Source organism: Vanellus vanellus (assembly GCF_965231255.1).
Source record: "Vanellus vanellus genome assembly, chromosome: 1".
NCBI lineage: Eukaryota > Metazoa > Chordata > Aves > Charadriiformes > Charadriidae > Vanellus > Vanellus vanellus.
Window position 1 is genome coordinate 192,600,608 of NC_138905.1, and position 287,068 is coordinate 192,887,675.

The 287,068-nt window shown below is 42.8% G+C and overlaps 5 protein-coding genes across 5 annotated transcripts; 2 read left to right on the plus strand and 3 right to left on the minus strand.

The window, feature by feature from the left end:
- Positions 1–6,748: 6,748 nt before the first annotated feature.
- Positions 6,749–27,873, plus strand: SERPINE3 (serpin family E member 3; the record flags this gene model as incomplete). The annotated part of the gene is made up of 8 exons (XM_082498791.1): positions 6,749–7,007; positions 11,300–11,533; positions 12,829–13,026; positions 18,238–18,436; positions 19,508–19,608; positions 21,518–21,604; positions 23,960–24,043; positions 27,833–27,873. The coding sequence occupies 8 exons, from the start codon at positions 6,749–6,751 to the stop codon at positions 27,871–27,873; spliced, it is 1,203 nt and encodes a 400-aa protein (XP_082354917.1).
- A 1,394-nt stretch (positions 27,874–29,267) lies between these two features.
- Positions 29,268–77,580, minus strand: INTS6 (integrator complex subunit 6). The gene is made up of 18 exons (XM_082483580.1): positions 77,158–77,580; positions 76,800–76,877; positions 75,796–75,945; positions 56,861–56,950; positions 46,670–46,853; positions 45,529–45,654; positions 44,495–44,649; positions 41,479–41,631; positions 41,207–41,339; positions 40,612–40,706; positions 40,095–40,205; positions 38,266–38,481; positions 38,031–38,157; positions 36,616–36,758; positions 35,717–35,951; positions 34,604–34,972; positions 34,042–34,135; positions 29,268–29,838 (listed from the first exon to the last, which is right to left on the minus strand). Exons 1-18 carry the CDS (start codon positions 77,266–77,268, stop codon positions 29,745–29,747), a joined length of 2,664 nt encoding a protein of 887 aa, XP_082339706.1. The 5' UTR covers positions 77,269–77,580; the 3' UTR covers positions 29,268–29,744.
- Positions 77,581–97,138: 19,558 nt separating this feature from the next.
- Positions 97,139–165,248, plus strand: WDFY2 (WD repeat and FYVE domain containing 2). Its single transcript, XM_082498378.1, has 12 exons — positions 97,139–97,372; positions 132,076–132,143; positions 137,327–137,400; positions 144,307–144,361; positions 152,072–152,222; positions 155,045–155,157; positions 156,050–156,176; positions 158,160–158,265; positions 161,608–161,709; positions 163,196–163,326; positions 163,664–163,772; positions 164,422–165,248. Exons 1-12 carry the CDS (start codon positions 97,236–97,238, stop codon positions 164,449–164,451), a joined length of 1,203 nt encoding a protein of 400 aa, XP_082354504.1. The 5' UTR covers positions 97,139–97,235; the 3' UTR covers positions 164,452–165,248.
- An 8,614-nt stretch (positions 165,249–173,862) lies between these two features.
- DHRS12 (dehydrogenase/reductase 12) lies at positions 173,863–210,369 on the minus strand (the record flags this gene model as incomplete). The annotated part of the gene is made up of 10 exons (XM_082495394.1): positions 173,863–176,274; positions 178,927–179,064; positions 180,422–180,512; positions 181,056–181,160; positions 181,878–181,939; positions 195,912–195,993; positions 197,435–197,527; positions 205,831–205,913; positions 209,652–209,785; positions 210,314–210,369. The coding sequence occupies 10 exons, from the start codon at positions 210,367–210,369 to the stop codon at positions 176,147–176,149; spliced, it is 972 nt and encodes a 323-aa protein (XP_082351520.1). The 3' UTR covers positions 173,863–176,146.
- A 12,806-nt stretch (positions 210,370–223,175) lies between these two features.
- TMEM272 (transmembrane protein 272) lies at positions 223,176–241,685 on the minus strand (the record flags this gene model as incomplete). Its single annotated transcript, XM_082487842.1, has 4 exons — positions 223,176–223,538; positions 227,582–227,664; positions 234,061–234,120; positions 241,628–241,685. 4 exons carry the CDS (start codon positions 241,683–241,685, stop codon positions 223,176–223,178), a joined length of 564 nt encoding a protein of 187 aa, XP_082343968.1.
- Between the last annotated feature and the right edge of the window lie 45,383 nt (positions 241,686–287,068).

Sequence of the window (287,068 nt, forward strand, 5' to 3'; positions counted from 1 at the left end):
GTGAATTTCCACCAGGCCCCATACAAGGTAGTCACTCTCTCCCAGAAGCAATTTAAATCTGCAAATACCAAAAGGGCGACTTTTGGGGGCAGAGGTGGCATTTTACAGACTGGCAAGTCAACTCTGGACATGCTGATGCGGCACCTCTGAGCTACTGCAGGCAGCAAAGTAGCTGATCTGTGACAGCAGCCATCACAGGTCAGCTGTACGCTCAGGAAGGGTCTTATCATGTATTCAAAGCCCACAGGGAAGAGGCTTTACTGCTAAGATCTTCATATAACACTGCAGGAAATGTATACACGGCTGAGGTTATACCTTTGGAGCTCATGCATCGTTTCTCCGAGAGTTTCTTAAGCCATCTTACCCTATGAGACTTGCATAGGAGAACTACTTGGATTACAATAAGGATGTACAAAATCTTTACTCTCTCCTCAGTCAGTTTTCCTTCCTTTTTTTTTTTTTTTTAAATTCAAATAAGTTTCATCAACATAAAAAAGAGTGGTCTTGTCCTTGTGTTTTCTCAGTCCTTTTGAATTCTGTCTATTGAAAACCATATAACGAGAATGGTCACCGTCATTTAGAAGACTGGCCTGATTTATTATTCAGCCTACACTTCTGCATGTGGAAACATGCGTCCTTTCATCAGTGTTATGATGTCAGTCTCATTCAGTGAAACAGGAACTCCTGTTTGCTTTGCTTTCCACCAGAGAAAGGCACCATTCTGCCCACTGCGGAAGACATCACACAGCACATTAGAAACACCTACCCCGCAACTTGAAAAAGGAGTTTACTCCAGCACTGATAATTCACACTGCTTGTTAACTTACTGCCTGGCTAAGTTCTGGGGTACTCCCACTACCTGTCTCCAAAACTGTCCCTGGGTACAGTTCAGGGGGCATTTATTCCAGGACTCATCCCAAAAGTCCCCCTGACCCAAGCCTGTGTCCCACACAGGCCTCCAACACCAGCCCATCAGCCCTTGCATCCCCAAGGGTGCTCGTGTGCCCTTGGGCATCCCACAGGGCAGGAAATATGGATTCCCAGTGTCATGCTGTAAAATTACTGCTCTATTATTCTACTTGCAGTATTAGAGCGATAGGAAAATGAACCCACAAAAAATGTTATATTCATGTTTTAGAGCCACAGAGTCTGAAGGGGATGGAAAGACAAGTGCTGCACAGGTTGGTCACAGCCAGCCTGTGCCACTACCCCTCTGCTACTTAGCCTGCAGCCATGGGCCACGCAGCTACCTCCAGCTGTGAGAGCTACCAAAAAGCATTCATCACTGCTAATGATGTTTCTTTCCACCTGGCGCTGGGCAGGAAGGTGTGAGGGAAGTGGCCTCCAGGTTCCTGCAGGTTGGAGCTCCTCTACAGGGCTCTGCAGTGTGTGTCCTTCCCAGCAGGTCCCGTCTGGCCAGGCGCTAGCACCAAGCCCATCTGTTCAGCAAGGCTGTGCCCTCTGGAGGAATTTGTTGCCACACCAGCACATGGATTTTGGTCTAGGACTCCATCACAGGGTCAGCTGGCTGGTTTTTCTTCTAATAAAGTCCTACAGAAATTATTCACTTCACTTGACTGCTTCTTTGAAGGCGATCCTCTACAGTGGTCATCCTTTGAAGAGCCAGGTTTTGTCCTCACACGCCAGTGGGAGGTGGAGGCAGTGGTGGGCTTTTTGTGGCATGCGGATAGCAGTAAGAAAATTAACTTGAACTTGCTCAGCTGGGTGTTTTGCGGCTCCACAACCAACCGCCCCCCTGCAGAATAAGCTCTGTACGAAATGATGATGCAAATTTTTCTTATCCTGAAATTCAGCAGAACCACCTTCCTGACTTAGCAAATGTGTTGGTATCTTGCAATGCGGGCTCTCTCCTGGAGGAGAGATGCAAGCAGGAAGGAAGCTGGTTTGTATTCACTTTAATTTCCCCAGGGTTATATATGTTAAAGAGAGCAAGCACACAAAAACCAGATGCAGATAGAAGGTTAAATTCTGTTCTCATTTAGGAAGGGATAAATGTACAGTAATCCTCCTGATAGCAGGGTTGTGCTAGAGCAAAAGGAAGACTGCTGGAGACTGACCTTACACAGGAAAGCAAACAAGAGGGTTCTGAAGAGGAAAACCTGTTTCTCACCTGGTCCTCTCACCTTTTTCTCTTCCAGCTTTTCCCTGGGCCAAATTCTACTCCAGATTGCTGTGTAAAGTCTGTGCAGCAGGAGCCCAAACTAGCCAGGGCCCAAAAGCAGAACCGCTTCCCCTTTCCTCTCAGCAGCCACGCCAAACCAGGGCTCGGTTTTATTAGAGCACAGGTTAATAAATCAGGGAAAACGTCAGTCTCCTGGGAGAAACATTTGGGGCAAAAAAAAGGCTTCCAAAGAAATCTCCCTCTGCCTACAGTGCCCGTGCAGGCTGTGTCCTTCCCTCCAGTTTCTCATTTTAGTCCTGTGACTTCTAGCTGCTTCCAGGGCTGAACAAGCTCCTCCCCAATGCCACCACCGTGGAGGCTCGACCCTGAGTGTTTCCCACAGTCAGGGAGCACCCTGTCCCCTGGAGGAGCCTGCCAGCCCATGCTCCCCCAGCAGCTCCCCATTTGCTCCAGGAGCCAAATTGATGTCGATGGTTTACATTCACACCGCTGTACCTGAGAGCAGAATCTGGCCCATGAAGACTTTGAAGATGAAGTTCTGGAGAACAGCTGTCACCGACCATTTCTCTTTCCCTCATCTCTCCTTTCTACTCCTTTTTCACACCGGACATTACAGAGCCACCTGTGAAAGCACCTGTCAGTGCTGAGCAGCAGGAGATGCTTCAGCAGTCTGTCCCCTTGCCCACCATGATGGCCACACAGGAGGATGTTGAGGGCCCATACAGTAATAGCACTAACACACCACAGATGCAGACAGGATCTAATCCGTCAGTGAGAGCAGCCACCACCTAACACTTCTCTCCAGAGCTTTCCACTAATTTTGCTCTGTTTAGTGGTGTGCTAACACATCAGGAAGTTCTTTGATGTTTTCCTTCTCAAAGAGCGGTGGTTTTCTCTGCTCAGTGAGGGGACAGAGGCACTGGGCTCCTTCTGAAGCCCTCGGAGCTGCTCTCCTAGGTGCCCAGAGGAGCTCCATGGAGGCACAGCACCACATGCTCCAGCCTCCTACACACTCACCACTGTGATGGATTTTCTCCAGACCATATTTTCTCCCGACCTGTGCCTTTCCCCACTTCCCTCACAGACAGTTTAAGTTATCTCAATGTCAAGAAGCCTTTCTCAAAATATAGCTTTTACCTTTGCCCCTTTCTGTCTTTGAAGAGTTATCTTGGGGACCAATCAATTGTATTCCTTTTAAAATACGTTTCCAGCATCTTAAAAATGAAATGGTTGTCAGCAAATTTATCAGTACTTTCCTTAATACCTTATGGTGCATAACCAGATTAAGACTCAAAGGATGCGATACCTAAACTAGGACACAGGCAACTTGAAAGACTTAAAAAAAAAAAGATAAAAAAGAGCTGGAAACTCCCTTGCTCCACAGCAGCCCAATCCTAACACATCTGTAGGTCCAGGACAGCTCTCTTTTTGACCTGACATTTCTGTAATTGGCCTATTTGATTAGCAGCCCCCGGGTTATGCCCCAAACTACCTTCACTTGGACAGCTCAGCTCCTGGCTCCCCAGAACAAGCTCAGTTTTCAGACTCACCCCCACGTGGCACCAGCTTCTCTCGGACACCCAGTTCTCAGCTTTGGATCCCAGTTTGGGGAAGAGGAATTTAAAACTTTGGCTGTTCAAGTGAAAGGGTGTGAGAATTTTGGGTCTGGCCTCGCTTATGATTAATGCTCATAACCTTCACCCAGTATTTCATCACTTGTTTTTTAGCCACAGCTAGTTTCACTGACTCTTCCTTCTTTCTTACTCTACTGCCTTTTATCTTTCTAATAATTCACTAATGGATTTTATTTTTTATTCATTATATGTAAAGCACCTTTCTTATTCCCCATGGCTGCTTTCATTTTTAGTTTTCTTAAGTCCTCTCGCCTTGACTGCAAAATCTGCAAACACTGTTTTTGCTGCTAAGATTCCTCCACAGCTTTCCTTTCCTAAATCAGGTGCACAGAGGAAGGGTTTGAAACAAACATCCCAATTTCTAAGTCCCCTCTGTGATGAGACATGACCCAGAATGTTTTTTTTTTTCCCCTTTCCCACAGAAACTGTGCTGTCCTATACCACATTTACACTAGGTCTAATCTTTAATTACATCTTCCATAAATACTTACCCCAAATCTGAATAGCAACATTTTTGCCAGATGGGAATTGAATGTCAATTTTTGACAGTAATACCTAAAACCTTCAGGGGTTCCCTATCTTTCTTCCAAATCTTAATAAATGCACAGGAGAGTATCAAGCAGGGCACAAATGTCTTATCAAGTCTGGAGCCTCTGGGAACATGATATCAAATCCGGCTGTACAGTCCTCACCAGTGACCAGAGTTATCTTTATCTATCGACAGCTCTGAGCCCTGCAAGAAATCACTTGGTGGCCCGTTTCATTCCCTCTGAATACATCTCCAGTCCAGTGGACGCTATCAATGGTAACTTCAGCAGAGAGGTCCTCTTTCGGCAAAACTCTTAAGCCCAATTGTAATTTTTAGCGCGAGGATACTGCCATTGAAATCCATGGCAGAAGCTACATCCCTGCCTGTTGTACTAGTCTGGGACTAGTCAAGCTCTCACCCTTCATCTGTCCTAGCAGGAATGTGGTCTAAACCCCAGGATCCTGAGACACACCCCAGTATCAATGTCTATTCTGTCATCTTCTAAAAAGGCCGGAAAGAGAGGAACAGCACAGGTGCAGACAAAGGGAGGCCCATTCCTTCATTCTCGTTTGGGCTCTAATTCAATTGTGTGGCTGCTCCTTCCCTGCTAAGGATGAAACAGTAGCACCTAAACACTATTGCTTGATTGTAATGACCTTTTTCCCCACGTCTTCTTTCCCAGTTGCAACAGGAATGTATGCTGCGAAATAGCTCAGTGTGTATATAATGTCAAACTCTACGAAGGTCAATAAGCTGCAGTTTTACACTCATTTTCAAGCTGAAACCTTGCTTGCCTTAGGTGCCATTGTGAAGCTGCAAGGCTGAACCCGTGAATGCGACGGGCAGGATTTGATCCTGTCACATGAAGAAAGCCATGAACAGCTGAAACTGCTTTTAAAGCAGTCGCAACCACAGCTCTTCTGCTTCTGGCTCCTTCAGAGGGACCCCTTCCTCATTCGATCTCCTTCAAGTGCACCGCATTGTTGTTTCTTGCCTCCTGGAAACTAAAGAGTGAATGCTATTTGGGATGGCATTAAAAAAAAAAAATAATGGCAAATAAAGACATTTTAATTGCATGGGATTTCTGAATAATGTTTCAAAGTGGGGGGGAAAAAAAAATAGCTGTGTGCCTGGTACACAGAGAGCCCTTTCTCTTCCCCTTTGTGGCAGAGGAATCAATGGAATTCATATAAAAGGAGGAGGGGGGTGGGAAGAGAGATAGGAGATGCCTTGCTCGGTACCAGCAGGTCACAAGTCTCATGAGGCTCGGGCAGGGCTCGCAAGGAAGTTGCTGACTGTATCTCCATGTGTACCTTTTTGTTCCTTGCCTTGGATTTGCTGGTCAGTGGCATGCCGCTTTGCCTGGCTCTCCATAGAGCTTGTAGCCTACAGGAATTTGGACAGAGTGGTACAGACATCGCCGACAGAGACTCTGATCACTGACTATCCCTTTAAATGCAGTCTCATGACTTAGTCTTTACTCCACTACCTATTAAAGAAGGAGACAAGACGTACATAGGCAGCTTCCGTTCAGGCACCCAGAAGGACACAGAAAGGCAAGACAATTTAACAGAGCTAACTGTGAGTAAATACGAGGCATTAGAGGCGCTCTCTAGAGCAAAGGGCATGGAGAAAGCTTTGTAGGAAATCCTGAAGTGAAAGAAGGGGCAGTATTTTTTAAAATATACTTGCAAACAATGTTCAAAAGGCGAAATTTTGTAAAGAAAGCTATTCTGTCATTTTAGCGTTATTCCTTTAAATGTGAATCTAAGTGTTTCTTAATATAACGTTGACCAATGCTTGATTTCCCATAAAAATCCGAAGCAGTGATTTTGTGCTGCAAGCATTGGAGTTTTTGCAAATACAGCCTTTTTTCACTGGGATAAATTTCATAGAAGGAATATCTGTGGCGGGGGGGGGAAATTTGAAGCCAGCCTTTTGCAAACTTGGATCGAAAGCCCAGCCTTGAGCCTCCAGTTAGATACCTGCACCTCGCGAGGGGTGACCTTCCTTCTGGGAGTGCTGGATGTGACCCCCTTTCTGCTGGGGACAGAAAGGAGCTGTGGCTGCTCAGCAGCATGGAGACTGCCCTAAGGTGCCCCATCATGCACGCAGGTAGCTAACTCTTTAACCAGCTGTGTCTCCACGCACTGTAATGGCCAACCATCCTATATGGGTACAGCATTCTGGAAAAATTCTGTTCTTGTTAGTCAACAGAGTCATCAGCATGTCTCTACATCTTTTCTTTTTTTTTATGACAATAGCTAATGAGTAGACCTGGACAAGTATTTTAACAGCGATCATTACTATTGTAAGTGGTATCTTAACACTGATGGAAAGAGAAAGCTCCTCTGTCGGCTCAGCCTGTTGCTTTTCTAAGTATAACTGTATTATTAATTGCAGGTATGATTAGTTGGTGGAGAGTGTTCCCAGCTCGCCTTCATGTTGCCCATTTTCTTCTCTGCCTTTATCCTGTCTGCTGGCTGCTTAACCAAAGGAAACTGCATCTCCTATGATGAGCTGAAAGAGCTGAAGACTGAATTTGCCATCAATCTCTACCGGCATGTATCTGAAGCGGAGAACAGAACCAATCTGGTAGTCTCTCCAGCAAGCGTGGCTGTTTCTTTGGAGCTGCTGCAGTTTGGAGCTCAAGGAAATACCTTTACGGAGCTGCAGGATGCCCTAGGATACAACATTCATGGTAATGTTCTGCTTAAAAAAAATACTTCTTGCCTTACGTTTTGCAATAAATTCGCAGCTTTACTAAGGAGACAGCAATTGTACACATTATGCTAAACTTCTGTCTCCTGTCTCATTGAGAGATGTAGCTTAGGAGTGTTTTCTCTATCTTTGATAGCTTGGTATCAGCTGGACAAAGGAAACCCAAGGGAGTATTTGATATGCTTGCTATTATTCCTCTTTTTTCTTGATCAGAGCTTACTCTTACTCAAAATACAACTACATCTAGAATTGCAGCTTCCATAAACAGCAGAATTGTTTCTGGGTTCCCAGACGTTCATCATGTCCGTTGTGTCCTGGCCTCCCTATGTTTTCTTCAAGGAGGTGCCAGGCAGAGGGCAGTCGTTTTCTCTCCTATACCACTTACCTTTTCTCTCCTATCCCATTAACAAATTTTATGAAACCTATAGAAATTGAATTATCTTTAAGACTTTGCGCCTTTTTCTAATGAGATGAAAAGTTATTAGAAGGAAACTGGCAGAGAGAGATATACATTGACAGATGGATGGTGCAATTGCATCTTTCCCTGGAAGCAAGCTAAAATAAAACTCACTGGGAATCTGAAAAGGGTATGGAAAAGGCAGATGTCAGAATCCAGCATTAAGTGAGCTGAATTTAAGGACGCTGTTTTCATTTTAGCTCTGGATTATCCTACCATCTTACATCACACGCCAAAAACTGTTTTACATTACGGGCACAATGTTTATGAAAAGCAGATGACTGCTTCATCTTTGAAATTTGCAGCTTACATACAAGACATGTATAGAGATGACACTGCTATTTCTCAGCATAAAATTTACTTTCAGTGTATGAAGACTAACGACAAAATCTACAGCGATTTCATCGTCCTGTGCTGTAACCTGCCTTAGTCACCAGTACCGCTCTGTATGGCATTGATATTCAAAACCAACACAGCAGTAAGAGCTAACTCTGGCTGATACATACAGGTACAGCTGCAGGTACTGACACAAGGACAGTGCAGCGACAGTATGAGCCACTGATAAAATGAAGTCTTGCCTGTAAGACTCCTGTTTCTGTAAATTCAGTAGGGTAACTGTAAACAGCAATAATTCATACAATAATAATTATACTTTGCTTGACACGTCTGGTCATTAAGGGCTCAGTTATTAAGAAAGAACCTTGAGAATAATATTGCACAGTGAAATTCAGTCACAGATCTCCACACAAAATATAACAAAGAGAAGTGCAGAGGTTGTTAATGACCTGCTAGCTCTTTTGCACTGCTTTACTTCTACTCGTGTGGCCCATCATATCATGCAGACATTTTACCTTCATTTTAGTTGTCTGGGGCCCAAGCCACATGAGCTTTGGCTATCAGTAATATTAATGTACGAATGTGAAAATAAAGCAGGATGGGATCTATTGCTATTGGTTATAACAGCACAGGGATGGAGAAGGAACCCACTTCCTCAAATGGTTTAAATCAAATAAATAAAACAAACACTTAGATCAAATTTCCTATCAGATGAGTAAAACCAAATCACATACGTATGCATATCTGACAAAATTCCTTTCATCCATTAGATGTTTGCATTAATGTTTCCGTTGGTATGTCTTAAACAACAACGAATAATGTGGTTAAAATCTTGCAGAGTGAAAACAATGAAAACATTGATGGTGCATTCACTATTCATGGAGAATCCGCTCTTACATGCACTTGTAATCTTCTTTTAATGTTTGGAAGATTTGTTCACCTTTATTCTAGTACTAAGAAAAACAATGTATAAAGGGATGTCTCTCTAGACAGCACAAACAAAATAGCGTGCTGTAAAATGCTTTTTCCTTGCAATATTATTTTATCGATGCTAGAGTATTTTAAAGCAATTTTGAACTGTTCTCCAAGTAAGAATTCAGGACTTTGGTTAGCCAAGCACTTTGGTATGACTGAAGTTACAAGCTCAGGATACTACACCTGACATTAACATCTGCTTCCAATTTACCATTTTTGATTTCTCACACCCTCCAGAGAGCTGGCCAAATGCTCCTACACTAATGCAAAACACACAAGAAAAGCACTTTACACCTCAAACCGTGTGAGTTTTCTTGACATCTGTTCAAGGAGTTCAATGTTTTATCCCTTAAAGAGTAATAGATCTAAATTCTAATACCAATAGGTGATCAGTCTTGTTGCAGGTTATTAAAGGAGCACCATTAGGTTAGAAAACACGCACTGGATTCTCAGGTGGTAGAAACTGTTAGTCATGCAACTCTCCCTTTACCCCATCAAGAATCTGAACCAATGTAGTAAAAGTCTCCTGGTGACCTGGCTCGCAGCTGGAGGTTCATGGCAATCCTGCCCTTGACCTGATGCTCAGCCTGGGACAGGTTGGTCCACATGGGATGCACTTCCCTGGTCAGCTGCCCCAAACCACCCACGTCCCAGGCAGCAGCCCAGCCTGACTTGCCTCCAGCACTGCCTACACCCACAGGCATCTGGAGAAACTGGGTGATTCCTCTCTTTGCCTAAGGGCTCCCTTGAGTCAAAACAAAGATTTCCAGCCAGCCCATAACAGAAAACCCAGCCGTGCCCATGGGGAGCCAGATACCTGTGAACTGCCCAGGGCACCCTGTGGTTTCAGGCCAAGGCAGAGGAGCACCTGAGCCGAGGACAGGAACCTAGAAAAGCAAGGGGCACAATACTGACCCTCCTTGGAGATGGTGGCCAGCAGTTTGTAGACAATAGTGAGCTGCTAAGATTTCACAGAAATTGGCACACTTGGTGGGGAAATCAGAAGGTCCTGGTGGTGACCTGCAGGCACTGATGCCTTGCTGAAGAAGAGAAGTGCTCCAGACATTTCCCAGTCCTCATGGAATACTTATTTATAGAAAGAGGAACCTGCTGAAAATCTCTTAAAGGCAACAATAATCTCAACAAGACACTTATTGGCTGGGCATCGGCCAATTGTGCTGGTCATCCAAAGCACAAGTGATACGGGAAAGGGGCTGAACCACGAACATGGGAAGTTTGAGGAGATTTGACACAGAGCCCATAAACATTGCTCAGACTGGGTGCAAGTCCAAGGCCTCAGGAGGTCACCTCAGCATGAACCATCCCATCACAAACCATTACAGCATGCAAAATAATGGCAGCCAGAAATGGCTGCTAAATCACCCTCTAGGGGAGCCTACTAGAAACTTTGCGATTCTAAAAACACAAGATCCTCTAAGTTTGCCCATGTTTCTGCTGGGCCCACACCTCAACCCCATATTTGTCACAGAAGCCGCTACCACTGAGCTACCATGAGCTCCCCAGGAACAGGAGATCAGGGGACTATTCAACTATCTTCATTAGCAGACAACAAGCTAGAGAATACATTACTGAATTTTAGAGTGACACTGAGCCCGTAGTTGCTACAAGCATTTTGGAAAACCAGAATAGAACTTAAAAGGATCCTGGACAATCGGAGAAATGTGTGAATAGGACACCATTCAATAAGAACAAGTGCAAAATTCTACATTTAGAAGGAATAATCAGCTATTCAAATCAAGGAAAAATGAGGCAAAGAATAGCATTTTTAGGAAAGGATCTGAGGGTTCTTTGGAATTAATAAATGTATAATGAATGGGAAATATAATTGCACTTCAAAAAAGCCCCAGACACTCTTGCGAGTTGTTTAAAAAGAAGAGTGACTTACAACACACATGAAGCAACCCATCAGCTCTATTAAGCATTGCCAGGGCTCATCTGCAATACTGGGCCAGTTTGAGGCACCATCCTTCAAGAAACAAAACAGCACATTAGAGCCAAGGGTAGCAGAGACACATCTGGGGCAGTCAGGGAGATGCCTTTCCTGGGGTGGGTGGCATCAATAATGGCAGGAGAACGGTACTGTGGCATCAGCAGCTCAGCCCGTCACAGCCAGAGGAGCTAGATCTCACTAATGGGAACTCAGAGAGTGCCCAAGAAGAAAATAATGTACCTTATGAACTGTAAGAACTGTGTTTGAAGAGAGGTGTGATGTGAAATCAGCCGCTTGACATACCTGCGCTGAAATGATTTCTACAGCAACATGAAGAGTGCTTTCCTGTGCCGAGTGCGTCGCCATCCTTGACAGTAGCGCTTGACAGTAATACCCCATAAAGTCAAGGGTGCTTCAGTTGTTATAGTGCTTTAACTTTCAGAGGACACCGGTGTGAGCACTAGAGTTGAGAGCTGCGGAGCCCTGGTGCAATCTCTGCTGTCCTTAGCCTCAACATGATAATTACGGGCTTTCCCTCTCTCTTGCCTGGCAGATCAAAGCGTGCAGGACTTCTTGCACGCGGTGTACGAAGGAGCAACTGACTCCAGCCAAGGCACGGTGGTTCAGCTGGCATGTTCCTTCTTCGTGGACGCCGGGGTGCAGCTCTCGCCCCGCTTCGCCACACGTGCTGCGCGCTGGGCAAACAGCAGCCTGCAGCAAATCAACTTCACTGATCCCAACAGAACCGCAGCCCAAATACAGGAATGGATCACCGGTAACCTTGGAGGTAATGTAACAACCCACGAGAACGGTTGCACATGAATAAAATGTAAAATAAGAGTCGTGAGAGAAATTGCATTTAACCAAGTATAAAGTTTTTTGCCATGCTCCATGGTGTCCAAACCAAGGCTGAGCGCCAGGAAATCTGATTCTTGTGCTGATGGTCATTTCTAATGTGAGGAAAGAGCTGGAATAGGTCTGAATCTGTGAGTATAAGCTTGCAGTATCGAGCTGGTAACCGCTTGGCCTTGTTCCCCTAATTTTTAAAATGGCAATCCTTTGCAGCTTTTTCAGTTTTAATGAGGAGCAGCCAAATTCCCCAGGGACCGAGTTCACTGTGTTAAATGCTTTCATGCTGCTGTGGGGAACACACAGGGCCATAAGCTCAGCAGTCGGATTCTGAGTTTAAAAAGTCAAAATGGGAAATAAAAATAATGGACTTTCCACACAAGCTAGAAAATTAATTAAGTTAAATTCTGTGTTAATGAAAAAAAAATGGAAAAGCAAGTCCTTAGAAGCAGCAGAGCAAATCAGTCCCTGATTTGCCCCATAAACTTAAGTTACTTGAGTGTTAATTTGGCCATCAATATGTGAGGTGATGTTAAACACACACATTAAGTCTACTATTGAAAAAAAAAATTCTATCCTTCTCAAATGAACTGTAATAAGTGATCCAGCTTCAGGATAGAAAAGTATTTCTCTAGAAGAAGGTACTAAAATGGGAGTTCATATTATGGTGCTCACACGTGTATCAATGAATGAAAAGGGGATCACACTTTCAAAAATCTTTCAGACACCTAAAGCAGGATCAGTTGAACTGCCAAGTAAATAGGAGACAAAGAGAATTAAGATATGAGCTTCAGCTGACTTAATTACTTCATAAAGCAGTCTGTAATCATGAATCCATTTCATGACAGATTTCTGGTGCTAACGATTAACCACTCCAAGATACCTGTGGGCACATTTAAGCTAGAAAACCAGTTAGGACCAGGACGTTGTGCTGAGCACTGGGCTGCTGTCATCCATGCTGTTCAGTGAGTAGCATACTCCTGGCACAGCTTTGGCCCTCAACACTGACCAACTCGAGCTCAGTTCTGGGCAGAGCATGGACCAACAGCCAACTTCAATGAGGTCCACGTACAGGTGGGGAGGAGAAGGCAGAGGGTTTAATAGTGACTTGTGAGTTGTGCCCTTGGGAACAGAGAGTGGTCCAACTTGCTCTATCTACTCACACAGACATGGTCTTCAGGCCTGGGTGAGTAGGATGGCAAGTGTCCCCCTTCCTGCCTCTTTCCTGTGCAGATGGGGATGTGCATGGCATGCCGTTGGAGAGCGCTGGGTCACCACTCAGCCAGGTCGCCCTGGTGAGCACCATGTACTTCAAAAGCACGTGGCAAAAGAAGTTTTCCTTTATGGATACCCAGATGTTGCCTTTTACCACGGCGGAGGGCTCAACCCTGAAAGTGCCCACAATGCATCACACAGACGAAGTTAATTACGGTAATTGTCTTTGATCCAGATTTGCACTGTTGTACAACATGGAACAGTTTTATTTATTTAATTTCAACAGCTACTGTGCTAAGATGTGTTATTTTCCCAGCTTGGAGAAGTCTCAGAAGAAATTCCGTCAAACAAAGAGACCACTTGGGTGGCTGAATCGACTCCTTATAATCACAGGCAATCATGAAACAGGTCCTGGGTTCAAAATGTTTCCTAAAATATCTACTGTCCTCGTCCCATCCCTCACAGACCAACACCTCCCAGCACTCCATAACAAACTTGTCAGCTATTGCAAACAACTGAAAGGCACCAAGATAATGTGCCAGGAGAAGGGAACAGGAGAGACTGGACGTACCTTGGTATAGCAAGTCCTTTGCAGTAGGAGGGAGCTTACTAAATAAAGCTGCCTGGGAAGGGAGGACCATAGGGGACACATCTGATCCTATGACAGAGAGGCAGTTAAGACAGAAATGAGATCAAGTCCCCAACAATTTGATTTGTGGGGTGGGTAAAAAATTTCCTGGCCCCTCTACCTCATCGCTGTTTGCCCCTTGAGTGTGTGAGCACCAGAGAGATAATATCACCACGAGTACCAGCACTGCACACTCGTCCCTCCTGTCACAGCCCGTCTCCAAGGCTTTAGGGTAAAACTGCAAATCTTCACAGCCAAATTCTGCAATAAAGTGGGGAGGAATTTTTCTGTCCCTCATAATCAGTGGATGTTCTCAACATGGGTTTAAAAAAGTATAAATACAGATCAAACTTTTATTTGTATAATATATGAATACAGTGTATGCTCCTTTCAAAGGCCTGGAGTACGTGGGTTGCTGACAGAAGAACTCATGCTGTAGACAATTTTCTACCACCAGGAATTCTTCCAGTTAGCTCTACAATGCTTTCCGAAATATAAAAAGCTCAGTTCCCTTCTACCCTAAATTTCAAAACTTCACTTGGGTAAAAACCGTTCTAATTCCAAGTCTGAATTTTTTCAAGACCAATTTATATCTCTTACCATTGTGACAGCTTTATTCTTTAACTTCAATAGTTTCTCTTCAGCTTTGATACTTACTCCTAAATGTATTTGCCAGTCACCACGCTGCCTCTCAATTTCCTGTTAGCTAAGCTAATGCCAGGGTCTTCTAACCTATTCAGAAAACAGATACTCCAATTCTCTAGTAGTCCTTTTCTGCACTTTTCCAATTTAAATTAGTCTTTCTTGAAAATAAGTGGTCAGGAATGTACATAATACTTTTAATGAGGCCATATATATGCTCAACAAAATGCTCTTAGTATTGCTCTGACTTGCTAAAAATACCTCGCTTAGTGCACCGCAGAATCAGCTCTGGGTGGTTACTCATGGTTGATCCCACCTGGGGTTTTTTTCTTTCTCCACATTTTCCAGCTGTTGAGTCCTAGGTAAGTCAAGAGGAGGGAAATCTCCACCGGTACATACCTTTTTTTTTTTTTGTGGTTTTGAAGCATCATTTTATTTCCACCACTGAAGTCATCATGGTAACCTCACTGTTTGCCTTTGATGAAACTCCTGAGTGTTGGCAAAACTTTGGAAAGCCACTGGTAACCTCTTTTCAGCCTGGGAGCCCCACTTTTAACTTAGCTCATTGTAATTTCCCCTTCAAGTGGCTGCTTGCTGCCTTTCATTTCTTGCTCTAATTGCCATCACTTCTACCTGTAAATAGTGTCACAGTGAAACTATGTTCAATGTTTTACTTAAAAGTAGACAGCTGGATCTGTTCCTTTTTATCAAATTAGTTATCAAGCCAAAAAAGCTCATAGATTTGTTTGCTAGGGTCTACCTGGTGTTGCAATTTATCACACCTTCTGTTTCCCTCTGTGACCTGATTATTTTTTCTCCAGAATATGTTCTAAAACTTCTCAGATGAAGACCTAACATTTCCCAGATCAGTTTCTTTCCTTTATAAATGTAGTCCTGTTTTCCAGTCATGGGACACAACTGAATCTACAGTCCTATTAAAAAACTTTGCTGACACATTTGCAATTTCACATCCAAGTGCTTTTTGTATTCTTGGGTGACGATCATCCATGCTCCAGATTATTATTTGTCACTCTCAAGTAGTTTAAACTTTGTTTCTGTCTCTGGTGCTGTAATACCTCCCGTTCTTTCTTCATTTCCTTTAAGAACCTCATAATTATCCTTTGCTATATCATCAGATTACTTCTTCCCCATCAGTTCCAGCAAATAATTGGGATGAATCTAAAAAAAAAAAGGTAAATCCACAGTGTTCAGCAGCACCATTCTTCCTTCTTTTTTCTCTCATTTATATGGCTAAAACATTTTCATTTTCTGTGCAACAGTCACATCAGGCAGGCAGTGGGCCAGTCATTATTTCTATGCCTGTTTATCTCTGAACCATGATTCACCTGGCTAAGGAATCACTTTTTCCGCTCTTTGCAAGCTTGTCCTTACTGTTACGTCTTTCTTTCCGGTGCTCCTTCTTCTGGGACACCCATGGTGTGTCCACCACGCTTCTTCCTCCTGCTGGGACTGGCAGCTCCTGAGTGTGTTGGCACCTCTGACTTGGAGCATTCCCATCTTCTCTGCATCTGAACCTTTTAGAAGTTAATTGACTTTGGAGTGTAGAGTTTCCCCTTCCAAACCCCTCCACCTTATCATCCTCGTTGTTGAGTAACATAAACTGCTACATCGACTCGTGATCTTTCAGCCCTGGGTGATTTTGTATCACCGGCTCACTGCAGGGTCTTTGCTATTTGGGATATCGGGAACAGCCTCACCCTTTGTCGCGTTGCGAGCTATTCAGGTAAACAAACAGGTTTCTCCAGGTAAACAAACGGGTTTCTTGGGACTAACACACACCTGTTAGTTCAGGAACAGATCTTTTCTCCGTGAATGCTCTTTTAGTAGAGTGAGATAAAGTAATTAGAAGCCTAAAATGATGGAAGGCAGGGGGCTGCTAGTGCCCGTACAAGTGGAGATCTCGGGTAAAGACCAGTGACCAGAAGTTCAGCAGCTGAGCTGCATTGACTGACCATATATTCGCTCCTGAGCCCTTGCTAGCTTGATGTGAAATCGTTAGTTGTGTTTGTCTGACCGTTTGCCCGGACACAACAACTCCGTCCTATTGTCCTTAAATTAGGTAGCTCGAGGGTTAAATATTTGCACAGAAAAGGAAGGTTAGCCAAAATACTGGGATTACCTTTTCAGCTGATCTGAAATGTGTGAGCTCTCTGCAGCTGGAGAGACTTTTGAGGGAAGTTGAAACGAGAGGGATCATTCAAAATTTGCTGGTTGTCAGATTTGATAGGGCCAGTTCAGTCCTTGTCACTAGAAACATTTCTAACAAATCGATTTGAAATTAATGCAAAAGACAGGTTCAGTACAACAAAACAGAGGCAGGAGATAACTTTCCTTCATTATTAAATGATAGCAGCCGTCTCCCAACAGGATCCAAAACACAGAGTGAGAAAGATTAGCTGTGGTCTGTTATTGTCTCAGCTTTAATGGCATTATTTATCCTTTTAACATGGCCACACAGAACAAATCAGCCTGGGGACAATTAACACTGCTCTAAGAAAATGTCAACATTATGGTTTACACATGCCTTTTAAACACTGCAGCAATTTTACATATTCATTTTTCCAACTAATTTGTTAACTATATTTGAATACTGATTTAGCATATATATAATCCTTATGGGATGCTCAAAATCAGTTCAAGTAAGGAACACTAAATGTTCTGACTCAATAATCTCAAGTCTTTGATTTCCCTTCTAATTAACAAATAAGGACTGTATAACCTTTGTGAAAAACGTGCTGACTTCAAACTATCAGCATGCCCACAAGTCAAACCACTCATGTCCATATAAAACTTCCCTGCTTGTCCATTACAAACCAAAAAGGCTCTTCCCAGCAAACAATTCCCATGCTGGGAGGTGGTTTTAACAGCGCAATTCCCTCCCCACACAGTATGGCGGAAGGGCTAATCTAAGAGCCTAAAATTTAATCTAGCAGAATAATCAAGACTTAATGAATCCTATCTAGTCCATATCTGCAAAACTAACAAATGTTGTACACCAAATATTTGACACATCCTATAGCGATGTATTTATTGGCAAATATTTAGATACTATGAACTTGAGCTACATATATCCTGTTATTTATAATCCCTGACGCAAAAAGCATGAGTATCTACCCTTGAAGAGACAACTACTACAGATGGGTGAAGAGATTCAGTATTTTGGATGGCCTGCAGCAAAGGCAATGAGTCATTTGCCTGCAAATTGCATTTAACTCCTCCTGGACTGCTAAATATTGCTGAGTGTTCCTGAAATGCTATTGATTGGATTAACAGATGAAAAAATAAGAAATTAAAATTGTTGTAATTAAATCTGTTCTACTGTATAACAGAGCCCATCAGAAAAGCCTGCATCAATTGATCTTCAAAATATGGAACTAAAATGGTACTTTTAAATGGCTGCTACAAATTACTGCATAACTAATGACAAGTTTGGAAGCCCACCAGCTTTTACTTATGAGACTACAACTTTCATCTGATTTTCTTAGGTCTTTGTGCCTAGATTTTAAAAAATAAGAATTTTGGTGCTTAAATAAGCACAAACCTAGCTACATTTTTGTTTAATGCAACTATTTGTTTCTTGAAATAAGGTTAAAACTGATTTTTAAAGGTAGCAAAGATGGAAACGAGGCAAAGTACATTTCAGTTAATTAAATAGGACACCTTTAATTTTGTTTTTCTGATTTCTATCAGTAGTGAATTTTTAGTGAAAGACCCTGGAAACATATAAGTTTATTCAAAGAACAAGCATCGCAGGAACAGCCACCATAAAGTTACTGTCATTGCTTCCATAATGTTTTTTAAACTCTGAGCAAGGACGACAGCTACTATATGGGAAAGTAATAAAATATCCATGCTCTGTCGAGACAGCGCTTCAGGTACTATTACTGTCATTGAGATTTTTCTGCCAAGAGAGAGATATATATCTCTATATTACATACTCAGCCCTGTTCAGATGAGCCACAGTTGTGAGTTAAGAGCAGCCTGAGCTGGCTGCAGGAGCCCATGTGCTAGAGACCACTCCTTAGAGCCCATCACTGCTGTTCTGAACCGTCTGCTGACCCGGGTTTGGGTTGTGGGTTTGGGGCTTTTTTCCCCGCTTGAGTGATGAAATAAGATCTATATTTGCTCACCTACAGGCCAATTCCAGACGGCAGCTCTGGAGGCTTTCAGTGTGGTCGAGTTACCCTACCTGGGGGAGAAACTCGGCATGTTCCTAGTGCTTCCCAGCCACAAAAGAACAGCTTTGTCCCAGATTGAGTCTCACCTTTCTGCCAAAACCATAAACCTCTGGGCCAACAGCTTAAAGAGAACGAAGATGGACATCTTTCTACCTAGGTAAGCAACATTAATGCTGCAAGATGGCTTCTCTACTTTGGTTGTCAGAATTCAGTGTGATAGCGCTGACATAAGCAATGTGTGAGACAAAACCAAGTGAGATATTTTCAGTTTTGTTATTCATCCCATGATTAGGAAAGCTCTAACCCTCTCTTAGGCCACGAAGAAGTGAGCTGGGAATGCCAAATCTTTCTGTTACGCTCTGTACTGTTTTAAAAACCAAGTATTTCAGTTGATCCTACAGCTTTGACTTAAAATTTGTTTGGAGTATAACAGTCCTTTAAAGATCTAAAAAGAGAGAAAAGTTCCTGGCCCTTTCCCACACTCCATTTTTCTCTTTGCTCAAGAAAGAGTAAATATATAACCTTGAAAAGAAACACAATAGCTTATTTTTACAACTTGCTAGTATACAACAAAAGTACTCTACAAAGAACTTGCCCCCCCACCACCAGTCATATCCATATTTCTGTGCACGAAGCAAGTTTCAGCCATCTATTTTCTACATTAGTCATTCACTGTTGCTACCGAATGCGTACATCCTGGAGATATTTTCTATCAGCTATTCAAATGCAATTGCATAGCAGGAGGAATCAGGTGCAGGAGGGCCTTTTGTGGCTGGACTTATTGTATGGATCAGCATGGAAGGGCTTCATTACACATCTCTTACAATACATTCCCCACGTTAATGAAGTGCTGAAAAAACAATTTGTACACTAATACTCTTTCTCTCCGAGCTAATCTTTTGCAAATGTCTCAAAGGGCCCTTTGCTACAGCCAAAAAAGATTGTTAAAAAGAGGACACTTGCAGAAATGCAGAGTTCACGTGTCAAGACGACTGAGAGGTGGACTCATTACAATAGATGGAGGCAAGGGATTCCTTCTGTTAACATCTTCAGGTGAAAATGAGTCGCTTTTCTGCAAAGTACACTTAATCAGATGGAATGCAGTGGGCTCATGCCGAAATAGATGGATGAAATGTAAAGGCTTGAAACAAATTGCATCTGTTCCACTCTTTAGCTCTATGAAACTATGAATCCCACATTTAAATAAAATCTATTATGTTAATTTCAGGTTCAGTATTCAGAGCCTTTTTGACCTAAAGACGGCTTTTTCTGCCTTGGGAATTAGAGACGCATTTGATCCCATCACTGCTAATTTTAAAGGTATTTCAGGTAAGAGGCTTGACTGAATAAAAAATGATCACTGACCCAATAGTTGTAGACTCTGACATTCGAATGATTCATTAGACCTGAGCCTTCTGAATTGATTGTACTTCCTTCGGTGGGGAACCCTAAAACACAATTCACACTCAAATGTTCTACTTTATTATCAGCAATTGTATTTTGAGCTGTTGTTTTGTAGGAAAGAGGAATCTGAAAGGGACAGGGTCGATTTTGGACTTGCTTTCTTTTTCTTTTCCTTCTTTCTTTAAGATTAAAACTGTCGAAAAGTTTGAGCCTTGAAAATGGTTATTTATTCAGAGATTTAGGATGCTTTAACAAAACTTGCGTGCCAATTTTTTTTTAAATAGTCATTTAACACTTAGTGATGGTGGGTCCAACAAGTCTGTATTCCAACTCTCGACACCCCATACAATGTTAACATAAGCCCACGTTATGTTGTCCTGCTAATCCAATGACCAGTGGACTAAATTATACTTTCCTTTTGCTAAAATACTAACATTATGATTGTAAAGTGTCTTGGTTTTGGAAGTCTGGAATTATCCCACTTCTTGGAAAATTTTTATCCCTATTTAATATTAAAGACTAAAAGAATCCAAATTATCTTTTTTTTTTTTTTGACTACTACAAGTAACACAAATTATTTCAACTTAGTCGGTTTTGCTCATAGCAAAGACTCAGAGTGGTAACTGCCCAGAGAGATGGCAGAGTTCATGCAATTTTTGTGCATGTGAGTAAAGAAATGGAGGCACGACAAGAAGAAATTCCTCCAATTTAAACGGATTTTAAAAAATTCTGCCTCTCCCCAGTTTTGTCTTGCTTGTTTCCATCCTAGATTTTTGACTGGACAAAATTCAGACAGAAACAGATAAAATGGTCTTCTAGTGCTGGCAGCAACACAGACATTTGAGACACGCTGTCTTCCCTAGACTAAAGGAACATAATGTCACCTTCCTCATGTGTTATCTCACTTTAAAGATGTTCCTTTACTGTGTCAAAGCAATGTTACTCTGTAGCGTGAGGCTGACTCCCACCACTGGACGTCAGTGGAAATGGGCCAGATTGCAGCTGGCTCCATCAGCAGAAATGTGTGGACAAGTCACAGCTCTTCCAGGTTTACACCAATACAAATGCAGTCAAAATCTTGTCGTTCCCCCAGATTAGAAAGCAGATCTGAATTATGAGAAGTCAATAGCAGAAATGGCTTTAAGCAGAAAAATATTCCAACTTTGTGTTCACAGTAGTGATTCTTTCCTAAAAACTTCACTGCATGTCTGAAAGTGAGATCCACATTTCACGTAGAAATCAGAGGCACGTGGGCCATCAAGCAAGCAGCGCACTGACAAAGGACATGTTCAGACAAGTAGATTCAAGACACACAAGAGAGTTTTAGCTTATTCTCTAAGTTGCCTGCACCTAAGGTCACACTGGTCCAAAAGCCACGTAGTCATACTATCTCTGCTATGTGCTGAGCTAAAAAGTCCTTCATATCAAGCTAGCTTAGATATTCAGACTGTCTATGCTCATCCATATCAGGCACATGTACAAAAAATCAGGATCTGAGTCAAAATGGAGATGAGGAGCTTCTAACATGGAAGCCAGATACAGAAAAGGCAATTGAAGGGCAAGCATATACCATGCTGTCTTTCCGAACACGATGTGGTTGAAGGAACCAATGGAAGGAATTTGCAACAGAAGAGAAGCTGATAAAGTGACGTGTATTGTATTCAGTATGCTATCACTGAATTTGTTGCCCAGGTGAAATACCTAACAGTTATGTCATCCTTAGATTCTGCAGAAAAAAGGTGAAAGCATTCTGAATCAAGAAAAAAAGAATGGTGTCTGCAATAGAATTCAGAAAAATAACTACTGATATTCGTTACTGGGGTTTTTTTTGCAGAGCAAGGGAGTCTTTATATTTCAGAAGCTATTCACAAAGCAGAGATTGAAGTAACAGAAGATGGTACGAAAGCATCAGGAGCTACAGGTAAATCACATACACAAACTTTCCCCTTCTGAAGATTATTACCACAGAAACAACTACTAGTCTTTTATTTAAAAAGAAAAAAAGCGTGGTAGCATTTCAATGTATGCCTAACCTAAATTTAAACTTTTATATTTAACACGCTTCCATTTTACTTTTGTAATTGTTCATAAGAACTCAAAACTCTTCCCTTTCCATGTCTGATCTTAGACTAACATATAAAGGCTCAAGTGAAAGCCAGCTTTACCATCCCAGGGAAAGTCCAGTTTAAGAAAATAAACCACTTCTTCTTCTGTTGGTGAAAACTATTTGCTCAGAACATAAAAGCAAAGAATGAAAAAAGGTTACTAATGTTTTGTCCATAGCTCCTGAACTGTTACAGGGTTTGTGTTTTGACACTGATCTCTTTGGTAGCATTGAAGGTCATGACGGTAAAGTTCTGCCTTCATGAAGATGAAGACAGGCTTGTTTCTTATGTAATTTGAGGTATGACCTTTGTGTACAGTAGTTTCTGCCAACAGATAATTTCCAAGTGAGCAGCTGGGGTTGGCTGAATGGGGAGATTCAAAGTAAAATCTCAGCTATGGACTACAGAGTCAATAATTGACCTTCATAAGCTGAATGACATCTCAACAGAAATCCTCCATCACAACTTACATAAAACAGGGGAACTAAAATTCCTGAACTGTACAATCCCCATTTTTATTTTTATTTTTGTCACATGAGCTTTATCAAGGAAGGCACGTGTTTTTTCTTTCCCTTTTGGAAGCCTCAGATGCTCCGGAGGTGCTACAAGTCAGTGTGAAAAGCAGTAGCCGCCCTAGACCCCTGCATGGAGTATGTAGGCCTTACTGCCCTCGCTTCTCTTCAGAAGCTGAACATGTCCTCAAGCTGTTCAAACATCGGCCTGGCAGAAGGGTGATCATTAACCACATCTCACCTTGCTGCTCTGTGCTGACTGTAGACGTGCTCCACACGCACATTGCAAAGGCTGGTGGTCCTTGACCACAGATCAGGGCAATATCCTGCTTGCCCTCCTTTCTTAGAGAAAGAAATCCAAGGGGCACATAGGGACAGCACCACAGGGCATCTCACTGAAGTGTCCATGATGTTGGGCTGCTCTGTGAAGTGCCCTGCAGACATCCCACGGTCACAACGCACAACGGAACCTGAGCACACCTGATTTGGTGTAGTATTCCTCCAGCAACAGCTCTGAATAAGACACATGCTGTACGCATGGGAGTGTATAGTGAAAATTTGACATAACTAAGTTAACCTTTCTGCAGAGCTGTGCAGTTGAAAATTTTATGACAATCTTCATCTCTACTGGGGCATTAATATTTTCAGTAGTTTTTCTGGCAATTCCCATACAAAATAAAAGCTTTTAGGTGGCGTCAATTATGTGTCAAAGACTAAGGGTAATAGCAATCAGACATTAGACCTTTATCCCATTGAAAACAATGCCAAAACTTCCCTTAATTCCAGTCAGACCAAGCTAAGAAGCTGATCTAAAAAGGCATAATCGCATTTATTGTTTACTTTAAAAGCTCTGGATCTAGTCACACAGTGGCTTGAAAGCTAAAGTAGGCACTTTTCTTAGGAGCACTGAAATAGTGCCACTCAAAACTAGTTTTACCAAATCTTACTTGAATTTTCAATTGAATTCCATTGCTTTAACTGTGCATTAAAAAAAAAAGTCCAAATCTGTGGTTTTTAGTATTGGGTTGGGGTTTTTTCTTAATACTGCATAGCTACAAGGAAGAATTTATTTAAATAATATGTATTTTAAGAATAGCTGAGCCACTGTAATTCTTAAAGACTCTTTATTTTAATCTAATAACTAACCCACAACCAGAGAGGGGAAGGACAGTCATAAATTGAGATCGAGGATACTTAGGTTTTGTTGAGAGCTCTGACAGAGAAATTCCAGGGCGATGTAGGTATTTCTCTGCTGTTTGTCTCCCATAGAGAAAAGGGACTAGATTTGTGCCTTGCTTATCTTTTTTACTGGAACAGCACAGCTAGGAATTGGCTAACGGGTTAGGCAATAGCACGGTATGACTTCAGCAGAGTTAGGGCTGTGATAACAACAAAGATTATATTACCTTTGAAATCCAAAGCCAGCCAGACTCGCTTCAGCAACGAAATCCACACGAATCACCCGCGTGTAGTCTCACAACGCTTGACTGGTTCATTCACCCAGACTGATTTCACTGTTGGATAAAATTGTTGGTTTATTCTTAAAGCAGAGGAGCAACTCGGAACACAAGGTACTACATGTCAGAGCCTGAGGGCACCGTACAGGAGATGGAATGAGAATGGACGCATTTTACTAACATTTTCTTTGTTGCATTACAGCAATGGTATTACTAAAAAGATCCCGAACGCCTATTTTCAAAGCAGACAGACCTTTCACATTTTTCCTGAGACAAGCTAACACAGGTACGCATGCTCTCTCTTTCAGTAGCAGAATCCTTCACAAGTAGCACTGAAATCAGTAAGAAGTACTTTGTAAATAGCGTACCATTCTTTAGCCCAGGAAATTTCAACCACCACGGGAACAGCGGGTTTTGGGGGTCTTAAAGCATAAAGAATATAGTTTAATTTCTTTAAAAAGAACGCATGATAGTCATAGAAGTCAGTGAAGCCAGATTAGCCTCTTGTATGTATATGCAGTATGTGCTCAAAGAAATTTCTACCATAATTATAGGCACTAGAAAGATCTTAGAGATCTTAAATACCCCAGGATTAGGGACCGATCTCCACAGGGCAATTTAAATTACAAATGGACTGGATCAGCTGAATTCGTATCTGAAGAAGTTAAAATACAAATCTTTCCCCATAAATGAAACTTACTTATGCCTACGCAGATGGCACACAGCAAACAGACTTCTGCCTGTCGGCACCAGGACTCCAGGGCCTGAAGCTCCCTGTATTAATTCCCACCTCAGCAGTTTCTAGAAACTGATTTCTAGTTTCTAGAATTTCTAGCTTAGAAATTCTCAAGACCAACGATCTTTTGCCCAGCTACAGCTCCAAATATACAGAAGCAAGTTACTCTTCATTTGTCTCTTGAATATCAACACCTTTGAGGAGATAAGTTTTACATGTCTGGACTCTTCGTTACTTGGTATCCTCACGAGACATTCAGGTTGCCAAAAGCCATGGATATTCACTGTATGTAATCAGATCACTCACCTCTGCAAAAAAACTAACTTGTATCTTCATTTTTGCAAGGAAATGCCAAAAAATGCATGGATTTTTTTCAACAGATAACTCTCTCTCTTGCGAATGAACTCCCTCGTGCCCCAAAACAAACACACAAAATTGCAAAGCATGTCTGAAAGTGAAGCATCGCAGTGCTCCTTTGGCTTTAGTGTTACACTATATGTCCGATCATATGTTACTCCAGAATCTCTGCTAAAGGAAAACACTATATACCTCATTAGCAGTAATAAAGAACTGCATTATGCTCCATGTAGCAGGTGTTTGCTCCTCCAACGCATCAGGCCATCTCCAACAACTCTTACCATTCTTAACCATGCTGTAAACTTGCACCTGAAGGATTTTCTAAAAATCCTTCACACCACCAAGTTTCTGTCATAACTGGGGTCACATCCATTTAGATTTCAAGGGAACATATTGCCATTTTTAGGGTTCAGTAAAACACTGGGGCCCGGCAAGAAGACCAAAGAGGTCTTTTCCTTACCTGCTTCCAAGCAACTCTATTCTCATAGTTGGTGAATACCTGAGTATGTAACACACTGCTTTAAAAACCTGTATCTTACATTTTGACCAAAATATGAACGTATCTTTTTAAAGAAAAAAGCACTACCGGGGGGGAAGGGTGGGGGTGTGTGCATTTTTGGTTTTGGCAATCATTACCATTCAGCAAATAAGTGTCTCTTTATTTGGCAAATGCAGAATTTAAAGAAAAAATAGGCACTAAAAGCTGATCTATGAATATGAAACCCGAGCCACAGACTCTTCAGGATTAAGAACAAAGTGATTTCGGTGAATAAAATTGCCCAGTTTACAGTATATGATAAATTATATAAATAGCATGGAAATCAGATTGTAGAATAGGATTTTTGTATGAAGCATAACAAAATATATACCCTTCCAATCATCTCAAAATCAGAAGCACATTTCTGTAATATAAGCTTTTTAATGCAAAAAATGAAAACTGTGAAAAGACTCAGTCATTTTGTTTGTTCAGACTTCGTGACTGAAGTTGTTCAGGTACAAAAAGGGGAAAGGGTAAACAAGATCTGCTTTTAATACATTTCATTAACCTAGCTAGAGGCACTTAAAACTTGCTATCCCCATAAAGTCACAATGAATCCTTGTGTAGAACAGTCTTAATTGCATCAGTCTTCTAGTAATAACAGAAATATATTTTTTCAGGACTTAAGATAGCATCGTTCTGCCTGAACATGCTGATTTTGCCCAGGATAGAGTTAATTGCCTTCACAGTAGATAGCATGGGGCTACATTTTGTTGGTAACACAGGGATGTTTTAGCTATTGCTGAGCAGTGCTTACACAGAGTTAAGGCCTTTTCTGCTCCTCATACTGTTCCACCAGCAAAGGGGCTGGAGGTGCACAAAAAGCTAACAGGGAACACAGCTGTGACAGCCGACCCCAACTGACCAAAGGGACACTCCATGCCATGTGATGGCATGCATAGCAATAACACTAGGGGGAAGGTTGGGCATTATTATTTTGATTATTAAACTATTCTGATCTCATCCCATGAATTTTCTCACTTTTACTCTTCCAGTTCTCTCCCTCATTCCACCAGGGGGAGTGAGCTGCTGCCCGTTGCTGGCTGTGATTAAACCAGAAGTCCTTTATGGTACTCAACGTGGGGCTCAAAGGTTTTGAGATAATACAAAATTGACCAAAATGTATTAGAAGCAATTTATATGTGTTAACAGTTGCAGGTCACAATATTGATTCATCTGTTCTTGATATTAGTTTACCTGATCTGCACCATGCTCAAGATTGGTGTTGGCTTTTGCAGTTTGCTGCGCTCTGTTGTGATTAGTGATGTTTTGCCTGGGAGTTTTGTTATCAAAATACTGACCTTGAGCTTAATCAGGTATTTGGGCTCTGTACAGAAGCCATTACTGTACTTTGGACATCATATCTCTCATGGAGACAATTAACAATTATACTTCTTCCTCCAAGAGGTTATTTTTTTTTTGTGGAGGAAATCCAGAATGACACCTCCACTACCACCCTCTGGAGTGTTTTCTCCCTTGTTACAATAACTTCTCAGTATTTCAAGCATCCTTGGGTAGTTAAAATACTTTTGTAGGTATTTCTTAGGAATATTGCTTTGGTTTTGTCTAAGGTTAACAAGCAATTTAGGAATATGACCCAGGCTCCATGAAACTATGATAACCGGTGGCATAGCATGTGGGAGAATGCAAGCAGGTATCTAGAGAACTTCTCACTTCCAGTGGTCTGGAACTTCACTCTTGAACAACTATAGGATCCTGGTGAAGTGGCAGAATGCTTGAGAAAAAAAAAAAAACAAACAAAAACAAAATCAAAACCAAAACAACCAAACATGCCTTGGCCTTGGCTATTCCAAAAGGCACAACTTACCGCACTGTGCTGGGCCCCAGCCAGCTTCTACCAAACACTGCTCCATATTATGCAGCACCCTCAGGGAGAAGAGAGAGAAAATGTACCAACAGATACTATGGCTAAACTGGACACTATATCAGTCACCACTATAACTATTGAAAAAGTTCGAGTTTTTTTAGTCTAAATTTCAGATTTGAACACATTCCCTTTGAAGAACAGGCAAGCTAACAGCAATACAAACAACTGAACCACAAATTCAATGAATCTGAGGCAGTGATTTCATTCAAGAGGCTGTAAAAATCTCTTCTGTAACTACAATATCAACACAAAGGAATGAATTTAGGCTCTGTTTAGCTCAATTCAAAAGTGATTCTTTTACCCAATGGTTTGCGTAAGTTTTTCAGGTTTCAGCAAATTCCTGGTTTGGGTTTGCAACTATTTGGAAAGTCCTCTTTGCTTTTAATACAAGAATGTTTAAATTATTCTAAGTCAAGCAGGCAATTGCAATTTGCATACAAGCAATGAATGATCACAAATCTGCTAGTTCCGTGCTTAATTTCTGCATTTAAACTATACTACACTTTGAAAAGGTGGTCCGAAACTGAAATAATGTGAATATTGTTTTCACTTACAGGTTCAGTACTGTTTATAGGAAGAGTTACAAATCCTTCATAACGAACACTAGACAGATACCCTGTCTTCCGTTCCTCCTATGATGAGCTTTCCTTCAATGAAATTAAAGGCTACATTATATGTATTTATTGAAACAGTTTAAACAGCATCCCTTTTGCAAGAACAAAAGCCAGTCCTCCACTACTGCAATCCTGGTGGAAACTTACAGCTGTCTAGGAATCCTTAGCACCACAACTACAGCAAAGATAGTAAGCATATAACCATCTGAGGAAAAACTGAACAGATTTTGCCACCTAAATGTTTAAGAATATGGGCCAACAGCTTCTGCTCAACTACATTCATGGCTAATGTCAGCTTGACTGTTGCTGAATATGTAGGTCATCTGAAAGAAAGCATCCTACAAGAAAACTTTGTGATGTATTGTCGTGGTTTAGGCCACATTATTTTTCAAGCACAACTTTATTTCCCTGTCCTGCAGTCAAAAACTTAAGAACAAAATTGAAGTTCAGTCTGGTCCTAGATTTAGATATAACCCAGTTGAGACAGTAAGGTAACAAGCAAGCAGCAAAATGCTGTGAAAAGGAAATCAAGTTGAGAGGTTGTTTCAAAACTGACAGAACAGATAGGAAGCAGAAATACCCAATCAGTGACAAATATTATTGCCCAAAAAAATAGCATTATTACCTTACTACCTTTTATTTTACTTTCTTGTTTTTAAATGAACACAGCATAGAATGGACATTCCTGAAGAACACTGAATGAGGCTAAAGGCACCTAGAAAAATGTTTTCAGCATTCCGACAAAAGTTGGGATACAGTGAGTCTTTTAGTACAAGATTCTGCAACTCATGGCACAAATATCAGAAACCCAGGCCCATAAAGTTTTTGGGTAAAGATTGCAAACCACTGACTCCTATGGAGCTGCTCCCACTGAATCAAACAAAGCTTTCCAGAAGTTCAGAGTATCTAGCACAGATGAAGGACACGGCCAATAAAGCACTCAGTGATATTTTGTGTCCAAGAAGCAGCACCTTCTGGCTGTTCCCGTGTTTGTAAACACGTAAAAACTTCTGACACAGAAAAACTCTGTGCAGCATTCCTCAAAGGCTACTGACCCCTGCTTTACTACACTGTATCCTCATAAAACTGTGGGTTTTGTCATTGCTGTGGGTGTGCATAGAGTACATTGGTTTGTTATGCTCGCCCCAAATAGTGAAGCACAAAGTACACAGGGTATCATCCTACCATAGCTGTGATTCACCATTAGCTTCCTTTCACTCACGCTCTGATTAAGAACAGAATATCCAGTGATACAAAACTGCTCTTCATTCTTTGACACTGATACTAGAACACAGAAGCTCTGAAAAGGGAAGGCAAAATGAAACCTTCCAATAAAAACCATAATCAATCCTACACAAAGATTAAAATATAGTTTTTATTGATGGAATAACAAAAGTGCTTTTCTTAAATATTTTTCAAAATACATTTATACAACTTACAATAATATATCCAAAATAACTGTATATACAAAACATTACCTTGTTTAATGTATGTGCTTTTTTTTTTTTTAAAAATTACAAAGCAACTTTTTGGCAAAGTTCAACCTTAAGAGGTGACAGTTTTGAAGGTTGGATTAAGAAAAATAGAACCTGAGGGAAAGTGACACTTAAGTCCATGACAAGCAAGAAGTTCTCCATTTAGTTAAATAAAAATGTTTTTGTGATATTTTTCACATTACAAAAATAACAGGTGAAGAAAAGAAAAAAAAAGATGACGGGTACTTTTCTCATCATTTTATAGAGCAGCTTCTCATTCTTTCAGGTATAGGAACTTGAGATAAGAGTGCATGTCAAAAATGAATGCAAGTAAGGACAGCAGTGCCCTACTGTGGCTCTCTCTTGTGTGCAGTGTTTCTTAGCTGCTGTTGATATGATTGACCTGATTGGATCTGCGATGGATTTCTTCCAGAAAACTCTCAAGCTGTTCTATCAGCATTCGTTTTTTAAACCTGTATTTAAAAGAAAGCATAAAAATGGATGGACACAGTAGTACATGAAACATTGTTCACAAAACTTTTGCTGAACCCTGGAAATTTTAGTTATTACTTTAGGTTCAACACATGATGAGGTGATCAATACCTCATTTGTATATACGCTGCCTCCTAAAGTTCTGGTAAACTACTAATTTGCTTTTCCATTTTATGAGAGAATACAAAACTGTGCTTACTACAGTCTATTCTAGCATGTTGCTGAACATCACTGAAAGTCAGGGAAAGAGAGTTAACTGCTGTTTCCAGAAGTAAATTTCCGAAGTACAGAAATAAAATATATGCCAAAAGAACTATAATCCTAAAGCTGGCAACAGCTTTTAGGGATTATTTGCACGCTTTCATGGTGCATTCACAAAAGTTAAGTGAAGTTGGTACTAGTGAAGGAATAGCCATTTCACAGTGCAGAGCAAATTTCCTGCCAAGAAATGCAAATTAGAAGTTTGAGAAAGAAATCAAAGAAAATACAGATGTGATCCATACCTGGAGTCTCTATTCCATATTGATTACACAAATTTGAACAGCAGACCATTTCGTCACCTTTGCCTACAGCCCTGCCTCAGTACACACAGTTCCTTGCTGTTTCCAGCTAGCCCTCCCCCTTGCAACATCTCTGCATCTGAGAAGCCACTTCTGATTGATGCTTTGGCAGCCGTACGCATACTCAAACATAAGCAGCAGTGAAAAGAACACCCACTTTCTCAACTCAGTACTATTCTGAACTATACACCGAGTTCAGTCCTATGACCTTATTAAACCCCAGCAAAAGTCTCTAGTCCCAGCCAGGCCTCCCAGTCCTTGTTCTTGGCTCACAGAAACATGGCATCGGCCCTAATTCCCAGACCACAGACTTCCCCACAATCCCAGCTTGACTATGAGGAAACAAGCTCCCATTTCCAAGCACTTACTATCTCATTGAATACCCATGCTCTGGGGCCTTACCTACTATTCTCATCACAGTTCTCCTCAGTAACCCCACAGAAACCCCACACTTCAAGTACTGCTTCCCCTCCATTCTTCCTCATTGTTTTCACAACTGCTTCCCTGCTTGTTGAAAAGTATCAACCTGGGAAATTGATAATTATTTCCTTCTCATCCCCTCTAGTAAAAGTCCAATTATTTAAGATAACAGCAAAGTGCTTTACTATAGCATATCCTAGTGGAAATTTAACATGCTCATATTCTGTGCAAGTGACTGGGCAATGTTACTTTCCAGAATACCTTCAAGCCCCTCTGAAGCAGCTGTGCTAGTTATCAGTAGACATTTCCTAGAAACTTAAAACCTGGTGGAAGGTGGGGAAAAAACATATTGCTAACTATTCTTGCATTACTGCTGGCACAAGAATACAGGTTTACAGTGCACTATGTCCAGCCCCTCACAAAGTTCTTTTCCAAATGCTGAATCCTACGGCAAGTAATTTTTTTTCAAGGCAACAGAAACAAGTTACCACATTAACTAATATTGTAATTAACAGAATTAAGCATTAATTCTCATTCAACTGTTCACTCTGCTAGGAAAATTAGGACCCTTAATAATAAAACTTTCTCAAGTAGTTCTAACTGTTGAGGATAAAACTTCATTATTATTTTGAAATTAGTTGTATTAATTCTTGCCAGTGCTTTTATCACAAGTGTGAATTGATCAGCATTTTGTCTAGGTACACACTTTGGGCTTTGCTACTTGTATTAGTAGCTTAAAGCCCTTAGTTTGAAGAATAAATAACAGGGAATTGAATTTCTTATCCTGAGATGTTGGTTAATTTGGAGAATTTTGATCCATGTTTTGTCAGATTTTGCTCTAGACTACTTAGCAGAGAATAAAAAAAACACTTCTTGCTAGTGCTAGGACCATAAATGGATTGCTGTGCCAACTCCAGAAATACTGAAGACCTCTCCACTACATAGGCTAATTTCTTTTAGCGTTTTCCTAAATAACTCTTGATTTTGTGCATCCAAAGTTATAGCCACCTATTGGGAAGTCATGTCTCTTGTCCTCAATAAGAACTCCTTGTAAGCACTAATACAACCCACACAGGCTGAGTCAAATGTGTATCACTAAGCATAAGAAAAGTCTCATCCTTAACACTTCTACAATTGACGGAAGAAAAAAATCCATTGTCTACTCCATCTTGATTTCTGTCTCTCAAAAGTGAGGGTTTTTCTGCTATCAGAAGACGAAATGTGGGGCAGTCGGTTTCCAAAGCAAGCTGAGAACTGTGGATTGTTTTAGAAATCTTCCTCTCCCCTCACAACTCTCTAGTGGATTAACCTCCAGAACTGAGCGGGAACTCTTTTTAAACACACTTTCTTGCTGAAATGTTCAAGAGCTTTCTTAAGCCTGTGTTCAGTCAGAGCTCCTTGGAACAGGGAAAGAGAGTAAGCATCCCATATTTCAATTGCATTCCATGGCATTGCAAAGGTCAGCTATCAGTTACCAAAACAAGACTATCCTGACAACCCTGGAGAGCCTTGAGTTGTTTCCTGCAGGGAGCAGGGAACCTTGGTTAAATGCAATAGCTTGTCTGGATAAGGAAAGAAGCAGACAACTGCATAGGGATTGCAGGCAGTATTATGTGGATAAAACAACCACACTGTAAATATCTAACCAAGGACAGAAGAGGAAAGAGAGAGATTAAGTTGTTCCTACACTCAAACAGATAAAAATTAAAGTTTAACAACAGTTGAGAAAAATGAAATTGCCAACTTTTTCCACCAGTAGATACAGAAAACTGTTGGCTATGGCAAGAGACAGGATTTAATTCTGATGCATCCAAGAGCAACACTCAACTGCTGCCAAATTTTGTAGGGAAAGAGTCAACTTAAGATAACCAGAATAGAGAGACTGTGCAACAGAAAAGAGAATTAATTACAGGTGATCTGAAGAGCCTAATTTTAGAGGCACAAATATTCCAACCCCACTAAGGCCTGTCAGAGACTCCAGGAGCAACAGTATTGTTTTGGTGTGCTGAGACAGTGAGGAAGCATGTATAATCTACAGGCTATGAAACAACTCTGACAGGTGATATAACAAAAAATACAGATCAAGCAAAAGCATGGTAAAGTAATTGTTGCTATAGAAAAAGCATGATCTATATAAATCTATACGCCCCACTGTGCTCACAGTAGGCAGCTAGAGGAGCTATATGAATGTCCAACATTTAATGTACCTTAAACTCACAGCATGGTTTTATCCAAAAATTACTTTGATTTTTATTTAATAATAAAATTTGTTTAATAATGCCACAGAAAAAAAAAAAAGCTGACTACTACAAAAACAGATTAGAGAAAAAAAGTCAACTATTCTTTGAGGCTTCTGAAATAAGCCTCAAAGTTACAGTTATATTTATGATCCAAGCAAGATGCTGGAATTATTAGTTCAATTCAAACACTGTTGGTTCCAATCAAAATTACATATTTCTGCTTTCTTGCCTTTTAGTAAACATACAGAAGGCTAACAGGTCAGTCTAAGGCTAACGGTCAGTCTAAGGATGCTGTAAGGAACAGTTTTCACCTGGATTAACACCACAGGGTTTAAATCCTCAGCAAGTCTCTCTATTCCAGTGAGAAACTACCTCCCATTTCCAATGCCTCAGATGGGACTACAATATCTCTGAAGGAAATAAATCTGAAGAGCAGAGACATATCTCTATGGAGCGTACCTGGATCTCAAAACTATTTTTAGGACAAGATTTTGAGTTGATGCACAATAATGAATTTCACCTGTTGCTGAAAGCCTAATTCACAGTAATATGCAATTCCATGAGTTTTCCAAATTAGCAGCACGCTCACACTTGAATTTTGGAAGTTGAATGATTTTCTAAAGTTACTGTCTCTTTCTATACCATTGTCCATCTACATTTATGGTGATTTGGCAGTTACAGCTGCTAACATTTTTAACACAAAATCTGAGGCAAAAAAGTAAGCATGTGCAAACAATACACATCAGGAAGTTTGTGTTTCTGTTTGGTTTTTTTTTGTTTGTTTGTTTTTTTGTTTGGTTGGTTTGTTTTTTTGTTTTTTTTTTTTTTCCCCTGGAGAATTATTTACCTGCAATGCAAAGCATTTTGTGGCAAGTTTCAAACAAAGAACTGCACAGTTGTCAAGCAGTTATGTATGGCAATACACGGTGCAGTTTTATAAGACTAATACAATTCAGTTACCTACCTTGAAGCTTCTTTAATAATATTTTGTAAAAATACCAGTCTGGTTTGTAAGCTTCCTTGTACATGCTTCAGTAAAAAGAAGATTCTTTCATACTCTTAAAGACAAAGAGAAGAGCAAAATCAGAGTTACTTAAGAGACACCTATACACATATCTGTTCTAACAGGTCTGAGTGAAGTGCAACAGATTTCATTCAGTTTTTGTAAGCTTTTAGGATCTATCTCCTATCAACCAGGCTTGTAGCAATGACATAATGTTTAATGAACACTAACATTAAAAAACACAGGATACTGCAGTTTAGGATATTACTGGAACACCTAACAAGCTAATTCTAATACTGATAATACAAAAACCATGACTTTAATGAACATTGATAAGTACATCACTGTTTAAATCACTCATCCAGGAAGTTTTTAGCAGAAGTTTTAAAGCAAATCTTTTCAGCTTTAAATTTATTTTGTTTCAGTCTCACAGTTCAGTTTTTTTTCTAAAATGGCGGTCTAGTATGAATTCTTTGTCTAGCTCTCGTGCCAATCATCTGAAAGAGAGATTAGGTATACTTACTCCTTCCTGGTTTTCGGATCTCTTTCATAATTTGTGCTCTTATGTCTATGTTAATCTCTCTGGAACTTCTGCAATGCACATTTTTTTTCCCTTTGCTTGGTGAAGACATTGGCAAGTTCTCTTCGGTACTTTGTTCTTTACTACCTGATTCCTCATGATTCTCCAAAAACCCATCAACATTCAAGTTATTCCCTAAATGTTCATGGCCTACATCCTCTGTATGAGCTGTCGGTCGATCCAATGAATTGAAGGAAGAGGACATTGAAAATTCTGAATCCACAGTATTTGGGAAAACGTCTGATGAAAGTGGGTCTGTAACATGATTCTCAACCACATCATCCATTGTAACCTCATTATTTGTTTCTGATGCTGAAAAAACAAAGATTGCACTTGCCAGTTTCACATTCTTTACCATCTGATAGAAGTCAATGAGTCAGTTCAGTATTAAACTCTTGTAAAGCTATACTTCAGGTTGTATAGTCTACTGGACATGTTATGCATAGGAAAATGGGTTTGTGAGTTGTAACACTGAGTACATTACTGTATCTCCTGGCAATTAATGGCTTAAAAAAAAAAAATCAGAGGCATATTTATATGAAAAGGGAAGTTGCTATACGGACTACCATCAAAAGAAAAAAGTACCTGAAAATGTGCTTTTATGACACACTTGTCTTTCCCCATTAAATTGTACTGGCAAAGTTTACTTTAGTGCTGAACAATGAGCAAGACTTACACAGCACCTCAGCTCCACACTAAGGGACATGAATTCACTGCACTACAGCAAAATTCAAATCAACTTCATGTTGTGATACTTTTGGAGCATCTGAATTCCCAGGCAAAGGAAGAACATCCTTCTGACTGTTTACATTGTCTCCTCATTTAATACAGGAAATACATTGTTTATACTGGGAAGCTCATATGAAAGACTTCTGTCTGGAGGACTATATGAACTCTTTCTGTAATTAACCCCAGATGCACACTTATATACTTCATTTTCAAAAAGGATATATAAAATTGCCATATTTGGGAAATAAGCCAAAGGTATTTCTACATAAATTTTTTTTTGCATAAATTAAAAAACAAACTCTTTAAAGATGATGAAAATTCACTTACTTTTGTGAATAGGAATAGGTTTAACAAGGTCAGGCTGTGCTTGTGTGATTGGTGTTGGTGGCCCTTTTCCTCCAATGTGGTTATTCACAACTGGAGGAGTTTGTGGTCGACCTCTGAGCAGGGGGGACATACAACGACGTCTTTTCGGAATCCCTTGCATATTTGGTTCTCCAGGTCTTTTATGTTTATTTTGAGGTCCTGATACAAATTCATCTGCTTCATCTATCATCATTCCCTGTAATTAAAGTTTGAGAATTCTCCCCATTAAATTAAACCAAAACCACAAAATATAAAATATAATGAATGCTTTGATGTTATGATGATGTTTGCCATGTAAAAGGCAACTGTTCCACATGCCATCATCCACTGAATTCTCAACTGTCAACCAAAGTAATACAGGAAAATCATATCAAATCTTCCTAGACTAAACCAACGTGCTTAAGGCCCTTAACCAACAGTCTGCAAGTAAGACAATTGAGTGGGCTGTCAAACTTCCTTTTCAGGACTCAAACAGTTAAAAGAAGAGCTCTAAACGATATATGTAATTTGTTCAACTCCAAAACTGATTTGGATAACCAGAAGAGTCCATGCTCTCAAAGTTACAGGAAGGTTTTTATGGAGTAAGTTTGGTATAGGAACTGTGACTAGGTATTAGCTATACTACAGTGACAAACGTATTTGATTTATAATACTATTCAGAGGCATAATACTGGTTTCCAGTAAAGACTGCCCTCCGTAGGATACTATCGATGGAAAAACATCTCAGAGACTTTCTCACAAGCAGTACTTTTCCAAATACTTCAAAGTGTTTCTCTCATAGATTGCTCTTTGAATGGTCTAGTCAGCAGCACACACACTCACGACAGCACATTTTTAAAAAAGCATTACAGAAAAGTCACCTTTTTGTCCAATTTGAATGGATTGCCAAATGTATGGAGCCTTCGTGGTTGATCAGGATCAAGCTCTCGAAGTGGAGAAGGTATTTGTTTTAGATACTCCTGGTAGTTCCCCATTTGTGCTATAGGTACACTGTGAACTTGATCTATCATAACAGAAGGGTTTATTAATATATATGATACTGCTCGCCTTATGAGAATTTAGTCTATAGCCATTTCACACCTCCAGTTTTCAGTCTTATCAAATGCATTAACAAAATAGATGTACAAAACTCGCCATTATTCTTGCCTAACTGGTATTTATAGCATCATGTTCTGAGTGCAGAAAACTTGCTTAAGTGAATTAGTATGTGTCTTGTACATTTATCATTATGACACAGAAGTAAGCAATAGTTGTCATGCATGGATGTTAGTTTTCCAATGTGTCCCATAACTTTACAACAGGGTAGATGAGTCAAATAACTAGGACTGGAACAAATAACTAAAACATTACTATAAACAAAAGCTACATTAATGCAAAATAGTAATGTCATGCTGCATACAGCTTTGACGTAACTCTAGTACTCAATTTTAGCCACACAAAACTTAATTGTTGAGACCAGCATTTTCCCAAAGCAACAGTGACCACTGGAATCAACAAATTCTTAAAATTTATAGGACCTGATTCTAAACTTCTTATGGACTTAGTTAAAGTTGCCAAGCCTTTGATCAAGCAAAACATACACTAGCAGAAAACCCCCTAACATTAATTTTTGTGTGGTTTAACCCCCTACCCAAAGAGCAACTCCTCTCATTTCACACTGCATTATCACTTGATCAAAGATGTTAATCTGACCTAAGCAGAAGCGGGGCTAACGTAACACACACTTTCACTTGCATTGCCCTTCTCATTTTCTCCACTTATTTCATTATCTTCTGTTTGTTAAGGTGCCATAAAACAGTGCCAGAAGACACAGTAGAAAGGCAAAGGAATAAATTAGCAGACTACTGAACTATTTGCTGTTGGCCTAAAAGGCAAAAGAATCACATTGGCAGCACCCAGTGAGCAAGCTTACTTTTCAACTGCTCATAGTCCACTTCTACGGAGAGAGATCATAATGTTCAGAACTGCCCTGTGATTTTTTTTCTCAGATATGTCATGAAAGTCAGGAAAAAAAAACCAACCAACAGTGAACAAAACCTTATGTAAAAGCCCAAGTCTTCTCATACGGACTAAAGGACAGAGCAGTTTCTATCCTTGATATCTTTTCTTCTAATAAGTTATTTAAGGAAAAAAAAAAAAACAAACTTAAAACCCCATGCAGTTTAATGGCAGTATCAAACATCCAGTAAGTTTTAAAAGATGCTATTTGTTACAGTCTTCATTTTTTTAGTACCAATCATATCATATTTAGGCAAAAAAGAAACTGTTAACTAACCTTCATCTTGTCCTTTGAGGAACTTGCGAGTACTCTTCAGTAAATTAGATCTCATTCGTGTTAATTGATCCAAAAGATTTCTTCTGGGTATATCATAAGCATTTCTAAAAGTCTGAGGTTTCAAATCCTATGGTTCCAGTAAACAAAGTTCCAATTAATACCATGTATGAAACAATATCTAGCATTTCAATGGAAGTAGATTGAAAATAACAACATTACACACAGTGGTGCTTACCTTATTCAGCAAAGCTATTTGGAACCCAGCATACTCCTTCATATTGAGGTCTAGAGGTCTATGAGGAATTTCCCCAGTAATCCCCTGTAGCAGATGTTGAAAATCGTTCCTATGTGCCATAGACAGGTTGTGTGATCTGCTTCTGACCTTAATTCCAGTCTCTTGCGCTACCTTTTTGCCTACAGAGCCAATGACTCTATCGGACTCTATTTTGGCCTTAATTTGAAATAAATAAATAAATAAAATTGACAATATGCTCTTAAAAGGATTAGTCAGACTTATTCATTTTAAATTCCTACCTAGAAGATTCAACAATGTGCTAACACACTATGACGACCATAACCAGGATGAGTGCTTAAGGAGTGCTTAAATACATAACCACTTAATGCTTACTACAATTTTAAATATAGTGAACAGTTTGTGCCTAGGTCCTCCGCATATTTCTCCTCTGCTGCCCATTATGGTATCTAAGCACCAATATGCATGCAATGCTTTTATTTTCATAAAATGCCATAATTTAACTAGTAATTCTCTGCAAATCTATCTGTACTCACATAGACTGTTTTCTATAACAGCTGAACACTGTAACTCTCAAAAGACTGATTCTCCCACAAATATAGTTGCGATCAAACAATGGTATCAACTTTTTAAAAGCTTAACATGAATAGTCGTAACATTAATAAATATGAAATACATGATAATACCCAATTCTGTTTGATTAGGCAGACCTAACCCCCAATATTATGCTAGATTTGTACCAGAATCAAACATGTTCATAAACACCAGCTTTTTGGCAGGATACAGTTCAACAAAGAGCCAAAAGTAATTTACTAATACACCTGCCATTGGTTTTGCAGTTTCACATGAATGTGTAAACTACTTAAAATTTGAACATGTACTTATTAAGAATACTGAGTCTCTACTGGCAGAGCTTCTCAGAAGTTAGAAAAGCTTTAAGTACAATTAGCAGTGCATGTCATTACACTTTCGGAGTCTAAGATGTCTTAGGTTGAGAGATTAGTTCACAGAATACTGAGCAATATGACTATGATTTAATAGGATACACTGTAAAATTCAAGAGATTTGCTTCCTCAAATAATAATTTATAGTAATTTTTTAAGAAAAAGCTGGGCCGTAAGAACCCATTTGCTAAGTTACACTACTGTTTCTTCAAGTTTCAAGCCTACTGCATTATTTTATTCTCTTGAAGAAGAAAGCTTAACATGCACAGTTCAACAAAAAAAGTGGAGGTAGCAGGGCAGAAATGCTTTAGCTGGTGCAGGAGACTAGTCAAAGATCCGGGCACTATTCTGAACACTGTCAGCAATTTCAAAAGGTCACTTGCTACTTCTACGTCTGTATCCTTATTTGAGATTCTGAATTACGTCAGTTTACTTCATATTTACTGAACACTTCCCATTTTGTTTCACAAGCCAAAGAAAGGACACTTTCTGATTCAGATGCACAAAGTACAAATCTCTAGTTTCTCGAAAAAATGCTAGAACATCTTTAATATCTAAGGAAAGACAACATGTTTTCTTTTGGACAAAAGTATGTTACTATGTGTACAAGTAAAAATGCTCCTTAAATAAAAAAAAAAATCTCAATTTGTACCTCCATCTCTATCTTTATAGTCCAGTCTATCAAGTCTATATTTAAGTTTCCCTCCAATTCAGAAAACAAAAATGCTTTTTTTTTCTAATTGCTTGTGAGAAGGTATTAACTTGATCTTTCTGCTCTCTTTTCCTTCAAACCATTAAACTTGAGAGTATTTTAAGATTATCCTGATATTAGAATAAGTTTTTACTGCTCTTTTGCTTCAACATTACCTGCTGACTCAACTTTTTGAGATATGAAATGACACTGTAACTAAGTCCATATTCCACATTGTCAGCTATAAGGTTTGGTGCTCCCATCATTCTCACAGCTTTCTTCAAAGGCTGAAACACGGAATATATTGTATAGTCATATTTAACAAGTGTTGTACACATACTTCAACTAACTGTATCCATTCCTAAGATCGTCAAAGTTAAAAAAGAATAAAAACAAAGACTTTCAGGGCAGCATTTTTTGGTTGTAGTTTTAAAGCATGGTTCCATTCATACAGTATCTATTATTAACAGAGATATCATTTATATACAAGTCACAGTGGATGAAATTTTCATAACATTCAGGTCTCAAGCCTTCCACAGGTCTCCAGTGGAAACAGTATCATTATGCATGAAGTTTAGCTATTCTTTCTTAAATTAATACATATTCTACTTGAAATAGGGAATATATCCATAATGGAAAGATAACTATAGTTACATAACAAAACAGAAATTTTAACACAGTAAGTCTTCTTACCCCAAGATAATAAGGAGGCATTGTCTTCAAATAGCTTTCAAATGACTGTCGCCATTTCAACGTAGGCTTTGCCTTGTGTACTTTAAACAAGTCATCTAAAAGTTACAAAAAGAGACAAAATGAAAGATATATCTAGCCAGCACTGCACCTTCTTTTCTAATAAAAGAAACTCTCAAAGAAATGCCAATTCCTCAATGCTTATATTAATATATATTTTAACATATAACTAAACTAAATAAATACGTACAAGATTAATGCTGCAGCCAAGAGATGGAACCTGATAAATTATTTATCAATTTGCATTGGTAATTGAGACAAGAGATTGGAAAAAAAAGCTTCTAAAATAATGAAAGAAATGAGACCAAAACAAACCTGAAAGAATGATTAAGTAAATCACCTTACACGTCGAGTCCGAGTTATGAAGGTCAGTCAATTGGTGACAAGTGAAACAAGTTACTGATGACAAATACATTGCTCAGCATTCTACCTTTCTACAGATGTTTGATTAATATTGGCATTAATTGCAGTAAACTATTTCGATATAAATTTTTCAATTGCCTACCACTTAAGAAAACTTTTATGAAGCAGTATTTACCTAGCAGTGGAAGGAGAACAGGATAATTGTAAGGCATCACAAACAAATTCACACAATTCAGCGCTGTACTAGCTTTCAAGTAACCAAAAGGATGACCAAGTTCACTGTATTTTGCACTATTGCTCACATATACCTGCAATAAAACACATTATATTGTATGTAAATACAAAACATTGTGTGCTGAAACATCACATTGTATTTTGATTATAGAATAAAGTCTATGAAAACCAGCATTCTATAAATAACTTCAGTTCAGCATGTACTCTACTTACCTGCCAGCAGGTCTGAGGGGATTTTCTCTCCAGGATAAACTGAGTCAGTGGTGAAGGTTCTAATTCGTATTTATCAAAAGGCAGTTTGTCAATGACCATCGGTTCACAGTCAGTACAGGAGAATTTCACCACAGGATGAGATGTGCGAGGTGGCTAAACATAAGCATTCCACTGTTAATAAGTCTGCACAATGATTAAAATGCAATTGTGCTATGACAACTAAAGTAATACAAGTTCTTTGAAAACAGCCATATTTAAGGACCCTATTCAATATAAGACACTTAATGTTAATGAGTCCTAAGCAATTAATTTATTACATTAGCACTGTCTTGAAATCTGAAGGAATCTTATTTTCTAAATAAATGTCAGTTATTTTGCCTAGTACATCTAGAACAGTATGCAAGTAAAACTTCTTGCATATACACAAAAACTTTGCAAATGGAAGTAAATCCCATTTGAGACTAAAAAACAAACAAACAAAAAAATCTTCAATGCTACTCTGAGGCATACACATTTTTATTCCCCACAGAAGGAGGAGCTGTACTTCTGCATTTGGAGACTTCCTTCAGCACTCTTCTTTCTTGGCAAATTTAACAGTTACAAAATTCAAACTGAATTATAATAACCAAGAGCAGCATGAATTCAGAAAAGACAAGCTTTAGAAGAACTCACATTTTAACTAGACCTGTGAAAAAAATATTTCAATTCAAGCAATTTAAGTGTTTGGATTTTAATCTTGTTATTAATCACAGGGAAAAGGCCCTTGTGCCTCGAGTTTCAAGTATAAGTTAACAACATATTTGAAATTTCTTTTACTGAAAGGGAAAGATGATTTTTTTTGTGCGTGATGAAAATTGGAGCCATACACCTTCCACTGAAGGGTTTTCAGGAGAAGAGCACAAGCTCTTATACTTACCCTGAGCCTCCTCCAAGGCCACTAGAATCTGGGGAAGAGTTCAATTGGGAAGCCTCCTTCCGTTTACTCTCTTTACAAGAAAGTAACTAATAAATACATAAGGTGAACTAGGGAAACACAGGGTTTCTTGGACCTTCCTACCACCTCACCTTGAAAGTAATTTTTCTATGTCTATGAGCTCTAGCCTCTTCCTTTTAGGATGAGCCACCCAAATGTTATCTGCCCACAGAGCTGGTCTTGCCTTGACTGTCTCCACTCTGAGGAAGGTGTACTACCCAAGTGCACACAAAACAGGAGGCCCAACCAACTGAAGAAAGTGCAATTCTCTTCAAAGAAGATGCCTCCAATAAATAGTTGTGGTGGACTTTTTGACCAAGCCGTGAAGCAGTTATACTAGGAATAAAAAGGCTGCAAAAGAAGTTGAATGCTAAGATTTGAGAAGTCCAATAACCCTTGGCTGAACAGCAGAACTATTTTTACCTCAGAGCAGTAGGAGCAGCCATTTACATGTTGATCTGTCAACATAATTATTAGCAGACTTCCATATATATTTAAGAAAGCCTTGATAGTATCATTACCTACAGTACACGAAACAGTTGTTGGGGTAGGACTGTTTGAGACAGCTCCACTGTGGATCAGGCAACAAGGAGGAAAAGAAAAATATCTTAACTACGGACTCTTAAGTAAACAAGAGTTACAACATATGCTAAGTTTTAACACTATATTTTCAGAACAGTAAGGAAATACAAGTCTTTAAATACTATCAGCAAACTTAGCACCCCAACATTGCGTAAGGAAGGTTCAATGAGGAATTCCAATTGATGATAGCAGGAATTTTGCTGTACATGCAATAATCCAGTGCTTTATATAGTTAGGAGAGCTATACATCCTACAACTGAGAGAAGAAGTCTTTCTCATCATCTCGCCATTTGGGTAAGTCAACCTCATGTTTTTAGCAGACTTAGTTCAACAGCACTTCAGTTGGTAAAATCTATTTTAGCAATCTCAATCAAGATCTGCAGTAGCAAATTGTACTCACTGTATACAGTGAATGGAGGCAGATATGCCATTGATAGTGATTACAAGGAGTACACAGGACGGTTTTCCTACAGAGCAGCTTTTTAATATCCAGTACACAATGTTTTGCTTTCTAAATGACTATAGAAGATCTACTTCTATTCATATATACCAGTTTGCTTTGTAGTTCAGAAGGGCATCCACATCTTTCAATGAATGTGGCCACAGACACCAGCAATATAAAATCTGTAAATGACTAAAATTTCATGCTTGTATCACTCCTCAACAACCTGTATTTCAAAGGACTTTACATATTTTCCAAACAAAGGAGATAAAATTTTTGAAAAGTTCAATGAGTTTGCTAGTCAGCACACTAGTTTCAGATCAAAAAATAACAGAAAAATTCAGTAAAAATCCTCATGAAATGTACGGAACAATTATAAAACTGCATTATTTCTACTTTAATGATTTTCAAAGATTAGCAGAAATAAAAAAATACAGTATACTATACCAATGATTAGTTCTCAGACCAAACAAAAGGCAGTGGCATACATTATTTTATGAAAAAGAACAAATAAAATTCTGTGGGTAGTATTTAAAAAAAACAATGTGAGTGTCTCTACTTGGGACAAAATTGAAGGTATGGCTACACTGCACAACAGCAGATGAAATTACATTCACCTGCTAGAATGAAGACAAGGATTCAAAATTGGGAAGAACACACAATTTTCTATTAATACTATCTACAAGGCAAGAGAATTTGGTAGGCTATTATCAAAGTGCCACCTTATTTCTGGTTTGATATTTTAACAGAGTTCAAACAGAAACACTACATGTTTGGTTACAGGCAGTCTCTTAATGCTTCAAAGTTACTAAAAAGCAAACCCTATAGTATTATTTGCTCATCAGTAATTTAGCCAAGATAACTGCCACACAGATTTACATGTGTGATTCCTTCTTCGGTCACACTGCTTTTACGGTTGCTGCAACGAAGTACGTATCTCAAGATTTAAAAATCAGTGACTAGGAAATCCTGGAATATTCCCCCACACACAACCCCTTTCCTTTAAGTTCAGTACATACCAGCGTTGGAGAATTTTGATCTGGCCAAAAGGATTCAGGAACAGGCCAATGACCTATAGGAACCCCAGTTTTAGGATTTGGTCTGACATAAATAAGTTTATGACAGCTGTGCCAAGGTTGGGGTCCAAAGGGTCTAGATATATCCACCTGCCCATCTACAGGAGAAAAAAAAAAAAAAAAAAACACAAAAAACCCAACAAATTTGAGTCAAAATAGTGTTAGAGTATTAAACAACTTCTGTGAAGAGTTTAAGAACTATACCCCCAGGGAAGCTCTTCGTGCAGTTAATGTTATTTCTAAGAATAGCAGATACTTGTCAGTAAGCATTTCTGCAAAAACCCAGAAACTATGAGAAACCAAATAAGCACTGAACGTTTACAGGATCAGAGCTGAGAAAGCCAATTATCCAGAGCCCTTCATAATAATCAGTTTCTTTCTCCTCCCATTGTTATTAACAGATAACCTTCAAATCTCCATGCATAAAAAAACTGATACACACAATAAATACTGCTGGACTGTTTATTGCAGCAAACAGGATCTAAAGAGTCCCACAAACACTTCCCAGTAACATCCTAAGAGGGACCTAGCTAAGCCATTCAGAACAAGAAGTTAAGGCTCCAGTCATATTTGCTATTTTCACTCTTAATGCAGCCACTTTACTATATTAAACAACAAAGGTTAAATGTATAAACCCATAGTATTTCCATGTCAACCGATTTACATTTCTAATTTGTTGAAAACTACTGCTTAAAACTCATGAACCCGTTCAACTATGCTTGACTTGAATAACTGTATTTAAGGCTACCTAAGTAATATGACCAAATGTAGAGGTTTAACATAGTGTCTAGCAGCTATAGCCAGTATTTTGAAAAAGTACAATGGAATTTCACATGGTCAGCAGGTCCTTTTTGTAGCAATGTCTTTGAATTGCAACAGTTTTCCATTTGTTTTGGCAACTACTACATTAAGTTCACTAAACTATACTGATAGTCATCCCTGCCATTTGATATCACAGTGTAAAAAATTGCAAGTACCATCAACTGGTGAGGGATCCGGTCCAGCTTTTTCAAAATTTATTACCACTCCACTTTGCACTTTTTGCACCAATGACTCAAGACATTGATTCAGCATTCTTGGAGAGCACACACAATATGATCGACCTAGAAAAAAAACAGTCAAGGTTAAGGTTGTTCGGTGTTTCTGCCCTTACTTTAACTTGGATCATTTAAAACTGTTCACCTGCCACACACATTGATTTATCTATGGATCACTGATTTAAAGCTTCTCCCGAACACTCCCTCTCTGTTTAAGCAGCAAGACAGCCTAGTGAAGCACTGACAGTGTTACATGCACCTCATTGGAAATGTTTGGGTTTTAGCCCCTTAATGACTTCAACTCAAATTCATGATGCATACATGGAAAATGGGCTCCCCCTTGTGACAGACATCAACACTTAACTGTCCACGAATCTCAGTCAAAGCACTGTTAGTATAGCCTGTTAGTAGACAGTCAGAAAACAGTGGAATCAAACCCTTTTGGAATACTTTTTAAATCCCTTTGCTCTCTGTCACATCCCCTCTGATGGGTCATAAGAATCATTACATTTTTAATATGTGATGTAATCCAAAACTTTTACAAACAAATTATATAATCAATGCCTGAGTACGATCTGAAATGTCATTTCTAAGAGATTAAGAATATGAGTTATGATGGATAGAAAAGTGTCAATTTTGCAGAATAATTATGCATTCTGCATTGCCGAAATTCTGCACTTCATTCTGCATTCCTTCACTTTTGGCTTGTTTAGATCAGAGTACAACAGGAATTTAGAAAAACTGCACTCCAGAACAGACTCAATTCTTACAATTTCTAATTGCGATACCAAAATGCATTAGAAAAAAAATGTTTTCTCTTCTAAAAAACTGCTAAAGAAAGTAGATTCACACTCTTCCAGGACAGGTTACATTAAATTGTCTGTAGCTTTAATGCAATGAGTGTCTTCAGTTTTGTTATATCGGAGTTCTGATATAACAAAATATATAATGTAATATATGATATAATTTCTAAGAACTTAGAAATATTTATTCCATGACATGTACATGATTAATAAAACTAAACTGAATTTATTTTCCATTTCAAAAGTATTGAATTCTCAAAGGAAACCAGGGCACTCACCTCCTGTGACTTCACACATAGGTGTGATTGCAGAGTCATCCACTGGTACCCCTGTCATCTGCTCCGATTCAGGTGCTGTAATGCCAGGCAAACGGAGAACCAAAGCAAATAACCTCTGATCCCATCGAAAGGGTTCCTTAGTCAACTCACTTCCAGGTAGAGGGGAATTGAGAGGTAAATGGAGCTGAAAACGAATTTAAATGTCTGAATATACTAATTTAAAAAAAAAAAAAAATCACCTTAAGAGTGAATTGTCATCACTATGTTATATACACATTTATAACCCCTCCACATGTATTTATAATTTGATTCAGATACTGGACATTAAAAGCAAGAAACCCATCATTCAATCAACACTTCAAACATCTCAAGGCAATATAATGCCTGAAGTTGAAAGTTACAAACCATGTGGGAACAACCACTTTTTAAAACTGATCTAAACTTCAGAATCAATAGAATATTTGCTTTAGAATGTCACCAGTAAGAACTGCTTCACTGCAGCATTCTTTAGTTCAAGCAATTTTCTGCAGAACAGGCCCATTCTCAGCTCAGTCTTTTCCTCAATGCTTCAAGATAAAAAGCATAACTGAATGAAAAGGTAATGTTAAGCTAAGATTTCTGCAGAAGAAATGTAACTTGGGTATAGTTGCTTAAAAATATCTACCTGCCAGGACCAATAACTCCAAATAACTCAGCTTCAACAAGTGAACTAATGTGGTAGTTACGTTATAGAATCAGAAAGCAGAGATTTTGTTTAACGTGGGTGTATCCCACAACTAAACTCATGCCTGTGCTTTAAGTGAAAAGCAAAGATTAAAATCAACACTGAAATGCAAAATGAGGTCTCACTTTTAGATAATAGATAACAATAGCCAGAGCTACCTACACAAGGAAGAATTGCTTGCCATGTGCCTTTGCATCACCTGTCCATGTAGAACTACACAGAAGTTTAAGTTCAGAATGTTGAAGACACCATCCAGGGACATACAATACATGAGAGCATTTATTTTTGCTTTAATTCCCAGGACAGTAAAGAGATTCAAATTTCAGGCTTCAAGCATGCTGCACTAAAGATACAGCCATGCTCATGATATTGTTTATTAACCACTAACAGCAACTGCCAGAGAGACTAACAGAACATCTAAAATTCCTAGAGCTAGCAGTAGTTTTATAACTAGTTAACTGAAACAAGGAAAAAAAAATAAATAAATCAGTGCTTTAGCTTCTAAGGGACAGCACAAGGCATTCAGAGAACTCTAGCCTCTCTTTTTGCATCCAGAAACCTCAGGGATTAGTGGGGAAAAGAAAGCTTATCAAAACATTCAACTACAGACACCCTGAATAGACAGACTAGACTTATAACAAGTAATTACAAATTTCAGAAAAATTTAATAGATCCCCGAATGTCAGTAAAAGCAAAATTCTCATTTCATCTGGAGCGCTGCAGCCATAAAAGGGGAGAAAAGTCTCCAAAGCAATGACTCAAGTGGTGCAAACAGTTCCATTACCTGGCCAAATACAAGGGTTAAGCCCAAAAGCTGAAGCAAATTCAACACTTCCTCACCTTCCTTCTCATGCAGCATTCAAAAAAATCCAAATTCTCAACCTCAACTCCATGTTAGCAAAGGAAACTAGCAGTCTATTCCAAAACTTGATGCAAGTCCACAAAAGCACCCACATCAAATTGGCTTCATTTTTAGTTCATAGGGATTAGGTTAAGGAGTTTGCAAGAAGCTGTGGAAAAAGTTTTTTTGTTTCCTTGTTTTCAAGAGATGAACTTGAAAGCATTAAATCTAATATCCAAACTGGAAACCTCAGCTATTTCTATTTACATAATTGCAAGCATCCCACATTGGGAGAAATGCATGTCGTCATGTTTGAAAAATAATCAATTTATTGATACAATCTCAAAGCCAGGAGCAAATATGACAAACCCACTCTTGTAACACGTGAGCAAGAATCGGAACACTCTGGACTTTTCAGTGTACCTGATGCTTCGTCCTGAATTTCTGCTTTTGCTGATGCAAGCAGAGAGTACATGTGAGAAGAACACTATTTTCCCCGAATGTTGGTCAAAGGGCACTCAGCTATGTACCTGGTTTATTACTGATTCACATGCATGTCTTTCCCCTTTTCACGCAAAAGGCCAGCAATGCTTGCCTGGCAAAGGAAACTCAGTTAAAAGACTGTAAGAGGACTCAATCGCAAGCACTACACTGTCCTCACTTGGGGCTATTATTAGGGAATGCCATTCACCAAACTTTGCTACTCAGATGTGACTGAAGAGAAGATTTACTAGCTCTGAAGAGTACACTTCATCTGCAAAACACACTTATGTAACAGCACTGTTTTTCTTCACACAGCATATAATTTTAATATATATTTATATATAAAGTATACCATTGAACGCTGCACCGACACTATCCTGAGTTCAGTTTATCTCAAATGTCTAAAAGTTTATCTCTTTGGCTCAGCTGGTTATGTGGAGATAACCCCAAAACCAAACAGTACTCAGGAGCAGGCCACTGCATTATGTACATATTACTATCAGAATTGTTTTCCAACTGTAAGACAACATGCAAAGCCATCAGCTTCAAGTCATATGTCCTCACTTTCTTTCTCACAGTTTAATTCCCATTAAATTTAACATCCATGTTAATGAAGTTACAGATTCAAACCAGGCCTCATTCTCCACAGACATTAGTAACTTGGTATTCTCACCTCCAGTCACTTTTTCTTTAACTGATATGGAATTACCATAGCAACTGCATACCTAGCAGAAAACAAGGGGTGCTTAGAAATGTGTATCTTGCATTTAATTTCTCTTTCCCCACATATATTTCCATATGAAGACATGCACATCTTTTCCTCTTTGTCCTTCCTATTGGTTGCTGAGAAAAAGACAGACTGAACAATTTAAAGGGAGCAATGGTCTTCAACATGTCGTCTATATATAATCACACACGAATGCCCTCCCAGCTTAGTACTAAAAAACAGCTGGTTTGTCTCAACACTAGTTTGTAAGAGCACACACAAACCCTACCATTCCCAAATGTCATAATGCTTCAATAAGATAGCAGTGTGTGCCTTATGCTGCCCTTCCCTGTCTTTAAATCCTCTAAAACATTCAAGAACTGAGATGGGTTGGAGGACAACCTGTTACTGAAGAGATCTTAAAGAATCGGTGAGCAGGCCTTTTGTTTAATTTGAGCCCTCGTTTCTACATACATTTATGCAATCATACCAAGCAGCACAGTCTAAAATCCTCAAAAAAACATCAGAGGATCCTAGACACCCTAGGCTGAATAAAAGCTAGATCAGCATTAGAGAACTCTTCAGTGGCATCGTAGTTGGTGAAAGAGCACAATGCTCTTCTGGCCACAACTGCACATACAGAATCTTACATTACAATGGCAGCACAAACACTGCTTAAGCTTTAGTACCCAGGCAATTACAGGCAGCTCCGTGTTGGGAAATATCATAACAGGTTTTTACACAATTAGGTACTCAATAAAAATATCCATACAGAGACAGTCAACTTTTGTATCTAAAAACTCTTTAAAAAAATTAGTCTATCTGGAAGTAACCTTCCTTGCAGTCTTTTCTGGTACCCATAAAAAGAAAGGCACATCTAACATTCCAAGCAAATACAACATTTCATCCTCAGAGGACTGAAGGACAGGCAACAATATTCAAGCCCAGCTGAGAAAACAAGCCCTTGATAGACTGAGAAACTCTACTTAAGATTTAACCACAGCATTACGTTTTCCTTTTTCCATCCAATCGTATGCAGTTATAACACAGAGATAGAAAGTCACAAATTATTCTTCTATAGGAAATAATATCACACCATGTGATCATAAGACACACCCCATCAACGACATGATATACTTGGCCATTCTGATGCCAGCACGTGCACACCGAGCTGATAGTTACACAGAATTCACACATCAAGAGCTCTGGGGCTCAATGCCAAATGCTGTGATCCTGGCAACCATGGTTAAGATGAATAACATGGACGAGGAAAGATGGAGACATACATCCAGTGAGATCTGCCACATATTTCTTGCAGAATGTTTGGAAATAAAGATTTTTAGATGGAGGAACTATGATTAAAAATACCGTGGAGCGTTTACAGTTCCCGATTACTCCTGAAAGTGAGCAGGACCTTGCCACTTGTTACAGTTATCACAGCAGGGGTGCAAGATGATCATCCTTGGGAACGATCAATATGACAGTGCCAAACAATTCTGGGATAACAAGTCAAGAAAAATCACTGATTCCTCCTGTAAGAGTCTCTTATAACTGGAAGATCAGAAGAATAGCAACACACAGAAGCAGCATTGCTCATACTTTTTGTTTGCATAATCATTCATCAGAACATATATCAATTGGTCAATAACCCAGCTGCAGTCCAGCAAACAGGAGTTTAATGCCTCCTCTTAAAACAGAGGCTATGTAGAAAAACGTCAAGGGAAGATAGCCAGCAGCTGCAAAACTGAAATATGACATTTTATTTCATAATATAAAGAGGAATAAGAGAAATCCCCTCAAGCAATAAAACACTTGTTAAAGGAAAGATTGGGAAGGGCTAACACTAAATTTGAGGGATCAAGCCGGAAGTAAAAGCCACCCCAAGAGGAATCCATAGCATGAGACGAATAAATAATGAGGGTATTCCAACAGTATCACAGAATTACAGAATGGCCAGGGTTGGAAGGGGCCTCTGGGGATCATATAGTCCAATCACCCTGCCCGAGCAGGGTCACCTACAACAAGTTGCACAAGACAGTATCCAGGCGGGTTCTGAATGTCTCCAGTGTGGGAGACTCCACAGCCTCTCTGGGCAGCCTGTTCCAGTGCTCTGCCACCCTCAAAGGAAAGAAGTTCTTCCTCATGTTAAGATGGAACTTCCTATGTTCAAGTTTGTGCCCGTTACCTCTTGTCCTATCACTGGGCACCAATGAAAAAAGACTGTTCCCATCCCCCCTGGCACTCTCCCTTTAAGTATTTAGAAGCATTAATAAGATCCCCTCTCAGTCGTCTTTTCTCCAGACCAAAAAGACCCAAGTCCCTCAGCCTTTCCTCATAAGAGAGATGTTCCAATCCCCTGATCATCTTCATAGCCCTTTGATGGACCCTCTTCAGCAGTTCCCTGTCCTTCTTGAACTGGGGAGCCCAGAACCAGACACAATACTCCAGATGTGGCCTCACCAGGGCAGAGTAGAGGAGGAGGATGACCGCCCTCGACCTGCTGGCCACACTTCTTGATGCACCCCAGGATGCCATTCGCCTTCTTGGCCACCAGGGCACATTGCTGGCTCATGGTCATCCTGTTGTCCACCAGGACTCCCAGGTCCCCTTCCACAGAGCTGCTCTCCAGGTCAGCCCCCAACCTGTACTGATGCATGGGGTTATTCCTCCCCAGGTGCAGTACCCTGCACTTGCCCTTGTTGAATTTCATAAGGTTTCTCTCTGCCCAACTCTCCAGCCTGTCCAGGTCACACTGTATGGCAGCACAGCCTTCCAGCGTGTCAGCCACTCCTCCCAGTTTTGTGTCATCAGCAAACTTGCTGATGGTACACACTATCCCTTCATCCATGTCATTGATGAATATATTGAACAGGACTGGACCCAGTACTGACCCCTGAGGGACACCACTCATTACTGACCTCCAACCAGACTCTGCACCACTAACCACAGCCCTCTGAGCTCTATCTGCCAGCCACTGTTCAATCCACCCCACTGTCCATTCATCTAACCCACACTTCCTAAGCTTGCCTGTGAGGATGATGTGGGAGACAGTGCTGAAAGCCTTGCCGAAATCAAGATAGACAACATCCACTGCCCTCCCCTCATCCACCCATCCAGTCACGCCATCATAGAAGGCTATCAAATTAGTCAGACATGACTTCCCCTTGGTGAATCTGTGTTGAGTACTTCCGATGACCTTCGTTTCTTCCAGATGCTTTGAGATGACACCCAGAACAAGCTGTTCCATCATCTTTCCAGGGATGGAGGTGAGGCTGACCAGCCTGTAGTTTCCCAGGTCATCCTTCTTGCCCTTTTTGAAGACTGGAGTGACATTGGCTTTCCTCCAGTCGTCAGGCACCTCACCTGTTCTCCAGGACCTTTCAAAGATGATGGAGAGCAGCCCAGCAATGAATTCCGCCAGCTCCCTCAGCACTCATGGGTGCATCCCATTGGGCCCCATGGACTTGTGGATATCCAGTTTACCTAACTGATCTTTAACTTGTTCCTCATCAACCAAAGGAAAGTCTTGCTTCCTCCAGACTTGCTCTGTTACCTGCAAACTCTGGGACTCCCAAGGACTGGCCCAAGCAGTGAAGATAGAAGCAAAGAAGGCATTCAGCAACTCCACCTTCTCTGCATCATCTGTCACCACAGCACCTGTCTCATTCAACAGTGAGCCCACATTTTCCCTAGTTTTCCTTTTGTCTCCTATATACTTAAAGAAACCCTTCCTATTGGCCTTGACATCTCTCACCAGGTTCAATTCCAAGGCTGCCTTAGCTTTCCTTGTTTCATCCCTGCATACCCTGACAGCATTCTTATACTCTTCCCAAGTGGTCAGCCCCTTCTTCCACCTATTGTAAACTCCCTTCTTCCATCTGAGCTTTTTCAGAAGGTCCCTGCTCAGCCATGCAGGTCTCCTTCTTCCCTTGCCTGACTTCTTGCTCTTCAGGATGCACCGATCCTGAGCTTGGAGGAAGTGATGCTTAAATAGCAGCCAGCTCTCTTGAGCCCCCTTACCCTCTAAAGCCCTCTCCCATGGGATTTGTCCAAACATGACAAGTATGAGCTGACCCCTTCCTCAAGTTATGACTGGGACAAGTGAAGAATCTGGTCAACACACCCTGATGCTGGCACTCTTCAGTACATCAGCACTGGTGCATTAGAAGTCAATGCCAGAAGGAACAGGACTGAAAATCCTACTAGCTTCTGCCAGTGGAGATTATAATTGCATAGACTGCATCATTTCTGTCTTCAGTCTGAAGAACCACATATATCAAAGACAAGGTAGCGCTGAACAGGTAAGGCTCTTTATCTGCAAAACCCATATTAAATTCCACAAAGGAAGAGGACATCTGAAGAATTCAGCAAGAGCTCTGAAACAGGGTTTAAGCTTGACTGCTTCACACTAGGGCAAATAAAATTGTTCCCATAGTGATAAAGCTGATTTCATTGGTAAGAATGCAAATGTTCACCTGAATGACAAAGTTTTGAGAAAACTTGCCTCCAGGTTCCATGCTGGCTTCACAGGCTTTCCAAAAACAAAGTTCTGTCGGTTCTCTTGTATGTAAGTTTCAAAAGAACTAAAAATATACTGCCTTAGCCCATGATAAGAGCTTTACACAGGAAGGAAAAACACTGTTGTCATGGCCAGTGGGATATGATCACTTCCAACACCAACTCTGAAAAGCCTCTCCAAAGTCAAACCCAAAGAACAGAAGAGACATTTGAAAGTGACCGAAAAGCTTTGTTACTGAACAGAAGAGCAACAACAGATTTCCTTATCTCCAAGGTGGTGTTACTGTATTAATTCTGCTTCCTTTCTGCATGTCGAACTTGAGAGTAACTGTCAAGGACGCTCAAGCTACGCTAAGAAAAATTCTGATCAATAAGTCACATGTTGACAAAAGCAAAAGATCACCCCTGAAAGACAGAAGCACCCTTGGATACTTTGTTCCCCTGCTCTTTGATAGCATTAAGGATGTTCCTACAGCAAAAGAGAAAAAAATTCACATCCATTGCTGGGTATGAAATATATACCCTGTAAACACATGCGGAAAAGAAACTCAAAGAAACTTGCATTTTGCCTTGCAGGAAGTAAAAGCAGTGATCACTTTCAGTTCCTTCAGAAGGCAATTTGATCATTTACCAAGAAATCACTAGTTCACTATCATTAGTGGACCAGATTCTGAATCTCTTGATGGAGTTTAATAATTGATATAAAATCAAGTGCCAAATTTGATCCAATGTCACTATCATGACACTAAAACTCTGGGCATAGCACTCAGTTATCTGTCAGCACCACTCATGAGCCAAGCCTAAATTTAGTAGATTAAAGCAGCCATCAGAAAACCCATTTTCTCAACATAAGTTACAACAATTTAAGGATGTGAACATGTGACCAAATGGTTGCCTGACCATAAGAAAATGTCTTCTCATGGAGACTAAGGTGAAAACCTTGTACCCACATTTGAAAGGAAAGGAACACAAAAAAACTTGCTAGCTATAAAAAAAAATCCTGACCCTCTCTAGTTGTAATGAAAAGAGCTCATGACAGCCAATAGAGCTTTCTTACCTAAATCATTTTGGATAAACAAACAAGATGAGAGGAAATGTGCGTAGTTCTATGATTCTACATCACACTAGAAGGGACATACGAATGTTATATTGTCCAGAGCCTTCTGATTGCTCAGAGCCTCATCCAACTCAATTTTGAGCATCTCCAATAATGGAGATCTCGCAATCACTGAACAACCTATGGCAGTGTTCAATCACCCACACAGTTAAAATTTTTCTTGCTATCCAATCAGAATTTCCCAAGGTACAAGTTGCAGCTGTTGCCTCTGATGTCAGCCCTGTGCAGCTCCAAGAAAAGCCAGTCTCCCTCCCCCACTAAGCTGTTGCAGATGGTGGTAAGATCCCCCACAGGCTTCTCTTCTGAAGGCTGAACAAACCCAGTCCTCAGCCTCTATCTAGACGTCATGCGCTTCACCCTCTGAGCACCTTGGTGTCCCTCACTCCAGGATGTCAATGTCAGATTTTACAAGTTAGTCACATGACAGTTGCTTCTCCTCAAGAAAGGACTTACATAACTACGTGATTATCCAACTATCTCTTAAAAAAAACCAAAACAGTATTCTGCTGCTGACGGCACTAAATGTTGTAGAAGGCTCTAAAAGTGTCACACTACCCTCTGTTAAATCAACACTTGCTCACTGACAATCACTGTAAATAGGCTGCTATTTTACTCAGTATTTTGGACCACACCCAATCAATCACTGGATTAAGCTGAAAATAGTTTATTGGGTAAAAAAATATGATGAAAGTGAGGTTTTACTCAGACAATCTACTTGGTATGGATCCAGGCATTCCCTTTCAGTTACTGGCTATGGCTATTTGTTAGTAGTCCACATAGAATTATCAGGTCATTCAACTTTCTTCCTCTAAGTCGGATACATTACGAAAACACTCAAATACCACCTTCCATTCAAACAACTTCCGTAAGTGCTGTAAGAATGTTACATAATAGGAGAAATTCAAGTAACTAATGAACAGCAGTGAATGACAAGTTAATCTGTATGGTCAAGTGTTGTGTACCACAGGGAGAAGTCTGAATTCTGCCCTTAAGCTTTAGAACAAACCTTTAGGTATTAACGTTTTCCCTGAAAAGAGAATGAGCATAGGGATTTTTTTTTGTTGTTTTTTTTTTTTTTTTTTTTTTTTTTTTTTACTACTGCATGGAGTGGGCATTGAGATGGTTAGACCAGTCCTACCACTAGTGACCTCTTCCATCTTTTTAAGGAAAAGAATTCAAAACGGCCAGTAAGTTAAAATAAATCAGTGCCTCATCATTTGCTATAACTCTGAGTTTGCCAGATGTCTCAGCAGGTACTCCAATATACTAAGATCTGGTGTTTTAAACTGCTCTACAGATTTAATTTGAAATACATTTCTTCAGCTCTTATCTTGGATTATAAGGACATAACCAATTTGATTATAATCACTTTAAGAGCCCAGTGTGAAAGAAATACATATTTCACATACTCCCTAGTGGCCACATCCTTTGGGAAATCACTGCATTAATTTGGGTCTATACATAAAGAACTTATATCTAGACCAGTTAAAGACATAAATGCTTTACAGAAATCAATTTCCTTTGCTAACCTATCTGAAAAGCCATGAAATCCCTGGATAGAAACAGCAAACTGAGTCTACTATACAGACCAACAGTTATACTACATGCTTCTGTCACATGTGATAAGGAAAAAGAGCTATTCAGATTTTTGTAGTACTATTGCATAAAATTACCTCTAATTAAAAGAAAAAAACATGCAAGTTTAAGCTTTTAGTGTTGAGGAGCCATTTATGCTCCTACTGTAAACAGTATTCTAACACAACGTTTAGTACACATCATTTTAAACAAAGGTCAGATCTTACCTCTTCCTGTATCCCACTGGTAGTAGTTAATTTACTTCCATCAGTAACTGTTATAATTATTGCTGGCTCCAGAAAAAAGGGGTTTCGTCCCTAAGGAGGAAAAAAAAAAAAGCAATTCCATTTAAAATGATGTAACAAATTCATAAGCTTCTGTTCAGTCATTAAATGGCCACTGATACCCACCGACAAAATGATGAGGCCTGAGGTACTTATTCTCATGTACTATGTAGTACAGTGCTATGGGTTTCTGAGCCTTTTTGCAGTTAGGCCATGTAAAGCTAGACAATTGATATATCTGTATTCAATAAATGCATACAAAAACATGTCAAAAATGGTTAACATGGGACTTCAAGAACAATGGGTACTGCAGTATTCTGACAAGCTAGCAGCTGTCTAGAGGAGCAACTGTCTCTTCAAACCTGAGATACTTCCAATTCCTCCTATTCCAGGGTTGATTTTATGCACACTTTAATTACTGTGACCAACTAAAGAATTTGCATAATATCTTGTGATCACAATCCCCAGGTTAAGAACTAATACTCTATGTATTAAGGAAAAATCTGATGTGAACAGTACCAGTTACATTTTGGCCAAGGCTGTTCAACCACACATGCAAGACTTCAGAAACAAGTACTTGAAAAATAAATGATTCATATAGAAAGTGTATCTAAGATAAAATATATACAACGTAAGACTTTCTGTGACACCACCAAGACATTCAAATAGTTTAGCTGTAACAAAAAAAATTTTGGTTTGCTATTGGCACTTCCTTTTCCCACTTCCAGTACACTAGGAGCCTTCTGCCCCTCCTGAGAAAGAGGATCCCAAAGTAATCCATGCACATCAACTCCAAGCCCAGGCAGCACATTCCACTCTAGCTAGGGTTAAAGATGGACTGGATAGAAGCCACCACAAGCTTTTGTTTAGTGGGTCCTACTCTCTATTGCCAAGTTTAAGGCCTCGTTTTTCTTCTTCAGAAAACAATAAAGAAAAATACAACTAGACCCACAGTCTAGTTCTGCTTATAAAGACAAACTATCTCATGAATGCTTATAACTTACTCTAAAAATATGGAGAGAGAACAAATAGGTTTTAAGCAAAAGACCTTTTAAATCCATTTTTTTGGAACCCATTTGATATAAAGGATCATCTACTAATTGTGTGCTTAGAACAGAAATATCACCTAACAATTTGAAATATATTTGGTGACAGGTGTCCAGTTTGAAGTGGCAACACCACATTTACAGTGATAAATTTACTATAGGCCAAAAGAAAAATTAAAAAGTTATTTGCTCAATATTTTTTCAAACCTTAGTGAAAATCCCAAATTTTTCTGTTAGCAGCACACCATTGCCACAGACGAAAATTATGCAAAAATAAAATTAAACAATGAAGATCAATCTCTCCCACAAAAGCAAAGCTAATCCAATTTTAAAAATTACTCAAAAGAATTTAAAGACTCTCAAAATACACTCAGTTTTAATTAAAATAATTTCCTAAGAATATTTAGCCTTATTTAATTCTGAAGAACAGTTATGGCATGTTATACTTCCAACTTGTAGTTCACCAGAACTGCAAAACCTCAGCTGGAAGCTAATTACATTGCACTGAAATAATATTGAAAGCAGGGTTTCTAACTAGAAGAGAAGGATATTATTCTCATGAATACAGAACATAGAAATACTTTAATCCTACAGCTAATAAATGATTGTAAAAATAATTTTACAATTGACAAAAATAAGATTTTGAATTTAAAATGTTATAAGCAATGCTCTTTAGGTCAATATTTAGGTCCAATGTGAAATAAGTATTAAAATTTTAGCCTCTGACAACCCTTATTATCCGGATACCCTTATTATTTTAAACACTTTTTTGTACCTCAACTATAATCTTTACCAATTTTACCCATTTAAAATTTAAGCCTTAAATTTAAACATTTTGGGCTCAGAATTATTACGAAATTATACGGAAGGAAATAAGAAATTTTAAGCTTGAGCTTCCCCAGTAAAAGTTTCTGGGGGAGAAATTACTTCATCCTCAATCTATCTTTTATAATTTCTCAAGCATTTTACCTGTACAATGGATGATCTGCAATAATGTAAGTCAAGAATCAACTCATATAACAACATATTTACAAAAGCAAGAATGTCCTTTTACAAGAACAAGAACAACATTCATTTGTAGCTAGAGCAAAAACAATTTGAGAGCCTCAGACCCCAAAGACAAAGTAACCCGCATTTCCACATGTATCATCTCCAGGATAACTGTGGAAACACTAGCATTGCACTGGTGCAGAATGCTTCACACCTGTTAAATAAGGCAAAGTTTCCCCTTGAAATCTTTTCTTCACTAGCTAGACATGAAAATACAGTAAACTTGAGTTCATCAACTCATCAATACAGCTATAAATATTATGCTTTCTAGAAAGAACTTAAGAAATCAAGTCACAGAGTACACAATTCACCACTGAATTATTTAAAGACGAGTGAACAGAGCTGCATTCACTTAGATGCACCTAGGCGCACAGCTCCATGCAATTTAGAAACATGAAACAAGTATCTACATTCCACCTAAAGGAGCAGAAACATAATTAGAATATATCAAGAATTTCAGATAAAATGTCAATTATTGAGGTTTACTATTTTTGACTGAAAATTTCCACGTCATTAATTCTTAAAGAACACCACTGACTCTTCTGACCCTACTCTTCACCTTAGCTATATGAAGGCATACAAAGGCAAAATGAAATTCCAGAAGACTTACCCTTCCCAATTTTTTAAAATAAACCACAGCAGTTTTGTCAACTGCCATTTTAGAACTTTATTTCAATCTAATCAAATCTAATCAATTTCCTTTAGAAATATACTAGTAAAATAAAACACTGCAACTTTACACATCTTAGAAATATCATATTCTTCAAAATACATAGCAACACCATAGTGGATGCATATGTGAATGCATATGAAATCAGTTCAGCACAGCTCAGTTATTTTAGTTATGTCAGTTACGCAGTGAAACAGTGAGTGTCAGAGCACACACTACCAGCTCTTTAGCAACTTACAGGTATGCTGAAACGCACTGGAAATCAGCTCAGCATACCAAGGTGTAAATAACAAGCCTGTTTACAACTTACTCTGACAACTACCTAATCACCATGACGTTTTGTTCATTTCAAAAGCAAAAATAATCCAGCAGCTAATTTTAGCATCATCTTAAATTTCCACACAGGAAAGTCAAAGATAGAAAGTGTGAAACCCTGAGTTCTTAAAGTAAGTAGGGCAAAGATCAACTTGGCTTCAGTACCAATACCCTGGGAAACATCACTTGTAACTTAAGCGAGCATTATATAGGCCTATTCTAACAAGCATACAAGCCAAGATACTTCTGTTCTTGTGTTATCTGTTTTCAGACAGATTATAACCACTGATAGTGGATAAACATTTTAGATTCCAAAAACTCAACTGCTACATTTAAACTGTGGCAGTTTGACTCCCAATATACCACTCAAGCTACAGTAAACTGAAAAGTTATTTTCAAGTTTTATTTTAAAGATTTTTTAAATAGATTTACTTATAAACATGTATTTTGGAAAAACTAACTAATATTACTTATTTTTCCAGCTGAAAATTCAGTGGATACTAGCTCCCACAGGGACTTCAGCTAATTGCGTCATGTAACCAAATTGGCTCATTTGGTATCCTTTTCAGTCTAAGTAGCTGCCAGAGTAATCTGATGGCAAATTCCTTTCAATAATAAGCTTTTCCCTGCTTCTCCCTCTGAAGGTTCATAGCAGTGCTGAAAAAAGTGCTAAGTAAGAAGCATCTAAAGTTTTAATGGCTGATCATCCTGTCCAACCACCAAGTATTGTAATGTGCTACAAGAGGGTTTTTTCATTCACCTGCAATCTGCATTTTCAAGGACAAATATGCACCAAGGTGACAAAAAAAACCCCACACGCCTCTTTTTGAAAGTTATTTAAAAATCAGCATCAATACCAGAGTAATCTTGCAAGCTTGCTAGGCTAAAAAGGAACAAACAAGAGATTCAAAGCCTTAAAACTAACTTATCTGTTACACAACATGCATTCTTTTGAACAATTTGACAGCTTCACAACTATTTGTTCCAAATCACAATGCAACTCAAGTTACATTGGTTGCCATTTCTTCAGTCTCCAGCTGAAGTAGTTCTGTGCTCAAATACAAAGCAAATACAGAGCTGCGAGCACCACTGAGCTCTGCACAGCTCACACAAGGTGACAGGAAGAGGCACAGCCAGCTCACCCCAGCTTGTGTGATACTCTGAGAGGGAGCCTCAGACCAAGCCAGAAGTGTATCAAATTATCAAGACACATTATTGTCTGGTAAAGACTCTCAAAACTAAGAATTCACTTTCATAGGCAAATAGGTTTAGCAACCAGTTTCAGCATGACTGATTAATACATTAATGGATTACTAATTTTTTTTTTCTTCAAAGTGTACAGGTAAAGCAACTCAAGAGTTGTTGTGACCTTTAGATGTGCAAGCATACAATAGTACACATGCAATAGGAAAAAATCGGTTTAAGACTACTGTTATCTCAATGCACACATTTAAATATTAAATTTCAGAGTCAGAAGTATTGAAAAACCTAAGAAATAGCTGAGGTAGAAATATAACCAAATAAACACCAAGTCAGAGACTAAAAATGACATGTTCAACAAGCAACTACCATAAAAAGTAGTACTTAGTACAAAAGCTTCATGCCCAAGAAAGGCTAGAAGTTGAAAATAAATGTAAACTGAAATAAAGTGCATATTTTTAACAGAGCACATTACTAATCACTCGAAAAAAAAAAAAAATCATTTTCAGACCACGATCAAATGTCTGAAAGGTCCGCTTTCATTTCAGTAAATTACAAAATTTAACAGAATTTGTATTGCACATCCATCATACACTACATTATCTCAGCAGAGCCTTTTTATTTTCAGAAGTATCAGTCCTAACTGCCAGTAAACTTAGTCATCTGACAAGGAAATACAGAAATACACTATCACTTTTTCTTATTCAATCAGGTTTTTTAGAATTTAAAAGGTCAAGATTCTCATAAATGCTTGTGAGAATCTGTGAGCACCTATTGTTCAAAAACAATAGTTTAAAATGAAATCTAAAGTCAGACCACAAAATTATTAGCTTTAAAGCTATTTTTTTTAACTGATAACAGCTTAAAAAAATACCAAAACACTGAGCTTGAATTTCAACAAACTAAAACAGATGGTTCAGATCCATCTTAGTTTTCACTTACTTTTTGTATCTTGGGAACTTCAGTTATGCTTTAGCAAAATCGTGAAACGTCTAAAACATTAATTTAACATTTATTACAGACTTTCTCCTTCATTGCTCAAGACACAACACTATCAGTCAAGTACACAGAGGCATTTAGCAGCTGCTCTATGCTCTGATACTCAGCTACTTAAGAACTGTACCATCTTGTGCAACTTCTTGCTTGTCCCACTTGCATTTTCAGCAACTTTGACTATTTTCTATTATCCCTGCAGAACCAAGCAACAGTTGTGAAGACCTATAGAATCAATTGTATTTTATGCATTCACACAATTGTTTCCCAAGTCACAAACACTGCTGAATACATTGGCATCATAGTAGTATTTCAGTGAATTCATAATTGGCAATATAACTCTTCACAAAAACTACTTCACCCTTTAAGATTTTTTCAAATGTTTGTAGACATGCACCATAATCATGCACATATACGTACACACTATAGTACTCAGGAATGAATATGCTTTCTACTTCAGTAGATTAGCAAATCCTTTCCTACTACTTGATAAGCACAATGTCTTTAAATGGAAGCTTTCCCAGATGAACCTATGCTGCATTATCACTTAATTAATATTTAGCACAAACACACTATTAAGCTCCGATCTACCAGAATGTCAGCAAAAATACACTGGGAGGGGGCAGGAGGGGGGGAAGAGCAAGAAGGGTGGGCAGCTTCTACCAGAACATTTGCTTTGATAAATCTGACTTCTCACAGGATACACCACAAGAGCTCCACGATTCTGCAGCCAAACTGAAAAGTACATCTCTGAACTCTATCATGCTGTTATCCAAGTAACTGAACCTCCATGATAAAAACAGCTTTGAAACCATATTTGTTTGTTATGGCTGTTTTAGAATAGAAAATGACCCCATGAATGGGAACCACTTAAGGGTCAGAGAAAATTCTGTGATTTCAGCCTGAATGAGTAAGAGCTGAAGAACATACTGGAATTCTGTATGGGATTAAGATCTCTGACAAGCCAGGCTTCATGCACAAAAAAGTTGCTAACTTGTCTCTGTTTTGTTGTCCGTAAGATTTTGATATACTCCCCTGATGCTGTCGATTGTTCAACAGATAATGCGGTTTTGCAGTGGCAGCAATTCTGTCTTATCAGCAGAAGACCAGGTATTTGTAGAGCAGAGGTATTTCAAGATCACTTTCAGAAGCCTCAGAAGAAAGTTCAATGAAAGCTACACTAACCAGCTTGAGTTTTACACAGGACATGTTTTGAAGTCTGTTATGAAGTTTTCAAGTCATAAAAGAAATTAACATAAACCAGAAATCTCCCTTGATGCTTGATTAATAGCAAAGACGGACATCAGATTGGTCACAGATTGGAATCTCACAAAACAACTTAATGAAACGGTATTCTAGGAATTACACTACCACAAAGAAAAAATGCCCATTGTTTTTCTGAGAGGGCTGCAGGACAGCAGAAAGATTCTTACTATTAACGCTAGTCCACAAACATCTGCAGTACGGAGACACATTCTCTATCATAACACTGAAACCTTTTAGCTCTCCCTGCAGTATCCAAGCTGGGAGGACTTATGCTCTGCCTCCCCTTCATGCTGGGCAGCTGGGAATACTACCTCAGCCACAAAGACAGGTTTCAGGGAGAACACAGGTAAATTAATCAGCTGTTAAAGGTAATTTGAGAAAGCACCTTACTCCATCTAAAAGAAAAGTGCTCTACATCTTAAGGGGAAAATGACCGCTATCAGAAATGCAAATGACAGTAGCAGGTCTTAGAAACTCAAAGTGTAGTCCTCCATAGTCCCAAGAACCATAAAGATCGAGTTCCTCTGCATATCAAGCAATATACACACACAGGGTGGGTAAAAACACCAAATCTTGTCAACTGAGGGATGAGGGAAAGAAACATCTTTGACAAATGCTGAAGGAGTCTTGAGTTAGCCCATGACGATAGCAACACCAACTCTCAACATCACCACTGACTCTCACAAATTAGGGCTCACATGGTTTTTGCTATAGTTTTACCTTCATAAAAGGGACTTTTATACATTGATGTTGGGCTAAAATAGCACATCAGAGTACTTCACCTACACAAACTTGTCTTTTTACTTTGTAATTGGAAAACTAGCCAGCAGAGGGGGCACAAGTTAATAAAATCTATCCTTGTACGAGGTGATTGAGTAACACAGAGACAAATGTGAGGCATGCTCTGTTTGAATACTATCCCAAAATACACAGAAACAGGTAAATACTTCTTTTCTAGAACTGCGTATACCTCAAACCCCCTAAATTACTGTGTAAGTAAAAATAAGAAGTAATCAGTCACTGAACCCTAATCTCTTGATCTAACTCTATATTTAATCCAACAGTTAATCATTTCTGACACCAGGGACAGCACATATTATCATTCCACTTCTCCCTTTTTAGCTGCCAATTGCCCATCTTTTGGAAGGCTCAGCCACAAACATTCAACTGTATTACACACATACACTCCCTTTTCTTTTGAAGCTAAAAAATAGTATTCTATCTCAAATTATTTTATCTTCTGGAGAAGACCTCATAAACGGTTTTAGGAAAGTCTACTAAATTTTATCAAGGTCCAAACTCATGCTTCCATTAACTCAACATCTTCCCCCCCAAGGAAATGGAAAATGCTGTTCAAGCATTCATAATTTCTCCTGTACTCATTCACACTCCGAAAGTCTGGGTATCAATGGCAACAATTTTGCAGTAAGGATGGCTACCCAAAACCAACTTTCCTCCATGAGGTTAGGAGATTCCAAAACCTAAATTCACCTATATACAGCTGTCCTTCCCTATAGGCTACAGCAAGGTTATTATAAGCAACGTAATTTTTCATGTCCTATATAATTCTTTAGTTAACTACATTATAAATACCTAAGACTTACTACAACATCCAAGACAAGCACTAATCACAGTTTCTTATTTGGAATGTCTATGGAGGATTACAAGGTAGTTACACGGTTTTTGCTTCATCCCTTACTGGCACACAGATTAGCAGTTGATAAAATTATTTTTGCACACGCAGTTAGGACATTGATTTGGTGGTATTTGGAAGCTTTCGGTATTTCAGGTGACTGGAACAAATGAGTTGCAAGTTTAAACAAAACAAACAAAAAGTAGTTAGCAAAAGGTTTTCAAAGCAGAACACAAGTGCAGCAGCAGACTTTTCCTAAAGTCAAGCCAGAAATTAAATTCCTCAGCACACCAGTTACAGAATTTAAGAAAGAAGAGAGCATTCTTGATACAACCACTATCTCCATAACACAGGCTACGTTAAGTTCCATTTAAGAAAATAAAATTTAAAGTATTTAGGAAAATAAATGGGATGAAAAAAAGTCATTTGCTCCTCAGCATTTTGCTGCTAAGCATTTTTTTAAAAACCTTTTTAACAAACAACCATTTATGGCTTCAATTAACTATTGAAGCTCCAAACATGTGATCTTATACTCATCCTGCCCAGTCTGAAAGCCCTACAGCAAAAAATCAAAGATCCAGTCAGATATTACTTCCATAATTAAAAATAATATAGAGACAAAACAGCTATGTGAATTGCACAAGAGACACCAAACCTTTCATCCAAAAAAAACCCAAAAAACAAACCATCACAGAAGTATATTTAAGCATATCAGCTGCTTGCTTTGCCTGAGCTTGCAAGTTTGTATTCTATAGGCAATGATTTCATTGCATATCCATCTTGAAATATGCATCAAAAAAATTCTCTGTGCTTAGTATCACTTTTATAGATGCTCATACCTTTACACATTCTGGGTTTCCAAGTCTGGCACTGAATGTACTGCTTAAAGACTATTTAATTGCGCAACTTCAGGCATTTTGAAATTCCACCCAAAAAAGTTTGTGCCAAGAACAAAACCAAAACTAGCATCAAGAAAAGCAAAAAAGCAACCCAAAGCAGCCTGAAAAGGAGAAACAATGCAAGAAATGACCATTTTGGAATACAAAATCACCACATTGAAAAGTACGCACGTGAAAACAGAAAGGGTGTGTGTCAAGGAAGCATTTTTAGACTATGTTCATACTGAACAATAAAGGAATGATGAATACATGGTAGGATTTACTAAGACTTCAAACTTAAAATCTCAAGATACACTGACGTCTTCGGTGCCTAAAACAGTTCCCAACATTATTAAGTGACAGAGTTTCAAAAATGACAGTTTAGTATAAAGATTTGTCCTGTTTCTTTCATCTAAGAACAAATTTAATTGAGTTCTAAATAACATATTATATAAGTGATAACTTCTTGATTAACTTCTAAGTGCTCCAATTTAGATGAGGTCCTTGGTAAGTTTCAAAAACAATTCAGTCCTTGAATCTCCCACAATTATATGACATTCTCAAAAAAAAAAAAAAAAAACCACAACCAAAAAAACCAAAGACAGAATGGACTTCCTGTATAGTGAATTCCAGTGAGTAACTAAACAGGGAAGAACAGCACTGAAATGAAGAAGAAAAAAGCCACTAACATTTGAAATACTTAAGCACTGATGTGACAGATATACAATAATCCCAAAAAGGGAAGAACTTTAAGTTTTCCTTACATCAAATTAATTGAAATATATAAGCAGCAAAGCAACTGTGATCAACACTTTTACTTTAACGTAATGGAAACTGTCACTTAAAGATGCACCTTATCAGTTAGTTACAGATCAGTAAATAAATCACTACTGAAATAATCTGAAATGGGATAATTCAACTACCAAATCCTGGTGGTTTCCAAAGTTATTTGACTGAATATAGTAAAGGCAAGCTGCTAAAAATAGGCTCTATCTGAGCTTTTATAAACTTAAAAAAAAAAAAAGCTAAAATAACCATCCATACCAAACATAGCTTTAAAGTCAGCCTCAAAGAATCTGGGTTTAAAGATGATTTTGGTCATATTTCCTAAAAATATTTCTGAATGTTTTATTCCAAAAATAACTGACCTTGTCAAGCCCTGGATCAAGGCCTTAATTACTGCAGCCTTTCTGCTTCACAGCAATGACTTTACTTAGCTGGTCCTGGCTCAGTCAGTGCAATTCACAGTGCTAAGCCAGGCCTCTGTTCTCCGTATACTGGAGAAGGGTAATGAATCTCACAGTTGCCAGCACACTGAGTAGGGAAAACACCAAAAAAAAAAGACCCCAAACACCAAACCCCAAACCAAAAACACCCACCAAAGGGGAAAAAACAAAGACAGAGTTGTATACAAAATTCTCTCCACCTTTTTGGTGGTTATCAACCCAAAGTACTAACAAGCTGACTGAAAGTAGCTTATTGACTCACGAACATAAGGCAATTCTTCTGAATAACTGCCCCAAGACTTCCCCATAACTCCCGCCCGGAGTTTATCACCACTACTCAGCTGTTTTGAAATAGATTCTGAACCACTACAGTTCACAGTCCAGCTTATTAAGGATCTGAATCAATCATTGATTTATTTTACTACATGAAGTCACACTCACAACTTGAAGCAAGTTTGGCACAACTATGAGCACATGAGAGGCCCTAAGTTCAGGAGCAGAGCAGGTAGGTAGGCTGGATATGTCTTACACATAGATGCATACAATCAAGTCAGCATTCTGGGATTCAAAGCCCTTGGGGGGTGGGGGGGGCAGGGCTGGCAGTGGTGGAAGAAAGAGGGCAACTTTTCACTCATATACCGTAAGCTGGGTACCAAAAAAGAATGTCAGGGCCCTAAATTGATTCCAACGATAAGTATTCTGGATTTGTTCAGTGTAGTGTTTTGGCTCAACGAGACATTGACAAAATGCACAATGTATTCAGGTAATTTATCCTCAAATATTATTACTGGATGAAATCAGGTTAACAACCTGCTCTCCACAAGCAATAGCAGTTACATGTAGACAGATGAAAACCCTAAAAATTAAAGGAAATGGGAGTGGCTACACTGAGCAGACACCAGATGTCATTATTGGGGTAAAAGTTTCCCGGCGAAGTCAAGACATTAAGCATTATTTTCAATATGTAAGTCCCTGAATTGCTGTCAAAACCCCGTAACTAGAGACCTCATCTGCACTGCAGTTCCTGCTAGACCGGTCTTCTAAAAGACCTCAAATATTAAAGCCATGGAACTATGTTAGACATAACCAGCTCATTTATCTGCTATTCTCTTTATCTACCACTGCAGTGCTGCAAGATCCACATTTAATATACATATTAGAATAACTAGAGTAGGATCAGATTTTGACAGATCCTCTTGTCATCTTCATACAACCAGAAGTCTTATCTATTCAGTCTCCCAATCATATTCATTCAAGGTTCCTGACTAAGGTTCATATCATTTCTTGCAGCCAGCAACTTCTTACATATTTTAATTCCGCTGTAGGCACTAACCTAGTTTCCCCACTGAAAAAAATTTAGGCTTAAATCTATAGTGGACTGTAGATTTATGTGAGCTAGGGCAAATCAATTAACTGAGGCAGAAACACTGTCTCTAGAATGAAAACAACAGGTGCTGAGATAACAGATACTTGATTTATCATTAAGGTATGACTGAAATTGCCTATGCAATAAATTTTTGAAAAATCTAGTCCTTTAGGGGCCAACTTTACAGTGCCAGAGTGATTAAATTTTTTTTTTTAAACAAAAATATACAGGCAATAATAAAGAACCTGAAATCCTGTTTGCTGTCAATATTCAGCATTATAGTAGTAAAAATATGCTGATACATAGAAAACACTTCATGCACATGTAATATCCTTTCTATATATCACAGAAATATACTACAGGATCATTAGAAGTCTCTTATGGCTCACAGGCTAGTCCACTTTAAAAAAAAATATCAAGGATCTTTTAATACATATGAAAGATTTATCCTAAATACACATACAATCATTCTCCCCTATCTGCACTAATTATTTTTCTTTAAATGAGACTGGTCTACACTTTGGACAATTAAAATTAGCACCATAATCATGCAATGCAAACTAGACATTTGATAAGAGTTCTGTATTAGCTAGATACTAACACTCACAAATTATATGGAATTCCAATCTGTTGCATAAACAAGAAGTGAAAGCAACTTGAAAAAAGGGCCAGACAATATAATGCTAAAAATCACAACAGTGGAAACATTAATACACTCTTTAAGTGGGAGATACAGATATGGGAATATTCTATGAACTAAAAGACTCAGTGTGTTGTTAAAGGTACAAAATGTACTACAAGAAAAAAGCAACAGCAAGCAGGACTCTCAAGCAACACAATCAGTTTCATCAGAGCCTCAGTTGAATTATAACTCAGACACATACACAAATAGTTCTTCCCTTCCAGCTTCAGAGATATGGAATGTCTACAACAGAAATCCAAGACTGAATGTAACAATTCAGTATGAAAAGGGAAAACAAGCTTAAAGAGAATAAACATAACTATGGAGACACTGGGGAAAAAAAATACATACTTGTGCTTCACAAGATCACCAAACTCCTGGCTCTTTAACTATACGTATTTGCCTTGCCTCCCACAATTGGCTGTGATGAAGTGCAAATACATTTCAAAAAGACAAGAATACTTCAACTATGGGACACCTTCCTTTAAGCACCCAAATAAGAAAGCTAGTATACCCAAGGAGTCAATAATGACCTGAGGCAAATGAACAGTTCCAGTCAAGCCAAGAGATTAAATTTTGGTACTCCTAACAATCCTCAGACTTTCTCTGATTACGTTTTAGTAAATCCAAGAATATCAGCCAGAGATAGACATTTGTATCATCTGCTTAAGCTTTGGCAGCATTAATGTGATCACCCCTCCCTTAACAATCAAGGAACATGTTATGGCACTGCCCCTTCCAAGTCAAATTTATTGAAATACTGAGCACTTAAAGATTCAAAGTGGTCAAAGCATATTTGATATTCAGAACATGAGGAAGTATCTCACTTCTTTCTGCTAGTGAAACAGATCAATGAGATCATTTTCATCAGAAAAAAAATAAAGTAAGCTTGTTTTAACTTTTAAATTTGCCTTTAAAAATAGACTGGATTAGAACTAGACAAGTGATTTTAAGAACACTTAAGTCTGATGTGATTATTATTGAGACTTTCAGTGAACTTTGTTGCTCTGGGAAGGCTGAAAGGCATTCAGTTCCACCTCGCAACATGAAAACACACTTGCAACAATGCCTGCTGTAGCTCTCATTGAAGGATACTATAAAACAAAACTGAAAACTACAAACATTTCAAGAGTGGACAAGATGGCATGTTTAAAGGTTACAGCCTAAAAAGTATAAATTGGAAGCAATATGGTTAATCTCATCATGTAGGAGGTGAAAAAGACAGACTTTCAGCAGCACTTCACATATAGATCTTTGACATAACAGGTGTATAGATTTATGTTAAAACCATTCCTATTCCACAGAAAACAGGAGACTATGAGAAATCCTTTGTGCCACTACCATGCTTAAGCTTGCTATGTTGTTTTCTACTGTCTGAAATTTTCCCATTTGGTTTTGTTGGGGGGGGGGGGGGGGGGGGGGAGAATGGGAGAGCTGCTCCAGAAGTGTAAACCTCTGCCTCTACCAACAGGAGAAGCAAACTGCCTATGCCACCACGCCAGCATGACAAAGCAGGAAATAACCTAAACTTTGGTTCCAAATTTGGATGCACACTCAACACAGGCCATTTCAGTGCAGTGTTTATAACCCCAGAATGCCAAGACAGAAGTCATGCTCAAAAGGATTTTGACTTTTGAAAGCAAGGAAATCTAGTAGCAATCCTCAAAAACCAATTGGAAAATAAAACTGCTCAACAATTTAAAGAAAACAGAACGTATAACTGCAAAATCATAATGTATGCAATGTCAGGGGGCAGTATTTCATATGTGTGACCGTTTTCTTTTTAAGCTCAGCAGTCTTAGACACAGATAAACACAAAAGCAAGGAATCAGCCTAAAACGTGTGACTTAAAAATAAAGCTGCCGGGCCCACAAGCACAATTAGACTTTATCTCCTAAGTACGCTATTTACATGTACTTGGAATACTATAGTATTTAAGCCTTTACGGCAAAACACACTGATCTCTACAGACCAACATGAAGTTTTACTGTGTGAACCCATCAGCAAGAGTGCTACTGTAGCTACAAATGGGTCCAACCATATGTTCAGAGAGAACTATAAAGTAGCAGTTAACCTAAGATTAGATTGTTCGATGGTCATACATGGTATGGATAAAACCCTTGGGGAAAAACTGTGGTGTTTAAAACCAATGTCATCATCTCTAAGACACCTTCCAACTTGCAGGTCAGAAATAGGCCTTTCCAGCCCTTAGCATATTTTTAAGTTCCCAAAATATTTTTAATGAGTTGATTTCCATTTGGACTTTAGTTTGTTTCAAAAATTTTTAGTGACGCTTTTGTACATATGTGAAATGCACTGCAGAAGAAAAGGCTTTCACCAAGACTGCACACAGACAGGTAACCCATCAAAACAGTGTTTCTTGTACGAGTTTAAATTCAGAGGGCATCTTATTTATCACTGTGAATGAAAAATACCTATCCCAAGTCCACTTGGATTACAGAAACATTATAGTTGGCTTTTCTGCTTCAAAACAACGAAGTTAGCATGTGCTTTTGTTACATCAAATTTGTTTAAAAGTCAAAAACTCATCTCTAAGCCAGTTTTACCATATCAATAATTATGATGCTGAAGAGTTTGTGCAAGACACTGGTGAGATAAAAAGCTCATAAAAACTTATGTTATTGAAAAGTGCTGTTTCTAGCCACAATATTAAAACAAAAGTTCACCCTGAAAAAAAATGGTAAGAATACCTTCATGCATCAATTCAACCACACTCAAATCTACTCAGAGAAGTACATTTTATCCTCTCATACCTCATTCTATGCAACACTGCTGAAAAAAATAGTAAGAAAACTTCATTATGCAAACAACAATAGGCAAGATGAAACACACAGGGTATCAGAGCTTTAGCAATTTCAAACCTCCATCAGATTCAAGTTTTGGTAGTGCTGCGTTGGTCCTTTGCACATGAGTATCAAAACACCATTGGTACATATTTTACCTACCTTAGATTCAGAGCTCAGTCCTAGAAACTTCACTACAAACTGCAAATAATTCAAGTACATAGGTGGTTCAACTCATCCATTTGTTTTTTACTTTTCTGCTGCATTATAAAAATAGCTACATTGTTCACCTTTTCTGTTTCCACAGAAAGAGAAACACATCTATTAGTATTTAACCCTTTCATCAACTATAAAAAGCTGCCTGCTTCCCTCGCTCAAAACTATTCAGTTGAATTGTGACTACATATGTACTGCTGAATAAGCCATAGCTATAAGGTTTAGGAGTGTATTCCGAGAGGACAGAAAATCTGCTAGTAAAAGGCTTGGTATTTCAGACTACCCGAAACAATGGAGAAGCTGAACTGGGAAAAATATGAGGAGTCAAATTAGCTAAGTGCAAAGTGTGCTAATAAAGTGTAATGTTTTGTGTGATATGACAGTGAGCCCTTACTTAACTTAATGTGTTTGAATTGCTTTCTTCCTAAAGACATCCAAATACTGTATTTTTTCCTAAGCTTTCTATAAAAATGCAGAAGGTGAAAAAGACCACTATTTTTAGTGAACGCTAAAAGCTGACAGCCTATTTGAAGGTTCATTCTTCTGCTATCATAATCAGCACAAAGCATACTATGGAGAAAAAAAAACCTATAACTATTACTGGACTCAAGCAATGTAATACAGAATTTATCAATCTGAAAGTGCAGTAAAAATTAAAGGAATAGTCACCTTAAAATATGAGTACTTTCCAAAATCTTTTGTTGTTGACAAAAACCTTCACAAACATGTGCATCTAACAACCCTAGGTAAGACAAAGGATGTATATAGCCATACCACAGGATTAATATCAGAAACAACTTAGGAAAAAATCTTCCAGGTTCTTGATAATCTAAATGTGTTGACAATGTCCCTTTAAGATCTGAATGTGAAATCAGCCAATACAGCTGTACACTTGGTACCTCAATCTTCATGAGCAACTGAGTCAGTACTTGTATCATAAATACTCATATTAAAAATCCAAACATTAATGTTGCAAGAAAAATATGAAGCAGGAGATTTTCCTCAATTTCAGAATGACCGTTCAGCCATCACTCTTGTTCAGGAAGTCAGCTGATGGAGAACTCTGGTCCACTTTGAAAGAAATCAAGTATAGTGAGTCACACTGCCATTGATACAAACAGTTCGTACTCAGCAGGGGGACAAGACATAATGCCGTTGGATGACATAACCAGACAACCCCATCAAGCTTGTATCACATCTTGTCATTTGTATGTATAATGAAAATCTGTTATACAATTCATACATGTGAAATAAGTGGATCTTAGCAAATATCTTAGAAGCTTGTCAATGCACCAAATAAACAAGCATGTTACTCAAAAGATATTAAGCCATAGAAATTTTCCAGAACAAAGGTTAACAAAAGTTTAGATTTATTACTTCACATAATACCACACCTAAGATCATCTAAATGGTGATTTTTTTTTGTAAAATTATCTTCTCCTCCCATTCTAAGATAATCACTCTTCAAACATCTGTCTGCTATATTTAAGTAAACTACTTAAATATTTTATGGTCTTAATATTTGTAACTGCTTTTTAAAAAGTGAATCAGCACTTTATTTTCTGAGTGAAAACTGCTTCAAATGCAACTGAACATTTACCTTGAGCAAATTTTAGATAGCAGACATAAACAATAGGAAGTTGACAGGATAACATGACGTGGCTCAAAGGCCAATGTGAAGTTGAGGAAAGTTAACTGCTCTGGATCTCATCCTGTGAGCACAGAAGGACCAGTGAAGTGCTAGAGAATTTGATCCGATTTATGAAAAAACACTACTTTGATTGGTAGAGCTACCCTGAGAGCACTGAAGGACCAGTTAAGTGCTTGAGAATTTGATCTGATTTATGAAAAAACTCTGATTGGTGGAGCCAAAATGGGAAACTGTGACTTCAGCAGCAGATGACCCACCACTTGCAGTATATTCATCTATTTTTGCAGACACTACACAGTTAGAATTTCTATTCAGTCACCTGACTGCACATGTGAACACCTCTTCAACAGCCAGTTCCACATGTGGAACAGAGCAAAAAACATGCATAAACGAGGGTGAATTCAAGCCCAGATAGAGACTTGTAACCCAAACAGATCAGACAAAGAAAAAGTCATTGCTCTACAGACAGAAGAGCAGCTATTTGCAGTAATGAACACTACTAGTGAGTCAAAACAGTCATGACAACTCAACTGCCCGCTTGATGGACTAGTTGAACACAGCTGGTTCACTTAGAGCAAATTATTTGACATGGGTTTAATGTGTTTGACACGGGTTGAGAGTATTATAACAATCAGTAGCAATGGGAAAGAGCAAGTATTTTGCGTGTGTGCCTACAGTGGTAAGTGTTCAAAAAAGCTTTGTATAGCTCATGTAACTAAACAAAAACATCAGAAAATGGGAAAGATTAGCACACAGATGTATAAGAGGACAGCAGATGGTAATAGAAAAAAAAATAACCATGTGTGGAACTAGCACTTTTTTTTTTAAGTTTCATCACTAAACTGGCATTTTAAAAATGTTTAGGCTCACTTGATCACCTAGTGGCAAAGCCATACAATGCAACATGGGAGAGAGAAATTTTCTTCCCAGACAAACATGGCATGTTATCACATAGGCTCTGCTTAGACTGGAAAGAGGAGACGGAGAAAGGACACTTATTTTCACAACCACATTCCCATGTTAAATACCAAGAGTAGCAACTAATCCTCAGATAGTAGAGGCAGCATTACATGAGAACAACAAATGGAAAGGGGAGAATCAAGTTAGTACGTCCTACGTGAAAGATACACAATATACTTTGCCCAATACTAATAATGTCCTTTATGCGAAACAAATCCAGGATTTGATCCAGTGCCAGAAAGAACTGGGTACTCTTCCTAAAGCACATGTTTAACCTAGAGTTTGTGTCTTTTAGCAACTCATACTACTGAGCAACATGATGCTGGCCCACCCCAAAAATTCCTGCTTTAAAGGGATTGCTGCTATATAGACATATGGAAAGCACAGCTTCTTAAGGCTCTGATAAAACAGGCAGGTTTATAAAAATACAGGTATGCAGATGTCCCGTCCTCCCAGCAGAGGAAAGTTGTAGTAAACTCATTGGAAAGAAAGGGTTTTAAAAAAGTTGTGCTCCATTCAGTACTTTTGGACAGGCAGTGTTGTTAGAAAAACAGCTCATCTCCGAAACTGTACTTAATTGATTATAGAGCGCCATATAAAGAAAGCAAAATTTTCACGACCCCATCAGGCTCACCAGCTAAGGTTCTGAAACACAGACTTGATACAAAAAAAACCCCCAAAGTTTAACTGAGAAGGTCAACTTGGAAAACTGAAGAACACCTGAAGTTCAAAAAAGAAAGTAAGTTGGGTTCCAAACTACAGTCAGCAACTGCATTTCTTCCAACTATCTGAGCTCTCCTCACTTTTGAAAAGGCCCCTATACTGAGTATTTCATGAAGGTGCTACTTTGGACAACTAGCTAATTGTCGTGTCTGGGAAGTTCATGTTCTATGATTTTTCCACCTATTAATAGTCAACCTACCTGCCCATAGTTGTCTATGCCAGTTACTAATCTATTTAAGTTTAATAAATCAAAAGCTGTCCTTAGGGACTGGCCAAGAGTCGTAAGTCCTTCAGCTTGAAGGTTTTTCAGTTCATTCATAAACGTTGCATGGTTTTCCTTCCAGCCGGCCTGAAAAGAGAAACGTGAGAAGACTTATTCCTCAGATATGAGCTCTGCTTTCCTCTTAGGCTACCAAGCGCCTTCCTTGCTGCACGCAGCTCACTACAAATGCTAACAAAACACCTCGGAAGCTACTAGTATTTAGCACTGTTCCATAAAGCTGGAAAATATAGACTTCTCTTAAACCTTTGAGCCCTCCATCTGTCAAATTATTATTTTTTTTTAATTCATTCCGCGGGACAAATTTCTGTGCAGTCACCGATGCACAAACCTCACAGCGACTTGCACCGCTCTCCCACTGCCCTTTCTGCGTGGCAGTCGACTCCGCTGTGAAGCGACCTCCAACAGGTTCACTGTCCTGTGTCATGTGGACCCCCCGCCCCCTTCTCCCCCCCCCCCCCCCCAAAAGGGTACGCCTCCCCCCGCCCCGGCGGGACTGAGGGAAGTCCCGTCCCCTTCCGAGTCCGGACTCTCCGGGTAGAAGTCGGTCCTCCCCCCACGCCCCCAGCTCGCCCCTTCCAAGCTGAACTCTCCTTGGAGTTGCTGTCACTTCTCCCAACTTGAATAAATATCCCCCACAGTTCATTGCTGCTCACACACACACACACCACGGGGGGGGGGGGGGGGCGGTGAGGAAAAAAAAAAAATGTCGGCCATGTTGATGTCAACGCTGCCGCCGCCGGAGCCCGTGTGTGCCGAGCTTCCCCCGGACCGCCGGCAGCCCCGGGCGAGGCGGGCGGGGGGGTGGGGGGCGGCCGCCGGCAGCGGCGCGGAGGGGCCGGAAGGAGGGCCGGGGGCGGGGGGGGAGTGGGGGGGGGAAGCGGCGGGAGGTTGGGTTTGGTGGGGCGGTGAACGGGGTTTACCTTGATAGCGTAGGGAGGCTCCTCGAAAGTGACCAGCATATACCTGTCTCCCCTGCTGGCCGGGTCCCGGGCTCGGAGCTGCGGCGCGGGTGGGGGGAGGGGGGAGACACACACAAAGCAGAGAGTGAGCCGAGAGGCGGCGGCAGCGCCGCCGAAGCCCCCCGCCCCCCCTCCCCTCAAGCTCAGCTTGGCCCGGCGCGGCCCTCCCCTCCCTGCCCGCACTCACACGCACTCCCTCCCGCCCGCCCTCGCCCCGCGCCCCCGGCCCAGGCAGACCCCCGCGCCCTGCCTCCCCCTCCCCTCCCCGCGCAGTCACTCTCGCTCTCTCTCGCCTCCTCTCGCAAGGCAGAGCCGGTACCTTCATGAAAGTCTCTACAGCGCCTTTGGCTATGTCCAGATAGGTGGTGCCCAGATGGGTGCGCTGGTTCATGGAGGCGGACGTGTCTATCAGGAAGAGTAAGATGGGCATAGTGCGGAGGGGCCGGCGGCCGGGCGGCTACATGGACAGCGGGCGGGGGGCTGAGGGGTGAACCGCGGGGCGGGAGAAAAGGTGGGGAGGAGGGGGGGGAAGAAGAGAACAAGAAGACGGGGGACAGGAGAGGAGTAAGTGGCTGTGAGTGCTCTGCACGGAGAAGGGCGCCTCCCCGCTGCCCCTCTGCCGAGGCCGGGGGGAAGGGGGGAGGGGGGGGCAGCCCTGCCTGCCCTGCCCTCCTTTGTGTGAGGGGCCTGCTCAGCCCAACACAGGCTGGTTTATGAGGGAGAGGCGGATAGGGCTGCGCTGCTGCTCGCCTTTCCCCCCACCACCACCACCACCTCCTTCTTCTTCCTCCTCCTTCTCCTCCTCCACCGCCGCCGCCCGCCCTCCCCTCCCCCTGTTGATGTTACTCAGAAGTTTCAGGCGGAGCAGCCGCAGCCCCGCTACCCCGGCACTTTCTCGCTCTGACTGAGGCGCTTCCTCGCTCGCCGCCCGCTTTTAAGGCAGCCTGGGCAGGTCGGGGCCCACCTCCGAAGGACACGTCCCCGCCCCACGTGACCGCCTCCCGGCCCCACCATAGGGCTGCCGGTAACCGCCTCATTAGCATATTCAAATCGCCGGGTGGAGGAAGGAGAGGGGGTGGGGGCTGGGGGCTGGCTTGGAGCAGCTGAGGGAGCGGGCGGCTGGAGCCGCGCCGCCGCCCGCGCGCAGGCGCAGTGGCGGAGGGACACGGGCCGGGGCGGGGGGGTGCCGTTGCTCCGGTGCACGTTCCCGGGGCAGGAGCGGTGGGGAGGGGTTGAGGGGGAGCACGGCGGCACGGGGCGGGAGGGGCAGAGAGAGAGATCTGCCGCTGCCGGGCTGTTTGGGAGGGCTCGGGGGTGATGCCTCCCGCGGGAAGGTAGCGCCCTGCCCGACCCGCCTGCTGTGGGGCGCGGCGGGCAGGCGGGATCCGACCGCTCGGGGTGGGAGGGTGACGGGGGAGGCCCCCGGGGGGGAGCCGGGGCGGTGACTCCGGCGCTGGCGGTTTGTCCCCGGCGGGAGCGGGCGGGTGAGTCACGGGAGGGAGGGAGGGAGGGGGCGGACGCCGCGGCTCTCCTTGAGGCTGCGGGGAAGGTTCCCCGGGCCGCAGCGTGGCTGGGGCTGGCCGCGCCGCGGGGAGCCCCCACCTGCCCCGGTGGGTCCTTTCCCCCCCCAGCGGAAGGGAGCTCTTTTTGGGGGGAGCTGTACGGCGCTCAGATGCCAACGCTGGCGCTCAGGGTTGGGGGCGGCTAGGGGACGCGGGGTCAGGCCGAAGCCCGCCGGCCCCGCTGCCCACCGCTGGGTGGGGGGGTGTCGGTCGGGGGAACTTGAGGCTCCTGACAGGCGGCCGTCGGTCATATCCACTGGGTTTAGGATGTGGAAAACAGCGGTCGGTACCGTTTCGAGGGTGCATTCCTATAGATGTCGTCTGGCCTTTCACTCCATGCTTAGGAAAACAAAAAAAAAAAAAAAAAAGAAAGAAAATAAAAAAAAATCGGCTAGCCCTAGCTGTGACCTTTTCCCCTACATACAGGCAGAGATTAACACTAATGTTTCTTTGATCCACGCCAAGGCGCTCCAAATGCACTTCCTATAAATCATATAATTGTGGAGTGTTTCCAACCAATTAATGACGAAGATCTCTGTTCTCGGTTGTTGTTTGGTTGGTTGGTTGGTTGGGCTTTTTTCCCCCAGCAATTTAGTCTCTGCTGTTTCTGCTCTCATAGCCTTGGAGCAGTAACTCTGGAGCCATTTCTTAGCATAATCTGTTCAGGAGATTGCTCTGCTTCCTATCTGATATATTTGTGCCTGATCCAGCTGATGTGCTCCCACAGCCACTGCTCTAGAAGGTACGAAGCCACTGTGCTCCTTCCTTCTCTCAAGATAAAATTGGTTTGATTCATCTTACTCTTCCAGGCAAGATTTCTGTCTTGTTAGGCAAGAGCTGGTTTGGGCTTTTTTTTTTTTTTTTTTTTCCTTAAGACCAATGAAAGATTTAGTTTCTAGGAAGAGGGAGGGATAGAATCACATTTCCATTATAGGTTGGTATGAATTATTCTGCCTGCAAGCAGCTTTTGGGGGCTTTTCTGTCAGGGCTCTATCTGTGACCTGAGCCATCCATTCTCAGGCATTGGGGTGAAGTTGGGAATGCTTCTTTCAGCCAGTTCACCATTCAAGGCCATTACACGATCTCCAATATCAAGGACCCTGTGGGAGCTGGGAAGGAATCTTTGGAGTTGGTGCAGACCAAAATACGGCAACTAGGTTTCTTTGGAAGCCACATCATTTACTATGAATATTTCTCAGCATGGATCCTGCTAGTGGTTCTAAGAGTGACCAAGCTTGTGTGCACCCAGTGGCTCTTGAGCTGCTTTGGTCTTCCCAGCAGTCCAGTGTTAGAGCTCCAGCAGTAGTGCTGTATCTCGTGACTGGCAGCAAGGCTGTTCTGTTCCAGGTTCCACTGGTTAATTTGAGTCCCTGCTGTCAGAGGAAGCAAACCAGCGGGTGCCACAGAGGCCAAGTTGCTGGGTTGCCCTGGAATCCAGCTGCATGCCAGCCAGCCCCTGTTACACAGTAAAACATTTGGACTATCGGAGAGACTTGGTTCACAGCCATTTCCTCTCTACAGAGGTGTTTTGGGACGCCTTTCTTCCCCTCAGCTCCCCACAGAAAGTTTCAGGTATCTTCAGCAGCTCCTAAGTTCAGCAAGAGTGGCTGCTGCTAGAGTAGTAATTGTGTCCCTATGGTGGTGGGATTCAAGTTGTTAAGTAAAGGCTTCAGTGCTGCTTTAACAAATCATGCCTTGGGATTAGTAACTTCATTTGGGAGTAATGTTGAGTCAGTGTATGATGCTGGCCTCTAATTGGCTTCCTTTTAAATCTCCGAGATAGGCACGTTCTTCAGACATGCTATCTTCTCTCCTATTTGTATGTTTCATTTACCATCCTAATAAAAATAGCGTCACTTTTACATGTCAAGCATTGTGTATCTTCTTGGAGAGCATCCTAAAAGTGGGAAACTTCTGGAATGGTTCCTTCTCCAACTGCTGGAAAAAAAGACATTTTAGAGTTCTTGCCTTACCAGGAAAATGTCATGGTGAAAGGCAGCCTGGGCCACAGAGACTTTGCATAAATCCTGGAGGGTCATTTGGAATTTTTAAGTTTTGTTGCCAGTAAGTGAAGAGAGAGGGGAAAAAAAGCCGTGTTAACTCTTCGTGGTAGAATCAGTTATAAACCAGCATGGATTCTGAATCAGCTTTGAAAATTGCAAGCTGTAGGCACACTGTAATTTTCTCACCAACACAAGAGGAAGGTGGGACTGAAGCAGCTGGGCCCACTCTACCCTTAGTCCCCTCAGCGCGGGTGATCATCACTGATAGAAGAATCCCACAGACAAAACCTATATGCAGTTCCAATGGGATTTATACAAGCAAAACCACTTCACTGTACTTTTCTGTATGTACTCGCTTTTTGCTGTTACCTTTGAAGCCATTTGGAACATTTAGTTCTTCTCTTTCCTGTGCATCTTACATTAGATCCATATTAGATCCCCTGTAGGGCAGAATCAAGGCTGGGTGTGTGTTGTCTGTGGTAGGCATTAGTACTTTTCTGCTGGGAGCAGGCCAATTTGATTAATATTGAGAAAGATTCTTTCAAAGATAGATAATCAAACCAAGCCTTAAGTGTGTATCAGCCTCTTGATGTGCGAGTCGTAATGGCTGGTACTGCCATCAGTCACATTTATAAATCTGTATGAGAGATTTGCTGCAAAGGAGCAAAACCCAGTGATATTAGTGCTTATGCTCATTACTGGTAGAGTTGACATAGCTGAGTAGGGAGAGAGCTTGAGACTGTCACTGAAAACAGATGCATCTTTCTTTGGTTTCAGCTTTTTTACATGGTGGGCAAAGTTATACCCCATATGTAGTCTAAATGACACAGTTCTACCTTTTCTCCTTATACCTTTTCTCTCTTATTTCAGCCCGATTCTGTCTGGAGGAATAGTCTTGCTGTCCTGATGACACAAAAGATTCCAGCTACTTTCATACAGTTTTTGTTAGTTGTGATGCATTCACGAGGAAGCACGAACATATATGTATGTCTAAGAATACTTATTTTCTGATCTTCAGAGTGGGTGTTGTCCATTTGGGGACAGATAAGACAATATTAAAAATGCAAATTTCACTTTAAATTGAATGCTAAGTCAATAAATCAAAACTCATATTTGAGTATGAAAATGTACCTGAAAAAAAAAATTTTAAAAAGTTGATACCAAAAATACTTTCGTATCATGTGCTGTCATTGTGGGTTTTTCTTAAGCATCTTCTTCTCCCAATCAATATTTGTGAGATTTTTGTTGTATTATTACATATTATTACATTACTACTGCAATATAACATGTAATATGTAGTAATACTACAACTGCAGTCCTAAACTGCAGGCTTGAATGGAAGATGTTATGCTAAAGACCTTCAAGCAGGTCTGAAAACTAAAATTGACAGGATAACTTCTGTTGTTTGTTGTTTGTTTTTTTTTTTAATTGGCTTTCTCCTTCTCAATACAGATTTGTTTCACAAAAAATATTTCAAGATCTTGGTGAGTCCAGGTTTTAATGATAGGTGAATTTTTCAGAGCTTCCTTTAGAATACCATGGCGCAGCTTTGTAGATTGTCACCATTAAACTTTTTTTCTCCTGCTTAGAAGTCTTATATTTTCCACTGCCTAATTTCATGTTACTGCTTATCATTAAAATATATCTTTCCACAGCATTCTGAGTTTCAATTTTTCTTTTAATACTTGCGTCCTATTCATTTTAGACTTCCTTTAGCCAGGTTCTGTGCATTTAACTTACTTGCTTTTTTTATAAATAAAATTTAATTTTTCACTCGTCTTGCAAACACTGCAACTTATATTGTTGGGGTTTTGGTTGTTTTTACTAGTTTCAATCAGTTGGGTTTAACCCTACTTTTTTTCCTCTTCCTGCAATTGTTACCAATTGATTAAGTCTTATAATTAAGGTAGTTTAGGTAAACATATAAAACTCATCCTAGACTGAGTAATTACTGCAAAGGGTGAGATCAGATAAGATCTAACCCCAAAAATTTTTCAGAAAAGTGGCATTAAGGTAACTGGATCTCAATTTTTTATGTATGTTCTAGGACTTGGACTGAAGTTGCTTATTTTTTCTAAAATTTGCAGAGGCAGCTGCCTTCCTTTGAAACTGTCTAGCACCTTTTAGAAATCTGTACTTTGGCTTCCCCAGCACCAGAACACAGTGAAACTACATCCCTTTGCAGAACGATGACCTCTAAAACAAGTTGCATTCTGGCTTCTCTTGGCCCATCTTCAAAGACAGCCTTCTTTTCATTGTCCGTCCATCGGGAAACCCAGAGGATAGCCTTTGAAGCTTCCCAGGGCTTTTTGTATTCCCCACCATCCCTTCAGTCATCCAAATCCCTTGTCGTTTCCTGCCTTGGGAGTTGGAACCGCAGTGAACGGCAGTGTACCATCCAGGGGAAGAATAGTTAATGTGGAATTGCAAGAAAACGGGTATTATAGTAGTTTGATATAGTTTGTTTTCTAACTGTACAGACTGAATGTGGGTACTGGGAGAAGAAGTTCACGAATATGTGTGAAGTGCTTAGGTTCTTCCAAATAAAGTTATGATAGAAGTGCACAGTAAGGTTATTTTCAGAGTAAAAACTAATCTCTTTGAGGACTGTCTGTGCTGTGACAGCGGAAGTGAGTCAATTAATGATGGAGACGTTGCAAGGCACCTGAATAGAAGATAAAGAGGCTTTTGCCATTAAAATCAAATTAAACTGTATATTTCATACATGCTCTTCCTTTAGTATTGCTGGCCTTAGATTGAGAGGTCTTCTAGGCAATGAGTTGTCTTCGTATGTATTTAAGAGTGTTTAACAGAGCAGGACCTCTGCTATTTGGTACCTTGGGGGAATATTAAATCTAACATGGAGAAAGCTGCTTAAAACAAACATTTCAAAATTACAGCTGTAATAAGGTAATACATATGAGAATTCAAACAGATTTACGGTTCTTATGTATCCTTCCTGACGTGCTACGGTGCTCCTTTCACTTAAGGTAGGATTCTGGTCAAAACCAAAAACTTGTCTCAGCTCCAGTCTTTTAAATTTATTCCGTCTCTTGGGTATCTCAGCTGGCCTGTCAAGACCCAAAGAGCACAGAAAACACCCTTTAGCATACAAAAGCTAAGGTATGTTACCTGTCTTTTTTTTTTTTCCCTCTTTCTTTCTTCTTGAACTTATTTTCCATCCTTGCGATGCTGGGAGCAGCAGGCAGCCGCAGTCCATTTGATTCCTGATAACACCAGAGTGCTGGAGGAAATACTGGTACAGACTTCTCAGTTTCCCTCCAGCCCCTCCCTGGGCCATGAAGGCAGGAGGAGTCCTCTGCATTCGCCAAAGCAACAGGTCTGAGGTGACCTTTGCTTATGATGCCAGGGAAAAAAAATAATCCTCTCTTGGTAGGATGGCCAGAGATAATAGTTACCTCTATCAGACAATTTGGGAGAGATCATTTGTATCAGTCCACCCTGGTTTTGTTTAGCTTTCTTTTCTTGTAGCCCTGGTCAAAGGCTCCTGTGTGCATGGGAAGGTGTTAATGCAGTCCTTCAGGCGAGTACCTGTAACATACAACCTTGCCGTGCAGGCTCTCCTTAGGATGACAGGAACAGAACCAGGATACTCATTCCCCCAAACACCACTTCCAAGCAATCTTTCAGATGGCTGTTACATCCCTCCCAAGAAAGCTGTCCTGGGGCAGCAGTACCCTTCCCGTACCCACTGACCTGAGCGATCCCCCTGTCACTGTTCCAGCGATTTCTTTTGTTCGTTCCTCCAAGCATTCCTTCTTGCCTACACTACCAAGTTTCAGTAGCCCCGGAAATCATATCCTTCCCAAAGTGCTGGACCCTCCCGCACATCTCATAGCATAGCAACCTAACTCCATTACCATGGATCCCAGACACAGGCGTGCAGAATTTATCTAACTAATCGAGTGGCTAAGGGACACCAATTCCAGCTACAGTCACCTTGGAGTATAAAGCAGTTACAGCTAAAAGATATTCTACAAGCACTTCCCAGGGAAGCAAAACAATGGGATGTATTTTTTTTTTCCTTTTTTAATGGCCAATGTAATGGGTATAGTCTTGGTAAACAAGGGGACAGAATTATTCATTCATCCCTAAATTGCTTCCCACCGAGGTATCACACCTGCATGTGGTATTTGAGAGCTGGGAGCTCTTTCTTTAAAATATTGTCGTGCTGTAGAAGTTTATTATCCAGCTTTTACTCTAAATGTGATTATTATGCGTTGCCATCTTTCGCCCAAAATCAAAACACACTCTAAAAGAAAGATGCACTTGGTTGCTGCCTGCAAAGCAGCTGGCATGACTGGTGTCAAATGGAATATAGACCAGTTGGTATGTCTTTTGCTACTTAGCAGTTAATGAAAACTTACCAAATCTCAACTAGCAGCTAATTGGAAATCTCTACAAAAGCCATCTATAAAGCACAGACATAGGTCTTCTAGAGTAGAACAAACCTGATAAAACCTTTTTCTTCCAGGGAGGAAATCTGTTCATCTGTATTCCCTGACTTCAAGGACCTTTGGCAAGGTGTTTGGGACTGTTTGCTGAGTGTGTTATTCAAAAATTACAGTTCAAATGATGAGAGGGGGGTTTTCTACTTTTACACACACATTGAAGCCCTGATATAAGGCCTGTTTGTTACAGAGAACTTGAATGAATGCCACCATGGGCAAATCTGTCTTGCACCAACTTGCAGAAAAACAGTGTCTTGTTTTAGATATATTTCAAACAGGGGGGAAGAAGACCTAAAACATGGCTTTGAAAAGCACAGGAGAATAATTCTTGCCGAGTTGAGATTACAAAAACATTTCTCATTAGGAAAATTTTAGAACTGATTTGAGACCAGCTTATAACAAACCTTGAATTACAAGTGTAACCTTTTTTCGGAACAACAGTCTTCACCAAGCAGTGCTGTTTTGGTCAGTGATGAGTTCTTTTGTTGTTGGAGAAGGCTTTCAATTTCATGATACTGCAATTGGAAAGCCTCGAATGTTTCAGGATCAGTTCTAATATTTTCCTGTCGGTAAGCCACTTTTAAGGCAATATACAGTTTATGGTTATTTTCCAAACATGGGTCCAAATTAAAGTCCAAGAAAGCCCATCCCATAATTCAGGCTGACTCTGAGCATACGCTTCTCCAGGTTTGGCAGAGTGTGTTGTGTACACTGGTTGTGTGATGAATGTAACATTTTCTCAGAGATTCTCCTGCCCCTTCCCTCCTTTGAGGTATTTCTGTTTTCTGTTATTTCTGTTTTCCTGGGGCCTTGACACTGTTACATGCATTATTGTTGGGTAGTTTATGTGAGATATGACTACACAGGTAACAGTAATTTGTATAACTGAGATCTTGAAGGAAGATGAAACTTAACAATGCAAAGGAGACAAAAAAAAATCAGGCTTTTAACTATTATATCCATTCCATTTACTTCATTTACTTTCAAGGTATTGCAGGGTGTTTTTTTTATTTTATTTTCCTTGATCAATTCTTATTTTCCTTCACGTCTTCCATTTCAGGTCCTCTTTATCTTGTCTTTTCCTTCAGAAAGTTACAATACGTTTTCCTTGACATTTCTACTTAGATATTCAGTATAGCTTTCCTCAGCTGGAGGAGGGAAAGAAGCCAAAACTACTCATTTGCCCCGACAAATGTTTTCACTCTCCGTGTGTTCGATGATTGGTTGTGCTGTGTGCTTGACTTCTGCAGCAGCTAGTAAGTAACGTCCGATTCCAGTGTAACTCCTGATTCCAAAGGTTGACAGATATCACTTGAGCTCTCGTTTCAGAGGTAAGTGACAGCCCTTCAACCCAATTATAGTCCAGTGCAGCATAATTGGACTCACTTTTGAGTCTCCAACCAGCTACTACAGTTAACTTGTGGGGAATGGGACAGTATTCCTTTTTCAAGGGGAATTAGGGTCTGTTATACTTTGATTTATACATTGGAATGCTCCAGCCTGTTTCCACCATAGCACCAATATTTCCATTGCTGCATCTGCTCATTGTTTCCTAACTCCCTTTTTTATACTGAAATCGTGTGTCAACATGTTTTACAGTAGTTTTCACTGAGACATTTGGAGTTTTTACTTCTGTCTAGTTAGCCAGATGCTTTTGTCATAGTGTCCCCCTAATTAATACAGCAAATTTTGCTATCAGGTCAGTTACTTTGTGGAGTATGTAACTGTAATTGTGACCATCGTCTAAATCTTTTCCTTATCACACTGGTAGCAATCCAGCAGACCACTGCCACTAGCACCAAACTTTCCTGTGAAATTCTGACATCGTAGTGAATTCTTCCCCAACTGGCAATAAGAAGGTCTTACACGGCTTTTTCTCTGCTTGAATTCTCTGTTTTCTGGATTGTGAAATTATCCTCTGCATAATTCAAGAACCGTTTCATGATCTATGTTTAGCAGAATTTGTTACCCAACAGATGTCTGGACAGTTAATGACCTCCGTAAGTACAGCCCTGTGATTTCTTGCTACTGATGGTCCAAGAATTTTTAATCTCTTCTGCTACAAGTCAGCACTAGGGCAGCATGTCACCTCTTATTAAAATACAAAAGCATAAAATGTGTATAAATTTTCCCTTCAGAATTGTTATGCCTAGTCAGAAGTGGTATTTCTCCCTCGTTCTCTTTTGAATCTTTGTGTTCATGAGTGTGTGCACATATAAATGCATGTAGTTCTGTATTTTTCTGGCCAAAACCAAAGGAAATGAATAAAATTAATCAAAATATAATTTCAAAGAAAAAGTACTTCCATAAATACAAGCCAGAACTGATGCTGCTAGCCTTCAAGCTGGGGAAGGAGTGGATGCCTAGAATGGTCCGTGGTAGAAAAGCCTCTTTGATTGTCACTTTTACACATATGGCAAATGTCATCTTGCAAGAGGATTCAGAGGCACTGGAGCCATATCGTTACCCCCAGCCAGTGATGTGTTGACAGTATAAAATTATGCTGTGGCTGCACAACCATTCCCTCTTTCCTCCTCCCCATTCAGATCAGGATTGAGCCCATCCCTGCATAGGAAAATTGTCCTAGTTTCTCTGCTGTTTTATCTCTCCTTTCAGTTATCAGCACTCGGGAGAAGAAAAGTATCAGGCAGGATTGTATCAAAGAGAAGGTAAGAGAGTCCCTAACATCTAGCACTCCCTCGCAGGAGAAGGAGTCAAGGAATCAAATGCTGATTGATACAGGGCCAGTCAGACATCCCTATGGAGGGATGCTGCAAGCCAGATGCCAATGTCCCTAGAACATAAATCTGCACTGTGAAGTGCTTGAGAGAATGGCTTATACTTTGCTATCTGCCACTGTGAAGGAGAGAAGATGAACTGCCCTCACACAAGTGCTCCTGTAGCACTCAGGCTCCCAGCAGCTGCCTGGAACTCCCACCACGTAGCTCCTTAATGCCAAGAAGTTTGCTAGATGTTTTGCTGGTATCTGCTCCTACAGCGGAAGGGTCATTGTGGCCAAACTGGTGGATTGGAAGGTACCAAAACCCTGGAGAAAGGTTCATCAGCTGGATCTACACCAGTAAGGTTCAGAGGCCAATGCTCAGTCACTGCTATGCAGTGCTCTTACGACTGAATTGTAAACACATGACCTGGCAGTTTTGGCACACACCTCTTAGCAGCCTCTCAGATGGTACTCGGACATGGCTTGGAAGACAGCATGGAGCAGGGAATCATTTCTCCAAAGGCAGTTTTAGGTCATGACTCTTTCATGGGGGAAGAAGAAAATGTAGTTCTGTGATGCAAGCTGGGACACGATTTGGCTTCAGAACACAAAGAACAATCTCTGGTCTGTTTTATGAGCTAATAGAAGTGGACCCATCCTGGAGCAGGTACCAGAATTTCTTGCTATAGTTTTGGCCTTGGGCTCTCTAGCTTTAGGGAAAGGTTTATTTTTTAGTTTGGTTTTGTGGGTTTTCTGTTATGTTGTGTTTTTTGGTTTTTTTTTTAATGTGTTTAAGTATGTGCATAAATGCATACCTACCCACGTGGCTTTTCAGATGGAGAAACCTAAGTCCAACACTCATTCTTTACAATTTGAAGGTCTTTACATGCTCTTAATCTACCTGTCTCTTCTCCAGTGTCTTCTCACTTGAACGCTTTGGGAGCACTAACATGGCCAATTCTTACAGTGTTCCTTGCCGTGGTTCAGTGAAAAGTAACTATTGCCCTAGTTCCCTCTTATTACTAGGAACTGATCTAACACACCAGACAAGTTCTTTTGACTTCAAGAGCATCACTTGGCCTCATATAGAGCCTTTTGAGCACCGTTCTTTTTGACACTGATACCTGATTTAAAGCCTCTGTGTGAAAATTGTCCTGTGCTCATATTAAGCATACAATACAGAGGCTATTCTGGGGCCAGTTAGCCTGAACATCAGGGGCTAATCAAAACTACTGGGAATGTCAGACCTTTTCTTTTTTTTTTTTTTTTTTCCCAGTCAGTTCCAGATGGGCTGACTCAGGCGTTTTCTTTGTTTTCCCATTTGGAGTTTCCTCATCCACTTTCAGAGGTACAAGATGTACGTTCACCAGTTCCTCAGTCTTCACAGAGGTATTTCAACTATCTCGTCAGATAACATTTTTCCACAAGGAGGTCACCAACTTACAGATGAGGACATGACTGAATAATTCGTTTTCCGCTCCAAACACCTGTGGCCTCTTATCTCTAGAGCATTTACTATTTTACAAATAAAGATTATTTCTCCCACTTTCATGAATTTTCTCATTTAGTGGCTGTTCTGGAATGGGCCAGTGCTTCCACACCCACTCTTGTCCCAAAGGATGTCTCCCCAAAGCATCTAAACCTGACTCAGATATGGTTCTTTCTTCAAAATCAAAGGGCACTCTGTAGATTCTGACTACAGACATATGGGCCTACTACTGTGCAAGATGTTCAAAGCAATCAGACATTCTGGCTGTAATCTATCTAGAATAAAAATGATGCTTATCAGGAATGTCCATGAGGTACTAGGGGAACCAAATGCTCCACAGCACCATCTGCAATAGTGCCCATCTAAATGCAGCATCACTGGGATGTATATATGTGTTCTGAGGAGCCCCTTCCTGTGGTGATGGCCAGAAATGCTGACTTACCTGCTAAAGTGAAGGTGACTCATAACATTTGCACAGAATAAGACATGAAAAAGTTTGATTAGACAATCTGGGATTCTTTTTTAACTCCTCGAACAGCCCTATGGTACTGAGTCATAAGTCCCTGTACACACTGAAACTTCTGCCATTTTGCTGTCAAGCTGCTTCTTAGGACTTGTTTGCAGGAATCGTTTTCCACAGAAAGCATGAGTTCAGCCACCCTCCTTCAGGAACCACAAGTTTTTAAAGCAATCTTTTGTCACAGTTTTGTGTCAACAAAAATTGGCAGCTCTAGTGAGGGTCTACCTGTTTTTTTAAAGACTCAGATGTTTGTTTTGTACAATATGAAGCTTTCCATGTAATTGCAGTAAGGGGTATTCTACAAAACAGCTTGACTTCAAGAAAACTGCCCAGGTCCAGAAACTTTGTATGGAAAAATGCATATTAAAATTACACCAGAGCTTTGTTAGCAGTAGCACTGTTAGTATCTTTTGGTCATAAATTGCATCAGATTTTATTTTTTTGTAAAATATTCCTTCATTCCTACTTTTAAGATACTTCCAATATAGGCAAGCAAAAACCAGTGTTTAATAGTTTAATTGTTTTCTTGTTTGATTTTCTATTTATATGCTCAGATCATAGAATCACAGAATGGTTTGGGTTGGAAGTGACCTTTAAAGATTGTCTAGTCCACCCCCGTGCCATGGGCAGGGCCATCTTCAACTAGATCAGGTTGCTCAAAGCCCCATCCAACCTGACCTTGAACACTTCCAGGGATGGGGCATCTACAGCTTCTCTGGGCAAACTCTTCCACTGCCTCATCACCCGCCTCATAAAAAATATTCTTATGTCCAATCAAAACCTACCCTCTTTCAGTTTAAAACTGTTGCCCCTTGTCCTGTCACTACAGGCCTTGGTAAAAAGTCTCTCTCTCTCTTTCTTATAAGCCCCCTTTATATATTGAGAGGCTGCAATGGAGCCTTCTTTTCTCCAGGCTGAACAGCCCCAACTCTCTCAGCCTGTCATCATAGGAGAGGTGTTCCAGTCCTCTGACCATTTCATGTCTTTCCTATGTTGGGGGCTCCAGAGCTGGACGCACTACTCCAGGTGGGGTCTCACTAGAGCAGAGGGGCAGAATCACCTCCCTCAACCTGCTGGCCACACTTCATAGAATCATAGAATCATAGAATGGTTTAGGTTGGAAAGGACCTTGAAGATCATTGAGTTCCAACCCCCCTGCCATAGGCAGGGACACCTCCCACTAGACCAGGTTGCCCAAGGCCACATCAAGCCTGGCCTTGAACACCTCCAGGGATGGGCCCTCAACAACCTCTCTGGGCAACCTGTTCCAGTGCCTTACCACCCTCACAGTGAAAAATTACCTCCTAATGTTCAATCTGAACCTGCCCTCTTCCAGTTCTTTTGATGCAGCCCTGGACACAGTTGGCTTTCTGGGCTGTAAGCACACATTGCCTGCTCATGTCTAATTTTTTATCCACCAGTATCCCCAAGACCTTCTCGGCAGGGCTGCTCTCAATCCATTCATCCCCCAGTCTATTGATACTGGGGATTGCCCTGACCCAGGTGCCACACGTTGCACTTGGCCTTGTTGAACCTGAGGTTTCAGATGGTTGAAAGCATTTTATTAACGTAACAACATCCACTGTAGGCCCATATGTAGTAAAGGTGAGAAAATAAAAAAAAAAGGTAAAAGACAAAAGTTGTTGGAAGAAAATATTCCGTGACATTCCCTGGACTTGTTCTTAATTGTACAGTTTAGATGAAAGAAAAGGAAATAATTCAAATCTTTCATATAGTTTGCGCATTACGTAAGAGAAATTTATTTACCTTTCAAGCAGGTTACATAGGTGATTTTAATGCATTTTCCAAATAGAAAATTTATTTATTGACGATACTCCATGATTCTTCAGTATCACAGAGGGAAGGAAGATTTAGGGGAAAAAGAATGTTCTGAAGTCCTGAGGCCTAGAAAAATACAAGAATAATAAGTTTAGAAGAATTAGTGGTCAGAAAGTTCCACGAAAAAGACAGTGAATTAAATTACAGAGTTTTTTACAGCAAGTCGGGAGCCCAAAATGTGAGTAATACTATAGCAGGATCAATGAGGACAAAGGAAACAGCAATAAGACTGCATACAATGCCAGAATTGCTTATGGGGCAAAATGTATGAGCCAGGAGTTCTCATTTGCAGCCCGCACACTGACACAGCATCACTTTTTTTTGTTCTCACATATTCACAGTCAGTTATAAAGCAAACAGCACTTGCATAGCAGCTAAAAATTAGTGTATTTCTTCTCGATAAGGTGCTACATAGTGATACTGCCATGAATGTTTTTTAAAGCTAATCTTTTTTTCCATAACTTTGATATACAGCAGATTCAAGCTGTGTTTCTGATAGGTCCTCATTTTCTGAATGTCCACATAAACCAAAATTAATGAAATACAGAGGAAAAGTCTCATAATGAGCATGTAAGGCTTATTAATAGAAATGTGATAGGCAGTACTATTCATTGTGTGACTGATAAATACCTGGAGTAAAATAAGGAGCAATGTCTAAATTTGAGGGTACATTTTTATGACAAGTTTTGTATTTTTAAGCAAGATGGACAAGCGAATTTTCCACAGAACATTTTGGTGCTCTGTGAAGTTTGACTTTCTATATAAAGAGCTCCTCTATATTTGTTTCCCACATGCTTCCAAGAATGATGTAGCATCTGAAATTAAAAATACTTTTCAGTAACTATCTTACGAAGGCTATCACTGCTGACAAAACAGGAGAGAATTGTAAGCCTGCATTTTTTCAGTTGCATGGAAGTGCAAGTTTTGAAGAAACTGTAAATCCCATATACTGTTAAGCTGGAAAACATTTAGTTTACAAACAGGCGGAGGAGGAAAGCATGGGAGAAAACAAAACTCTGCTACGTTTGACGGCTATTGAGAGGCAGCTCTACTTGCTGCCAAGTGAATTTACCTTTTTTATGTGGTTATCTTTTGTGTATATAAGTCCTTTGGTTTTGCATGGGTGATTGAGGAAGAGGCCTCAGAAGCTGAAATCTGGCTCACTGTCAACAGAGCAGTTTTAAATTTAAGTACCGAATCAGTCAAAGTGCAGTTTTGCTCCCACACTAGTTCCCTTCTTGCAGAGTGAGAGCAACTGGAATCAGATTACTTAATGGCTCGAAGGGGCACGCGTTGAATAGTTTGGGCCTCAAATTTAATCGCCATAAAATAGTTTTTCTTTATCAAAGGCCTGTTCTTGGGATTATTAATATTACTCATTATTGTTGAGCACTTTTCAAAAGTACTGTTTTTCTTACTATCTGCAAAGAGGCCAACCTGTTTATTAAATTGTCCTACTCCTACTCAATGGCTCCAGTGCTTGCCAGTTTTAGCTGAAAGGTATGTGAGACATCACTATGTTGCCAGATCATGTAACGATTACGATTTTGCAGAAAAGTTGCAGTTACGCCAATACAGAACACACTGCTGTGATTTTTGGCCAAGGGATTTTTGCCTCCTCTTGTAACAGAAGTAACAACTTTGCAGACCATAGTACCTAAACACAGGGCTGTAAGCAGAGCTATAGACCCTCCAGCTCCCTTCTTTCTGGGCCACCCTCTCACCTGCGGGTCGGGATTCTCTCCTGCTTGTCTGAACTGTCACACAAGATGTGATTACCTACTTTTTAAAACAAATTTAGTTTGTAAAACTCAGAAGACTCTCACCCTGATAAACCAAAATAAATTTTAAAAGTCAACCCCAAACCAACCAACAAAGAAAACAGAAGATGGAGCCAGAGAGCAGCTTTTAAAGCAAATTGCCAGAGAAGATGGGGAATTCAATTTGCTCCAGCTCCCAAGCTTCAAACAAGACTGCAAATGAGGATTTGGAGAAAGTCCGCCAAGGCTCTGGTGCAGTACAGGGCATGGAAAGTGGCTCCACTGTGTGTGAACGCATCATTTCAAAGCAGCACTGCTGCTTCCTAGAGGTCTTCTGTCGTCATCCTGAGGTACCTCAGAGCTTTGAGACAACAATCCTGTATGTGATGTGGGTTTGGGTACATAAGCCACTATTATTGCTTCTAGGCAGGTAGCCTAATTCTGCTCTATCCAAATCAAACAAGTGAAAGTCAACCCGCATCAAGAAAATAAATGCCAAAACTAACAGAGGGAAGGATTTACCATGGTGGCATGCCAAAACCTAGAGTAAGAGAAATGATGCTAAGAAACAAAGATGAAGTAATACTAATTCAATGTAAAGTAAGCTGCATTTTTCAGCTTGTTTTTCACTCCATGTTAACTGATGGAACTTTCTTCCAAGAAAGTTCAAATAATCCAAGGATACCATACTAGTAACCACACTTTCTGCCAATTCAAAATTGATGGAAAATAACCTTTAAATGAAGAAGTCGTATATATCCACTTCCATGTAATTTTTATGATTGCCTGCAAAAGGCACATACCAGAGGAGCATCATATAATTCTTAACCCTACAATTTTTTTGAATGTAGAAATAGAACCGAATAAGCTTGCTTTTCTTGGCTTCAAATTCTGTTACTAAGTCATCTTGCTTTTGGTCCTAGCAATATTTTTCATCCATGCAATTTGACCTGAAAGCTATGACAGAAAATGAAAAAAATCTGTTAAGAAGTATTTGTAAGATTTATTTTCTCAGGGTTTTGGGTTGTTTTGGTTTTGTTTTGTTTTGTTTTTCAATTATATGGGGAAACAATTTTCTAAACTGCCCTAATTTTGCTTCTGTAGCTACTCATTAAACTTGATGTCTACAGTGATCCTAACTTGAAGGCTTTTTGTCCATTAGTTGTAGTCATTCGGGGAAAATTGTTTTTTAAAATTTTTTGATTGAATTGTGTGTGACAATGGTAGATCTGGGAGAACACTCAGGTCCTGTTGGTAATTTCAATGCCTTTTCCACCATTGCAACAATATTCTTTTAGCCTGTCGGATGGAATGCAGGAGGAAGCTTCAGGTTCCCCTATCACTTTGAAATCTTTCTATTTCTTCTCTGCTTCCCTTCCTCCTCTCCCCAGTTTTCCATACATTACTTTTTCTTCCCTCAGTCATAGCTAAACTGCTTTTGTGTGCAAAAATTTCCCAGTTATATTTCCCCATCTTATAAGGGAGGGTAGAGCACTGACCTCAAGTTTGGACACCTGGTAAAGTGATGTACTAGACCTCAGGACACCTTTCTATTATTCAAGTGCCTTCCTGGACTTGTGGAGGAAGTCACCATTACAGATAAGCTTTAAAACATGCCCTTAAGATTTTTATCTTGACTGGCTGCTGGAGCCTCTCTTGCATTGTGTTTTTTGTTTGTTTTTTTTTTTTCTTTTTTCTTTTTTTTTTTTTCTCCCAAAGGGTAGCTTATTTCCAAAGATCAAACCTTTATACAAAGCATATATTTGATTTCAGCATATTATTATTTGGCTTTGGTCCAAAATGCATGTCCCCCTCTCAGTGTTTTCCTCCAAACAGTGTTTTCCTCTAAACCTTGAAGGAATAGTGTTGGACCTGAAACTGTTTAAGGATATAGGAGAGACAAGGTTAATAAGGAAACATAATATATCTCAACAGGCAATTGAAGAAAATCCAGCCAGTTTAGGGGATACATAGGACCAGTCCTGTGAACTATGCCTTTGCCTATCAAGACACTAATTTTCTCCATTACTTGCTTCCTTAAAGGCCTGTTTGGCAAAAAGTATTCTGGGTCTCCCAAGAGCAGGCAGTCTGTTGTCTCCAGCATACTCTCAGCCTCTGTTTATCTGTCAGCGATGCACAGTGCCCAGTCTTGAATGCAAACAACTGCAAAGACAGCAGACCTTGCTAGACTTCAGTTTTAAAAGACCTTTTTAGATACGCTTCTGTTCTGAAAACTATAAACTATATGGGCATCTTCAAAGAATCTCTCACATGTCTCATCAAGTAGTGAGACAAGCATTTCTGTCTGTAGGTCCAGTGTCAGACCAGAGAATCATCCATAGTGGTAAAATGATTGGTATTTGCCTCTTTAGTAGTAGTTCCCTTCTAAGAATTGTGAGAAAGAGATGTTATCTAGTACGATCACACATCCTTTGGGAAATAGTTTGAGACTGCAGATTCATTTCCTATCAGCCATCGGCTGTTGCTGGCCAGACCTTTCCCCCCACAGTATACTTGTGAACCTCAAATAGTTTAGTCAAGTCTTGCTGTGATGCTGCAGATACTGCTTGTTTGTTTAGCATAGCACAGATTACTAAACATTGTGAAAATTTTGTTTCTGCCCCAAAGAATTTACTATATCTTTCCTCTGTTGCCTGTATCTTCTACGCAGGCAACACAAGTGCTAAGTGGGCAATCAGGATTTGTTTTGTTGCTGACACTGCTGTATATTGCTCCCAGAGAAAAAATAAACTTGTGATCTGAGTTTTTCATACCTGAACTCTTACAAATCTCCTCAGTTTTTCTGCAGGTGGGCAGGAGCACTGAAATTTTTAATGGAGAGCTGCTGTTCATCGGCTTAGTGTGGGTAAATTTAAAGTTACAGCTGAAATAATGCTTTCCAATCTGCTGATGACTTCTGCTATGTAGGACAACAGCTCAGACGCTGAGCGTGATTTTCCTGAATTTTTTGAGGCAGATGATGAAAGTTTGGCGTATGCCTCAGGGGGAAGTGCTTTTTCACTGGCTTTAGCACAGAGCTTTGGGCGAATTATCTGACCTTCTTGGACCTCAATGACTCCGTCAGGAAAAGCAAGTAAAAAGTAGCACCTCACCAAAAACGAGCTGCTCGAAGTCTGCTGCATTTCCCTTGAGAATCGGCTCTCTGAGGGTGATTTTCAACCACCGATGGTGAATTTCTACTGCTGTAGAAACTGCAAACCTGCGGCCAAACCCTGCCTGCCGCTAGGCTTCTGCCAGCCCTGACCTCTGCCTGGACTGGCCCCCCTGGTCTTATCTCACCCATTTTCCACACCAAATACCGAAATTCACGTAGAATTTTTTCACTTATGCAAACGTTGCACGGCGCAGAAAATACTACAGAGAGTTTAATGGAAAGTTTGCCATTTTCTGAGGGCAGAAATCCCGGCTTTACCTCACCTGCTGACCTTCAGTCCCAAGATAAATTCAGACACAAAAAGGAATGTTAAACAGAGGGAGGCGATCGCCCCGTTCAATCTTTGCTCCCCTCCCTTTCGCAAAAGGGTTCAGGGCAATGTGACCAGGGGACAGACAGTGAAGCGGCCGGACCGTGCCAACAGAGGAGCGCTGGGCTCCCCTAGTCAAGACGCAGCACGCGTTCACCCGGCTGCCCCCGGAGGCCCACCCGGCCCTCGGCCATCACAGCCCGCGCCTCTGGCAGAACGGCCATTGATGAAGATGTGTGTTTAAACCCCCGAAGGGAAGGTTTCCCCTTCACAGAGGCGCGACGCCGTAGCCTGACGCTGCAAGATGGCGGTGGGCGGCCGCCATTTCCGGCCCCCTCCCCTCAGACTGCCCCGCCCCGCCCGGCCCGGCCCAGCCCGGTCGGGGGCGGTACCGCCGCCGCCGCGCTGATTCCTGCTTCCCAGGGAGCCCGCGGCGGCGCCCGGCTTCGGCAAGTCCCTCCTCCGCCTCGGCAGTGCTGGCCGCCTCCTCCCGGTCGCAGCCTCCTCCGGCCTCAGCGGCGGTGCCGGCCGGCCCCGCGGCGCCCATGGCGGCGGAGCCTCAGCCCAAGGCGCTGACTCGTAAGCCCCTCCTGCTCAACAAAGTGGAGGGCTCGCAGGAGGTGGTGAACATGGCAGCGATAGTGCCCAAGGAGGATGGGGTCATCAGCGTCTCCGAGGACAGGTACCGGGAGCGGGCGTCCGCGGGTTCTGTGGGGCCGTGGTGGTGGTCTGTCACCTCCCACCATCGCTCGCCGGTGATGGTGGTGTTGGTCCACCACCGGCGAGCGATGGTGGGAGGTGACAGGTCCTGCGGTGGTGGTCCACCACCATCCCCAGCGAGTGATGGTGGTGATAGACCACCACCATCACCCATGTGACTGGAAGACTCCACCACCGAAGTCCAGGCGGGTGGCGGTGGTCCAGCATGAGGACATCGCTTTAGGCAGCCACAGCTGGTCCTGGAGGAGAAGGAGCTTGGGACAGGGGTCTCCAGTTTGGTGTCCATCTCCTCCTCCAGCGCCGTGTGGGTCAGGGCGGTGGGAGGGCTGGGACGCTGCTGAAACTTGCAGGACTTGAGTGACTTCTTAACGTGGGTGAAAATGGCATTTGAGATGGCTTTCATCACAAGGATTGGCGGGGGCGGGGGCAGGTTGTGGAGATATTTGACCTTGCCTAAAGATTGCCGTGGCATTGGCTAAAACGGTAGTTTTGGTTCCCGTTTCCCCTCTCCAAACGTTTCTTGGTAATTATTTAAAAATACCATGTGTCAGTGATAAGATCTTGGAGTTAAACCCCGTGTTGTAAAGCTGCCAAAGAGGAGGACGTTTTCAAGCCGTTCTGCGGGGCTCTGCCGCGTCCGAGGCTGCCCAGAGGCAGTTCCGTCTCTTCTCAAAGAGCTCAAACTTCACTCAGCCCCGCAGCTGGAGCTTCAAAACTCCATCCTGAAGGTGCCTTCCTTTAAAGTAAGAGCTTGTTTCTCTTGTGGAGTCCATAAGTAATTATTTTAAGCAGAGTTTCTTTGCAGCTCGGGTGCATGGTGTAACCTGTGTCCCCAGCTTGAAAGTTCAATGTTGACCAGTGTGTGAATGTGTTTTGATTCTCGAGGGTTTTTTGGTGGACTGTTTCTCTTGGATACCTGTCATCCTGTTGAGTGTCTGCTTTTATGTCTCTGCTAGCTTTCTTGAAAACTGTCAGTATTTGTTTCATCTTGCCTTTGTCCTCACTGTGAGTTAGTTTTCAGTTGTCAAATGTGTGCAAATTTAAGATCATTTAAGTTCATCTAAGCTGTGGTCTTCAAGTGAACTCTCATGCCTCATAGCAAGAGGAACTGAGCTACATGAAACAAGTACACTGTCAAAAGGACTCTGAGCAGAGTTTTACGTTTCTATGTGCTCACGATTTTATTGTCTTTGCATTCTTTATGTATTTGTTGCGAAGCTGAATAAAGCTTGAGTGTGTTTTTGCTCACTGTTGCTTGTTAGACTTACTCAGCAGTTTCTTTTTATCTGTAAGAAAGTATTCCTGAAATTCATTTGCTCTTGTATAGGTCTCTTTCAAATTCTGCCTCTCCCCACACCTTAGGAAAGGCAAATAGCTTCTGCTGGTTTAGTACGTATGACTTGTTGAGAATAGGTTTATTCACCAAGTTGATATTTCTATCTAGAGAAAGCGTTTGATCAGAGGTCTTTGTTTCACTAACAACAGAGACGTCGGGTTCAAGAAACAAGTGGTGAAGTGGAAACCGGTGGTTTCACACTAAGAAACTTGTTAGTTCATGAGCAACCATCCCTATTCCTTCCCATCCCAGAGCCAACGCCTGGTGTAGGTCAGTTAGGTCCTGCTTGCTGATGAAACTGGGTAAAGAAATCTGCTGCTAGCTGTGCTGAAAGATGTCTGAAGTTTTGCTGGTGATACAGGATAGCTCTACAAACATTAAAATACTGTTTTAAGTCTGGAGGTTCCCAGGCTATTTTCTGTTTAAAGGCACTAACCAGGTAATTTGCCTGCTTGTGGGGCTGGTTTGCAGTGTCTTTGAGATGCTATAAGCTATGATCGTGCCTTTTATTTCTTCAGGCATGAAGATGTTGATTGATGGCTTTTTCTTTCTTTTTCCACCTGCATTAGCATTTTTATTGTAATTAAAAGGTTCAGTGTCTAAATCTGGTTTGGAAGGAATAGCAGGTTGGGAGTCAAACTTGGAGATTTCGGGATATCTGGGATGGAAGCATAGTTTACCGGACTTTCAATACCTGTGGCTTATGGTTAGGCTTGTGCAGATCCTTATGGTACCTTTTCCTGTTTGGACCTGCCTTCTAGTGTTAGTGTTGACGTGGTAGTTTAATGGCCTTGGAATGTGGAGAGCTTTTAGAGATTCCTGGAAACTGTAAAGGACGTTATGGAGATGTTATCTGTGTCTCCTTAGCCAAATAAGTGAGTGTTGGCTGAGTTTTGCAGTCTGTGATGTGTACTGCTCATATGAGAGAAATATTCTGAAACTTTTGCAGAGAACTTCAGCTGGAACAACTTGCTATCTCCAGCACTTGCTTCAGGCTGGGGAGGACAGGTCTTCTGGAGACGAAGAGGAAGGAGTTCTCCGTTGGTTTGCTGGTTAATGGCTGAACATATAATTGTTGAAGTTGCTAGTTAGTCTTAACATACACAACAACTAGGTACCGCTTTAAAGGTTTTATTTAGTGTGTGATGTGGCTCTATACCCGTAAACTCTTCAAAGCAGGAGGTCTGTCTCTAGTCTTGATTTCGTATGGCACCAGTGGTTTTATTTGGTTTTAAAAGATGCGGAAGTGGTTTCAGCTATAGCTTGCAGACATAGTCACGCATTATATAGCCCTGAATCGTTGTATTTGTAGCACATACAAGCACATATTTTAAGAAATAAAATGAAAACTAAGTAATAATAGAGTGTGCAGCTATTCCTCATAAATAATGGCATAGATGGGATAGAAAGAATCTCGGGGGGGAGGGGGGGTAACATATTTAACTAGATTATCTAGACTTTACATAACCTGTAAGGTTGGAGTTTCTTTTCAGTGTGCATCACCTGCATGCCCGACACATTTTATCTTCTGAATCCTAGTCAGTCGTGCTAGTTGAACGATGTGCATTGTGTCCTAATCTTAGTTAATTTGGCTGATTCCTTACTAGGGTAAAATAGACTGAGCTGCTGTCTCCTTACAGTACAGCTGGTGTGCATTGGGAGGGATAAGATGTAATTTTATTTCGTGCTTTTCTTCCAGGGAAAAGGGATGCACCTGTCTAGGCAGGTGAGAGTTAAAGGAGTGGCAGGATTTGTTATCCAAGAATGTATAAATCTGACACAGGAGGGCTATAAGAAAGAAATTATTAGCTTTCATCCATGCTCTTTCACCTGCCAGCAAACGAGTGGAATTAACAGACATACCCAAACGTGTAGAGTCTTGAGTGATCCATAGCATTGAATGCCCCAGGTGCTACACGTGCAGCTAAAATGGGATTTTCCTAATGTGCACAGCTGACCCTAAGTTGTCATCAGGTTCCTGTGTGCTAAAAGTGTGTGCTACCATTTCAAAATTGCTGAGTGTCCTTGTCTTTTGTTGACTTCAGAGGGAGATGTGGGTGTTGGGCATGTCTGAAAAGTAGGTCACTGGCATGTCAAGTTGAGACATATCTAACTCTGTGCTCTGGAGAAGATTTAGTGTCATTAATCTTACCTGAGCATGGGGATACGGTGGGAGAAGCGCTCTGACTCACCCAGCTTCCAGTGCAAGCAGTTCTGCTTGGTGTTGGTACACTTCTTCTGTGTTTCTCAAGAGCCTGCCAGTGATGTGAGTGCTAATTCAAGCTGGGTTTCTGATGTGCTGATCGTGTGTCACCGTGCAAGACTGGCAGGAAGGGGCTAGGTGTCATCATGGTAAACTTGCACTTTGCCACTAGCCATCTTTTTTTCCACGGACTATATTGTAGGTGAGGAAATCTTAGACATGTGGTAGTGTAAGCAACTTTCCTGATAATTATGAACTCTGGACTGTGCCCTCTTTTGGGTGGGAGTTCTGTGCTCACTTCCATGCTACAGACCTTGGAAATGTAGGTGTTGCAGTCAAGAGCTGTTCTCCTTAAGGTATTAATGGGAGGTAAAAGCTTTCATAGTCACCTGAAAATTGTCAAAATCCTTTCTTTTAAAAAACAGGCAGTCTAGTCTCCTAGAAGGTGACAAAACCTTTGAGAAAAATATTTATGCCACAGGATTTTATTTTTTTTTTAAATAAGGGAACAGAGACCTACCACTTTGTATCATCTTAAGTTCCTTTTGAACTGAGATGTCTCAGCTTCTTTGCATGGATTGCTGTATAAACAGTGAGCCCAGATGGTTTGTCATATACATTCGTATTAGTGTCTTCATCTCACAAAGAGAAAACTGTGCAGAGCATGTATTGCCAGGTTTGGTTTACAGTTTGAGGTTTTCAAATGCAGATGTGTACTTAGAGGTTTTTAAATGCAGATGTGCACTTAAGCTGTTGTCCATGACTTGTCTTCTGGGTATGCTAACTGGCAGGTCTTGCGTAAATGAAATCTTGGCTTTGCTAAATTAATGGTGAACTCGGAATGGCAATGTGCATAGGTGGCAAGAAATGTGCAGGTTCTTTTTGGCATCCTGCTGACATGCCTTCTAGCATGGAGAAGTGTGACCTTTCCACCCTTAAGTATATCAAAAGCAACCTTTTGCTCCTTGTGGTTTTCTTGTCCAGATCCAGAACATAAAGCATATAGCATTATAGTTCATGCCTGTGAAATACCTCTAATGGAAAGGTGGGATTCTTCACTCAGTGTTGCATCCAGGCAGGATGCGAGGAACCACACAGCCTTGGTAAACTCTCTGGGTTTCATTTCTCCTGTGGTGGAGTGGTAGAGAGCAATTGCTTTGTAGACCTGTGGCTGCAATACAGGTTTGTAATTCTCATCTAAGCACAGGGTTATGTCACAAATGTCCACTCTGCTTTGTGTGTGGCTGTTGGTTTGCAGCAGAAGTGCAGGTGGTGTGCAAACTGATTTTGATGCTGGCTGACTGTGTATGTTTATTGGTCCAAGCCTGTAGGTTTCACACCCAGGTTATCGTAGCATGAGCAGTAGTTCAAGCAGTGTAGAAAGAATCTCATGGGGGGGTTACATATTTAATTAGATTATCTAGACTTTACATAACCTGTAAGGTTGGAGTAAGTAAGGTGTAAAAAGACTTGTCCGTGCCTGGAGGTTCTTTACATTTTTATAAAAACATCAGTCACCGATAAAATTGTTGAGAGGAAATGAAGGACCTCTACAGGAACAGTGCAAAGGTTCGTAAGAGACCTATTGCAGTAGATGCAACTTGTTTGCTCTGAATTTTTTTAAACTAGATGGATGTGTTGCAACATGATGACTGTGTTTGGAATAAAGCTCAGGGTGGAGGTTAGTGCTGGCTGTTTAAGTGAAAGAAGCAGATACTGGCAAGAGGTTTAGAAGAAGACAGGAGGTCCAAAAGCTCTTGGAACCAGAAATTGTTGCAGATGTTGAAAAGTAACTGTTCCTGATTTGACTAACATGTATCCTGTTGAGATGCCAAAATCCTGGGAGTAGCACATAAAATGTTTTGCTCGGTACTTGTTTGGGATGGTAAACTCTACTTAGTAACTCGTGTGAGACTTTGCAATATATTTTTTTAATCCCCTGTGGCACTTTGTGAACTTGTTGAAGTTTGCCAAAGCATCCCTTGCCTTACAATGCTCTCCCCCAAGTACTTGGTGTCAGTTAAAGATTTAAAGCACAAGCATTTAGTCTTGTTATTCTGATTTGAGCTATCCTGCAGCTGCTAGCTCATGTAGGTCAATGCACAAATTGATGCAACCTGCAGTTATATTAAGTCCGTGTCTTAACTGCAAGGTGGCAGCTGCAAGAATGTAATATGGCATAGCTTGGACCACAACTTGTACAGACCCGATTTCAGCAGTGGAATTAGGCAGTAGAACATTAGGTGCTTGAGCTTTTTAGAGTCAGAGCTGCAGTGGTTTTTACTCACCTCTATGTTTTAGCGATTATTCTTTATGTATTGTATCTTACAAGCTTTATTTGGAATAAGAAGAGCTACTTAATACAGCTTATGTTTGCCTTATGGTAGCCTCTTTTTCTGCCAGTTGCTGAACAATGTTCTTGAGTTGCAGCAAGTTTCAGGATGGTACATCCGCCTCCCATATTAACCCGTTCTCCTTTTTCTTCTTGTCTTCCCTGACCCCATCTTAATTTCACTGGCATCTGCTTACACAGAGACTGGATCTCTCATCAGCGTGTCTTGTATCTGTCAGGTTTGGTGACCTTCCCCTGCAGTCTCTCCAGTTCTGCAGCTGAACAGCGCTCCTCACTGAGAGGAGACTGCACAATGCCACCTCTGTGTGTGCCCTGTGGCCCCTGGAAGAAAAACAAATGCTGATTATGGAGTATGTGCAGTACAGAGCCAGCACATAACTAAAAATGTACTGTTGCAGGAAACTTGTTGGTTTTTCTCCTAAAGATAAAGATGGCTAGAGGAGGCAGTGATGCTAGTGTTACACAGCTGCAATACCTTAAAATAAATGTATTGCAACAGTTTTGAAGCTACCTGGCTAGTTCAGTAAGGCTGGCCTTTCATTGAGGGTCACTTAGTGGACTGAAGGTCTCAAATAGCATGTGAAGTTGTAGCACAATAGAAGCATGTCAGTAGCTTGTTTGACCTACCTTGTAGGATTTTGGTTACTGAGGCAGACTCTTCTTTCTTTCCCTCTCTCCAGCTGCACCAGTTCCTGCCTGTTATCTGCTGACAGTGATCTGTGCACAGGTTTCCCAGCAACATCTTTCAGCTATGTGATAATACATGCAAGAGAACTGCTCGAAAGTGGCACAAGTTTTGCAAAATGTTGTTTGTAGCAGTCTTAAGAGAGCAAATGGGAAGGAGAAAACGGGAGAACGTAATGCAGGCATGCACCACTCCTGTGCTCAGGAACTCTAAAAGCTTCGTAAGTGATGTGCAGTGCCCTAAGGAGAGCAACTGGCTTTTGCACGAGTGTCTTACGGACAGGCATTGGAAGGTCATTTGCATTAAAGCACCCCACAACCCACATTTAATTGCCTTGCCCATGGTGCTTCTGTCACACACCTGTCAAATATGAGTCATTTTCTATAAAACTCTGCCAGTATCTGCATGTATTTGCCCAGGGATTTGATGAAAATTGCAGTAGTCCTAGTGTAGTCTGTTGCAAAGGCAGGAGCAAGAAAAACTGCAGCTGTTTCCCTTCTGCATATGGTGTGAGGGAGTGACAGATGCATCCGTGGTGCTGCAGGATGTGACAGGCTGGGATGAGGCACCATGGAAGGGGACAGGAGCAGTGATTGTGGGGTGCTGAGAATACCCACACACAGCGGGATGCATCCTGTTCAGCAGAGCCTTGTCCTGCATGGGTTGTTTTAGGAAAAAGAAAATGAAACTTCTTTATGCTTTTGTGAGGTGAAGTATGAAATGCAGTAAATGGGAAAACGATAAAACAAACATCTGCACAGGAACAGCAAGTACCCCAGCAAGCACGTTGGGTGAGTGGCTGGAGCAAGCCTGGAGAAGGAAGAGGACAATTTTGTGAAAGGAGAAGCAGGAGAGGGCAAGTTTACCAGGCAGCCCTCCAGGGATGGAGCTTTACATAATCGTGAAACCATATGCATCTCTCAGGGTGCTTCATATGTCACAGTCTGCATGCCTGATGGCTTGAAACTGTGCATAAATAACAGTCAAAATAGATATTTGGCTATTAGAAAGCAGGTAATAAATTTTGCAAATTAGACTGTGCTGAAATTTTAGATAGACAAAATACAGCCTTCATCCTCATAAGAGGAAGAAGTTGTGGAGGCTGGGTTAAAAAAAAGTGGTATTTTAATTTTTCTCTTAGTCAGGCTGCAGGAAACAGTGTTGTGTAACTAACCTTGGCCAGACTTTGAACATATGGGCTTTGCTTGTCATACCATGTGTATTCACCACTTAAATTAAGTTTTCAGGGAACTCTTAGGGTTTTGAGTGCCGAATCGAAGGCAATGCCAAAGCACAGTTCTGGGTAGAATATCACTGCTGTTCTGCTGCCAAGTTTACTGAGAAGTTTAATCTAAAGTTTTCTTTTCTTTTCTTTTTTTTTTTTCTTCCCCCAAATCTGTACCATTCCCTCTTACCGCGAGGTAAAAGATCAATGTTCTTAGCAGGTTTTTGAAATAACAGTAGTGATCGATCAGCCCCAGAAGGCAATGCTTTTGACCTTTACAAGTCTGTAATAGCGGTTTCCTTAGGAGTTGAGTCCCATGGAGAGAAATCTGAGAAAAGGCTGTCCTAATGTGAATTGGCCTATTTTGCCACCAGGTTGAATTATCTGGATTAGAATTATCTGGATTCAGGTGATAGAGCAAATACAGTGCCCTGCCTTGAAGGGATATGGAGAGAAGATCCTTGCCTATGTTTAGAACATGACAGATAATGAGATTTTGTACCTCCAGCAGTGAATGCAAATTTGATAAATTTACCTTCGGCTTCAAATTCACTTATAATAGCAAATAAAGCCTTAATTGTATTCTTAAGCTGGTGGTGCATCTGCCCTGTGGACTACTTTAGGGTCTAATCATGAGTTGGTGCTAAAGCTTTTACTTTAGCTTAAAAGGTAATAAGGTATAGTGAAAACATAATTACATTTATGCAAGCTAATGCATGCTAGATGATGGGAGATGAGAGAGGGTTTTGGTGTTGGTTCAGATAAGTGGTGCATATCCTTCTGGTACAATGGTTTCAAGTCTTAGATGTATAGGTATCAACAGTCTCTGTCTTCCACACTATTTAGCTTATCCATGGCTTGGAATAAAAAAGATATAGGCAGTGACTGAAAGAGGAAATCCAGTAGCTTTATTGTGACACAAGATAAGATGAAACAGGAGAGCACTGAAAATTAGTCTGTTCTGATGCTTTCCTTGTTGTTGCTGTTTAGCGTTTCTGAAGCAGTATGTCAAAGCTTATGTTATAGATGTCTCCTCTGATTTGAACGCTTCTCTGAGAACATATACACTGAGGTTTCTTCCCTTGCAGATGTTGGCTTAATATAGTGTTGAACTCAATATTCTGTAAGGTATTTGCTTATATATGTGTTTCTGGGCCAGTTTATTACACAAAGATCTGCAAGGGATTGATTTTTCATTTAAAAGAGCAGCCCCTTATCTCTCTTAAGAGACAGGTCCTCATTAAGTATTTTGCCCCCTTTGTATATGTTGGAAACTTCAGGAATCTCAGTGCCGTGAATCTGGAAATGACGACTTACATTTTATTTGTAAGTGGCTTGCACCCATTTTGCTTATGTTCTGAATTATCTTCACTTTAAATATTTTCCTATTGATCCTTTGTGTTATTAAGCTGTATCTTCTCATTCCTCTACTCCATCCCTGTTTTCCTCTTTGATAGAAGGACATTCTGTCCCCACTTTCAGCTCTGTGTTTTTCTAGAGCAGACGTGGGCTACAGAGTCAACCAACAAGAGGTTCAAATTGACATTGTGAAGGTCTCACGCTTTATGGTAGCCTGTGCATGGCATAGGATGAAAGTAAAGTTTCTGAGGAGATGCTTTCTGCTTTGACGGTGAGTACATAGCCTGCGGTCTGACCTAGCTTTTACTGCCTGCAGGGTTGACTGAAGACAGCTGCAGCATTTTGATGTCAGGGGAGACCCTTCTACATGGTGTCTTGGCTGGACTTATGAATCATGCCTTTACTTCACTGGCTGCTTCAGCAGCTTCACCAGCAATAAGCTGCTGTCAAAGGCCGATTGCGCTTCTGCAGTTACTGGAAGTCCAGTAGGAAATCTCATGCCTGTGCTGTTCTCCAATGTCAGGGCGTGCAGCCCTTGTGCCTGCTCTTGTCTTGTTGGTGCCATTGCTTCAAACTCCTGTGGCACAGGAGTCCTTGGTCAGGCAGCAGCTTCAGTGTAGCCTGCTTTCTGCCAGCCAGGAGCTCAAGGGAAGGTGGCAGGGCCTTTGCTGAAGAGCTCTGCATTGGCTTCCAGAGCTGAAGTATTGCTTTTAATGTGCTGTGATAATGGTTTTCTTCATGAGTACCTGCATCTGCCTGTACTAAAAGCTAGAGATCAAAATAGAGCAGTATGGTAGGTGCTAACGGGGAAAGAGAGGACTAAAGCTGGCCCAACGTGAACTGTGCTGAGAGAGGGCAGTGAGAAGATAATGTATCCATCAAGTCAAAATTGACACCTTTGGCTTTATTGTACCCTGAACCTGGACTGAAGTTATTTAATGACTGGAATAAAAAAAGTTTATGCTTTTTGCTGCAGTGAAATTATGCATTTTATTCTGTCCACTGAGCCCTATTATGTCCCATTCAGTCCGAATAACTATAATTAAGCTGCAAAAGTGTGTGTCGGGCCTATCGAGCCTTGCCTGGGCTATTCTTTGTGCTGCCTTGGCAGCTGAGGCTTTTAGCAGTGTCTGATGAGCAAAAGCCTGTCTGATATTACCTCATGTTTTCCAGGTTGTGTTGCATCTGAAGGCAGGAGGGATAGGAGTTTTTGAGAGACTGCATTAGCTGCCAGTGCTGGCTAAGAGTGGACATTTGCTGGATTTCTTCAGGCAGAAGACAGCAGGGGAAGCAGCTAGCTTAAGAGTATCAACTGCGATGGGTAGTAGACCACCGTACTTGGCACAGCGTGTTATGTACCAGTGGCTGGTTACACAATGTATAGGCGCTAATCCATTTCCCAAGAAGAGCGCAGTCTCTTCCCTTCAGGAAATGAATCAGAATTCATAAACAAATCTCTTCTCAACAGCTTCTGCAACTGCCAGTAAATGAGTGGGAATAGATAAATACATCATCATGCTTTCAAAGTATTAACTAGTAAGTGATCCTGCTGGTCTTCAGCAGGGACACCAGCTCAGACCCGTACAAACACAGAACCTTCAGGTTCATGTTCTGGTTCCCATTGTCGCTTGATTTATTTGTAGCAAAAAAGCAAAAGCAAATAAAATTTTGGAGAGCATGCTGTGTTGCTTGGCGTCCCATAGCAGCCTGAGCTGCGAAGCACCAGCAGATGAGGAGCCCCGCTGAATGTGGTGGGCTGTTGCAGAGACATGCCCTCAGCCCTGCTGTGGGCAGGGTTTCTGCAGGCTGCACGGCTGTGGACGTTGTTCTGGGGGACATTTGGGACCTCTGTTGCTTGGCACCTCTGTACACGCTTTATGGTTGCTTGTATGGTGAGGGAGCACATGACCAGCGGGAAGGTAGGAAACCCCACAGTAGCTTGTGCCACTATTTCAGTTCCAAAGTTAGTTTTGGAGTGGAAGATTAAAAGCAAAGGTAGGTTTTATTGTTAAACAGGGAATGCTATAAATGCTGATGGTTACGGTCCTTAGGTTTCCAGTAGTTAACTTTTCCACAAATACTGTGGTTAACCAGTATTAGATATCAGAGAAAGCAGTAGGAAAAGGGAGTTATGAATGTACTGATGGTTTAAAAAAATTTACATGCTGTAGTGCCTGAAAATGCATGAACTTTATCTGAATTCTGAAAGCTCCTCTGTGATTTAGGATGGTTTTACTTCTTTCCCTCTTCCCCAGTCAGTTCCTTGGTAGATAAGAGATAAGCTTGGTAAGGATTTCCTTAATAAGTTTTCATTGACAGGAAACCAAGCCAAGAAGTCTCCATCCCCAACTAGTTTCATCCACAGCATCCTTTTGGTCACAGCTTATACTCATCCTTCTAAAAACCCAATGACTTATAAACTCTTTTTTGAGGAATCAGGAATGAACATTACTGTCTGCTTTTTACAAGGTGTGAACACATCTGAATGAACAGCCCAAGGACTGCAAATGCTGAGGTGACCATCAGGAAGCTTGGATAAACCTAACAAATGGTTTGGTCTGCCTCAGTCGGTGTCTCTCATGGTTTTTCCTTTGCTCTAAAACAGAGCTTGTGTTCATGTCCACTTTTTGACATGAAAAGATGTTTTTACATAGTTTAGTCATATTCTTTTAGAAACAAGTGTAATTATTATTCAGCTCTTAATCACAAACCCAGGACAATTAACTACGTAGGTAAGTGTTTTGTATACAAAGTCATGTGGGAGAAGTAGATAAATAACGATTTTGACAAAAATTCTGGATGTGGGAAAAGCAAATGACATGGGCAATTGCTTAGTTATCTGTGTTTGAGTGTTTTGCATGTGGATTAAAAAGTGCAAACGGTGGTTTCAAAAAGTGGTGCGTATTTACACCTCAGACTCAATGGTATTCTTCCAGAAATAAATGATACTGCCTGTGTTTGCAGGGAGGCTCCTAATTTGAAAACCAGCCGTTGTGATACTCTGAAGTGTTATCCTGGCAATGGATATTTTTTGGTTTTAGTTTGATTTCCCTTTACGGCTGTGTGTGATGACTCTAGTTAAGCCAGAAATTGCTGTTTATTCAGTTGCTGGCCAATGCCTTTACACTGACCTCAGGCTAATAAAAATGAAGGAGGGAAAGTGGGAAAATATGGACCACCTTGAGGTGTACAAGGTAACAAGAAAGGAGGGCTCTTGTGAACAGACAGCAAACCCCTTGTTGTTCTGACTTTCCATTTTTTCTAAACAAATCCTGTACTTCACAGGGAGATGTATGTAGGGCAGACTTCAGCGGGATCAATATTATTCCTCTTTTCAGCAGCTGCATGAACCAGCTGGGAGAAACGGGCAGCTGAACCCAGGGCCACTTGCTTTAATGACTGTATTTCTAACAAATAAAATAGCGTGAGGGTATGTGTTCAGGCACAGGGATCTGTCTGGCTGTATCATATGGTTGTTGGTACCAGGCACTGTTCTTGCCATGAGCCAATTCACGTAGCGTCAAACAATTCCCAGACAGAGTCTGGGAGTCAGCTTGGACCAGGGACCGTTTCCAGTACACAGCTTGGATGCAGCTGCTGGTTTCTATGCCAGGTGGCCTTTCTGCCAGAGACTGGCCCCAGGCCTGTGTCATTTATTAATCCAGGTGTGTATATTAATCCAGGGCACCCAGATCATGTGGCCATCCCTGCTGGTGGGGAGTCAGATTGCCTATGGGAAATTGGGCCTGTGATTTTAAAACAAAAAAACAAACTAAGCTGCCGGTTTAAACAAGACACAGCCCTTAAAACTGGTCTGTCTGTAAACGCCTCTGCTGGTTTGAGATCTGTAACAATAAGTTTAATAAAAAGCCTGAATCTGAGACCAAAAATAGTTTGAGATTCTTAAGACTAACTTCAACCAGATGCCCAGGGGAGGGCAGGTCTCCCGAGGCTGCAACATTGAGCAGAAGTGCATGCACTGCCAATATCCTGCATGCAACATTGGCCAGAGATCCACAAGGCTACAGCCAGGGTTGCAACCCAGCTGGAGCATTGAGGTGGCACTCATGACCTCTGTGGCTAAGTCCTCCGGTCAGACCCCTGTGTTCGCTTGCTGCACCACCAGGCATTGGACCTGTAACTTGTACGAGTACGTCTCCTCATGTTCCTCAACAGCCATCAGGATAACTTGTCTCCTTTGCTTCTGACGCCCAGGGAAGTAACTTTGACTGGTTTGAGCAGAGCATTGCTTCATCATGTCCTGTAGGTCTGGGAGACTGGGTATGGATGCTTCTTTACATGCCAGCTTCTTCCCTACTTACACTGTCGTAGCATGACGTCCTTCCAGTGGGCTTGGTGTCATTGCAGCTGGACTGGGGCTGCTCCACGTGCTGCCAGTAGAAGAACCTAGGCTTCACTTTTGATAAGTGTGGTGGTCTCTCCACTGTTTCAGGCCAAGTCAAAGCTTTGGTCCTGTATTTTTGAAGTCACAGAGCAGCGCTAAGCTGTAGTAATGCCCAATTTTGAAATACAAGCCACTAATCATCTACTCATCATACTACTTTGCAGAGCAAAGCTTGGAGAAGATCAAGGAAGTCTGGACACCCTCTCTAGGAAGGCCTTACCTAAGCTTTTAATCTTTGAAAAGTTCTTCATTCATAAAAATGACATTTCTGCTCCTTTCAAGTCCCTAAAATACTTGAAATAAATTGGGCATACACTCCCCAGAGACCTTACTCCAAGTGTTGTTTTCGACCCGTACATCTTTTCATGTAAGCAAGGCTTCAATAAGATCTTTGGTGTTGCTACCAAATGACTATAGAAAACTTTAATGGGATACAAAGGTTGTATTAAAGCTTCAAGGTGGACAGAAGATAAGAAACTACTAAAGAAATTGTGTCAGATTATTTTAGCCCAGCTCTAAGTTATTACAAGGTTATGATTGCCTTTTTAAGGTCCAAGATCAAAGGATCAAGACAGCAACAAGATTTCTTTAGAATCATGTACTTTGAATACCCAGGACATGAAAGTTTTACAGCAGTCTTTATAGTATTTTTCTACAAAATCTGCTGCTTTTGCTGTACCACAAGATTGTACTTTCTCACTCTGGACCCAAAGAAAAATTCTACTTGGCCTCCATTGCATCAAATCTTATGGAAACAGCAATTTTAACCAGATACTAAGAGAGAGAGAGGAGCAGATGTGGAGTCAAATAAACTTAAATTATGAATAGCTATCAATTATGCAGAAGTAACATGAAAATAAACAGAACAAGATGGCTAACTTGGCTCCCCTTCCTCCTATGTAACTAAATTGATAGTGTTTCCTGAAATCACAGACCAGAGTGACACCATTGTTGCCATTTGGCAATGTATTATGGTTATGTATTGTCTGAAAAAAAATTAGGCAACTGGGGGAGAAAAAATCAGTTGCTGAAGCTGAAAGTAGAAATCAAAAGTTTCTTTGCAGAGAGGGGGAATATATGGTTATCCATCCAGCTTTGCAGAGAAGTTTAATTCTTGTTCAGTTGGTGTGTATCCATTCTCGATGTCATGTTTTAACTGCTGTTGGAGCTAACTTCTGCATCTTTGATAAATGGTTAGTTGCTGCTGTAAGAACTTGGCAGGTACAGGTGACTTCTGAGTCTCCTGGGGAGAAAATGGGCAGGCTAATGTCCATCCTACCAGGTGACCTAGCATCAACTGTTTAATTATTCCCCCTCACCCTGATTCATGTTTGAGATTCGATTCTGGGGAGGGTGGTGTCAATCCCTGCACGCTCAGGAGATCATATAGCCTGCCTTGTCCTCCTAGTTGAGCGCTCTCACAGCTAAGCTGTTATGGAGTAAAAATGGGTGTCATGAGGTGAGCATTTGGGATCCAGGTTCTTACACAATCCAAATTAGGATTACAGGAGTATGTCTGGGTCTGGGGAGGATGTGGGATTTCACACATGTTTTTGGCATTTTGCACTGGTTGGCTTGAACTGCCATGTTTAATGAGAGTCCCATTTTTGAGTACCTACGTCTTTAGTGGGAGCAATGCTCCCAGACCTGGGCACTTACCTTAGACCTGCTGGTGTTTGGTATCCCTGTCCTGAGGTTCTCTTGTGAAGCTGGGCCATGGTGCTGCTTTCTCTACCTGTCCAGGACTGATTTGGAAGGATCTCAGACATCTGGTTTTTAGTCTTGACTAACAGTAATATTTTGTGAGTAATCCGTGAACAGGACCTAGTTTGATCCAGTGGGTGTGTGTTTGCTTATTCAAAAGCTAAGCTGCTTTGAACAAAAAAAAAAATTAAACTCGGTAGTAACTTAACTCAAGTTGGGGAGGGAACAAGAGGAGGAACTTGCTAGGAGGCAGTGCTGAGACTTGAAACTTTCCATGAGCGCTGCAGCTGATGGCAATTGAATGGAAACTTTTTCTCTCAGTGAAAACATTTTATTTCAAGTACAAATTTTGCAGTGTGCAGTTGAGAAAAGATCACTTGAAAATGAACTCAGATAGTCTGCGTTGGTCATTACTTCATTTTCCAAACTATTGTTTATTTTCCTCTATGCTGATTTTGCAGTGATAGATAATGGATAACAACAAAGGTTGTTTGCTTTAAATGCCAAAAAAGAGTCCTGTTAACAGGAAGCCTGTAACAGCATAATGGATTTAGTGTCCCAAGTAGCAGAGCAAGAACATCCTGTCTGTGAGGTACCAAGGTAAGTGCAAGTGTGCTATCTGGAGAAGCCTTAATGTAGGAAATACTTTCCATGTTAGATACTTTGAGGTTACACACAGGGTAATACTCAGTTGTCGAGTGCAGCTGGGAGGGTTTTCATTACCAGGTCTGACACCACCTCAGTGCTTCATAAATGCAAAGTGCGAAGCTGGACTTCTCCCTTCTAGGGTTGGGCTGACCTTATGCACAGACTTGGGGTTTGAAGGATCTGTCTTCAGACTGTTGCCTCAATTTGGATAGTCTATTAGCAGAACACTGTGCTGTTTCAGTTTTCATGTCTAGGGGTTACTGAACCAGAGACCACTTGGCCAAGCTGGACATTCACAAGTCCATGGGCCCTGATGGCATGCATCCGCGAGTGCTGAGAGAGCTGGCGGATGTTATTGCTAGACCACTCTCCATTGTCTTTGAACGGTCATGGAGAACAGGAGAGGTGCCTGAGGACTGGAGGAAGGCTGACATCACTCCGATCTTCAAAAAAGGCAAGAAGGAGGACCCAGGGAACTACAGACCGGTTAGTCTCACCTCTGTCCCTGGGAAGGTAATGGAGCGACTCATTCTGGATGTCATCTCCAAACACGTTGAGGAACAGGAAGTTATTGGAAGTGGTCAACATGGATTTACCAAGGGTAGATCGTGCTTGATCAATCTGATAGCTTTCTATGATGTTATAACTGGTTGGCTGGATGAGGGGAGAGTCGTGGATGTCATCTACCTTGACTTTAGCAAGGCTTTTGACACTGTCTCCCATGACATCCTCACTAGGAAGCTGAGGAAGCATGGGCTAGATGAGGTGACAGTGAGGTGGATTGAGAGTTGGCTGCGGGACAGAACTCAGATTCTGTGAACCAGCTGCTTGCTGCTGTCCTTATTGCAGGCTTTGTATCATTCATACTTTATAACCACTTCTTATTCTTCCTATTCATGTTTTATCTCTAACACAACTCCTCTCAACTCACTCTCTCCTTTCCTCACCTTCCTGTTTTTTAATTTTTTTGGTGGCACTGTCTTATCAGTAGAAGTTCAAAAAAGGACAGCTGCCTCCTTCCTGCATGAACTCTTGAAGCAGGCGCACATAATTGCTAATGCTGCTGGCTCTTAAGTAGCAAAATCAAGCAGTCATCTGATATGAAAGTCAAAATGGGGCAGCTTGGATCGGGAGAAACACTGGCACCAGAAATCTGATTAAAAACACCTTGTGCACTGGTGACGTGAAAGGTGTTTGGCAGGTTTACCAGTTTTTATTTGCCAGATGTTGCCTTCTGAAAACCTGAAGTACCCATTGTATCCTTCTGTGTTCCAGCAGCTCCTTTCCCACCAGCAGCCCATAAGAATTCCTAGTTTATTAATGGATTTTTTTAACTTGTTTAAGTATTATTAAAATACATTCAATTGTTTTGAGTAATTAAGAGACAGTGAATGTATGATGCCTCTCAGGCAACGGGGAGTGGGCTGGGATGCTACAAGCAGTAGAGAAATGGAAATCAAATGGGAAGAGATTCTTTTCTTTGCAGTGAGGTGGAGGGAATGGCAATATTTGCCTTTGCCTCATTGCTTCAAAGCCATGTTTGAATTAGTGAGGAAGGAGACAACAGCTGCTTGAGCAGGTATGTGGGCTGCCTCTGCAGTTGCTTGAGGGTGCACAAACGCTGAAGGCTTGATACTGCCAAGGAGAAGTGACCTTGGTAGCCTGGTATCTGCTGGTTAATGGGTGTTTCTGAAAACAGGAGGACTGGGATGCAGAGGGTGTATCTGCACCTTTCCCACACACACATACAGATCTGAAGCTTATGTTCTTGCCAATAGCATGAGTATTTTTAAAAGGCCAAGTCTAACAGGACCTGTAAATCACTGTCAGCCCTTGCTGAACCAGAGTGCTGGAGCCAGAACTCTGGGGAAAGAAATAGCGTGGTTGAAATGTGCATAAAAATGAAGGGTGCCAGAGGAGCAGACAGAGTGGGATGACTGGGAGAACTGATGGGAGTACAGAAAAATGTCTCTAAGCTCTTAAGTGTGTGATTTGGAAGTAGACTACTGAACTGTCTTCTTTGGTTCCTACGTCTTAAGTAGGGGTTACTGGTTGACCACTGGAAGAGCTAGGACGTAGATCCCCAGTGTTCAGTGGCATCTAATTAGCATGTGGCTGCCGTACCATGAGCATTTGTTTCCTTCTACAAAAATATTTTCCTTTTGAAAGTTTGATCAAACAAAACTATTAATGTTCTGGGGAAAAAAAGTCAGTGGGAAAAGCAAAGACAAACCTTGGTCTTTCAGACTTATGTGAATGAAACAAGTATTGTAAAAGCGTAGTGCCAGGGGGGAAAAGATGCATTTGTGAAATGATGTGGTTGCATTTCTAAGAGCCTTTGTTACCTTGCATTTATTTATACTGTGCAGCAGAAATGATGAAAATTTGTGTGCATTTCCAAAACAACCCTTTTGTTCACTGCAGTGTTCAAGGTCACAACTGTTCTGGGTCTTTCTTGTAAACTTGCTATTCCTGTTTATTGGTATTATTTAGAGCAAACTATCCAGCTGATTTGTTTTAGGGGCCAGATCCTGTCCACAGGACAGCTCTGTCTAATCTCTTTTCCCTCCTCCCTTCCAACTGGAATAAAAATTGATTATAAAAATTGTTACCTACCACTGGTCTCTGAGTAAATTATTAAAATACAACCCTCCATGTGTGCTGCCTCCCTCCGGGTGCTCAGTTGTTGGGACATCTCTGAATTAAGTAAACTGCTTAATCTGCTGCAGATTGTTAATGATTTACATTTCTTGATAACTGCTCACAAATTGTGTATATCCCTCCAAAACTCACTGTGTGTGTTTGATAAGAAGATACAATTCACTTGTATTAGATATGACATGTGCAAGAGACTTACTGTCGGGTCGTTCCACCTGGATGTTTTCAGTGTGTCTCAGGTACCAGAACAGGAGAGTGGGAGGAGGAACTGCTTGACATAGCAGAACACACATGGATTTTGAAACCAAAAGAGAGGGGTTTAGTTTGTGGGAAGCATATCTCATGGCTTGAGGTAACTGGACGTATTGTCTCAGCCTTTTTGCATAGTAGCTTAACTGTCTGCAAGGAAAGCTGTTCCTCCTCTCCCTGCCCTCTGCATAAGAAGCAATCCTGTCTGACCTGTGAATAGCTGAGCCAGAGTTACAAACCTGATTTAATGTTTCAGGCAGTGCTGATTCTGCAAGGCAGCGGGATCATAAAGGACCCTTCTCTTATCTACTGCCTTTACCCATCTGAGTTCATCTTTTCCCCTGGCAGATGCTGTGATCTGATTTTATGCTTTAACTAATAGCACAAGGATTTACTTCCCCAGTGGGTGGTCTCTAGCTGTCTTCTACCTTGTATTACTGTTTAAAATCTTGTGTCCTCCGCCAAGGTCAGTGATAGATCTAGTCTGCTTCAATCTGCTGTCATCCTCTGCTTTCAATGGCCCTCAAATAGTCATTACTTCAGATACCTTCTTTGCACTGTCCAGGCCTACACTAACAGCCTTCTGCTGGAAGGCAACATCTCTGGATGAAGTGGTGTGGACCAAGCTGTGTCCATGTGTGCCCAACCTTTCTGCGCATAACACAGGCCACTATGAAAATATTATTTAACTCAAAGATTGGTGATGTGTGATCTTGGTTAACACCAAATTATCCTTTCCTAAAAAGAAACCGTACAAATCATCCTCTTGTTGCTGGTAGAATATCTTATTATCTCCACATCTTTACTCTCCAAATCCTTACATTAACAAGGATTGCCTGATTTGCTAATAGTAGTAACAGGCACAGCACCATCCTGACCATGACAGGGAAGGGTGGTACAGTGCTTACACACAGCATGCACTGTCTCTGATGGTGTAGCACAGTAGATGATGTGCTCTTCGTACCTGCTGTGCTGCTGTTGTAGGCCAGCTCTGTGGTACGTGTTGAAAAATAGTTTGCATCTGTTGTAATCTCCATATCTGTCAGTGTTCTTCTATGTGAGTTCAGGAATCCTCACCTGTCTGAATTTGGGCAGGCTGGTGCAGCTTATTGAAAGGAAGGTCTCTGGTAAGGTATCCTGTCTTTATTCAGGATGGGGAAAGCTGATCAGCTTTTTCTGATGAATGTGTACAGTTGCTCAGTAGTTAAATCAGCAATGACATAAAGTCCTTGCTTTGAAAGTGCTCTGCCTCAAATCCCTGATTTCTGTGAATATATAAATATTTAAGACCTTTATTGTGATCACCATGCCTAATAGCATGACCTAGTAAGAACTTACTATTTTTGAATTTCAAGATGTTGCCTTTTGTATTGGAATAAGATTTAAATGTGAGGGGTTGCAAAACAAAGAGGCAGATCTTTAGAGCTGATTTTTTTCTCAAGACCTCAAATCTGTTTCTTCCAAGATCAGACTGATACTTCCTCTATGAACGGCAGCAATAAAGATCTGGAGAATGCAAGCTGAGACAACATCTGGGCAGGAATTGCAGAGGACTCTTCTTGTAACCCTCTAGAGAAAAAATAAGTCTGTGAAATAAGCTAGTAACGAGGTGCCAGCAGAGGGTTCCTAATAATATTTGATGCTTTTGCCATGAACTGGAAGCTGTCCCTTATTGCAAAGCAGAAGTTACCTATAAGCCAATGACTAGATAAATGAACAGGAGATGCTACAGACTTTATTGGTTTGGTGCATGGGTAACAGCCACCTAAGCAGTGGCCTCCTTTTATACACAATTCCACCAGAGATCTTTACAAAGCTTCACTGGAATATATTGCACTGTTTCACATATTCAAATGATGTGTTTTTCCATACCTGAGGAGGGCGTTGGTCTTGTGTCCTCCTTATGCTTGTGTAATAGACATGGCTTTCCTGTCCCATCTTCACAAGGAGAAAGTGTGTTGTCTGCCTTCAAGGTTTTCCCTGGCCTGTTGCTCTCCTTTATCATTTTATTTTTACCTCTCTTTGCCATGAACATGTGGTTCTGAGATTGCCGCTAGAAGCTGTAGCTGTTGAATCCTCTGTTCCCTCTCCTACCAGTGCAGTCTGCCCCAAATTAGCAGATAAGCTGATTGGATCTGGAGACATGTGAAGAACTGCAGGAGAACATAATAAATGGACAGCAGTGTATCACAGAGAGAATCTAATATTGATAAATATACATTTTTCTCTCATCTGTATTTTGTAAGTTTCTAAATCATGCCAGTGTGAATAAAAAACATGCACAGCTGCTGCCAAATAAGCAAACACTGCTAAGGCATGTACGGGAGAAGATGGATAAAGAAAAGGTTGATAATGCTCTTATAATTCAGCAGGTTTGTCTGTGTCTGGATTGCTGTGTTTAGTACAGAATATGCCAGTTCAGACAGGATATTGTCTCATTAGAGGGATTGGAAGACAGGTAAGGAGAACAGGACACAAGAACAGCTTTCCCAAGTGATTGGAAGGATTGATTACCTTAAAGAGGAAGCATGCGAGAAATTATAGGAGTATACACAGTAACTAACCAGGGGAAAAAGTAGAGACAATAGAAACTTCTAACCTTGTAACACAAGAGCAAGAGGATGTTCATTGAAATCGGCAATTAACTAGCTTAAAAATGATAGAATAAAATTAGCATAGTATGAAGTTGAATGCTGAAGAATGGGAAAGCTGTAATGAGGCTATATGAAAGTAGCTGGATGTGAAGAGGGACTACATGTTTGAGGTGATTTTTTTTTTTTTAATAATAAAACCTGAAGTTTAGGACGTGATGTTGAGTCTTGTGATACATGTTTGAAGACCATTTCTATTCATTTGTGTTGATTACCATCTCCTAACACAACCCCCATGAGAATGCGGAGGTGACAAACTATGACTGTCTAATAAGCCCTTGAAATGCTGGATCACCTCTAAATTACAGAATCAGAGGTTTGGGCTTTGCTGGCACCTCACAACGTGCTCCTCAGTACGTGTGATAAGAGGAAATCTGAGAAATCCTGGCAAGGCACTTCACGGCTGCAGTTCCTTTGCAGCTGAAGAACAAACCTTTCAGGACGGGTTTGGGTTTGCGTTGCTTTGCCCTCCTTTCTCCGTCCCTTTTTGCTGGCACTAAATCTGCTGGGCTTGCTGCTTTCCTTCCTGGAGAGTACCACGACCCCTTAGTCAAAGTTGTCCTTCTGGGTGAAGCAACAGAGTGGATTCTTGCCTCCTCTAGCAGAGCAAAGCAGGTAGGAGACTTGGGTTTTGTGAGGACAGTGAAAATCTCTCTGAATCAGGCTGCCCTGAGAGGAAAATAGCAATGAGCAAAAAAGCTGAAGGAACATTTTATCACCCCTGAATCATTGTTCAAGTTCAATGGTAAACTGGAGGAACTGGAAATGAGATTCCTCTGCAGAAAGTCCTTGCTCAAGGAGAATGTTTCCAGAGGCCTCTTGGTGTGGCGCAGAGCACGCAAATACATTCCAAGTAGATGTGTTTGCTGTCTCTGGAAAAACAGTGCAGTAATTGTTCATCAATAATTGAAATACAAAAGCCTATCTGTTCTTAGAGTGGGTGTTTCAATAAGCCTTCAACATCTACAGATGCATGTGACCAGCTGATTGTTCTATTTGTTGACTAAGGAACTTACCTATACCATACTGGTATGAGGGTTGGGTTGGGTTTGGTGGTTGTAGTTTTGGTTGTTTGTTTGTTTGTTTTTTTTTTTTTTTGCACAAAGAACAAAACCAGAGAATGTTAATTAAAGTGAAAATTTATATAGTGACAAATGTGTAAATTGAGAGGTAGCAATTTTAGGGGAACCGTGCAGATGTTAAGACTTCACAGCTGCTTGCTTGCAAAGGGGTTCATTTGCATGAGGATATGATTGATGCTCTTCTCAAAATTCAAGAAACACAGGTTTTCCCCTACAACTTTGTGTTGCATTAATTAAATGTTAGATGCTTTCTGACTGGGTGTGATAAGTATACTGTCAGTGGAAAATAACACTTTTACAGGTTGCTCATGCTTTTGTCTTTTTGCAGCTAGAACCCTATTTTGCTTACACTAGGATTCTCAAATATCTGCAATGAGTGTTATACTCTGTTTAATACATCAAATATCCTCCAAGAAGCAGTGAAGTAGTTAATGATTTAATTTAGTCTTTTGCGATGGATGCAAGTCATCTGCATCATCCAGAAATTAAGATGCTGACAGAGAGCATCATCCTATGGATGTGGAAATGTGGGTTCTTTCCCCCGCAGTAAAGGCATAATTTACTAGATGCTGTACCATATAGTTAACCAAGGAAAACATTTCTATGAAAAATAAATTGAGGCCTAAGGGTATTACTGTTTGAGCCAGGATCTGTTGTCTTCCTCCATATCCCTTTATTACTTGCAGACTTTTTTCTGCTGCATTCATCTCTCCTCCCAGGTGCTGTGCTGTGCTGTTTTCTTACTGATGTCATGGTATCGTTTCAGAGCAGAACGGGAGAGTGTACAGCTGAGGAAATTCTTTCTGCTCCAGCATACTAGCATTTATGTTTATTGTAAATTCCAGCTAGGGACTTGATTTAGTGCTTGGGATCAAGTATCAGTCTTTTCCTGTAAATTAACCTATATATGAATATAATTTCTAAGAAATGTCATGCTGGTGGTATGTATATTGAAAATGGGTATGTCCAGCTTTCACTTCATAGATTCAAGAGCATACACTTACTTTATCTTTTGAGTAATTAATTATTTTTTGTGCAGAGTGAAGCATGCATAACTTAAGAACGATCACTAATTTAGTTGATAGCTCAGAGCAGCTTTGGAAAAAAAAATAATTGTTGTGTTCTTCTGGACAGATATTCCTAATGGGCAGCTGGAAGCAGGCTGGTGACCTGGTAGGTTCTCATTCTTTGCCTTTGCTACGTAGACAATTTAGAGGGGAGCTGGAGGGTTGTTTATTTGCAAATCGTTGATCTGTTAGGTATTTTTAGCATGGTTCCACTGAGTCACTTATTGCATAGCAGGCCTGTATTTTGTTCTAATGAGGATCTTTCTAATAACTTCCATTACTGAAACATTTGAATGTGGGAAGGAGGCAAAAGTAATTGGGTTGCAATAATTAAATCATCCAATGTGATTACCTTCAAAAGGTTGTCTGTTTGTGCTTCCCGAATGCAAACGGAAATCGATCAGTACAAGAAGCACCAAAGCTGCATCTGTTCTGGAAGGAAATCATTTGGTCAGGTGCGGGTACGGGAGGTCTGTAGGTAAGAGGGAGGGCTGAAGATCATTTTATTACCCCAAAGCTATGTAAGGAAGACTGAAGCACGAGTCTTAATGAGGGAGTTAATTTTGAAACTTCGCTTGAAAAAAATCCTAGCGTGATATAACACTTGTTGTTTAATAATTTGCAAAGCTGTAGGTTGATGCTCGCTGAGAACTCCAGCCCTACGTTCACCTGCATTTGCAAATAAAATTAGTTTCCCTACAGCATTTATGCTGGAATGTGGTGTACTCACTGCACTGCTTCATATGATACATGATGAGCAGTGTTTTTGTGGAGCTGCTGAAGACCTGAGGCAGCTTGGCTCTCTGAACCTTTTGCTAGTAACCTCAAGGTAACACAATATTTTTCTGTGGTTGTGACTTCTGGTTTATGTTTTCGGTCTCTCTTTACTTGCCCAAAGTTTCTGCAGTGGAAAATGGTCAGAATCTGATTTTGGTCCAGTGCCTGAACAGCAGAGCATGCACTGCTTCCAGGCATATGTGCTCGGATAACTGGAAAAATCACTGAACTGCATTGCTCAATGTCCAGAAAACTGAAAAATGGGTGGAAACTGTTTCACAGCTGAGTAGTAAAACTGTCATGTTGCTATCATTTGTTTTTGAGTCATAAAAACCCATTTCTCCTGAGATTGTCTCCTATGAATCTTTGTTTTCTAGTCACTTCCCATGAAATACCCAAAAAGCCCTCTATGTAAACCAAAACTGTTAAACAAAGTGATGTTATTTTCTCTTAGGTCTAAGTACCACTGATGGTTATAACAGTTTTTCCCTAACAAACCCATGCAATTCTATAGCTGCATATAACCTACCAAAACTTTGACGTTTTCCGTATTGTGCAATATGCATTTGCATTTAGTTTACAGTAGTACTAATTAAATGAGGAAATATCTTATAAAGCATGGTTTGAGTTAGGGTGTTGTGTAAGCTCTGTGTGAAAAATGCCTGCCTTTCAGTCTGTCTGCCTGCTTGCTTGGCATACTTTTTTGTACAATGTTTTTTTCTGAAGATAGGTGGTAAATGTACAGTACCTTAAGTTTGCATTTTCTTCCCTAGTGTGCCTTTGTGCTGAGCTTCATTCCAAGACTTTTCCACTGTGTTCCTCCTAAGCAGAAAGGAACTAGAAAAGTACTCTGCAAGGTCATTAACCTCTGAGCTTAGTTTGTCCAGGTCCAAAGGAGGGCCACAAAGATGATCAGAGAGGGTAGAGCACTTCTCCTGTGAAGACAGGCTGAGAGAGTTGGGGTTGTTCAACCTGGAGACTTTTTGCAAGGGCATGTAGTGATAGGACGAGGGGAAATGGCTTCAAACTAGAAGAGGGCAGGTTCAGATTGGATATCAGGAAGAAATTTTTCACTCTGAGGGCAGTGAGGCACTGGAACAGGTTGCCCAGAGAAGTTGCGGATGCCCCCTGGAAGTGTTCAAGGCCAGGTTGGATGGGGCGTTGAGCAACCTGGTCTAGTGGGAGGTGTCCCTGCCTATGACAGGGGCGTTGGAACTTGATCTTTAAGGTCCCTTCCAACCTAAACTATTCTATGATTCTATGACTCTTTGGTAGCGCATTCCCTGTCTTCACTGGAGATGTTGACTCAAAATGAGATTATTCATGATCAAAAGTTTTATATAACATGTATATTTTATCCTTTGTAGGATCCAGGGTGTTGCTGAGGTCCATGCCAAGAAACTGTACTAGTGACTCTTGAGAATGGATGAGGCAAGAGACATTCACAGGGGAGGATTATGATGCAGCAAATAAGACTATTTTGATTTAATAGGGAGAATCATTGAAGGTAGCAAAAATCAGATTCATTGCCAGTAGTTGATGGCTAAAAAAGTCCATGGGTGAACCTCTTTGTGTGTTTCCCCCTACCCTACTTTTTGCACCAGATAATAGAGTTGCTCCTGAGGTCCCTGTTCAGCATCAGATGGGTGCTTGCATTGTAAATTCTGCATCTGGCATTGTTGTTTTGTGGCAGGAGGAGAAATTAGAAGTCGGGACTTTTATCAAGCCCTGTCTGACATGTGCTGTGTAGATCATTATCATGGAGATTGCTGTAGTGATGAACCTCACCAAAAACATTCTCTGCTAGCCTGGGCATGGATAGATTCAAAGCAGGAGGATTTTATATCGCTGCATGGGATTGACAGTGCCTTTGAAGGGCACAAGGTTGCAAGGACTCATCAGACTCCTTCACCCGGTACAGTTGGTGCCTGAGCTACTTCTACCAGATTCCAGCTGCATCCATGCAGTTTTCGGCACGTTCCCTGTGCTGTTCCCATCTAGGACTGCATGCAGCCATTATTTGGTTTGGTTCCCTTGCAGTGATTGTGTTTCTCCGGTGCTTCTGAGCTTTGTGAACAAGGATTGCTGGACTGGTGGCAACGTCAGTGGCGTTTTGAATACAACAATAAGATGTCAAAGGTGTTGGCTGTTGGGAGCTGGCCCAGCTTCCTCTTGAAGCCAGACTTTACCGCTCCTATGGGTTTGTTGCAGGGCTTGAGGCGTACAGAGGGTAAAGAGGGCAGTTATTACTCAAAACTTTTACTTTATAGGAAGCACGATGCTTGAGTTACAGACCAAAGTTACAATGAAGATACTGTATCTTCTAGAAACGCCCTAATGTAATCACTGCTAAGAGAGGACCTCTCTAAACCAGCCCTGAAATAAAGCCCATTCTTCAAAACTCTTTAATCTTTTCCCCACACACTGCACCTTTCCTGAACTTGTAGCTCTTGCATATTTTAGAAACCAAACCTGCCCTTTTGTAATATGAAAGAACCTAGAACAGATCTACAGTGATGTATAGCTGTACACCCTCTCATAGTCTTAGAAAGAGTCCAGTGAGTAAACCCATGATTAGTTTGGTTTAAATCGCAAATTTGTTCATCAAAGCAGTGAAAATGAGGTAGAACCAGGAATCTGCCCCAAAATCATAGGGTTTATGCAGAACCCTCTGTCACAGTTTTGTGATGGGCTTTGTGGGGACTAGCATGGGTGAGCCTGAGAGACAGTCATGCACTTCTCTGGGTCTTTGGGGTTGGGTTTGGGGGTGGTGACGGTGTGGAGTTGTTTGGATTTTGGTTTGGTTTGTTCTTTTTTTTTATTATTATTTTCAGGAGGACATAGGATGAGGACTTGTTAGATAAAGTCCTTTTGGTGTCTGAGGTTTTGGCACTCTGCTATTAAATTTCTTTTTGTTTTCCCCGAAACACAGGCTGCCTCAGAAATCAGTTCTAGTTTTGACTTTTGCTCTCATATATTTTCTTTCAAAATTTATCAGAGAAACGAAACTCCTCATTGCTGGTTCCAGTACACTGGCAGTGGTTCATAAGCTGCCACTAAACATGAAAGATCTTTTATTCTTTCAGAAAATCCCAGTAGCAGCTCATGTCATTAATTGATGGGAGCCAGAAACTCTTCACATCTCTTGCCCACGAAAGTCTCTGGAGAAGTTGGGGGGTTTATAGTACTGTAGTACCTTTAATGCAGTAATTAAAAATTTTTCCTTATCCCACTTCTAATGGCAATGTCTCTCTGTTAAAGGAAGTAAAACTGTCAGTTCTGTACTTGGACTTCAAATACTACTATTGTCATGTTTGTTTAATGACAGCACATAGAGCTTTTGCTGTTTCCAATGCAGATGTTTAGCTTCCAGAGAGACATGGCTTTTGAATACTTCTGAATTGTCTATTATTGGATATTTACAGAATCACAGAATGGTCAGGGTCGGAAGGGACCTCTGGAGATCATATAGTCCAACCTCCCTGCCCGAGCAGGGTCACCTACAACAAGTTGCACAGGACAGTATCCAGGCGGGTTTTGAACATCTCCAGTGTGGGAGACTCTACAACTTCTCTGGGCAGCCTGTTCCAGTGCTCTGCCACCCTCAAAGGAAGGAAGTTCCTCCTCATGTTAAGATGGAACTTCCTATGTTCAAGTTTGTGCCCATTACCTCTTGTCCCATTGCTGGGCACCACTGAAAAAAGACTGTTCCCATCCCCCTGGCATTCTCCCTTTAAGTATTTAGAAGCATTAATAAGATCCCCCCTCAATCTGCTTTTCTCTAGACTAAAAAGACCCAAGTCCCTCAGCCTTTCCTCATAGGAGAGATGTTCTAATCCCCTGATCATCTTTGCAGCCCTTTGCTGAACCCTATCCAGGAGATCCCTGTCTTTCTTGAACTGGGGAGCCCAGAACCAGACACAATACTCCAGATACAGCCTCACCAGGGCAGAGTAGAGGAGGAGGATGACCGCCCTCGACCTGCTGGCCACACTCTCCTTGATGCACCCCAGGATGCCATTCGCCTTCTTGGCCACCAGGGCACGTTGCCGGCTCATGGTCATCCTGTTGTCCACCAGGACTCCCAGGTCCCTTTCCACAGAGCTGCTCTCCAGGAGGTCAGCCCCCAACCTGTACTGATGCATGGGGTTATTCCTCCCCAGGTGCAGTACCCTGCACTTGCCCTTGTTGAATTTCATAACGTTTCTCTCTGCCCAACTCTCCAGCCTGTCCAGGTCACGCTGTATGGCAGCACAGCCTTCCAGCTTGTCAGCCACTCCTCCCAGTTTTGTGCCATCAGCAAACTTGCTGACGGTACACTCTATCCCTTCATCCATGTCATTGATGAATATATTGAACAGGACTGGACTCAGTACTGACCCCTGAGGGACACCACTCATTACTGACCTCCAACCAGACTCTGCACCACTAACCACAGCCCTCTGAGCTCTATCTGCCAGCCACTGTTCAATCTACCCCACTGTCCATTCATGTAACCCACACTTCCTAAGCTTGCCTGTGAGGATGATGTGGGAGACAGTGTCGAATGCCTTGCTGAAGTCAAGGTAGACAATATCTACTGCCTTCCCTTCATCCACCCATCCAGTCACGCCATCATAGAAGGCTGCCAGATTAGTCAGACATGACTTTCCCTTGGTGAATCCGTGTTGAGTACTTCTGATAACCTTATTTTCTTCCAGATGCTTTGAGATGACACCCAGAAAAAGCTGTTCCATTTAGGAGTTTTTAATTTTTTTTTGTTTCAACACTAAAGACGACTTCAATATATTGATGGTGAGAATATGTGCCAATACTCCATTAGTTATGCCTGAAGCCTCACAGACTGTGCTAACCCTGGATATAGTATTATCCTAATCTCTTTTCCTTTATTCTGTCAATGAAATAGCTAGAACATTTTAAAGAATTTTCCAGAATAGTTTAGTGTCTTCCTTTTCCTATTTGGAAACTGTTCTGTAACTGTATTAAATCAGCTCTGTGGTTAGGACAGCTGACAGAAGGGGATGTCCTTATTTTTAACCATGTAATGTCATTTGCACTGATGACCTACCTTCCCTTCCCAAGGAGCAGTAATGAACAATGGGCAGGCATTGATTTCTGGAGGAGCCTTATGTGACTTAGAAAGTGTCAGATGAAAATTTCTGTTCCAGGTACTCACTACAAATAGGAATAAAACTCATTGTGAAGTTTGTACTGGGTTTGATACTTACCCCTCATGGTCCCTCGGCAAGACAGGAGATCAAAAATACCAACAACATATTGTCCAAGGTATAAAGAACAATGAGGAATGTGTTAAAATGCCATTTAAAACAATTTCCTGAAGCCCAAGAATTCCTACAAAATATTGTGGTAAATTGTATGTGTTGAGGGTTACCTCTGGTGTACTGTACAGTTGACATATGCCTGGGGTATGAAGGTGATAGTGCATTACACAAGTGCACCTCAGTGAAGAGGAAGGTTTAAAAAGGCAGGAGGGAGGAGGGAAAACATTCACAAACAGGAGCGGAGGGGTCTGTTATGGGAAACTGATATATCTGATTTCTTCCCTCACAACTAGAACTGGTGGTTTACAGGTGTTCTGGAGAAGTGGAATGGAATAGGAATAACTTGTTTCTTTAGGTAATGGTGTTGGACCTCCCTACAACAGAGTTCAGTGTTGCAACATGCAAACATCTTGGGACAATGCTCAGACATGTCTAATATGTCTGTACTGTATATAACACCAGTATTTGTCTTTTGCCTTAATTTCACACAAGGCACCAAAGAGAATAGACAAGAGCCCTGCCTATGAATCAGTCACAAAGACTCAACTTCACAGCTCCAAGCGACACTGAGTTTTCCAGCAGTGAGATGACGAGAAGCTCAGGCCATACTAGGGATCAAGTAGAGAATCTTGGATCCTGCCTAGCAGCATCGCGCAGGCTTTCATGGAGCACACTGCAACCTAAATGCACAAACTAGGATTTGTATGAGCAAGATGTCTTCATCAGAAAAAGATACCACTGCTTGAATAAGTTTCTGTAGATGGTGAAGCGCAGAGCTGCCATGCTGAGGTAGATGTGCTGCCATTGAGATAGGCTTCATCTGAGCACCTACTGCTCATGGAGGTGCCTATCTCCTGCACAGGTGCACAGCCTAGCAATGCATTTGAGACATGCTGGTAGAACCACAGCAAGCTGGACTTGAGATACATACTCTTGAGCATAACAGAGAGAAGCAATTTTGCTTTAAAAATATATATTTTTCACATCCCCTTAATATATGAAGACACAGCCTGTCCTTTGCATGGCAGAATTATTTCTGTATAGCCTGTCTCATTTAAAAATAAATCATATCTGTTATGAAAAGACTAGAAGAGTATCCATCGATTTGACAGGTTCTAAAAACCTTTCCAAGCCAATTCACTGGCAAAAAAATGAAGGGACAACTCATTTCCATGGTGATGCTGACTGAATCACTCTAGAGCAGTTGAAGAATGGATCCTGACCTGGGTAGGTGCTGTGTTTAAATCCAGTGACCAGCAAGTACTCTTCATGCTATATAGCCATAAAAAAGCTTATTTTCATTCATACTTGGGTTTTTTCTTTGCATTCTTTAGAAGTTTCAAAAGCTCTGGGTTTCATGCCTAGTGGGTAGTATTGTGTTGAGTAGTAAACAAAAATGTGCAGAACTGCAGCTGAAATAAAGGCACTGTCTTCCAAGAGCATTTGGCTTCTCACAAGTTCAGTTGTTGGTGCAGTTTGTTCTTTAGGCCAAATCTACTTTGAGAAAAGGTTACCCAGAACAGTTTAATGAACTGAGGTTTTTCTTCTTTCAATAAAATGCCTGATCTAATCCAGTGATCTTAAGAGAAGAAAATAATCAGTCATCGTTTTCTGACATAAGGAAGAATTTTTATGCTTTTACATCATCTTATATGTAGATATTGGAATTCCATTATAATGCTTAACAAAACTTTTAAATGCTTGTTTTGAAGATATGCATAATAATCATCTTTAATTTTAAAATAAATTGTTTACCAGATCTTTTGTTTTCTTTTATTTAAAATGATTTACTGGGGAGATAAGGGTTTCCGTAATGAGTTACATGAACTGACTCACTGGTTATGTTCCCTTTCACACACCTTAGAGTTAGGTAACATCTTTTCATAGTCTTTTTATTCTTAGAATGCTTTGTTTCTCATTTTGCATGAATTAGTCATTGAATGGAAATACATTTGACGACGTAAAGAAATGAGCATTACTGTGTGCCTACAGAAGAGGCCTACACTGGTAAAACTAGTTTCACTCTTAACTAGAAACGTCCACCATGTTGTTTTTTTTAAACTTAAGCAGAAAATTTTTGTTTTAATATCATTCACCTAACAGTCTTACCATTGACATAATTGTCAAATTAATTAGTAAGTCTGCAGGTACAGTTTAAAAAACAACAACCAAAACAATCCAAAGCATCCAAATTATAGCCATTTTTGCAAATAAAATTGATTTTTATTTCCTCCAGCTTTTGAAAGATCTTTTCTTGTACATAGTCCTTTTTTTTTATTTTTTTTTTTTTAAACAAGCTGAATTATCAGTAAGGTGTTGTACTGGATTTATTATTTGCCAGAGCCTTAATGCAGAGAGGAGAGGCAGCTTTGTCGAAGCCTGGGAGTTTTGAAACCGGTAGCACTGAGTATAGAGCTTGAGATCGTCAAGATAGACAAGAGTCTCACAGGATATCGGTGCACTTCCTCAGGGCTGTTTCACATTGAGTTAGTTCAGCTCCCTGTGACTTATCCCATGATTTTTTGTGCACGCTCATCCATTCCCACAATAACGTCACTTGACGAGGATAAACACATTAATAAGAGCTTGCCTGTTTGGGAAACAGCATCTGATCAACTTCAAGAATTACAGTGACCACCTTCTTAGCAAAGGTGGACCCCTTTGGATGGACTCAAAGGTTTTGGACCCTCTCCCAAACCTGGTGTACAGCCTTGTGGCTGTGGACATCTTCCCAGGCCCGTGTGCTGAGTTCTGGATGCAGAGTGCCGCTCTGACACCAGCTACGGTTAGCTACAGAGAGAAGTGATGGAAGGATTTGGCCCTATCCCTACTGACAATACAGTAGCGTTGTTATCAGCTGATGAATTGTCCCTGAAAAAGTGTTGGTGGTTTTGCTTTAAATCTACTGAAGAGCTGCTGATGTGTTCATTGCAAAAAGGCCGTTAGACTTAGGAGGTAATTATACTGATGTTTGTTTGCATGTTTTGAGTAATTTTTTGAGAGCTTTCTAACCGTAGGATTTGCTGACCCAGTGAAATATTAGTTTTTGGAGCCACATGCTGTGTCAAAGTGTACACATGAGATATTTCTAAAATGATGAAGTTTGTGTAGTGCCCAATATGCAGGTCTTTGAAATATTTGCTGAAAAATGAGTTTGGATGCAGGGCAGGATGAGCAGAAACCTGATTTTGGATATATGCAATCCAGGAACCCATAGTGATGCAGCCCTTAGCTTGAAGTTTGCAGAATAGATAACTCGTTCTTGAATTGCTTTATATTACATGGCATCTCTGTACAGACTGGTTTTGTGTATATGTCTTAGATCCATTTATATTATATTATTTTATATTAACATACTGCTCCAAACTTTTACTGGCTAAAAAGGGCTGAAATCTGTTTTTTCATGAAAATGAGGTAACAGTAGGAGTGACCGTTTAGTCCTCTGCATAAGCTATATTTCCACGTTTCATGAACTAGAAAGAGCCATTCTTGCTTGTGTTTTTTGTTGTTTTTTTTTTTTCTTGATACTATCAAGTGCAAGTTATAGATTTGTTACAGGAAAATAAGGCTTGTGTTTAACAATAGTTTTTTAGATCCCTCTTGTATCTACTATTGCACACTAACTTTGGTGGAAAAAAGACTAAACAGAAGTCGGTGATGGGTTAAAATCTGTTATGCTACACTAATACAAAGCTGTCCTGGATAACTAAATTTTCTAGAGGAGGTTAATACATTTGGTGTAAATTAGTAACACATGGAATACAGTATTATACGGAGAGTTTACTAGTTAAAATTGGAGATGATAAGGATTTGAGGAACAGTAAGGCAGGTAACAGTTGGCTGTAATTGAGATGATAGTGGGCTATGCAGGAACAAGCAGGAAATTACTGGTTGCCTGCAGCTTTAACTGGTGACACTGTTACTAGGCATGTTTTGGTGAAATCAGCTGATGAACTAAAGAGAGATCTTCAATTAGAAAGAGGCTTCAGAGATTGGACCAAAACAAGTGGATGACAGAGAGAACTGAAATAATAAATATTTAATGACCCAGATGGTACATCAGTCCAGCTCCTCTGCTCAGCAAACAAGCTACAGGCTTCTCAAGTGTGTGAAGGTCATGGATTGAGTGACAGGGAGCTGCCAGTATGATATGATTATGAGAAAGCAAAAGTAATCCTGAGATACATTTGGAAGATCTTCTAGCAGAGAGGAAATCACTGATGTGTTTGTGGAGAGGCATGGAGCACTGTGTGGTTCTAGGTGCCTTTATTCAAGGACAGCAGCTCCAAACTGATGGGACAGACAAGGACTGCCAGGTTGCCTGTTGCCTAGGACATCCTCTTCAAAGAAGGATAAGAGTTTGGCTTTGTCAGCCTGATGCTCAGTGGGCATGTGATAGCACTCTGAGTACACTGAAGAGAAGGGAAGTTCCTGAAGCTGAACAGCTCATTGTTGGTACAAATGGACATAATCTTAGTAAAGAGAAGCTAAAAATCTCCTTTGCTTAGAAGTTTTCCTGAAGCACAACAACAAAACAACAGGCAGCAGATGGACCGAGGCCTACCCTGCGAGCAGAGGGAAGGCTTCTGAGGGGGACTGGATGGGCCAGTACAGGTGTGAGTTCCTGGGCTACCTAGGGTGTCCCAAATCCTCACCTGAGGCATTGAAAGAGCAGTGGTGTTCTAGTCCTTGGGAAAGGCAAAGAACAAAAAGCCATAGCAGTTTCCAAATACTGTTGTGATGTGTTCAGCCCAGATGTTGAGTACTACGTGAAATCAAGGAATGGGCTGCCCTCATCATCTTACAGAGGTTAATCTGAGGTTAAAAGGCTTCTGTAAGAGTTTGCATGTTTATTTTCCCTCTCAGCAAAATAATTTAATTTTGAAGAAGGTCTTGTGCATCCATCGTCACCACTTTGGTTTTGTTCATGGTCACTTTTTCATTCTTCCTGACGTGTGTGTTATGTTTTTTTCTTTTGTAGAACAGTTCGTGTCTGGCTGAAAAGAGACAGTGGGCAGTACTGGCCCAGCATATACCATGCAATGCCATGTAAGTATAAGGAGATGTTTGCTATCTACTGTGTATTTGCAAAATGGCTTTTCTGATTTTGATGAAGCTTCATGTTGATGACCATTTGCAAACTTACCATTCTATGTTAAATATCATTCTTGAACAATCCTCTTGGTTTCTGTGAAGCTTTGCCAAGTTGCATGCTAATGCGAGGCATCAGGGATTACAGCAGCAAAAGGATACAGATATGCTGGCAAGGGATGAGCATTTAATGCGAACATAGATTAAAAAATGTGGGAGCTCGAAACGTAGTCTTACATTCTGTCACTAATGGAGTCCATAAAGCTTTTGTAAGTCTCCAGTATAAATCACTCTGCCCTTCCTACTACATGTGGTTAGTCCATTAGAGTTCAATGGTAAATGGTTTTATTTGATAAGAACTTAATATCCTGCAGCAGCTAATATGATATAGAGGATACTAGGCAGGGAAGGCAGCTCTTCCATTGAAGAAGTAGAATCATTTCACCCCTACAATCAAATGTGGAAAACCAAATCTCTCTGATGGATCCCTCCAGTATGTATGTCTCCTCTCCCAAAGAGAGTGTTCATGCTTTAAAAGAAACTGCAGATCAGTGTCTGTTTTCTCCAAGAGACAGTTGAAGAAATCCCAGCCCTAGCTCTGTCATAACCCCTGTGGTTGACTGCAGGAGTATAACTCTGCAGGTCAGCAGCAGCAGGGGTATGCTGATCTCCTCAATCAGCTTCAGATGTGCTGGGTTATCTTGTCTGTGGAAAGCTTATGAAGCTGACCTTAAATTCACAGATTTTGGAGTATGTATTAAGTCTCATTGAGGTGTTCTTACTGGAGAAAGTTATTTTAAGCTAAGATGGCTAGATTTGGAAGAGACATCTGTTTCCATGATACGTAAAATATTTAATAGATATAAATTTTAACACCACAACAACATCAGCTTGGGACCCTAGAGTGGCCATGGTGTTTGACTGCCTGCTCTGAGAAAGCCTTTGTTTGGTAGAGAGGAGGATCTCTTTCTTTGGTGGACTAGCTCATAAGAGTATGTCAAGCCTCATGGGTACTGTTCTGCTCAATATTTTGCACAAAAAGGTATTGCAAATCAGCTAATGATGTGGCAGTCTGTGGAGCTCTGTCACAATCACTGGCAGTGGCCTGAGTTCCCTTGACCTGTCCTGATTGCTTTGCTTTCCCCAGTCAAACTGTTATGAAACGGCTATTTTAGCAGTTTGGCAATGATACTTCTCTTTTTCCATGTGAAGTTTTTGCATACATTTGCATTTTAAAATCTTGTTAGGACCTCCGCTGGTCTTAGCAAGGATGCATTATTGCCAGAAATAACAGCTTTGCTGGAAGTGATGGAGTAGATGCAGATCCATTGAAAGGGGACTATTTTAATCCTCCTTCATAAATTTGAACACCTGATACTGCTCCTTCACTTAGAAGGCTGGTAAGCTTTTGAGCCATGAGATATTAAAATTATGCTGTGTTACTCACCAATTTCAAGAATGATCAGGTATAATTAACAACTGGAGCAATGCCAATTACATTGTTATCAGCCATGGCTTTAAGCTAGGAAATTGTAGGAAGGGCTCTGAGTCAACTTCTGCACAAGTCTATACTTAACTTGAAATGATCATTCTGTCTGTTTCTGTGTGGAACACCTTTTTAGATTCACATTGTTTTTTGTTGTCTAGAGAACAACTGCCCAGAGGTTCTCTGTGTAAAAATGTAGTAGGCACGATGGTGCCTTTGTGCTGCTTAGCAAGCATGACTTGTGACTTTGGTTATGGTGGTACATGACCCACACCCTTTTATGATTTAATATCAGGTAGCCTTAATAACTGAATTTGCACCCTGTGTACTCCAGGAGATGAGGAGGATGAGGAGTTGGGCCAAGTCAGCCACGTGCTTTGGTCAAGCTCTGCACCCAAATAGGGCCGTCAGTGAATTCTGAACATGAAACCCGTTAAATACCTGGAAAAAAAATCAAGAGTGTAGATCCCTTCTGGGTAGGGACACTTGCTGCTGTTAAGAGGTGGGATTTCCCCAGTTTTGAAGTTTTATGCACTGCCTATGGGTGTTTCTGTGGCTGGAAAATTCTGGACAACACGGTGGCCACATTTTTGATCATCTCCCACAGCTCTTTCTTTCTTATAGCCTAGAGGTGTTATACACACTGTTATATCATCAGTAAGGCAAACTAGGTAAGCTGGAAACCTAGCTTACAGGTCTTCTTCATGCCAGCCAGCTTTGTCTCAACATTTGTATTAACAGACCTCTGACGAGCAGGTTAACCCTCCTCATGGTTGGATGTGTACCCTTGGTTACACACGTGCAACACAGATTATAGATGTGTACCATGGTTAGATGTGTGACTTCTGGGCAGTGTCTGTACAGGAGAAAACTCAGTAGACACAAATTTATGAAAGGGAAAGGAATTGTAGTCAAGATAAGTAAGCTTTGGAAAAAAAAAAAAAAGCCACCCAAAAAGACCCAAACCCACCCAACCATAAACCTCTCACAGATGTGGAATGGAGTAAAGGATTTTTTGTAGTGAGGAACAGTGGAGTGTCCATATCCAGTCTTTGAGGCAGATAATACACTGTCTGTCTTATGATGTTTTTTCTAGCTAACACTATGCTTTGAACAGGAGGGTTAAAATACTTCAAAGCAAAACATGCTCCTTGGGTCTTCAACTATGCCACTTTCAGGCACTTCAAAGGGAGGTTCTTGAAACTGCAGGTACAAAGTTTGTATCTCTCTTCTACTTCTGTCAGCCTCTAATAGAGGTGACACACTGTCAAGAGCATGAAATATGTAATTGGGCTTTTCCTCCATAACTCATTTTCCAGAAGCTAAAATCAGTGTGTATTTGCCCTGTATTTAAGATAAAAACTACAGTCAGACTTCTGCATCAGTAATATCCTGCCTGTCCCTCTGTAGTAGTTCAGATCAATCTTTTCCAGTCTGAAATCCAAATCATAGCTAAGTACTTCAGAGCGTTGTTATTTTTCCTGGCTGTTATTTTAAAAGGATCTTAAACATATCAGAAGCTTAGGGTTTGTGCGGGTTTGGTTTGGTTTGGTTGTTTTTTTTTTTCTTCCCCTCCCCCCTAATGAGTCTGTGTTTAAGTATCTGAATGTCATCTTATTTTCACTAAAGCATAAGATGCTGCAGTCTTGGTACAACTGGCATCACTTTAACTACATTAGCGTAGCTAGTGTGGACATAATTTTTGTTCTGACATAATGATTTTTCCAAGAGCACATGTTACTGAAGAATTCCCTTAGGAAAACAGTTATAGCAAAGTAAGTATCTTTACACTGCTATAGCTGTGTACACACGGGTCTGGAATTTAGAAGTGATTTTTTTGTAATCGGCCTGTGTCAAGCAGTTTCTTGTACCTTTTGAGTCTGAAGTGTTTCAGGCTGTTTGGGAAAAACATACTTCAAATAGCTAATTTACCCGGAACTTTTTCTCTGCAAGCTGTTTATTGCCTTCAGAGTTACTAGTAACTCTTTCATTGTATGCAGTGTCTAGCATTTGAAAGCTGATAAGTAGAATATGCCCGTTCTGGCATTAAGTGCCTTTAAAAGGATTTGATGTTTATTCTGCCTAGAATTGCCTTCCCCCCCCCCCCCCCCCCCCCCCCCGTTTGTTTTTCTCACAACTGTCTCATCCTGCTCCAACCCTAGAAGCCTCTAGGTGCATAGTAATGCACCACCATCCGCCGGCATGATTCGAATTTGCTTATTCTGAGGGTGAGGTATAGGAAAAAGCAGTTTTGTCACTGTTGGTAGCCCTAATTTAAGTGTGTCCCTTCTGGCAGTTTCCTTGAACTGAAGCCTTTTCTTTGATTTAATTCAGTTAGCCCTTCCAGGAAAGAAATAAATCGAGGTGTCTGCCTGGATGTGGATCTGGTAGGTTTTCTGCTTGCAGTTGGTTGTCCTTTAGGAAATGTTTCAAGGGGAAGTCAATACAGAAGGTAGAACAAGTTTTGATCAACAGTCAACATAGACTTTCCTGTTCTTCGTATAGCTTTGCTGCCAGCTAAACTATCGAGGAAGACTTGCTGAGCTATCGACTGTTTAATCTTAGGTGAGACATCACACAAATTGAGAATAAACCAGATAGACAGTACTGCAAGAGAAGAAACCACTGCAAGTAATCACAATGGAGACTAAAAACTAAAAAGGGGGGGGGAGGGGGGAGGAAGCAGAGCTAAAAGAACATCTGACTGTACACTGTATTTGCCACAAGAATATGGTTTTAAAAACACTCTTGTTGCCATCAAAGAAGTAAGAATGCCTGCCCCTAGCTGCAGTTGGCAATTGCTGCTGAAAAAATGATTCCTGAAGGTTTCTGTTGGGACAGCAGGACTCCCAGCTGCATGCTGCTGTGTTTAGCAGTAAAAATAATCCCTGTCTTCTGAATGCAACTTCAATTTCTCAATTAAACCAAGCATAGCTTTTGAATTATTGCAAGAAAATTCTGGTTTTACCCTTGACGTGAACCTTGCCAGATCCTTGAGGGAACATAGTATGACTGACTTGTGTGCAATTTAAGAGCCTATCCTGATGTTTATTAGAGTAATAGTGATACAATATAACAATGACTAGTTTTCAGTAGTCTTTTATTTTGGCCATAGTGTGTGATACCATCGTAGTGTTGTCTGTGGGACAGTTGGACTCACAGTCCTTAATATTGGCTGATATGTTGACTCCTACAGGTTAACTTTCTTACTGCAGGTATAGGATGCAAGCCTCTGACACAATACAGTGTTTTCTTTTATTGTCAGTAAAGTTCAGGCAAATGTAAAAAACTAAATTATTCAGCTAAGTAATCTCTCAGATTTATACTGAAATGTCAGGTGCCTCATATCAAAACACCACCACTGCTCTTGTATGACATGCCTGTTTTCAGATAACTAGTAAGAAAAAATGAAGGAGCTGGAGCAAGAAATAGCCATTGTTCCATGTCCTAATAGGATAGGGTTGAATGAATTGCAAGAACACTGCTTAGGGTTTTGTTTTTTTTTTTGGTTTTTTTTTTTAATGCTTGTCTATTGGAAGGGGCAAAATGCTGAACAGCATCATAAAGCATGTTAGCTAGTTTTAGGCTTTCCAGAACTTCAAGAAAATGAGAATCACAGTTTTGTTAACTTCATCAACATGTTCATTTTTTTCAGCTCCATGTTCATGCATGTCTTTTAACCCGGAAACCAGAAGGCTGTCCATAGGTCTAGACAATGGTACAATCTCAGTAAGTACATCCAAAGATTTCTAGTTGAAATGCTTCCCTTTTGAGAAGTATATGTGTGATGTTGCGGTGAGGATATTTTTGTTAGTGTTTGGGAAAGAGACTTTTTACTGCTAGTGGAACTGAAGCTATAGTGTAGAAAATGGCACGTTATTACAAATTTAATTCCAACTGCCACAAAGAGATTGAGTGGGGTTTACAATATTTATTAGGCAATTAAACAAACTGTCTCAATTTGCATATCTTTAAAAAAATAACAACTTAGAAAACCAGCTGTTGTTTTATTAAATTTGAGCGCCTTGTTAATCATACCATACCAAAGTTTTCTGAAAGCAACTATTAAGAGGGGGAAAATAATTTTCTGAGAGGTGAGAGGTAGAAAGTGGATTTCTGCTCCATATCTAGCTGCTTTTCCAAACTTCAGGGTTCAGATTTTGTTTTCCTCTCACTTCCTTCAGAGGAGTGGCTCCTAACTGTCAGTGCTGTTGCTGAAAGATTTGGTTCATTAACATTTAAGAGAGATCTGGAACAGAGGGTAGCAGTTGACCTTATTCATTGGATTTTTCTTGTGGGATGATGAATAAAGAGCTATATCACTTTGTGGAAGGGTTATGGGTCAGAGAGGTATTTTTCACCTATGCCTCATCAATAGACTCTTCTTCCAGTTTAAGGTCATTTTACCATCATTTCAGATTTTTACTGCTATTGTCTCTGCCTTACAGGCTTTATAACTGAATGAGTGTTTGCAGGTTGACATAAGGGCAGCTGTCTGCACTAAAGCCAAGATGGTATTTGGGAAAGGCTGTGTGACCCTTTTAGCTGTTGCCTGTGAGCTGTATCAAAGATGTGAAGGTTTTGCCCTATAAAGCTATTAATGGCCAGTAGTAGAGATTTTTCTGTGCCTGTTGGAGATTTCTCATTTTGTATCTAGGAGATGAGACAGCTGCCAGAGAATTCCCTGCACCTTTGAAATTCCCTCCTTCCCACTCTCTGAAATAGCTGTGATTTGCCAGTCCTACTAGATACTTTTATTTTCACCAGGCCTTTGAAGAATGTGAAAGAATGTGAGGGCTGTAAATAAGGTATTTAAATACTCCAGCGTGATAGAAGAGATGTGTCCTTTGTCTTCGGGGCATTTTGCCTTGAAGAGTCAGAGGGTGCTTGAGTGTGAATGGGGTCAAATGTTTTCCATTCTGAAGGTGCATGAGATATGAGGGTGATAAACCAACTTGTGACTTTGGGTACTTATAGGTATATATTGCCGCGTCTGAGAGAGATTCTGTTTGTTGCTAAGCTGGACTTTTTTTTCCCCAGTCTTCCGGATACAAGTACTTAGGAGGAGGGAAGGCCTTTTCTGTGTTGGTTGATTTAGTCCCCTGTAGCTGCAGGCGGTTGTGTGGTAGAAGATTGTGCAGAATATGCTCTCCACAAACTTCCACACGTGATGAAATGTTTCCCTGTGTAGCAAACCTAAGGCTTGTAAGAGAAGCCACCACTGTAATGTGCTACAAGAAGTGGTGGAGGTGGGAATGGAAGAAGAGCAAGGGTAGCCCCATATTCGAGTCCCAGCAATACTGGGGTGTTAGAGAAAATCCCCAGGTTCTTGGAAGTAAGTTACAACTACCTTCTGGAGGAAAGGATAAGTTTTCCTTCCTGGGTACATCTATGATGATCAGTTTAGCACAGGAGTACACAAGCAGCACACACTGACCACAAAATAAGAGAACTTACTGCAACAAGGTGACCTTAGTGCCCTTAATTTTAACTGTGTGGTCCTCAAAGAGAAAGTACAGGCAATTTACTTGAGCAGCTTGAAATATTTGGGAATTAGTCAGCTGTTCCATGGTAGCACTTCTGGTAACACCCAGCACTCTTGTGTACGCTGGGTGCAGGACGAAAATGAAATGCTGAAAATTATACTCTGTCTTCACTTTTTGTAGAAGGAAAGGACTCCTGGCAAGGGCGATAAGCTGATATAATACTCATGAGAGTGTCACACAGTCTCAAAACAATCTTTTTGCAGTGCAAGGAAGTACTGCTTTGACTTTCAGATGTAAATGGGGATAAGAAAATGGAACTGCCTTTTTTGTTTTGCGTGAAATTTTTGTAAACTGTATGGATTTTGGTTATAAGCCTGGCACCTCAGAAATGTGTATGGTGCATTTTGAGAAGGACAGGCAGCAATCCTATTGTCAAAGAAAGATGTTCCAGCAAAGCCACCATGAGGTGAGTTTGTATAGCCACCTTTCCTTGTGAAACAGGGTGACAATTTTTACTTCTACAAAGATGAAGAGATCATTTGTGACCTTTTGTAACTTCTCAACACGAAGGCTGCACAAACATTTGTGCAGGACACTAGACCATTCTCTTGAGCAAAAGATTGTCTAGCATCTTGCTTGAAGAGCAGTGGTACTAAAGAAAAAAAAGTTTCTATGTTGTTTTTTTTTTTTTTTTACACTTTGCAAACCTTTTCTGAGAAGTAATGGTATTTTTGTTACTATATATACTCTTAGGGACTGCCTGAGGTCCCTTTTGGAAGCCAAAAGACTTTATTATGGTCATAAATTCCTTGCTCTGAAGTGGAGAAAAACATGCTTTAATGGGTGCAAGTCTCTCAAGATCCCACAACAAGAAGAAACAGAGGAAAGGTCTATTATTTGCAATAGACAAGACTTCCACAGCCAAGATGAGACTTGTCACCTAATTTCATCCATCTGAAACTTAACTTCCTAGATAAAGTTAATCATTAGGTTCTGCGGCTAGTAGAGGAGAGGTGAATTGCCTTTGGAGATACCCATGTTACTTACCCTAAGAAACTGTCTTAGAACGGCAAAAATCTCTCTGCCCATTTCTGGGGAGATTTAAATATGGGATTTAGTTTTTAGGTAGTTGAAGCTAAATTAAATTGATCTTTTTTTGCTGACCATGCTTGTGTCTAGACGAAGCTGTTGCACACTTCAAGCAGGGCCACAAAGAAAACAGGGTGCCAGAATAACCCCTTCAGTATTCTTCCTTGGGAATGGCACTTATTAAGATAGATTCATCTTCCACATCATTTGATCTTGCAGGTGTCTACATGTTTAGCCATAAATAGGACTTTGAATACCTGAAACTGAGTCAGACTCTACCTGCTGTTGTGCACCCTTCCCCTCTGCCACTGTGGGAATTTTGCTATTTTTAACTTCAACAAAACTATGTGATAGTTTCTGTCCTCTCCTAGTTTTTATACTTTATAAACTGAAAGTACTGTAGTTGTTTTTTAGAGCTGTCTTTGCAACAGACATAGATGTAAAGTCTGACAGTAGATTTAAGAGTCTTCTATTCCATTTCTGAAGCAGGTTGGTTGTTCTCTGGAAGACATGGTGAGAGTGCTGTTGGTCACTTGTGATAACAGGGCAAAGTCAAGCCTTTAAGGAGATCTGCAATGTGCTGTCAAAACGATGTCACCTATCAGAGTACAAACTGTAAATTCCCTGGGGTGGGAACTAGATAGTGAATGGATAACACCTAACTAATAAATAAAGATTTTTAACTCCTCTCAGAAGTTGATTCAGTTGCCTAAGCAGAGGTCTGTAGTGCTATTTGGGGATACATCAGTTGGCATCCACCTGCAGCTCTGGAAAAGCATGAGTCTTCCTTAGACCTGAGGTCATGTCAGGCAGCCCCATGGTCAAGGACTCTGAAATGGCACACACCTGAGTATGGGTTTTGTTTGCCTTAACAAGAGTAATTTGAAACAAGATGCTAATAATATTTCCAGGGTGAGGATTTACAGAGGTCTTGGGCTCAAGAGACATTTGTGGTGGGTATATGTGTTTCAGCATGAAGGAGGTGTGCTCCATGAAGTTATAGTTGAGTCTTCATACAACAGTGAGCTTTAGGTTGGACAGTCTTTTCAGATGGTCAAGATTTCTGCTTTATGAAGGCTTTCATGGTACCAAGTCACTGTTATAATAATAAGATTACCTGAAACAGCCAAGACTGCCATACTGAAAATGTTAGTTATCAAAAAAGGTAGTAAAGTAGTTCTGAAAAAAAAAAAAACAAACAACCCTCTGAAGAGCAGAGAGTGATCTTGCCAGAAAAAAATGTTTTTAATCCCCGCAAGGAGGAGTTTTGGTTTTGCCATCTCAAGGGCTTTGATATATCCCAGCCCCTCCTGTGCAAAAGGGCTTGCACAGGAATTGGAAATCTTTCTCTGTTCTGTTAACAAGCAGCGACTGAGCTGTGTGGGTGACCCCAGCCTTTCTAGCTCATTAAGGAGAGCCAAAAAGCTGCCTAATGAGAACTGAGCATCAGCAGCTCTGAGAGGAGCAAAACATCTATGTATGGAAGGATAAAAAAAAACCACCAGTTTCTGCTAGTACAATGTTAAAGAGATGTGGTCGGTGTTTTTGTAGTGCAGATGGCACAATGTATGTGCAATAGGGCATGAATTTCTTGAGCAAGGTGCCCTGTGCTAAATACCTGTCTATTGACGCAACTAATACATTTGGCCTTGAGAGGGAGAGGGGAATGAGTGTAATGGAAGAACATGTGATAGTGTAAAGGGGAACAGGGAGTAGAAGACCTGGAGAAAGAATAGAAAATGCAAAACAAGAAAATGCGTCGCAAATTATCCTATGCTTTCAAAGGAGAAAATGAGAAGCAAGAAGTCTTCAGGGGAAAAAAAAAAAAGAAAAAATTGTATCCAGTATTCAGGTTAATGGAACTGTGTTTATTTTGTACTGTGTTTATCTCTTTGGATGGAGCAGTATATTAACAGTACACAGCTGTGGTTTGTATTAAAACATACACAGCTAATCAATACTTGCGTAAACCTGATGAACTGCACTTGAGTTTGATTCACTGTATTATAATGGAGAGACTCAAAAGCCTTTTCAAAGTCTTCCACTGAAACTGTGGGACTGTTCAGTCCCACATGGGGCAGAATGGCCACATCAACTTTATCAAAGGAAAATGAGAATGCACATCACGCTCTTCATCCCACCTGAAGTCACCAGCATCTGTGTGCCATCTCAGTGAAAGCTGGGATCAGTGCTAGGACAGCCAAATTGGTGGGAAAGGCAGACATATTCTCCCACCACGTGTTGCAGCAATTGAAGCTGTTTCTCCTTAGGTAATGACAGCAGAAATTTAACATTCAAAGCAAAGGGCCTTGCTTCAAGTAGGCTTTGTAGTGAAGCATTTCATGTGGTGGTTTAGCATTCTTCAGGCAGTGGTTAATGAAAACCACTTCCCCTGTAAGTAGCTAGGGAGGTATAGCAGATTTTCAATGTTCTGTGGTTTGTAGAGTTAAGGTGACCCTGGTGTAGAAATCCAGTTGACTTAATTGATTTGTTACTGCTGTTTAAATAACACTCCCCACTGTGGTTCTCAGCTGCCAGGGGAAAGCCAATGGGAGGTGGAGGAGATTAAGGAGAGGAAGATGAAGCAGAGCAATTTAAGAGAGTATATTTATAACTAACTTAGGAACAGAAACCCAGAAACAGCAAAATACATAGCTACCTCAACACATGCACAGTTGTTTTCCTGGAAGCTGGCATCTGTAGATGTTCCACAGATGCGTATTGCAGCATCTCCACCTTGGTGCCAAGCAGTAGATATAATGTGTTAGGGTAATTCTGGTGCTGGAGAGCCATGCAGATTATCTACAGTGACCCCACAGAAGATGCAGAGTGACTATTATTTTTTTTCCATTCTTGTTTGGAAACTGGGGGTAAATACCGGCTTTTTGGTGGTTAGAATGTCTTCTCATGCTCTTTTGCGCTAAGCATTTGGTTTGCCTTAACTATAGTCTGTAGGCTCCTGAAGTCCAGTCTTCTCTACTGTTGCACAGTGGTTTTGGCAGTGCTTATATATGAATATTTCACAACTGTATGCTTTGAAATTTAGCTTATCTTTTGTTTATAATGCTTCTCTTATTTTCCCCCTATTTCCAGATTAAATGAGTTAGGTTTTACTTCTTCTGTCCCCAAGGTAGATTAGGGAAGTTTCTGTGATTCGGGGAGTTTCTGCGTAATTTGCTATAAATTATTAATATGATGTGTTTTTACACTCCTTGTTTTTCCTTTGTGTTTCTCTGAGTACGTTGTGCGCACATGTAGGTACCTGACAGCAGTTTAAAAGCTAATTTGTGCAGCGGTGCTGCAGAGCCTACCCCTTTGCCTGGGTGTTTCCTCCAGAGAGGTGTTGCAGGAGTTTTGTTGTGGCCGCTCCGTTTCCCCTGCTTTAAGCAACGTCTCATCTTCAAAACGAGCGGCAGGGACATCCAGGTGCTCAGTCAGTTGAACCGCATAGTTTTTTTCCAGGAGCCAAGGCTGCCATGCAGACTCTTTGCTGCTGTTTTCATCATTCCCTCGTGCAAAAGCCGTATCGGTGGTTAAACAGCAGCACCAAGGCAGCAGGGCTGCAGAGCCTGTCCTCGTAGGTGTGCTCTTCCCTGGCCGCAGGAGCAAGCCCTCGGGCTCGGTCACACCACGTGTGGGTGTAGTGTATGCACATGCATGGATACCTGTGTATCCGCACACGTTCGCGTGTGCACACGTAACCGGTTTCTGCCCAGGCAATCCTGAGCAATAGCTGTTTGCTACGGGCCAGATCTCAGGTCTCATTTTGCGGTACCTCACCTCATTTCTGTCAGCTTTTTTGACTTCTTTTTTAGTAGTCCCTCTTTTCTGTCCACCATTCTGTTCAGAAGCACTCATGATGTTGTTCATTAGGCAGCTTCAAAAAGTGAAATAATTTACTTTTTTAGATGGAGGTACTCATAATTAGCAAAACTATAGACAGGGCTGTGGTTGCAAACAAGGCAGAGCTTACCTTGGTAACGAATTCAAATAAAAACACTCTCAAACACTCTATGTCTCTAAGCACTGTTTCTTTTGTTTTTTCTTTCCCCTCCCTCAGGAATTCATTTTATCAGAAGATTACAATAAGATGACACTAGTGAAAAATTACCAGGGTAAGAACCGTGTTCCATGTTAATTGGTTTGTATTGTCATTAATTTTTGTTAATGTTCTCTTTAGGATTGTGAATGGAGAGAAGTCTCCTTTACAATGATTGATTTAAAAAAAAAAAAAATAAACAAAAACTAATGTAAATGCTGGTTTTAGCAATAGATCAATAATGTGCTTTGTTCTGAGATTTTAAAGACCTGTTTCATGTTCTGTTTTTCCTTTTAAACATTCCTTTGGAATATCATTCTAGACAGCAAACTGTCCAGACCACATTTGGGGGAGTATTAATTTTTAATCTTTAGTAATCCAGTGTATCTAATTAAACAATTTAGGAGACTAACCCGCCTTTTAGGGCTGAGGCATTTAGGACTGCAACTTTTGGGGTTAGTCTGGGTCTATTTCAATAACTGTCAGCTTCAGTAAACTCAAGATTATCAGTGAATACCTGTCACAGTAAAAGGTTAAGAAATGCTAATCCATACCTTTTCTAATTATATTCTGATATTCACTAATGTGATGTTTTAAGAAACTTAGCTATTTATCCTTGTAACAACTCTAAAGGACACTGCACTTGGGACAGGCGTTCTTGTAAAAGTAACAAATGCATGCAACAATTTATTCTTATACCTCTTTTGCTGTTAGACTAAGAGGTGGTTTGATATTATATGGTAGCATATCATTATATGCTAAGTGTTATGTTTCTATATAGAAGCCTCTGACATGTTGGCTTGAGATTTGTCACATACATCTTAAAATATGTATTTACTCATATATTTTGAGTTTTATACCTTGAAAGTACAATTTAAATCTCTAAATGGAGGCTCTGGGGATCACTTTGTAACATTTATATTTTAAGGTATGAAGAGAATCTTGATTTTTGCAGAGCATTGCTAACATGCATCGACTTTTGAGTGGTTTACATCAGCTGTTTCATGAATGCCTGGTGTGTTGTAAAATTAAGCTAGAATGCCTGCATTTTTTCCTGGCTTGTAAAAACTAAAGGAAAATGTCCAATGATGATAAAATATGTATGTGAATATTAAGTAAGTTTGCTGCAGTCTGACTGTACAAATCTTTAGTATCGAAATTTGTGATTGCTCCACAATCACAGAAGTTCGACACAGCTACATTTCATATTTAAGGCTTGTTGCACTGAAAAGTCCTACTGACTGTTCTCTATCCCCCTTTCTTATTAGCTCATCCATTTGCATGCTTGGATTCAATCTTGCAGGCTAATCACAGCCTAGACAGTGTGTGCTGAAGTCTTTTCTTTTGCATACGCAGAACAGCATGTGCATGAGACCACCTTTCTTGCCAAGCTCTTCAGGGAAAAGGCTGAAAAATTTGGAAGGAGGGAACATATATCTTCTCAGTATAGCAGAATAGGCAGTTGACTGTGTGGTGGTTTAACCCCAACAGACAACTAGAATAATAACAATAATAATAATGACATAGGTCACTCTCACCACCAGTGAATTGGCACCATCTGGAGCAGTGATCTTGGGTTCCCGCTCCCTGGCTAACCCCCACTTATATACCAAGCATGACATCTATGGTATGGAATATTTCATTGACTGTTCTGTAGTTCTGTCTATGCTTCTATGGGAAGCTGAAAAAAGTCCTTGAATAGCGTAAACATTACTTAGCAAAAACTAAAAGCAATAGGTATTATTGACATTCCTTTCACAGCAATCACTAGAAAGAAAATTAACTCTTTCCTGTCTGAAACCAGGACACTGTGGTAGCCCACCCAAGGCCTGGGGAGCACCCTTACATAAAATTAAAAAAAAAACAAACAAACAAACAAACAAGGAAAACAGAGGCTGTTCTCATGCCCATCTGCTGCAGTGTGCCAGATGTGCTGCTGCTGCAGAGCATTGGAGGAGGCCTTTGGATAGGAAAATGCCATGGAGAACCTCCATGGGTTGTTCTGTGGGAGAACCCCAAGAGTTCAGATGGCATTCCCCAAATGTCGGAAACGGAGGACTCTAATGAGGGTCCACGAACATCAGTAGAGAGGTGGTGCAACTGACCACAGTCCCAACTGGAGTTGCCTCCTTCCTAGACTGCCTGTCTCAGCGTGGGAAGGTCAGTTCTGGTTGTTTTGTGCCAGGACACTAAGATGATGTGTTAGATGATTTTATCTGAAAGCCATGGACTTATTTTAGGGCAAGAGAAGCAGTACTTGTGCTCAGAATAAGCATCATTTCTGTTCTAGCCCAAACCATGGCGGTTGCTGACAGTGGATGGTGTCTGCCTTCAGGCACTGCAGCCAGTGCGTGCGATGCTCGCTCCTGCTGTGTCCCTCAGGGGCACGGCCCCCCTGTCCAATTTTTCTCCCTCACTTCCAGAGTTTGATGTTTGGTCTTTTCCTCGTTTAAGCTGATGAAAACTGTCTTTTGCTAATTTAAAAAGTAGTGACAGTGTGCGAGTGACCTAGTTTTGGGAGCAGAAAGAAAGCGTGGTGATCCCAGGCTGCTGGGATCCCCCAAATACATGTGTATAGGGGTGTCTGTGCAAGGGTTAAATAAGCATTAGGACTAGTGTTCTGCTTTCTGCAAGTTGCTGGTCACATGGGCAAAAGTTTGCTTTTGGAAAAATACGCCCTCAGGTACTGTTGGAGATGTGGAGATGCTTTTTTTTTTTCTTTTCTTTTTTCTCCCCCCACTGCTGGCTTAGGAAAGACAGACCACTGTTAGTGCTACAAATGGAGATGGTGACCTGAGATGGGGAAAGACAGGTCCCAGTTCATTGCTACACAAGGAACAAGACAGGAAACTTTCCCTGCAACAGCAGTTGACAGCTGCCATAACATCCAAGCAGGACATGGGGATGAAGGAGAGCTTCTGCATGAAGACACGCTCTGCCCAACTTACCAGCAGTGCTGGCAACCCACGCTGAGCTACACATACCCCTCTGGGCTGCTCCTCTGTCCAGACCAGAAATGACGTGGCACTGAGTGGGTTACAGTAACCCAGGGACAATCTCAGCTTGCCTCAGCTCCACTGGAAATTGTCACTCAAAGTCCCAAGTGGCAATTTCAGGGGGCAGATTTTTGATGGTGCAAGGGACAAAAACAAAGTAGAGATTCCCTGCTGTTTGCAGCACCCAGGTGACCTGAGGCTACCCACTGCTCCACAGCACAGTGCCTCCCACCACCCCCATCCGTAGAGTCATCCTTCCTGATTCTCCACTACTCACCCTGTGTGTTAGTAGGGGAGCACAGCACCGCCTCTGCTACTTCCCTGGGCTTGGCTGGACCCATACTGGAGGTCTGGGGTGCTGGGGAAGCATTGTGAAAGTGGGATGCTCTGGGAGCTGCTGTCATTCACAGGCTCCTACAGCTTCATTGGACCATGCACCAGGAGGTACTTCTGTGCTCCTCACAGTTGCCTCGGTCTAGGATACTGGATCTGGGCTTACTGGGGATGTCACTGGGACCAGAGTCCAACAGTACTATTGGGACACAGATAGGTGGGAAGGGCCCTGTGTTCACCATGTTCTCTGGGAAAATATGCAAGGAAGTACCACTTAGTCCTTTGGGTAGGCATGTAATGATCCAACAGAGGTGAACCTTCCTCACTTGGTCTAGGGTGACTCTCCTCCACAATCCCATCTCTGTAGTACAGCTTCCTCACATGGCTATGCCAAGGTATAGGAGTTGGAATAAGCACCTTGACAAAGCCTTTGGGCAAGGAAAAACATGATTAAGAAGGATCATGTAGTTTTGTTGAGTATGGTAGCCTTCTAGTGGTTCATTTGTTAAAAGCCTTACTTTAAAAAGTGGGTGTTTGCTTTTGTCTAAAGTCATCAAATAAGGCCTTTATATTCTTTAAAGGTATTTTAGGGGCAGTAAATAATTTTATTTAGTCTACCAAGGAGCTTTACTTAGCCATGCTGGCTGGTTTTGCCTGTGCTAGCTTTGTTTGTAAATGTTCAGCAGTGCTGTTAAAAGTAGCACCTTGCCCAACCACTGGCTGGCTGTTGGTCATATCCCATAAAAAGGTATTACTATAAGTAGCTGAAGCTGCTGTAGTGATTAAAGGACACTAATTGCATCTTGAAAGGCCATGAATATGCCTGTCAAATGGTCTGCTAGTGACAGAGGATGACAGCATGTCCATAGGCTGTGCTTTGGTCTTGGCGGGGGTTTGTGGCCAGGTCCGGTATTGTATGGTGGCTGAGCACCGGCAGCAGAGGTGGCATGCCATGCTCTGCGCAGCTTTTGCTGCGATACTGTGTCTCGACTTGCAAAATCTTCTTTTTCTCAAAAGGGATCAAAATGCAGAGATTGGGGATGTGACACTTTTAGTCAGGACTCTGGGGTGGGTCATGGGGCATTGGCCTCCTACAGGCACAAACTCCTTCCCGTGCATGAGGAGGGGTGGTGCAAGTGTTTGAACAGTGCCGTTGGGATGCTCTGGGAGTGATGAAGAAACCTTTCCCTCCCCTTGGCAGCCTCGGTTTCCAGCCCCTGCCAGCCCCCTCCAGTCCCTCACAGGCTGGTCCTGCCCCATGGCTGTTGCTGATTCCTGCTCTGCGCAGCCTTTTCCACCCTGCTCCTTGCAACTGCACCTTCTTGCCAGGGGCCACGTTTCTAGTCCGTACCCCATCTGGATGATATAAAGCCTCCTGCTTTTTAAATTTTATTCTTTTAAATTTATTTAATGTGCACTTGTTCTTCCAAGCAGGATTTGCTTCTGCCCCGTGATTTCTGCAGCCTGCCCATTTCGGGGGTGTTCCCCTGCCTCCTTGCTTTCAGGCCAGCTCACACCATGCCCTTACTTCTGCTTTCCCCTATGCACAGCCTCTTCTCTTGCGCTTTTCTTACACACGTTAAGCTTTTCTTTCTTACTAGTAACTTCCACCTCTCTTTTGGTGTTTGCTGCTGCTTTTGTAACTGTTCTGTTGAACTGTTGTAATTACCAGCACAGCCTCTTGCCCTGCACTGTGCATGGCTGTGCTTCTCGGGCCTTTGCCTTTACACACAGCGCGGACCCTCTTTTCCCCTGCACTCTGGCTACTGGCATCTCAGTGTGCACCTCCTGGCTGCAGCTGCTTTTCTGTGGGCATAGCCCTCACATCCTCTCTCCGACTTGCTCTTTGCACAGTGCTCCCTGATGCTCCCTGATGATGAGAATCGTAGCAGGAGTGCAGCCCCCCTGCTCCCTCCCACCCTCCTGCTGCAGATGGACCCGCTCCCTTCTTCTGTCTGCTGCTTCTCTACCTGCTGTACATAATCTTCCCCTGCACATGAGCTCTTTTCTCATGCCGGCTTACAGAGATCTGCTCTCGCCTGCTGCTTGCTGTGGCTTTTTCTCTCCTGTGACCACATTCACCCTCCAGCCCCCTTCTCCATCCTGCTGTTGTTGCAGTGAGGAGCTTTGGAAGTGTTTGCTCCACTTTTTTCTGCACACAAATGGTGATCAAACCTTCCGTGGATGAAGGACCAGCTTTTTGTTTGCTGTTTCACGATCCTAAACCTGTGTTAATCCTAGGGCCCAGACCTCTTCCTTGCTCTACTATCAACTTCCAATCTTCTGATGTTTAGCTACTTTAAGCCCTTACATGGGTCAAATTCCCTCTAAATGACAAGTGACTTTCTACTTGCATTTGTCCTCCCTTTCCTTGCTTACTTAGATCACCCCCACTGCGCTCTTTCATTTAGTTCAGATGTTTCTGCCATCAGCATGTGTGTGGTGGCACCAGCTAATACATGCAGCACTTGCAAGGGGGTAACAGAGTGCTGAATTGAAAGCTCTTTTTGGGGAGGGAGGATAAGCAGAGCTTTCACATACATCCCTTCCACCTCTTGGCATGTACACATTTCTTTAATGTCTACTCCTTACTTGCCAGAGTGCTGCCTCACCATCCACAGGCAGTACTTCTAGCAAAAGTTACAGGCCCTGACTTTTAGAAGAAGTTTTAGGAGGAGATAATATATTTAGGAGAGTTGGGTGGTGCCAGCTATCCCCACTGCCAGTTCAGACCATGGGAGGCTGATACTAACAGTAGCAGTTGCCATGTGCTGAGACAACATCCCTGGACAGGCCATGAACAGCCTGATCTCAGCTAGCTTTGCACGTCCTGTGGAAGTGCATGGGGCTGTCTATGGCACTGCTGGTGCACACAAGCCCCTGGTACATGTGTACGAGCCCATCAGGTGCTTGTAGCAGCATGCATCCCATCATGGCCCTTTCTGCAGTGCACCACTCCACCAGCTAGGGCAGGTGCTCCCAGGGAGACCAACAGATAGGTAAAGACAAGCATTAGTCACCCATGGGGTCACTGAATTTCTTCCCAGAGAAGAAATCTGGAGGGTGGAGAGTAGAGAGGATCTGTTTAAAAGAGCTCAAGTGACTCCTGGGTGGTCCCCATCCTTCTATTCTGATTACAAACATGGAGTTTAAAAGTGTATGGAAACAAGAGCCAAAATCTGAGCTCTTCTATGGGCAAGGGTGAAAGCATCTGGTTCAAGTTCAAGTCTGATGCTGTAAACTAGTCCAGCTGCCAATCACAGTTACGGCAACTTGCATCAATGCATCTATTGACTTTTCTCCTTGGGGAGTCTGGGTCTAAAAAGCAGTGTGGATCAGGGGCAAATGTTAGCTTGTGCAAGCCTCCTATTCTTTGCTACAACTCATTCCCTCTCGTAGGCTTTGAACACAGCTCTCATCTATGCTGTGTATTTGTATAGGGCAAGCAGCAATCTTCCCATACTGTTCTGAGGAATTCCTCTGCATTTCAAACAGAGGTTTCAGGCTGTTTATTAAGCTTCCAAAGATATTTAATCTTTCCAGTGTATCATCTTTTACACAAACAAATACAAGCAGCCTGCTTTGTGTGACACATGTTGCTGGGTCTCAGAACAGTAATAAACCAGTAGGGATGTAGATTGAGGAGTATGGCATTCACTGCTGAGTTACAGCTGGGAATAATTCTGCATGCCTTTCCAGCCACTTTTTTTATTAAAAAGCCGGTTCAGTCAGCACTTCACAACCAAGCCCACTGGTCATTCATACAAAAAACCGTCTGTACAAGCCTGGATTCTCTTGCTTTAATGAAAAGCTTTTGATGGCTTTATTTAGGTAGCAGTAGAAATGTATTCCTTCAGCTGTTTTATTCATCTTGCCCAGCTGTGATCTTTTTTTGGGGGGGATATTTTATTTCATCCTAATTTCCTTTTTAGCTAGTTTACATGCAATGCTAAAACTTCCCTTTGGTGCAGGGTTGTGCCTGTGCTGTAACTCCTCATTCTGCTGGGCTACCACAATCTGCAGGCCAGATCCATCAGACCTCACAGCGGGAGGAGTGGCAGCATAGGCATCTGCACTGCTGTCATAAAACCAGCTCAAAAGAGGTTTAAGTAGAGCCCAGAGTGCCTTCCACAATGGCAGCTTTGTTGGTGATGATACTATGATGGAAGGAAGACTTGTGCTACTGTAGAAGATAAATGGCTGCAAAAGACATGGAAGGAATTAAGTATTGCATCTGCTCTTTCTCGTGACACCGATGAACATGCAGAGCAGGGACCTTACAAGCTTGCCTGGTAGCTCGTGTCAACGGTATTATTAAACATCAGCTGCTTCTGTGGGGAAGGGTGAACGGGTGAGTAGGGAGTGGAGGAATTGGGAGAAGTTGGTATTTGCAGTGATGCTCTGCCCCCATGTTCTTCTCCACAATGCGATTATATGTCTGTCTGCTTAATTTTCAGCTCATCAAAGCAGGGTCATGATGATTCTGTTTGTCCTGGAGATGGAGTGGGTATTAAGCACCGGACAAGATAAAAACTTCACGTGGCACTGTTCGGAGAGCGGCCAGCGGCTGGGAGGGTACCGCACCAGCGCAGGTGCCTGTGGCCTGCAGTATCCTTTGCCTGGCTCTCAGCTTTATTTCTGCTCTTTGGCACTTAAACAGCCTCTTAGGTTTATTTTTCTAATTGTCCTCCAAATGTTCTGCCCTGTATAGGTTCAGTGCTTTGTGAGAGAAACCGTTATTTAAAGCCAATTTTAAAAACTGTCTGTCCTTCTTGCTTTGTCTCCTTAATGCATGCTGGCATATTTAGGTCTAAGCATTTTTGAGCAAAACAATGGGCGATCTGCAACCTATTGTCGTCTGCTTTTGTAATAAATATGGACAGGATCTTCATTTAAACATGCAGCACATGCTTTCTTCTAAGAATTAACAGTAGCAAAGTAGGTCAGTGATCAGGTCAGCATGCCTGTGTGTATGCATGGTAAAAATTAAATTACTTTAATATAAAATAATGAGTGCTTGTCCTTCACTCTGGAAGAGCCCAGTGTGTATTGGGAATTTGGGTTAACTAAGGAGTAAATGGCTCCAGAAATGGCACTCAAGTGGCTTATTCACCTAGAGCTGCCCCAGCTGCCTGATAATAAAAGAAATATTAATTCAGCTTTATTGCAAATGAAAAGGGAAGTGGAAAGGTATGAGCTCTTAGGCTGAAACCAGGGGTTAGCGTAAACAGACTTTTTAGTGCCCCGTAGTGTATGTGGTACAGATTATATGTGTTTTGCTAGTTCATAGGAAGTGAGACTGACTCTAAATTACTGTCTGAACATGGACTTGCTTTAATATCATCTGGTCATTCAGCCAATCTAAATGGTGTAAAAACTGACCTTAATTTTTCATTGAATGATAAATACTTTTGAAAGTGTGATGCAAGAATTTGTACTGTATTTCCTAAACCTCTCTAGAGAACAAACCATTTCAAGTGATTCAAAATTTTGGAGGATGCTTTAATTTGGGTCATCAGATCATGATGGCCTAGTAGCCTTCTATGATGGAGTGACTACATCAGTGGACAAGCGAAGAGCTATGGATGTTGACTGTCTGGACTTTTGTAAGGCCTTTGACATTCTTCTCTCTAAATTGGAGAGGTATGGATTTGGTGGGTGGACTGTTTGGTGCATAAGCAATTGATTGGATAGTCACATCCAGAAGGTAGTGGTCAAAGGCTCAATGCCTAGATAGAGATTGGTGACAAGTGGTGTTCCTCAGGCGTCCATATTGGGATCAGTACTGTTCAATGCGTGACCTAGACAGTGGGATTGAGTGTACCCTCAGCAAGTCTGCAGATGACACTAAGCTGCTGACATGCCTGAGGGACAGGATGCCATCCAGAGGGACCTGGACAAGCTTAAGAAGTGGGCCTCTGTGAGCCTCATGAGGTTTAACAGAGCCACCTGGGTTAGGGCAAGCCCTGATATCAATACAGGCTGAGGGATGAAGGGATTGAGAGCAGCCCTGCCGAGAAGGACTTGGGGGTACTGGTGGATGAAAAGCTGGTCATGAGCCAACAATGCACGCTCACAGCACTAAAAGCCAACTGTATCCTGGGCTGCATCAAAAGAAGCATGTCCAGCAGGTTGACGGAGGTGATTCTGCCCCTCTACTCTGCTCTCGTGAGACTCCACCTGGAGTACAGCATCCAGCTCTGGAGTCCTCAGCACAAGGAGGACATAGAACTGTTGGAGCAGGTCCAGAGGAGGGCCACAAAAATGATCAGAGGGATGGAACACCTTTCCTGTGAAGTCAGGCTGAGAGAGCTGGGGTTGTTCAGCCTGCAGAAGAGAAGGCTCCAGGGAGACCTTATTGGGGCCTTTCAGTACTTAAAGTGGGCTTATATGAAAGGTGGGGACAAACTTTTTAGCAGGGCTTGTTGCGACAGGATGAGGGGTAATGGCTTTAAACTAAAAGAGGGAAGATTTAGACTAGATATAAGGAAGAAAGTTGTTACAATGAGGGTGGTGAAACACTGAAACATGTTGCCCAGAGAGGTGGTAGATGCCCCAGCCCTGGAATCATTCAAGGTCAGGGTGTACGGGGCTCTGAGCAACCTGATCTAGTTGAAGACGTCCTTGCTTATTGCAGGGGAGGCAGACTAGATGACCTTTAAAGGTCCCTTCCAACCCAAACTGTTCTATGAGTCTATGAGCATGCTGGTAGAGGACAGGGGAAAGGATAATTATTGATAAATATTGCAAAAAGCTTGGGAGAACCAGGAATGTGGGTTTCTTTCCCCAATGTCCTGTGTGCATAAAATCAGCGCTAAGCAGTTGTTCCTTAAATATCCATTATGGACTCTGAATGTGGAATTAAATTGGAGGAAGAGTTCAGAAACTGTCCAGATAGATGGTTCCAGTAGGTGGTTGAATGGATCCAGATTTTATTCCATTTAGAATATGATGTGTGATGCACCTAATGTAGCTGACAATTCCCCAATTACGACATGAAACAATACCCTTTTGTTGTATTTATAAACTTAATCATAATGAAGGAGCAGAAAACTAGTAATAATTATTTGATACAATTTTGGGAAGGGAGAGCGGACACCATCCAACTCTAGCACCTAAGTTAGCCTGGGAAAACGACTCCTCTCTTCATGGCAAAGGGCTACTTCAGAGGTGTTTCATAATAAAAACACAAATTGCATCCTCTGGGATAGTCTCTTTTTTTTCTCACTCTTTGGTTTACTCAGGGAGACTGCACTATTAATATGAACAGGTATGAGCTTGATGCCTTAAAGTACACTCTGAATAACCTCCTTAAGACTGAAGTGCTATTCACAAGGTTGCAGTATACTCACATTAAAAGAATTAACAATTCATGAAAGGAATGCAAAGCTTGCTTAAGCAATGTATTTTCCTCAGCATTTATCCATCAGATTTGATGTGGAAACCCGGCACGTGTTTGTTGGTGATCATTCTGGGCAAGTGACCATACTAAAACTAGAGCAAGAGTCCTGCAGCCTTGTTACGACATTTAAGGGACACACAGGTAAGGCCTCAGGAGGAGACCCAATTTGGTTCTTCATCTGTACTCAGCATCATGGTGGTTTGACTCTCCTGTGAAACACTAGGATGGCTTGTGTCAGTGCATACCATGGAAGGGACATAGACCTTAAACTGTCTCTACAGCTCAGGGAAATTTATTCTTTATTGGTAAAAACAAGAGCGATCAGACTTCTGATCAGAAAACTTCTATGGCAGAAAACACCACAATCAGTAGCTGCTAATTAAAGCAGAGTGAGAGTAGAACAAGTTGTAGTAACTCTTGGGGGGAAAAGGGTGTTCCTCAAGGAAAGACCCATATTGGTAGATTTTTCTGCCCAAGTGGAATAGGCACATCTTGGAGGCACTAACTGCTTGTTTCACTGCTGGGACTTGTGCCCTATCACACTAAAAACAGCATCTCTAGGATGTGATCCTGCCATCTAACAGAAGAAACGGAGGTCTTTCTTCAGCATTTTCTCTCTATATCCCTCCTTTCTGATTGAATGCTAATAGTTCAATCACAAAGTAGCACAAGGTAGTTCAATCCTCGTGCTAGGTTATTGTGAAGATGCTCATAATATTCCACACTTGCTTCTCTTTTGTAATAAAATCTATCTCCTAGAATGATGGAGATGAGAAGCTGTGTAGTCACACCGTGACTGTCCTTCTACCGTGCTTTACTGCTCAATGAAAAAGCAGGATGGGGCTTCAGTCGGTTTTCTAGGCTGCTGGTTTTCAACTGGCAAGCACAGTGACTGCGTGGCCTTTGCTAGCGAGACCTGCATTTTAATCACTCTCCATATTCTTTGCTATATCTCTCTATATATACATGTAGCTACATTCCTGTCTTCCACTTTCTGCAATGAAATGATGGTTGTGTGCACCTTCTATTTCAGGTGGTGTCACCGCTCTCTGTTGGGACCCTATACAGCGAGTTTTGTTCTCGGGCAGTTCTGATCATTCCATTATAATGTGGGACATTGGAGGAAGAAAAGGAACAGCCATCGAGCTGCAAGGACATAAGTACGTTCCCTTCTTCCTGCCTTTATGGGAGAAAAGCTAAAGGCAGAAGCCACATCTGGAAACAAACAGCCCAAAGGTTACAATCTTCACATGCCCCAAGGTTGTACGTGTGACTCACTGTGGTCCATATACAACTGCAATAAGTTGCTGATAGAAAGTTTTTCAGTGTTGGGCCCACAGGCTGGTTTGAGAGTCTGCAAAGGATGGTGAAGGAAAGCACAACATTTATAGTCCTGAAAATGTGATGTCAGAGCCTGCACCTTTGTTGGAAAGAGGAAGGTCCTCGAAGGAGAACAGCTGCAGGGAAATTCTTGCTTTTTAGGTGTCAAGGTCTTTGCTTCCCCTAGAGGGAGCATCAGGCTTGGACAATTAGTCCCTTTTTCCTTCATGCTAACTTTTTTCATGCCGCTTTACCTTGCAGCCTGAATTCTAAGTAATACACTTTATCTATAGAGGCCTTCACCATCTCAATGCAAAGAGGCTTCATCTTTGCAACTACAGACCTCACATCTGCAGCATAGTAGATGTCTTTGAAGAAGAGTAAGCCTCTGCTGGGTGTTGAGTAGAGATCAGAATGGCTCTAGTTGCAAAGACCTCCTAGCCTTTTAACACTGGCAGTGCAGCAAGTTTGTTTCAGTGTATTGGGAATGCATACACACGGGACTTGCGTGCCAGGCTCAGGTCTGGAGAGGCAAAATCCCATGGTGGTTTTACACATATTCATACGTTTCTTTTGAGTGATGCTGCACTCTGGATGCTACTGGGATTTCAGAGCATTGCAGAGCTCTTGTTGAAATTCCCAGATCACCCTCATACCCCACCAGTGGTGCTTGCTAATGGACTGCTGCTAGATTTATTGCTGTGGAAATTAGTTCCCCTAATACAAAGTTAGCCTCTGGATCTTAATCATAGAATCATAGTTTGGTTGGAAGGGACCTTTAAAGGTCATCTAGTCCAACCCCCCTGCAATGAGCAGGGACATCTTCAACTAGATCTGTGGCATGGCTGTTGGCTGGCACTGTACAGCATAGACACCTGGTCCTAAGGACAACAAGGGACTTCTTGGTGCCACTGGCGTCAGCAGGTGGACACTGTGAAGGCAGGCAGTGTTGTACCAAGCTGTCCCATAAATGCATTCCCCTCTGGAGGAGCAGCCGTATGCACAAGCAAATGCGTTAACATGAAAGTCCTTTGAGTAGATGAGACCAGTGATGGTAGCAAAGAAAATCAAAAGTTATGGGATAGCTCCAGTCGTTGTATGCTCGGTTACTGATTATTCTTAATCTTGTTTTTTTTTTTTCTGTAACAGTGTTGTATGGGCTTTGTTTCCCAGATTGTAAATAGCTTGAGGTGAAGCCTGGTTTTCTTCCTTTTATGAAGGAATGCACACAGCTTTGGGGGTTAAAATTGCATTATTTCTCCCATGTTGCTTTTACCTTAAAAGAAGCAAAAGCACCTAAAACTTCCACCTTACCTTAGGAACGCTTAGGAACAATTTAGTGATTCCTATATTATTTTTGAAACTCTCTATGCTTATTGGTGCTAAAAGAAAATCCTCAGTAGTACCTCAGTGCTTCATTCCTAGATGTTGCAGAGATTTATGAAAACAAAGTTGTTACTGACTTTTTGACAAGACCTTACTGAGGCTGTGTTTATGCATCCAGATATGCCTTCGGAGAGGTCCAGCACTGCAGCTCTGTTCAGGTTTCCCAGTGCATCTGGGACCTCCCATCTCAGGAGCAGCAAAAGCAGTTATCAGAACAGGTTTTTGCCTTTGTGGATGCTGCCCGGATGAGCAACACTCTGGTTCTGGTCCCAGCTGGACGGCAAAGGCTGATTTGTGTCTGGTGAATGCCATGTACAGTGACAGGCGAGGGAAACATACGGGCAAACAAACAGTTTATACTGCTTTATTGTATACTCTGCACTTATTTGTGTGCAGCCATAGATGGTTGATTCGTAACTGTCTCGTTTCTTTTTCAGTGATAAAGTTCAGTCTCTCTCCTATGCTCACCACACTCGGCAGCTCATCTCCTGTGGTGCAGATGGGGGAATCGTCGTCTGGAACATGGATGTTGAGAGGCAGGAGGTAGATACTTGTTTCTTGTTGATTTAATCTGAAACAGTCTTGGGAAGAAGGGGGCCTTTCTAAAATGTGCAACTTTCAACCTGAACAAGATCATTCCAGGCTTTAAAAATGTTTTTGGACATGCTCCAGTTGTTGTACAGCAATTATGCCGTGCTTTTGATAATATGGTACAGGGGAAATTGTCTGGCAGAAAATGCTTATTAAGTAGGCTGCTAAATGGCTCTTACCCTTTACATTACTGCTCCGAAAGACATCCTCTAAGGAGGGTATTGTGAGATGTTCTGCTTTGTTTTTCGGGACAACATGAGAAATATTATCAGTTCAGAGGTAAACGGATGGATTGATAATTATTAGGGGGTTTTAAGGAAACAAAACAAGAAAGCTCTTTGTCGTGTCTTGAAACCTGCAACCCCAATTTTTTTTCCTGTTCTTGCTAAAAAGACATTTAACTAAGGCTTCAATCTCACCCACTACTGGGTCTTGCTTCCCTCTGGTGTAACCACGTAGAAGCGGAATAAACGATGACTTTGCCAATCCAGAAAGTAAGATTTCACCCACGCGCTCCTAATTGCTTTTGTGCTGTGCGGCCAACGAATGTAAGCGGGTGCAAAAACGCACCCTGGGTCTTTGGCGCTGTGGGAGCAGCCTCCACTCGGCAATTTCTGAGACCTGACTCAGAGAGGGGAAGCAAGCGCTGTGCTGAGTGAGTCAGGTGTCAGCCCTGCTCGGCAGCGTGGCAAATCCTGGTAGCATGAGTCACGGCAAACCTCTGCCCTGTTCCTGCAGGGGGTAGGAAGGTACCCCGAGTCCCCGCAGTGGGTAGGTCTGTGCAAGGCTTGTGGCAGCATGGGCTTTCACCCGCTTTGCTGGTTCTCAAGGGTTTTGGCCTCCCCTGGTCGTGTGTGTCTCCCTGGAGCAAGGAGGAAAGCTAAGTGGAAAATTGGATTTAAAAAAAATACTGAAATAGGCCTAGGCAGGAACTGAGCTCCCTTTTTAATGTGAATTAGCATTCCAGTTGGCTCTCTTTAATTGCTAATCTAATGGCCAATTATGTCATCAGCTCCAAAAATGAAACGAAAGCAGAGAGGCTTCCTCCTTCCCAACAGATGTTTCCGTTTTGCTACAACTCGAACATCCAGAAATGAAAACTTTTATTTATTTGCTGTCTTCCAAAGGCTACAGTAAGGGTTAAGACTGGCTTGTTGCAAAATGGGCGGCAACGCTGTGAGAAGGCTGGTTTAAAAAGTGGAGGAGAAATATAATTAGCTAAATGAGAGCTTAGCAGCAGGTGCTAATGAGTGCGCTGCTTTCTCTGACTGTGGCTATGTGGGCTTGTTCCTGTTATCAGTAGCGCAATAGGGTATTCATGGTGCTAAACCACCTCCAAAACATGAACCCTTGAGATATTAATACCAAACCTTTGTTCAGGGTTCTAGACCATTATCTTCTGGATTTTGGCTTTGGGATTTTTGCCCTTACTTAAGGGGTTTCTCTGTGTGATGTGTACTCAGTACTCACTTTGATGCTGTCAGATTTTCCCACATCTCTGAGATTGCATTACAGTGAATTAAGCCATTTTAGCCCTTGATTCCTTATTCTAATCTTTAGTTTTAAGAAGCTGGAAAAGGAGAACATCTGAAAGCTGCTAGAAGCTGTGTTTCTGTTTGACTACAAAGCGGTTACTTGTCACAAGCAAAATGTCTTCTTCATGTACAGTGTTCAGATGTTTAAGAGATGAAAACTTTTATACATGCAGATGTAAATCCATAGGCATTAAATGAAAAGACCATTGTGGGCAGAAAAGACAGAGATTTGCCCCAGCAGGATGAACTGCCTTCAAAGTGACTGGCAGGTGGTTGCTTCATTGCTGGGGGTCAAAGCTATCCTGGGAGCTGAGGGTCTCCTTCAGCCTTACCCTATCTCTGCCTGGCTTTTGTGTTATTTTTAATTCTTAATCTCAGCTGTGTTTCTTGCCATTTTAAATGGCAGCATGTGAGAAGCTGGTGGCTCTGTTAAGCCAACTGCAGTTTGCTAATAGCACTTTGTAAGAAAGTATTAAACATTATTTAGTGTTTATTTAATCTTATGGGGTTGGTGGGGCTGGTGGGAGCATATTGCAGTGGTGCTGAGGCAGTGCTGGCAGGGCTGGCCCCATCTTGCTGGGCCTGCCCCGCTGTGGGGAGAGGATGGACCTGCTTGACAACGCCAGCTTTGGGCTCAGCTCTTGTCCTGGGGGGGCTGAGAAAGGAGCAGAAGTCATCTGCTGGGGACGAGTGTCACTCTTGCTAGGCCAGGTTAGGACAGACAGACTGACAGCCAGCTGGAGAGGGGTCAAGAACCAAGACTCTTCCCGAGTCTCATGTGCCAAGGAGGGTTTGCTAAACATTGTGGGGAGACACACTGTGTCCCCCAACAGCTAATGCAGGACAAGTGTTGGGGGACCCAAATGTAAGGAAGGAGGTTGATTGCCCTCTCCACATGCTCCTTTGCCACTTCAGGTGTTTTCTGAGCTTATTCAGGATCTGGCGAGACTTGCTTCCCTACAGGGTGTGCGGTCCATGCTACTCTGCACAGCAAAACCTAGCTGCAGGAGAGAGAAATGCCTTTAATATTTTCTTTATTTTCTTTAAATCTTCATACCTGCTTCATCCACAGCATGAGTGCAAAGCTACATGCCGTTTTAGGAAATGGAAGACCTTCCTTCCATTGTCTTTGTGTAAAAGCAGGGAAAAGAGCTCATTTGGGTTTTAGGCTTGTTCGAGTGAATCTCGTCTCGCTCACCCCTATGTGTGGTTTGTAGCACAGGCACTTCTGACAGCAGGAACACCTCTTACAGTATTAAAAGAAACAAATAATAATAAAAAAAAAAAAAAAAAAACAGCATTTCAGATACCTCTGCCTTTCCTCCAGATGAGTAGCTTGGCTATTGGAAATACTAATTGCCCCGGTTTCCACAAGAGGCAATAGCAGATGGTAAATGCTGTCCAGACAGGACAGGACAGAGTATTTTTATATGCTTAATTCCAAACTAGGAGAGGTGGGGGAGGCTTGTTTGTTGCTGGGTTATTTTTATGGTCTTATAATCGAATTCTACTTCATGATTTAGGTGAGAAGTGTTCCTCCCTTGTCCTTCAAGGCTCAGAGATGAGCTAAAAAAGACATCTCATGGAACAGTCACAATGGCATCTTGTGAAAATGGGGGGTTTTAATTAAGTTTAGTTGACCGCATTACTGCACCCCAATACATCTTTCTTGTCCTGTCTCTGGGCTTCATTGGAAGCTTTTCCATTTGTTGTTCACTCCCACTTTGTGTCTATTTGTGTGTGTGTGTGTGTGTTGCAGACCCCTGAGTGGCTCGACAGTGACTCCTGTCAAAAATGTGACCAGCCTTTCTTCTGGAACTTCAAGCAAATGTGGGACAGTAAGAAAATAGGCCTCAGGCAGGTTTGTATGGGTCCTTTGGTTTTTGACATTGCACGATTTGGCTTTTTCTCTCATAATAGCTCATGGTAACCTTTTTTACCCTAACGCCTTCAGAACTCACTCTTTGTTCTTCCACAGAGTGCTCAATAGTGGGACAGTGGGCTCCCCTCTGAGGGAAAGGCTTGATTTTGTGGTCAGAGCACACTTCCTCTTTCCTCTATTTTTTCCTTTTTTTTTTTTTTTTTTCCCCTATCCAGTCTCAATAGGAAATGCATGTAATAGGCCTTGGGCTGAGTAAATTGGTTTTGGGGCTTCCATGGCTTTAGCCATGTGGGATTTTGCTTATTGTTAGTTGAATGTGTTATAGAAAGAAATTTGCAGCTGATTTTTGGAGATTGTGCTGGAACCACAGTTGTTTTCAATGGGCTTGGGTAAACATCTGTAACTGCTTAGGCTGTGTTGGAAAAGGCTTATTGGTCTGCTTGGAACATACCGCTGTGTTTTCCTGCCCAGCAGGAGAGGGCTGCGGATAGCAGACTCCAGGGAGAGGGGCTTAAAAATGCTGAAAGGGATGTTCTCATGGAGCTTGGAAAAGTCAGGTGTCTGGGGCAGAGCTGAGCTGCATCTTTCTTCTCTTTATGTAGCTCTCATCACCGCAGAGCCTGGCTCTTCCGCAGCTGGTGAGGCAACCCTGTGGTCCTACACAGCCAGTGCATGAGAAAACATGAGGCAGGGAGCATCAAAATGCAGGAGCACTAGTGCTTCTGGGGCTGAAAATGGCCAAAGGAGTTGACTGAGATGATTAGATGGTAGATGTTTATACTTAGAGGGAGGGATGGCACTCCAGAATGACACTTTGCTAATGTAGCCCTGTCCTGCCTCAGCCTGGAGAGGTTTTAATGTGTCACATGCTGCTGAGCGGTGGTGTCATCCCCTACGCCCATAGTGAGACTCCCAGGGATAGAGGTAATTACAGCTCCCAGCCCTGTGGCCAATGCCCGGCTGGCTGGGACACATCTCATGGGTGCATAGGGGCCTCCTGGTCCTGTCCTCCCATCTCTAGCTGTGCTAAAAGATGACAGCTTGGATTTCCTTCTTCCACCCTCTACCCCGTCGAAACCCCCCTGTAACACTGGTTGCACTCAGTGAAGAAGCCCTGGCCCACAGCTACGATCACAGGTGCCAGGTGGTGGAGGCAGCAATGATTTTACTGGGTGGTGTATGGTGTCACCGTGAACCTTGGGAGACAGGTAGAGTCCAGCTAGCCTGGCTAGTGCTTTATCTGCCACTTCCCAGTGTCCAGTAAGATTTATATTTTTTTTGTTTCCCTCCCTATTTATTCTGAAGTCCTTCCTTGTTATCCTTCATCTTCCCTGGAAGAGTCGCTTTCCTGTTTGCTGCAGCCTTGGCTGGGTCTTGCTGTAGTGAGATGGTAGAGCTACTGGGACCTGAGCAGTGATCTGGATTTGTGGCTGAAGATGTCTTTCCTTGTGTTTGTCTCCTACAGCATCACTGCCGGAAATGTGGGAAAGCCGTGTGCGGCAAATGCAGCTCCAAGCGCTCCTCCATCCCACTGATGGGGTTCGAGTTCGAAGTGAGGGTCTGCGATAGCTGTCATGAGTCCATAACAGATGAAGAGTAAGTGTGGACACTGAGCCAGCTTGCACTGGAGTGGGACAAAACTCTTGCATCTGGGAGGGCTTGGGCAGATGCGAAGCTCTGGGAGGGAGCAGCCTGGTGGGGTGGTCCCTGGGCTCTTTCAGCAAGATAAGACTCTGAGGTGCCAGCAAACCATGAGGGCTGGAGAGCCCTCCACCCCTGCACCTCTCATGCAGGAGAGGTTTCAAAGTGGAGTTTACAGAGAGGTTGCTGAATTAATGACTTACAGCAGTATTCAAATACTTATTTCCTCGAACAGTGTGGGGGAAAATCCTGCAGTCATGGTCTTTGATGATTTTTGGATTTCTTTTTTCAGGCGGGCACCCACAGCTACTTTCCACGACAGTAAGCACAACATCGTTCACGTACATTTTGATGCCACCAGGGGATGGCTGTTGACCTCGGGGACAGACAAGGTTATTAAGGTAGGAGTGAGGAGATTGCTGTAGCTCCTGTATGTCATTTCCCCTTCCTCTCCCATGTGGTTGCAGGTATGCCCTACCTGATTTCTTCTACCCAGAGACCTCTCACTGGTGGACTTGTGCCCAATAAGGACCAAGGAGGTCTTGGTCTATGAAGTTATTGCTTGAAGGGGCTGGGAGAAGCGCTTACTGTAGCTTTTCCTTTGGGAAGACAAACTATATTTAACCATGGCAAATCTCAGTTTGTGTGGCTAGGTAAAGAAATAGCTAAAATAATGAATAAGTTTATAACAAAGCTTGAATAATTTAAAAAAAAAAAAACACCCTCACAATGTGTTATGTCTATTCTAATAATTCGAGTTAGCAATATAGCGTGGGTTTTTTGGTTTCTCTTAAGGCCGGCTATGAATCTGGCTCATAAGGGTAAAGCATAGTGACATACAGAGTGTCATTTAGTCAACCTCCACCAGTCTGACATGAGTGCTAGAAAATGAAATCAAACTTCTTCAGACTTGCTGCATCCACCTCTAACTATGTAGCCTCTCTTAGAGCAAAAAACAAGGTGCAAATTATTTAGAGATGACATTATGTATTATGTTTTATTATCTTTTACCATTACTCACAATGTTATTATATTTTATTATATTAACAGTTGTGGGATATGACACCAGTAGTGTCTTGATGGTACATCAGTGGAACTTGAAAGGTGATACTTACAGAAGAAACAGATTTCCTAACCCTAATCATACTGCAGAAGATAAATAACGCGGGGCGTATAAGACGGATGAGAAAGGAACTAATGCGTTTACAACGATTTTACATCCTCTGCTCGATCAAGGCTGAACATTTGCACGAAGACTCTTTCCACTTATTCTCAAAATATACAAGAAGGTATTTTTTTAACTAATGGTTTGTACAATCTGACTTCGGTTGTCTTGAGTTTGTTTGGGAAATCCGTGTGTGGTGCAATTTTTAGTTTTTATATCTCACTGTGTCAAGATACTTGCTGCTTTGTACAGAGGGTTCTTGGGTTGTGTCTTACCATGTGAGTTTTCGATATCAACATACTGTATGAGGCAATCGGCTCTCCCCACAGCGAGTACATATTGACTTGGTATGTTTCTGCTGACCATGCTCTCTTCAGTGGAGGAAATCCAGGCGCGGCGTCATGTGTTCTCTGGGTGCACCACCGAGGAGCTGATGGACTACTGAAATTCCTTAAAAGGGCTCTACCATCTACTTGTCCTAACAGACATCATCCGGAGAGCATTTTATTGGTTTGTAGTAGCTAAAATCCAGCTTTCTGCCTCTTTCCTTGCTGCACAAGTCGCAAAACCAGGGGGCCAGGTTGCTTAGCAACTAATTTCTACAAAAACTGAAATAGTTTTCTGGCTTAGAGCATTACAAGGAGCACACAGACCCGTTTGAGTTTGATGACGCTGACAAGCTGATTCAAATTAAATTATTGGAAACGGGAACTTTGGGGAGTGTTTGCATGGGGCGGGGAGGGGTGGGGCAGGGGTGCAGATCTATAACTGGTCTAGGTCTGAAAAGTCTGGTTTACCTCTACCTCTACCTTGCGCAGCAACATTTCAGCATTTATACCTGTCTGTGTTGTTGAAGATGAATTTGATTTTCCTGTTATCCATATGGGTAGTCATATTTATTTTTTTCAAATGCTGATGTTTTTTATTAATTTCCTCTATAGATCAGAAACTGATATTGCTGAATGATGCCCATTGTCCTGTTGTCATATTTTACAGTTTCTTTTAAAAATAAAAAGTATTTAAAAACCTGGATTGACCAAAATGACCTTTTTTAGAAGGATATTGTCAAGATGAATAAACAAAACCGCCTTCTTTTCCAAAGGTATCTTCTCTGAAGAGTCAACTCTGTTCCTTTAATCTGTTTTGCTTTTTAGCACACTATTGCTGATGTGGTTCGAAGGAGCTGGTGTAGAGAATAGTACTGCAGACCAGACCTTGGGCTTTCCTGGATCTCCTATTTAAGGAGGCCTCGTGGTCTGGAGCTGCTGTGACACAGCACATCAGTGGTGCTCGGTCTTCCCCCATTTTGGACTTTCCTCTTCCCCTCCACAGTGGGGAGGCGATGATGTTTGCCACTATAGAGCACATTGCTACCTAGAGAAGCTTTGTGGTTTTGCTTGAGTGATAACACCAAAAGAAAATAAAGCTTCTCCTTTGTTTGCATGGCAGTAATTCGCTTTTGAGGAAACAAAAAGGTTAAACACCATCCATGGCATTAATTCTAGACCAGTGAGCTTCCACAGTAAAGGGTGAGTGGACTTTCACATGTGTGTCTCAGGACTGCTACGTATTTTCAGGGAAAATTCTCTTTTCAAACATCCTGTAAACTGTGCTTAAGCATTTTGCAGTCATGTTCTCTGAAATGATGCCACCTTGGCTTTCCTGGTCATGCAGCCTGTTGTTGGTTCCCCTCATAGGCAGCATATTTTAAAGCATATTTTCAAACATAATTCACACAGCACTAAAAAGATTCTTTTTCCAGCTTGAATGTTAATTGTTCTCTAAGTCCTCCCACTTTCTCTCCTGGAAGCTAGCTGCTTGTTTCCCCTTGGAAGGCTTTTCATTACACCTTGCACATGTTTTCTGGTGACTGAAGTGTTCTTGGCTGTTGAAGCTATGCAAGGTGAGCAAGTCGCCTGCCAATATTTCATTCCAGCTGGAGAAGATGTATGAAACTTTACTGGTCTACGCTGTTCCACGTTACCTTGGGCTCAGGGCCTTTTGGCCAAAGACCTGACTTGCTTTGTCTTCTCATGGTGGCAGAAACATGGGAGCACCGAAGTGAACTTAAGTCACTGTTCAGTACTCTGTTCCTGAGGAGATGTAGCAGTTGCAACAAGCCCGGGACTCCAGCGTGAATCGGGCTTACATTGATGGAGCAGTGGAGTCAGCAAGCTAAGGATCTGCCCCATGGTCAACGCCTAGTCCTTCTGAACATATAACGCTCAAATAAAGGTGAGGAATTTACTCCAAAGGAGACTAAATTTGGGACCGAGGTGCCTTTGGATTGCTCTGCAGTAAACTCTTGGCCACCCCTCCTTCTCTTCCAAGCAGTTGAGGGTTCATTGTTGCTTATGGGTGGATGTTGGGTATACAAATCCATTTTGCAAAATTTCCCTTGCTGATCTTTCTGACTAAACTACCTGCAGGGTTATCTGAATTTAACCTGAACATTCCCTTATCTCAGGGCAGTCTCAGGGCAGACTGGTCTTGGCTTAGAAAGTGATATAAGCTGAAAGTGAAGCTGGCGGAGAAGGGGAAGTGTGTCCCTTTGCTATGACCTTAAGAGCTGTAATGTAGCGATATGGGGGCAAAATAGGCGTCTCTAATTCAAACAATAATTCCTTTACCTTCCAAATAAAATAAGAAGGATTAGATGTTAGGTGAGTTAAAATGCCTGCCTTCCTGTTCTGCTGTGTTAGGGAAATAGTCTCAGTTTCTTCTGTCTTCTGGTTCCATACAAAAAGGGATCCCTGTTGCCTGTTTCTTTTATTTCCGTTTTAGTTGCTGAATAACAAATCTGAGCTATTTTCATGAATTGCATTATTGGGGAGGGGGACCAGAGTGTCTCTTGGTACAGATGTAAACTATGCAGCACCCCACACACGCTCAAACAAAGCCAAGTCCCCTTTTCCCCAGGGTTGCTGAAGTGCAGCAGCAGGCTTTTAGTGATAGCTCCTGCTGTGCCAAGGGGAGTACAAATAATGCTGGTCTTCCTCCACTCTTCCCTTGAAAAAAAAAGATTTTAATTTCTCACTTAGCTGGTGTTTTCTTGGAGGAAGAAGCAATGTTCTTCAGAGCATCTACCTGCCATTCTTGATTTAAAAATGAATATCTGTAGTGCTTAAGCAGGTGATGGGGCAGGCACTGGTCATATACACGGTGCCTGAGCAGCTGACTTGAGTCGTTTGTGTTCCAGGTGGCTGAAGGAAGATCAACCTGAGCCCCAAACTTCAGTCTTTTTAACCCAAAACCACTTTGGTTAAGGGCAAAGTATGCAGGCAACTGCTTGCAACAGTAGCACTGATGGTCCTTCCATCTATGTGAGACTAACATCACGGTTAGTCATGTTTGAAAAATGGTAGTGCCTAGGGCTAAAAGTCAGCCAGTGTAACAGAGGATAATCCCAAATAATCCCAAATCATGACATCAGTGTGTTCAGCTCTTAGCACTCTTGTCTACAGCTGCTCTTTACAGTGACCTCCCCACCTCATCCTCTTGAACTTGAGGACACCACCTGAATGTCAGCACATTGACTTTTAGCACATCAACAGTGATAGCTGTGCCTCACCTGAGAGGGTGGTATGAGTGTCTCCAGTACTGGGAAAAGGAGGGATGTGTTCCCTCTGCATGGAGTTGGTTGCTGATAAGAAGGTGGATGGCTGGACACACAGACAGGATTGTGCATGATCCAAAAAAGGCATAGGGGAAAAAAGTTTGCTTGATGCCTGCTGAGGAAATCACTGTTAGAGAAGAATATGCAACATTTTTTCCCAACTGTGTCCAGTTCTGGGCTTCCCAGTACAAGAGAAAGATGAAGCTACTAGATAAAGTCCAGCAAAGGTCCGATACGATAAAGGTACTGGAGCATCTCTTCTATGAGGAAAGGCTGAGAGAGGTGGAACTGACTGTTCAGCCTGGAGGAGACTCAGAGGGGATCTCATCAATGTGTATAAATACCTGAAGGGAGGGTGCAAAGAGGACAGAGCCAAGCTCTTTCTAGTGGTGCCCAGAGGCAATGGGCAACACCTGAAAGACAGGAGGTTCCCTCTGAACATCAGGAAACACTTTTTCACTGTGAGGGTGACTGAGCACTGGCACAGGTTGCCCAGAGAGTTTGTGGGTTCTCCATCCTCAGAGATATTCAAAAGCTGCCTGGACATGGTCCTGGGCAACTGGCTGTAGGTGGCCCTGCTGGAGCAGGAAGGTTGGACCAGATGACCTCCAGATGTCCCTTGCCACCTCAACCATTCTGTAATTCAAAATCCACTTAATGTCCACCTCTACTGCATGGGTTAGAAAATAATAATAATAAAAAAAAAATCTTTCTTTAAATCTAAAATACTGGGGATACTAACAACTTAGCAAATACTGCATATGTCTGTCCTCACTGTTCCCAATAGGATTTGGGTAAGAACAACCAAAATTCTGTTTTGTAGCACACAGGAAATAAGTCTACTATGTGTGGTTTTACAGGGCCGTGTCCTTTCCAGGAGATCCCATTGACCACATGGGCTGTTTTCAATTAGGATTTAGAAGACTTTGTTCTATATGTGACAATAGTATGCAACAGTAACAACAAACTTGATCCTTTTTCCAGGCTGGGTTAATGTGCTAAATCCCTTCAGAGTTGACTTCTTGTGGAATACTAAGGAAGAAACAGATTTTTCTCTTCAAAATTGCATGCGAAATCTGGCAGGAAATCTTTGCTCCTCAGAAGAAAAAAGTGGTCCCTAGTTTGACAATAACATGAAGCTCTGGAATTTGAAATTAACTCTGTGTGCTGACATGTAACCTTTCATTGCGTTTTCCCAGTTTGGGGGATTTTCCCTTGTGACCAGTCTTTAGCCATCTCTGAAATTTTGTTTGCTGCAGGACAACTTTGTGCTGCTGAGAACAGAAAGAGGTTGAGTTCAAAGGTGTCGAAATTGGTGCCATGTAGGGGCATTGAACTCAAAACAAAACGAAAATAAGAGAGCACAGTCTACTGGCAAAGTCTTTGCGAAGGAGAGATGCCAAGAGAGAATGTTATCAACACAGACACAAAAAAAAAAAAAAAAAAAAAAGCCAGTAGTGTAGGAAGGAATATTCATCAGAACTGTACAAAACCGGAACCATCCCCTGTCCCGGCATTGTAAGCTGACCCGCGGCCCTGGTCAGGATCCAGAAGCCACGAGGCGTGTGGAGTTGTTCTAGCGAAGGGGTGGTAAATTGAGTCTATGAAGATCTCAGTTTCTTGTTCTTTGGTTTAATTGCCTGATAGTATTTATCTACCTCAAGTAGCACTGTGAGAAATGCATTAAATGCATAAGCGCTTCAACATTAAAATGATGGGGAAGAGATACATCACTACTGAGCTGGTGCAGAAGAGGTGTCAGGGCTTATGAAAATACAGGTTTTGCCTCTCTCCAGTTACTTGTTCTCCATACATTAAATAATCTGAATTTATTAAAGGTTTTATCACCTTTATACTTTGCAGGCTACACAATTTTTTCACCCCTGTTCACTGAATTCAGCACCTTTGCAGATACCAACATTTATAGCAGGTCAGGGCTTCCCTCAGACTGGTGAAAGACCCAGCATTAACACCTCTACTTTGTCCTATCCCGAGAAAATTCAGCGGGGTTGGTTGCCACCACCAAGTAATCAAGAAAGTTTCAGAGAAAAAAAAAAAAAAAGAGTTACAAAAACTTGATTCATTGTCGTGACCACTAGTTTCGGGTGTGGTTTAGTTTTCCAAAGCTTGGGCATTGCTTCTGACTCTCTGCTCGTTAAGTTAACTTCACCATACTGACCAGTATCTTGTGGGTTTCGCTGTCTTTCAGAATAGAGAGATTTTACATTTAAAAAAAAATTCTTACTGGCTTTTGTTCAGGTCAGTTTTTTCTAGGAATACTGCTCAGCAATTTGACTGTCTTTTCTGTTAATTATACTGTAGCACTTTCTAGTTCTGCTCCATTATGTAAATAGCTGTCTCCAACATAACTGAATAAAGTGTGCTAGTTTAACCCCAAATAAATTAGTTTCTATCATCAGCTTCTGGATATTACTTTTCCTTCTCTATATGCGTGTTGAGGAATTTGGGTTATTGACTGCACCCACTCATCTACCTGTGCTGTGAGTTGGCATAAACTGATAACTATTGTATGGGCGATGGCATGACGAATTCTCACTCCAACTGCCCAGCAGGTGAGCAGCTGGTATGGTCTGAAGAAGCCATAACAATTTAATGTTGTTCAGGCAATTATTCTATCATCTGTTGACCGCACCCAGGAAAGGGAATCAGGGAAAAAAACAAGGAAAAATGGGGGTTGAAATATAAACAGATTTAATAGAATGAGATTAAATAATGATGAACATTATTAATACTAAAGAAGCAGTATTGATACCAATATAAAATACGCAAGGATTATACTTAGCCAATTCTATCCGTAGGAAGCTGTACACTCCCAGCAGTGGACAGCAAATCATAGAATCATAGAATGGTTTAGGTTGGAAAGGACCTTGAAGGTCATAAAGTTCCACCCCCCGTGCCATAGGCACCTCTGAAGCCTGTCCAGGTCCCTCTGGATGGCATCCCTCCCCTCCAGCATGTCTACCTTGCCAAACAGCTTGGTATCATCGGCAAACTCGCTGAGGGTGCACTCGACCCCACTGTCCATGTTGCCGACAAAGAAGTTGAACAGTACAGGCCCCAGTACCGACCCTTGAGGAACGTCACTTGTCACTGCTCTCCACTTGGACATCGAGCCGTTGACCACAACTCTGAGTGCGACCGTTCAGCCAGTTCTTTATCCACCAACGTTGGACACTGTGAGCGCTACAGCTTCAGGGGGAAGGGAAAGGCCCCAGGGTTCTGGCACAGGGGCAAGAAGTTCTCTGGATCACCACCATCAAGGCAGATAGAGAATTCCTCAGCAAACTTTCTAATTTATATTGGATGTGTTATTTGTGGTATGAAATAATCCTGTTGGCCACCTTGGGTCAAGTGCCCGGGTCTCACTCTTCCTCGTCCCTGCACCTGACTAGCTCAAAACCACTGAGGCCTTCAAACCCGCATCCCATAGCTGGCTATAAAGTAAATGTTTTCCCAAATTCAGACACTAGAGTCTTCTAAAAGGCAGTTTTCCCAAGCATTAGAACAGGCCTTACTACAAATAAAATGACCAGAAGAGGAATTAATTCTCTGTCGCTCAAACCAGGACAGCAGCTGAGGGAAGGGAGGGTGTTTGGGCAGTGAACGAATTGCACAATTTTCTGCATTGGCCCAAGGCTCCCTGCTGAGTGCGGATTCTCAGCTGGAAAGTGAAGGGAAGATGCCCAAGAAGATTTTTAACCATCAAAGAAAATGCCGCTTTCTGGGAGCTCCCTGAAGTTTGCCCTAGTGCTGGTTTTACCCCTCTTTCTCTGTTCTAGCAACATTCTTATCGGTGAAATTCCACTGCCCCTGCTGGCACAGCAAAGATTTGAGTCGTTTCCCAGGAGTAGGCTTCGAACCTGTCCTGCTGCAGCCCTTGGGGCAGGCTGGCACTCTGCCTCTTTGAATAGGCGGCACATTGGCTTTTGTCTTGAGAGAGAACAAATTTCCTTCACAAGAACACATCATTTTTTCCCAACGTTTATCTGATGGCTCCCTCTAGAGAGAGGAACATAAATACTGACCTACTTCACAAATTGAACTTCTTGGATTTGGTCACTTTTAGTTCCAGAAGTGGTTTTGTTCCATTTGCTCCCCGATAGGGTCTTTGCCTTTTCAACACCTTCTTTCTCTCATTGTCTAGATGAATGCTGTTAGGATGACTGCAGGGATAGAGAGTTTTTGAGTCTTATTTGCATTTCAAAATGATCTCCTGTAATTAGTCATTGGGTCTGCCCAAATGCACCCAGAACCACTTCTCCCAGCAAAACAAGAGATGTAAGCCTGATGAACGAACAGGGAAATACTCTGAGCTGCGCCAGGAGAGGTCTGGAGCTTCCCACTGCCACTCAGAGCGGTAACACCTCATTTAAAAAGACGGTGGGTGAATGTTGACCAGCACTCATTTTAGATAAGGAGGATCTGGTGTCATGAGAAGGGGCACTTTTTGTTTTTGCATGGATTGTGAGAGCAACACGCAGAGGGAATGGAAGAAGGGCACGGGCAAAAAGAACTTAATGGATTAAACCAGTTTAAGCTGCCCTCCTCCACTGGAGTTGGCGACCACCGGGTTGTTCTCTGAAAGAATAATTCCACATTCACTCTCCGCTCCCTGAGTTAATGAAAACTAGTAGCACTCCTACTGCTATGGCTTTACAAAAATGCTCTGTTATTCCAAAAATACAATCAGTGATTGAACTGAAAATTGAAAGGTCTGGCCCAGGGCTGTGTCCTACCAAATAAATTGTTTACTTTGAGGTTTTCAGCACTGACTTAAGTCTGTTTACATTGAAGCAGCCTACAGTAAAACTTCCCTCTTTGAGCCCAGGCAGGGCATGTCCAACATCCCCCCTGAGTCATGTTTAACTGGAAAGCGTGTCCCTGTTTGCATCTTGTTCCCAGTGAGTGTGGAGAGGTCACACAGCACAGAAGCTGGCGGGTGCGTCGGTGCAAATGCAAATAGTTGGTATTTGCCGTTTACTCCAAAAAAAAAGAGGTGTATATGGAAGGGTCCTGCTATTCAAAGGCAGATGACAAAAAAATGTTTAGACCTTTAATCAACCACAGTTTTTTTTTATTATTTTTGCTTTTTTTTTTAAAAAAGAATAAACATGGCCCAGAAATGAAACTTAGGAGAAATGTAGTTTACAAAATTCTCCGATTTCTGTGACATTGACCTCCTAAAACTTTCACCGAGGAGCGAGAAACATTTGAGTGCCACCTGCATCACCGCAGCCATTCCCGCTGCACTGCCGATGGGCTGTGCCTTTGCATTAGGACACGGGGGAAATGACTCTGCATGTGGTCTGTGGAGCTACACTCCTCTTTGTGCAAAATCCCCGAGAGCAAAAACCTTCCGACTAGATGACTTCACGAAATGAAGAAAAATGCAAAAGCCTTCAGAATGCGAAAACCAACCAAGGTTAGAGTCATCCAAGCCTGAGAGCCGACACAAGATGTGTCGGGCTGAGTGTGGCAAGGGACGTGCAGTAAGAACAGCCGCTGTGCTTGTCGTTCGGCTCCTATAAACCAAGTGTGTGCTGAAGTCCTCAGCCTGCACTGCATAGCAAGAATTTGCACCACCTGGTATTTCTGGTAATCTGTCACTGGACACAGTTTTTCTCTTGCCCCTAAAATTTTATAGGTGGCACTAAATGCATTTGCTTACACGCAGGCACAAGTCATTCTGAATTGCATTAACGCAAAGCATCTGGCCGGCTTTATAGCCACACGGCGCGTCTGCTTTTGTGGAAAAGGGCTGAAATAAAGCATCATTGGGACCATAATACCAAAGTGTGGGAGACATGAGATTTTTTTTCTAATCGCTGTCCCATGTTTTAATTCTTCTTAAATCACAAGTGCTCTTAAACCATAGTATCTGGCTCTTTTACACTGTGACCAAACTTCAATTAAAGCAGTTTTCATACTTTTGGCTTAATTTTTAAGCTGTGACAAAAAAAAACCCAACCCAAAACAGAACAGGCTATTCAAATACATCAGTACAGAATATGGACTGAAATACGTTTTATATATATTGTGCACATTTGGTTATTTTTATGAACTATTTAAATACCAGTCATTAAACTTTTCTCCTATACTGCAGAGCTGAGAAGCAACTTGACTTAAATACTCAAGGATGCAAATGTTTTTATTAGCTTTACAGCTACAGGATAGAGAAATGTAGTTACTAAATAGGCTTTCAGCTATGCGCAGTAGCTGTATTTAAGAGTTTGAACCATGTAAAATGTTAATACTGGGCTTCTAGGAAATAAACGACTGTACGGGTCTTGCTGTTGTTTTCTTTCACTGTAGTGCAAGAAGGAGTTAAGCTAATAAAATGAAGCGGTGGTTTGAATGCTGATCCAGCCTCTTCGGGAAGAGCTGTGACAGCCTGACGTGTCTCAGCACTGCTTATCATGGGAAAACTTATTTCAGCTCCCCCCCCCGACAGTAAAGCCTTTATTTCCAAGGAGACTGACAATAGGCTGAAAAGAGAAGTATTTTCTAAATTGACACTTAATAGGATGTCTTTGAGTGACGAGTAAATGCAGATATCTTTTGGGAAACTAAATTATGCAAAGCAGACATAGCGAGTTCTCCTCTGTCCATCAGCATGGCCTTTAGCTACTAGTCACTGCAGACAGCTCAGGAACGCCCATGTTATATTTGTGTCTAGGTCTGTTGGCCTACCAGACTGGTCCGCTGTCGTGTGTCAAACAGTAGCACAGCTTGGTTGGGTTCTGTATGCAGTTTGCTATCAAACACACTCAGTTCAGGAGAAAATGTGTTACCACTATTGTTATTAATAGTCTTGGCTTTGCAGTAAATCTGAAATATGTAAGACAAAATGAATTCCACCTGACTTAGTCTGAGCTGGTTGTCTTCACCATGAGTAGAAAAATGTAGGAATGTAGGGGTTGTTTCTTAAATTAGATCCAGTAAATCACTGTGAAAAAGCCTGTTTTCTCTCTACTGATTTACACTGCGAATCCCAATGAATAATTCAAATGTCCACAGGTCAGGTAAAATGAATCCCATCCTGTGCATCTGGAAATAAGCAGTACCAGGCAAAATACAACCCTCTCGTCAGGAGTTGGACTTCTCCACTAAAACCTGTGCCCCCTACTGTTCCCTTCCCCCTCTTAATCCATTCGTAATGATAAAGCAATTCCCTTTGATCTTTCACAGAAACGGCAAGCACGTACAGCTTAGCACGTTATTTCTTTTCATGCCCAGAGTCATCCAGCCATTTCTCTGCTGAATCCACCCTTGTCTGGGTGTGGTATGTGTTGAAACCTCCTCCTTCGTGGTGTCTTGACATAAACGGGATAATATTCAGCCCTGGCTCCATAAAGTAATGTGGAAGGCATTTGGCAGCGTTCCTAAATTCTTGCTGTTTAAACATGAGGAAGCAGATCACTTCTGCATACCAGCACTGATTTATAGAAACTGAAGGCCGTGAGGAATCCTTTCATTTAAATAAGCAGGCAAGGCAAGAGTTTCTGTGTTCCCAGTTATAGGTTTGAGCCCAGTCACCCTCATGCAGTGAAGGAAGACACCAACCTGTCAAATACAGTGGTTAAATATTGTTTAAAACATATACTACTTCTTCCCTGACGTCTTTCACGAGGGCTACTGAAGGTACGCTCCTCTGCATTTCTCTGTATGATGAGTGTCTTAAAAGCTTTTGGGTAACTTCATAAAGCCTTGAGTTTTACTGTAATGCTTCCCAATTTTTCCTCCAATTCCAAGAATACAACCTTGAGACGGCAGGTGCATATTCTCAAGAGGAGAGACACTGAGCAGCAGAAAAAAAAGTTGCAGGCACCACTCTCCCCCATGATGAGAACACCTGAACACAATTTATTTTTAACAGGCCTATGGCATCCTACTTCCCCTCAACAGCAGGCACACTATCATACTGTTACTGTGTAATTAGAAGCTTTGTGGTTATGCTCTGTCAGTAGTGACACTTAAGTTCCTGGAGAAGTGGATTTAAACTTTTGGGAGAATTCTTCCAGCACCTCCATTAGCTTCTCCTCATCCTCTGGTGGACTGTGGGTGCTTGCCAGGGGTAAGTGTGTAGGGACTGGTTGCCTGTCTGGAAAACAAAAAATAAAAACAATCCTTATGTGTACAGCTAACTACCTCTTCTAGCCCAAAGGAGATTTTTCTGCTAGGCTTTATACTGCCCAAACATACCTCATGGTCTTGAAGCCAGGAAACTTACCTTCCAGGTATCTGTAAACAATGTGAGTTAAGCATACCGTCCAAACCAGAAATTGAACCGATTTCTTTTGCATTCTGGAACTACAGTGATTGTCCTTTAGCAGGATATGACTTAAGAGTGAGGAGCGAGCCCTCACTTGCAGCTAGGGACAGTATACAGGAAGGCCTTACTGGGGGGTTTACGCCTGCTCCCTGTAACCAGCATAAGTCCTGGAGAAAAAGACCAATACCTTGAGATTACTGCTGCTGGCAGAGGTTGCTTTTTCAGCATGAGACAGGGTTTTTCCTTGCCTCCTGGATAACGTTTCTAGTGCTACACAAACTTCCCAGCTGGGAATTTGTAGTTTGGATTACTCGTTAAAATGCTTTTTTTCTCCTTAAAAATAAATAGTTAAATACTAATTGCTAAAGAATTTATGCCAATTGCTCGATTGTCGTAAGTAACATATATCCACCATAAAGATGTCTGACCAATTTGCTCAATTTGATGCTTTGATTGTTTTTCCAAATCTCGTACTCCTTGCTCACTCTGTATAAATATAGCTATATCACCCTCCGCTCTAAGAGATTATTCTCTCCAAAAACATGGTATCTAGAGCCTGGGAACTTTATGACAGTGCTCTCAGATGTCTATGAAGCAACTGTCAGAGCGCTGGTGCAGCACTGTTAGTCTATTTTAATAGATCCAACTTCAGCAGTAGCCAGCTGAGACTGAAAGAGCAAGCTGTTGCAACACTGGGCAGCAGATTTCTCTGAAAACCTATCAGGCTGCCATCAGGCTTCCCAGGGGAGCAGAGCTGTTTGCTCTCTTAAGAGCAAATGTTGTAACTGGCTGCACACACCACATAACCTCTGCTTATGGAAAACTGTGGAGAGAGAAACATGCAGAGGAACGTCCCTTTCTCCATCACTGAATATGAACTGCTTCCTACCAAACTGCAGTGCTTCTAGTAGCCCGTGTTAAAGTTTGCGAACTATGTGTGAAAACCAAGTTCAGCATCATGGAGAAGATGCTTATAGTCTTGGGAAAGCAGGACTCTGTCAAGTATTTTTTGTTTATTTTGGCAGATGCAAAGAATTCTGGTTGTACAAGTCATGTTCTCACTTCCCATTTATTTTACTCAGGAAAAAAAAAAAAAGCTGGCTTTGGTTTGCACTCAAAGGGAACAGAATAAAAGAGAACAGAGGAAATGGAAAGAAGGTGTGACTGATCCAGGAAATGGCTGTCTAGGACCAGAAGAGCAAGCAAGGTCTGTGGTAAAGTGCTCCTGCACACAAAGTCCTTCACTGAAAGGGTCTGAAGAGGACCCATACTAAGCTGTGGCTTCCAAAGGGTAATAGGAGAGAGAAATAACTGACTTCATCATTCAGCACTATTTTGTAAGAATGGGACACGGAAACAGGACTTCTCTCGCAGCCTAAAGAGCTGCCATGCCAAGAGCAAAGCTCTCAAAAGTCATTATCTATAGCTAAAGAGCCAAGGCATGTTCCTAGTTTACTAAAGCTGGGGGTAGGCAAAGGGCAAAGGGCAAAGGCAAGAGCCTGGTGAAATTATGATCAAGAGCAACAACAATTGAGCAGAAGCATTAGGACCAGAGGAAGGTGATAGGACTATGAAAAAAGCAAAGCCCGGTTCTACAAAGAAGACCAACGACCAGCTGGGCTGTAGGGTTTCAGCACGCACTACATGAAGACATGAAAAAGGTCTGGTTGAATACCTGTCAACCAACCCTGTGTGACTGGGAGGGGAATGACAGAAGGGACAAAGTCAACCCAACTCCAGAAAAGTCTGAAGTTCCTGCATGCTCCGCCTAGAAATTCAGTGAGTCGGGATTTGAGTGCCACATCCAACAGAAGTACTGGGCTTCTGTAAGCAATTATCCTGAGCTTTGCCCTTCTCCGACTGGAGTGACCTGCACCACCATTAAGACATCTATGCTTCCAGCTGCTCTCTGTCATTTGCCTGGGAGAAAAAGAAAGGCTCTGCCCTATTTTTCCATTCCCTATGCTTTCAGTGCCAAAAATTTCCACTGTCCTCAAGTCTCTGCCCAGCGTTAGGGAAAGGGGGAATTGGCAGTTTTAACTAGCATGGAACGGTAGGAAGAAGAGCCTGTCAATGCAAAGCCAACCCCTGGTGCTCTGTGAGAAGCATACTAGTTTCCCAACATCATAAAAGATGCCGTTCGACTTCTGTGATTTACCTTCACTTGGCACAGTCCTGCATACAGCCATTTTCATGAAAAAAAAAAAAAAAAAACAACAACCCAACCCTCCCTAAAGAAATGCTTTGGACCCTTCATCAGCTCCTTTAAAGAACAAAAGCAGGAACATAACAACACAGTCTTTTTCTGGTTGCACAATGCTCACTCGAACCTTTAGTCTTGGAACAATTCTGAGAAATACTTTATTCTTTGAACAATTGCCTGGTTGAGCCTTCATCCCCTTCCAGGCCAGAAAAGGACCCTACAGTTCAGGCAGCTTAGTGATCTCCACTGCTACACAATGTAAGACGCTGCTGCCTTACCTTGGAAGAACAAGCCGCTCGGTAACTTTGTTGCTTCAGATGATACTGCCAACCATACAACAGTATCAGCTCCCTGGGCCTCTGTGCGCAGAGTATTCTTCATCTTCTGATAAAAATCTGGCATTGCCGATCTCACAGCTAGAAAGAGTAACAATGGAATGGTAGTTTGCCATGCAAGGCTTTTTTGATTAAAAATAACAGAGCAGCTTAAAATTGTCATTGCAAGTGTAGGAAGAAGAGAAGGCATCTCAGAATTTATGAAGGAGAACAAGCATTTCCCCATAGCTAGGAGTACGATGACCTGTGGTGGAATTGTGCTAAACTGCCAGACGATCCACCAGTTGTTTGTTTGGGTCAAGTTACAGGGACAAAACTAGTAGGAGCTGAGAACAGGACCAGCAAGAGGCTCCTGAGCCAATTCCATTCTAAACTGCAAAGAACTAAGACACGAGGGAAACAGAAATACCAAAGCCCAGGTATTCTAACAGGATTTTTAGCTCTTATTTTCTCATCAGTTTTAGGAAACCAGTTGCAGCATTGTATTTAAAAACCATATGGTCAACAGTACCTAAAACAACTACATAATTCATGTTTAAACTCTGGTTTCTTTTTATTTTGTCCAACAAGTGATGATTGAAGGCCCATCCCCTGCAGCTGTTTATTTTCTGGGGTTGGAGAGTCCTTGAACTTTAAGGTGGGATAACTTTATGGTTCATTAGGTTTGAAATCAACAAAGGGTGTGCAAAAACAAATGTATTTTAAAGAAAAAGCAATACTAGGATATTTAGTCGGAAAGGGCAGCTTTCAAGCATAGAGTAGACGGGGTAAATGCTTCTGTCAACAGAAGCAAATTTGGGAATCTGTGTCCCTAGAAAAGACCTAGAGATCCGATTGCTAGTCTGCATCCCAAGTTTGGGTGTTAGGGGCTAGCAACATATTGCGGAATGCAACATGTATACTGGATAACTGATGCTGGCCCGCCTGCTGAGACACACTCACTGAAGAACAGCTGCAGCTCAGACAAAGGGCTGTCTGGCCAAACTCGCTGCTTCCCAATGGCAATAAACGTTTAAGAGGAAGAGCAGAGGAACAGGACTTGCACAATGGTGCATGCTCCATTTTTCTATATGCCCTTGCAAACTCTCAACAGCTGCACGTTTGTACTTATAGAGGGAAAAGCTCTTATCTGTGTGTTTAACAGTCCCACTACAAATGTAATTTAGCTTAATGCACTACAGTTCTGCTGTGCATTTGTGCAGGGCTAGATTCATTCATTGCCCATTATTATTCTCTGGCTATACACAGATGGCAGACACTGTGCAGAACAGAGCTACCGAGGGGGTACAAAACTAATTCAAGCATCAGTTTAGAGCCAGGAAATCACTGCACCTGTTGGAGAAATCTACCAGAAAGTCTAATTTCTCTTTGTGTTTAGACTAGGCCCGAAAATTAAAAAAAAAACTTATAGTCAGAGCAAGCGTCAAGCAGATGTTACCTGGAGTGTCTGCCCATCCGGGGTGCATAACGGAGAAATGGATATTTCTGTGAGCTTTTGCCCATTGTTCCGTCAAGACAACTTGCTGCCTCTAGGACAGAACAAAAAGAGCCAGATTAGCATCAAGTTCAATAGCCTGTCCACCAAGTTAGTTCCCAGAGAGATAAACTACATCAGATGTGCTGTAAATACCAGGGCATTTATGTATATACACTTGCTCAACCTGATTGGATTTATTGGATAATTTTGTCAGAGACCACCATGGTCACTGCAATCCATATCCTGGCCACAAGCTTACTTTTAAAGTGGTTACACTGCTTTTACTGACCATGTCTACTTGCTGCAGACCATAGGTAAGAACTAAGCAGGCAGAAAGGGTTTGTAAGCTAAAGACAGTTTTCCCCCTTAAGACTTAAATCAAATCAAATGAAAGTCTAGCCATGCTGTCCGTGCAAGATGGTATGCACTCGTAAGTGCATCCCATCATACTCCAGAAGATTATTGGTTGTGTGTCTCTGTACAGGTTGGATGCAATGGGAAAGCAACAGTGAACAACAGGCTTTTTGCAAAGCAGATGGTACAAGCCGCCTAGCAAACAAGCGCTGGGCTTTGTTTTCAAAACCATAGACTGTACCTTGTTTTGTGCATACACCATAGTTCCATCAAATGTCCCATTTCCCGACTGCAAGTCAGATATGTTTAATTTTTGAACTAGCATGCCCCCAGAAGAGACAGTTATCTGTAATCAAATGAATGAAAAGCAAATGAATGAAAAACAAAACCAGGAACTCCCCACAATCGCACTCATGCATGTAATGTGGTCTTCAGGCCATATTTTGAAGTCCCTAAAGAGTAGGATTCCTCCATGTATGTGTGGAGCATACCTGGACATAAGGTGGAAGAAACAGAATTTTTTTTAGAAAGTGATTTTCATTCAAAGTGGTGTTGACTCCTTCAGGGAACTTCATGCTTCTTCCTTTTGAAAAGTAATCGGGAGAAAGAAAACAGCAGAATAGCACTATTTGTACTTTATGTGTTTAGCATTTATAGAAGCTAATTAGAAAACAAGAGACTGTACAAAACTTGGGAAATTTCATTTAATAAAAACGTACCTGCTGTCCTATTTTACACCAAGATCTGAAAGGTTCTTTTAAGCCTGTACTCCTGTTACAGGTATTTTGCACTACGCTGCAGGAGATAACTTGCCCCAGGAAAAGTAAAAGGGGAAGTTTCCAAAGGAAGAGTTTTACTTTGATTTCCAGTGCAGGGTTGAGAGTAGCAGGCAGGAGCTTTGCCTTGGAGAAGGAGGTTGTTGTTAGCAAAATCCAAGAGGATTCTAGAGATGCTTACAGCATTATAACCAATCCTGCATTGCTGGCACAGTAAAAGAAATGCTGTCACAAACCAGAAGATAAGAATAGTAAAACACCACTTTTCAACAGCATCACAGACTCACCACTCTGGCATCAGCTTCTTTTTCCAGGAGCGGCAACAAGGCAGTTGTCAGAATATATGTACCTAAAAGACAGACAGGGACCAACATTAACTTTTCTTTTTAAAAAAGCTTTCTTCTCTCCCCACCCTCTATAATGACCCAAACCCCAAAGTGTCTTTACTTCTGACACTTGATCTGAATTTAATGATGATTTTTTTTTGCTGCTCTACCTGCAATATGCCAACTCAACTTGTAGTGTTCCACATTGCTGCATACTTGGGGGTTGGACTAGATGATCTCCAGAGGTCCCTTCCAACCCTGACCATTCTGTGATACTTATCAAAAGGCACATCAGTTATTTTACAGACTTTTAGGTCTATCGTACCTATAGAGCAAACTGCTCACTTCATTCAGCCACGACCCTGAAGGCAAAATGGCTCAGGTATGAATTTCCTTGGGGGTGAGGTGATGCCAGGGAAGAAATAGGGAATGCATTTCCCCTCCATGTGTGGTACATATACACATACCTATGCTGGGTCACAAACAAGAGAAGGAAACTGTACTTCACACTTGTGTTTCTTAGGCCCTCACATATGCACTTAAGATTCATCCTTTTTTATCTTCTCACTGTGAAATCACTCAGAGTACCCCAATACTTCTGATTTGTGTTACACACAAAAACTGCCTCTTAAATCCCCAGCATGACTATTACATAAGATAAAGAACCCTTGGGGGGAAAAACACTAATGTTGCGTGCCCAAGGCTGAGCTAAGATTACATGGGGAATCTGAATTGTGTCCTTCCCCACTGTAATTGTGTTCATTTAGCATAGATTTGTACACATCACACAAATATATTCCATTACAGCTGTTACCATAAACAGCAAAGTTTGTTATTCAAAACATTGTTCAACCACTAGTGTGTTTGATTCAGACACACCTAGTGACATTTCACCCGCTCAAGCGCAACACAGGGATTTTGGTTTGTTTTTATCTCTTCAGAGATACCTTTAATTTTTTCCCCTTTAAATTGCATTTAAAAAAAATGTTTAATTCAAAATTAATCTAGCCCCATTTAGTCTAGTTTTATTTTGTCGAGTATACTACTTCCCTCTCCTCTCCACATATGGCTCTAGTTCAACAATTCTATGTCAGTGATAAACATATTTTTTTCCATGAGCTACCAAGGCTGTGTTTTTCACCAGACATGAAGACTTCAGCATGTGTCTTTATAACCCCTCTTCCACAGAGGCAATGAGATCACCCAGCTAAAATACAGCATGTTTATAAATACGCTACCAAAATCAAACATGTTACATGCTTGGTGAACAAACTGTTCATTTTCCCCGTCAGTCACAGCAGTCTTCGTTTTCTCTATGTAATCAGAGGGACATCCATATGCACACAATATATTTAAAACCCTGGCAAATCAAACAAAGCGAATGCACAGCAGACGAGTAAATGCAGCCTGTCTTCAGCAGAAAATGCAAGCAAAGGCAGTTGCCAGTGAATAACTAGAGCCTGTACGCCTCCCCTGACAGTGGTGGGGAGACTGAACGATGACATCATTAGGACAAGAACTACTGCTGATTGTCATGGGAGACTACCACAATGTTAAAAAACAAACAAACAAACAAACAAAAAAAACCAACCCACTTCAGTACAAGCTGAGAGCCTGGATTAAATTTTGATTTGCTATGGATTCTTCAAATGCAAACTAACATCATGTCTTCGTTAAATACACTGCATTTCCTAAAGGCAGAGCTGCAATGCACCAGCTATGATGATGCTCGATTTCACTGTTCTACAGATTAATTTACACTTTTAAGGGGCTTCATGTTGGTTTGTTAATTCTAAAGGGATGGGAGGATGAATGCATTAACATTGCCTCATTAACAACTGGGGTTTGTTTTGTTTTCCAGCTGGATGAGAGAAATGTTCTATGCCAAAAATCCTGCTTATAGCAACTACAGCTTGTCAGAAGTTTATGTGCTTACTTAAAACCACAAACTAACTGCAAAGCCAGCATCTCCTCTCTTCCTCAAGTTTATTAAGAATTCAGTAAATCCCACAGAGCCAGAGCATTCAGTCTTTTTGCCCCACAAAACCACTTGCTCATTTGCTTCGAGACAGCACAAAAATGACCAGTTTTGATCCCCGCTTCCTATGGTAAGCACTAGTATCTCAAAACATAGACAGACGCAACACATCAGGCATTAAGGCTGAAGCATTTAATTTCTCCCACTACTAAATATTTCAACAACTACTGTCTCCAGTTTAAGTGTTCGAATGTAAACTCCTTAGTACTTTAACAAGTATACTTGGCTATCATACGTTCTTATTTGCATGGACAGGTCTATCAGGCAAAATAGCCTGGACAAGAAATTTAGTACAATAACAGTGGAATAGATATACGTTATTAATAAGGTATATTGTTGGTTGGCATACATCATCATTGACTGAAATCTCCACATTTTTATTCACGTAAAAGCTGGCATGTAGTTTGATAGCTACGTTTAAACAAATAGGACTGAACAATGTGAAGTACAGCCAGTGGAGGGGCCTGGCACAGCTTTGTACCTCATGACACGTATTTGGCCAAGCACAGCTGTATTGCAGCATGCAGTAATACAGAAATGAATTTCTAAGTAAAAGGGGAAGCCACAAATGAATGCATTGCCTGCCACAGTCCTCACAAAAACATGAATTGCATTAAAAATATAAAAACAAAAAGGAAAATTTTCTTATTTTTAGTAAAAAATATTTTGCAAGGAAAACCAAGACTGATTTGGTAGAAGAAACCACATTCCCATCTCTCCCCACTTAAGGAAATCAAGACAACATCCATATTGTATATAATATCCCTTTTGCTAATGATTTATTATTAGTATCCATGTACTGGACATCTGCCTTTCCAAAATGAATACTTCAGCATTCTAGTATGTTTCCTTGACACAAAAATCATTTTTATCTGCTAAAGGAGAAACCTCCTCCCACAGAGCTTAGTTAAAAATAGTAAAGCATATCAAATGTGATTAATGTTTAATTATCACTGTGTTCAAACTGTACAGATTTTTTGAGGTTTCTTTTTTTTTTTTTTTAATTGTTTAAAAAGACCAAGAGAAAACACAAAAGTGCATGGAGGGAAAGACGATGATCAACAGTGATGTGCCTTGGACTGAAAGCATTAAGCATTAGGTATCTTGGCGAACTTGCCCCTCCTCTGAGAGGGCCTTTGGAATTCTGCCAGAAACAAAGGAAAACCTCTTTTACCAGAAAACAAGAGCTGCCACTACTCCTGGGTGATTCCAGAGAAAGTGTGTTCTCCTCTCAAGCAGATACTCTGTAAATGGAGATGCATGGCCTCGAGCCACCACTTTTCCCAGTGCCTGTTCCCCAGCAGTCATATCCATGACAGAAAAGGAACCGAGAGCCCTCTGGGACACATGACACCTGGGAGCAGGATGTTTCTGTCTGAACAGTTGTCTTGGACTATGGCCCATTTCTTGCCCAGGTCTGAGTGCCTGTGGAAAAGAGCAGGCTATTTTGAATTACCCACACAGCAGAAACTCGAGCAGCAGTCTCTCTCACACGCGTCTCAGACCCAGCATGCAGCGAGCTGTGAGTACACCTACAAGACTGTGCTGGACATATGGCTGTACTACCTCCATCTATGACTCTGTGACAAAGGCCAGACTCTTATACATCACCTTTTCCTGCCGTTGGAAGGTATATTGTCTACGTGGCCTTAAAGCTTGACTCACACTGGTGTAAAAGTATAGGGGTCTGAAGTTGCAGTGAAATGGTATACAATGCTTCCCTTTGAAAAGAAGTATTTGCTGTGCTGCAAAGGAGTCCAGCAAGATGAATTCGGGAGCTTGCTCAGAAGTATCAGCAATGCAGAAGGCGGTGAGTAACCATCCAGTCTATCACCCCCCCACGTACAGGACTTCATCTCACCCTTGCTGAACTCTGCTGAGGTGAAGAGTTGACTAGAGAAACCTAGTGGACAAGCTACAACCCTGTTCGGTGTAATGAGGTTTGACACAGTACTTGCTGCCACGTTTTCTCCAGTTAAAGAGGCTCCTGGAATTGATGCACAGTTTCTTTTAAAGATAAACATCCTCTCAACATTTCCTTTTCTTTGGAAAAATTCCTGTAAGTTTTATGTCTCGAAGCGGACCTCGCATAATAGGAAATCATGTATAATACAGTGTAATAAATAAAACCTTCCTATAAGGATATAGCAACTCCACCATTACACACCATTCAACCAACTCTATCATATGGTAGATTAGACAGTGTAGGTTGTCAGTCTCTGTATTACACATGGTAATTCCAGTAAAAGCAATGAGCACAGCACTAATGAGAACACAGTATGTTTATACACACTCCCTCCCAAGTGCTGATCACATTAATGTTTATGTTTCATAGAATCATAGAACTGCTGAGGTTGGAAGGGACCTTTAAGATCATCAAGTCCAACCATTAACCTACCCTGACAAAACCACTTCTAAACCGTGTCCCTAAGTACCACATCTATCCTTTTTTTAAACACCCCCAGGGATGGAGAATCCACCACCTCCCTGGGCAGCCTATTCCAATGTTTAATAACCCTTTCAGTGAAAAAATTTTTCCTAATATCCAATCTAAACCTCCCCTGACATAACTTAAACCCATTTCCTCTCGTCCTATCACTTGTCACCAGGGAGAAGAGGTCAGCCCCCACCTCTCTACAACCTCCTTTCAGGTAGTTGTAGAGGGTGATAAGATCTCCCCTCAGCCTCCTCTTCTCCAGGCTAAACAACACCAGTTCCCTCAGTCGTTCCTCATAAGACTTGTCCTCCAGACACCTCACCAGCTTTGTAGCCCTTCTCTGGACATGCTCCAACACCTCAATGTCCTTCTTGTAGTGAGGGGCCCAAAAATGAATGCAGTACTCGAGGTGGGCCCTCACCAGTGCTGAGTACATGGGTATGATCACTTCCCCAGTCCTGCTCACCACACCATTCCTGATACAGGCCAGGATGCCATTGGCCTTCTTGGCCACCTGGGCACACTGATGGGTCATATTCAGTCAGCCGTCCACCAACACCCCCAGGACCTTTTCTGCCGGGCAGCTTTTGAGCCACTCCGCCCCAAGCCTGTAGCACTGCATGGGGTTGTTGTGACCCAAGTGCAGGACCCGGCCCTTGGCCTTGTTGAACCTCATACCATTGGCCTCGGCCCATCGGTCCTGCCTGTCCAGATCCCTCTGCAGAGCCATCCTACCCTCAAGCAGATCAACATGCCTGCCTAGCTTAGTGTCATCTGCGAACTTACTGAGGGTGCACTTGATCCCCTCATCCAGATCATTGACAAAGATATTAAAGAGAACTGGCCCCAGCACCAAGCCCTGGGGGAAACTTCTTGTGACCGGACACCAACTGGATTTAACTCCATTCACCACCACTCTCTGGGTACGGCCATCCAGCCAGTTTTTTACACAGCAAAGAGTACACCTGTCCAGGCCGTGAACAGCCAGTTTCTCCAGGACAATGCTGTGGGAAACGGTGTCAAAGGCTTTGCTAAAATCCAAGTAGATAACATCCACAGCTTTTCCCTCATCCACTAAGCGGGTCACCTTATCATAGAAGGAGATCAGGTTTGTCAGGCATGACCTGCCTTTCACAAACCCATGCTGACCGGGCCTGATCACCCTGTTCTCCTGCATGTGCTGTGTAATGCCACTAAGGATGATATGTTCCATGACCTTCCTACGCACCAAGGTCAGACTGACTGGCCTGTAGTTCCCTGGATCCTCCTTCCAGTCGTTCTTGTAATGGGTGTCACATTTGCCAACCTCCAGTCAGCTGGGACCTCCCCAGTTATCCAGGACTGCTCATAAATGATGCAAAGTGGCCTGGTGAGCACTTCCGCTAGCTCCTTCAGTACCCTTGGGTGGATCCCATCCGGCCCCATAGATCTGTGCACCTCCAGGTGCTGAAGCAGGTCCCTCACCATTTCCCTTTGGATTACAGGGGCTTCATTCTGCTCCCCATCCCCGTCTTCTAGCTCAGGGATCTGGGTACTCAGGGAACAACTGGTCCTACTGCTGAATGGCAAAGACGGCATTAAGTACCTCAGCCTTTTCCTCATCCTTGGTCACTATCCATCTACTAGAGGACAGAGATTATCCTTAGTCCTCTTTTTATTGCTAATATATTTATAGAAACTTTTTTTGTTGTCCTTGACAACAGAAGCCAGGTTTAGTTCTAGCTGGGCTTTGGCCCTCCTGATTTTTTCCCAGCGTAGCCTCACTACCTCTTTGTAGTCCTCTTGAGTGACCTGCCCTTCTTTCCAAAGGCCATAAATCCTCTTTTTTTCCCTAAGTTGCAACCCTAGCTCCCTGTTCAGCCAGGCCGGTCTTTTTTCCCAACAGCTTGTCTTTCAGCACATGGGGACAGACTGCTCCTGCGCCTTTAAGACTTCCTTGTTGAAAAACATCCGGGCTTCCTGGACTCCTTTGCCCTGGAGGACTGCCTCCCAGGGGACTTTGTCAACCAGGCTCCTGAAAAGCCCAAAGTCTGCCCTTTGGAAGTCCAAGGTAGCAGTTCTGCTGACCCCCCTCCTTGCTTCTCACAGAATCGAAAACTCTATCATTTCATGATCACTGTTCCCAAGACAGCCTCCAACCATCACATCCTCCACAAGACCTTCCCTGTTTACAAACAACAGATCCAGCAGGACACCTTCCCTAGTTGGCTCTCTCACCAGCTGTGTCAGGAAGTTATCCCCAGTACATTCCAGGAACCTTCTAGACTGTTCCCTCCCTGCTGTTTTGTATTCTCAGCAGATATCCAACAAATTGAAGTCCCCCACGAGGACAAGAGCTCGCGATCTTGAGACTTCTGCCAGCCATTTATAGAATATTTCATCTGCCTCCTCATCCTGGTTGGGCAGACTATAACAGACTCCTACTATGATATCTGCCTTGTTAGCTCTCCCCCCGATTCTTACCCATAAACACTCAACCCCATTATCACCATCATTTAGTTCAAAGCATTCATAATACTCCCTGACATACAGGGCCACCCCCCCACCTCTCCTTGCTTGCCTATCCTTCCTGAAGACCCTATAGCCATCCATGGCAGCACTATAGCTATGTGAGTCATCCCACCACGTTTCTGTGATGGCAACTACATCATAATTATCCTGCTGTACAATGGCTTCCAGCTCCTCCTGTTTGTTGCCCATGCTACGTGCATTAGTGTATAAGCACTTCAGCTGGGCTATTGGTCCTTTTTACTGGAGGGAGCCAAAATTCTGCCACTCCCAGACTTATTCCTAAGGAGCCTGGTTACGCCCCCTACCTCTTCCAGGTCTAGTGCCAGCATGCCGTTTTCAGGCTTTTTGCTAACAAGCTTGGATCTATCCCCATCCCCCTTCAAATCCAGTTTAAAGCTCTGTCAATGAGCCCCGCCAACTCCTGCCCTAAAACCCTTTCCCCCCCCAAGACCGCTTTTACCATCTGTTGCCAGCAAGCCTGGTGTCTTGAAAAGCAGCCCATGATCAAAGAACCCGAAGTCCTGCTGATGACACCAGTCTCTGAGCCAGGCATTGATCAGCTGGCATTTCCCGTTAATCTTCTCATCAATCTTAGCAACTGTTGGGATAGAAGCAAACACTACTTGTGCTCCTGATCCCCTAACCCGCCCTCCCAGGGCCCTAAAGTCTTTCTTCATCGCCCTCAGGCTTCTTCCTGAAATTTCATCATTGCCTAGCTGAAAAATCAATAAAGGGTAGTAGTCAGAAGGCCAACTCCCAAAGGTAGGGAGTTTCCTCTGGACACCCTTAACTTTGGCCCCAGGGAGACAGCAGACTTCCCTACGGATTGGGTCTGGTCTACATATGGGACCTTCCGTTCCCTTCAGAATCGAGTGCCCTGCTACAAGAACCCGTCTTTCTTTCATTACTGAGGATGTTATTATACGAGGCGTAATCCGTCTTGGCCTTGGTGACAACTCCAAGTTTGGCGAGCTGTCATCCTTGTCATCCTCAGGTTCCCTTTGCAGAACATCACATCTGTTTTGCAAGGGCACCTGGGATGGTGTGGGGGTTACTTGGGAGGCACGCCTGCCACGCCGGGCATGGACTTGTAGCCACTGGCCCCTGTCCTCTGAACATCCATGTTCAGCCACGCTGCTAGAGGGTGGGGAGTGCTCTGTATGTGGAGCTCTGTCTGCCTGATTGCTTCTTCATGTTTACTTGCTCAAAAAAAAAAAAAAAAAAAAAATCACCATGCATTCCCTTGTGGCCTGTTCTGTAATTGCTCTGCTTACTCTGAGATCTTCCCAATTTAGTTGAGTATCTGATATTGTGTTGTAATTAACAACTCCCATTTTTAACCCCATACAGTGAACCTCTCTGTCAACCTGTATGAGCAGTAGTTCAGTGGTTTCACAATCACAGAGTGAAACTTTAATGACGTGAGTGTAGAAAATGAGGAGCTCTTACAGAGATAAACATCCAATTCGTACACCAAGTTGTTTTAAAAAACCCCTCAAAACTACAAAAAATCAGCCTGTCTGCTTCATAAACACCTAAATAAAATTAGGCTACCTTTCATTTGACCTGAAGTAGAAGCTGAGGGGACTTTATGGAAAACATTATTGTTAGATCCTGCAGGAAGGTAACTCCGCACGTTCTTGCAACAGTTACTTCACCATGGATCTCACCATCTCTACCACAGCATAACCAAAGTGAAAGCTATCCCCGTGCAAGGAACAGAAGTCTACAGTGTATTAGACACTGATCTTTTCCACAGAAGGCTACAAATCTTTTTGTACTAGAACATGAAACTAACCAAAACATACAATAGCCTTAACAGAAAATATACAAACACTGTGAAGGCAGATTTCCAAAATGCTGGTGTTGTAACTCGGCTTTAGCCTGCTAAAACCTGAAAGGCTCCTTAGGATTCATGTACTGCAGACCTGGAAATCAACAGGATATTGCATATAATAATAGCACATGAACACATACTCCTTTCTGCTTTACAGATTTAAATTGACCCCCAAACCTGTACTTTAAAATTGATTTATAAAGAAAATTATGGTTTCAGCAGAAGTAATATTGTAAAGCCACTACCTGTTTACAACATCAAATTAATTGATGATGCAATTATTGCAGACCCAAGTGTCTTGGTGGATTCTAGAATAGTTTTTGCTTGATGTTCTATCTGGCAATTAGTGGTAAATTGTTGGTGAGGTTTTTAATCTGCTAACATTCAGATAAGGGCAGGCAGCCAGCACCACGCTCAGTGAAGTTTTCCATCTGCCTGAGCTTTGCAGTATTATTAGGAACAGCGTTATTTCAACTGTGAAAAAAGTGGGAACAAAACAAAAAAGTTTTATTCTACAGATTTCAATGGCTCATTCATCTGGTAAAAATCAGTTAAATTGGCTTGCTTTTCTTATGTCCAAGTCTTAAAAAAAAAAAGAACAAACTGACATTCTTCCTTGACCTGGTTATCTTTTCAAGCTTTCAATTTATGCAGTTCCAAATAAGAGACATCCCTGAGTCTTTTTCCTGAGTACAAGATCAGGAATGAAGATTTTAGTGTGCTGTCTCTGAGGGCCAATTCCACCCCACTAGCAATAACCAAGAGTGTGTATGGGTAGAGCTAATGAACACGAAAGACAAAACAAAGGTTTATGTTTCCCTTGAATTACAAAGTGCAGCTCAATAAGGGTTCCTATGTGTCCTGGGAACCCAGGCTTCAGTACAGCTAGTGGATGTGCAATTATATTCAACCTTTTCCTTTCACATAGCACCTCTCATCCCTAAGTCTCAAAGCTCTTTAGAAAGAAAATTGGTATCATAGTCTCCTTTTCACAGGCAAGGTTGTCTTGCCAAAGACGAAGCACTGACCTTATGGTAGACTGACAGCTGCTATCCAATTTGCCCGACTTCCCAGTAGTTCGGAATACAGTCCACCAGGCAATGCTGGCTTGCGTGAACCACCAGTTAGATACAGTTTACGTGTAGGGAAGAGACTGACAAATATTCATACAGGTTAGACAATTTGCCATAGATGGGCTGTACAGTACCGTCATAGAAAAGCATCTTGTTTCCTCTGGCCCTACCTCTTCTTGCACATAGAGGAAATGCATATGGCTATATCATTAAAACATGAGACCACATTAGACTGAAGCAAAGATGCATACTGGGAGCATCATTTATTTATCTCTGAGCGTGTTTTAGCATCCCCTTGGCTGGTAAGTAGCAATAAAAATGTAACATATATGCCAGTTTTCCATGTCAAGCAAGAAGATGTGTGGAGTAAAAGTAAAGTGAGGCAGGCTATAAAATAAGGGAACAAGGATTGTTTCAGCTCTAAATGTCTAGTGCTTCAATAAGAACACGCTTCTGTTGTCTCCTCTTGCATACCAATGCTGACAGTTTGTTGGTTTTTTTTCCAAAATGACTGAATACTGTCAGTTTGAATAGTCTTTGATGGGAGTTTTACTAAAACAAGTGCAATAAAATTAATTAAAAAAAAAAAAGTGTTGACTCAGAAGTCTGCAAGTCTTATCAGAAGAAATGATTGCTTGTTGCTGCCCAGCTCCTGGATACAATCCTGAGTACAAGGCCAGCCCACAGGAGGAAACATAGGGGCAACAATACACAAACTAAAGGATACACAAATAAAATCTGCCCACCAGGATCGGCATCTCCCCAAGAAATCAACCCACATTACCCCAAGCCAGTCGCACAATTTCATACTGAAGGTGTGATTCAATCAGCAATGTGCCATTTCAGACTCACATCTGACTAGAGCTCCCGCATTACAACCTAAGTGCTCCATAGTTATTCTGCTCTCTGCACCTTCACTGAGCTCCAGCAATCAGAGCAACAATTCTTGGGGATCTAGCAGGGGAAAAAAGGTAAGATATTTCATGTGATAGCAACAACAGAATCACAACAAGCCATGTGGTGTTTGCGGCCAAGCCCCATTTTAAAGATGCTAGGCACCAGCACAGATACAGATGCCACCATCTGCTCAAAGCAGTTTACAGTTTGAACTTGAATACTGGCAAATCATACAAAGTCTGAACTATCAACCTGCATTTTGCATCTCCATGACCTTCACCCACCTGAATATTCTGACAATACCAGAGAGGGCTCTGCACCTCCTATTTCAGTGAGCCATCCTCGACTAGCCAGTCAGTGGTATTTCACATTAAGGGTATGTCCAAGAAAAGATCAGGATATCAAGTACATTTCACTAGTCAGATTATCAATTAGAACTGAACTCTAACATTCATTATGCTTGAAAACAAACTAACAAGTCAGTCAAGAGGAAAATATTCCTAGTTTGGATTTAAAGGCTCCACAGCATTTTAGACACCTAAATGAGCAATTCTACAGCTTATATAAATGTTAATCAGATATCAGATACAGAATTCAAAGACTCTGTCTTGCATTTAAAGCATGTCATAGTTCAGAGTCTTGCATTTTTAGATAGTTACAACTTACAAAATCCTTTTCTAGACCAGAGCTAAGATTCAGGGTAGAAACAAACAGTGAAAGAAAGATGGAAGGAACACCCTGCATGTGAAGATCTGAAAAAAAACATTAATATTATTCCATCTTATTTCTGTAGAAACGAGGCAGTCATGATTATTGTTTCTATGCTGCTGCTGAGGGGGGCAACTGCAGATTTTCAAAACAGGGGTCTTGAGCCCATGTCACCCTTCAGGTTTTAGCTTTTCTGGGGAAAGAGGCAAAGAGAGGAATTTAGTTTGTTCTCTCAGACCACATTCTAGTTTACAGCCAACCTATATACCAGCCATATCTAATTTAGCCAAGTTTTTCTCTGTGAACCTATAACCACAGATAGTTGCAGATACAGAAATAACTTCTCCAAAGTGAAGCATGGCCTAGTGCTTAGGGAAATGAAGCGCATACCTAGTGCTTAGGGAAATGACTTAACACAGCATCTACTCTGATATGCATTTCTCCATCCAGCTTTCTCCTACTATGACTCCAGCAGATATGATTTATTACCTCATCTCTGAAGAAAAAAACTGTACTGTTGACAACATTGGTCCTTCATGTGTGTCTGACCTGCAAGCACAGAAGCTTTCTCTTGCACAGACAGCCTCTTCCAGCTCAACCAAGTCCCACTCTGCTCTAAAAGCTCCAAAATTTAATCCTTATTGTTGCCTAGAGAGAACCAGTCTAAGCAAACAACCCAGTCTTTGTCTGAACGCTGCAGAAGTTGGACAACAGTGGATGACTTATCTGTTTTACCTTAACTGCTCAAGTGTGCAATCACCTCTTTCACCTTCTTATACAGCCATGCAGCAAGTGATATACAAATGAATAAAGGAGATCTATAAGTAATATTCATAAAAGATAATACAAGCATCTTCCTAGTTTGCTACAATCATAATTCAGCTTCCTCTGTGCAGCTGTATATCTCTAGTGAGGCTGATTTACAGCTGGGAAAGGAGAACTTGCTGCTTCTACTTGTGTGATAAAATCCAATTCAAGTGTTGCACTAGTACAGTTCCTTGGCAATTAATTTTGTGAATGTTTAGGACTAAACCAAAACATGTTTTCACGTTCAGACTGTTGTATTTGTTTCACTCTGCTTCACCCTGTAAGAGCTGCACCTTTGTGCATTGCTGGATTTTTGTTTGAAACAACACAAGAGGGTTAAACTAATTTAAGGTGAGTAAATTTCTCAAAGTAGAAGGTTCTTATACTTCTGCAGCCAGGGGAAATTCGATGGAAAAGTAAAATTCATTTTGAATTTTGGCCATGAGAAAAAAAAAGAATGTTAGCAGAAGATTAATTCAAAGAAAATGAATGTATGCCTTTATACTTGAGTTAATTGCCAGTTTAATGTAGTCAGACTTTCAGAAAAAAAAAGCTGTATGCACCGTATCAGCTAAGCACAAGACATTTATACCTAAAATGCTGGTTTTCAAAAGTAAATAGGAGTTAAGGAAGCAACGCAGGAAAAAAGCTAAGAATAAAACCCAAGAATGGTTTCCAGGCTATATTAGTTCTATAAATGCCCAATCTTTCTAGCCTAAGCCTCCCTCTTCTTTGTCCTAGATATTGATGAACAGGAGGAAAACACAAAAACAAAGCACCACAGCTCCTCCTTAACATGTCACTTCTGAATATATTAAAGACAGTCTCTTGAGAAAGCCACCTACCCTGCATGGAGACAGGGAAAAAAAGAGATTCAGGACTGTTGGTTGATGCAAGCACACCTTTCTTTGCAAGAGGTGCAGCTTTCAGCCCTACAGATATCAGTGGCGGCAGACAGCTCTTCTCTCGACCTGCTGGCTGTTTGCTCACATCTTTTCCATGGCTTTTATGGGGTTAACCTTCCACTTTGATCACTGTCTTCCTTGCTCATCCACATCCCTCCTTTCCCCCTTCATTTGCTTCCCTTAATTTGCCCCTCATATTCCTCCACCATACAGTTCGTGGGATACATCCCTTATATGTGGAGTGTCTAAGACTTACCCAGTACTACTCTATCACTTGACTAGATGTTGCAACTGTTTGAGAGTGTCCAGAGCACTATGTAAGTCACAGTCTTCCTACACAGTGCCTCCATCACATCAAAGGGGGCTGGTCAGGCCTACTGAAACATTTTAATGTCTTTTTAAATATCTGAACGTACTCCAAGCTCTATCTGAGCCACAGGAGCACACTTATTACAAAGAGAGTATCATTAGCAGCACTGTTTGGAACAAAGCTTCCTAGCAGATTTCAGAATCAGTTTAATTAAATTTTATCTGCATTTGTCCACTGCTGCCATGATAGATAAAGGCACTGATCTGAGAACAACTGAAAAATGGAGAAATTAAAAAATGACACTCCAAACAAGTTGTAATGTTGCTTCTTTTCCTTTCCCACTCCTTCCCTGGTACAGCAATGGTAAAATCGCTCTTTGAGCAGGAATACACACCTCACAAACCCAGCTGTAAACACACACTTCTGAAACCAAAACGAGTATCATATTCAGAACTAAGCCTTCAATACTCACCCAAAGTGTTTGTTGCAAAGTTTTTTTCAAGTCCATCTTCAGTTAATTCTCTGTTATTCACCATACATCCTGCGTTGTTTATCTGTAAGACAACTCCTGTAAACAAAAATAATCTACACAAATATCTACAAACAAAACCATACATACAAGTAGTCCATGCTAGTTTGCTGTTTTCTGACACCACAACACAAAGCTACAAACTGTTTCAATAACCCATGCTATTCCAAATCACACTACTCTCACTGACCACAAAGGTTTTTGACAAAAAAAGGATCTTCAGAGAAAAGGATCACAGCAGATGTATTACACTAAGAGCCAACAGTCCTCTTAAGTGCCTTACTCCACATTTTTAAACTTTTTTTCTCACAGAAAGTAATATGCAAGTTGTAAAGCAGATATTACAACATAAATATGCAGTGCAGTTTGTTAGTTTCATCTGAGAGACCCTCCTGACCCCACACAATCCACACTATGTGGTGATGTATTCTCTGTCAGGGGAGAGATCACTATGGGAAGCTGTGCAACATGCAGTAGAATGGCCTGCAGGAACTCCCACCCTTAGTAAATTAAATGAATTAGCTCCCAGCCAGGTCAGCAGATTGCTGTATTCTAGTTAGCCCTGCAAAGGGTAGAGGTGCTTCATACTGACTTTGTGCCCTGGTTGTTGGGACCCCAGCTTTTCCCTCTACTTGGGAATCCTGCACAGATTCCCTACCTGACTCACATTGCTAAAACAGTGCTGCACCACACAGCATGGATGCACTGTAAGGTAAAACCTCAGAAGCTTGCAAGCTGTGTGCAGCTAGCACATTCTCAGACACACTTCTTTCTTTGCCTTACCTTCCAGGGGAAGCTCGAGCTTTTATTTCCCACCTCAAAAAGAGATCTGCCTGTACATACCTTCCTGCTCATTCACGGCCGCTCCTCAAAAGCTATTTTCCCATTTCTATCAGGATTTCCTCATCTAGTAAGCACCAAAACAACTGCTTCCAGGTGCCTCAGTTTTAGTTCAGCCCCCAGAGCAAATTTTCACCGCTCAATAAATGGGAAAGAGTACCGAGCCCCTTACCAGTCATACTGCTTAACTGTTTGTTCTCTCCCTGGCTCTGTTTTAGACCACTCTAACTAAACTTTATACAAATGTTTAATCTTTAAGAGGGACAAGCTCAAAGCAAGTGTAATCTGCTCTTGGGAAGAGGCATCAGTCCCTGCCGTATTCTGTTTAGCAGAATATGCATAGCCTAACATGCAACCTAAAGGCCACAATGTTTGTGTGGAGAGAACCTCAAAAGATGCAGCTAAAAAATTACTGCATTTCTTTATTATTTTTTTCAATGCCATATCTGTGTATGTGAACTGAGAATAGACAAGGGCAAATGGACCACAGAGGCTACTCCAGCAACATCTAGAGAAAATCGAGCAGACAACTTCAGGTCAAATTGTAAAATCTAGACTAGCCATTGGACAAGTTCAGAGACTACACACTCCAAAGGCAGAAACATGATTTAAGTATGCAAACTTACCAACACGTTTAATTTATGTTCATTTTTGAATTTTTCAGCAAAGTTCCAGATTTCCGTGGGATTAGATATATCCAGAATATGCAAGAAGATATTCTAAAGGAAAAAAAAAGTAAGTTATAATCAACACGGTGAGTGAAGAGACCCTGTTCACTGCTAAGGCCTGTCTAGGTAAAAAGGTATTTAAGCAGTATGAAAAAAATATTATCTCAAGAACACAACTAAAACACTTATGGTCAACATGAACAACTGGGAAATCTAATTCTATTCCTTAAAACATGTTTAGTTCTTTGGGTCAGTTGCTTCTGAGCCATAGCTTTTTAATGCCAAATTTATTAAAAGAGAATGCTACTTAGATAAATATACGGGACAGACAGTCAGGCATAGCAGAGAACTAATAAAACATTGCAACGCTTGCAAAACTTCTGTTTAAATAATTCACACAGCAACTTCCTCTTTAGCTGAAAGCAACTTTCCAAAGCAATGCTCAAGGTCACAGCATTAGAGAATAATTTAGGTTGGAAGGAACCTCTGGAGGCTGCTTGGTCCCACTGCTATCTTAAGGCAGGTAACTGAGATCAGGTTGTCCAGGGAAGTTTTATTTCCTAAGATGGAGATTCACGAGCTTCTCTGAGCAGCCTGCTCCAGTGTTAGAACAACCTCATGGTGAAAAAAAAATAAATTCCTACTATATAGTCAGAATTTTACCCTGTTACAATGTGTGTCTGCTGCCTCTTGTTCTTTCACTGCAGACCTCCAAGAGGAGCATGACACTGCCTTCCTACACTCTCCCATCACGTGGCTGAAGACTACAGTAACACCCATCTCAGCCTTCTCTTCTTAACACTGAGCAAAATCAGCCTGCTCAGACTCTCCTTGCAAGACAAGTCACTTCTCCCTAGTCACCTTGGCAGCCCTCCACTGGACTCACTCCAGGACATCAACGACTTCCTTGTCCTGAGGAGCCCAGAACTGGGCACAGGACTCCTGCTGTGGTCTAACAAAGGCTTAATAGAAAGGAAGATGCACCTCCCTCAGCCTGCTGGCTAAGCTTGTGTTCATACAGCCTGGGATGTTGTTGGTCTTGCTCGCCCCAGGGCACACTGCTCACTCAGGGACAGCTTGTCACCCCCAGGTCCTTTCCTGCAAAGCTGCCTTCCAGCCAACTCATCCCAGCCTGTACTGCTCCATGGGGTTACTCCATCCCAGGGCAGGATTCTGCATCTGTGCTTGGTGAACTTCATGAGGTTCATGTCAGCCCGCCTCCTCACCTGTTAAATCCCTCTGAACAGCAGCCCTGCTCTCCAGTTCCTCCATTTGACATCATCTGCAATCTGACGAAGATTGCACTTCAATCCATTGTCCAAGTTGTTGAAAGAGACATTAAATAGTTTTTGCCCCTGTGTTGACTCATGGGGGATGCTACTATAAAATGGCTAACAGATCAGCTTTGTACTGTTGATTGCTACTTTCTGAGCCAAATGTTCCAGACAATTTTCCACCCAGTTTGTTACCCACCAGTTCAAACCACATTTCTCCAAACTGGCTACAAGGATACTATGGCAGACCATGTAAAAAGCCTTGGCAAAGTTAAGGAAAGTGTCAAGCACTGCTCTCCTCTTGTGCATACACAGAGTCATCTCACGAAAGGCAGCAATCAGGATGGTCAGGCCAGGTTTGCCCTTGATAAATCCAGTTTTTTTCTGAATCACCTTCTTGTCTTTCATGGCTTCTGTGAGGATTTGCTCCATAGCTTTCCTTGGGAGCAAGGAGCAAGGTGAGGCTGACCAGCCAGCAGTTCCCCAAATCCTCCTTACCTTTTTTGAAAATAAGTGGTTTGCCTTTTTCTAGTTAACAGAAAGGAGGTTTTCCTTGAAGATCACAGGATCATAGAATGGTTTATGTTGGAAGGGACCTTAAAGATCATCTAGTTCTGATCCCAATGCCATGGGCAAGGACACCTCCCACTAGACCAGGTTGATCAAAGCCCCATCCAGCCTAGCCTGGAACACTTCGAGGATGGGGCCTCCACAACTTCTCTGGGCAACCTGTTCCAATGCCTGACCACCCTCACAGTGAAAAATTTCTTCCTAATATCTATTCTAAATCTACCTTCTTCCAGTCTGAAGCCATTACCCCTCGTCCTATCGCTACATGCACTTGTAAAAAGTCCCACGCCAGCTTTCTTGTAGGCCCCCTCCAGATACTGGAAGGCTGTATAAGGTCTCCCCAGAGCCTTCTCTTCTCCAGGCTGAACAACCCCAACTCTCTCAGCCTGTCTTCACAGGCGAGGTACTCCAGCCCTTTGATCATCCTCATGGCCCTCCTCTGGACCTGCTCCAATAGGTCCATGTCCTTCTTATGCTGGGGGCTCCAGAGATGGATGCAGTATTCCAGGCAGGGTCTCACGAGAGCAGAGTAGAGTGGCAGAATCACCTCCCTCAACCTACTGGCCACATTTCTTTTGATGCAGCCCAGTATGAGGTTGGCTTTCTGGGCTGCAAGTGCTCATGTCCAGCTCATGTTGAGCTTCTCATCAACCAACATCCCCAAGTCCCTCTCCTCGGGGCTGCTCTCAATCCATTCTCCGCCCAGCCTGTATTTGTGCATGGGATTGCTCCAGCCCACATGCAGGACCTTGGACTTGGCCTTGTTGAACTTCATGACGTTTGCACAGGCCAACCTTTCAAGCCTGTCCAGGTCCCTCTGGATGGCATCTCTTCCCTCCAGCATGTCAATTGCTCCACGTCTTCGTGTTGTCAGCAAGCTTGCTAAGGGTGCACTCAATTCCATCATCCATGTTGCCAAAGATGTTTAATAGTACCAGTCCCAGTACCAACCCCTGAGGAACACCACTTGTCACTGCTCACCACTTGGACATCAAGCCACTGACCACAAGAAGATCAACCAGCTTTCTAAAGGCCTTTTACTCTCCATGTCTGTCTCCCATGGGATCCTGCCAACAAGGTCCATAAAAAAAGACAAAATCTGCTTTCCTAAAACCAAAGATTGTAACTCTACTACTCATCCTTCTCACCTGTTTCAATCTTAAATTCCACAATCTCATGTCCACTTTCACCAAGGCAGCTATTCAAGACTGCTATTTATAGCAGGTCTGGCAGAGATCACCCCTAGCTGGCTTGTCCAACACTCACATCAAAAAATCATCCTTGATGCTCTCCAGAAATCTCCTACATTGTTTACGCCCTGCCCTGTTGCCAGCGGGTATCAGGGTGGTTCAAATGCTCCATGAGTACCAGTACAGGGCTTCCCTAGCCCTCTAAAAAAGGCTCCATCTACTTCCCTCTACTTCATCTGGCAGTCTGGAGCAGACACCCACCATGACATCATCCACATTGATCTGACCTCTGTGCCCTACCCGTAAGCTCTCAACTGGCTCATTATCCATTTCAGAGCAAAGCTCCATGCATTCAAGCTACTCCTTTGCACAGAGCGTAACTTCTCCTCCTTGTCCTCCCAGCTTGCACTTCTAAAAGGGCCTGTATACATCCATTCCAGCACTCTAGTCATGCCAACCATATCTCTCTAATCCCAGTCAGATCACAGCTCTGCAACCATGCATGGATTCCTGTTTGTTTCTTATGCTATTCACGTACAGGCATCTGAGATGGGCTCCCAGTCATGTTGCTTTCACATGAAAACTGTGAGAGCCTCCATTTCACTGTCCCCTAGAAATGTACTCACTCTCCCATTACTCCTCTACTCTTCTGGGCTTGGTCTCTATCCCTCAATGAAACCAGTTTAAAGCCCTCCTCCCTATCTTAGCAAACCTGTTGGCAAAGATACTCACGTAATCACAGTTTTCAGAGTTGGAATGGACTTGTAGAGATCATCTAGTCCAACTCCCCTGCTAAAGCAGGATTGCCTAGAGCACATTACTCAGGACTGCATCCAGGCGGGTCTTGAAAATCTCCAGAACCACTGAAAAGAGTCTGGCTCCATCCTCCTTCAACCCGCCCTTTAGATACTTGTATGCCATAATAAGGTCTCCCCTCAGCCTTCTTTTTTCCAGGCTAAAGAGTCCCAGCTCTCTCAGCCTTTCCTCATAAGGGAGATGCTCCAATCCCTCAATCATCTTAGTTGCCCTTCGCTGGATTCACTCCAGCAGTTCCCTGTCCCTCTTGAACTGGGGAGCCCAAAACTGGACACAGTATTCCAGTTGTGGCCTCATCAGTGCAGAGTAGAGGGGGAGAATGACCTCCTTCGACCTACTGGCCACACTCTTCCCTGTGGAGCCCAGGATTCCATTGGCCTTTTTGGCAACAAGGGCACATTGCTGGGTCATGGATATTTACAAAATACTCTTGCTTCAGTTTGTCATTCCTGCTCAGCAATGCTCATTTCTCAGAGAAGGCCAAAGAGGTCATAAAGTCCAAAGACAAAGTGACACCAGCTGCACATTCGGGTGTTGACCTGCAGGGTGCATATGCTCCTACCCAAGCCCTTCCTTTCACTGGAAGAGCTCTACTCTTCTCATTCACTGGAGAGCACTACTTGGGCCCCCATGCCCTTCACCCTCCATAAGCACTCTTGATGAACTCAAGGTCACCCCTCACAATGTCATGGGTGCCCATGAGGTTGGGCAACAAAAGGTATTAGTTGAACATCCAGATGAGCCTCAGCAGGCTCTCCACAATACCCTAGATCCGAGTCCTCAGCAAGTGACAAACCTCTCAAGACATCAAGCCAAGACTGCAGATGGGTGCCTCCATCCCCCACAGGAGGGAGCCTCCAGCCATTATCACCCACCACTTCCTCCCAGTGCCGACAATGGTTCGGGCTAATCTGGCTCCAACACCTCCCCTGACAGAGCTTGTTCTTCCTCACCTGTTACCATGGCACTATACCTATCCTATAAATGCACATCTGTAGACAGAGAACAAGCCTGCCTTTTGTTGCCAGCATTCCTCCCAATCTTAGGAGTCTCTATCCACCACTTATTTGAGCCTAGCTTCTAGCTGTCCCTCCTTCCATGCAATGTGCAAAGACCCTGTCAATCTCCTGTTTCTGTTCCCTACGGTTATGCAGCCATCTTATCTCCTGCAGTTGCTTCACCTGGCAGCCCAGCACCTTGACCACAGCAGAACCCAACACATGAGGCCACCATCAAGCTCTGCCCCAGACTCAGGGAAAAGTACCGGTCACTCCCTGCAGATCAACATGTGCCACATCATTCCTCTGGAGCTCTGTCCAGGCCAGCCTGCCATGTGCCAGGCACAGTCACTCCAACTAGGGCAGCAGAGCACACTTTCAGGTGTATCACTGCACCCACTCCATCTGTCTCAGAATGTTGGGTGCCTTCTGCATCCCCTTCCATGCTAACTTTCTGCATTAACTGCTAAGTCCTTGTTAGGCAGCCCATGTCACAACAGTCTTGCAACATTTTGAAATACTGCAGCCAGGGATGCAGTTGCCATAGAATAAAGAAAGGAAAAGCTTGACAGAGAGCAAAGTTATAATTTTCTAAACCACCAAAGCTAGAAATATCTCACTCCAAACATCAAAGACCTTTTACTGTTTGTTACAGGCAAGTCTCTTGCTTTTTGCAAATATGTGTTCTACCTAGTACAAGCACAGTGGCATTTATCAGCATACAAAAGGCATGTGAACTCCTACTCTTCTCCTAGAGAGCACTTAGTCTCAAAAACATACCACAGATAGTCTTATTACGTATCCCAGGAAAAGGCAGTTCTAAAATAATTATGCAGAGGATGTGTTCTCATGCAAAACAACAAATAATCATTAAAAGACCTCCTCTCTTTCAAAGCTGTTTTTTCAAATACTCATTATACAAGCATATGAGGTAAGTGAAGAAGCTGAGAAAATTATAAAGCATTATTCCCTGCCTTATAATTCTGCTTCCCTACAGATAAAAAACACATTACTTTTTCTCTCTAGCCATTGGATTTCAGCTCCTTAGTTGAGTTAGGTCAGAATTTTCTTATCCTAATGTTAATTTCTGACCAAAAACTTGACACTGCTGTACTGCTTCTAACTGGATACCTCTCTAAAAGCTTTCTACTTTTAAAGCTACTACCATTATCTACCGGAACAGAAGAGCTGAAGGTTTTTGGGCAGATGTTCAACATTACAAGTGATTTCAGAGACTGAAAAGGATCTAAATCAACACTTATCTGCTGAAGACTGTCACACTGGCTCAGAGAAAGGGCCCCGAGGCCTGTTCCCTATAAAAGTCCTTGATGGTGGCAAAGTAATTTTCAAAGTGAGACCTAATCTCTGTGACTAGATCTACTTTAACAGATTAGGAAAACTTCCCAGTTCCCAGGTCTAGGTGCAGATGCCTGCCAAATAACAACTCCATTTCAACACTGAACTCCAGCATGTGTTGCTGTGGAAGATGGAAAAAAAGTCTTTGGCATATACTACAACAGGATCTCTCTCTAGATGATCTGGAAGAGCAAGTTAAGGCTGGATACAGCTTGTCAAGTTGTAGATAAAGCATTTTATTATCTCCCTGGATTGCTTCTGAATACGTACTTATAAAGAAGGATGTTCTTGTGGACTCCTTATTAGAATGACTCTTCCCAGTGCAGTTACATGTCCCAGAGGGCCTCTTATACAGCTCGTCTAACACTTCACTGAATGCTGCTTTCTATACAAGTGCCCTGTCCCCAGGGTCACAAACAAGTTCTGCAGTGCCGTCATACTCTGAGAAACAACAGGTTTGCTGCCTACCAAAAAGTGGGAATGCAGCAATCGTGCTGCTTTTAGATGAAGAACATTATTTGCCTTGAGTTTTGTTTCACCAAATGACAGAAAACAGAACATAAAAGAACCTTCAGAGGTCATCGAACTCACCCCTCTTCCCAGGCTGTCTGACTGAAGTTAGAAAAGGAGGTAACACAGATAATCACCAGTCTTACTATAGCCATGGGATTACAGAGTTATAGACAGCTGGAAAGTATTTATTTCTATATAAGGACTGATCTAATTCACCTCCATTAAAGAACTGAAGTATAATGCTGGTTGTGTCACACTAGGGAGCTGAAACCAAAGACCAGAAATTTAGCCAATATGGTATCTCTAACCATAAAAAGTCTTCAGAATTTTTGATCCACATTAAAAACTATTACTGGAATCAAAATACTGCGTTCAGGAGCCAAGTCACTATTTAAAATAAAAGTAGCTCTCCATCCAAGTGTTGTGGGTTAACCCTGGTAGGCAGTTAAGCCCCACACAGCCACTTGCTCACTTCCCTCCCAGTGGGATGGGAGGGAGAAATGGAAGGGTAAACCAGACAAAACTTGGGGGTTGAGATAAAGACAGTTTAATAAGTGAAGCAGAGCTGTGTGTGCAAACAAAGCAAAATAAGGAATTCATTTACTGCTTCCCATTGTCACACAGGTGTTTAGCAATCCCCAGGAAAGCAGGGCTTCATCGCATTCAACAGTGATCTGGAAAGCCAAACACTGTAACTGCGAATGTCCCCATGTCCCTGCTTCCTCCGTCCCCCAGCTTTTACTGCTGAGCACAACATCATGTGTTATGGGATACTCCTTTGATTAGCTGGTGTCACTTGTGCCAGTGTGTCCCCTCCCAACTTCTTGTGTCCTCCCAGCCTGCTCGCTGGTGGCGCAGGGCGAGAACCAGAAAAGGCTGTGTGAGCACTGTTCAGCAACAACTAAAATGTGGGTTGTCAACACTGTTTTGGTCGCAAATCCATGACATAGCACCATAGGAGCTGCTATGAAGAAAATTAACTCTATCCCAGCCAAAACCAGTACACCGAGACAGAAAGACAATGACTGTACTTCTCCATAAGCACACCCTCTTGAATAATTAGCAAAAGCAACAGTGACAGCTACAGGGCTGTACTGTACAGTGATATATGCAGAAGCAAAAAGAATCTGTAATAGAAGGGAGGAGGTAAAGAAGAGATATTCTAAGAAAAGGAGATGGAAAAGTCCGTAGAGCATGGAACTAGGACCACACACAGGACTTCACAGAGCAGCCAACCTTATCAAATCAAGAGCATGTTATTCAGACACATAAAACCTTCAACTCCAATGCTGTAAACTCATAAATGTTATTGCAAGAGTCTTGCAATGCATTAATTGTTAAAAGTCTCAGCCACATAGTTAGGAATAATAAGCAGGGCATCACAAAACATACAGACAAAAAGCATTAAATAAAACAGCATGTTCCCGGTGATGTTATAATCACAGAAAACATCACCTAGTGAAATTAAAACACTTCAAACCATATGGATGATAAACTACTAGATGTTTCCATGTCTGTATGAAAATACTATTAAAAACACAACAGCAAAATGACGAAACAGAGTACCTCAAGGCCTCTGAGGTCTTCAATATTAACAATCTTTCTAAGAGTAAATAAAAGACTGAAAAACAACTCACCGGATTGCCCGTTTCTGTCACTATTTCTCCTTTGGCAACCTCAGCCCGTTCCTTATTTCGGCAAACCAGATGAACCGTGCCACCTGGTGGATTTCGACAAGAAACACATTTGGTAATTAATTACTAACTGTGTTTGGGGGAGGAATCAGCAAAGAAGGAGGGCCAGGAAGTGATGTGCAATTTGCAGTTCTTGTTTGTGGTTAGTTTTTTATACAATCCGAATGAAACAAAAAAAACCCTTTTGTGACTGGATTCCAGTCTGTGGGACATCTATAGCCTGCTACTAGCAGTGGCAACACTGGTCAGATGGTCACTGAAATATCACAAGAGCTTCCCAGCAGGCAGAATGTATCTGAGCTGTGCACAACCAACAGTCCCACTTCTCTGCTGCCAAGAGCTAAGCAGTGGCTTTTCATCAATCCTGCTGAAGCTCAGGTCTGTGATGCTCTCAGGATTGTTGTGACAACTGCTGATGAGCTGGGAGATGGTTAGGGCTGTGGCACCCCATAGCAGTCCCAGGTCCACCAGCTTTGGGCCACTTCATTGGTCAAATTCCCTCCAAAAGGCACTGACCCAGCAGTCCCATCAGGCAGACCGGACACACCAAGAATCTCAACAGGGTCTGTCAAAGGACTGAGGTACAGATCCTTCAAACAAAAGGTTAAGGACAGAAAAAGCAGATGTAATAAGGAGGTCGGAAGATTTCTGCTTGGCTGTGATCCCTATGAAGGCAGACAGGAGAGATAAAGTATCATGCTGTAATAGGGTCCTCACACAAGGCTGGAGAACACTACTGCACTCTAGGTATTGTCCGCCCAAACCATTTTCTTTCAAGTTTGCACATCATGTTTAGTGTTGATAAAATACCAAGCTACACTGGCAATTGAAGCTAAGGCATCTGTATTGGAAATGCTTCTTTTGACACATGCCTTAGAAAGATCAAAAAAGGCTCTGAGCAACAAAAGTGAGTGTAATTGCTCTGTGAAAAGGAAATAAAAATGCCAGATATCAGAATCCTTCTCAGCAGTGGGAGATATGACGAGGACCATGGCCACAAATTGCAGCTTGGGACGCTCAGGTCAGACATTAAGAAAACAGTTTTCACTGGTTTTCTTCTAAATACATCAGGCTGTCCCAAGAGACTGCACAATGTCCATCCTTGCAGATTTCAAAATCCAGCAAGACAAAGCAATGACTGATTGGATCTAGCATTGGCAACACTGTTCCTTCAAGTGGGATGCTGGACAAGATGATCTCTAGAGGTCCCTTCCAAAAAACTTTTCCATGGAAAGAATACACAGGGCAAGGCTCCTCTCAAAGGCCTCAATATTTATTGTGACCTCATAGCTTAGCAACATTAAAGAGAGCCTTCAAAAACAGGACTAAAGTACAAGTAGGTATAATTCATTTACATGCTTTGGTTTTGTATCATTATGTATTTGTGATCATTACAAGTAATGTGTTAGTCTCTCTTTATTTTTACATATTGTTAAAGGTGTTTTAGGGGTTACTAGCAGTCCACCATTAGCAGGCTCAAGCAATGGAATCCCAAAGGCGTGATAATAGAAACAATGGTGTTCAGAACCCAAACTCAAAACACCAAGTCTACCTTAGGGACAGAGCAGTCACACACCGCACAGCCTAGTGTGGGGGTCTAACAGTGAAATTTTCTGTCTACGAGAGATGTTTTTCCACTAACCACCACTACAGCAAGTATACTTCTCATGCAGCTGATGCAGGCAACAAGCCTCAAGGGGCATCTGAAAATTTCTAACAGGGTGTGACTCCTCTACTGCACTGCCAGAGTTAGGTGGGTTACTTTTACCAAGCCCACAACCACAGTGGGAAACACCTGAATCTGGGATAGTCATACAAAGGACACTAACCAGTGTTTAATAAAAGTTTCATCTTCAGTTCGTGTTACACTTACACCATGCATGGAAGGAACTGTGCACAGACAGGCACTGAATATATACAGATCGGAATGAAAGACAGTCTTTGCCCCAGGGAAAGCAGATTTCATGAGTGAGAGAAAAGACAACCAGAAGGGACAGTGTCCAAGGCTCATCTCTGGACATTCTTACAGTGATTGCAGACTTCACTGCAAAAGAGGGCTTTAATTACTGATCTTAAGGCAGTTAAGGATGTGCATTTGCAGTTGTTTAAGGAGCTCTTCCCAAAGCACAGGGGACAGCACAAGTAATGTGTGCATGTACAAATTAAACACATGGAAGAAGTAGCTGGCCGTCAAGATGACCGGGAAATTTATCATAGTCTACAGTGGAAAACATTAAATAAAAACACAGGTGGGTTTTAAGGGCTTTGAATATGAACTTTTTTCTTGTTGTTAAGGACAGAGGGAAATTTTGGGGTGACCTACGGGCTAGGAAAGGGATTTAAATATATTTTCCATGGTAAAGGTTGAAATTATTTGAACTTAAACAACACATGGGAATTGTTAGAGTGGCTTGGAGAAGACTGCATCAAACTGGAAGTGCAGCTGACAAGACATACAGGAAAGGCCAAATCTGCAATGCCCGTAAGACACAGATTCAGAGACAATCTGAACTCAGGCTAAAGAAATTGTCATCAAGACTGTCATTATTTACAGAGATGTGAAGTGCTTGAAGGTAAAGCCAGTGTAGCTCGGTTATTCTTTTGCTGAGTCTGAATTCCTTATTTTGTTATCATGGTGTACTTGAAGAGATTCAACTAGAAGCCAGAGCCCCAATAGCTGATACTGAGTTTCAGAGTGACACGTGCAAGGATCAGGAAGACACTGTTAAGTCATTTTAACTTCATATGCACAGAAACGCCCACACAAGGTATCAGACAAGCAGTCTGTGCCCAAGGTTTTTCTTCGGGCTCCAAATACTAGACATGGTGACCAAATCCTATGCAGATCCAGTCAGCTTGACAGCTTGCAAAACCTGGCAGACATATCCATTTGTGAGCAAAACAGTCACCAGACAAGGCAATACTTACATAAGGCTATTATATATAATGGCAGTAGTGGGAATCTGAAATCAATCACATACTGGTACTGATGGGGATCTTTAACCCAAAGGCTCTTTGATGCTAGTAATTTTGAATTGGTTTAATTTAACCGAGTCGCCACTTTCGTTCATAAGATAGTTATGAAACCTAAGCAGGCAAAGAGAGAGCAAAGAGCTGCAAGCTCCTCCCTTTTATTGTACGTGCCAAAAGTCTTATCACTCTTGCACAACAGGAATTATTTTGCCAACTCTGAAAGGGATTAGGTTTATCCTTCAACAGTAGCTAGTTCCAGTTCATACCATCTCATTGCTTACAGAGAGCAACAGAAAAAATGGTTGCATGTAATCAGTTAAAGGGCACAGGTTATTATTGTTAAGACCAAGCACAACTATTTTACTTCTTTTATACTCTCCCGTCTCAGCTTAGCAGAGCCAATTGTTTTCTTTCATCATATGATACAGTTGCAAGTTCTTCAAAAGAGTTCAAATTCAGCCAGGCTGCTACTGGTACCAAATCAGCCTTAAACAGACCTTGATCTGTCACTAACATCCTCAGATGCCACTATAACACAGATAGTTTTGGTAAACATGTGCTTGAGAAACGCTTTGCAGATCCTCTCCGCTAATTTTGTTTCATTATTGCAGTTTTCACAGCACTGGCTATGCTTAAACCTCTAATCCACATTAACAGGTCTGTAAAACAACACGCCTGACCCCTCGTTCCCAGGAGCTGCGCCTTTGTGTTTGCACTGGAAGGCCAAACTCGCTTCCTTCCATCTTCTCCCTATCAACCCCCTGGGGTGTCCTCATCAGGGCCCAGCTCACCTCTCCGGGCTAACTCTGTGGCTGTGGCTTTGCCAATGCCACTGTTCGCGCCGGTCACCAGAAAAGATCTTCCAGCCACGTTCACCTCCACATCGGCTGGATTGAAGTGCTTGGAAGCAGACTCATAGCCACTCCTGAATCAATCAGAGACACCTGTGAGAAACTAGAAGAGAGTACCTCCAAAAAAACCACCAAAACCCAGGGGACGGTTAAAAAGCACTCTCCCCTCACGGCTCAGCGTACCCCCCTTCTCCCCATTACTCTCCGTACCCGTGGGACAGGCCACCTACAGCACCAGTAGCAGTGCAACGAGTGATGCGGCAACAAGTCGAGGCGTTTGCCCGCCACAAGCCACACTGCCCAAACGTCTGTCACTCGGGAGGTGGCCCTGTGGCTGCCCGAGAGAGCCCGGGGGCGGGGCGGGCCCAGGCAGCGCCGCCGGGCAGCTCCCACTGATAAGGCCTTGAAACTTGCCCGCTCTGGCAGGGGTGGAGAGGCTTCCATTAAAAATATTTTTAAAACCCCCCAAAACAACACCTCGAAATAGTTAAACGCCCCGTGGACGCACAGAAACGCCCCCAGCCTGGCCACGGCGCGGCGCCCGCCCCACCGCCGCCCCCCCAGGCCGCGCTGCCCGGGGACGGCTGTGGTGGTGGCCGTACCTCGTGTACTCCCGCAGCCCCTTCACGAACCACACGGCGTTGCGGTACCAGGACATGGTGGTGGCGGTGGTGCTGCCGCCGCCACAGCCGGGCTGGCCCCGCCTCTGCCCTTACATAAAGCGCCCGGCCCAGCCCTGCCCGCCCGCCGTTAGGTAAGGGCCGAGGGGCGGCCCCGCCCTGCCCTGCCCGCCGCCGCCGCCGCCATTACGGGCAGCCCGCACGATGGGGAGAGGGGTGCGAGAGAGAGTAGTGTGTGTCTGTGGGGGAGAGGTGTGCCTTCCCCCCTTTTCCTCCCCCACAGCGGTTTGTGTTTTTTTTTTTTGTTTTTTTCTTTTCCCTTCCGTTTTCCTCAAGGAAAGGGGGCTGCTTTTAGCCACCTAGCTGAGGTGTCTCCAGCCAGCCAGGGTGTTGTGGTGGTTGCTGGGGTTAGCCTCGCCGCTCTGGGGGCTGCTGCCAAGACCTGGCTGAGGCAGTGAGTGCCATGTTGCCTTGTGAAAGCTGTGGTGGGGGAAGGAAGGAGAGTTTTCTGTGGTACCCGCTTGGGACAAATGCAGTTGTCAGCTGAGCCGGGGCCGGAAGAAGGATGTCGGGTTTTGGGAATGAGGGGCTGTGCTACAGACCTGGGCCTGCTTCCTCTGCTGCCTCTGCTCTGGAAAGCTGTCAAAGGGACGCTCTTGCAGAAACATAACTGTGTTGTGCCACACCAAGTAGTGTTTTATTTAACAAACCCATGAAAGGACAGGCTGAGAGAGCTGGGTTTGTTCAGCCTAGAGAAGAGAAGGCTCTGGGGAGACCTTATACAGCCTTCCAGTACCTAAAGAGGGCCTACAGGAAAGCTGAACTTTTTACAAGGGCATGTAGTGATAGGACAAGGGGGAATGGCTTCAAACTGGAAGAGGGTAGATTTAGAATAGATATTAGGAAGAAATTTTTCACTGTGAGGGTGGTCAGGCACTGGAACAGGTTGCCCAGAGAAGTTGTAGAGACCCCATCCCTGGAGGTGTTCAAGGCCAGGCTGGATGGGGCTTTGATCAACCTGGTCTAGTGGGAGGTGTCCCTGCCTATGGCAGGGGGGTTGGAACTCGATGATCTTCAAGGTCCCTTCCAATCTAAACCATTCTATGAAATGCCTGACTCCTCCTAATGGGGTAAAGTATACCAGCAGGAAAGGGTACGCAAGTGGCAGTAGGGGGGAATGAAATTTAAAATGTGTTTTCAGTTCCTCTGGTATGTGCGTTGGAGCTATGAAGCCCGAGAGAATCACTGGGAGTTGCACATCTGGACAGCCCATGTTAGCCATAAGGAAGTTGTCATTATAGGTATAATTATGTTTTAAAGCACATTAAAGAACTATGCATATACAAAGTTCAGTGTGCAACCTAGGTAAATTCATGTATTTTATGTGGTATGCAGGGACACATGCAGAGAAGCTACTTTTTGAGCCCTATCTGAGATTTCAAGAGCTTGTTACCTGGTTTCAATAGCAGAGATAGGGGAGGAATGGGAATCTTCTGACTTTTTTGACCCTGTATGGTAGCCTGATAATCCTTTTTCTAAATCTCTTCACTCTGGCAAAGGCCTCATACTCAAGTCTTCCACTTTCTCAGCACATTGTGTAAGTATTAGGCTCTCACACAAAAGATACTTCCCACCATGAAGTTAAAATTTTTGAACTCGGCACTGTCCGCTTATACAAGGTATTGTGTGTGAAATAAGAGTTTATAAAGGGCAAAAAGACACATTTTCACAGCGATATTTTCTTCCCTACAGAGACATCCAGCTAAATGTCATACCTTTGCACCAAATCTGAAAATGGTTGTTCTTATTAAAACAGTTGAAAGAATCTATTTAAACTAGCAGCCTGAGTCAGTTTTAACTGATTTTGTTCTTGGACATGGCTAGGAGTTTTTGACTGAAGTGTTCCTAAACAATTCATCCTGATTCTGGTGCTCGAAATGGAGACTTCTGGCCCAGAAAGGAACAGCTTGGCAATAGTCTGAGTGGCAGAATGTTATTTCCTACAAAGGAAAATGAATGGCAGCCTGAACTACAGATACGTACTATGATGGCTTTAAGTATATAATTGTGAGCTATATGGAAATAGTTTTGTGATCATCACCTACAACGTGCAATTAGCAACCAAAACTGTACAGCCTAGACTGCTATAATGATGGTAGAAAATCACACTTGCTGTGAACAGCTTGTGCGAGTCCAGCATACAGGCTGAGATAATGTCCCCCCATTCCTACTCTCAATCCCTTGCCCTGCTAGTCCTTTAGTTTCTCCCTTTCCCTCTCAGCCTGTACAAGTCTGCCTGTTTTCTTGACTCAAATCACGGAATCTTCAGAGTTGGAATGGACTTGTAGAGAACATCTAGCCCAACTTCCCTGCCAAAGCAGGATTGCCTAGAGCACATTACTCAGGACTGCATCCAGGCGGGTCTTGAAAATCTCCAGGGAAGGGGACTCCACAACCTCCCTGGGCAGCCTGTTCCAGTGCTTGGTCACCCTCACCATAAAGAAGTTTTCCGTGTATTTGAACGGAACTTCCTGTGTTCCAACTTGTGCCCATTGCCCCTCGTCCTGTCACTGGGAACCACTGAAAAGAGCCTGGCTCCATCCTCCTTCAACCCACCCTTTAGATACTTGTATGCCATAATAAGGTCTCCCCTCAGCCTTCTCTTTTCCAGGCTAAAGAGTCCCAGCTCTCTCAGCCTTTCCTCATAAGGGAGATGCTCCAATCCCTCAATCATCTTAGTTGCCCTTCGCTGGATTCACTCCAGCAGTTCCCTGTCCTTCTTGAACTGAGGAGCCCAAAACTGGACACAGTATTCCAGTTGTGGCCTCACCAGTGCAGAGTAGAGGGGGAGAATGACCTCCCTCGACCTACTGGCCACACTCTTCCCTATGCAGCCCAGGATTCCATTGGCCTTTTTGGCAACAAGAGCACATTGCTGGGCCATGGATAATTTACTGTCTACTAGGACCCCCAGATCCTTCTCCTCAGAACTACTTCCCAGCAGGTCCGCCCCTAACCTATACTGATGCATTACGTTCTTCCTCCCCAGGTGCAGGACCTTGCACTTGCTTTTGTTGAACCTTATTAGGTTGTTCTCTGCCCAGCTCTCCAGCCTGTCCAGGTCACGCTGGATGGCACCGTGAACCCTGTCTCAGGACAAATACACAGCAGGGGAAAAATGGAGAATCACACCTGCTGTTATGAATATCCAGGCAGAAAAGTGCAGCGCTGCCCCACATGTTTATGCTAGTTAGAGAATGTCTCACCTTGGGCTTTGTAACCCTCAGTGCATCTCAGTGTGCTGTTAGGAGAACAATAATGTTCCATGATTGCTTATGCCACAGAATTGGCTGCATTCTTTGTAGGAAATATGGCTTCAGTTTCAAAAACATTAGCAAACCCCAAACAAAACAAAACCCCTGTGGAAGTTCCTGTGAATAAATGCAATAAGGCAGGTTGGGCTTTATTCCCTTGTAATTTCTTTATTTACCCTGTTTATTTCTTAAGCATTGGGACTGTGGCTTAGTACAAGCAAAACTGGATGATGGCTGTGATGTGTTTTGTTTGTAGTTTCAGCCTGTGTTCTCATACATTGGGGGGTACACCGCTGCAGTCTGCCAACCTCTGAAAGTAAATGGGGTGTATGCACATACACAGAACTCCTTGCAGGCTAAACCATGTGGACTGTAATCAGCAAGATGCTGGATGGTGCAGCCCTGGGTTACTAACCAATGTGAATATGCATGGCAGAAGCTGTCCATGAGTCAACACAAAAATATATTACAGCAGCCAGTGAGAGCAGCTCATAATATTCTGGAGTTTAAGCAATAATGGGCAATTATAGGATATTACTCTTATTAACATTAGAGAAGATAGATTGTTAGGAAAACATTTGCATATAGGGTTGGGAACCAGTGTCATCCTGGTACACAAACAAAATTCTCTGAGGACATTACATAAATACTGTAGTACCACTACTGTGATGTGAGCCATACCCTTCTAACAAAAGCCATTTTCTGGAGCTTTTGTAAATGCCGAGAAATGATGCCCTTGCCAGAGTGCAACAATCCCTGAGCACACTCAGCTGGGAGATTTCTGCTTAGAAACATTTGCTTTTTCCATAGCGAGCCCCTAAGCTTGCATCCAGAAGGGAATCATCACAGCACGGTGTTGACACATCCATGCATAAATATTTCAGCCATGAAATCTCTCTTTGTCTGAACAGCTTCACATCAGAAGCAAGATGTTGCACACTGTCCTAACACCTAGATGTTTTCTGCTACCTCATTTCACCCCCTGTGATGTTTTGCTTTTGTATTGTTGTTCCAGAGGCAGGAGATTGTAGAGATTGTGTGAGTGCTCTCTGCTAACCCAGCCATCACAGTAATAAGCCAGCATGGGTTGTGTGCAGGAGAAAGGTAAGACATAGTTCTGCCAAGAGCTGATTGGTGCTAACGAAGGACCTGCCTTGCAGTACTCTCACTGGTAAAATTTCTGCCCGCATCAAGAGTTTTGGATGCTTGTTGCCTTTTGCACTGAATTCTAGGTTGGTACGCCTTGTTAGCTGAATTAGAATCCATTCTGGAGCTTTGGAAATTTGGAAAGTTACAGTTTTTGGTTTCTTTCGTGATTGCTACTAGCTTACCATTAAACTCCAATAGGTCACTGCTCTGAATGTGAGGGATTTTTTAGACAAGGAATTCTTCTCATGGATTGGCAGACAACATCTCAGACAGTTCTCACAGCTAGCAACTGATATATATGCGTAGCCTGGCTCCCCCACTGGAAGGGGGGGGGGGGGGGGGGGGGGGATCAAGAGAGCCACAAGTCTATTGAGCTCCTAACATTTCCCTCATTTGAGTGCAGAACAAAATGAGTTTACCCTGTCAGTGTTTAGTCCTGATATAACATACGCAAGTTAACTGTTCCCCTTGAAGACCACAACACTTAAAGTATATCTACACTATCAGATAACTCATAGCATATTCACAGGTCCTGATTCTCTTATTGCCCAAACTAGACAAACGTTTGTTGATGCCCAGGCTCTCTTTAGGTATTAAACAGCTACTTCTGTCCAAAACAAGCTCAAACATCATCAGGGAGATAGTTTGCTCAAGGGATAATTCATTCCCAAGCACTATGGATGAGACTGCACCACTTGGCTTGGTACTGGTGGTCCTGCATTTGGGTAGATGCATGTAGCAGTGTAGAAGTAGCCCCCAAGTCTGTTATGCAGGACATCCATGAATGCAGATAATCCTAAAAGCAAATAAAAATTCTGGAGTGTTGTGACTGTTAGCCTCCAGACATTAGGATTTTCGTACAGTAATGAATTAAGAATCTCAGGTTTTTATTAAAACTGAGCTGTTGAAAAATGCCTCTCTGGCCCCAGCTGGACTAATATGAAAAGTACACTTTAGACTTGATCCGTCTTTGTACCTGTCAAAGACCAAGGAATTTTAAGCAAAGTTTAATTGCATCCCAACACAAAGGAAAAGTTGAAAATACTGATTGCTGTTAAGGGCTGTGTGTTTCAGCATGTTTCATATTTTCTTCCCAGGGGACAGATCTAAAAGGTAGATAGAGTACTCAAGAGCTGAAATACAAGATGTTTAAGAGCAGCTTCAAGGCCATCTTGCCAATCTCTTTTTTTTTTTTTTCTTCGAGAGAGAGAGAGAGTCTAAAATCTCTTAAGGACAACTGGCTCCTTTGCTTGCTTCCTACCAGAGATCTGGCAGGCTGTTGTGCATTCTCTTCTTTCCTTGCAGTTACCAATTTTCTAATTAAGTCTGTATGCCTGCCCCCATTAAATCAATCAGAATGTCGCCACTGATTGCAATGGGAACAAGAGCAGGCTTTAAGGGCCAGATTTGCAGAAGAGCTCGGTATCTGTAATTGGGGCCAGGTTTTCAAAGGAAGTGGCAACCGTGTGCAAGCCACTCCCAACACTGCATTTGCCATGCTGGCCTCAGATCTGGGTGCAGAACACTTGAAAACTCCATCTTTAGAAACTAGGACTGCCCCAGTGAGTGTAATAGGAATTACACTGTAATTACAATGTCAGCAGCCTGGGGAGAGGCAGTCGGCACTTTTGCTTTTGCCTGACTGAGGCAGAGGGTTTGGCAAGTGGTCGAAGAGGAACATCCAGGCCCTGAGGTCTCAGGGACATGTCTGAAGTGCTTATGCTATTAGTAGGGTGAGAGAAGCAAAAGCTGCTCATCCTGAATGCAGGGAGGGGTCAAAGTTCTGGCACGTGTGATGTTTTTACGAACAGTAGGGTATTTTCTTTGTTGTGTGCTCTTATACCCAAGTCATCGCTAAGTTTGCCAGCCGCTGTCATCAGCAGTGTTGTTTCCAATGAACAGTCAAGCTTTGCCCAGACCAAATAGCCTTTTGTTCTTGAGAAACAAATGTGCAGTATGTCATCAGCTCAGTTCAATCACTCCTTTTTACTCAGGGGCCTGTAAAAGGAATCTCTTATTTTGCCTTATCAGAAGTATAGGTTTGCTCCCTCAACTGTTGAGGGTCCTGGTCTCTGAGAGCCTCCAAGGCCCCCCAGGAATAGGCATGTCCTGGCAGGGAGAGGTACTGCTGAGTGTCCTCCCAAAGTGAAAAGAATTGACAGGGAGCAGCACGTCAACCTGCTGCTAATCTTATTAATCTCCTGTGTAACAAATAGTTTATGCATGTTTTACTATAAAACTGTTTTAAAAATAATAAGAGCTTTATAGTTGATTTTCATCTTAGTAAATAAATTTTTTAGTCAATAAAAGATCAATTTTATGATTCCCATGACTGAAAAATTATCTTCATGCCTTTACAGTAGGCAACATGCTTGACTGCACACTTTTGTTGCTAGGCTGTGACAGTAATGTAGTTATCAGTACTAATATTTTCTTCAGCTACCTGTTTCTCTTACTGCTCTTCTACTGGATGTTACTGTTCTTACTACCAGTTGTTGGACAGGGATGGTCATGGGCTTATTGACTCAGGTGAGTTCTGCTATACTCCATTCTTTTCTCTTATTTTTCTTATTCTTTTGCAAATCTTACAACTCATTAGCATTTATTATTCTAGCACAGCTGTTAACAAATTACAGATACTACCTAGTAGTATGTATCCACTAAGAGGTATCTACAAGCAGGGCAACAGACACATCTCAGCCTATATGGTTGCTGTACGTTGTGTTCAAATGCCAAAGGAATGGACTGAAGTTTTGTGTCTGCGAGCAGTCCACGTTCTGTGGTAACAGAACCCACAGAGATATGTAAAACTTATCCATGTAAAGCTATGGAGTCAAACCCTCCCCTGCAAATAACTACCAGAGCTGCTTATTAAAAGTCTTATTTCACTTGTTGTTGGACAAATTTTTTTAAAAGTCCATTAAAAATAATGAAGCAACGCTTTTTCTGATATATTCTGAAAATAAACAGAATTTATGAACTAGTAATGTGAAATCCATGCAGAAGTAGAATAGCAGTACAAAGAGCAAAAATAAGCAATAATAATAAAAAGATGTTGTCTATAGCAACTCGTGAATAAGCGCGCATAGTGGATTTTTTTCTCCACTGTTTGCACCCTGGGTACGCATTTCATATTGATACTGAAAGGCTAAATGTTTTTTTCCCAAAGGACTGAGAATGAAATCCTTAAGATATACAGGTACCTAATCACACAGACATCAAGAAGACCTTGTTAAAAAAATCTTTCATGTATGTTGACCTAAAGGCCCACAGTTTGCATCTCAGAGCATCTCTCACATTTCAGCTGCTATACTGCAGCATGGGGAAAGGTATCACAGATTCCCCCTTTGCTTGAGTATCAATGATCATACAGAAGAGTCAGTATGGCTTAGATTCAAATCTGTGGGCGAAATCAGCCTCTGATACAACTATTCATCTCCGTGAAATTGCAGCAAGGTTGATTATAATTAGCATGACTGGTAAATGTGAAGTACCTTAATTTTTAAACTCCAATTGCATAGGCTTATGCACTTACACTGGTCAATATCTTCCTCCCAGCATTTTTATTCAAATGAGACATTTGGTATAAATTCACTGTTATAAACATGTATATGTGGTTTCTCAGAACTTTGTACAATTTTCTTAGAAACCTGTTCTTGCAATATAACATTGTTCTTTTTAGCAGTTTTCTTGTACTTTTTCTTGTACTATGCAATATTAGATGTCACTTGTCAGCCTTTCTTATTTTCCCTCAAATGTTATACTTACTAAAAATGTTTTCTTTTTCCTCTTATGGGTAGCATCTGTGGGACTTTCATGTACTCCAGGAGTGAACAGGAACCTCAAGAAACTTAAGCCAAGAAGCAACAATTTCACAATCCTTTATTATATGGAGAACATACATGGGTCTTCATCATGATGCAAAGTCCCTATCAAGTAGAATCTGGGGAAGATTAATAATCAGAGATCAGAGTCAAGATTCAACTGTTCTGGTTTAGAATGTGCAATGTATAGAAGTTGTCACTGGTTTAATCTTCATAGCCCTTTGCCTGTAAAGTCAAAGCATTTAGGCTCATTTACACCAACTGTTCACATTTCAGGATCTGAGACGTTCAAAACAGCTTTGACATAACCTAGAATAGATTCTGCATCTTTATTTTTTCCTGCACAGTCACCTTGTAGTTTTAAAGTCTGATTTCTTGGGACCTCATAAAGCTCAGAACGAGTGCTGTGTGAGAGAGATCTACTTCTTTTCTTCAACAGCACAACGTTCCTGTTTCTACTCCTGAGGAGATGAAGTCTATGATATGCCTCTCTCTTCTTTGGGTCAGGAGATAGGAGCTGTCTGTGTTCAACATTTGGAATGAAGGAACAAAGCATTTGCCTGTCTGCCTGCAGCTTTTAAAATAGCTGTGGGAAGCTGCTCCCTAGAGCTTTGGAATATTGTGCCCATTGCTGAAGAAGGTGGAGTAGTGGGAGGAGAAATATACTGTGGGCAATAAACTGCAACAAGTGTGATATTTTTCATGGCTGCTACCATTACACTTATGAGATGTGTATGTCTAGAGTCTGTGTGTGCATACAGAAATGTCTTTGTGTCTTTATAGTATTAGATTTCTGTAGTACCCACAACTAGCAGTGAGCAGGCTATCTAATCCATTGAAATCATGTACATTGTTTCCTTTAAAAGCTAGAAATAGACCTTTGTTTCTCAAGAAGGGGAGATTATTTAACTGGAACAGTTACAGCTGTTTTCCTGCATTGTAGTCAACGAATTTCTGAGTTCATAATAATTAGCTGAAGGGTGCATTTTTTTTCCATTTCCAGAAGATGTTTATATTACTGTGAAAAAACAAATGAACATTTTCAATTTCTAATTTTAGTCTAGCGGCAAAATATTAAACATTTTCATACCAAGGTGTAGTTTGTATTTTCAGCCATTTGACCTTTGGGCTGTAATGACTTAATTCTCCCACAGCTGTTTGCTGAGGAAATCTGCCTACTTCTTGAGAGACTGAGCATATGTCTGGGACACCATCAGTTTGTGGCAATTTAAAAAGTTTCTGCTTGCAAGTTAAGGTGCTGTGGACCACGCGCATGTTCCTAGCTTACCCCAAAGTGCGATAAAGTGCCTTCAATTAAACTGTTTTCATTTGGGCTTAAGCTGAGTGCTTTATTTAGCCATTGGAGCAACACAGGAGAGACTATGCTGCTGATCGTGGGTCAGAGGAGTATTAACTTAGTAAGTCACTCTAACTCAGTAGTATTTAATCATATGCCCAAAACCAGGTGTCCCTGCTCCACATCTGCATGACTCCAGCCTGCTGAAGGAGGCAGTAGAAGTGAAAGGCTCAGATCTCCCTGAATACAGAATTGATGGCTCCAACAATTTTGGAGGTGTTGGTGTTCCCGCTTGCATGTGCCATAGGTTATCGATGTGCACAAGTAAAGGTAAATACTATAAATTCAGAATTTTCCTCTCTCAGTGCTAACAAGGCTTTTTGTTGACTCTGTATAATTTCAAAGTATTTGACAAATGCTTTTTGCTTCATTAATACCTCCTCTATTGTTTTGCGTTTGTGCCAACCGGGTACTGAACACTAGCACTGTGATTTGGCAGCACTTTCCCAAGATGTCAATGAATGCACTGGGTTCTCATACCTGAAGAATTAAGCCTCCATGGTAGACTAAAGAATCTGTCGGTCTTAGCCTCCCATGAATGAGACACAGGCCTCAGGCTTACTGTTGTGTGGCTGAAGTTTGATGAATCTTTGCGCATCTGCTGAGCGGCTGTAAGTATGCTCACACAGGCACACAGAAAACGCAAGGCAATGTGATTTAGCTTACATCTCCTCCAGCTGAACTAAAATCACCTCATATTTGCTCAGATAGGAGTGCACGCATCATCGCTTGATGCAAGGTCACTGGATGCATAGCGACATGGGAATCAATTCAGACTTAATCAGGAGTATAAGCCCTTACTTCTTTGTGGCCAAGAATGATTCTAGCAGCATTTTGCAAGAACAGGGAAGTTTGTTCTGGAATTCTATGGGTGGAGTGTGTATAGCTACTTTCTTGTTAAATTTCTTTTGCATTATCAACTGAGTATAATTTTCTTTTTTTTTTTTTTTTTTTTTATACCTGTTCCAAGCTGTTGGGTAAAATTCACATGTAATGATAAACAGCTGCTTTGTTGCATTCGAGTGATGGATGGAGTTAAGCCTGCTGGTAGGCAATTTTTTTAAACACTTCAGTATCTTAATGAATGAAAGATGCTCTCCACTGAAGGTAAAATCACTTAGATCAGTTCGGAACTGAACACTGAAATCCAGGAGCCCAGGTGCTGAGCCAGTGAAGTATTTGGGGCGGGAAGGGGGAATTCTAGCATTCCACCATTGGCAGCAGTTGTGTTTCAGAAACATGTAGTACCTTTAGAGAGGCAGTGGAGAAGGTGGAGTGGAGCAGCTCTTGGGAAAACAACAGCCCATGATTTCTCCCAGACACAATCTGAGGCCCACAAATAAAAGGAAAGATTTCCATTGGTCATATCTGCTTACATGCAACTGCAGGTGGCCTAAGTCAGCCAGCAGTGTTAGCAATTCCCAATCCATGGATTTTTGAGCAGGGACAGCCTGACTGTGACTTCTCCTGAGTGGCTGCTGCCGACCAGGGGAATGCTACACTGATGCTACTGTCTTGTCAGATTATTTCAGCCTTTATCCTACCTTCTTTCTAAGATTAGTTTTCTGGAAATAAACAATTCTTAAAGACAGCACCTGAATTAAAATCCTTACGGACAAAATGCACCCTTAGTTATCTATAGAATAGCTCCTGAGATAAATTTTCATGGTTGAAGACAGGTGGTTCCCACAGATGTTACACTGTGTTCAGCCTCAGTCCCAGGAAGGATGGTTGAGCAGAGCCTGTTCAGCTGTGGCACATTGTTGAGGTTCTTTTACAGATCTCACCCTTCCACAGACATAATATATCTCTTTTAGGTTTCTCTAAAACATAGGTTTCAGCTGTGTGGGTTTTAACAGCAAACAATACCCAAAACACAAATCCTCTTCCTGTGCCTGGGGTCACCCTCGTGCTTATATAGAGGAGAGCCCCTCCATTTTGACCATATTAACAGAAGTGCATAAAAGCAAAAGCAGAAAGAGCACTTTTACACTGCATTCATCAACACATGAAAAAACAATCGGTAGGACCAGTTATGTTCCATTACATGTCACGAAATAATTGTCTCTGTGCATGCTGGTGCTTTTGAAGCCGATACTGCTGTTGACTTAAAAGCTGTTTGCGTTACATCTGTCCATTAAGTACAGATTTCAATATGTACAGCACCAAGGTGAACAAATCAAATGTACACTCACACCACAACCAAAGAACTGCTGTAGAGAAAACATCTGCCTGAAATTCTCACAACCTACCCATGTCTTAGTATCATTTTATATTTAAAATACCAACATAACTTCACCATTTTTTTTTAATGAACTTGATCGCAATGGTTTGACAGCCATCTTTGTGTTGGTGCGGTACTGACACACTACTGCTATACAAGAAGTGGAGAAGAGGAGCCTCCCCAAGTTTGGGAATGCTGAGCCCTGGTTAAAGCACTGATACTCAGTAGCTCAGTTCCTTGTTCTGCCAAAGACTCGCAAAGTGGCCTTGGCTCCATTTGGATGTATTTGATATGTATGGATATATTCAGACTATCTGGTTTAGCACCAAAGTTAGATATAGACACTTTCTAATCCAAGTTCAGAAGAGACCTGGGGGCCATATTCAGGCTGCCTTTTCTACATGCTTGTATTGCTGTCATAGCTACTTACTGGCTGATCTAACAATGGCCTCAGTAGCACTCTGGTGAGCATCTAAAGTACTGTCAAAGTCCATGCGCCATGCAAAGTGGTCCAAATAGAGCCCTTTATCTCTTTGTCTCAGCTCCCTTATCTGTAATGCAGGGACAATAACATACCTCAGAAAGGCAACAGAGATGTTCAGATCTCAGTGAAGAGGACAACATGGGTACTTTTATAGGCAAAGATGTACTGTGCGGGAACAACATAAGGGTACCTGGTTTTAGAGGAGTTTGCCATCTGCAAGAGCTTACTCCAGATAGAATATCCAAGAGTTAAAAAAGGGATGGAGAAGTTAGCAAGAGTGCACCCTGGCATCTGCAGCAGCAGTTTTACATTGACTATGCTGTATTCCATCTTAGCTATTTCCAGATGGCACTGTATTTTACAATTTCCTCTTGCAGTTGACTGCTATCATACATACATATAGTACAACAAAGATGTACACAAGGGTGAATTATTGCCTGTCCTTTGTTGTACACTCTTTCCCAAACATCTGGGGCTTTATTTAAGTGGCATTTAGTCTTCCTCAGAAGAGTATCTTTGCCTGGAAAAACAATATATGCAGCAGCTACAAAAGATAACAAGAAAGAGAACAGTATGGCTAATAATGAGAACGCCAACAGCAAAAATGTACAGGGTTTTGTCACAGTAATCCTGAGGCTGGTGGAATGGTGGGATGAAATTTGGCAGGTACACAGAAAAAACCCAGTAGTTTCCAAGAATGAACCAGAGAAAGAGGAAAAGGCTGAGGGTTAGATGGATGTAGTACTTGTGAGCATTCTGCCTCCAGGGATATTCATCGTCGTCATCATCATCAATCACAACAGACTTGGAAAGCAGCTGCCTCATCCTTGTGGAGTCGTACAGCAGAAGAGTCACCTGGAGGTATTGGGGGAGAAAAGGGAATAAATAAATTGGGTGAGGAAAGTCTGAACACCTTTGGCCACTGCTAGTTTTTGGGCCAAATTAAAGTTGGGTGTGGGAAAATCATGTAAGAGAAAGCTGAGGAGCTACAAATGAGCCAGATCCTGCTGGAAAATAATGCATTTTTTTCCCTACAGTTTATTCACCAGGGAGATTTAGGCCAGACATTGGAAAAAACTTGCCAATGGTAAGGATGGTAAGGCATGAGAACAGATTGTGTAGGGAGATGGCAGCAGCTCCCACGCAGGAGACTTTTAAGAACAGATTACAGTAACTGCTAAATGACTTAAGTAGAGTAGTTCCTGCCTTGGAGTGGGTGGATTTGTCTCTCCTAAGTCTATTTTCCATGGCTGTATAGGTGAATCAGCTTAAATAAAATTATGAAGAATCTAGACTTCGACCTAAACCCCAAATAAATTGCTTCAGATACTTGGAATGTTTCTGTCAAGTTTTCTTCAATTATATGTCATTTGCTCACATTGCTCCATTCCTGCCTTCAGTCAGAACCAGCAGAGAAATAGATGGAATACCATGATACCGTGAGGTTAGGAAGGTCTGGTCTAAAGGGAAATGCAGTAGGACTCATCAAGAGAGTTCCAGAAGATTTCTAGTTTAGTCTTGGCAATACAAATATGTAGGTAGGTTGACTGCACTGTAGAGAAGCTTTCAAATTTTTGTCCCCTAAATTACTTTCTTCATTTTGGTAGATTTATAGGAGAGGTAGATACAGGGCCCAACAAGGATTTGGGCCAAACATTGTGAAACCTGTATTATCTTGCTACACCTGAAACACTTGGCCTAGTCCTCAAGGCACTAGCTGTTGTAATAGCAACTCCTTTTTTTAGGTACTCAGGTTCCCGTGCAAGCCTCCCTGTAGTGAGCTGTGTCTTTGGGAAAGGGGGTCTAAGAAACCAACTGAGCAAGAACCTGCCTCAGCCAACCAGGAATGAAATTCAGAGGGAAGGGTAAAAGATGTGGCTATGTAAGCAGCTATGGAGAGGGACATACTGTCCAAGCCGTGTTCTCTTTCCTGGAGTTATAGTCTCTGTTCATTTTTCTGCTTGAAATGAGAGAGGAAAGCACCCCTCATTTTACACTCTCCCATCTCCATTAGTCAGTGATTAATGGTGCGAACTCTGGCTAAGGAAAACCCATTTGAGTATATGTTCTGTCTGGTTCAAAATTTAGTCCATGTGCTCCATTTTCTAGAGGCGAGGCTTAGCAAGAGGATCCAGGATATTCTGGGAAGACAATTCTCTTGCTCTTCCCTGTAAAACTGTTCAATAATGTATAAATGATTAAATATTTGTTCACAAAGCCAGCTGTTTTTCTAGTCCAGATGTTGGTACCAGTTTGTGAGAAAAAGAGATGAAAGTCGCAGCGCCAACATAGGCAAAAAAAAAAAAGGTGTTTCCACTGGATATCTCACATCCAGCTGAGCACTCACACTGGTAGGCTTGTTCAAACCAGTAGAGCATCTTCTCAAGTGAACATTTATTTCAGGCAGGCTTATGACACACAGGAGGGATAAACCTACCTGGCCAATGGGTCTGAGGTTTCCACATGGGGACCTGTGGCTTAACCTGAAGCTCTGTGCAGCTCATTAGCTTTGAGGTGAGCTCAGCCCATAGGCAGCTGCCTGTACTCCAGCTTCACCAAGCTCAGCAATGGGAATGGGGTTAAATGGCAGATAAGCATTGGTTTAGAGCAAGTCAGAGAAACCTCCCAGGTTGATTCATGGATCTCAGCTGCATCTGACCAATTCATGGAAAGTACATTTAATTCTTATGGATATTAACTTGCCAAGCTGTGACTGAAGCAAATTCTGGCAGTTCCTCACATTGTTAATAACTGCTGAATATACATGTATGGAGCAGCATGACATGAATTCAGCAGGCCTCTCCGGATTCTATAGAATGGTTCAGTTGCCTTGGTGAACATCTGTAGGCTACCATTGCCTTTTAAAAGATTGGAGGTGGTAAAGAAACAGATGACAAGCCTACAGATACGTACAGAGCTGGGCCAGAATGACTTGCCATTAAATGATGTCCATCACAGGACAACGTTCATTCAGACTTCATCCTGTACCCATTCTCTGACCTTTTAACTGTCAGAGGTCAAGCAAAGGTACTGCTCAATGGAGTTGATGCAGTCTGACGAACATAGCAGAGGGCAGAGTTGAGACAGGTGGAATTTGGAATTTGGCTACAGATCAAGCACTGTAAGATGACACACGAGCTAGGCCAATCAAATTCTGACCAAGTGCATTGCCAGACTGCAAAATAGGCAGTCCTGCTGCTAACTGAAGCCAAATTCAAGCCATTATTTGGTGTCAGCAGGAATATTAATTGACCCACTTACCATCTTATTTAGGGTGAGAAAAACGGACTTTAAACCAGAAATAGCTAAGAAACAGTCAATGTTTTTGATTAAGGCCTCAATTCATTAGCATGAAAATTTCCTTTCAATTCTGCTCTATTCTTTTCTAAACTATTATTAAATGAACCTTTGATTATACAGATAAGTCCACTGGTGTGATCAAATGACTAAGCATTTGCCAGTAGAACTCATAGTATAGCAAATTCCTTATAAAAAGATTAAGCACTTTCTTTTTCTCTCCATTTACTTATTTACTGACCAGAGGTCCTCAGGGGGGCGATTCATATCCCAGTGATGTATTGAGGTTTGGTTACCACTGTGAAAGAGTACAGGGGATGCAGAGACCTGCAGAGGAGTATTTTTTTCCCCCCTTCTTTCGATTCTGGCAAAGAAAAGGGGCTAGAAACATTATTAAAGGGGAACGTAGCTAGCTCCTGTCTGCAGCGTCTGCTGGCTGCAATATGCAGTGCTGTCAAGTCAGAGACTGGCAGGTTCCCTTTCAAAGGACAGGCTGCCTGTACTGAAACGTTAGGCCACAAGCCGTCAGGTCTACCCTGGCTGCTCTGCCAGTACCAGGCTCCTGGGAAGGCAGGCTGGGTGCTGGGTTGCTGCTGCCTCCATTAGCTATGCAGGACAGCCAGTGCTACCAGTACAGATGCTCCCTCCAGAAGCAGCACGTGCTGGTCTTAGCCCTTCATGCCCCCAGTGGTGCGGTTCCAGAGCTTTTCCTTCAGCTCTGCCCCTTTTCCTTCCTTTGGCAGGAAAATCATTGGGACAGCAAAAAACAGTTTTGCTTAATCCTGCTGAGAAGCCTTAAAGTAGCCCTGCAGTTTGTTGTGATGAGTTTATTTTGTTGTGCTCACTAGCAGCCAGTTAACACCATCCGCAAAGGGACTGTCAGACTGGGGCGATCCTTTACCCTTGAGTCAACACAGAGGTATGGTGTTATAGTAGCCAGGGTGTAACATGGATATGGGGGTGTCTCTACTTGTCAAGCAGCCAGGCTGTGGCTCAGTGAAGATGTAAGTGAGCATAGTCCACCAGAAGACAGGTAGCTGTGGTTAGAAAATGTTGTGCTAGAATAAGCCCTGCTGTGATGCAAGGGTATATTTACTCTGGAAGGAAGCCATGCTGCTGCATAGTCATTGCTTCTGGCCAGGTCAGAGTGGGAGCAAATTGAAATTGTGAAGGACTATGTAAAGACACCTGTAGTTTTATAGTATTCCCAAAGCTAGGAGAGTAACCTTACTTTTTGTCCAGCCTGTGTGTCTGAAAATGAAGGAGAAAGGCCTGGCAGGCTTGGAAGACTGTGGAAATAAGACCCCATTTACCACAGGCGTCCATGTTATGTAGTCATTTCCCTCAGCAGGGATGGTAGCACAGATGCTGTGATGTAGGAGAAAGTCACACCACAATGTGTGGGACAATGCTGGAGGCTGAACTCATTAGCGTCTCACTTGACTGATGGGTGCTTTAGGTACTGGAACAAGCACAGTTCAATCCTGATAGCTCTGTTCAGTACTGCATGCACATAGCTGTCTAGAGCCATCATTATGTCTTAACTAGCAAGTCAAAGTCTAGTCACACAAAATATTTTTCACACACAGAAGGCACATTACCTTTAAGCTGCCAATCACGCCACCCACCAACAGATATAATGGAATTAGTGGCTGAACGGGGCAATCTTCCAAAAACTTCATTCCTGAACAGCAAAGATTAATGTTTGTTATCTCAAGTGATCAAATAGTCCAACAAGCTGTACAGTAAAAACTAAAGATACTGTAAGTGAAGCGTAATGCTGAGACCCAAGACTGGTATCCAGTGTCTGTTGAAATGGGGGCTGAATTAAAGGGGGTTTACATCTCCCGCTACAGGAGTGAGGGCCATGAACAAGCAAAAGGCAGGAGAAGAAAGAGAGAGAGCAAAGGTCACAGCAGCATTACTGTAGTTCTGGTATTACTGATCGGAGCCACGTACACAAGTCATTAGCTACAGCCACTGCATCTTTGTTAAATGAACGACTGAATGAGCTGGATGGGAAATTTTCATCAGCAGTAGAAAACTCATTGAAAATCAAAACTGTTTGTGAAAAGAAGGAATTCTGATAAGCTTCTTCCAGGCCTTTCCTGCTCATTAGATCTCGTTAGTGTGGCATGTTCTCGAGTTAGATGCCTCAAAGCTTGGGACCCAGCACCCATGGGAGTGCCTGGAACCATTTTCTCTTCCCAGGCAACTGGTAGGGAACCACAGAAGCTCAAGTTTCCAGGCTGTTTAGGCTGCTGGAGGCTAAAAGCACTGGTTGTTAAGGAGCCAAGGATCCTGGCAACCCTCAAATCTACTGCTAGAAAGAGAAAGCTGGGTAAGTTTTAGGGAAGGGAGTGTATGGCAGTGTAAGGATGTTGCTGGCAGTAGACGCTGAAGCTTGTGATACAGGTCTGTGGCAGAGAGACTCATCTGTCCAAATATAGATGTCTGCAATGCAGGCATCCATATCTGAACTAGTTTCCTAGACTCTCTTTATAGTCAATAGTGAGAAATAGACACTTGTAAAATTCAATTCATCTCATCCTAAGACAGGCATTTAAAATAGGTCAGATGACTTGGGCCCTGAAAGTGTATCTTTCTCCCCATGGCTATACAAGGAATCTAGACAGCGAGCTGTAGGTGTCTAAAGTTAGCTGAGATGAATCCCCTGCCCAAGTCTCTTACCCAGTGGCATCTTTAGTCAATTTTAAACTGTTCATTACACTATAATTTTATTTTTATTGATCCCACATTTCAGGGCTTCTATGATCAGTTGCAGAGAACAGAAAGGATTTTCTGTTTTCTTCTTGTTGTATAAGTCATTTTCAAGGAGAAATTTTGACTTTTCTCTGAATAATAATCTAGATGCACAGTTAGCTAGACTGCAATGGTCTTAGTGCTAAACATCTCTCAGGTGGAACGTTTTTCCTCCATGTTCAGAACTATACTAAACAGCAAGAATCAGGAAAAAACTGCCATTGGTTTAGGTGGGTTGTTTGGTTTTTTGGTTGTTTTTTTTTTTTTTTGCCTTATTCTGTAGCTGTAATCCTCTTCAGCTTGTCAATTTGCCAACCAAATCCACTGCTATTGCTGGTCCAGAACACTGCTGATGTCCTGAACCTCTCCTGTGCTCTTTAAGTAGCATAATACAGGTGTTCTTGATTGTGGTTGCTTGATCTTACTTTAGTCATAGGATACAAGACAGTGTTTTCTGTGTAAGGACTATGGAGTCCAATGGACTTTTCTACACTAAGTATTTATTACCAGGCTTCTCATAATTGAAAAGGGCTGGACTTAGACTGATTTGGACTCTCTCCCCTATTGCAAGGCTGTAATTTTTTGTCCATTTTACCACTGTGTTACACTGAGACCTGCTCAGACTCCCAACTTTACAGGGGTGGGCAGCAGGGAAATCATCATGAATTATATCATTTTCAGAAAGCAGCTGCCAGGGTTTCCAGAGTCCTTGGCCCTGTAATAGCCTGCCACAAAAGCAGCTGGCCAGGGATCTCAGGGAATGTATTTCAGTTCAGGAACCTAGGCAATTGCTGTTTCCAGTGTGTTACTGAGATTTTGATTTGAGGCCAAAAAAAAATGATCAAGAAAACATGCCATTTTTTTTTTCATGGAGCTATGATTCTGTTTCCCAGACAAATCTATTTTGGAGTCCTTTCATATATGTAACATGACAGCAGTCAGTCTTGGGAAGGATTTGAATGACAGGCATTAGTACTCTGTAGGTTTTAGGAGAACATTACAGGCAGATACGACAGCAAAAGAGAAGGTGAAAGGGGGTAATACAGTAGTAACTTAAAAAATAGAGCACTAATGGTGAATAGGAAATATGGACCTACTGTTGACAGATGGGCACTGATATTTGTTAAGGTGAAATCTAGGCACATGCATCATGTGCCAATCATTTCATGCATAGCACGTGCCTGTTTATTTGGGAACACTGCAACTAGTAGGAGTTCATCAGTGCTAGCTCTTCTTTCCCATGAGCACCAGATATGTTTTCCTTTGACTGTTTATGATGGGATATATGGACCATGTGACATCAAAGCTCTGCTTCTAATGCAACGCTCCCTGCAAGCCAGAGCGATCCGTGGTTTAGAGAAGAGCAATTGAACCTGACCATGACACAGACCAGCACATGAGTCCAAATGATTAAACCAGCAACCTTTCACGAGATCAGACACAGCAAGGATGTCCAACAGCTTGCACAGTGTCCAAAGGGAAAAAAAGAGATAGGAGACTTGGGGAAGCCGAGGTATTTGCACATTTTACCTCTTGGCTACCACAGAACAGCTCTGCAGTGGGATCCAGGACACAAAGTCCAAAGTCCAGCCAAGTGGAAAGAGCACTTGTGAGCAATCAGGATATAAGCTTCTCTAAGGACACCATTTTGGGCAGTGTTGTGGGATGGCCCACAACAGTTCACTATTAACCAAGTGTCCTTGTGACTCATGATTATCCATGAGATGAGGGGTCAGGATGAATGAAAGCCAATACAGCACTGGCCTCACTTTAGCTGCTTTGGTCTTCTCAGGAAGCTGAAAATGGCTGAAGTGCATCCCATAATAAAGGAGGGCTGTTGTTTAGCAAGGGTGATCTAGTGTCTGGTGCCCACTCCCCACCTTCTCTTCTGACAGGAGGCAGAGGACACAACATGCCAGGCCATTTTCAGTTGTTCCTAGTGGATGACTGCAGCTGCTATCACTTAGTGCAGACCTCAGTCGGGCCCTGGACTCTGGGCTTTACACTAGGATCTAGGTGCTGCAGGAGGATTTATCTCAAAGTAATTGCTTCTGGGCACCATTTTTATCAGCAAACATGCCAGCAAATCAGACGAAACTCACAGAAACGGTGAGTGGCTGAAGGACTGGCATGCAAGGAAAGATTATATTAGCATCAACTGCTAAAGAACGAGACTGGCTCCCACATAAAGGTACAGAGTATGAGAACAGGCTTCAGACAACTATTGGGAGAATTTGAGAGTTGAGGAATTATTTGGTGTAGATATGAGCATGAGGAGTAGTTCTGTGTTAAATTTGAACAGGGGAAAATTTAGACTGCCTATTGAGGAAACTATCTCATCAGCTTTCAAATGTGATTTAGCTACCCCTGGGGAACACTGTGTGCAAAGGTAGACTGGACAATGTACAAGAATGTGTTATTGGGAGCAATCCTTCACTGCCCCGGAAACTAAAAGAAATCCTCAAGTCTGTGAGGTTCTTCTATAGCTCACTCTGTTTCTGAAGTGTTCAGTGAAAAAAAAGGGATCATCTCTACTAATAAAAGCTGGAAAACTGCTAAATAATCTGTGGCTTAAATGATGTGACAAGTCTGGAGCTTGGAAAACTTTCTGAGTCCTTTTCATGTATCTTGACTTATACTGTGATTTACAGTACTACCATATTTTAAGTGTATAATTTTAGTGCGTAATTATTACCAGGGCTACCAGTTATTCATCTCTGAGTTTTAACAAATGTTATTATAACTTATTTGTTAACATTTGAAAATATCTCATGGTTTTCCTCTGCAGAAAGCAAGAGCCAAAATGACTGGAGGCACACCAGCAAGTTATTCTCTGATAGCATGGTAACAGAATGTTATCAGAAAATCAGAGGCTTTTGCTTGGATAATAAATATTTGCATTTTCCTTGACATTTCGTTTTCCTAAAAATGCCTTTGCAGATATGTAGCTGCAGGAAACCAATATCCTCTGACAACACTGTATTACGGTGACATTATCTCTTAATTTCACTAAGTTGTGAAAAAAAAAAAAAGGTCTCTATATCTGATGCAGGAGATACCCAGAGCTCCAGGCTAATATCTTACCATACACTTCACAATTCTCACTGATCTTGAAGATATTATGAAATATTCCTAGGAAATTATATTTATAAGTAGTCAGATTCCAGTCCTGGATTCATTTCCAGAAGGCTGGCTGTCAATATGCATGCAAGCTGTACCACATTTTGAATTATACCTTCCCACCCCTATCCCACAGCTCAGGCATATTCAGCCTGGGGAAAAGCTAAAGCTAAAATCCTCTTAAGGGATAAGTAGCAATTTTAAGTCATGGATAAGCGTAAGAGCCTAAGTGTTGAGATGTAACAGTTCAGTCCATTTCCCTACTTCCTAATTGCTCCTTAATTCTTCATTAGAACTCCCTAATTCCTAATTAGGACGTCCTAATCAGAATCCTACCACAGTCATCACCGGTACTCAGAAAGCCCCAGATAAAGGGAGTAGCACCAACCTTTAGCTGAACATTTTTTAATGGGTTTGGCCAACTATACATGCCAATAGGGTAGATGTGCCGACTCCCTTAAAAGTCGTCTCATGTCAATGCAGGCAGCTAAAAGAGGGTATGGGATTTTCACTGTCAGAAACACCCATTTCTCTTAACTGCCTGCAAGGGCAACACATGGCACTTGGTTACAGATGCCTACAGTCCAAATCTAGGTGGGATGCACCTTGCCCACAGCATCGGCAAATAGAATTCATTCACACCATCTTCCATAAATAATGAGGCAGAAGGTGAACAACTTCTCAAGGACACCCATCCAGAATGATTGTAAGGGCTTTTGAGGACAGAACTTAAAATTCAAAGTGATCTGGATACGCTGGAAAAAGACATCCAAAATCTACAAGATGACAGCTGATAAAGCTGAACACTGCTTATAGGAGAGAAAACTTCAATGTAAATAAAAAATGAGAAATGTCTGATAGGGAGCAGCACTGCCAAAAACCATCTGGGCTTACAATGCACCATAAATGAAATTGGAGCGAATGAGCTGGTGCAGAGAGAGCATCTTTCATTTTGAGGTGTGTTTACAGGAATTCTGCATGTTCAACAGAGGAGCTAATTATTCTGCACTACTCACTCCTCAGGTCTCAGCTGGAGTCCTGTGTTCCTTTTTTTTTGTTTTTTGAAAAAAAAAATAGTTACATTGGTCAGAGGCCAAAGAAGGGAGGCAAACATGCAAAAAAAAAAAAAAAAAAAGCTACAGAAACAGTGACCTGTGAGGTCAGGATGAAAGAAGTAGGTTTTTGAGATCTCTGGAAAAAAAAAAAAGAGAAGATGAAGTGGGGTTATAATAGCAGCCTTCAAACAGTTCAAAGGTTCTCTTGAGTAGCACGGTGACCAATCTGTCTTTGTGATCACGGTGGATAGGACAGGCTGTAATCTGTTTAATTTGCCATAGGGAAGATTTAGGTTGGATATGGGGAAAAATATTTTGTCTGTGAGAGCAATAAAATGCTGAAATAGGCTCCTTGGGAAGCCGTGGAATTTCCTTGAGCAAGGGCAAGTCAGACATCTGTCAGGGATGCCATGAGCATACGAGCCTTTCCGAAAGCAGAGGTGGGCTGGTGTCTCTACCAATGTTTCTCAAGTGGGGGTCGCAACCCAATGTGGAGGATGAGAAAGGCCCAAAGGGAGCAATGAAGTGTTAGGAAATGCTCTGTTTCTTTTTTAAAATAGATCTATGTTAAAGGTAAGGATGGTTAAGAAAAGAAGAGCCTTATGCAGTGTAAAAATGTATAGAATTCTGCAGCTCCAAGGATTTCCCTTTCCTTTCTGAAATATTTGATCTTGAAATGCCAATCTCAAATCCAACCTTTGGGGGGTTATACAGAGACAGATCAGCCAAAAAACAGGTCTCGCTTTCAAAAAGGTGGAAAAATAGCAGCCTAGATCATCTCTTCTTCCCTTCCAGCCCTGCGCTTCTAAGATTTTTGCAGTGCAGTTAATACAGAGGGATCCTGATTAATGGAATCTTCTCATGTGTCAGATTCTGAGCTTCCTCCCACAGACAGAGCCCTGTATTGAGGTAAGACACACTGGAGGGGTATTTAAGACAAACAGGGTCAGAATTCAAGCACTGCTTCCTCCCCACCATGCAGTGTGGGCTGAGATTCTGTCTGAAGTTAAATGTACCAACACACAGGTTTAACAGTTGGAAACTTTTAAGTTTTCCAACTCCTTTCCCTCCACCAGATGTGTTAATCTGCCACACAGTGCTGGGAAGTTCCTATTTTTAAATTGCTTCAGTAGTCAACTTACCTGTAAAAGTCATGGACAGTGGTAAGGCAAGGAAAGCGAGGAGCCCAAATATAAAGCATGCTGTGAATGAGAAAAGAAAGACAGCGTTATTGGGGCTGGTTGAAGTTTAGAGACCAGCAATTCCATCCAGTGCTTTACAGATGCTGTTTATCCATAAAGTTGTGTAGCAAGAAATGCAGTGCACTCGATGGGGTGGGAATATTGTGTTTATGGTGCAGCATTTGAGATGATGAGACCAGTAAGTGGTTTATCACCCTCCCAGAGCTCAAGCTTCCATTTTTTAACTCATACATTGCTAGTCCTTGTATCAGTAGAAGAGCAAGGAGAGACACAAACTGCTTTTGTTGCTTCTACTTCTGGTTGTCTTATTGCAAGGGCAAGGACTCGGCGACTGCTGCCTTAGCCTGCATCAGCTTCAGATGCGCTGCCAGGTGACAGTGCAGTAACAAGTAACTTTGCATCAGCTAATCCATGGCAACTGATGAGCCATATCTGTTTGCTAAGCAAATAGCAGCTTTAATGCCATTCCACTTAGTTTTCACTGATAGCTAAATAAACTGTCTTTGTTGCAGATGTGAATAGTTTCTGGCTGGTCTAACTCCCTGACCCAGCTCAGCCGATGAACACAAAGGCAGCAGCCCCGCTGCAAGGAGTGGGACTTGTCACGGGGATAGATCAGCTTAAGCTGCATGGAAGGATGCTCTTACGGGTGCACATAGACTGTTCCCGCAGATGAGTGGATCTGAGGTGCTTAGTTATTCCCCAGAGAGCTGCTGGTATATCTGAGCCCTGATATTTTCCCAGCACAGCCCGATGCTGCTGAGGATGAATGCTTACCTTTGCAGAAAGTGAGAAACAATAGCATTAAGAACAGTGTGAGCAGCCTGTCTTATAAAAGCTGTCACCTCTGTGCCTAATCATGAACACTTGGCAATATTAAAGTGAAATGCTGCCCTGCAAAATGAGAGTAAAACATAATGAGGACATTCTGTGGTGAGTGTCCCTGCAGAGCACTTCTGCAAATGGCTCAATCTGCAAGTAGATGCCTAAGGAGGCAAAAGAGCGGTCAGCGGAGGTGGACATAGGTTGCAGAGGGGCTGAGAAGGGCATGGATAAGAAAAGCAGTAGGATGTCTCCTTGGAGGCTTATGAAAAAAAATCTTGGAGCAAGCATTTGGAGTTGGTTTGGGACCAGCCTTTCCCCAGGCAAACTGTGTCACGCGGTTCCCGGTGCCAGAGAACTGCGACCTCTGCAAGGCGAACCGGCGTCCTCCTCGCTGCGCAGGAGCAGGGACACTGCCAGCACCCTGCATACAGTACCACTTTGGGAAAACTCTGCAGCACTGTCAAAACATCGCCCTCAGGGTTCCGTAGAGAAAAAGGGAAACATCATCGCCTCCATTTTACAGAAGGAGAAACTGAGACAGAGGACATAGGAGAGGCATCAAAATTCAGGGCAGATCCAGCAGGCTTTCTAACTCACAGGCACTTTTCATGGGAACACACCATCCCCCACACACTGCTTGTGTTTTCTCTGCAGAGAATGAGGATCTTACACTTCAGCGCTTGAGAGACATCTTTCTTGCTCAGAAGTAGCATGTTTGTTATCTCTATGAATTGGTAGAGACTGAAGATATTTTGAGCTGAAGAAAGCACTTCTGTTCCTTTGTGCTACCCCCTCCTCCTCTCCCTGTCGGCTGGTCTCTCTCTCACACACTCACATTTTTGCTCAGGCTCTCTCTCTTGAATGCTGCACAGTACAGAAATTCTTCCTCTGCTTGAATAGTGTCCTACACTTGACTAAGCTCTTTCAAACACTGACAGCCTCTTATTAGAACAACTCAGCCTAGAGCCTCCCTTTTCACCACATGTCACATTTTCATGCTACGTCCTCTTGTCGTTACATGATCTAGACTATTATTTTCAGAAGCTTTGATATTGTAGCTGAGTTGGGCTTTCAACACACTTACGAATGTCACCTGCAAACAGTGCCCACAGCCTGGGCAACTCATTTCTCTGGTATCCAAATGAGTGCAGGTCAGTTTGCGGGAGTCGCATCGACTGCCTGGTCTTGCTTGAAGTCCTGTCATCACAGCGAAGCTCTTGGAGCGGCGTCAGCCCTCTGCCTCCGGTATCATAGCCACCTCCTGTTTCTGCCCTTGCTGCATGGGCAAGAATTCAGGAGCCTGGTAGGAGGAGGCATCATGTAATTTCTTCATCGTACAGCACATGGTCTGTCTGAGCCCTGGCGAGGGATGCTGCAGTAAGATCTGTAAAAGTCTCAGGGGGGGCTGTGTATATGTGGGGCGGCACATCTGGCACACAGGTGTTCATGTTTGCTTGTGTCTAGCATCTACCCGATAGCTTGATTTTGGAGGGGAGAAATGGGAGGTAGGGACCACGTGGAGCTCAAGAGAAAAAGATAATGGTTCATTAATTCCCCTCCCAAAGCAGTCGCTGGGAATGTATTTACTCATTATCTCCCCATTCAGCTACGGCCTCTTAGGTCCTGAATTGGAGGGGCAGATGCATAGTCTGGGAAGGCTTCCAGATCCATGTTTAACAAAGTGAGACTCTCAACAATTGACTACACAACTGGCAGGGCTCTGCAGCCGTTCTCGGTGCCGCGAGCAACACTAAAGACTGTTTTCCCCGAAACGTGTGGGGTTTTCACAGAAATGCTGCTCAGTCAGGACACACACGCTCTCTGCCTGCATTTGTCTGCGTTGTGCTGCCCCGTTCTGGTCCGAAGACAAATTGCTCAAGAAAATGGTATTTGCCGCAGGGCAGCACAGCTCTGCAGAGAGGATGCTGCTATCTGTGCAGTTTCACATGCGGGGTTTGTGATATTTTTAAGTCAGTGATATCGCCCCACAGGCTGGTCAGAGAAACCCCTGGACCCGTTCCTAGAGAAAGTAGCAAAAAAAAAAGGGCTGGTAGTCTCTCAAAACACAACAGGGTGAGGGAAGTGTTTCTGGGCATGGCTCAGAAGGACATCTGCTCCACCAAGTTGGTGTCAGGTCATCAGGAAGGAGCAGAGCGTGATGGGGCACTGGTAAAGTCCTGCTTTGGGAAGCATTAGTGAGCGAGTCCTAACGTGCCAGGTAATGGGTGAAGGGAAGAGCTTGTGTCTGGGATTACAACAGAGGAAGAGGAGAGCAAGTGGCTGTATATTTTGCACATTCTTTGAAATCTGTGGGCACAAAAATCAGATCAGTGGGTGTAGGTTTGTGTCACCTGCCCCGCAGGACGGTCAGCTGATATAAATCTGCTATTTAGTTAAGTTACTCCTGCCCAGGGTCTCTCCATAGAAGTAAATGAACTTCAAATCACCATTAACATTATAGCTGTACATCATGGTCTCTTTTCGATCTGGCACCTGAGCTGTTACATCTTCCACAGCCATGCTCCTGCTCTGCAGCTCTCCTCCCTTCCTTCTGCTACTTGCTTGTTCTCTGTTCCCAGTTATGTGCCTGGCCTCAGGGCAAGCAGCTGATGAGTTGTCCTCTGGCATGTGGGATGGATCTGGAGGCAGTACTGGACGTGACACCAATTCACCTGTGGGCTCCTCAGACTTTATTATGCTGCCGTGATTTTGCCAAGCACTTTGAAGTTTCAAATCAGCTCAGGCTGTCCCTGTTTACTTTGAAGACAGAGAAAAGTTTCTTTCTTTTCAGGTAAGAAGAGTCCTCGCGGGATTTTCAGAAGTGATTTATGAGTATAAATCCCAACCTACACACTCTCCTTAGGTAGTATGCTAATACAGCTGTAGTGCAACCTACTCAGTAGAGTGTGTGACAAACTCTCTGATAATAAATACAGTAATAAATGAAGTGTTGTGTACATTGCCATCACACCCAAATGCTGTTTGTTCTATAGCCTGTCAGGTTCCCGGTAAAAAAAAAGGATTTTTTTTTAAAATGAGCTTCCAAACAAATTCTGCAGTTACCCCAGGATTTATCTGCATGAGCAATCTGAGGAGCAAAATGCCGGGTGTAAACTCACAGTACTCCCTTTAGACGCCCCGTGGGAACGCTGCTGTGAAGGGGGCTGACTCTCAGCAGTCTGGATGTGGGCAAATTTGGGTCAGTTGGCCCGGCCCCGGGACTGATCAAGCCCTGAGGCAGATGCAGATGGTAGTGCACTAGCTTAGCAAGGAGTGTGAAAGTGTGGTGTACAGCAGCATGGACACTGGCGGTGTAACAGGCCGGAGTGCAGATGGGTAGCGGATATTTTCATCCACATTTTATTCCTTCACAGTATCTGCAGGCATTCCCTGCGGTATTGTTAGGGACTTGGAGAAAAGAAAGTTTGCAGTCTGTGGGGGGGTGCTACGGTGGCAAAGCGAGTCTCAGTGGATCTTTCTGGGGAACCAGCTCCAGCAAGGCCCTAGGTTTTACAGGCCAGGGATGTGTCTGCCCATGGGTTTGGTAGTCGTGGATACTGTGTGTCTTTGTGGGCTTTTGAGTGACAGGAAAATGTCACTGTGTCAGATGGGATACGCAGAAAAGACTTGAACTAACTTTGAAGGAAAAGAGTTAAATCTGTTCATCTTGGCTAGCCAATGGCCAAATGAGAGAAAATAACAGCAAGGTTTGAGCACTCAAAAAAGGACCTGTGAGTGATCCAAAGAGCTTTGAAGGTAGAGACATGAGATGAACCTGAGCAGAAACAAAGATCACTCTGTTCATGGGGCTAAGTGCCGCAGCAAGGAGATATATTGGTGGAATAGTCTCTTGGGACAAATGGCAGGAATCCCACCACTGGGGTGATTCAATCCCTTGACCAAACTAGATAATCAGCAGCTGGAGGATTCTGTGTAAGGAACAGCCATTCCCATGGAGGTCTCCAGTCCCAGTACAAAGCCATGGTAGGAGGCAGCGGAAGTGTGATAAAACTGACTTGCAGACCACATCCAAGCTCAGGGACACCATCTGTTTGTTGCTTGCCATCACTGTTTGCTTAGACAAGGTTGCGTTACTGTGAGATAGTACTTTGGTACCCAGATAAGCTATGCCAGCATCACACCACCTAAAATTTAAGTTCTAGGTTCCAGCACTGACACCAGCAATGCAGCAATGCTGTTCATCAGAAATGGTGTAGAATGAGGTGCCAGTAATCTGAGAACCTTCAAGATGGGGAGGACGTAGTTGTAGATGTAGTTGTAGATGTAGATGTAGGTGTGGATGTGGATATGGAAGTGGATATGGATGTAGATGTAGATGTGGATGTGGATGTGGATGTAGATGTAGATGTGGATGTAGATGTAGATGTAGGTGCTTTGGGGGTTAGGCAATGTTGCAGAGTCACTTGTCTGAATTTTATGCGATCCTTCTAGCTACTGAACTACAGTTGTGCCATGGTCTAGGTTCTGTATTTGGCCCCTTGTGATTTCCAGATGTACTTTTAAAACAAGATATGGCATTACATAAAGAGCCAACAGTTTGCTTTGCAATAGACCCAGAGTAGTGGATTAGCCTTCTTTTTTTGGTCAGTTAGTTAAAGACTGCCCTAATGTTCTGAACTTAAATTGCTGTACCAAGAATGAAAAGAATTTAAATGATGCTGCACAGGTAGGTTGACTTTTCGGAGTCATTCAAATATCAGGAGACCATAGGTATAAATGTGAGGCTGTGCTGAAACGCTCTTTGAAAAATATACACAGGATGATGAGAAAAAGTTAAATTAAGTGTCACTGCACTTCAGGAGGGTTTGCATTTTAATGAACAGAAAATCAATTTTGGATGCACTACCTGATTCATAGCTAAAGCTGAGCTGATTTTGAACGTAAATGTAATGAAAACCTAAAGATAATGAGTTTCCTGGAATGGTGTTTCTGAGTTGCCTTACTCATGGGTAACTTTGTGAGTATGCAAGAGGGTGCTCCTGGTGTAAGAAAGCATAGATGAGATCAGAACCAAGCCCTTTCTTTCAAAAAAAAAAATAATCAGAAGGATCATTTATTTCCTCTGTCATCATTAAAGTCCCAGTGGCAATTTAATTCCAACAGGGAACGGTGACATTTTGCTTGTAACAGGTAGGAACAAAAATCATAGAAAATACCACTTTTGGCTTTTTTTATGGTGATATTCACCAACGGGCCCAGATCCCACCTGCACGTCCTTTCTGTAGGGTGCACACCAGCCTGGTCCTGCTCCCAGGGGCTCGTTGGGGTGTAGTGAGAGTGCTGCATGCTCTGCACCCCTCGGTGTTCATCATTCCCCAGCTCTCATTTTCCTTGGGGCAATGATGAGCATGAACAAGTGGGCCAGAAAATGTCTTCTCCTTCCCCGCCTGTGCCAGGTTCCTGCAGGTGGGCCTGGTTTGAACCCAGGCCACAGCAATCTGTTGCACTGGCTTGGTTTTCTCTGAAGTGTTGTAAGACAGCAAGGAGTTAAGGGGCTTAATCATTAATAAAAGTTGGTTCTGAACTTTGAGAGCCTTTCAAGTGAAGCCAAAACCAGGAACATAAAAGACGCCAAGGTAACAGCCCTAAGCTGACAAATGCAGCAATTAGTGTGGGTGAAGTATCAATTATGGTGAGCGGTCAAGGGGTTTTCTTCTTCTCATATTTGAGTGGAATTAGAAATTGCTCCTGCCTAGAAGTGAAAGCAAAAGGCTTTCGGAGTGAAAAGGAGATGCTGTCAGCAGGAATCAGCTGCTGAGGTTAAAATCCATGGGGATTTTAACCTCCTGCCAACAATACTGCTTCCCTGGTCTCACAAAAACCTACCCCTGAAGGATATTTCTTCTGCACCTCTCCACGCAGCTTGCACGGCCCCCAGCCCAGGTCAGCTTTCTGCTCCTCAGAGAGCAAGAACCAGCCTAGTCACCCAGCCCAGGAGCTGTCAGCTCATTACACCTTCTGTGTCCTCCACCCTGGGTGGGATGAACCAGTTACTTTAAAGCCTGAGTGAGCACAGGCAGTCATGCAAAAGACCTCCATGTGAGTAACTGATGCTTCTGACCCACAACACGTGGCCACAACATCTGCAGTGGATGTTGTGCCAGGGGCCGGGCAAGTGGAGGGAAGAAGACCCTGCTCCAAATGCCTCTGGGTGAAAGGGGGGGCTACTCCTGACCATATTCTGTCACCGACCTCGTGTCCCCGTGTCAGCACACAGGCTGGCAGCAGTTCTGCTTTGCAGGAATTGCTCCTGAGGGATTTTGTTGCCAGGTTGGCTGCGCTGCTCTTTACCAGGTGGTTTTCCCTGTAGATACTTCTGAACTACATGTAAGGTACCACTTGAAAAAGGAGACAGACATTATATTGCTTAGGTTGTCTGCTGCGGCCCATATTTAAGTATTTGGTGGTGCTTGTATTTGTTTGAAATTTTACACTGGTCTGCTATAATCCAAATACTGCGGCAGGCAGGTGCTGTTGGGATAAATTTACTATGGTGAGCTCCATCAGCGCCCAAAATTGCCTAGGAAAGGAAATACCTCAGAAAGGAAGGAAGAAAAGGAAACTTCAGTGGAAGATTCAGGTGAGACTTGGTATCATCTTAATTCTTTTATATACCTGGCTGCTTAAATACAGAAGGTGATTACTACCAGAACTGCCTTACCATTGCTGGCAATTTTAGATATGCACCGGTGGCAGGCTTTCTCCAGGCCAGCAGTCATTGCGAAGAGCCTTTTGGGGTGTCTGTGGAGATACAAAAATGAATCTGGTTACGAAAAGTGTCTTCAACTTACTAAATATCTTGACTCACAGTCACTCACACACTTGGGCAGGTTTTCACTACCCTCAAAAAACTCCAAGTAGCCACAAATCCAGACAGCAGCCATCAGAGCGTGGCATACCCAGAGTCAGGTATGCCTTCCAGCAGCTTTGGGCTTGCCTGCTGGTGATGCGAGAGCGTTGGGGTCCCAGCCAGGCTGGGGGAGAAGTATTAACGCTGTCTTCCTGAAAACTATAAAAGGTTCTGTCTTGACTTTGATCGGGCAGGAGAAAGTGTATTTAACTGTTGTGAGAAAACCCAGTGAAATAGGTAAGGTTCACTACACAAACATTTGCAAAATGTATTTAGTGAGCAAAAATGAATTCAAGAAAAGGGGAGGAGAGAGGATGAAAATAGTTTTAAGATCAAGGAGGATTCTGAAGAGCAATATAGAATAAAAACTGCAAATCACAGGGAGCCCAGAACAAGATGCCTTTGATAAAAAAGTAGCTGGATGAGAAAGTCGTTCATTGTAAAGAAGAATTTTTACGAGGTGGGGTGAGGGATGAGCAAGCAGCTAGGCATCCATGGGCTGGGTGTCAGAGAGCACCAGACAGTTAAATAGCATCCAGAGTCAATGAGAGTGTGGAAGGCTCACACATGCACGCACAAACACGCACACACACACACGCTCCAAGCTTCAGCCTCTGGCCAGGGTCACCACAGATCTACCACCAACACCAACTGTGTGGTAGATGAAGGTGTCTGCGGAGGAGGCCGGGATGGGGGAAGCTGCATTTCTGCACATATCTCAAATTAGCCTAATGATTAAAGAGCAATATTTTAAGCTTAGCCTCGTTCTGTTCTAAGATGACATGAAACTCACCCCAGTGGGATAATGCAGTGCTGAGCCCAACCTGACCCAGAGCCTACTAGGGACCACAGGGCCTCAGACATGTTGAAGATAAAGACAGGCTTGTACCACCCAGCTGATACATGGCCATACCCCCCTCCATAGCCTGTCCAAGCCCTACCAGACGTGGCTGAGCAGAGCTGGCTGTCTCCTGGGAGCCTGCTTTCTCCTGCAAGCCCAGAGACCCATGAGCTGCAGCAGCACAGGACCCTCTGCTGCCATGGGGAATGGGACGAGGTTTGCTCCTTGCACGTTGGCATTGCAGTTTGTTTCCTGGCAGTGACGGCAGTAATAGAGGCAGATCTGGCTTTACCTATTGGTGAGCAGCCAAGCAAGTAACAGAGACTGAGGCTTTCGTGGACATCCCACCAGGTCAGTAACCCATACTGAGACACTTGCGTGTGGCAGCCAGCCACCAACATACATACCCAGGTTTCTAGTGTGCGTCATCATATCAGATGTCTCATGAATTTTAGCTCTCCTTCTCCAGCCCTCATCCTCATGCAGTGCCACAAGCCTCATTTGATGGGTGTCACTGCTGTAATAAACCTTGCAAATCCCAGTGGACATCATCAATACTGAATGACGGACTGGAATGGAGATTACGTATGAGTGCCTGACCTCTGGGGAGCGCATACTCCTCATTGCAGCCACCAAACCTTCTTCGGAACAAATACTGTGCCTTTGGGCTGAAACTATTGACAAATATTTTAAGGAAGGAAATGAGCACTGTTGCATGCTCAGGGAAAACAGGAAGGAGGAAGGGAAACTGGTAGTTTCCACAACCAAACGACACGTTAATTTTCTACTTTAAAACTTGTGGTGCAGATTTGTTCCTAGGAAATGCACAAACAGGCATTCATTTTGAGTATGCAAATATGTTCTAAATTATGCAGAGATCAGTAATATTAGTCTTTATATAAATGTTCATGACTAGAATTACTTTTATAGCAGTAATTCTTACAGAAACCATGTTAACAAAACCAATGCCGTCTTAAAAATTGGTTTAATACCAAATTATCTTGAGCAGAATGCATGTGGCTGGGAATGCTGTATTTCCATAAGCAGAAGGTAAAACGTATGTTTTGTCTAAATTTACTGTTATTTTACACCAAAGGAAAAAAGACAAACTGAAGGAGGACTCGTTATCTGGGAACGTGTCACCATCTAGTGATGGAGCCCAGAAATGGCTGCGGAGCAGAGCACTGTGTGTGCCGGTTTAACAGGCGAGATAAAGAGAGCAAATTCATGATGACTGCACACAAAACGTGTTCACACAAGGACACGACGCATATAACCACCAGGCGATGGTTTCAATCCTTCCTCAGACATCGGCTTTGACTCCTACAGGACTGAAAAATCCCTCAGAGCAGTCATTATGTTTGCTGGGTAAATAGGTGTTGCCCCTTTCCCCCATCCCTTCGGTGGTTCTGCAGAAGCTGCTGTGGGTGTTAAAGATGAATATTTTCCTGTGTGCCGATGCATGAGGGTGCTGAAGTGCAATTCATCAGCCTCATAGCTGGGGAACGGTTTCGTTCCCCATTTCTTTTGTTCCCCATCTTGAAACGGAGAAACGATCACCGAAACTCGCAGGAAACTGCAAGTGATGCAGCGTGAAGATTGGTGGCATGCAAAGGCAGGGCGGGTGTCCTGCCACACAGTGCCTGCTCCTGGTTTGCTGTTGAGTTGGGGAAAGTCACATGCCAAACAGAAAACTCAGCCACAACTAGAAAAAAAAAGTAAAAAGATCAAAGCCAACTTCTGCACCTCCTCCCATTAGTCCTTCCCTGGGGTCATTTCCCCGAGGTGAGGGGACCTACTCTTGTGTTACATGGGCCAGCAAGGTGGGGAGGGGACAAGTTTCTGAACCCCTTGCAGGAGGCTGGGGCCTCTCCACACAGGTGCTTTTCAGGGTGGCAGGTTGCAACCCAGCCACAGCAGAGCCAGCATCCCTGTGCCTCCCCCAGCCTGTCTAGCACTCCCCCAATTCAGTGCCCTCTCCACCAGCGGCTGGTGGCCCGGTTCGCCCCAAAGTGCTGGCTGCAGCCCACCTGGCGCTCATGCTGTGTCCCACATTGCTGCCTTCTGTTGTAACTCGGTCCCTTGTCCCTGACAAGCACCGGTGATGAGTCTCTGTAGCGCAGACCCTGTATCCCAGTTCCTTTGCTATTTCAGCCAGTTTTAGCTTTGAACTATTTTTCTGCTCATTATTCTCACCCTATATATTTAGGTAACACGAGTTGAAAGAAGAGGAGCGCCGACCGACTGGCACATCCCTGACGCACAGCCAAGACAAAAGGTAGCTTCACGCTGGCCCACCGTGCCTCAGCCCAAACAAGAGCCACCTCTACTCTTGTCCTGCGGTGTTCAGTCTTCTCAAACTGAGCCCTGCCCTCTCCCAGCCTCAGGTGCCCCACTCTGCGCTGATGAGCACAGCGGGCAGAGTCGCTGGGGCTTCCTAAGACCCCGGTTCCCACTCAATGGCTCCTGACTGCCAGGGGGTCCTGCTGGGACATGGTAGATGCACGTGGGCCAGCAAGCTCCTCCAGAGCAGTCTAAAGACTGCTAGAGGGAAAGATTTTTTATTTTTCTAAAACATTCAGAACAAAGTCCTCTTCCAGAGCTGATTTCTTCCTAACAGCCCACAAAGCCCCACACTGGCTTTTATCCCAGCACATCATCTGCTTTCCAGCAAATCCTTCTTACCTGAGAGTGCCGTGGGTGCCGAATCCGTATACCTGTGTGCGTGGGAGACCGGGCAGAGGAACTGCAAAATCCAGCCTCCAGTGAAAGCCAGCTGGGATAGTCCTCTCTGGTGGGACCCCAGAGCAGCGCTTGGTTCCCCAGGACCCTGCCCACGGGTGGTGAGGCACAGAGGGGAGGAACCTCAGTTGCTTTTATTTCTTCTGGCCACCCGCTCGCACGCCTCTCGGCGGCAGCACGGTGGGAGCTGTGGGATGCGGGAGCGCTTGCCGGCAGAGCCCATCCTCATTAGTTTCCCCACTCCCACGGTTGGCTGGAGTCACAGCCCACCCTGCGCTGTTTCAGGGTGTCAGCAGGGGGAAGCAAAGAACCCCACACATCTGTGACTGTACCAGAGGGAAAAAAAAAGACATTTCCCTTGCAAAGTCTTTTATTGGAAAAAAAAAATATAAAATAATCATTTATTCAGAAATCAGTAGTGAATGGTAAGTACTTGGTTTGTTCTTTGTGCAATTTCCCCCCCCTTCCTATCAATGCAGTTGATAGAGCTCTTTGCAAACTGCCACATATATAACCTTAACCTTTGGCTAGTTTATATGTCTCGTGTCACCCTGGCAAAGGTCTGTTTGTTAGGTGGTTACTCTCTAGGTTGCAGGTGCCAATTTGGTATCTCAGGCCAAATTACAGGTGTGGCATCATTTTCTGGAAAGCCCGTGTTTCCCTACAAGAGAAAGTGGGTTTGAGAGAGAGCACCTCTGCGGGAGGAGTGACAGCATTAATAAAGATTGACAGGTATTTCAAATCCTTTCTGAAAGGCCCCACAAAGAAAGGAAAGGTTACCTGCTGCATTAGTCACCATCAAGAAGCTGACAAAGTGCCTGCTCCGGCTCAGGAGGAGCAACTCTGCCTTCAGCTGTCAGGTTAGCACAGTTCACCGCCAGTATCATTCCCAGTCCTAAAGGTCTCGCATTAAGAAAAGAGCATCCACACTGGGGTCAGCCAAGGGCAGGAAAAGGATGGTGTTTGATGGCAACTTTGCGCGCCGCTGGGTCAGGAAAACGTGCACAAACACAAGTGTGTGCTCTTTTTTATACTCTCCATGTTTTTCCCTGCTGCATGACCACGTGCACTGTAAAAAGGACTGACCACATGGTTATGTGACCACCTGTTTTCCATGTCCTAGCAGAGTGACAGAGGTGAAATACTGAGCTCTTCCCCACTGCTTCATCTCCTGGATGTTCCTGTTCTGAACACGGGTAGCACAGAATCACACACAGAATCACAGAATGGTCAGGGTTGGAAGGGATCTCTGGAGATCATCGAGTCCAACCCTCCTGCCAGAGCAGGGTCACCCACAGCAGGTTGCACAGGACGGCGTCCAGGTGGGTGTTGAATGTCTCCAGTGTGGAAGACTCCACAACCTCTCTGGGCAGGCAGCAGGGAAGCTTGTACCACGCCTGCTCAGTCTAAACTAAGGTTTTAACATATAAAAAGTAATGCAATCGAAGCCTCTGCTCTTCTGGTTTGGCTCTTTAGGTCACTTTCACACACAACATGATGCCTCAGAGGTGGCTGTGTGGTTCAAGGAAGCCCGCTGCAGGGCACAGCACTGTGAGAAGACCACCAAAGAGTATTAGATCTTTTTGATAAAATGGTGAGAAATATCAGCGCTGAAAGTGATGGATCAAAAAAGAGGCCCGGCCTCCCACACCGGCAGCTTGGCACTTCAATGACCCGTCAGCTCCATGTGAAGAGGTAGCAGCAACTCCTAGGGAAGGAGTTGGACACAGAACACAGGGTGGCAGCAAATGCAGGATGGGGTAAAATCCCAGCTAGAGCTGATTCTGCAGTTGTAAAGCAAAACAATTTCAGAGAGAAAAAGAGGAATTTTACTCATGTGGCTTCAGGTCCAAGGCTGTAAGCCTGGAAAGTTTTGGTTGAGGAAGTTCAGCAGCAAAGCAAAGGGTGAGACTAAGGCTTTTATTCATTGCACTTAGGCGGGAGTTTATCTGAGCACTGAAACATACAACCCACCTCCTCTGTATGAATGAAGAGGGGTGGACTGGAAGGCTCTGATGCTTTCCACTGGTGCTGGAAGAGACACAGCAGGAAGAGGCTGAGACACACCAGCCGAGTGGCCAAACTGGACAGCTTGGCTTTATGCGGTCCTAGTTCTTTGCTACAATCTAGTAAAGATCCTTCTTCCAGTGGAGAAAGCTGCTCTTCCCATGGTCATTCCCAGGCCAGTGCCTAGCATGGGACACCAACAGGGATTTCAGTTATTTCCAATGTCACTGCTTTCTTTGGGGTGCTTTTTCTCACCCTCTACAAAGCTCTGAAGCAAGTTTTGGGTTGCCTGTGACTGCTGAGGTCATGCCAGAGTGGTCACACATTCCAACCTACAGCTTTCGGCTTTCTATCTTGTGTGTTGACCTTCTTGTGCTGCTGGAGTCACTGAGCTGAGCTGAGCAAAGGGACTCTGCAACACTGCCACCAAAAGCACAAGCCAGAGCACAGTTTCCTAAAACATGGTCTCCCTCCCAGTTCCAGGAGGAACTTTTACATCCCCCCATAACACACACTTGGGATTCCTTCACCAGGTGCCTTTTCGGAAGAAGTTTCACCTCAACATGGATTTTCCTGGCTACGTAATGATTGGTGTGGAGAGGGAAAGGGCCCTATAAAGATGCTGTCTTTTCTTTTCCGTTTGTGTTTATTTTCAATTTATTTTCACCCTCCATATAGGGCGAGTACTTTTGCTACAGGGCTTTCTCCTAACTTGATGACTCAGAAGTCAAAATCAACATAAAAATAGTTCCCCATCTCCTATGTTATTTTATTCTTTTCAAATTGGAAGAGCCTGACTGTTTTCTTAAATGCTGCACGTAATCAGGAATGTTCCATTTTCTTGTATAAATTATCCTTGTATATTGAAATATAAACAGCCCACGGGGAAGAAATTCAGTGTACATTTCATTTCTTCCATTGTTCAAGGCAAAAAAAAAAAAAAAGTGTATTTATCTGCTGAGAAATACTCTGCTTACGCAGAGGAAACCAATCATCAGTACTGACTTACCAGCATTTTAATGACTGCCTGTAGGGATCCCAGAAATTATAAAATTCAGTCATCACAAGATCATGGCAAAAAATAATGGGGACCAAGAGTCCCTGTGGCAAGTGCAGCCATTGTTGACAGTTATACTTTGGGGTACCATTAAACTGCTTGATTCTGATGATTCTAAACGAAATTTTTAGGCAGTCTTAGGAAGATACTGGGACTAGAAGTGCTGTTGGTACAGAGAGTTACTGTGCACCCATTCCAAAGTCCACTGGGCTGTGAGAACCAGGAGGTGACCATCTCCATCTCCTGGGACGGTCTGGAAGCTGCAGAGCTCAGCACGGGACAGACGCAGTGAAGCGCTTTAGCCTGCTGACACCCACAAGATCAGACCAGGCGCTTTCTTCTCATCTGCATCACCGAGGAGATGTTTTTGTGTGGCTGTCACAATAAATTACAGAGCTGCGTGAAGCCTGTCGCTGTGGATGTTTCAGTCCCTCAGCTTCTTCCTACAAGACTGTCTTGGGGAAGGGAGGCTTATGTGCCAGTCAGCGTGGCAGTTTACTTGGCCGATGCCCAAAAGGCAAGGCAGAAAAATGAGACAATATCAGACTGTCTGTTTCACGCTTCTCCTTACTTAGGACAATTTATTATAATGTAATCTAGGCCCAAGAAACAGAGAGACAAAGGACAAAGTATACTGGACAACCTATGGGGAGAGTCACTTCATTGAAGTCCAGTAAGGTATAACTGCTCATGCTGCGGCTTTCCCTCAGTCGGGTTACTTAGCGAGTCTCTTTTTTCTACTTTAACTATGCAACATGCAAGCAGAGCAGGAGGAGATTTGCCTTGTTTGCATAGGAAAGGAGATTACAAGACACAAAGGTACCAGCTGTGGCTGAGGACATCTGTAAGCCCCAGCCCTGGATGCTAATCCTGGGAAAGTAACAGGAGATGTTCCCTGGGTCCATAGTCACTGTCTAAGGCAGGAGAACAGGCTAGGTGTCCTCACCACATTTCCTTGTATCTCTGGGTCTTCAATTACTCTATCAAATTTGATCAAATTCAGCAAAAGTTATCTAGAGGGAACAACCAAACAACAAGACCCGAGGCTACAAACGCACACAGCGTGTTTCCATAGGAAGCCGGGCTAAAACAAAATGCCGGTGTTTGAAAAGTTACTAACGAAATGACTCCCTTAGGAATCTTTGCTGGTTTTCTACAGGGAAAAGAAAAAACTTTCTTTCATTTATATTGAATGGCATTCATCAGAGATTGTCTCCCACTGGTAATTCAGGAGGTGAACCTGTGCATTGTTCCGTGTAAAGAAATTTTTTTCTTGAAATAATAAGTACTTTGATTTAAAGACCCCAATCCTCTGTTCCCCTGCTTTCCCACCAATGTAACAAGTTGCCCAAATTAATGTGAGCAAAATTTACCCATAAGCCCAGAATATGAGCTGTGAAATTCCAGTGCTCTTGAAACTTGCAATAAGAGAAAGAGGAATTACTAAAAGTATAAAAGCCAAAGCCCCCATTGAGTTCCATCTATTCTTTGTTTATGCCACTACAGAGTGTGCTATACAAATGTGTAAAGTTTGTAAAATCCTTTGGGAATCCCTGAAAAATGAAGTGGGGGAAGAAAAGACTAGCTGCTCACACAAGGGCATAATAAAACTACTCAACATTTCTGTCTTAATTGTGCTTCGTGCTAGACTAAGGGAAAGTTATCACAGCTGAATAAAAAGCTAAACCCTCGTAGCAGCAAAATGCCTCCTTTAATATAATAGCAGGAATAAACCTCTCACTTCTAAAATATAGTTGACAAAAAAAGGCTAATAACTCATAAAGGTTTTACATACAATGAAAAAAAAATGTCAAAGCCTGTAAAGTTACTATGCATGAAATATGATAATCCAAATCAGCAGTTTAATTTGCACTTCTGCAGATCAGAGCTAATATTCCCATTGCATGCAGCCATAATAAAACACTGTTCCACTGACAACAGAAGAAAACATTGTGCACTTTCATTTGTTTTATTTCATTTTCTCACTCATAAAATGTGCCTTTTGCCACCTGTCAGCGCATTTATCTTCCTCAGTTGGAGGACAGCAAACCATACTTGACACGGTACCTGTTCAGCAGAACTGAAAATACTAATCCTCCGAAAGTAAGGACCAAAATCCCTATTTGTAGCCTTAACTCACGGGAAACAGAACCATATGTTTAGACTAGAGTAATTATGGTGAACGATAACGAGAAAAGTTGCTGAGGGGGTGTCAAAGCAGGAATACTGCAGAAAGGTTAAGTGACTGCAAAGGAATGAGGATGGAGTTCACTGCAGTATTGAGATGTGTGGAGTTAGGAGTCTCTGGTGGAGTTGTCTACCTATGAACTTCCATTAGGGTCTGGGGAGACTAATGGCTTGATTTAGTTCCCTAAATGCAGGCCCACCTGGGATGCTCTAGGTATCCTGCCTGGTCTGCAGCCACCAGACCAGAAGGGTGTGGGTCTGCTGTAGGTCCTGTCTTGTATCTGCCAGTCCTGGATAGAGGTCCTGAGTAATTGAGGGCACCTCAACCAGTTCTAGAAGCCTATATTTATCTGAACAGCTCTTGCATTGGTTAGGTCTGCACTGTGATGTGGTTAGGTCTGCTCTGTGATGGCAGAGCTCAGAGGGTTGTGATCAGCAGCGCAGAGTCTAGTTGGAGGTCAGTGGAGTTCCCCAGGGGTCAGTACTGGGTCCAGTCTTATTCAACTTATTCATCAGTGACCTGGCTGAGGGACAGAGTGTACCCTCAGCAAGTTTGCTGATGACACAAAACTGGGAGGAGTGGCTGACACACCAGAGGGTTGTGCTGCCATTCAGCATGACCTCGACAGGCTGGAGAGTTGGGCGGAGGTGAATCTAATGAAGTTCAACGAGGGCAAGTGTAGGGTCCTGCACCTAGGGAGGAGTAACCCCATGCACCAGTACAGGTTGGGGGTTGACCTGCTGGAAAGCATCTCTGCAGAGAGGGACCTGGGAGTCCTGGTGGACAAGTTGACCATGAGTCAGCAATGTGCCTTTGTGGCCAAGAGGGCCAGTGGCATCCTGGGGTGCATTAAAAAGAGTGTGGCCAGCAGGTCGAGGGAGGTCATCCTTCCTCTCTACTCTGCCCTGGTGAGGCCGCATCTGGAGTACTGTGTCCAGTTCTGAGCCCCCCAGTTCAAGAAAGTCAAGGAACTACTGGAGAGAGTCCAGCAGAGGGCTATGAAGGTGATGGAGGGAATGGAGCACCTCTCTTATGAAGAAAGGCTGAGAGACCTGGGTCTGTTTAGCCTGGAAGAGAGAAGACTGAGAGGGAATCTCATCAATGCTTATAAATATCTAACGGATGGGTGTCAAGAAGATGTGGCCAGACTCTTTTCAGTGGTGCCCAGTGACAGGAAAAGGGGCAACGGGCACAATCTGGAACACAGAAAATTCCATTTCAACATGAGGAAAACCTTCTTTACTTTGAGGGTGGCAGTGCACTGGAATAGGCTATCCAGAGAAGTTGTGGAGTCTCCTTCTCTGGAGTTATTCAAAACCTGCCTGGATGCATTCCTGAGCAACCTGCTCTAGGTGAACCTGCTCTGGCAGGGGGGTTGGACTAGATGATCTTCAAAGGTCCCTTCCAACCCCTACCATTCTGTGTAGACGCTCATATCAGACGATCATAATTTGATCTCTGGCTGATGCCTGAGCAAGCAGGTTCACTCATGCAAATGATACATTTTTGGTGAAATGCTAGGCCTATTATTGCTTCTCCTGCTGCAAATCTGTTTCAGAGGTGTGTGGGCACGTAGGCCCAGTTTTAAATCTTGCTGTCCCAAGGTGTTTGTGACTGAGATGTGACATTATTTGTTTGGGCTTCACGAGCATCTCAAGTCTCACCAGATGGCACTATGCTCAAAGGTTGACTCTGGACGGCACAGGGGAGGACAAGGTGTCCAAGCAGGAGGTTTAGAGGTGTTCATATGGAGTGTAGATACACGAGCAAGTTCCCAGTACCTGGCTGATGAGCTGCAGCTTCTGGTGCACAGCCTTTGCAAGCCTCAAATGAGACTCCACTCAAAAGTGGGGGAAGATGTTGAAACCAAGTCATGTTCCCTCGCACATGGGCTGGGCTGCAAGTACCTCCAGCACAGCCCTTTGGGGAAGCACCATGTCCTGTGCATTGAGCACACCAGATGGCAGCCCCATTCACAAGGTTTCTTGTGTTTTGGTACTATGTCATTGGCGCAGCACTTCCAGGAGTCCTCTTCTGCTGAAAGGAGCAGTAAGACTCACACAGGTTAGCACATGAGGAGCAGTGGCTTCGTGCTGTCAGAGCAGGGCCTGCCACAGAGCTCTGCTCATGGTCATGCCCCATGGGGTTAATGAGTGTGGAAAGGCCTAGACAGAGGTCTCTGCACTGGGGACAGTTCTTGCCCCTCTTTTGTAGGTGCCATTGGGAGATGACCTGTCCTGCACCACAGTGACCAGCTCTCCGGCACATGGCTGGCTGGCTATGACTGTGCTGTAGCTGCCTGGCCTTGCAGCTGTATCTGATGGGGCCATGGTTGTAACCTAAGAGAATTAGGAAATGAGGGAAAGACTGAGCAGGCTGGGATGGGACAGAGCAAATACTGTGCTGAGGAGCCACAGTGATGCTGAAACACGAGTGCTTGTCTGATGTCAGATGGCTGAGCACTCACCCATCCCTGCCCTGCCCCAGCCCCATGCACGGTTCCCCTCTGCAACGAGAGTTTGCACACAGGCTTCATTCCTGTTCCCCCCGGCACAAACTGAACAGCTATCTCAAGAGCGGCAATCCTCAGGAAGAAGGAATCAATCATTTTAAAATTCAGCAGGATCCTTAATTTGTATGGAGAAATACAGAGTGGGAAGAAGGAAAGGGATGAGGAGCAGAAGAGATGGGGACATAAAGCAGAGGTGTTGGATACGTTGCTTTTTACACTGTGCTGTTCCACTCTATATCTGCTTTTGGTTTGCTTTTTGTTTTGGTTTCAGATTAAGTAGAATACTGAAGTAACTAAGTTGTTTGTATATCTTGGTCTCTTCTTATTCACAGGTGAAAAAGAGAAAAGAAATGAAGAAGAAGATATTTGACATACACGCTAGTGACTGTGAGAAGCATAGTCAAAGCTACTCTTAAAGGATACCAGATTTGATATAGGCTTCGAGGTAAGGTTCCCAACAGGAACTTAGCACAGAAAGTGTGCTTTTGCTCTGAGGTAGAATAGGACCAGATTATTCAATATTTTCTGCTAGCCTTGAAAAAGGGTGTACATATGAGCCCTGAAGTGTTGATTTGCAGTAAATTGTATGTTCCATGCCATTTCTTTGAATTACAAATGGGGTCACAGGATCCTTAGGTCTATGAGACCAGAACTCAGTGTACGGTGAGAATTGCCTAAGAATAATTTAGGACTAGAGTTTCCATTGCCTGTAGCCAGATTAGCTAAGAAAACATGTCACAAGATGTACTTAACATATCTTGGGGGTAGGAAAGGTGCACCGAAGACAGAGCATGATGCTTTTCTTGTCAGTACTTAGCTCTCTGTATTAGGGAGATGTGAGCAGCAATTGAAATAAAAGGGTTTTGTCCTTTTCGGAGCCTGCTCAGCTCAAACCCTCTCTGTGTGTAGCAGGTACCTGCCTGACTTTGACCTAAAACATAGAAAAATAAAGTGCCTTTTTTTTAAACTTACCATTCTGTGTGTTCACCTTTGAGGTGTTACAGTGGAGCAACTGCTTTCAAAGATGTTCACACTGACAGTCCCTTCTGGTGGGTCACTGTCTGCAGCCTGAGGTCACCTTTAGTGATCACTTTCCTCAGCTCACTGATTACTTCAGGTTACTTACAGCCTAACATTCAGTATTTTATTTCCAGGAAAGTTCAGCCATGCTTTACCTGACCTTTTGGTCATTAATTTCCTTCACAGGAGGTATTGATTGCTCGTGTTCTTCTTTCATGTGTGCCTGGTTTATTAAGCCATGCAAGGTGCCACTTGCTGCCAGCTACAGAAGAGCCCAAGACAGAGGTCACAGCAGTCCTGTGCCGAGCAGGACAAGACAGTTCTCTCCACTTGGCATCTCTTCTTCCACACGTATTTAGCACTTGCTGGTGGAAGAGTGCATGATGCTAACATTTGAAAACACTCATCACTTTTGCAGACTGTTTGGAACAAATCAAGGGCTCTACACTGGCGAGGAAGAATGCAAAGAGCCTTTTCCCTTTGCTTCACTAGACAGCGGTTCAGGCTCCGAGTTTTCCATCGTCTATGTGGCAAATCTACTATTTGAGAACATCAGATCCACATGAACTGAGCTTTTTCTTGTACTGAGCTTTTTCGTAATGCACATAAAGCATTGCTGGTCAGTCTTGCATGGGGACATACTGGTTATTTAGTAGCTGTGAAGGTGCTTCGTACCTGCTCTTTGTTTCTGAGCTGTGAAATAGAGGTGATGATGCACCTTTTTCCCTCTATTGAATGTCTGTTTAGTCTGTTTTGGCTAAATTCTCCAGGGAGTTCACTGTCCTGATTTGTACAAGCAACATGCAGTCTGAGCACCAAGGCTGGTGGGACCCCTGGGGGTTACTGTAATGAATAATAATAATAAAAACACACAGTGAGTCTTTTCAATAAACACTGCTGGCTTGGTTTTATTCAGTATTAGGAAAATAGCAATATTGACATTTGCTGAAAATTGTAACAGATTTTGCTAAAAATTCTAGCAACAGTAGAAAAGAATAAATTTAAAAAAAAAAAGAGAAAAGCCATTAGAAATGACAGAGCTGTGGGGAATCTGGTTTTTTAGATTAATCTAGAGAGTTCAGCTAGCTTAGCCTACTAAAACAAAGGCTAAGGGCATATACTTAATCTCTGTAAATATACCGGGGTAAAGAAAATAATTGCTTATACAAAATAATAGAGAAAAAAAGATTTAGAAAAAAATAGTATAAATGGGCCATGAAAAAGAAGCTGATAACCTTCAGAGCAGCAAGGGTCAGAAACGGCTTCTTACTGCCTATAGGAAAAGTCTTTTATTAGGCTGAGAGGACTATCAGACACACAAGCTCTTCATCTGATCTGAAACAAACTGGTCTGAAACTACAGTTGCTCTGATTTTAAGTTCATTAAATTAACCAACTGAAGGTCTTGTTTTGGGAGTTTAGTTTGGTTGTTTTGTTGGGTTTTTATTCTGGCATTGATGCATTTGGGGTAGGTTTGTTAAGATGATTTCTCATTATTTCTGGAGATGCATGGCCATACAACACACTCAGGGTTGTGTGCAGTGGTCAGAAGGCTGCCATGGAAGGGCCTCTCTGCATCATATTACTGCTTCTGTAAGGGGATGATGTGATGGAGCACCTGTGAGAGAAGGACACTGAACCTGAGAACTCCGGAGGGCTTTTTTTTTTTTGGCTAAAGCTGAGTCTTACAAAATGGAGTTGCAAACAAAACTGGGCTTGATTCACCACTGGAAGGTGCCTGAAGTTCCTTCCACAAAACATATGGCATATACAGGGCTTTGCTTAAAGTCGATTAAGATATTTTGTGATTCTGTAACTCCTTCCATCTCATTTTTTCTCTAAAAATACCTGCTTCCCAAGTCCAAAGATACCTGAGCACTTGCAGCAACAACAGATGGCCCATCCTCTGCCCAGTAACATTTCCAGAAACACAGATACTCCCTTGAACGATTTAGCTCCACATGGGCAGAAATGAAAGGAGGTGAGGAAATCTGGCCATCCAGCTACAAACATTGGTCAGAAAGTGATTGCTGCTGTTTTAGTGATGGATGAAGGACCACTGAGGCTGAGCAGTCACCTACCCACTTTAAAGACCTTGTCCATTGGTACATGGTGGAAATGGCAGTGTGACCAAAGAGCAAAGCCTTTCCTCCCTGCACAGAGCCCTCACTGGGACAGCAGCAAATGAGTGAAGACACACACACACATGTGCACACACATAAATTTAACTGTTGCCATCTAATGGGTGGCATCTAATGATCTAGGTAGGGCATGGACTCAAGTCCCAGCTCTACTGGACTCCTTGGCTGGGGAATCAGGCTCAAATTGCTGACACCAAGAAGTTGCTGTTGAGATGTCCCAGCTCTCATTAAGGCCAATGGAGAGCTGCTCAGTACAGCCAGTGGGGTCTGTGGTGGGATTAAGGTCACTGTGAGGCGGTATGTGCATTTGGTCAGCTGAATTGCTCTCCGGACACTAATGGCACATAGACACCAGCACTTGAACACCTACACAGAGTTGGGACCTGAATCGCACCCCCCATCTCATGACTTTGGATGCTGACGCAAAGTAACGTGTCCTCTGCAGACTCCTGTTTGCAAAGCATGTGTGATCCTCGGAGTGGAGGCTGCACGTCAGCTGCCCACCACCAACACTGGGGCCGTAATCTGAAATGGGACCTGGACGTGCCTCTGTGGGATGGCCCAGGAGAGCAGGGATGTGCCAGGAATGCATGGAGCTTTGGGCAAAATTGCTGTGTGGCTCTTTGTCTCCAGGAACCTCTTTGTTTTCCAGATGTTGCTGCTATGGCAGTGGTCACCTGTCATCCCCATGTGCGGCAAAGCATCCTGGAAATCCTCATCTGTACACAGAATCCAGCCAAATGTCCAAAACCCAAGAACAGGTCATGCTTTCCTCCACCAAAAGGGTGGTGAGAGCCTCCTACTCTTCATCCTTGAAAGGAAAAGTATGGGTATTTTTACTGATGTGCCTGAGAGCAAAGTATTATCCTTCCAGTCCTTCCAGGTTGATACTAGTAGCAGTGATGTTGAAAGCACTTTTGAGTGAAATCCATCCCATTTTACCAGGAAATTTGTGTTGAAATGGCAAAGGATGAGGAGTTGAAAGCTGAAAGACCCTCTTTGGCAACAGAATTTACTTTGCGAGGAGGAAAGAGGTTATTGAAGCAAATCAGAAGAGGAAAAATAATATATCCTGCTGCTGCAACTCCATGGATTAATGGCAAGAGTTGGAATGTAAAAAATTTATACCAAAGGTTTCACCATGTCACCACTGCACACGGTGTTTATTATGCTGTGCTTGCATCACCAAAACATCTTGTCTAGAAAAACACTGTTTTTCTTAAAGTTCAAAAAGTATTTGACTAAATAGTGTTTTTTCCATCAGTGTTTTCCAGCTATAGTGTCAAACTGGGAGCTATAGCAGGAACATTCTGGAAAGAAGAAGCAACCCCTGGAGGAAGGGATGAAGCAAACTGAGAGAAGAAGGAAAAACCTTTTCACAACCCAAGGCAACCCATTTGCAAAGAGGGAAATATCTCAGCTGAGACAAAGAATAACAAGAGGCTTTCCAGCACAGCAAGGCTTTCTCAATGAACAGGATTGTATCTGAACTACTCCCATATCAAAAAAATATTTTCTGAACTTCAAACAAGGAACATCAGAGCCATCACACAAGAAAAAAGTATTTTGGTAGAAGCTGCTTCTAGCTGAAGTACCATGACCTTTGAAGGTCTGAAAAAGCCTTCAAACAGAAAAAGCTGGAACACATTTCCAAGGGTTATCTCCTAACAATCATGACACTTTTTAATCTTGGTTTCTCCTACAGCCCTCTCAAAGCATCTTATTCTTTCTGTCTGTCCTCAGTTGCTAGCTGGATAGTTGGTTTTATCATCAAACAAGCCGTATTACTGAGATGAATTTGGCTCAATGCCTCATGAAGAGAGACATCACTGTGACTCAGTGAAGCACCCTACAAACAAACAGAAACTAAACAGCTTTCTCTAAATTTTAATACAATTTCAACAGAAAAATAGAGACAACTTCTTCTGTCAGTATAGCACCTCTTTCACATCCTGCAGTGTCAAGGGCTGAGTTGCACTAAACACATTTACAGTGCATATAATTAAACCATTGCACAATCACAGAGAAGTTCGACCAAAATTTCAAGGACTAGGAACATAAATTCAGATTAAAATACCTACTATAAAGATAAGGCCTGATTTTCAAAGCCTTCCCAATGACTTTAGTAGGAGCAACCCATTTAGGAGTCAGGCTTTAGGATCACAGATTTACTTTTGAAAACCATGTGGACTTGGCTGTATCTGTGCTCAGGTTTAGTACTATCATTTGATTTTGTCCAAATAACACAAGATACAGTAGCACTTACATTGGGTGCCAAATTTAGACACACAACCACAATAACATAATTTAAGCATGTGTCTAACATTTAGCATAAGTGCTATTCATGTCTTCCAGCCAGTTTCCCTAAACCAGGAGGGGAGCCAGCGAGGGTAATATAACCCATGATGGGTGTTCTTCAGAAACAACCGTCATGAAAATGAAGCAAAGTACCAGTCATGGCTCAGACTGTGCCAGGAGCCCAGTGACTCCTTCCACCTCCACCCAGCATCACTTGACTTTGAATCAATGGTTTGAAACTTCGTGAAGTTACATCACTGTAGGTGTCGGTAACGGGCACAAACTTGAATATAGTAAGTTCCATCTTACCATGAGGAGGAACTTCTTTACTTTGAGGGTGCCAGAGCACTGGAACAGGCTGCCCAGAGAGGTTGTGGAGTCTCTCACACTGGAGACATTCAGAACCCGCCTGGATGCCATCCTGTGAAACCTGCTGTAGGTGACCCTGCTCTGGCAGGGGGGTTGGACTAGATGATCTCCAGAGGTCCCGTCCAGCCCTGACCATTCTGTGATTCTGTGACCAATGGGTCACAGTCACCAGTGGGCGTCAGAGACCCAGCTGCTACAAGGATTGCACTTCTGCAAGTATCGCATGTCCCTCTTACAGAGTTTTACAAATGCTACATTTTCCAGTAGCATGACCATAATTACTACATATCTTTGGGGCTTTATTTTTTTGATGGTAGGAGGTGGTAAGAGCGAGAAGAATAACAAGAGTCATACCAAGTAAAGACATGATTTTATCATTTTCACTTTACGTCTATTCATCAGACCTTACTCTATATAGAGAACAGATCTAAACTAGCATCAGACTTGTTAGCCATTAGTTCTGCACTCTTAGAGATGTCTGCAGAAACCAAATGACTACTATTGTGATGACAATTGAAAGAGTGTTTGCAGACTTGTGGAACAAAATGATATAATTTAGTAATTTTCTGTGAGACAATAATGATGTTCTAATTGAAAAATGTACTCTGATATAATTATCCTACATCTTTATAAGCCTGCCTCAGGAGTGAAGTAAAAGAACAAAGGCTAATATTTTTACTGTACCATGTGAGAAAAAGCTCTCAAAGTTTTATTTGTATCACTTGATGTACGTTCAAGAGATGTAAACCTCATAATAGCAAAATGGTTTCTTGATTTTGGGGCAGGATCCAAATGAAGCTTTGTCCGCATAAATCAGAGACAGACTTAAAGGTGGGACTCACGCATACACATGGGTGCCCCGTGCCCTGGTATGCGTTGGGATATCTCCCCTGGCTTCCACCTGTGGGTCCCAAAGGGCATAGGTCTCCTATGTGTTATCTTCTGCCAGTGTCAACTGCAGGTAGGTTATATATTCCCGAGTGTCTTAAATGGCACTGGATGCCTGTGTTTAGGCACCTGGGTTGCTTCCTCCATGTTAGAGTGAAATTGTTTTCCTAAGGAGTTATCCATCTGAACCCTGGAAGGGCAGAAGGGAATAAGAATCATAGAATCATTCAGGTTGGAAAAGACCTTTAAGATCATCAAATCCAACCGTAAACCTAACACTGCCAAGTCCCACTAAACCATGTCCCTAAAATATGATATATAAAGAAATGACTCCTTGTTTCTCCCTGCCCTGAATTGCTGATCCTCCATCTGCCCTGTTTTCAAGAGCAAGTCTGCTCTCCTTTTGCAAAGAAACCCATCTGAATCTGCTGTGTAGGGCAATCTGCCCCCAGGACAGGCTAAGGCCCTGGATCCATGGGGCAGGACAGGACGCGATCACCTGTGTTTTTCTTATGGCTTAGTGCTAGGAGATCCCATTTCTGCAATAGGCTTCTGGGACTATCCTTCTGTCAAATAGTCACCTCTGTGCATGCTCCAGCAGCATGTTAGGTCTGGCTCTTTGACTCTGCTGCAGCACCGACACTGACTTGTAAGCACCTATGTCCTCCACATGGCCCTCAGGCTGGTTTGGGGAAGATATCCTAGTGTATAACCCAAAAGCTGCCTCATCCTCACGTTGCTAAGAGTAAAACCAGGCAGAGTGAAAGCCCATATGGCTTCCTACCACCCACAGCAGGGCAAGTGCCAGGTGGAGCAAGGGCTACGTCAGAGCCCATGCAGTGCGGTGGGACACTGGACATGTGCACAACTTATCTATGCTACAGAGGACCTCACCTAAAATATTAGTAATATGTTCCAGGCTAGTGAGGATGGCAAAAATAGTTAAATAGAAGCAACACCACCTTCATTGTAAAGAAGAGACAGTGTATTTGAAGTTGCTAATACGCTGGCAGCTGCTGCTGGGGCTTACAGGGGTGGCTGGAACTGAACTGCTGTTGCCCTAATTGCTGCCGACCACAAGCCTGGGGAGCAGAAATGCAGCATGTCCTATTTAATGACATTTCTGCTGTGAACAAAGAGGAGCTGCCAACCCGGGACCTCACAGAAAGTGCAGATAGAGTGGAGCCGTGTCAGGAACCTCTTTGGTGGAGGAGAAACAGCTGCTGCTTCAGCAGCTTCTCTGAAACTCAAGTAATAACAGGTTCCTGGGAATTTGTTTTTGGCACATTTACTCACCTAATTTTGCTGGCCTTCTAGGCACGTGGTGTGGAACCACTAACACCCCTAGATGAGACAGCCCAGGTGGGTGTGCACACCACTTGTTGTTGGGAACACCAGGCAGGGAAAAAACAGTGGGCCCAGGAGCTCTGCAAGAGTGAAGCTGAAGATGCCTGCCTTCCTCTTTTATCCCCTCCAACCACCCAGGGAAGCCCCAGCTATAGGAGGAGGGTTCAGGAGCCAGGACAGCATGAGGGGGAAAGAGCAGAACCAACATTATCATGTATTCACCCAAAATCCCGCCCCCCCCTCCCCTCCCCCGCCCTGCAGCTTGCCACCCAGAAGACCTCATCCCAGCTGCTGTGAAGGAGCCGTCCACCCTTTGGTCTGTCCAGTGATTGCGGAGGTGGAGAGAGGCAGGAGTTGGCCAGTTGTCACTAGAAGACTCCTAGGCCGAAATGCCGAAATACCCGAAATGGTGGGGAAGAGGATGGGGCACATTCCTGCCAGTGCCCAGCTCATCTTTTGGAGAGGGGGGGAGCCTGGGATGAGGATGGTCTGTGTCTCCAGCACAGCAAAGGTGTGATGGCAGTGTCACACGCTGGTGGGCACAGTGGCTCGAGGGGCGGCATGTTTGCCAGGGTGCATGGGAGGTCTCGCAGCTTGGGCTCTCTGTCCATCCTGTCACCGTGCCCTGGAGCCATCACGGGGCGCTTCCCACCCTCTGGATCCTCATGCAGAAGAGGTGCGTGGTGCATGTTGCCATTAGCTGCATTGCATCTGCTGGGCTCCTGAGGCCTTTCCGGATGGTACAGTGAGGGATAGGCAGGCTCATAATATATTAATAAGCAAGAGCTTTTTATTTATAAGGCAACCTGCTCCTTGCTGTGGAGCTGGAGGCACTGTGCAATAAGTCATAATAAATCTAATGAAACAGTATAAATAAGTAACCAGCTTTAATGCTTGCTGCAGAATTATTAGGCAGATTAGTAAATGGGAAATTAGATTTTTGTTTTCTCTTCATTGTTCAAGTTTCTCGTGATTCTGGTAGCAGTAAATTTGAGGGGGGGAGGAGTCTATGAAGGGACAGGAGACATAGCCAAGGGTCAGAGAGATAAGGGTGCCTCGAACACCTGAGGGAAAAGGTGGAGGTGTCTGTCCTTCAGACTGGGGCCCACTGATTGGGGATGGGGCGGGCAGCACAGTGCCAAAGGCTGGTCCTGGGACAGCCCCCCATCCCTCTCTAAACTAGCAGCACCTCCAGTCACAGTGGGAAATGACTTCAAGAAATCCCGGCCTTTGACCTGTGCAGCACTTGACTTTGAGGTGCCACCACAGTTCATGCTGGCTGAGCCCTGGGCAGGGATTTCTTTATTGGTCATGGTAAACATCTTCACTTGTGGTATAACATCATTTCAAGCCAACTATGACATAGGTTGGGTGATGTCATCACTGACACCCACCACTCCCCTCCCATTGGGCTACAGTGCGAGAGGAGAGGGGGCCAGGCTGGATCTCTGCCCCCTTTGTCAGCAACAAGCACGTGAACTGGAGCTGCCATTGCCATCTGATATCCCGCTCTCCTTACTGCAGCTCCCACCAGCAGAAACTCATCAAAAAGCTGCAGGCGGAAAAAGCCTTTCAGGAGGAGATTCAGAGTTTTCAGGAGACAATGACGAGCTTTCAGGAGAAGATCAAGGGCTTTCAGGAAAAAATCACAGCTGTAGAGATGGCCATCTAAGCCTTCTGGGGGAGGAAAAGCCAATCTGGGAGAAGGAAGCTGCTTTTCTTAAAGTAGAAAAGTCTATTCAGGAGGAAGCAGAAGCCTTCTGGAGAATGTATTGTGACTTCTGCAAGGACTATAATGCTTTCTGGAAGAAATATAAGGATTTCTGGAATGAAGATCAGCTCTTCGGGGAGAAAGACAGAGTCCTGGATGAGGACAGAGTCCTGTGGGCAGAAGAAGCAGCTCTGTGGGAAGATGAACTTCCTCCTGGAAGAGGAGCGAGCTCTCTGGGAAGTTGAGGAGGCCCTCCAGGAAGACCAGAAAACCCTCTAGGAGTGTGAAATATTGATCTGGGAGGATACCTTTGGTCCTGAGAGAGAGAATATCTCCAGGGATGCCACTATCCACAGAGGAAAGGCATAAATTGCTCTGCAAGGCTCAGAGACATGTGGAAAGCCATGTATACTGATGCGGATACCTTCAACCAGTTCTCTGAAATATCTTCTCTAGCTCTAGGAGTAAATCAGAGTAGGGTTTTTTTAATGGGATTTGCTTTAAAGCCGTTGTGCTTATGTTTGCAGGACATTATTCTTTTGAGGTCCTGTAGCTTGAGGCATGGGGTAAACCTTTGGTTTCCTGGCCTGCCACCAGGTGGAGGGGTGTGAGTGGGTAAAGCCACAAGAAGCTGAGGGCTCAATGGCAAAGATCATTTTCTGGAGTTCACAACATCTCACCTGACTCAGTGCAGTTTGTATCAGCTGACTCAGTGCCAAAATAAGGCACTGATAAATGATAACCTTTGGATCCCCTATATTTAAGGGTCACAGATAACACTCCTGAGTCTTAATGTGATCACTTGTTCCACCAGGTTTGGGGTTGGACTTCCCATTTAACTTCCTCCTGCTCTCAGGAGTGTGATGGGAACGTTTACCCCCTTGGGTGAAGACCCCTGACCCACTGTCTGGCTGAGAGCAGCTTGGGCATCAGCCTTGATGGCACAGACAGAGGATGGGGAGAGAAGTGGAAGGGATTACAGGAGTCAGCAGCATGTGGGAAAAGATGCAAGCTGGAGGGAAAGTTGGCAGTGAGTCCTCCAGCAAGGGGGAAATAAATTTAGTGTGTGTGTCAGAGCAAAAGAGGGTGCACAGAGGGATTGGGATTATTACTCATCTGCTGAGCTCCTGTTGCCAGCGCAGGTACAGGAGCCTCGAACAGAAAATCCTTGATAACTGCAGGGCAACATGTGGTCAATATTTAGCAATATCTTATGTGATGTGAGCGCAGAGCCAGTGTCTTCTGCTGAGCTGTGGCACAGCAGTTGCAGTTTTTCTTGCCTCTTGAGGAACTGAATTCAGATGCTTCACATTTTCAAAGGCTGAGCTGTAAAGAATGGTCTAGAGGCAAATCTGCTTTTGACCCTCTGTACATCCAGGAGCATGGGGGAACAACAGCAACAGTGAAAAGGACTCATCTGAGTCAAACCAGGCATTGAATTTTCCTCTGGTATGGCAGCATTAGTAACTCATTCCCCTTCGATATGGGATTTTTTACACTGAAAAGGCTGAAGGACGCAATGTGAGAAGCCTTTACAGTTGCTGTTGAAGAATCTGACTTTTGCAATTGTCAGGCATACTTAGGCTGTCACTCAAGCCTGTCACTCAAGTTCAGTCCTTTGTGATCTGCTGTAGGATAAGGCTGCCTGTCCTGTTTAATTGTGCTCAAGACAAATTATGCACTATGTCTTTCCTGAAAAACCCATGAATATTTATTACTCAGTGAATAACCATCCCATAAAAAAAAGCCAGCTGATTCAGCCAGGGTAGGAATGTTTCGCAACCTTTGTTATTATTATTCTATTATTACCATGTAAGCCAGAGATGAAAATGACCTATTAGGTCATTCAGTGCAACTTCCTGCAAATTTAGGACTCTTACGCATTAGAGCTTTATCATTAGATGCTATATAGAGAAAGAACCTTTCAGAAAATAACAGTATGCAAAAAGCACTTGTCACTTAATATTTTTTAATGTCAAAAAGCCAAGAATTTATCTCAGTTATTCAAATCCACACGTCAAATTAACATCCATTTAAACTAAAATTAGGTATGCTTCTCTTGCAAAGAACTTGAAGCGCTTGAAATGCTCTTAGGAGATCTCCTAGTCACTTCTCCTTTCACAGGAGAGCAGAACAATGTTTCTCTGGTGAGAGTGATGTGAGTATAATACAAAGGTTCTGAAATTTAAGGCATTCCACGATGGCAGCACAGAGGATCCAGAATTTTAGCCAGGGAAAAGCATGTACCGATGTGCTTTTAGACTGCTGGTAGCTCCCCTGAAAACACTCCATCCACCTGATAGCTTTAGAGTGGCCCTTCCTTGGGTGGCATTGCTGGAGAGAGAGGCCACACGCAAAAGGCTTACCAGGGCTGGTATCTGAAGTGGGAAGCTAGAGGGCACCTGCTCTGCATCCAGCAGCTCTGGCCTGAGGATGAATTTCAGTCACGAAGTCAGTCTCTGCTAACTCTATGGAGTGGTAAAATAACGGGGGGAACAAATAGAATAGCTACTATAAGGAAAAGCTCAGTTACTTTCATCACCTCTACGATATGCACACGGAGGCTTTTGAGCTGTGAAATTCAGAGCGAAAAAAATACATTAATACACTTCTGTCTTGGAAGACCACATTTGCTGAGCTGGCATAGGTTAGCTGTTAGGACCAGGAAAGAATTGGGCATGTCTGAAGGACTGAAGATGTTTGAAGCATGGACTCACCTAAAGTAGGGTGGAAGTCCACCTGTGCCTCAAAAGCAGCCATACCTGTAACGCTCTGAGCAAACACTTCTCTAAGTTGTTTTGCTTGTTTAATTGCTAGCACTAGTGTTGCACAACCACCACTTTCTGTCTAGGGCTTTACTTATATTAATTTCTTTGTGGTGGCTGAGGTGAATCTCCCTAATTGCCATTTTGACTTCTTACTTGTAGTCCTATCCGTGTCCATCCAGTGGACATGGGAAACAGCCCTTCCATTTACCTTGTGTTTACCTGTCTGAAACATGGTATGTCTTCTCTACTCGAGTCTCCCTAGACTAACCTACCCCATCTCCTTCTGGCCTGCTTCACTGACCAAGTGCTTTAGGTATCTGGAAGGCTTCTGTCCTCCCTTCTGGCCCACCCTCCAATAGACTGAAAAATCGAGGTAATTTGCAGCATCCAGATACAATCCCTGAAGATACTGAAAGTCCAGGTCGCAGTGCTTGTTTGGCAGAAGAGATTCAGCCAGGAGTGACATAGCTGAGCCCTTCGGACAGCAAACACCAGTGCCGAGCTTCACTGGTGCCAGTGGGTCCTTCTGCAGAGCAATGCCACTGCAACAAGCCCTGCCCTGTGCCCTGGGTTGTCTCAGCCCCGTGTGAACGGGGAGCAAACCTGGGACTTACTCAGCAGCACAGTCAGGCAGAACAGGCGCCGACGTAACTTTAGACCGTAATCAAACTTCCTGCGGTTGCTGTTCAAATAGAGATGCATTAAAGATAAAAGCAGACCAATTACTGTAATTGCAGAGTAAACACAGGGATAAAACCCAAAAACAGGGAAATATGGTGAACCCAAACAAGAATCATATCTTAGCACTGTAATTAATGTAAAGTCAATGAGCTGTGTGCACTCAGGAAGGTTTTGAAGGTTTGGCAAGTCCTGCACAGAGCCATCTGACAATAGGATGCAGAAATTTTATGGGTTGGCTGGGCTGCCTGGAGCTCACCAGCTCCATGGTGCAGGCAATGCACTTCTTGCTCTCCTTCCCTGGACAAAAAAAAAAAGGGAAATACTATGGAAAATATTAGAGAAAAATGCATGTCAGGGCAGAAGGTTCTCACTTTATCCACATTGAAAGGCAGCCCTGGGCTCAGTCACAAGCCAGTGAGGATGCTGATAAACCTGAAATTCATCTTTCTAGGTGATACTTGAGTTTTTTCTTTCAAAGTTTCTGCTCAAGTGATGCACAGCAGGCTATTTTCTGCTCAAGGCCACAACAAAGGTAGAAGTTATGAACTGGACAGGGAACTGCTGGAGCGAGTCCAGTGAAGGGCAACTAAGATGATTAAGGGCTTGGAGCATCTCCCTTATGAGGAAAGGCTGAGAGAGCTGGGACTCTGTAGCCTGGAGAAGAGAAGGCTGAGGGGAGACCTTATTATGGCGTACAAGTATCTAAAGGGTGGCTTGAAGGAGGATGGAGCCAGGCTCTTCTCAATGGTTCCAAGTAACAGGACGAGGGGTAACGGGCACAAGTTAGTACACAGGAAGTTCCGTTCAAATACACGGAAAAACTTCTTTATGGTGAGGGTGACCGAGCACTGGAACAGGCTGCCCAGGGAGGTTGTGGAGTCCCCTTCTGTGGAGATTTTCAAGACCCGCCTGGATGCAGTCCTGAGTAATGTGCTCTGGGCAATCCTGCTTTAGCAGGGGAGTTGGACTAGATGATCTCTAGAGGTCCCTTCCAACTCTGAAAATTCTGTGATTCTGTGATTCTGTAACTGCAGCTTCATACCTCTAAAAACGCAGAAGATCCCAAAGCCCAAAATGTCTTACAGAGGGGTGACGACAACTCCCACACACAGCAATAGAGATTGAGTCCTTCGTGCCAAATCAGGATAAATATTTGAATGAGAGAAAGAAACAGCTCGTGAGCTCACCTGCACATTTTTAACATGCAGCATTGTCATCAGAAAGCATTGCTGACACAGCTGTGGAGCTAACTCGTGGGAGAGGCAGAATATGGAAAATGGTAAAGAGTCATTTAAGTCAACAGACATGTCTACGTGTCATAAACCAGAATGGTAAGAGTGACAGAAAATTAAATTTATTCAGTATATGTATGCGTATATATGTGCGTATATATAGCTATGATTTCCAACTATGCGTGTCAGTCATTGCAAAGGAGGAATGTCAAAAAGCTGGGAGGCAGGCCTGTGACTCATGGGAAATTGGAGGTATGGAGAGCATCCAGCCACAAATAAAAATCCTGCTGCTGTTCTGCCAGGAAGTCTGGCTGAATTGTTGAAAAGTCAGTGCAGAGGGTGCCGTGGAAATTGAAGGAGGAGATAGAATACTGAGGCTGAAAATGTCAGATGGGGGAAAAAAATAACCACACTTTCACCCTTCAGAATTTAACATCCAATATGGATTAAAGAGGAGAGGAACCATGAAGAAACTGTATTTTAAGAATAATGATATAATGCTGAAAATCTGTCAGTTTCTCCTTTTGTCTCTCTATCCCTCCCTTCTTTTCTTTTTTAAAATCTTTTATTTATCGATTGAACTAGGAGCGTGGTCTGCAGAGAGGGAGAGAATTCCAGATTCTTTACATTTGGGGATTTGGGGGAAGGTTTTGGTCCTGATCCAGCAATTCACTCAGCCTGTGCGGTCCCTCAGACTACTTGAAATGTTCCAAAGTCCCATATAAATCCATATTTAGAATGAAAACTAGGATTCTGCTATTGCTGGATCTCGGGTGGTGTGAGAAACAGGCAAGGGCAGCGCTCACAGTTAGGGGTGAATTTGAGCACAAGCATACACGCTTAGATGAGGTGGGCATTTGTCAAAATATAAAACGATGCAAATTTGTACCTGGGATCTTCAGGAACCATGGTGGCAGCCCTGGGGTTGTAAAGATAAACGCAGCTTTTATCTTGGATCTTCAGGTTGGCAGTATCTTATAAATGACACAGAACCACCGAGTAAGCAACCAACTTCCCTCGGCTGCAAATTGTCCCCTTCTTATTTGTGAATTTTGTGCGTGCACTGGGGTGTGCGTGTACACGTAGACACATACCAAGAGAGAAAAAGGGGCTGGGAACCAGTCAGTGTGTGCAGTGCAGGCAAAACGCTCTGCCCCTGCCCTAGTCATCCCCCTGCACTGCCTCTGCTATTAGAAATGTTGGTTTAATTACTAACAACAGGAGCTGCGCGGCTACTGACTTACCAAATCTCAGCGTTAAGGCTGTGGAAATAGGTGGCCTCAGCGCGGGGCTGTGGCAACATACCTTTCATACCATCACCCTCATTAGCATCCTGGGCCTCGTATGTAAAAATTAATTAAGGATCGTATTTCTTTGGTCAAAATGGAAATGCAACTGTCCACCCTCCACCTTTTGAATGTGAGTTACAGTGTCATGATTTTGTTATCCTGCAGCGCGGCTTCCTGAGCGTTTTGGCGTGGGAGCTTTCCAAGCAGGATTACTGTTATTATTATTATTATTCATGTGAATGCCACATTTCCAGAGCTCTGATTAGCTCGCCTGAGAACACTGAAGTAGAAATTGAGTTGAAAAACTGTTATTTGGCTGCTCAGCCTGCCAGTAAATTCCCAATTCATGTACGGGTTTTCTTCAAGATTGCCCCGCGCGTTTGTGGCTCGACTGCCGTACCAGAGGCAGGAGGAAAGAAGCGTGAACCAAAGTAAAGTCTGGCTGGGAGCACAGCGGGTGCCTCTCTTGTGAACACGCTCTCTCTCTGCTGACTCACAAAAAAAAAAGCAGCTTTCCCTGCAGACTCCATGGCAATTTCAAGCTGCAGCCCAAACACACAAAGTCCCGCTGAAGAGAAAGCTGTGCACCCCCCAGTTGCTTCGGACCTGTCATATATGCACTTAATTTTTCAAGTGACCTATATTGGCTTTACACCATAACAAGATACGGCAGTTTCTTCCTCTCTGTGGCACTCAGGTTTGCATCTATGCAATTAGCAGCGGTGTTTAATTTAGAAAGCCAGCCCAAGCGGCAGCCCGATGGAAAGTCATTAATACTGTGAAATAATTGAGAGACGTAGAAACAACTCCGTGACCTGACCTTTCGCGCTGATCAGCTGAGGAGCGGCACTTCCCTGAGAGCAGATGCAATCAAGGGCTGACAGAGGGGGCACTGATTAACAGGGCGGATGTCGCTTTAAGCACCTATCCTTCCCGAGGATGGGGAAGAAGGAATTTGTGTGAACTGGTCTTCTTTCTAATGAAGGCATAAATAACTAAGCCTCCAGGGATCCCTCCACAGGGAACCGTCAGCCCTGCACCAGCCTGCAGAACAGCAGCAGCGTACTTTGTGCTTATATGGTATATTTATGTGATAAATTTATATGGTATATGGTACTTCCCATTCAGAGGTCTCAGCAGGTGCCACGCTGTTAGTGCATTTACCCCGCAGCGCTCTTGAGAGCTGTGCAGAGGACGTTTATTGCCATTTTAAAGAAGAGGGCACAAAGAGGGGCTGAGAGATAAAGGCTGAAAAAGGTTTTTGAGGCAAATCCAGGAAATACAACTCCTTCCTTCCAGATGTCCACCCCATCCGTGACACCAGCCTGCCAGCAGCACTTAAAACACCCACAGATTATATCCTTCAAAAAGCATGGTGACAACTGGGCATCCTGATCCACACCACTGTCTCTTCTGGCTCCTGGCATACGTATCTTTGTGATAGGTAAAAATCTGGTGCTTTTTACTTTTGATCTACCCTGTTAGCAGACATTTATCAGTTGGCAGCTTATGGTATATCACAGGTGAATATGGTTCCACCTCCTTAGTCCCATGTTTAAGCCATTAATTACAGCATATCCTTATTTCCCATTTAAACAGGCCGGTTTCTAGCCGCTGATTCAAGATATAGCTTTTTCATGGGAGCGAATCAATTTTTCAACACCCGGAATTTTCTCTTGCCAGTCCGAGGGTGGCACCTGACTGCAGCCCATGACAGAGTCACAATCCGTGGCTTTCCCTGAGGTGTCCTCCGGAGAGCCCTGCTTTCTAGGGCACAGCTGTCTTGATCCTGAGTGAGTGAAGACACTCTCTTCCCACAGCCCCAGCTCTGGAGTGGACCATGGGGTTTTGTGTGCATTCTTGGCTGGGTGGGCTTGGCAGGGAGCAGCTCCTGGTGCTTTGTTTCAGGTCTCCACACCTAACTGGCCCCACAGGACATACAAGTAATGTACTACCCATCTTTTGGGTTCTTTTCTGCGTGATCGTAATTGTCATTTCAAGACCCCAGCCCTTGCATTGAAACTGCCCCAACTACGTGCTGGCTGGAAATGTCCTACATTTGCCCATGCTGAGCACAGTCAACTCAGGATCACAAGTCTCTACACCACCACCAGCTTCCAATCCTGTGATTAATGAAGCTTTATCACCCCTGTGTGAAGCGAAGTGTTGGGTGCAGTACATGTCACCATGCATGGGAAGTCAGCACCTCTGGCAGGCACAGGTTCGTGGCCCTTGTGCACTCAGTAGAGACAGTGAAAGACCCCATCGACAGGCGGCACCACGCTGCCACTGGTGCAGGTCCCATGTGGGCAGACACAAGCTGAGCCAGCCTTATCCAGGAGTCAGGGCATGGCCATGGGTCCCTATAAACAGATGAGGTGGACCAATCCCAGATTTTAATGCCAGAAACAGGTCTTTATGATCACCTGCTATTTTTAGCGTCCAACTCAAGAATCTCACAGAGCCTTTTTAGACTACTCCAACCAGAAGCTACCAAACAGATTTGACTGTGGAACTGCAGGTGAGGGGGTACCTACAACACCTCTGCATACATATTCCCATGGGCTGCTGTCTTTGCATCTCCTCTCTCACACACATTTGTGATTCAGCTCCCATCACAAGCACTTTCTACTAGTCAAAAATCTGACATCCTCCAGTGGTTTTATCCTACAGCTCTTCTACGTGGTCAGGACACATACTAAGGTATATATACACATTACTATGGCAGTGTAACAGGCTGGAAACGCAGTCACAGTGTCTGTGCTACCAGCGTGCATGGTCTGGGTGCATCCTAATGCCATACTGGAAACCTGGGGCACACCAATCTCCTTGCCTGGTGTCCTGGTTTATACAGGAAGGAAACAGGCAGACGTGAGAGACACAGACGGGTCTGGATGTCAGGGGTAGGACTGGAAGCACACTGTGAACCTGAAGGTCTGGACGAAGGTCCAAAGCTTTAAGGGCTGATATTCAGACACCAAATGTGATTAATATCAGCGTGCCTGAAAGTTCTGCGCACCTCCAAGGGTCCGGACTGGGGTGGCCAGTCTGACAGCAGAGCGAAGGGTCTCGAAGGACTGATCCTGTTCTTTTGGGGGCCATTTCACAGTGCACAGACCACAACTGCCTTCCCTGTGCTCTGGCCACAGCTGCAGTGGAGGCCCCAGAAACAGCAGTAAGAATAAGATCATGGTGTACAAAACTCCTAAACGCAATACAGTTATTTCCAGGCTCCCTTTCGACAAATCGATAAGATAACCCCGATTTCAGATGCTTATGTACCATTTAACCATACACTTAACACCTCTGCAGCTTGTTAACGCGTTACATGCTCACAGTCTTACTGCGAGCAACGGGGCCAATGTCTCTCGTGACAACTGTGACAAGAGGAATGCTATTTTTAACCCAATTACCGTTGATAGCGCGCCACACACGTTCTGAGAAACTGGTGGGCTACATTTCCCAAAGAAAGCCAAGTCATCAGAGAGCCGCGCTCCCTCCTGGCAGTGGGCGATGCCGATGCCACCCTCACCACTCCAAGACCCACCTTGGCCGGGGGAGCTGCCACCCTCCCACACCCCCTGCTACACTTCATCTCCTGGCTCTGCCCCATCTCCTCCCCTCACTGGAGCAGCCCAACCCAGCTCAACCCCAACCCTTTTTCCTCCACATGGGACTTCTTGGTTCAAGGCAGCCTGCCTGGAGGCAAGCGGCATGTTATCATATAACCTATGGCTAGACGCTTTGAGAAATAGAGGGAAAAAAAAAAAAAACCAACAAAGTTTTTTTGCGTGAAGGCAGAAGCACTGGCTGGAAATAGAGGACACAGCCAGGAAAACCCAAATGGGTTGCAGCTATGGCCAGCACGACCCTCCTCATGATGTGCCTGTTTCCTCCTGAACAGCAAACAACAGTGACAAATACATGTAATGTTTCATTGCTAAAATGGTTTGTATTATAGGTAGAGGTACCAGACTCCTCAACTGGATGCTGGCGTGTGAAATTATCAATTCGCAGCCTCAAGCACAGAGACAATAACTGGTGCAGCACACATTGTCAGTACGGTGTATTTTTAGACTCTTGTAGGCGTTTGCAGTTGTTTTGAAGAGCCTCGATGATTTTTCACACATTTTCCCAGCAGGAATGAAGATTACTTCCTGAGCTGAGATAAAAAAATGGCATGCAAAAAAATGACCAAGTGACTGTGTTTTGCCCTCAGGTCAGGGCAGATTTGGGGGGTACAAGAGCAATACTGAGGCTGTGCAGCCATTCCTTCTGCTTCCTTCTCTCTGAAGGGCTTTGAGATGTCGGCCAGAAACATTTTTCATGGCTCTGCCCATTTTACCATGCTCTCAGGCAGTAACATGCTCCTCAGGGGCTGCAGGAAGATTTCACTCGCAGATGTTTGGACAGGGACTGGTTTTCTCCCTGAAGGCATGCTGTCCTTAGGACAATGCCAATTAACCCCAAATGCTTTAATTCCATTGGAAAAGAAAACCTGTGAAAAACTGATTTTAGTGGGTAGCAGGCTCATGGTTCCTACAATATCAGCACCAAGTGGTTCAGGCAATAACGTTGGTTTTCCGCCTGACTCTGGCAGGGTTGGGCTGGGAGCTGGGACCGAGGGGCTGCAGGGGAGCTGGAGGGCAGTGCTCGGCTCCTTGCAACTCACCCATCGCAAGGATGCTCGCATCCAACAGCTTTCTTGGTGGGGGGGACACGTTTATAAGATGATGCTCAGACTATGGTTCATCTTTGGTCAAATCAGGGTTTGTCAGGAGGGCAAAGCAGTGAAAGCAGGGGATGACTCCATTATAGAATCATAGAATGATTTAGGTTGGAAAGGATCTTGAAGATCATCTGGTTCCAACTCCCCTGCCATGGGCAGGCACACCTCCCACTAGACCAGGTTGCTCAAGGCCACACCCAGCCTGGCCTTGAACACTTCCAGGGATGGGGCCTCAACAACTTCCCTGGGCAACCTGTTCCAGTGCCTTAACATCCTTAAAGCGAAAAATTTCTTCCTAATATTTAACCTAAACCTGCCTCTTCCAGTTTAAAGCCATTCCCCCTTGTTCTATCACTACATGCCCTAGTAAAAAGTCCTTCCCCATCTCTCCTGTAGGTCCCCTTTAGGTACTGGAAGGCCGCAATATGGTCTCCCTGGAGCCTTCTCTTCTCCAGACTGAACAACCCCAACTCTCTCGGCCTTTCCTCATAGGAGAGGTGCTCCAGCCCTCTAATCATCCTCATGGCCCTCTTCTGGTCCTGCTCCAACAGGTCCATGTCCTTCTTATGTTGGGGACTCCAGAGCTGGATGCAGTACTCCAGGTGGGGTCTCACGAGAGTGGAGTAGAGGGGCAGGATCACCTCCCTTGACCTGCTGGCCACACTTGTTCTGATGCAGCCCAGGATATGGTTGGCCTTCTGGGCTGCAATCGCAGAGATCGATCGCAGAGATAGATGAGGCATTTGCCATCGTGGTAAAGCTTTTCAGAAGCTTCCACCAAAAATCCTCATTTCCAAATGAAGCAGTAAGTGCTTCAGTGTAATGACTGCATGTTGATGTTTTTTAATATCTGTAAACATATGTGTGCAAATGTGTATATGCAAATGAGTGTCTCTGGGTGTAAAATCACACCTACAATAAGACTCAGACCCAACTGAGGCCACATAAGCTTTAAAAAGTGCTTTTTGCTCAAAGATTTACTCTAAGGGCTCTAAAAGCTGGGTGAAATTTCTACCACCTCCTCCTGCAGTGCTTGGATGCTTTTCATGGCCTGAAAATCACAGGACCCAACCTTGGTCTCCAAATTTTCCACATTCGGTTTTGGCTAGTGCATAGTGAGCTCTGGACTTTAGGAAAGTGGTGTCAGAAGACAGTACAGGAAGATTTCAGGTCTTTAAAATGGTCTGTACAGAGCAGCTGGCACCACCCAGAGGGAAACATGGATACGTACAGGGTTACATGCGTTTTCACTGCGTTATAACTCAATGGGTCCAAAAGCCACGGTGGGATCATTAAACTCGAACCTACACCCCACAGCCTGTTGGTCCATCTCATCCTTGGCTGTCCTGGGAGAGAGGGCTGCCAGCACTATGGTTCTGCTCACTTCTGTCAAGGAGGTTTTACTGATATGAGGGAAATGTGCCTTGTCATGTTTGGAGAGGGCTTGGACTATTCTCTTGAAAATAATATGTTGTCCCTGTTGGATCAGTTCCAGGATACATTGCTGGTTTTCCATTTGAGAGTCATAATAATCATTCACATCCATTTGTAATTATTTTGCAGTGATTTAGCAACAGGGAACGTAAAAGGTAGAGTCATGTAATTACAGCCCAGGAACAATGGGTCTGTGTGAGCTTAATGTCAAGGTGTTCTGAGCACGAGGTGCTGGCAGTATTTTTGGGTGTCTATCCCTTTTTTTGAAACAGATCCCTGGAGGAGGAGGGTGAGGGCAGTGGGCAATGTAAACAGGGGGAAACCAGGACAAGGAGAGTGGTTGGGGTGGAAGGTGGGGCTGGGAAGGGGTGGGAAAGTCCCGGCCAGGGAGAGTGGGGGGTCGTGGGTGGGCAGAGCAGGAGCACTCAGACCAGCCAGCTCCACACATGCAACTCCTTCTCCACACTGTGCTCCTGGGGAAGGAAATTGGTCCTTCCTTGCTCTCCCCTGCCCTGCCCTGGGGGTCTGGACTGACTTCTCTGGTCAGGAGGTGTTATAATACACAGAGCAGTTCAAACATCAACACGCTGATCAAAGGGGACCAAAGAAGCAAAACAAATGTTGGAAATTAACTGGAAAGAAACAGAGTAGAGCAGAAAAATGTAAGTGCCACTGGTCAATGGTGTGTCACCTTTTGGACAATGTGTGCAGGTTTGCTGTCTCCATCTCCAGAAGCAGAAAGGATGCACGTGATGGGAACCTGGGAAATGAAAAATGTGGGATGGGTCCTGCACAGCTCAGCTTGGAAAGGAGATGAGTGGAGACAGAAATTAAAGATGTCTCTGAAGTCCTGAGGGGCAAAGGCGAAGCTACTAGCCTCCACTAGTACTACATTCAGGAGGCATCAAAAGAAGCTGGCTGTGTTGGTGTGAACCGTATTCCCTGTTTTAAGTGCTCAGCGTTTACTGCTTTCCAGAAATTTAGTTTTAATCACTAGCCCTTTCCAAGTCTTCAGAGGTTTGAAGTATGTGACTCTCAACATAACATACCAACGGCAACCTTAATTCCCCTTTAACCAAGTTCTGCTGCAGGGTTTATCACCAAGTGCAACCCAACCAGCCATTTCTAAGGGACTAGAAATCTTTTAGCACCTGGAAAGCCATCAGATAGATCCTGCATGATTTTTAGGTCACTGTACTGTGAAAATCTTCTTACGCCAAAGGTTAACATATGTAACTATGAGAGATGTCAATCACCACAACCAGCTCCATTGTACATCCGCAAAAAGCAAAGCTAGCACAAAGCAGGTGAAGAAAGCAGCATCCATGCAACATCATGCTGCTGCTATGCAGTACCATGTCGCTGCTCCCAAGGGCTCTGTCTAACCTTGCCACATTGCTCCCAGGGCTGGCCCGGGGCACAGCCACTCAAGAAACACAAGAAACTCTCAGAAGCTTCCCAGGCAGCCTCCCAATGTCTCACCACTCCACTGCTAGACAAGCTTTTATTAGAGCCTGGTAGGAGTTTAGGTAAACCCATTTATTATTTTTATTACTGCCTCAGCAAAAGCATTCCTGCTGTCAGCAATATTGGGGAAGTTTTATGTGCTCATATGGAAGAGACAGATCCTGGCAAATTCTCATTACATGTCCTAAACAACCTCTTTGGTGTCAGGGTTTCTTCTGTTAGAAGCCATCTGTAATTCTGTCTCTCTCACTCATCAATTAATATTCATAATGAAAATCTACATGGTGAGTTTATCTCACAAGCAACTCTGCTGTGTCTGTCATCGTGGCATCTGAATGTCCAGTACTGCAATTGCAATGAAAGTGAGACATCACCCATGGATTGATTTTTCTCTCATTCCCCAGAGCCAGCCAGAAGAAAACAGCAGCTGGGGACAAAATAGCTTTCCTGTTGCTTTTAAACATCAGCCACAACCTCAGAGGAGCTGGAGAAATGGACGTCTCATTAAATTGTAAATTGCTGATGCCATATCTAAAAGATTATGTTGAACTATTTACATTTTACTACATTAGATCAGCAGGGTCTTTTTTTTTTTTTACCCTCAGTTTGACAAAAGAGCTGGATCCTGACTGGTTTTATTAGTTAAACTCTTCAGGACGTGAGAAGCACACCCAACCAGTTGTGCTTACCTGTCTTTCTATGTTAAAGAGAGCTGCAAGAGGTGGGATCTGTTCCCTACCCCAAAACATTGCAAGGAGCAGGTCTGGAATCTGGTTATGTATGCTAACTAATGCTGGGAGCTGCTGCGGTTGTTAAAGAGCTCATAGATGTTTTGCCTGAAGTAGGGGGAGAAGGCGAGTACTTACAAATACGTACTGTGCAGGAAGGCCCAGATGGCAAAATACTACATCAGCAATAAAGCTGCCCCAGAAGTCCACTTGCAACAGAGCTGTCCCATAACACAGTTAAAAATATAGTGGAACTGGGATCTTGCTGTGTTTTATGGGTTTTCTGTAACACCTGAGAACAGTAACTATGTGCACAGATAAAGATTCAAGCAGGGTTTAGACGTGGCCTAACGACAGCACTGCATCAAAAGAAGTGTGGCTGCATCAAAAGAAGCATGGCCGGCAGGTCGAGGGAGGTGATTCTGCCCCTCTACTCCACTCTGGTGAGACCCCACCTGGAGTACTGCATCCAGCTCTGGATCCCTCAACATAAGAAGGACATAGACCTGTTGGAGCGGGCCCAGAGGAGGGCCACGAAGATGATCAGAGGGCTGGAGCACCTCTCCTGTGAAGACAGGCTGAGAGAGTTGGGATTGTTCAGTCTGGAGAAGAGAAGACTCTGGGGAGACCTTATAGGAGCTTTCCAGTATCTGAAGGGGGCCTACAATAAAGCTGGAGTGGGACTTTTTACAAGGGCGTGTAGTGACAGGACAAAGGGTAACAGTTTTAAACTAAAAGAGGGTAGACGTAGGTTAGATATTAGGAAGAAATCTTTTACTATGAGAGTGGTGAGACACTGGAACAGGTTGCCCAGGGAAGTTGTGGATGCCCCATCATTGGAGGTGTTCAAGGCCAGGCTGGATGGGGCTTTGAGCAACCTGGTCTAGGGGAAGGTGTCCCTGCCCATGGCAGGGGGTTTGGAACCAGATTATCTTTAAAGTCCCTTCCAACCTAAACCATTCTATGATTCTATGATTTTTCTCATTATCATTTTCATTCTGAAAATGGATTTTTAAAGGGTTTCAGGAATATGTAATGTTTTCAACACATGCACTGTGGTGGACACCAAGTTGACCATGGGCCAATAATGTGCCCTTACAGCACAGAAGGCGGATGGTATCCTGGGCTGCATCAGGAGGAGTGTTGCCAGCACGTTGAAGGCGGTGATCTTTCCCCTCTGCTCAGCACTGTTGAGGCCACTCCTCGAGTGCTGTGTCCAGTTCTGGGTTCCCCAGTACAAGAGAGACAGAGACATACTGGAGAGAGTTCAACAAAGGGCCTCGAGGATGAGGAAGGTGCTGGAGCATCTCTCCTATGAGGAAAGGATGGGTGAGCTGGGACTGTTCAGCCTGGAGAAGAGAAGGCTCAGAGGGATCTCATCAATATATATAGATACCTGAAGGGAAGATGCAAAGAGGATGGAGCCCGGCTCTTTCCAGTGGTGTCCATTGACAAAACCAGAGGCAATGGACACAAACTGAAACACAGGAGGGTCCCTCTGAACTTCCAGAAAGACTTTTCCACTGTGGGGGTGACCAAGCACTGGCACAGGTTGCCCAGATACGTCGTGGAGTGTCCATCCTTGGAGGTATTCAAAAGCTGTCTGGACATGCTCCAGGGCAACTGGCTCTCAAGGTGGCCCTTGCTTGAGCAGGGGGGTTGGACCAGATGACCTCCAGAGGTCCCTCCCAACTGAACCATTCTGTGATTCCGTGAATCTAATTGCTCCCACCAGCGTGTGCTCTTAACACGTTAATCTTCCTCATTAAAACTTCCTTAGCAATGAAGTGACATGGAGAAAAGCTGGTAAATATTGGTTGACAGTCATGACCTCTTTCCAATTCTCAGCTTCTGGATGCAGACACAAGCAGCGCATTTCCATACGGTGACAGGAGTGGCTCTGGGAAATGTGTGTTCCCAACACCATGATAGGTGATCCTCCACACAGGGGGAGCAATGGTGGGAACAGCACATCTGAAGTGGACAGAAAGACAGGATGTCCACATGGGCTTTTGTGGCTGAAATGCATTCCCCAGCTTTCTGAGGCCATGGGAAATGCTGGTTCCTGGCTCTTCTTGTAGTCAAACCAATCTTTTTGTGTAGGAAAGGCATCTCCCAGCTCCCTGGTAACTGCTTTTGTGATAAAAACAGTTGGGGATGAATAACACTAATACAGATAGCTTTTCTGCAATTAATTATTTTCAAAAGGAACTGGGATTCAGCCAAACACTAATGAAGTCAGTGGGAAATGGAACTGGGCCATGCATGAAGCAATGAAAAAGCTTTACCACCAGTTTAAGAGCAGTATCATTTTCTTCACATTTTCTTCTTTCTCCAGCCCTTTGCAGTTACTTTTCACACTTAAGCTCTCCATTCCTTCTGCAAACAGTATCACTTAAATCCTGCACTAGAATTTTAAAAGAGAAACAAATGTAAGATGAAAGACTGCTGGACAGTGGGAAAGTCTGAGCCAGAACTTGAAAATATTAATAGAGTGAATGAGAAATGGCTTGTTTAGTCTTAAATAACTTGCTTAGTGTGGAAAATAGGATGGTGAGAAAGGCAAAGTGGAAAGAAACCCATGCAAGACGGACTGCCTAATATTTTTTAAGCACCAGATAGAAAAAGAGATATAGGGATACAGGGGCTTGCAGGGCTGCAAGTCGTGCTGTTATGACTGGTCTTAGGATAAATGAATGACAGGGTCTGGTGGTCCTGGTGGTCTGGTGGTCCTACACCCACCTGCAAGAGCAGCAACGAGCCAAAGTCGTGAGAACTGCTTGATCACACAGAGCTACCGGGAAACGGACAGCGGAGTGAGTGGTAGATGAAATCCTCGTGCTGACACACTGCTAATGGCTGGGATGATTGGCAGTCTGTATATTTAAAGTGAGACCATGTGGATTGTCGGCTTTTTCCAGCCAAAGTGTATGGCTCATCCAGCACATGGGTATTTACTATCTGGCAGCCCAGGTTCTTGAGCTTTGGCTGTATAGAAATATGACCCCCTCATCTTTATGATCCAAATGACTTTATGCACCTTCTGTTAGGCATGAATAACATCTTCCCTTAAACCTTCCCATTCATATGCAAATACACAACACAGACATCTTGCCAATGTCTTCTCCATATTTCAAGAAAGCTCAGCCATCCTCCTCTTTTCCAAATCATCCAGCCTCTATTTGAAATGTCTTTTATTTTTCAATCAGTTGTGTGGAATTGCTGGGTTTCAGAGTCCAGGAGAAGGTAAGGGAGACAAGCTCGCTGGGGACAAACAGGGGAGAGCTGTAAAGACCAGAAAAAGGAAATGTATGACCACTCCAATAAAAAGCATGCTTCCAATCTGCACTAAGTTACTGAGAACTAGTTGTCTTCATGACCCTTGACAATGGGCTGCTATTGGCCAGAATGGTATATTTAAAATTACTCAAACCAGGCAGTTTGGAAGTCCTACCCATTCCCCTGCTCCACCTGCCCAGCTTTCTCTCTCTGGGATTTCTGGGTCTGAAATACATTAAAACATGCCTTGCAAATACGCGCAAGGTTTGATACAGTATGCGTGTGTGGGATTTACTGCACACACTGTATGAAGGTGACTTGCAGATGGACCATGGCCATTGGCCAAGGGCAGGGAAGTGTCTCGCTGGCTCAGAATTACTTTGTATATCCAGAGTTTCTGGGCAAATGCTCAAAATCTTCCAATGCCATCCCTAGTTTCTAGGCAGAAAAAGAAACCATCACATGGGGAAAAGACCCAGGCATATGTCATCCCCAATTACATGTCTGGGGATAATATACCCAAGTCCCGCTCTCCTGAACAAGGTACACTAGTCCACTTCAGCCTTAGCACAGTGAAGAAAGGGGAGATGGACCTGAAGGCAGTGCATGGTGACTCAGGCCAAGAGGGTCAGCATTGCTCCAGTCTGTGCATCACATGGGACTGTAAAATTAAAAATGATGCTGGGATCCGCTGAAACTGGACACCACCCACCAGTGATGGTGGAATCCACCTTCACAGGCAGCAAGGAGGCCTTTTCTCTCAGTTAGTAAAACAGGAGAGGTGCGTAAGACACTGGTGACTTAGGCTTGGTGTCTCCAGACGCTGCCCTCGAGCTGCTGTGCCTGCACAGCCTCTGTTGCATTTCCACACACAAATCCCAAAGCGCGTTACACAGGGGACACCAGCTAAACCTGTAGGGGAAGGTGAGAAACAGAGAAGTGAAGTATTGTCACAAGTGGCAAATTTAGCTGACCTATCTGCATCCTCTTGCCAGGCCAATGACTTAAGCTTGGAGCGGCCTCATTAAGTAATTGGAAAGATAATTTTCTTTCTGAGGCAATAGGAGACCCCCAGCAGAGAAGAAACCATGGTCATCAAAGCACCGAACTCTGCAAACGGGAACCTTGGGATCAATAGAAAACTGTGAAGAAAAGAAAAAAAAAAAGGACTAATGTTCTCTCGAAATAACAGAGGATAAAATGGGGTAGCAGCTGATGCAGGTGAAGCAGCCCTCGGGGGAGATGTGCTGGCGCTTTCCTGTTATTGCTTTGGTACTGCCCTGTATGCAGGAGATGGTGTCAAGAGCTCACGTTGCTTGGAGTGCCACGGCTTGCTCTGTGCCCCAGCGCCTGTCTGAGCAACTAACTGGAATAAAGAGAATAGAGAATATATCGTTTGCTGTGGTTTGCCATTTCTGTCCCTGTTTTCTTGGTTGTTGGGTGGGTTTTTTTGCTTTTTTTGCTGAAGCCAGTGTATGCACCGCAAAAACGCTGTGGCCATTCACAGCACCAGATGTGCATGTGTACAGCACAGTAAATTGAACTGGTATACTGGTAGAAGCGCAGTCATTCTCATTACACCTACTGCCATTTCTAAACACGTGTTTTAATTAATAAAAAAGTAAGAGGAGGAAGAGCATTCAGAGGGAGCACCGTCATTAGCGCAGATGTGTAAACGTGATGCACAGATAGTACGCGCACCGTGGCAGCACTTGTAATCTGCTCATGTCACTACTCTTCAGTTCTTTTATTGCAGCGTTTTCCAATGTGTCTCTTTTCTGACTTACTCATATGAGACGTTGAAAATGGTGGAACAGCTGGTGGGGATGGAGGGGGGGAAGAAGATGTTGGGGAAATAATCATACATGTCTAAATCAGAGACTTAACAACTTGTCCACTGGTGAGTTATGTTTTCGTTCATTTGTTTTTACGAAGCTAAGCGAGTTCTTTTTAATTCAATTTTTAGTTTATTTGGTTTTTTACAAACAAGCCAAGAAATCGGGAGAACAAGGCAAGATGGTGGTGAAGAGGCAGGGCTGAAACGCAAAATGTCCTGGTCCCTGGTGGGCTTAGACATCGCTCAGGTCACTTCACCTGTGCCTCAGCTCAGCCTTGCATAGGATGCAATCAACGCTTTCCTGGTGGATGCGGCTTGATGTTTTATTGCTCTACAACACCTTTTTCTCAGGGCTTACCTTTAATAAATGTGCAGGGAACTAAAGAAGAGCAATGATAGTGCCAGCAAATCATAGAATCATAGAATCGTCTAGGTTGGAAGGGACCTGGAAGCTCATCAAGTCCAACCATCAACCTAACACTGCCAAAACCACCACTAAGCAATGTCCCTAAGCACCACATCTACCCGCCTTTTAAATACCTCCAGGGATGGCGGTGTGCTTTTCTGGAGAATTTAACACTTTTTCAAAGGAAGAAAATAGTGAGGCTGCTTCGGGCTCAGCCTTGCTTCCACCTCCCTCCCCATCCCTCTCCCTCAGCAGCGCCGCAGAGACCCGGCCCTCTCTGGGCCAAGATCCCGGGATGAAAGTCTCTGAGCAAAGCAAATCTTGTTACTTTAAAGGTTGCTCAAGAGTAAGCCTATTTTTCTGCTGCCTTAACTTTGCCCAACCTCTTATTATTTAAGCAGGAGGATCTTGTCCAGCAACCTAACGTGTTCTGAAGGGAAAGCTCTCTGTGAAGTTCCCATGTTCTCCCTTCTCTTCAGGCACGCAGAGTTGTTGCCACCATCACTAAAACCTCATTAATGGCTTCTGCAGGGAAATGGACTTGATCTGCTACCTCCTTCACTGCAAAGGTGCTGTGTGAAACCTGCCATGGACTCGCAGGTTTTGGGGCGCTCTCAGCTCCAGCTGTAGGCTGCGGTGGGCACTCCTCAGACCCCGGCACCCCTCTGAATGGCTGAGGCTTTTCACCCTCTGGGATCCCCCAGCAGAGTGCCCTGGTGGCCTGAAAATCTGGGTGCTGCCTCCCTACAAAAGCAACTTTCCAGTCCCAGTTTCTCTCGCTGCTCATCACAGGTCATGGTGAGCAGCTCCTACCCCCTTTAAGATACCTGTGTGCCTTGCAAATATTTCTCTTCCTTGTACTTTCCCTTTCCCACCTTACCCTGTAGAACCATACAAGCCTGTATTTTATGGTTCATAGACCATACAAATCATACTTTCCTGGCTGCACAGCTGTTATCTGCCACGGCAGTCACAAGCAAAGATCGGGCACCCTGTTTTCAGAATAGATGGGGGTCGCCTGGTGTCCCCAACCCTGCCAGCGACACCAGGAGAGGGCTACAGCAAACCTTCACGGAGGAGGAAAATAAGTTACGGCAGAGATGTTCTGCCCACAGCATCCTTCAATGAGTGCTTTTGGTCAGCAGGGCAGGCATGGTGGGACCTTACGCCCAGCACCCACCTCTGGCTTTCTCAGCCCATCTGTCCCAGCGGTGGGTACCTGCACCAGGAGAAGCAGGTGAGTGCAGGCATCTTCCACCAAAACTTCCCTTTCAGCAGCTTCTTGCGAGATACAGGTACAAACTTTCTCACTGCAACATGGCCATGGGGTAGGTCAAGTCACCGTTGGCCAAGTCCTTGACAGCCAAAATCAGCCTCCCCCTTAGGCACGAAGCAAGCAGAATGTTACCCAAAAGCCTTACCTACTTCCCCTTCATCCCCAAGATGATGATACACTTAATGAGCTCCATCATCTGTAAAGAGAACAACCAAACAACAGCCTCTGAGTAAGTTACTTGTGGCATGAATATATTGGCAGGTATATGTGGGTTTTTTTACTCGTCTTGCCATAGCGAGAGGATAAAATTCCCAACACAAATGGCAACTCTGCAGCAAGTATCTGACATAATTACAGTAATTATATTGTCTCCGCACTCTCTTATAAATCAGTGACAGTATATATTTAATGAGCTCTTTCCTGTTCAGCAGGTTGCTCTCAGCTGCTCAGATTCGCGACTGCAATGCAGAGGTATCTTAAAATAACATTAACCCTCGGAAGCGATGTCCCTTTCTGCAGGGACGCAGCAGGGGGGTCTCTCGCAGCAAGGCCTGACTCCGTATGCCCTTCCCCACGCCGTCGGAAAACACGGGCAGGCTTTGGAGCAACCCCCCACATGGGTCTGATTTGCCCCGGTGGGTACAGTTTTGCCTGTTCTGCCTGCGTGAGTGGGGTGCGGTGAGTACGAGCGCTGCTGAGATGTAACCCACTTGTCACCTGCGTACAGGTGACAAGCAGCTCAGCCCACAGTAGTTTATGTTCAACAAGGCCAAGTGCCGGGTCCTGCACTTGGGTCACAACAACCCCATGCAGCACTACAGGCTTGGGGCGGAGTGACTGGAAAGCTGCCCCGCAGAAAAGGACCTGGGGGTGTTGGTGGACGGCTGGCTGAATATGAGCTGGCAGTGTGCCCAGGTGGCCAAGAAGGCCAACAGCATCCTGGCCTGTATCAGGGATGGTGTGGTGAGCAGAACTAGGGAAGTGATCATCCCCCTGTAGTCGGCACTGGTGAGACCCCACCTCAAGTACTGCATTCAGTTTTGGGCCCCTCACTACAAGAAGGACATTGAGGTGTTGGAGTGTGTCCAGAGAAGGGCTACAAAGCTGGTGAGGAGTCTGGAGGACAAATCTTATGAGGAACGACGGAGGGAACTGGTGTTGTTTAGCCTGGAGAAGAGGAGGCTGAGGGGAGACCTTATCACCCTCTACAACTACCTGAAAGGAGGTTGTAGAGAGGTGGGGGCTGACCTCTTCTCCCTGGTGACAAGTGATAGGACGAGAGGAAATGGGTTCGTTATGTCAGATGAGGTTTAGATTGGATATTAGGAAAAAAAAATTCACTGAAAGGGTTATTAAATATTGGAATAGGCTGCCCAGGGAGGTGGTGGATTCTCCATCCCTGGGGGTGTTTAAAAAGAGGGTAGATGTGGTACTTGGGGACATGGTTTAGAAGTGGTTTTGTCAGGGTAGGTTAATGGTTGGACTTGACTATCTTAAACGTCCCTTCCAACCTCAGCAATTCTATGATTCTATGTTGCATAGTCTGATGCTGCATCCTGTGGGAAAGCCAAGGTTTTTCTAGTCTTTCCACAGCAACCAAATATTTTTGCAGCCCCTGGGCTAGCAGGCATCCAGGAAATAGTCCATGGGCTTTGCCCATGCAGAGGCACCCCTGGAGGCACAGCAGGACACACGTGTGGCAGTGACAATGCTCTCTGTGCACAGAGCATGTAGCTGGCCCCAGCTCTCGGCACATCCTGCACATCCTGGTCAATGGAGAGGTAACACGGGTCACTCCGGGGACACGCCACATCTGGGCCACCTAATGTCCAGCATTCTTCTGCAGAGAAGCTCGTTACGTTTTCACTCCAGGGACAAAGACTAAGTTTATCACGTCTGTCACTGGGAGCATGTGATGAAGCAATCCCCTGGCTGGCAGGAAAGCCAGTACACACCCATGCGTTAAGGCACCTACACCTGACCTTCACTGCCGACTCAGAAGTCCTCTGCCCTCCCTGACCAAGACCCATAGCTGTGTCCCCTGCTTCAGCCACATAGACCGGCCCACTGACACGCAGGGAATTTAAGATCCAGCTCTAAAAACTGAAAATGAGTGCACACAAGAGGGCTGGAGCACCTCTCCTATGAGGAGAGGCTGAGAATTAGGGTTGTTCAGCCTGGAGAAGAGAAGGCTCTGGGGACACCTTATAGGAGCCTTTCAGTACCTAAAGGGGGCCTACAGGAAAGATGGGGAGAGACTCTTTATAAGGGAGTGTAGCGACAGGACGAAGGGTAACAGTTTTAAACTAAAAGAGGGTAGACGTAGGTTAGATATTAGGAAGAAATTTTTTACTATGAGAGTGGTGAGACACTGGAACAGGTTGCCCAGGGAAGTTGTGGATGCCCCATCATTGGAGCTGTTCCAGGCCAGGCTGGATGGGACTTTGATCAACCTGGTCTAGTGGGAGGTGTCCCTGCCTATGGCAGGGGGGTTGGAACTCGATGATTTTTAGATGATCTAGATGATCTAACCATTCTATGATTTTATGACCACAGCCAACTCCCTGGTGCCCGGCCCCACCAGCGCAGCAAGAAGGATCCCCAGCGTTTCCCAGCAGAGGGCTTGGCACCAGCTCCTGCTCACCCACACCCCCCCCCCAGCAGGACAGCACTGGGTCCCCCAAGGGACCTGATTAAATCCATGTGTGTGTTGTGCATCCAGCCCACACCTCCAGCACCATGTGCTGCCCACCAGGCAAGGAAAAAGCTACAGAGCTCAGGACAGTGGAGGAGTACCAGGTTTGCCATGCAGCCCCTCCACGACTGGCCAGAGGACACCATGCCCTCCTCCTCCCACCCATGGCTTGGGGACAGGGTGCTACCTCCAGCCCTTGCCCTAACGCATCACCCTTGTGCACAGGTAGGAGAAAAGTGAAGAGCTCAGGGGACACTAACCCTCAGCTGGGTGTTCCCACACAACAGAAATGTGGAAAAAAAAAAAAAAGT

Coding starts and splice junctions, on each gene's coding strand:
- WDFY2 (XM_082498378.1), top strand. CDS start 97,236: ATGGCGGCGGAGCCTCAGCCCAAGGCGCTGACTCGTAAGCCCCTCCTG. Junction 155,158..156,049: donor GACATTTAAGGGACACACAG/GTAAGGCCTCAG, acceptor CTTCTATTTCAG/GTGGTGTCACCGCTCTCTGT. Junction 161,710..163,195: donor AGAAAATAGGCCTCAGGCAG/GTTTGTATGGGT, acceptor TGTCTCCTACAG/CATCACTGCCGGAAATGTGG.
- INTS6 (XM_082483580.1), bottom strand. CDS start 77,268: ATGCCCATCTTACTCTTCCTGATAGACACGTCCGCCTCCATGAACCAG. Junction 41,340..41,478: donor CCCCTCAGACCTGCTGGCAG/GTAAGTAGAGTA, acceptor GTTTTATTGCAG/GTATATGTGAGCAATAGTGC. Junction 34,973..35,716: donor ACCTATTCCTATTCACAAAA/GTAAGTGAATTT, acceptor TTGTTTTTTCAG/CATCAGAAACAAATAATGAG.